The 288,358-nt window shown below is 39.3% G+C and overlaps 7 protein-coding genes across 22 annotated transcripts in view; 4 read left to right on the forward strand and 3 right to left on the reverse strand.

Moving 5' to 3' along the window:
- Positions 1 to 6,082, forward strand: part of fmnl1a (formin-like 1a) — a 16,534-nt gene extending 10,452 nt beyond the window's left edge. For 3 of the 5 annotated variants that reach the window (XM_079828667.1, XM_079828668.1, XM_079828666.1), the window contains 13 exons: positions 407 to 677; positions 805 to 1,059; positions 1,153 to 1,277; positions 1,510 to 1,712; positions 1,807 to 2,041; positions 2,119 to 2,187; positions 2,268 to 2,348; positions 2,908 to 3,037; positions 3,162 to 3,325; positions 3,419 to 3,520; positions 3,732 to 3,830; positions 3,954 to 4,059; positions 4,236 to 6,082. In XM_079828667.1, coding sequence (XP_079684793.1) covers positions 407 to 677; positions 805 to 1,059; positions 1,153 to 1,277; positions 1,510 to 1,712; positions 1,807 to 2,041; positions 2,119 to 2,187; positions 2,268 to 2,348; positions 2,908 to 3,037; positions 3,162 to 3,325; positions 3,419 to 3,520; positions 3,732 to 3,830; positions 3,954 to 4,059; positions 4,236 to 4,300 — 1,905 coding nt within the window. In that variant the 3' untranslated portion in view covers positions 4,301 to 6,082. The remainder of the gene's footprint in view (positions 1 to 406; positions 678 to 804; positions 1,060 to 1,152; positions 1,278 to 1,509; positions 1,713 to 1,806; positions 2,042 to 2,118; positions 2,188 to 2,267; positions 2,349 to 2,907; positions 3,038 to 3,161; positions 3,326 to 3,418; positions 3,521 to 3,731; positions 3,831 to 3,953; positions 4,060 to 4,235) is intronic. The other 2 variants (XM_079828670.1, XM_079828669.1) reach the window with 1 other exon arrangement.
- A 2,890-nt stretch (positions 6,083 to 8,972) lies between these two features.
- On the reverse strand, positions 8,973 to 140,134 carry srcin1a (SRC kinase signaling inhibitor 1a; the record flags this gene model as incomplete). Its single annotated transcript, XM_079828709.1, has 20 exons — positions 8,973 to 9,443; positions 12,170 to 12,283; positions 13,452 to 14,210; positions 18,574 to 18,726; positions 19,553 to 19,960; positions 21,889 to 22,210; positions 22,320 to 22,467; positions 22,592 to 22,722; positions 23,458 to 23,633; positions 31,940 to 32,100; positions 33,840 to 33,860; positions 34,464 to 34,591; positions 36,914 to 37,006; positions 38,441 to 39,252; positions 41,567 to 41,859; positions 46,595 to 46,790; positions 60,540 to 60,566; positions 71,391 to 71,701; positions 73,419 to 73,448; positions 140,113 to 140,134. 20 exons carry the CDS (start codon positions 140,132 to 140,134, stop codon positions 8,973 to 8,975), a joined length of 4,776 nt encoding a protein of 1,591 aa, XP_079684835.1.
- A 31,510-nt stretch (positions 140,135 to 171,644) lies between these two features.
- arf2a (ARF GTPase 2a) lies at positions 171,645 to 183,801 on the reverse strand. Its single transcript, XM_079835448.1, has 5 exons — positions 183,714 to 183,801; positions 175,165 to 175,322; positions 174,575 to 174,685; positions 174,367 to 174,491; positions 171,645 to 173,831 (listed from the first exon to the last, which is right to left on the reverse strand). Exons 2-5 carry the CDS (start codon positions 175,310 to 175,312, stop codon positions 173,670 to 173,672), a joined length of 546 nt encoding a protein of 181 aa, XP_079691574.1. The 5' UTR covers positions 175,313 to 175,322; positions 183,714 to 183,801; the 3' UTR covers positions 171,645 to 173,669.
- A 2,073-nt stretch (positions 183,802 to 185,874) lies between these two features.
- Positions 185,875 to 194,219, forward strand: wnt9b (wingless-type MMTV integration site family, member 9B). The gene is made up of 4 exons (XM_079818448.1): positions 185,875 to 186,067; positions 187,218 to 187,471; positions 188,760 to 189,025; positions 191,108 to 194,219. The coding sequence occupies exons 1-4, from the start codon at positions 185,982 to 185,984 to the stop codon at positions 191,570 to 191,572; spliced, it is 1,071 nt and encodes a 356-aa protein (XP_079674574.1). The 5' UTR covers positions 185,875 to 185,981; the 3' UTR covers positions 191,573 to 194,219.
- A 25,917-nt stretch (positions 194,220 to 220,136) lies between these two features.
- On the forward strand, positions 220,137 to 229,961 carry gosr2 (golgi SNAP receptor complex member 2). The gene is made up of 6 exons (XM_079821588.1): positions 220,137 to 220,349; positions 220,850 to 220,914; positions 223,047 to 223,155; positions 225,779 to 225,911; positions 226,038 to 226,178; positions 228,878 to 229,961. Exons 1-6 carry the CDS (start codon positions 220,321 to 220,323, stop codon positions 229,037 to 229,039), a joined length of 639 nt encoding a protein of 212 aa, XP_079677714.1. The 5' UTR covers positions 220,137 to 220,320; the 3' UTR covers positions 229,040 to 229,961.
- A 1,001-nt stretch (positions 229,962 to 230,962) lies between these two features.
- gpatch8 (G patch domain containing 8) lies at positions 230,963 to 280,500 on the reverse strand. Of its 11 annotated transcripts, XM_079821499.1 has the most exons (12): positions 280,386 to 280,458; positions 256,744 to 256,821; positions 254,300 to 254,335; positions 252,833 to 253,275; positions 250,060 to 250,078; positions 246,250 to 246,322; positions 240,487 to 240,528; positions 237,724 to 237,791; positions 237,542 to 237,628; positions 236,663 to 236,806; positions 236,405 to 236,535; positions 230,963 to 236,291 (listed from the first exon to the last, which is right to left on the reverse strand). In XM_079821499.1, the coding sequence occupies exons 8-12, from the start codon at positions 237,748 to 237,750 to the stop codon at positions 232,349 to 232,351; spliced, it is 4,332 nt and encodes a 1,443-aa protein (XP_079677625.1). In that variant the 5' UTR covers positions 237,751 to 237,791; positions 240,487 to 240,528; positions 246,250 to 246,322; positions 250,060 to 250,078; positions 252,833 to 253,275; positions 254,300 to 254,335; positions 256,744 to 256,821; positions 280,386 to 280,458; the 3' UTR covers positions 230,963 to 232,348. The 11 variants fall into 11 exon arrangements, with proteins under 11 accessions (XP_079677625.1, XP_079677617.1, XP_079677616.1 ...); XM_079821491.1 differs by lacking the exon at positions 252,833 to 253,275 and having other exon boundaries at positions 280,386 to 280,449; XM_079821490.1 differs by lacking the exons at positions 252,833 to 253,275; positions 254,300 to 254,335 and having other exon boundaries at positions 280,386 to 280,483.
- Positions 280,501 to 282,436: 1,936 nt separating this feature from the next.
- Positions 282,437 to 288,358, forward strand: part of map3k14a (mitogen-activated protein kinase kinase kinase 14a) — a 23,462-nt gene continuing 17,540 nt past the window's right edge. The window contains exon 1 of one of the 2 annotated variants that reach the window (XM_079821606.1): positions 282,437 to 282,573. Coding sequence is in view for 1 of the 2 variants with exons in the window: in XM_079821605.1 (XP_079677731.1) it covers positions 282,834 to 282,881 (48 nt within the window). In the remaining variant the exon portion in view is untranslated. Of the gene's footprint in view, positions 282,574 to 282,812; positions 282,882 to 288,358 lie in introns of those variants that run through there. The other variant, XM_079821605.1, reaches the window with a different exon arrangement.

A 288,358-nucleotide genomic window follows, 5' to 3' on the forward strand; every position in this document is an offset into this window, starting at 1 on the left:
TGTATTTGTGCAGTAAATAGGTAAAAAACTACCAAATACCCACAAAAAAGCATAAATGTATAGTTGAGAAGTAAATAAAAAAAAATGATATATAGTTTGCCATGTAAAAAATGTATATTTCCTTATGCAATCGCTCTGTAAAAGTTTGGGGTCTATCTGACCCCAAGGGACTCAAACGTAAACCCTACTTGAGGGACGATTAAGGGTTAATTAGTATTTGTCTTGATATTTAGGTATAAAATATGCTTAGGTATTTTAACTAAAAATAAGACAAAATATATACTCTAAATGTATCATAGTAAAATATCCTTTGCAGTGTATATACTTAGCAGTACATACATGTCAAACTTGAAACTTGGGAAAGAGTCACTGTCTCACTCTAAGCCTGTGTGTGTGTGTGTAACAGGAGAGCCTGCGAGAGTCCTGTACCCAGGTGAGCACTTTGCAGCAGAGAGAACGAGAACGAGAGATTCAGAGGGAGAGAGAACGAGAGCAGGAGCGTATGTCGCATCCCTCACAGATAGACAGAGAGAAGGTGAGTGAAAAGGAGTCCAAACTGGAGGTGAAGCTGTGGGAGCTGCAGGAGAAAGGTTTAGTCCGATTGGAGCGCACAGCCTCTGGAAGCCTGGACATAGAAGTCATTCCAGTCACCGTAGAGAAAATTGTCACTCAAACAGGTTAGGAGCACTTCTGCCAAAAATCTAGTGAACTGAAAATGTGTATTTAAAATGTGTTTAAATGTGTAAATGTGAACCTTTAGCTGGCTACATTGATGATAACGTAACATCTGTTTAATGTTCACAGTGACTGTGTCAGATCCTGCTTCTCAAGCCTCACCCCCTACCGCAGCAGCACCGCCTCCACCTCCTCCACTACCTGGCGCTGCAGCGCCTCCTCCTCCTCCACCACCTCCTCCTCCTCCTGGAAGTGGATGTATTCCACCTCCCCCTCCTCCTCCTCCTCCTGGCGGAGGTCCACCACCACCCCCGCCCCCACCTGGCAGTGGACCGCCACCACCTCCAGGAGCTCCTCCTGCCCCCGGGGCTGAGACAGGTGAAGGTATAAAACTTTTTACAATTAAAGAAATAAGCATACAGACAGGCAGCTTGAGCTGGGTGACCATATATCCATCTTTTCAAATGTTTTACACAGGACCCACGGCACGCAAACCAATTCAAACAAAGTTCAAGATGCCTCTGTTGAACTGGCAGGCTTTGAAACCCAATCAAGTGACTGGAACGGTGTTTAGCGAGCTAAATGACGAGCAACTGTTAGGGGTAACAGCAAAGAAATCCTGCACCCAAAAATGAACATTCTGTCATCATTTATTCACCCTCATGTCATTCCTGTATTTTTTTTTTTTTTTTAAAGAACCTTGCAACTGATTTTGTTCATGCAATGCAAGTCAATAATTTCAAAATATATATTTTTTTATGTTGTCCAGAAGAAAGAACATCATACAGGTTTGGAACGAATATCAATTAATCTATTACACTTTCTTTTTCTAAGGAAATAAATATGGATCTGTTCGCGGAAAAGTTTAAAACCAAGGCTCAAGGTCCTGCACCAGATCTTTCTAAAATCAAGATTAAGGTGGCTGAGAAAGCCCCCACTAAGGTGTCCCTTCTGGAGGCTAACAAAGCCAAAAACCTTGCCATCACCCTCCGCAAGGGAGGCATGAGCCCCGACGACATCTGCACCGCCATTGAGAGGTAAGTATCAGCTCAGGTTTTGCCCATGAACAGCAAACTGCCCCCAAAAACCTGGACCAGCATGGAAACTCCCTTCTCTCCGTCTTTCTCTCAGATATGATCAACAATCTCTGAGTCTAGACTTTCTGGAGCTTCTGGAACGTTTCATCCCGTCGGATTATGAGATGAAGTTGCTCCAGAACTACGAGAAGGAAGGGCGGCCACTAGAGGACCTCAGCTTGGAGGACCGTTTCATTAGCCGCTTTGGTAAAATCCCACGCCTTGCTCAGCGAATCAATACCCTCACCTTCATGGGCAACTTCCCCGAGAGTGTGAAACGTCTGCAGCCGGTCAGTTCACATCACAATTTGGCTATTGTACCTGACATAATGCACGTTTTATTAAAAAAATCGTCCTGTTTCTGTAGCAATTGGACGCCATCATTGCAGCTTCGGTGTCCCTCAAGTCTTCATCAAAGATGAAAAAGATGTTAGAGGTTAGTAGACCTCATTTGTGCTCAGATGATTTAATGGCGTGCTCCTTCAATGCGGCTCACTTGTCGATCTCCTGCTTCAGATCATCCTGGCCTTTGGGAACTACATGAACAGCAGTAAAAGAGGAGCAGCGTATGGGTTCCGTCTGCAGAGCCTTGACCTGGTGAGTGAGCTTGTATATTGTCACTTCAAGGGTCATGTTTTTGTTATTCAGTGTACTTCAGTGTTATGTATGCAGAAAGTTAAAGGACTAGGCGAGGGTTTTGGGAAGCTCTTTGTATTAGTTATGAAGGATGGCAGAACTTGCACATAGAGACCTTTGATGTAGAGACCTTTGAAGCAGAAACAAAGAGGCTAATGGATTCCAAAGAAAAGCGGGATTGAAACTTTTTCATGGGTTGCTGATGGGTTATGAATATAAATTGATTTACCTGTCAGTTTTCCAAATGTCAGATTATCCTTCCTTTACCTCTGCATCTTTTTTTGTTGACAAACCTAAAAACATACAGCAACATCAATCTTTTTAATCAAAAATGTTACATGTAATAGAATGTATAAGTTTAATTTGGTTTATAAGTTTTTAATTTGGTACATTATAGTTAATATAATACATATATTGATCGATTTATTTCTACCTTTGCAGTAACTGAATTCATCTCTGCATCTGTCCCCACAGTAAAACTCCCAGTGTCCTCACTGTCTCACGCTCTTGTGTCTTTCAGCTGTTGGACACTAAGTCCACAGACCGCACACAGACTTTGTTGCACTTCATTGCGAATATGGTGCATGAGAAATACCCCGAGCTTACCTCCTTCCACACTGAACTCCGCTTTGTAGACAAGGCTGCACTGGGTAAGACATACAGTACTAATGGTACAACATGGTTGCATTGCATGATATGGGAATATAGTACAATCGCTGCTTATCAATAATGGATGTGGTGTCTCTTTTCTCTATAACCTTTGCTCTCTCTCAGTGTCTTTGGACAGTGTGCTACAGGATGTGAGATCTCTGGAGAGAGGGATGGAAGGAACCAAGAAGGAGTTCCTGGTGCAGGATGACATCCCAGCGCTGAAAGAGTTTGTCAAGGCCAACAGTGACATATTAGACTCGCTTGTTAAAGATGGCAAGACAGCACAGGTGAGACCACAGGAGCATGCACTGTATGCCTACATGCACACAAACATATTTGACAAATAAATTCTTGCTGACTTTTTCTCTTCTGCCAACAAGGAGTCGTACATGTCTGTAGTGGAGTATTACGGAGAGAACCCCAAGACGACACAGCCTTCCATGTTCTTCCCACTCTTTGTCAGGTTCACCAAAGCTTATAAGGTGTGAGATACAGTAATATTTACCCACAGCTATTGAACATGTTCATGTCAAAACATACACTTATTTAAAGCCGTTTAATCGTTTACATACTTAGAGGAATTCCTTTATGTACGTAAAGGAATAAACTGTTAAATGAGCTGAGCTCTATGCAACAATCAGCAGCATTTGATTTTTAATTACCATGATGGTGTAATATTGTGTCGCACAACAGCAAGCAGAACACGACAATGAACAAAAGAAAAAACAGGAGATTGCAGCAGAAGAACAAACAACCCCTTCCCCAAAGAAGAAAGACGGCACCCCTCAAAAGGTTTATTTTACAATAAATTATATATAAACTCTTGCATTTTGTTTAGTTGAATTCAAATAAAGCAATGGCTGGAACTGTACCACTTAAGTTACAAAGTTAAAAACTTTCTCCAACTCTGATCAGGGTCCCATGATGCCCAAAATGCCTCAGATGGATCTGATTGCAGAGCTAAAGAAGAGACAGGTGAAGCCCCAAGTCACAGACGGGGCCATTGACGACATTATCACAGGTAAAATTGTCATTTCAAATTATATTTCCTTTAGATATACGTTTGATGGTGTAAACTGCCAAGAGCGATTTGCCACCTACTTCAACTATTCTATAATTTAGCTTGAATATATACTGTATAATAACCTGAATGGTAAGATCTTTTTCATGTGTGTGTGTGTGTGTGTGTGTTATTAGATTTAAGAAATGCACCCTACAGAAGAGGTGATGGTCGGAGAGCAGCTCCACGACAAGACAACTGAGGGTTACCTTAAGACACTTCCCTCCTTCCCACTGGACACTTCTGTACATAAAAACCTGGTCTTATTCTTTATACAGTAAAACAATTTTAAATCTGTACAGTGAGAAAATGACTCTGGCAAACATACATACAAACACACATTTACAGATAAATTTACACAAATGCGAAGAGTCACACTAACAAACGCATCACATGCTCTGAAATTGAGAATCTGTTAAATCGTAATATAATTGTACATACTGTAAGGCGTGAAACGAATTTTGTACCATCACATTTGTTTGTAAATGTGAACAATTTTGCTGTGTTCATATTGTTCAAAGGTGACAACAGTCCTTAGCTTATATATGAAATACCAATACATTTTTAACAATTCTTAAATAAAGGTAAAGATACAAAACAAAATGTACAGTAGTTAAACGTTTCATAAATGTCATGCTCTTAAAGGAGAAAAAAGACGCAGTGGAAATGTTGTCGTAGAAGAGAGCTGTACTTTATTAGACACACAACCACAGCAAGTATGTACAAAAGGTCTCAGCTCTCAACGTTTTCTCACAGGAAAAAAAATAATAATAAATTCACATTTCGCACAAAGTTATCATGGCATCCACACTGACAAATTAATTTCTTTTCTTCTGTATCTATAGGTGTTTATATATCTTATTTGTATACAGTATAGAGTGATTCTCTCTAGTCTAGAGATGGGTGGGTCACAGCGTGGGTAAAGGGCTCGCACCATTACTGGAGCGTTGATGGTCAGAGCCGAGCTTAATCTGCTCAGTCATTCAGTAAAACACACTCAGAGCTTGCCAATCAAGTCTGGTTACCACATCACCACAGGTTACAGTAAGACTGGACATGCCTGAGCCACAAAGAAATCAGACATATAAAAAGTCATTTTTTCCTACTTCCACTCTACAGCTGTGAACCTCATATCAGTGCACTTGACCTTACGGTTCTCTCCGTTGACTCTTAAAAAAAAACAAACATGTAGATAACTTTGTTTTTTAAAATCATCTGCACCGTGCGATTGCTTTTAGAATGTACATGCATTTCTATAATTATTGTTTTTAGTATTTTTAAACTTTTAATATATACCTTATAACTTCATCTTTTAAATAAAACTTCTTTTTTGGACATAATTTTGTAGGACTCTAATAATTACGATTTTATTTACATGTTATAATAGTCTTATTATCTTGCTTTTTTTCTTTTACTGTTTTATAGTATTTTATTATTATTATTATTGTTTGATGTCAGAATTTTGTCATCCACACATCATTGTAGAAAAATCTCACTTAAGGGACTAAAGAGCTCTGGTAAAATATCCTACATAAAGACGTTCCATCATAGAATATTAAACGAAGAATGTGCTTTCTTCAAATTACTCTTGTGTTATTTTTGGCCTAGTAAACCAGTGATAGTATACTATCACTAGCAGATTTCCTGCTGTCTTTCCGAGGGGGAAAACTCCAACCTGCAAGTCAAAATGTGCAGATTGCGGCAGAAACACTTAAGCGCTTAAGTTTCATTGACCAAGGCATTTGTACTTTGACTCAATTTAAACATCTGGTAGTGTCTCGCTGAGGAAATACACTATAAACAACGAAGTTGCAGACTTACTCCCTTCCACTAGAGGGCAGACAAGGGCCATGCCATTTCATTTGCCATTATTTCCAAGTTGTTAATTTCACCCAAAGCAAAAGAATGAACAGTTAGAAAATGACATTCTCTGGTCACACAATACAGAGCTTCAGAAGTATCAGCAATAAACCAGTTTTGACCCGGATCATATTACGTAAATTCTTTTGTCAGATTCACCCAACACTTAAAACAACTCATCAAATTATACTAAACAAAACTATCAACCTGTGGTTAAAATGCAGCTACACATTATACATGAACTGGGCTGTACAGAGTAGTATTTTCAACTCAATATACAAAACACTTCTCTTGTGAATAAATAATTTTCCAGTGTGCTATATATTTCCTCAGGATTACAAAAACAAAAATATGTACAAATAAATCTCCGTTAATATAAAATCAACAAACAGAAAAATATACAAACGCAAATCTCGCATCATACATTTTTTTTTTTACCAAACGTGTTGAGTGAAAAATAAATGACTAACTTTAAAGATGTACATATCATGTTGGAGCTGATGTTGAGAGAACAAGATAAAAGGGAGATTTCACCACCTTCCTGGATGTGTTCATCGCAGTCTCTGAGGGGGTCAAGAAACTCTTTTCTTAGCTCCCAAATTTCTACCCATGGCTTTACTAAGAGGATGAAGTATACTTCCTGACAGGATACTGTAGATTCTTAGCCTCTCCATCCAAGCATGAACCCCACTTGTCGTTTCTGAGAAATCGTAGCCACAAGGGTAACGTTTTGATCGCTTGAGAGTGCTCACTGCAGCATGAATTGCTAAATTCGTCTCATTTGCTATTTTGTACAAGTAGTTTGGTCTGGGTCCTTAAATAAGCCTTTAACAGCAGAGCTGTGAATATCACTCTTACTGGGAACTAATGTAATTTTAAGGAGTTAGCAAACCAACTTTTTGTGTAACTAGCATAGCAAAAATCTTTTTTGTTATTCTTTCATTCACAGAAGTTAAATTCAAACAACACTGTAGTCAAGCCATGCCTTAAATGAAGACGTTTCCATGCATGTAACAGTCTACGCTTGACCTTTTTGCCTCTCACTGAACCCCCCTCGTGAATCATTGTGAACTTCGGACATGAATTACAGGCCGATTTGGCTGCAAAACACGGAGTAACACCACTAATCTCTCTCTCTATGGCCATTTACTCTCGCTGTCGACCGAGTGCTTAAGCCATTATTTTAAACCCTTCACCACGAGCAATCAATTTCACACATTCGTCTCATCAAAAAGCTGGAAAAATCTCCCCTTTTGCTCTATTCAACTCTCACTCACTTTTTCACATTTCAATTCTCGGAATTAAATTCTCACATTTCAAGCTCATGAGGAAACCTGCCGGCTGTGGCATTGACAAATTCACAACATAGGAATACCCTTGTGGGAGGGGAAGCTTTAGCGTGTGTCATGAGAACTGGAATAATGAGTGGGCTTAACCAGAGCCTCAATGACCAAAAGAAGAAAAAAAACACTCAGTATGCAACATAACCAGAAACATATTTGTATCCTCATTCTAGGTGATCATAAACTAGCACACACCTAACTTCTTGAAATGACAGTGAATCTTGGAAAAAAGGATGAGTTGGAATGCTCTATCGCACAGATGTCTTCCACTCGATGGATCACGTCCACTGGCATACATGCCGTGGAATTACCCTCAGTCTTCTTGCTTGTGCAACCCTTACATGGTGAACCTAACCATCTGTTTGTTCATTTTATATTGGAATTAAATTTCGCAATCTGGGAGGCCAAAGGGTTAAGACAGCTTGTGCTGAACGTTTGATGATTGTCAGATCATTGTACTTTCTCTAGCCTCTAAAACCTGATGTGCTTCTTTAATGATAAAGTATCCTAAATATATCCTAACATAGTGAACAGTGACTGTTAAGAACTTGAAAAAACAGCCCCCAAACCATCCCATAATATACTGATCAGATTGAATATATTGATTAGAAAGTAAGCAGGTCTCCAGTTTCCAACAATTCCTCTTTTGCCATGACAACTTGTTAAAGCAAACGTGTAAAATTGCTGCATGAATACTCATTTGACTTAAATGACAATAGGCAGTGCATGTGTATCAAAAGGATATTTCGCACAAAAACGAAAATTCTGTCATTTACTCGCCCCAATGTCATTCCAAACCTGAAATTTTGAAGATTGTTTTTGCCCATACAATGAAAGCCAATGGTGTCCAAAACAACACCCATCGATTTCCACTGTATGGAAAGTAAGTTTGGAACAATGTAAGAATGAGTAAACCATGACAGAATGTTCATTATTGGGTGAGCTATCCCTTCAAGGGAGTGTATAATCAGCTAAACGTTAATCATAGCACCAATTTCAGTTATTTTCCTTTACCAGTACGACTGATAGCCAAAATCTACATTAGAACAAGTGACGTTTCCTTCACATTAAGTTTTTGCTGTATTTTTTTTTAACATTCCTTTTGTTGATATAGATATGAGCAATAAAACGTCTCAACAAACATCGACTACTACAGTACTCACTTTCAATTATTGCAACTCTACTTGGTTTTACATAGTCTTACAGTCTTGATTTTACACTTGATGGACATCTACCGAACTCAACTAGATCTCCAACATGTGAGATTTGGCAAATGAATCAGGGTTTGGGTAAGGAGTCCTGCCCCAGGCCTCCCGTGGGTGGTGTGATGCTGGCTGTGCGGTGGAGCTGGAAACAGGCTGGTGGTGAGTGTCCAAGCCCATCTGTTGGTTGGTTCTCTACTTGGGGAACTGGCAGAAATGCATGGTAGGTAGGGTTTACAGTTTGGATCTGAGCACAAACTGAAGAAAAGTGAACCTGCGCTGCAGAACGGTAAGTAAGAAATCTGCCTCAGTGCACCGCATCTGTCGCATAGCCAGGGAAAGGGTCGGAAACAAAAGCTACAGAAACTAAGCCCCAAAAAAACGTTCCTTTAGGTCAGTTGCATTTCATTTCATCTACTTGTGCTGTCTGCATCCCACATATATATAAACAATCCCGCAGCTTTCTTCCTTATTCCCTGTCATCTGGAGTCACAGACTTGGGTTCAGCCTTGTTCCGCTCCTTGTTAAGCTCCAGGCTGTGGATGGCAGAGGGTTTCAAGGCCAGCGAGGACAGACTCAGTGAGGTGAGAGCCGAGGGTGATAAGGGCGAGGAGGAGGACGTGGGTGAGGTCGGAGAGGGAGAGGAGCGGCCGTTGGAGATGGGAAGAGGAAGGCTTGAAGAGTTGAAGTTCTGCTCTCTCAGTAACCGGGGGTGTCTAAAGGTGGACGAGAGGAGGAGGGCCTCGGCTGAGAGGCTGGACGCGGAAAGGCTAGCCAGAAGTGCTTTGGCCTGGTTGGAGGAGGCCGTCAAGGAGGACAGCGCCACCTCCTGGGGGTATTTCCGCAATCTGGAGGGCAGGTGGCCGGAGAAGCTAACGGCTCTGGTGCTTGCGAGGAGTGACTCGGTTGCTCTGGCTCTGCTGCTGTTCAGACTTAGAGCCTGAGGTTCGTATGGTGAAGGGATAAAGGACAAAAGAGTGGGTAGAGAACAAACAGAGCGTAAAAACTAAGAATAAAGACAATTTGCGATGTGTTTAAGGTTTGGTTTAGCTGTAATGCGTCATTAATCTCTCCCACAAGACACTTTCTCTAAGGAACGAATGAGGCTCTGGAGAATATTGACAACTGCATGTTTCGGGCCATTTAAACATGTATAGGATCGACTAGGAAGAACTGGGTAAAGGATTGTAGGCTTCAGTCAGGAGATGCTGATGAAGAAGGTGAAGGTGGACAAGCCTTGGTCAGGTCGGTTTGGGTTGCTCACTTCTGCTCACTGGGTCGAGGGGTTGGGCGTGAATGGTTGCCATGAGGGCCGACGAAGGATGGCAGGTGACACACAGGCAGGTAGCGGTGACAAAGAGGACAATGCAAGAAGAAGGGGAGGATGGGAGGAAGGAGGAAGACAAATACAGGACAACGTTATTCAGGTTAGGATCTTTCATGCATGATGCTAGCCTGGTACACAATTTTACGTGTGGATTTCATCACATAAGGGCGAATCCACATACGTTTAAAACACTCAATGCACTATGCTAGAAGAAACAGACCATTCACTAAATCTTGGTGGGGTTTATTGAACATGAGCATATAAGCATCTCTATTTCCATCAGTCACTCACAAACACTTTCGGATCCTGTGTGACAGGACGCTGAAAGTGTTCAACTGAGATATGCTCAAACTTGCTTAATCAGTTGTGAGGGAGATGGATGGACAGCACGAATAATAGGAGTGAAGAAGAGAGTGATGGAGGTGAAGAGAGAGCCCAGAGAGCCTGGGTCTTTCCACATGAAGTGCCAATTATTCCACTCTGATAGAGCAGAAAAAGACTCTCCATCTCTTTCTCGCCTGTATCTCTCTTCCCCTTTAACCTTCTCCCTCTCTTTCGTTTCTCTTCCTCTTTTCCTTTTTGCCCAAAATTCTCAAAAAGTCCCTGGAGAACACAACTAAAGTTTGAGTTTAAAATAGCTACAATTTGCAGTTAAAATATATTAAAAAAAGAAAACACTGATGTTTCACAATATCAACATCTTATGTATAACAGAACCATATTACTATAGTTCTGATCAACTAAATGCAAACTTCTTTTTGAAAAAAAACTAACCAACCCTAAAATTTTGAAAAGTAGTGTGCATTTCATTTCACAATAGTCTAATAAAAGATCAGAAACAAAGCAAGTGCATTAGACCAATAAAAACTGTATCAAGAAGTATTTGTGGAGCAATGATGTGTTGATTCACTTTTCATGAGCAGCCAGGGACAGCAATCATTTGAAAGATAAAGTCTAGAGAAGGCTAGAGTAGGAAACTGAATCCAATGTGGACCAAAAGGCACAGCAAACAGAAAAAAGGAATAGATGAAATGCGACTGGGTGAAAAGATTTGTGCACATAAATGTCTATGTTCATTTGTGGCTAGGAAGGTTAAGATAAAAAAATGGAGATATACGCAGTCCACTTCAAAAGGGAATAGTTAGCTGTTACGCTGACAAGTCTAAACCCTGATCATATCCAGCTTAGCAGGAGTGCCTATAACAGCAAATATGTTCTCCTGTAATTATAGTTGCAATGAACCCTCTGATCTCACTCGTTCTCTTGCCAATATCTGCTTCTCTCTTCCTCCCCATAAAAGATTAGATTCTTTTCTAATATTCATGGCCTGTTGAACAGGGGCCAGATTTATTAAACAGAGTAAGGAGATTTACACCGCACCAGCATATCTATCTTCTCCTTCCCCACAGCACACAGGCCCTCAGCTGTCTGTATGTGTGTGTCTTTTTCTCCCTCTAATCCATCTTTCAAACCTCCCCTGTTTTCTCCACCTGTCTCATTCACTTGGCTTATGTTGTTGAGCTCACATTTCACAAGTCTCTGGCTTCATGCTTCCTTTCTCCCCTTTCTCCTGAGACCCACCTGTCTCTGGTTTCTTTGTTCTGTTAGGGGGTTTTAAGTGCACCTTAGAGTCCCAAATGTTCTGTGATTGACGCACCAATTCAGCTTTTTCAAAGCGCCACTCCCGTCACTGCTAGAAAGTTCTATCCCAGCCTCACTTCACCTGTGACTAACACACACACACACACACACACACACACACACACACACACACACACACACACACACACACACACACACACACACACACACACACACACACACACACACACACACACACACACACACACACACAAACACACCTCCTAAAAGCTCTCGGCAGTAGTCTGAGATATGGACTGTTACTGAAATGTCCTCAGACAGACATTTTGAATTGGTTTCAAGCTTAAAATTATCTTCAGCTTTCAGCATACCATAAATAAAACAAACTAACACAGCAGTAAGTCTGAGAAAACTAAAAACCATTTAAGACTGAGATGAACACATTCAAACCGATACTAAGTGAAGACCAAAAATAGGACTAGGACTAAAAACAAGACTAAAACCAAGTTCAATATTTTAACTTAGATAAAAATGAACAAAGATAGACCAAAACTAGGCTGAGACCAGAATAGGCCTAAATATACAGAATGATACAATGTTAGACTGAAGAACGATAGATGGATAGATAGATGGATGGATGGAATGATAGAAGCATGTATAGAACCATAGACAGAACCTTACGATAGAACAGTAGACAGAATTATAGATAGATAGATATATAAACAGATGGATCATACCTGTTGTTGACCCTGATTCTTAAGGAATTCCTCTCTCTGTTTGCTTGTTTTGACCTTTTCTGCTCCGCTCTGCTGCAGATGCTTGAGACGAGACAGCGCCTTACCACCACCAGTCTGAGATAGACAAGAGAGAAGAACAGATGTTCTGTGCACTATATTTGGTCATAATTTCCATCCAATTTTCAACAGTGTTTTTGCAATCACAGGCAGTCAGAGGAAGTGCTGGAGGAGAACAGTGTGCAAGACAGGCAGGAAGGTGATGTGTTTTAAATAGAACACGTGCAAGCATCTCAGCGCAGTCCTCTCGGTCTTTCATATGCACGGATACACGTTACCTGTGCGCATATTAATTGTGTGAATTCTTGTATTAAACTCAGAAATTATCAATCATTTTGCTCTGCACAAAGTTGACAAAAGCTCTCCTCACAATACTTACTAATGGCCACTTTCTCTAGTCCTTCCTCGCCCTTCATACAAAGAGGTACATTAGCTTTGTGTTTTATGCAAATGAGCACATCACTAAGGGGCTCTGTAAGAGTATCTAATGCCTGCAATCATGTGGACCTACGGTTGCCAGGCTCCATCTGTCCTACGAAAGCAGTGTGCATCGACCTAGAGCGAGGGGCTCAAATATAGTTAGGTGGGATGATGCAATGTTGGCTTGAGTACAAATGTGTGGGCTGAAAGCAACGCAGTGGAAAACACAAGTGACATCGCCCAAATCCTTCCCTTCTGTCACTCATGGAGATTAGCTGTGTTCTCAGCGGAGCTGAGTAATACACATGACGTCTGGTGGATCGCTGCTTTGTAGCACGTTAACTCAAAGGTAGATTACCCTGACAACTACTTTCTGAAGATGAAAGACAAATGCGAGAGAAGACAATAGCACATCAATAACGCAACACTATCACTTGAGCCGTTCAGAAGAGCTTCCCTGGACTTTATCTTTTTATTTTACGGGAAAACCAAATAAAAATGTCCAATGTACCAGAGGAAGATTAGACAAGGGGGAAGTCATCAAACTGCAAACTCATTTTAAGAGGGAAAAAAAAGAGTAGGCTAATGAAGAAGAGGAGGAAATAAGAGAATTTATTGTGCGAAAGATACAATACGTTTTTCTACAGAGGCTGGAGGCAAACAATTTATCAAAGCATTTGCAAAAACAGCACAAACTGATCTAGTTGAGCAACCCAGCAGAAGAGACCAAAACCCTTCCCCCAGAGAGGAAGAAAGAAAGAAAGAAAGAAACACCAGAGATGAAGGAGATATACTGGAATTGAACCTTGGCTGTGGATATACTGATGCAGGATGGTTTGGGTGGGACAATGGGTCTGTTTTCTCCTCCATCTCTAGGGTTCTGTTCTGTATGTCGAGTGCTGCCGGAACTCTGCATGGAGGAACTCTGCGTCTGGGCAGACGTGGGGATGATGTTTCCCGTGTGAGGATCAGTGCTGAACTCCATCAGGCTGAGCTCCAGCTCACGGATGGTTTCCTCCAGACTGTCCAGTCGACGGTACGTGCTGTGGCAGATGTCTTCTTTTTCCCCTCCAACACCTTGAGTGCGGATCAAACCAACTTGAGATGTCTCTATGGGCCCATTTTGCTGCAAGACAGACAATGTAGTGTCCGGCTTTCTCGTTCGCTCGTCTTTCGTTTCTGTAGCAGCCTCGAGAGACTCCTGAACCCGTGGCTCCCTCCTCAGGGGCTGTTTAATTGCTCTCTCCCTGGTTAAAGGCAGGCACGATTGGGTCACATCCTGGACAGGACTCTGGAGTTCCCTCTGGGCTGCATCCAAGTCTTGTGTCCGAGGGACTTTTTGGCTGGTTGTCAAGTCTTGTTTCCAAAGCGACAGACGAGGAGTCCTCACAATGTGGCTGAAGTAGCTTACCCTGGTGTCATTTCCAGTGTTATTGTCTGTAATTGTCTGAGCACTATCAGACAGTCTGGTCTGTACCGAGTCCTCAGAAGGAGACGTGGGGAGAGAGTTACATTCAGTCAAGACTATCTGAGGAACTGGACTGGAGGTCATCCCATGCTGCATCTGAAATATATCAGTTATTTATATCATTAACGGCACAATGTGATTCATAAAAGTATGAGATTCTAAGGTTAAGGTAAATGTGAGCCTCTTACCAGAGGTTTCTCTGTAAAATCACTGGCGTGTTCATTTAAACCAGACTTAGATGCAGTCGGCTGCTAGTACATGTATAGTACAGCACACATAGAGATACAAAATTTAATAAAAAAAACACATAAAATAGTTAACTCAGAAATGAAAACGGTCATCATTTACTCACGCTCATGATGGTCAAAACCAGTGGAACACAAGGTGAAATTCTGAATACGGTTCTAGTCACTCTTTTTCAGGCAATTACCATGTCTTCAAGCTTCGAAAAATGCAAAAGAACCATAAAAGTAGTCCAAAAATAGTCAATTTGAGATGCTGTAGTCTTGTTTTGTGAAGAAAATGACTAAAATCTACACTGTTATTCACTGATAATCTTTCCCTCCACTGAGCTGTCAACCATTGTGATTGTGAACAAATCATTCAGGCTAGTTTTGCAAATCTGATTAACTGATTTATTGACATATCTGACTCAAAAGCATGAAAAGCATAACAAATACGCTATATTTCTTTCATTAACTTAAATGTTGGTTTGGTTACCACACAAAAGTGTTATTACTTTTAATATTAAAGGCATTATGGATTTAGAAGACTTGAAATATAGTGGTCTTATGGACTACTTTTATGATATATTCGATCATGTCTTGAAAATTGGGGGGACCAATATTTTTTATTTTTTATAAAGCATAAAGAAACAGAACAGTGAACGAAAATCTAGGTCTAATTCTAGTTGGGAAATAATAATTTTAAATTATATTTACATTAATTTGCGTCAAATATATTGTTAGCCCAGATATTTTTTATGTTAGTGAATAAATATATAGATCCGCTGTAAATATTCAAATTTCATAGTGGTCTGGTGGTAGACTTTTTGCAAATCGTGTCAAAGGTTCCGGGTTCTAATCCGCCCTCATATCGGTTTTTTTCTTCATTAAAAGAAATGAAGAATTTCTAATTATTGCATAATTTAACTGCAAAGAAAAGAGCATAGTAAAACAAAATGTCTCCTTTGTTCCTCAGAAGAAAGTCATACGGGTTTGGAATGCCATGAGGGTGAGATAGATGAACTATCCCTTTAAATATCACTTTGCCTCTGAGCTCATATACAAACTTAAAAACAGCAAAATTTAGAAATCTGGGTGAGTGCTACCATATTAAAATATCAAACAACCTTTAACTTCAGTGGAGGAAATTGGGCATTTCAACACACAAAGCCGACATGCACTGGCAAGGCCACACGCACACATTGTAGGTGGTGAATGTTTAATTGTGATTGTGCTCACTGTGAAGTGGGAATATCTTTCAGGATTTTTTTTTTTTTTTGTGCCTAAGAGCATCATTCTATATTGGAGCATGACTAACATTTCAGAGGGACACTCTGAGCATTTGGGGTAAACTATAGATGCATGTGTATGTGTGTGTGTGTGTGCATGAGTGTACCACAGCAGTCCACAATAACTTGCAGTAGTGGCTGTTACCTGTCCAGCCGAGGGCAGATGGGGCAACAGCTGTAAACTAGAGGGAGGAGGGTGTTTCCTGGGAGAGGGCAGGGGGCGAGTCAGATATCGCTCAAAGAGCTGAGAGTTCAGGGAGATTGAAGAGAATTAATCAAAAAATATGGGATGCACAATATCAGTTTCTGATAACTCAGCTCTAGAGACTCTGAAACTCAATCATTAAGGACATGCACATTTACACACAGGGTTGTAAATCCCATAATTCGATATACAGTATAATATATAATTTTAACTGGTTGGAACATGTCCCACCATCAGAAAGTACACACTGTATCTTGTAGCTCAGCTATTTATTCATGAATGCGTAATGTGTGGGTGAGTATTGTGTTATTGATTTATGGGTTTGTTTCGAGATTAAGCTTTTTGAGCCTCATTAGGTTTGAGAAGGAGGTCGGCATGGTGTCACTGCAGCAGTGCCCAGATCGCCACAGGTCTCCACAGGGTTTCCAACAGAGACATGCAGTGGGGATGGAAGACAAGAGACATCTGCTCGCTTACCCTGTCATCCACTCAACCAAGACATTAAAGTCTGTCTACTTGTTGGTGTTAATGAGCCTTGCAGTGTGTGTGTCAGTGTTTGTGCGTGTTTCTGCCCTGAAGCAGGTCAAGGAAGCCTAAAATCAACACCAACACAGCTCAAGCAGTGTCAGTCAGGAGAAATGCACTGTAATGACCTCCTGGCAAAATGATAATGTAAATGGAGACGGCTGGGGAGAGAGTTTCGAATTTAATTATGCATCAATTAAAAAAATACATAAAGATTTGCTGCATGTTCTGAAGCAGGATTTGGCAAAAGTTGGAATTTGAATTGGTAGTAGTACATAGGATGCTAAATTGGAATGATAGTTTTAGAATTGCAGTTCAAAGAAATTTAGCATTTTAGTCTGCCAATAGTTTTCTGATTAAGAAATGCATCATTAATTTTGACCAATTATGTTTGATATGTGTAACTTCTCTAAACCATGTTCAATACCGTCAAAACAGTACCATTTTTGGAAGAAAAAAGGGATTTTAATTTTCACATACATTTATATAAATACTTTTGCCATTCAAAAGTTTGAGGTCTGTAATATTTTCGGTTTGTTTTGAAAGATATTAATACTTATATTTAGCAACAATACATTAAATTGATCAAAAGTGACAGTGGAGACATTTGTAAAAATGTACCGGAGTTCACCCAAAGATGACAATTCTGTCATCATTTACTCATACTCAAGTGGTTCCAAACCTGTATGAATTTCTTTCTTCTGCTGAACACCAAAGATTATATTTTGAAAAATATTGAAACAGTTGAAGGGCCCCACTGACTTCCATAGTATGGACCTTTTTTTTTTGTTTGTTTTTTTACAGAAGTCAATGGCTACTGTAGTTTGGTTACCAACATTCTTCAAAATATCTTATTTTGTGTTCAGCAGAAGAAAGAAACTCATACAGGTTAGGAACAACTTGAGATGCGAGTAAATTATGACAGTATTTTCATTTTTGGGTGAACTATCCCTTTAAATCCTTCATATATAATGCATTATAAAAGTATTTTAATGCATTAATAATGTCTTGTAATGCATCTTATAATGCATTGTATAGTCTCGTGAATAATTGACATAAATATTCATTGAATACACCTTTAGAAAGTATAATGCATTTAAAAACATTACAAACAACCGATTTCAGATGTAACAAGGAATCTGCAAATATTATAATGCATTTTAACTTTGGTTACAATTATTTATGAAAATATATAATGTATTATAACGTACATTATAGATTATAAAGCATAAAGGCTTTAAGTAAAGTGTTACCTGATGTCCTTTTGAACTTCATAACTAAGCTCAGAACTTTTTCAACATTAATTATAATAAGAAAAGTTTCTTGAGCAGCAAATCAGCATATTATTATGCTTTCTGAAGGACACTGAAGACGGGAGTAATGATGCTGAAAATTCAGCGTTGCATCACAGGAATAAATTACATTTTAAAACATAAGAAAACAGAAAAAAGCTATTAGAAATTGTAATTATTTCACAATATTACTTTTTTTTACTGTGCATAGTGTTTTTAACTAAATAAATGCAGCCTTGGTGAAGAGATGATTTCTTTCACATTTCACAAACATTACAAAATCTAACTCGATTTACGGTAATATGCATGACGGCATATTATTAAAACTATTACAGCAAGTATAAACATGTATTTGTATTTCATTCCATTTCTATTCAATTTCAATAAATTCTAATTGGAATTATAACTCTGCATCCTTCGAATTCTGAAATATAATCGATATGTAGAAGGGATTCCCAATTCAACTGGTTGCTAATGTATCTAGAAATAAAGTATAATATGGGTAAGTGAGATGGCATATTTTAGGTGTTATGGTTGTTGATTCTATGTACAGTTAAATTAGACACAAGCAGTATCCCACAATACGCTCACTAGTGCTTAACTAACAGCACTTTACATCAGTACAGCACAAGACATTGTCAAACCCCTCATTTGAGCTTAATAGTTCATGAGCAAAAGAGCACAGACAGAAATTCAGATCTCCTGCCTGCTAATGTGTGCTTAATGAATGAGCAAACCAGCCAACTGGTAGAACACACCTATGTGTGTATGAGTGTGTGTGTGAACGTAATTGCATTGCTCTGTGGGTGTACAGCAGACACATCTGGTGCTTGTGACATATGGACATTAATCACCAACATTAACACTTCAGCCGTTAGGGCACAGACGGTCTGATGTGATTCCTCAGGTAATACACATGCTCACCTCCAGCTCAGCTGCTAACTTCTCATTGTCGCCCTCCTCTCGCTCTCCACCAGCGATGGTCGGAGGGGTGGAGGCCGGTCGGGGGGCTTCAGATATACTCCTCCGTAGCTTAATATGTGGCTTCTGAGACTCTGCCTCCTCTGATTCTGACTTCTGAAAATACAATATGCACTTTAAAATGTAAAACACAATTTTCTCTTTCGAAATAAGTTTGATGTACTCTTTGTATATACATAAACAATGACCCCAAAAGTAATTGGATATTTTTGGACTCTTACTGTAAGTCACAATAAAAAAAAAAAACGTCTGAACAAGAAAATATTGAATTCAGTAACGAATGAATTACATTTTAATAAATGAATTGATAGATATTATGAAATAAATATTTATTTATGGATGAATGAATGAATATATTTTAATAGTATTTATTTTTGGTTGAAAGTATGAATAAATAAATAAATATTTATGGATTTTTTTTATCCAGTTTATGGATAAATTAATGCATGTGCGAATCTATTTTGACTAACATTATGATTGACATCCATGAAATAATAAAGTCTGCAAATGTGTAGCATATGTCCCATTGTGATGTAATGACTAAATCTTAATTAAAAGGAAACACAAGGGAAATTAACAAATAGAACCAACAAAATCTTTCTTAATCTCTCTCAAATTCACCTGTGACCATCAGGTGATTTATCACCATAGGAACAGTTAGGGTGATAAAGAAAATATCAACCATAACTAACACACCCACAAACATAGGTGGCTTTTATGAGATGTCTGACATTTTTGAGACCCTGCACTCAAATAAAAGTGATGTAGTGAGTTCCCCTGATTCCTCTCATAGTGTGTGTGTGTGTGTGTTTCTCTTTCAGGAACAGCTTGCATATAAATGTTTGAGCAAGTTTGCATGCATAAACACACACATGCGACATCATCTGCGTGTGTGATATGTATTTCTGTATGTCGCAGTCACCTTCATACTCTTTCCAGGAATGATCACCTCTCCGCTGCGTGTAGTAAGCCCGGGGGAGGAGGGGAAACTCCGGCGCGGAGGTGGAGGAGGGGGGGATTTTGAGGGCTTCTCTGTACGATACCTTGCCACCGTCAGTTCATCCGAGCCTCGTCTGGATCCACCATCTTTACTGGAGAGTTTATGCTGAGGCTTATTAGGCCTGTGTTCAGGCATGGCATTGGTGCTAGATGGGCTCTGGCTCTGGTTTTGATTCTGGTTCTGAGCAGGTTTGATCTGCTTGGCGGCAAAGTCCAAGTCAGGAATGGCCTTCATGAGCTCAGCCTGAGTCTCCTCCAATAGTCGATTAATGTCCTGGGCACTGTACTGTGTTAGACTGGCCCTCTTCTCTTCCCAATCCCGCTCTGCTGCCTGAGGAGACATACAGATTCAATTTCATACGATCATTATTGTTTCAAAACAGCTAGTACTAGGGCTGTCAATCGATTCACATTTTTAATCGTGATTAATCACACTCTTGGTGTGTGATTAATTGTGATTAATCGCACACTTATTGTAAAATTAAGCATATGCCATACATCTCATTATACACATTCATTTTGTCATCATTTGCTATATTCAGCAAAGTAAACAATCAGAAAACTAGATTTTCTGCAAGCTTCAAGGATCATTGGAGACTCCAAAAGGACACCAAATAACCAAATATAAGGATTCCAAATAATTATATTATATAATACATTTATACACACCTAAGCACCCATAAAAAAAACTTTACAGAAATCACAGTGTATAGACAACAATGAGATTGTCTTCATTTTAGACGAGTCAAGCTGCGATACCGAACAGGACCACACAAAACACACCAAAACCTCCTAAATAAACCGCTTTGACTGCATAAACCTACGATTAAATAATCACAACAACGTACACATGACAAATCAAACATTATCCTTCCTGAGTAGGGTTGGGAATCGTGTGAAATTTTCCGGTTCCGGTTCTAGCTCGCGTTTTAAAGCAAAGCACACAGTCTCTTTTCTCTCTGACATGTCTGATATAATCAGCCTGGCCTTCTTTACATTAGCGCTGTTTCTGTTTGAATGATTTCGATTACTGGATCACTGAAAACTTTCCCAGAGTTTAACGGCTTAAAATGGCCTGATCACAAGCAGAATCGGGTTAAAGAGTTAGAATGGAAATTTCCTCCTACCAGGGTTACAGGTGCTGTAGATGCTCAGTGTGATTGTGATAAACTCCCGACTTCTAAGAACATCTAACTGCGTGACGGAAATTACGTTGACGCAGCTTCAGGTGTTAAGGAATTAAATTAATCGCATGCGTTAACGGTTACAGCAATAGCTAGTACACAAGCTTCACGAACTTATAGCAAAAACATTCAAAACAAGATTTTAAAAGCAAAATATATGCACTACTGTTCAAAAGTTTGGGGATGGTAATATCTTTTAATATTTTTGAAAGGAGTCTCTTGCATAAAATATAAGGCTGTATTTATTTAATCAAACTTACAGAAAAAACTGTAATATTGGGAAATATTATTACAGTTTAAAATAACTGATTCTGATATATGATATATATCTGATATATTATAAAATGTAATTTATTCCTGCGATGTCAAAGCTCAATTTTCAGCATCATTACTCCAGTCTTCAGTGTCACATGGGCGGAGCGAACCCATCCATCAGCCCGCAAGTAACGGTAAGACTTTTCAATTCCAAGTGCCAAGTTCCAAGTCCAAAAGGCGGGAACACACTGTTAGGCACTGTCAGTAGATATAGTGCAGTGGTAAGGTGTGTGGCTTTACGTTTTGACGTAATTCGACCTGAGGTTCGAATCTGCCTTTTGCCGAACTCACTCTACTTCCTTTACCCTATCAGATCGGAAAGGCGAAAAGTGGTAATAAAGTGTCTAACGTGTGTTGTAACCGCTGCTCATGTTTTGTATGTGGACAGGTTGTAGCTACAGTTTTGGGTTATGTTCACAGTGACACTGGGCACGTTCTTGACTGAGATGTGGTAGTTTTACAAGGTGTGTTCTACGATTTATTTTTTCAATAGGATTAAAGAAAATAAGATTGAAATGACCTGAATATAGAGTCCGCCCGTTATTTTACCTGAAAGCATAGGCGTAATTTGCACATGTATGCCCCCACCACTGCACAATCTCCTATAAATGTGACATTGGAATAGGTAAAAATGCCTAAAGTGTTAAAAATATACCTTCAATCAAAGCAGACTTGGACGTTACATGACTAAATTAAATTAAATTAAACTCAATGATTCAACAGACAAACAATTACTCTCATTTTAAATCTAATTCCTTACCAGTCTCACTTCAACTGACGAGGCCTTATCAGACCCACCTCGGCCTCCCAGCTCTTCCACACCTCGTCCCTTCATTGAGCCCACCACCCCATGGGAATCTTTCTCACGCTGTGCATGAGACGGGTTAGAGTGGGCGTGGCTATGGGCGTGACTTTGTCCAGTGTGAGGGCTCCAGTTAGCCAGGCTGGTCTCATTGAGGCTTAGCGGTGGACTGGTTGGAATGTCAAAGTCTGTGTTCTTCCTGTACTCGTCCCCTCCTCCAAATTTAGACGAGGGGCTGGAATACTCATCCTGGGCTTTCCATACTCCCTCATTCACCTGCCTGATTAAACCATAGAATAGCACTCAAACTGATGAAGAGCAAATTGAGACAGACCATGTGGCTAGACTAGGAATGATTAAATCATTGCAGTCAGCAACTGTTTGTCTACCTCCTCAGTGTGGTGAGAGTGTCTGTGATAGATTTGCAGCGTTTAAGTAGGGCGTCCAGTCTGTGTGGCTCCTCTTTCAGGAATTTCACGGCTTCCACTTCCACTCGTAACACCACGCGCATTTTACTCTGGAGCCCTGGGAACTGATCTGAATGAGAGAGACAAAGAGAAAAACAGTGAACGAGCATCGCTGACTCTCTTCTGTAACTAGACAGAGCTGTGGTTCAAGTGTCTGGATCTGAAGGACAGAAATGAGTCTAAGTCTGTCTCACTCTTCAGCTCCGTAAGAGTCTCTCCCAGTTTCCTCAGCAGCGAGCTTTTCTCCTCCAGCTCCTGCACTGACACATGTCGGTGACTGACAGACACCTCCTTCTGGATTTCCTCCACTGACTTTTCCAGATCACTGTCAACACAAACATCCTCTCATTAGTTTTATTACATATTGATCGTTTGAGAAAAAGCATAAAGGTTAAATGTCACTAAATGAATGACTCATTACTGGAAGTTTTTATAAAGCATCTCAGTTCATACAGAAGGGAATCTTGCACTTTTTGATGTTTATGACATTTAAAAGGTCAAAAATTTAGAACGAGATGAGTGAAAATCCCAAGCCCGCTGCAGCGTCGGCACACATTTGAATAAGTGTCAGTGCAGCAGGGTGCATTAGCACTAAACGACTGAGACACAGTCGGAGTGTTTACACTCAAAATCCAATTTAACCACGTCAAATAAATCCACCCCCCACAAAATGGTTTGTTACAAACAGCGTCCCGTTAATAATTGAATCACATCAACTGGCTGTTAGCTATACTTAATAACGGCTATCAATTAAAAGCTACACGACTGATCTGGCAGCGAGTTGAAGAGGCGGATTTAGTCAGCCCGCTGCTTTTAATTGGAACAAAATAAATCAATGAAATGCTGTCCGTTGCTGTGGGTGTGCAGGTCTTTAACGGAGACTGTGTTTATACCTCATTGTTATGCATTTATTCACTTTCAGGTATGAGTTGATTAGAACCTGTGCAATAAAAATAACTGGGAAATAATTTTTTGCTCGTTATGCAGCAATGTCACTACGCTAGTACCCCAGAACTGCATTATCAGCACATTATGAGCACATATTGTGTGTGAGACGCACTGCAGTTGCTGTATGATGAGTTCTTCCTCGTTCAGGTACTTGAGTCTCTCCTCTTCCACTAGGAGGCGCTGTCTCTGGAGAGGGTCTTCCTGTTTCCTCAGCGCATCAGACAGGCGCAGACTCAGCTCGGTCTCTGTCCTCTTCAGCAGACTGCGTATGGAGTCCTGGTTCTGCAACTACACACAAACGCATAGACATTTTAAGAATGACCTATCATTGCATTTGCTTAAAGCAACCAGGGGGCCTCAGCAAACTTGCAATGGGGCTGCAGGCTGACTTTAAAATTAAAAAATGAAATAAAAAGATATGAATTATATATTAAAACAATCTAACTAAAAAAACATTAAATGAATAACTATCCATCTATCCATTCTCCAAACCACTTTATCCTATGCAGGGCTACGGGACGTAAATAACTAAAAAACAATAACAGTTCGTGAAACTTCTGGAATCACAAAGTGAATCATAGTTAATTCATTAAATATATCAATACTCTTGGTTTCTGTTAATAAAGTTTGAAAACAAGTAGCTTCGCCACAATTACAGCAGGAATACTGTAGTTGTGTTGTGTGTAAGTATGTTATGTTGGACAGTGGAGGCTTTCAAGTCAAACATTTTGAGAACCACTGCTTTGAAGTGATTTATATGTAGGACGTGTTCCTGGATTATCTTCCTACGTTGTTACCGGGAGCAATATTCTTTTCAACCAACCGCGTCCCTTCTAGGGTAAGTGTAAGGCTATTAATGGTTGTTAAGAATTACGGCCTTCTGATGTATCAGTGTGAGAGCTGTTATGCGTAGCTATGCTGCTTGGGAGTTCAGCGTTTTACAGAAGGTCAGCTGTCACGATCTTTCACAACACAGCCATCAGATGACTGATATTTGTGCGCATACGTAACATTGACCTGCCTTTGACCATATGCAGCTGTCATATTGAATGTGAAGGTATGATATAATAGAATTGACTGCGCAAGAGCGTGTGTTTGCGTGTACATACAGTGCGAGTCTGTATGCACAGCATGCCCTTGATAGTGTTAATGATGGATTGTATTCATTTAAGGTCTCTTGAATGCCCAAATGACTTTTTGTTAATGCGCATCCATGTCCTTGAGTTTATTTTCTAGTATTTTAAATCGGTGTGCATTGAAGGACTTGTGGGAGTTGGAATGCCAGACATCACCATAATTTTGTGATGTGTAAGCATTCTGCAGACAGTGTTTGTTTGCCCTGAGAGGAAAACCGGTTGGACTTTGTCACTTGCATAGTGTCGATAATGAGAAAAGTGTGTGAAACTGTGTTTTTGTACACTGCACGCGTGTGTGTACGATCCGATTTTAGTGCCATTTGGTGGTAGTTTCTCCTCGAGCTGAATTATTTATGAGTCCCATGCATTATTCAACATATCCATGTCTCCTAGGTAACGGGATGAAGGCAGGGGCCGTGTCTCAAGCTCTGGCATTCAGGCAGGTAATTGTCTAACTCAGCAATCTGCTGTTGTCATGACACCAGTGGCTTGGCTCTCGACACCAAAGCAATTGACACCAATCTAGCCATCCCCACACGGCACGCTCCCAGACTGTCACAACATCTCCTCTACTCTTCCATCCATTTACCTCTTTGTCTTCCAACTCACATCACCCCTAAAATTGAGGTAAATTGTGGTATACATTCCTGAACTGCAAAAAATGACATCTTAATGAGTTTAATCAGTCTTTTTGACTTGTTTTCCCATAAAAAAAATCTCTTAAACTAAGATCAGTTTACCAGAGAAGCAACACTGCATAAGATATTAAGGCTTTTCATGGATTGTATCTTTAATACTTATTGCACTTTACACTATAAACGTATATACTTAAAACAAGTGAAACATCTGCCAGTACATTAAGACAAAAAAAGTAAAGACAATTTATTTTCTTAATGTCTGCTTCTCCAGAAAATGTATCTTGTTTTGAGATTGTTTTGATATTTTAACTTAAAAAAAGGAACATATAGGAATATCTAAGATTCTGCACTTTTTCTAGGTCATGAATGAGCAAATTAGTGGCATTAATCACGTGAATGCCGTAGAGCGAAAGATCACATTTCCTTGCTTCCGGTGAAATTCTGCAGTCTCTGTAGAACCTTCATTTCCAGTTTTTCTAATCTGTTTATTTAGAGAGTTTATGGTTGAGATGCAGGTGTTCGCTCATGAATCACACCGGTAGCTATCATTACACAGTCAGTTTTTATTAAAGCACTGCTGACTAAAAAGCTGACTTGATTTGAGGCCGGCTCCCTCTCTCTCTCTATGGATCCCTGCTGGCCCATACCATCTCATCATTGAGTATGATATTAAGAGTTATTGCCTGCCCTGCTATAGGAGTGAATCACACGCAGCAGTAGCCGGGAAATAAATGACTAGTTGAACACATGCTTGCTTACACATAAACACACACACTCACACATACTTATACACAGTATAGTGTAATAAATGCAACATTCCCACACTTTTTGATCAATGAATTTCTATGACTTCCCAATATTTTTCCAGTCATGGTTCTAAAATAATATGTGTGTGTATACCCTACTGTTCAAATGTTTGTGGTTGGTAAGAATTTTTAAAAGTTTTTTAAGTCTCTTCTGCTTCTGCATTTATTTGACTAAAACAGTAATATTGTGCAATAGTATTACACGTTTTCTATTCTAATGTATTTTTAATACATTGTAATTTATTCCAATGACAGCAAATCAGCTTTTCAGAGGCCAGTATTCAGTGTCACATGATCCTTCAGAAGTTCTGATTTATTACTCAAGAAATATTTACTATCAAGGGCGAAAACTGTTATCTTATGTATTTACCTAATATATATATATATATATACACTCACCTAAATGATTATTAGGAACACCATACTAATACTGTGTTTGACCCTCTTTCGCCTTCAGAACTGCCTTAATTCTACGTGGCATTGATTCAACAAGGTGCTGAAAGCATTCTTTAGAAATGTTGGCCCATATTGACAGGATGGCATCTTGTAGTTGATGGAGATTTGTGGGATGCACATCCAGGGCACGAAGCTCCCGTTCCACCACATCTCAAAGATGCTCTATTGGGTTGAGATCTGGGGCCTCATTTATAAAACTTTGCGTAGGATTTGCGTCAGAAGTGGCGTACGGATGAAACATAGGACGTGCGTACGCACAGAAATATTCGGATTTATAAAACCGTGCGCACGCACATCCTACGCAGTTTTCCCTTAATAAATCACAATCAATTCTAAATGTAGCGTAGCTTTTGCGGCCTCATGTCACGCCCATAGTTGCCTATAAATAGTCCGCGAAACGCCCCCAAGTTAATATTCATCGATTGCGAAATCATGGCAAACACAGAGATGAAATCAAAAAAACGTAACCTCACTCAATGTGAAGTAGAAGTTATCGTTGGCGGGTGGAAAAGATGAGAAAAATGTTGTTTTGGAGGGCACAGTAATTGGCAATTACTAATGCCAAAAAGGCACTTGAGTGGCAAAATGTTGCAGACGCCGTAAATGCTGTAGCCCTTACAACCTTGGACCGTGGCCGAAATAAAAAAGAAATGGTCGGACATCAAAGTCGAGGCAAAAAAGCGTCTAGCGCACCATCGCCTGAGTGTATCCTCGTTTGCCAGCAAGTCTTCTTGCTGTCTGAAGATGCGTTCACTCTGACTCCTTCCATTTGCCACATCTTCTAAGAGCGCAATATCAGCCATTGTGCGTCATTACGCATTGTGATGGGGCATTTTATTTCCATCCATTTAATTGCATCTGACAAGCTACAGATGTCGGTTATAATCTACGTGGAAATGGGAAATAGGCTAGTTCAGTGCAAATGGAAAGTCTTGCAGCTTTCTGAATGGTTGAGACATACGTTTTACGTTATTTTATCAAAAATAAAACAAACTAAAGGCATATGCATGAATACCATGATTCCGTAGCTGATGAAGAAATTTTTACTATGAAAACAACTTTCCCCAGTGGAAAATGAATAGCCTACATCAATCTATCTATTTATCTATATATCTCCCTAATTATCTATCTATCTATCTGTCTGTCTTCCTATTTGAATCTATATCTGCTCCGCCAGACGGACACATTGACGAGAATAGCCTATCAGTTTTGCACATTATTTCGTTCTGTTTACCATATTATTTATGAGGATGAATTGCATAACATGCCAATATTATTGCAGAACATATTTCACTTTTCTTTTTGCAAATATGTGTTAATTTGCATTTCTGTTGTAATTTTCGTTTGGTTTTGTTTGTTTTACACTGCAGATCGATCAAACAGGTGTTCGTGTAGGCTGTTAATTGTAAGACTTGCTTTGTGAAGTCTTCATGTTATTTATGAGAGGCAGTATTGCCATTTCTTTTACACAATGGTCTACAGTTTCACACACTTTCACGTGTTTCTTCCATCTGCCGACGGTGTCGCCATTTCTCATTTCACCCGTTTTTGTGCGTACGCCTGGGTCAGAGCTTGCGTGAAGGACCGCACATTTTCCCGTCAAGTTTGCTTTTTATAAATACCAATTATTGCGTAGAGAGTGGCGTACGCCTTCTTTTGTGCGTACGCAACGTTTATAAATGAGGCCCCTGGTGACTGTGGGGGCCATTTTAGTACAGTGAACTTATTGTCATGTTCAAGAAACCAATTTGAAATGATTCAAGCTTTGTGACATGGTGCATTATCCTGCTGGAAGTAGCCATCAGAGGATGGGTACATGGTGGTCATAAAGGGATGGACATGGTCAGAAACAATGCTCAGGTAGGCCGTGGCGTTTAAACGATGCCCAATTGACACTAATGGGCCTAAAGTGTGCCAAGAAAACATCCCCCACACCATTACACCACCACCACCAGCACCAGCCTGCACAGTGGTAACAAGGCATGATGGATCCATGTTCTCATTCTGTTTACACCAAATTCTGACTCTACCATCTGAATGTCTCAACAGAAATCGAGACTCATCAGACCAGGCAACATTTTTCCAGTCTTCAACTGTCCAATTTTGGTGAGCTCGTGCAAATTGTAGCCTCTTTTTCCTATTTGTAGTGGAGATGAGTGGTACCCGGTGGGGTCTTCTGCTGTTGTAGCCCATCCGCCTCAAGGTTGTGCGTGTTGTGGCTTCACAAATGCTTTTCTGCATACCTCAGTTGTAACGAGTGGTTATTTCAGTCAAAGTTGCTCTTCTATCAGCTTGAATCAGTCGGCCCATTCTCCTCTGACCTCTAGCATCAACAAGGCATTTTCGCCCACAGGACTGCCGCATACTGGATGTTTTTCCCTTTTCACACCATTCTTTGTAAACCCAAGAAATGGTTGTGCGTGAAAATCCCAGTAACTGAGTAGATTGTGAAATACTCACACCGGCCCGTCTGGCACCAACAACCATGCCACGCTCAAAATTGCTTAAATCACCTTTCTTTCCCATTCTGACATTCAGTTTGGAGTTCAGGAGATTGTCTTGACCAGGACCACGCCCCTAAATGCATTGAAGCAACTGCCATGTGATTGGTTGATTAGATAATTGCATTAATGAGAAATTGAACAGGTGTTCCTAATAATCCTTTAGGTGAGTGTATATATAATATATATATATATATACATATACACATATATATATATTAGGTAAATACATTAGAGAGAGAGAGAGAGAGAGAGAGAGAGAGAGAGAGAGAGAGAGAGAGAGAGAGAGAGAGAGAGAGAGAGAGAGAGAGAGAGAGAGATGCATATAAATGAACTCGTAGACGACTTGAAAAGTCAGTTTAAATATACTATTATATTTTTTCTTGGCTTCGAAATATTTAACTTCAAGTGTTGCATGACTGTGGGAACTTCTGTGTAAATACAGAAAGGAAAGAGTATGACAGGCACACAATCCAATAAGACCTGTCAGACTGCTCGCTTTCAGCCCTCCCTAAAGCTCCCTGCACATCCTCCCTTTCTCTCCTTCACACATTCACTAACACAAACATTTCCCTTCATCATACTCCTGTTCAACATGTCACAATAGCAATCTGACAGCTGTCCGTACAAGGAACGGGTTACAGCAGCATCCTTTTATATTTTATTTAACATATTTCGTCCCAGTCAGACATCAGATTCTAAATCCAGCCTGTGCATCTGAGACAAATGCTGTCTTGGGATAGTTGGTCCATATCTGAAAAATCTGACATTTTGACAGATACATTTCTAACTGATATGAATGATATGTATGTTCTTATGTTTTCAACGGCCTTCCATGTTCCCTATGCAAATAACTTATCAAAGATCCTTCTGTTTCTCTCAATTTCTGCCCTGTACCTGGAACCCAACCTTTATACAAACTGGTATAAAACACTAGCATGTAATGCAAAAAGTGAGGGAAAAAACACTATGGTAGTCAATGGTTGCTTGGATCTGCATGGTTACAAACATTCATGAGCTTAGTTTGACCACAGATATACAGTATGTTAAATGTACTATACTGTTGTACTCATTCAGCAAGTGCTATGCTATGGCTATCGAATTATGTAACAAACAAGCGGCAAACTCCCGCAGTTTCTCTTGAAGCCAATACGGAAGTGACTATATAAAGCCTTAAAGTTCTGCATAATTAAGGGCGTGGTTACTTTGAGTGACAGGTGGATTGCCGTTTGTCTGCTGTCTGTAAGTCATCATGTCACCTCAGCTCCACCTACGTCCCACCTCTTTGCCCATTTTCTGTTATCCGGGAGTGACGCGCTGCCAAGATGGCAACGGCCAGCTCGACCCTACTTTACACTTCAAAACTGCTCTTCAGAATCCTATGGGTGACGTCACAGACACCAAGTCCATTTTTTTACAGTCTATGGTTACAAATTAGCAAGTTACCATTTACTAAATGAGTTAGTTAAAGCTAGCCAAGTTCCGCAATAAAAAATATTTAAGTTGAGATTACATTATATTTTATGTAAAATGTATGAATTAATGATATGAAGTAATTAAAATGTACTAGTACAAAATACAAATCTACCAGCTCTGCTTACTAGACTTTTGAATATTTTGAGTTTGGCCTATTTATTTGGGTTTACAGTGAATGCAAAGCTGTTTAATAAATCGGCAAACTTTTGTTTGTTTCTTTAATTTGTTAAGTAATTTGTTTGTTATTTTGAATGTGGTCTCATACTTTTAGACCCTACTGCAACTTTCACAAATTTGTATTAAAAACATCAGCAACACAATCCAAAATGCTCAAAAACATTTGAACAGGTTTGATTTTATCATCCAGCCCTTTTGGTTTTGAATATTGAAAAGCGCAATGCACACCAACTTTCCATACTGAACTCTAAAACATGACCGAGATCAATGAATTTCTTCCTCCACACCACACACACTGAGCTCCAACAGGACATGAAGCAACAAATCTGCCATAAAAACCAGGTGAGGCCATTCAGCACCGTCCTCTTTGTCTTTGCTGCGGTGTGTAAAGAAATTACACTGTGAGATATCGTGAAGAGTACAAATCAGTGCTGCTGTTCCTGCCGTCTGTGCCTTCTGTACCACCTTCTGTATCACCTCCTTAAATCGTCCTCTGTGTCAGCAGGCAAACATCTAGATGGTTTGCAGTGTGACGTGCAGGTTAGTACAATCCTTCATACCTCAGCATTGTTTAGTTCTTGATTCTGATTGGTTGCCACACATTCCAAGGTGCTGATTAATAAGGCTATCAAGTATTTCCAGGTTTGCTGACTGCATTACAGTTAACTTAGAAAAGCGTTTTAGGGATGGAAACCAATGTCTAGAGATAAGCACATGTACAAGTGATTTCCGTGGAATAACTGACTCTGAACTGCTTAGGTGTTGAAATTTTAATGCACACCTGAGGTGTGACAGGCAATTGGATTTGCATCATGCCACATTAAATCCTCAGGTATGCATTAAGTTTTCAATATTTCAGCGGTCTGTCGTCATTGATTCCAATTTTGAGACTGAGGTCTTGTGATAATGACAATGCCTGACCTTCCAACTGTGCCACAGTCAATAGACAGGTTATACCTCTCTAAGTAGGAGTGACATTACAACATTTTGAGCATTTGGAAATGTTTGTGTCCTCAACATAGAACTGAACTGAGCTGAATAATGACAGTATTGTCTTCTGTAGAGCTGCTTACAGCTGAATTCAATTTGTTTCATAATTTATGAATTATGCAACAATACCACTGTTATTTTCCTGTTTATTGCTAAACACGCTATATAAATAAATATGTCTTGACTTGTTTTAAGCTAAATGCCACAATAAGCCAGAAGACCTTTGAGGTTTGATGTAATGTTTTAATATCTAGCTAAGCGGAGATGGATTTGGATGGTCACCCACGGTGAAGACAAAAACGAAGACGTAATTTAATCGCATGCCGCTTTATCAGGTCATGCTTGTTTAGTGCATGGCATTGCCTGCTGTGTGTAGAGATGCATGAGATTTCGTGTTTGCATGTAAATTGTTACCTGCATTTTACGGAGCTGTGTGAGCTGTTTGCGCAGATCGGTGGCGTTCTGTTGTAAGTCATGCAGGTGAAGCTGCATCTGTAGTCTGGAGACGGTGGAGGCTTGAGAGCCCCCAGATGAAGGCGGAGGCATCAGTGCCAGCGGGGCGGATGGAGTCAGCGCTAATAACCACAACCGAGGACAAATAAAAGATCAACACTGTGACCTCGAAAGACACACTCAATCAAATATGAATTAGTTCGCACTTACCCATCTACACCTTCTAAACCAGCACTGTTTAGTCCTGCTTCTGGAGATCGATCTTCCAACAGAGTTTATGCTGCATTCATGTTGCAGTGAATGTGTTTAAAAGTTGAGCGCACATGAATGCAACCATAAAGTCACATTTAATAGATTTTCGTTAATGATGCCTAGGAAGTTCCTACAGCCAAGTTAGACAATTGCTATTACGATGTCACACATTCAAGGTAAAAACAGAATATGGAAGACGGAGTAACTCTAAAAGCCATTTTTTCTGTTGTATCAGTGGATAAGTATATGTAAATACACTTGCATTACTTTTACACAACCTATATGCTGTAAGCATGAATCTTACAAACAAATAAATGCAAAAAGTTAAAAGTGGTAAGATTTTGGTTTTTGAAAGAATATTTTTATGCTCACCAAAGTTTAAAATAACTGTTTTCTATTTTTATTCATGATTTCAAAGCTGAATTTTCAGCACCATTACTCCAGTCTTCAGTGTCACATGATCCTTCAGAAATTATTCTAACATGATGATTTGATGCTTAAGAAACATTTCATATTATCAATGGTGAAAACAGCTGTGCTGTTTTTATTAATATCGTAATAATTTTGTGGAAACTGTAATATTTCCCTTGAAGGCCGCATAAGCCCATACATTTCGAGTTGAGGGCAGGTCAATTAAATAATTACAGCGGATTTTAATCGATCATCATAAGCTTTAAATATATAGCAATATAAGTTTTTACATATTCTGTGTACTAAGGAAGAAGAATTATAAAGCTTGCCAAAAAAAACATTTGGTTTATGAGGAGACCAAAGTACATTTCCCATCATTCTCCATGAAAGCATGAAAATAATAAATTACACAGATAAATACACAATTACACACCTAATGTGCATCCTTTGCTCTTTATTTAGTTTTATTATCTCTAAAAAAGCTTTCTGCCTTAGTCGGTAAGTGACAATAAACAGAACGAAATATGAAATTGCCAAGCGAGTTTATTTGACCAAAATCCCTTCATGTCATAATTACGATTTCCGAACTTGTAAGGAGGAACTTCCCAGGAGGATTGAACACAGCATTATTTCCAGCCCTGTTCTAACACACCTGGCTGTGATTTCAATCAAGTGAACACCGTGACCTTGACTAGCTGTTTGATTAGGATTGAGGCTAAACTCTGCGGGAAGGAAGATCTCCAGAAACAGATTGAGAGCTTTTGCTCTAAACCCATCCTTCCTTGTGTTTTCAGACAGATATACACTAACCCGCACACACACAAAGCGTGTCGTCACCTCCAGGGTCCACTGAGGAACATGCTGTTAGTGAGGAATACAGAGATACCAGCACTCTCCAGTCAGTCGTTTTTAACGAAACATGTAGTGATTCCCCAAGATTCAGGAAATGTGAAAACCGACACATCCTCCTAACACTTCATTTTCAGTGTGTGAATGTGTCAAGTTTAGGAGTGAAAACAGACTGAGGGAGAGAAATATCTAGTGCAGGCAGGCCATAGAGGAGAGATACCGTAAAAAGCTACAGTGGGAACAGGCATTAAATGGGGGATCACATTTTTGTAAAAACAGACACACACTACATACACCGGGAAAGACACGCCAATCCACATTAAACATGAGAGAGCAGAGACAAGGCTACCTTTCTTCTTCAGCCGGCCAGCTGTAACATACAGTAGAAGCGTTCAGCTTGTTCCAGTAAACTAAATAGGTGTAATGAAGTAAAGAAACAAAGTGCTGAATTGGACCTGTCGTGGATCAGATTCAAAGGGGGAGACTATGACTCATGGGAAACCCTCATGGGATACCCTCTCGCTGGCCCTTTACTGAGGCGCGAGTCGTTTTAGGCTCACCTCTCAAACCGTGGAGAATCTTCAAAGACAAATCTAGCAAATAAAAACTCTGGCCGTAGCCTTTGAAGGGCTGACCACGGGGACACCCGTTACAGATTTGAGAAGGAGAATGAGAGAAGAAATAGAAAACGAACAAAAAAAAAAGTCCTGAAGTCTATCCATGAAAACATCAAGGCTATTCTGACAAAGAAGAACAAAGGAATGAACACAAAGTAGGGTCCTTCCTTCAAGTGCACTCTGATAAAGAATGTCATGTCTGGTTTGTCAAGTCAAAGGCCTGTTTTAGATCATCAGTGTTTCAAACTTGGGCCAGCCTGATCTACTAAGAACACAATATTAGACAGATCAGAAATTAGTTTGACACCCTGCCTTACGACTGCTCTGGACAACCATAGAGAAGTAGCTGGACTCACTTCCTGTGGCGGAGCCATCGCTGGTGGATTCGGTCTTCTCGCTGGAAGAGAAAGGGAAGGGCCGTGAAAAGTCCGCCCCCTGGTCCGGAGGGCAGCCCGCCATCATGCAGAGACGCAGCAGGCCGCATCTGAGGATCATACAGCCATGATACTACCACTGTACTACAGCACCTAACACTACTCTGAACTACACTACTATACACTACCACTGTACTACAGCACCTAACACTATACACTATCACTGTACTACAGCACCTAACACTATTCACTATCACTGTACAACAGCATCTAACACTATACACTACCACTGTACAACAGCATCTAACACTGTACACTATCACTGTACTACAGCACCTAACACTACTCTGAACTACACTACTATACACTACCACTGTACTACAGCACCTAACACTATACACTATCACTGTACAACAGCACCTAACACTACTCTGAACTACACTACTATACACTACCCCTCTACTACAGCACCTAACACTATACACTATCACTGTACAACAGCATCTAACACTATACACTACCACTGTACAACAGCATCTAACACTACACACTCCCACTGTACTACAGCAATACTACAGTAGCCTTCTCTGTGCCTAATAATGGGTTACGCTACTATCAAAGCACTGCTACTGTGCCTTTCACTATTTCCACACTATTCAATTCCTCTGGGTAACACAGCTTTATTTAACCTATAAAACTGTTAAAACATGTTCACTACCGTTCACAAGTTTGTGGTCAGCAAGATTTTTTAAAATGAGTTTTATTTGGCAAGGATACATTAAATTGATCAAAAGTGTAGACATTTAGAATGTTACAAAAGAAAAAAATATTTTTCAAATAAATGAATATTGACATTTCTATTAATTAAAGAATCATGAAAAAGCAGCACAGCTGTTTTCAACATAAAAATAAATGTTTTTGAGCAGCAAATCATCATATCAGAATGATTTCTGAAGGATAATGTGAAACTGAAGACTGGAGTAATGATGCAGAAATTTCAGCTTTGCCATCACAGGAATAAATAACATTTATAATATATTCAATTAGAAAAAAAATTATTATAATGCTATTTAAATATATTAATGTTTTTACTGTATTTTTGACCAAATAAACAGCCTTGCATTAGGAGACTTCTTTCTAACACATTAAACAAATCCCAAACTTTTGAACGGTAGTCTATTAAAACTGAACAATTCAACCCAATACGCTACTGAGATTCATATTGAACTGAATATAAACACGTCAACACTATGCTCCACCACAACTGGCTTTTATGATAATAATAAGCAATAATAAGCAATGAACTCTCACTTAACACCATCTGTAAGACCTATTTACACCAAGTCTCAATTATGAGCACAAATTTGAAACAAAGATTGGAAACAAAATCCTTATAAACACCAAGTACACAGATTTGCACTGTAATTAGTGGTTATTTAAAAAAATATTTTTGGTAATAAACAACTTCACTAAGCAACAGTATTTGCATCAGGCATAGTGTGAACAGTTTCTATCCTAAAATTGAGATCCTTACTGAATTTTCTCTTTATACAATGCATTTGTTTTTAAATCTCTACTCTACCCTTTTGCCTCATCACTCTTTTTCGGAGGTAATAATCTAAATACTATTAATTTCCTTACATAAAATATTCCATAGTTGACGTGAATGACTTGTCACATCGAATATGAATGACAATAAATGTCCAGCAACATCAAAGCACCGGTACAAAGAGACTCATGGCGATTGCAGGACGAAAAAATAGCACCAGCACACACAATTCCAATACAAGCACTTTACATTCAGCAAGTGAAGACATTTGCAAGCCTTTGAAACATACGAATAGCCAATGGCTACATAGCAAACATGAGAGTGCAGGATATTACCACATGAAAGCAAAATGGTACCATGCTAACAACACTGAGTATGTGTGAAATGGTTGACTGCATTATGCAAACTGGTATTTAATGTTAAGTGCATTTCGCAAGGTATGCAGTCTTATGTACAGTTGTTTTCCATACACATGAAGAGGGGTAGTATGGAACGTTTTAGCATAATAATACTCACTAATGCTTTAGCTCAATGCTAGAGAGCAACAACAGGCTGCGTCTCTGAATTATTTAATTACTGTAAATACTGTATTTCATGTTGCATGTGATAATTATCTAAAATTACTAAAAAAAAATTACTTAAAACACCATTTATTTCTCCATAAAAGTGAAGTTTCTCCATAAAATAATTTGAACTGGGAACTCAGTTACTGTGTGTCTAATGTTGAATGTGATTGGGACATCAGAAGCCTGTTATGGCTGATGGTCTGTATGAGTGAGATGACTTTTATAGGTTGGTTTTGTCAATGTAAGTGAGCATCTGATTGGCTTTGGTTCCATGTAAATGGATCATAGATGGCTCTGTGGATGTAGTGACGTCTTACGTGCTGTCGCTGTCTGGTGCTCGGGTTAGGACGCTCTGAACCAGTCCAGTCAGACTGGCTATTTGCTTCTCCATTGCCTCCATACGATCCCTGCTACCAAGACAGACAGACAGACAATAAATAACTGTACACGTTTTAAATATACATCACAATATGCATTTCACAAGATATTATGTCTTGTATGTAGGTTAGCAGTGTCCATTATCCACAGTATCTGTTCAGAGACAGCAAATTTCTCTTAATCACGGATTATCACTGAAGATACAATACATAAGTACCATTGCGCGAGTGCAGGTTTTGTTTTTTAAGGGAAGAGCAGTAAAAACGGTTTAGCTGTTGGGTCAATCTGCTTGGGAAAAGACTTACCCAGTCTCCTTTTAAAATGTGCCACACAATCCCAGGGCTTCACAATGAAAAGACGGTGCCACAAATAATGCATATGGGTCAAATAAGAAGGTCCACAGTAAAGATAAAGAAAACTATTTCCTTTTTTTTAAACCTTGTTTGAAATGTACTCTGTGTATTCATTGTGGTTTCATGTGTGATTTTGAGGAAACATTTTCAACAAAAGTTGCAATATAATTATTTAATATGATGTAAACAGCAATAACATGTTTAAAAAAATTAAAATATTAATAAATTAATATATATCAGGGTTTACAGTTCAAAAGAGTCACACCATGAGACATTTTACAACCTAAACTAACATTTTAATAAAAAAATAAAATGAATGTTAAAACATGACTGTGTGTCAAGGTCAGTAAGTCTCTTAAAATATGCTTATATTTATTTATGTATATATGCATTACAGTCATGAGGGTCTGCAGGGGTCCCCTATGTTTTTTATATTTATTTCTAAGAAAAAAGTTTTAAATGTTTATGCATTACTACACCACAGTTCAAAAGTAAAATAAAAAAATAACACTTTTATTAATCAAGGATGCATTGAACTGATTAACAGTAACAGTAAAGGCATTTATAAAGTTACAAAATATGTTTTTATCATCAAATTATAATGTTTTCTGAAGGATCATGTGACACTGAAAACTGGAGTAATGATGCTGCAAATTCAGCTTTGACATCACATAAATAAATGACATTTTAAACTTTTAAAAAATATTTTATTTACACATTAATGGCCAAAAGGGATGTCCGGAGTGGATATAGACCCTACAAGTTCGATTAAATCATCAAAACATGAGGAAAACATTTTAAATATGAAGGAAGAACAAAACAAACTTGGTTAAGGTATTATAAGACAACATTAATTTATTAGAAAATTATTTCAAAACTATTTTAAAAAATCTTACCAACACCAAACTTTTGAACGTTAGTGTGCTTAAGGATCTGTCTATCTAGTTTTCTATTCATTTGCTTGTTTAGAGTCTTTAGATTGATGTACACTTCTTGTCAATGAAAATGTGTTTTTGTCAACAACAAAAAAAGTGCATTAATGTCATCACATCCACAAACTCACAGCTAATCTGTACCACATACATGCACATACACACTGTTGCTAGTGCTTACCGTGTGTCCGTCTCGCCTCCAGACAATGGCGACCCAAATCCAGGACCCTTATTCCCATCTCCCAGGGGTTCAGAACTGGAGCTGGGTCTGGACTTTGGACTCTCTACAAACACAGAAGAGGAAGCGGAGTCCTTGCGGAAGGTCGTTCTCACAGGCGACCCTCGGCTTGGAGACCCGGTGAACGAATCCCTGTCACGCAGCTGCACGTCAGGAATCTTCTGTGGGGAGGAGGGCGGCAGACGAAAGCCCATGCCAAGCGTGGAGCTGCCATATGTATCAGAGTATAGAGAACCTCCAGGTTTATACAGGCTGTCCTCTAGGTCGCTTTGCAGCGCTGCGGCTGAGTATGTACTGAGAGACCGAACTGAACCTCTGCGGTACAGCCCTCCTGACACAGGGAAGCCGAAGGGGTCAGCGATGGTGGCCAGGGACTGAGTAGAAGCGATACTAAGTCGACCCTCGTGCATCAAGCTATAGGGATCAGCATAAAGACCTTCATTCTTCAGGAGGACCATGTTTTTTCCAGACATCTCCTCGTCAGGTTTGACATCACGACGCTCCAGGATGGCTGAGGAGGAGGGGGTTAGGCCTTGAGCCTGTCCGTGAGAGGGCGAAGGGTGGTGGGAGTGAGATGGATGCTGGGGGCCCTGGGGGTGAGGGTGACCCGGACCAGCGAAAGAGGGGGGGCGACCTCCACTGTAGGAGAGACGGGATCGGGAAGGGGAGCCGGAAGAGGGTGAGGAAGTGGAGGAAGGAAGGGTGTTGAGGCGACGGGTAGGTGACGAGTCCCTGGATGTGTAAACCATCTCTCTCTAAAACAAGACAGAAAAATAAATAAATAGCATTTAATGATACATCACTCTGAGTAACTTTATATGAATCCAAGTTGTAGGACAGGTAAAAGACTGAATACATGAAGTATGAACACACATGGAATGACTTCTATGTTCATAACATTTTAAATGACATTATGGAGAGCAAGTGACATCCTTTTTGTCAAGCATAACATGGTATTTAACTGTGTCTAACAGTGTTTGTTTTCTACTATTTATAAGAGCAGCATGATTTAACAAATTAATTTGTATTAATTTACATTCAGATGGCAAAATACAATTTATTGGCACTTATATAGACATTATTTGTCTGACAGAATGTTTAAAATCCTACAGACATTTACTGTAAAAACCACCTTCAGGCATCAGTTTCATTCATTTACTCTCTTACACTCATAGTTAGAAGTGTTCAAGAGAAGTCGATATGCGGCAAAAATCATTCAAAAGTGAAAATGTGGTGCTTGCAAATCAAACATCTCAAAAGCAAGAGCAATCCTCTGAGGTTTAGCACGAAACCAAGAGCGGAGCTCTAGACTCATTGCCCCATTCTCTACTTCTCTCTCACTCTTTCTTTTCATCGGTCTGTAATTCAACTCTGGGGAGCTCCATTCACCCTATTCAATCCTTTCACCCAGTCTAGCTAAAGCTACTGGCATAACATTGGATTACATGACACTGTATTCAGATTTCACCACCACTTCTGAGTGAGCGCATATACTTTACTATGCTACAATGAGAAGAAGAAGAGCTTTTAACTCTCCATTCACAAACACCAGGAAACCCACACTCATCTATTAGATCCATTTTTCTGCCTGGTTGCATCTCAGTATCTTTCGTTTTCTTTTCACCTCTCATTTCCAATCCTGCAAATCATTTCATAACTTCTATATCTGCTTTTTAGTTTACTTAATATTATGGAACATCTTGTTTTGTTTTATCTTAAGGCACTCATCCATCTTTTCTTTATATACATTGCTTTTCATCACTGTTCCCTTTTGTTCTGGTACTCTGAGAGCAGTCAAACTTCCTGAAGCACTACAGGGATATAGCTTGTTAGCCTATGCAACTACACACTCCAGGGAGCAGTTGACATGTTCTGTCCAGAGTTCTGCTGATGACATAGAAATGGGTTGTATAAATTCACACACGCATACACACAGCGAAAGGCTGTAGAGTTTCAACTCAAGTGGTAATTTGAATAAATTCAAAGTAGTCAAAAGGCACAATGAACTCGTCACTGCAGGTTGCCACTTTTTGGAATCGCTTTTAACCTAATTTTAACCCACAAATTAACCTAAAAAACGAATGTGAATTTAAATTAATTAAAAAAACTAACTAGGGGTTTTCAAAAAATTTTTTTTGATTAATTACGTTACATTTAATCATTTTTAACACACTGAAATTTATATTATTACTGTTTAATCAGAATTATTTTATCCTACAGACAGACGAATTAACAGCCAACTTAACAGAAAGTAATTATTTTCCAGATAATATTTTCATTGTTTAATTTTCAAAAAGTTTTATTTAAAAAATTAAAATATATATATTTTAAATATTTAAACTTAAACTTATTTAAACTAAAAATAATAATAATTTTAGAAACATTTGTCGTTATATTCTACATTGCCAACCCTCATAAATAAATAAAAAACAGAATAAAAAACCCCAAACAGAATAAACACACACACCCTCAAACATCATTGTGAACACAAACCCCCACAGACAGAAAATAAATAGAAACATTTGCATACATTAACAGACTCATGTCTAGTGTTAGCTGAAAGTGAGCTTGACACTCTCAGAGGGTATGAAATGGTAAAGACGACTCACACCAGAGAAGTAAAAATGAACATTTGATCAACAGAGTGACGCAACATGATTGCATTTCAAAGTCAACCCACATCAAACTCCTGTGGTAGCACAGCGAGCTCACAAAGTAAAACTCCCAAGTGGTATGCCAAAAACTGTGCATATTTCAAAAACCTCAGAGTTCAAGAACATCCAAATCTGAAAGACGTCGCTCAGTGGATCAAACAACGGGTACTTCCCTTTAAAATATTTAACGCGCAAAGAGGACCGTGACATCAATTTGAAGGTTAGGTCTGCCTCTGATTTTGCCGCATACTGGGATCTATAGCCGTAACCTTGTGATTTCTTATTTTGACTAGGAAAAGAAAACATTCTTTAAATATGGATCATGCTCAGTGCCTTATTTTACCCTTAAGCCCATACCGGGACAATGTAAGATGGCAAACAAACTGAATCACTGAATGCAGTAGAAATATCTCACCCTGAGGTCTCCGTTGGCAAGATGTGCCGCAGGATAGGAGGCATAGATGGGCTCTTTGCGATAGATTTTAATGATGCTGCGGTCCTGTATGTCTCTCACGTCCTCCAGCTCATAGAAGACGTTCCTGGCTTCATCTTTGATCAAGATGGCTGTATTCGGGGACTTCAGCATTCCTGCTGTCAGCTTCTGAGGGAACATGTGCACGATGAGGGCGTGCAATGTCTCCAAACTGTTGAGCTCATGAGTGATATGAACACGCCTGGTCTCATCTCCAAACTGCAGGAAGAGGACACCTTAGGAGAGAGGAGAGAGGTAAGAAGAAAGTCAGGAAAGCATATAAAGCATATAAAATCCAATTGGATTACAGTTTTAACATTAACTAATACAAAACTTTATGTGATGCATATTTGTATGTCATGCATAAATTACACGGGTAAGAAATACACTATACTGCCAAAAGTATTGGGACACCCCTCCAAATCTTTGAATTCAGGTGTTCCAATCACTTCCATGGCTAACGGTGTATAAAATCAAGCACTAGGCATCAGACTGCTTCTAGAAACATTTGTGAAAGAATGGGTCACCCTCAGTGAATTCAAGTGTGGTACTGTGATAGGTTGCCACCTGTGTATTAAGTCCATTCGTGAAATTTCCTCACAACTAAATATTCCATGGTCAACTGTTAGTGGTATTATAATAAAGTGGAAGCAATTGGGAACAATAGCAACTCAGCCACGTAAGTGGTAGGCCACGTAAAATCACAGAGCGGGGTCAGCACGTGCTGAGGCGCACAGTGCACAGACGTTGCCAACTTTCTGCAGAGTTATTAGCTACAAACCTCCAAACTTCGTGTGGCCTTCAGATTAGCTCAAGAACAGTGCGTAGAGAGCTTCATGGAATGGGTTTTCATGGCCGAGCACCTGCATCCCAGCCTTACATCACCAAGTGCAATGCAAAGCGTTGGATGCAGTGGTGTAAAGCACACTGCCACTGGACTCTAGAGCAGTGGAGACGTGTTCTCTGAAGTGACTATTCACGCTTCTCTGTCTGGCAATCCGATGGTATGGCGGTTGCCAGGAGAACGGTACTTGCTTGACTGCATTGTGCCAAGTGTAAAGTTTGGTGGAGGGGGATTATGGTGTGAGGTTGTTTTTCAGGGGTTGGGCTTGGCCCCTTAGTTCCAATGAAAGGAACTCTTAATGCTTCAGCATACCAAGACATTTTGGACAACTTCATGCTCCCAACTTTGTGGGAACAGTTAGGGGATGGCCTCTTCCTGTTCCAACATGACTGCGCACCAGTGCACAAAGCAAGGTCCATAAAGACATGGATGAGCAAGTTTGGTGTGGAGGAACTTGACTGGTCCTAACCTCAACCCGATAGAACACCTTTGGGATGAATTAGAGCGGAGACTGCGAGCCAGGCCTTCTCGTCCAACATCAGTGCCTGACCTCACAAATGCACTTCTAGAAGAATGATCTAGAATTCCCTTAAACACACTGCTAAACTTTGTGGAAAGTCTTCCCAGAAGAGTTGAAGCTGTTATAGCTTCAACGGGTGGGACAACTCCATATTAAACCCTATGGATAATGGGATGTCATTAAAGTTCATGTGCATGTAAAGGCAGGCGTCCCAAAACTTTTGGCAATGTAGTGCATGTAAGATTTCTTTAACAGTACTAATAAACGGAATTTGTTTTATCTGTTTTAAATACAAAATAACCAGGTTTATATAGTTACGTATCAACAATAAATCCAATTTGTCAATCTCATACATTTGAATATGGCTTGTTGCACAACTAACCATATGTTCATACTGAAGTTTTTCAAGTTTTTGCTGATTCCAAGTAATTTCAAAGAAATCATTTTGAAAATACGATTATTTAAATAAATACAAATATAATGCAAATAGTCAATAATAAACTATGCCATGATTTTTTGAGTGCATAAATCATACTGTTTCATTTAAGTATGACTAACAAATACAGGGAGTGCAGAATTATTAGGCACGTTGATTTTCTGATCATATTTTTTTTCCAGGCACATTTGACCAATTCCAAACCACAGTAATCCTAATAACTACTATTAATTTAGTATTTAATAATGTATAAGTGATATATAATTGTTCATGAAGGCTGGAAATGAAAAACACCTTATATTCAGGTGTGCAGAATTATTAGGCATGTTTTCTTTTACAGATAAATTGAGCCAAAAAAGAGATTTAACTCAGACTGAAAAGTCAAAAATTATTAAATGCCCATGAGAAGGATGCAATACTAATGCAATACTAGACATTGCAGTTAAGGCGTGACCATTGGACAGTGAAATGCTCGTTGGGTCAGCAGGGTCAGACAAAAACATGTGGCGGAGAAAAGACACCTGTTAACTGCAAAAGAATTAAGAATTAAGGTGAAGAATTAAGGGTGAAACCATCAGGAACCCTTTAGTCTCCAGCGCCACCATTTTCCAGAGCTGCAACCTACCTGGAGTCTCCAGAAGTGCAAGGTGTCAGGATCTCAGAGACTTCAGTTAGGTAAAGAATCCTAAAAAATGACCCCCACTAGATAAGAATCACAAGCTGAAGTGTTGCAAAATACATGAAGCCTGCTTTTTTATAGGCTTTATAGGTTTTATGGGTTGAGAATGACTCTTGAAGGACCAGCACCACATCCTCTAGTACCACTGTTTGAAGAATTCATCTTCCAGAATCTGGCAGTACGTTTTGGGAGTTCATTTTTAGTCCATCTCTGCAAAACGGACTTCAGGATGGACTAAAATGAACTCCCAAAACGTACTGCCAGATTCTGGAAGATGAATTCTTCAAACAGTGGTACTAGAGGATGTGGTGCTGGTCCTTCAAGAGTCACTCTCAACCTATCTGTCCATAAAGCCTATAAAAAAACCTTCTTCATGTATTTTACAACACTTCAGCTTGTGATTCTTATCTAGTGGGGGTCATTTTTTAGGATTCTTTACCTAACTGAAGTCTCTGAGATCCTGACACCTTGCACTTCTGGAGACTCCAGGTAGGTTGCAGCTCTGGAAAATGGTGGCGCTGGAGACTAAAGGGTTCCTGATGGTTTCACCCTTAATTCTTCACCTTAATTCTTAATTCTTTTGCAGTTAACAGGTGTCTTTTCTTCACCACCTGTTTTTGTCAGATCCTGCTGACCCAACGAGCATTTCACTGTCCAATGGTCACGCCTTAACTGCAATGTCTAGTATTGCATTAGTATTGCATCCTTCTCATGGGCATTTAATACTTTTTGACTTTTCAGTCTGAGTTAAATCTCTTTTTTGGCTCAATTTATCTGTAAAAGAAAACATGCCTAATAATTCTGCACACCTGAATATAAGGTGATTTTCATTTCCAGCCTTCATGAACAATTATATATCACTTATACATTATTAAATACTAAATCAATAGTAGTTATTAGGATTACTGTGGTTTGGAATTGGTCAAATGTGCCTGGAAAAAAAATATGATCAGAAAATCAACGTGCCTAATAATTCTGCACTCCCTGTATAAAGTGTGACAAGCATTACATTAAGTTCATTAGTTTATGTTAAAACGGTGTAATCCAAATGAATGGACATTTTACATGCAATTTAAATAGTTAAATCTTAAATGTAAGCTTAAATATATTTTTGTGAGTGTACTAAACTGTTGTAAAAGAGAGTGACGGGCAGATTTTGAGAGGGATGTGAGCGACAGCAAGCCTCATGTTTACGGCTGCTGAACTCTTCCTGCAGACTTTTTGTCATCAGTTTCTGTCAGTTTATCTCGGCACACTTCACCTAACGGGGCATCAGGTGATTCTAAACTTCCTGCTGATGGGACAATAATCTCTCTGTGGGGAACAGCTCAAACTGAATCACTTTCAGCAAATATTGTGAGCTTGCTGCTAACACGCACAGAGTGAAAGTTCAAGACTAAGAGATACTTCAGTTCACACCATGGAAACCAAAGCTAAAAAAGAAACTGTTGTAGGTCAGTTTATGTGAATGCATTGTACTATTAAAGCACTGCTATTAACTATCAAAAAGTAGAAAACACTATCTATCACTATCTAGTTGCAGAACAGTCACTCCCCAACAGGGCTAATGAGTGAGATACTAGCTATGGTCTACAAACTTTCATTTATCCCACACATATTTCCTGAGGTTAATGTTCTTGTAATTTTGAGTTATTTAAAAGGATATGTGTATCACAATGAATACTTAATTGTCTATTAAACATCCAAGTAAATGTCCGCATAACCTTTGGGTTAATGTTCACATTTTAACAAAGCTTCTTGCTTCTCAGTTGCACACTGAAATAGTTTTTTTTAAAATAGTTTCTCAAAAAAAGATAAACAGGTTTTCTGTGATTTATATTTGTTGTACAATAACAGTTCAGAAAAGTCTGATTAACACTCATTTAGGTACAGTGAGTTATACAATGGATTGGATGAATGAGAGAGATTAGATGAGATTAATGAGATTATTTATGGCTTTGTATATCATTACATTACAGGACGTCTTCAGTGTCACATGATCATTCAGAAATCATTCTAATATGCGGATTTGCTGCTCAATTATTATTATTATTGAACAATTATTATGTTGAAAAAAGTTGTGCTTCTTAATATTTTTGTGGATTCGGTGATAGACTTTTACAATATATACACATCTTTAGTGTCACTTTTGATCAATTTAGCATCTTTACTGAACTTATTTTTGAGCATTTTTTCAGGATTATTTAATAAATATAAAATTCAAAAGAACAGCATTTATTTCAAATATAAATTTTTTGTAATAATTTCTTCGAAAACAAAAAATCTTACTTTTGAACGATAGTGTAGGTCGACTTAAATCTGCATAACCATTGGAGAACCTGTTAGCCGTGACAGCACCACAGCGCTGTCACTAGTAAAGTTGTGTGTATGTGGAAATAAGCGAATCAGTCTTTTGAGTGTCAGGTAAAGATGGTAATTTACTGTGAACGTTTGATTTATACTCAGATGAAGTGTGTGTGTGTGTATGTTACCTGGAGAGCGTAGTTTATTCTGGCTTGCAGAGCGGGAGAGGGGGAGGCTCTGACGGAAACGGTTCATGCGGTTGAAGCCCAGCGGCATGTCTGCCTCAGACATGGTCTCCAGAGACTCAGCAGATGCGAAGGACAGTTTAGATGCCTGGTCTGCCAAACCTGACTGAGTGGACTGGGAGTGACGTGGACTACGACTCTAAATGACAGAGAGAGGGAGAGAGAGAGAGATTTTCAGCATTTAAATGGCATGATGTAAACGTTACGTTACTTACTCACAAGGACAAACCAAGAGCAAATTCCAATCAGAGTAAACTGCAGCTAAACGTGCCATGTTTCTACACAACAAGTCTCAGAAAACATAACATCACTGCTGCAAGGTGAGAAAGCAACGCAGATAATCTGATTCTGTGTGTGTGTGTGTGTGTGTAATGATGGGAAAAACAGAAATGCATTGATAGGAAAAAGTACTCACAGGACAAAAGCCTCTGTGGATAAATAAACAGACTGAGATGCTAACAATTACACAGAACAAACTGTCTGCCTCACTAAAGCATATACAGTAACTGTAAATCGCACACACTTGTGGATTTCCTGTCAGATGTTTCAGTATCATTGCTGTGGCTGTTTCGTAGTATTTAATGAAGAGGGTTCACACAACCGCATCGTGGTGTGTTTCACAAGCTCAGAGACACCTGTAATGAGCTCCCAGGGTGCACTGGGGGAATACTGGCAAGCTGCCTTGCAAAGCAGGACACATCAACAGAGTGACATCACCATACATCATATCAATTCTCCTCTGTGCTGCGAAAAATCACTTTATTAATCTGTATTTTTGTCTTGTTTTCCAGTAAAAACAGCCAAACATCTTTAAAGCAAGATACATTTACTCAATGAACACATTTGTGTAGCATATATTATTTTCAGTGAATCAACACGATGCTGTTCAAAAGTTTGGGTCGGTAAGATTTTTCAAAGGATAGGTCTGTCCAGGGTGTCCAGGGCACTAACTGACTATACTCGCAGTTTGATGCTGATAGAAATTTAATTTCACCTTTTGTTGAACGAGGCATTTGTTTTTGACATGTGATGGTGTAACACATTGTTGAATGTATATTAGTGTTGGATATTAAGAGAAAATGAACGTGAAAAATATTTTGGACCACACTTTCTTCCACAATGAAGAACTTGTGTTTATCATATCTACCTCTAAGCAGCAATCATAGGACTTATTTATGCTTTTTTTGATGCCAGGTTAGGTCGACATACTAATTTTATTTCATGGTCTATAGCCTCGGCCACCCAATGTTTAAAGTTGTAGTTCTGCCACTGCTTATACTCGCCAAGGCCCCATTACAATAGTGAAACAAATCACCAATTTCTATTTTAATATACTTTAAAATGCAATTTATCCCTGTGATGTCAAAGCTGAATTTTCAGCATCATTACTCCATGTCACATGATCCTTCAGAAATCATTCTAATATGTTTTGATGCTCAAGAAACATTTATTATTATTATCATCAATGTCGAACAATCGTGCTGTATGATATTTTTAAGAAAACAATTATACATTTTTGAGGATTGTCTGATGAGTAGAAAGCATTTATTTGAAATGGATGTTTTTACTGTCAGTTTTGATCAATTCAATGCATCCTCTGTGAATAAAATGAATTTCTTAAAGAAAATCTTACTGACCCAAACTTTTGAACAGTACATTATGAGACTAATTATAGTTAAACGTAATGGCAAGTATTTTTTTCTTTCTTTAAGCATAAATCGAAGAACATTTAGAAAGATGTAAGCTTATAACAAATAACAGAGTTATTTGCATAGACTTTATTGAATCCACAGAAAGACAATATATTTGTTTTATTTGGTTCTATACACACTCCTCCAGCCTAAATTTGAGTCATTATGTATGCTGGATTAACTATTTTTGGAACAAATTTAATGCACACACAGGGTACGAGCTCTCTCACACACACCCACATACACACAAATGCTGAGGCTATGGTGTACTGGCCATTATCTATTAAAACAGCGACCACAGTATCTGAGTTTAAAAGTCTTCTGAAAACCCATTTGTACTCTTGTGCTTTCAATGTCTCATGATTGTGTTTGTTAATGTTGGATATGAATGAACCTAGATAACGAAGGTTGTTATAAATGTGCTTTATAAATAAATTAAACTGGAAACTTGAAACTTGTCCTCTTGCAGACGGTGTCTGAGCGCAAAGGGCTAGAACTGAGCTGATGGATGACCCCCCAGTGTAACTATAATGGGGTCATTTGTCCACAACAGTGAGCAGTCCAGGTGCTACACGAACACAAATGCAGATACACACATCTTCAAAATAAGAGGATGTTTATCTACACAAAGACACACACTGCCAAATTTGCCACAGCTATTCTATGCTAAGCTAAATGCTATAAATAGCGCTAACATGCACCTGCTATCAGGTTTGACTGCTCTGTATATGATACATTTTATAAAGAGAATCTCTGTAAGATCAAAATAAAAGTTTTTTACAGACATACATTTGAAATCAGGGCAAAGATGGGTGAATATAGAGCAGAAGCAAAAGGAATGAAGGGGCAGATTAAGACCTAAATGTGTAATCTGCTGATAATTACCATACATATTAAATACATTTGAGCTTTTCTAAGTCTGTTGATTAATTCTGACTGTTGGACATTAAACTACAAACTCTCAATTTGTATGGTGTGTTTTCAAACCCAGACTGAACTAAGGGAGAAAACACACAATGTTGCTCTAAACTATGAGTGAAAAAACACCCTAAAGACCATCCATGTAATCAAGATATCTCTCCCTCTCTTGCACTAATGTGCTTTCAAATGGCTTTTTGTCAAATGCAATGAACCCACAAGCTCTCACTTTCGTTTCAAATTTGTATTTGCGTCAATAAATGTGTCAGCTTGTATGCCATATTACCTTCCTAAAGTGCAGTATTTTCTGAACTAAACAGAATCAGGGATCCCTGTAGGATTCTCAGCAATAAATCTCCACCTTCATCGTAGACACACACACTTCTGTTCTGTTCCAGGAAGGAGGACAACCCCATGCCAAAATACATCTGACTACAAAATTAAATGAAGGTAAAAGAATCTGACAGGACTGTAGTGTGAACTGCATATGATTATGGTAAATACACACAAACCTCAGAAATCCACTACCACAACAGAAGCAGTGATACTGAATGCAACATGAGGGAGTACAAATATGAGAATGAATACATGTGTATGGAATCAATTTGTTATTCACTCATTCACTATTCATGTAGTGAGTACCACACACTCTTTAGTTGTTCAGAGAGATGTACATAGAGGAAGTTTTTAATACACAAATATTACTATTAGATATTTCATTGGACATAATCGAATTCTCTGTTTGTGTTTAAAGGGACAATAAGTAATATTTTAGCGCATGGAGTAATGTTATAACATAATTTTAAACACACTCAAATGTATCTAATATGATAAATCAGCCCTGTGTTACTATGCTTGAAGCATAAGCGGCAACTGTGGCATAATAAAAGTTCTGCTGCTGTCAAGCAATATACTACATATATTACATATCTGCTTTATACTACAGTAAAGTTAATAATCTCATCAATGAACATGATTTCTGTCCGGGTCCCATCCCGATTCTTTTCCACCGGCTGTGAGGTGAAGACTACAACTCCCAAGATTCCACAATCTCGCCGTCATCAAGCTACACCTTAGTTTTGAATAGGCGACCTCTAGGGGCTCAAAAACCTACATGGTGTGCCTTTAATTCACCTTTTTTTTATCCTTAAGAGTGATAGTGAGTGATTTGGTCAAGATCTTGAAAAAATGGATGCACCTTTTGATGGAAATAAATGTTGTGATGTTATTTCCATCAAGAGGTGCATCAATTTTTTGTCAAGATCTTAAATTGACATTGCAAGAGTCAAGCTCTCTGTAAAGTCTACTCCAGCATATCCCAAAGACTTGCAATGCTTTTAAGGTCTGGACTCAATTCATGTGTAAAAATGATTTTTCATGCTTCCTCCCTTACTATTACTATTCTTTCAGGATTTTAGCATGTTAAAGAAAAAGAAAAAAACCTTCACACCATCAATTAGGGTTAGAAGAATTCTTGGCAAACATACAGCATATCATGCTAGAAACATAATAATAACTGCAATAATGATCCAATCATTGACTCTTAAAGGGTTAGTTCACCCAAAAATGATAAAATTCTGTCATTAATTACTTACCCTCATGTCGTTCGACACCCGTAAGACCTCTGTTCATCTTCGGAACACAAATTAAGATATTTTAGTTGAAATCTGATGGCTCAGAAAGGCCTCCATTGGCAGCAATGTACTTTTACACTCTCAAGACCCTTAAAAGGTACTAAAGACGTTGTTACAAAGTCCACCTCACTACAGTGGTTCTACAACAATTTTATGAATCGATGAGAATTCATGATCATGATTCGCAAGTCAAACCGCCAAACTGCTGAAATCACGTCACTTTGGCGATCCAAACTGCTGAATCGACTCGCTGATTCGTAACACTTCGAAGCTTCATGATGCCTTGTTTTGAAATCGGTCATCACTATATAAGTCGTTATTTAGGGTTTTTTTGCGCACAAAAACTATTCTCATCGATTCATAAAGTTATTGTAGAACCTGCACTGTAGTGAGATGGACTTTGTAAAGACGTCTTTAGTACCTTTTATGGGTCTTGAGAGTGTAAAAGTATATTGTGCCAATGGAGGCCTTTCTGAGCCATCGGATTTCCACTAAAATATCTTAATTTGTGTTCTGAAGATGAACGGAGGTCTTACAGGTGTCGAACAACATGAGGGTAAGTAATTAATGACAGAATTTTTATTTTTGGGTGAATTAACCCTTTAAGCATTTGCCTATTTAAATGCAAAAAGAGACTTTTTTTGGCTGGGCAGTATATTAATTTATTATATTGTATTATATTATATTATATTATATTATTCTATATTATATTATATGTTGGTGAAAGGATGCTGGATGAATGAGGTAATATGACTGACAGGATTAGATGAACAAAATTAACTTCCAAAAGTGAAGTATAAGAAGTTAAGAACTATAACTTAAAGGGTAGCCCAAAAATGAAAATTAGCCCATGATTTACTTACCCTCAAGTCATCTTAGGTGTATATGACAATCTTTTTTCAGACGAACAAGTTATATTATATTAAAAAAAGTCCTGGCTAATCCAAGCATTATGGCAGTGAATTGTTGCATCGTTTTTTAAGTCCATAAAAGTGCATCTGTCCGTCATATAACTGCTCCATGCGGCTTCGGGGGGTTAATAAAGGCCTTCTGAAGCGAATCGATGCGTTTGTGTAAGAAAAATATCCATATTTAAAACTTTATAAAGTAAATTATCTAGCTTCCGGGCGATCGCCTTTCGTATTCAATTTATGGAAAAAGTGTAGTGCCTCTCGCAGTTCAAAATGCTTACGCTACGTCTGACGACATTGCACACTAGTTACGCTCCTCAGACGTAGCGTAAGCATTTTGAACTGCGGACAGGTGCCCTTTTATGGACTTCAAAAACGATTCAACAATTCACTGCCATTATAATGCTTGGATTAGCCAGGACTTTTTGTCATATACAACTAGGATGACCTGAGGGTGAGTAAATCATGGGCTAATTTTCATTTTTGGGTGAACCTTTAAGATGTTTATCCTACAATTCCTTAGAAGAAATTAAAATACACAACTGAGATAATTGCTTAAATAGAGTAGAAGCATAGTGCAGTAAAATTAGTATGTCTATCATGAGTCCACATCAAGTATTTGATGCAAACATGAGTTCATATTGAAATGTCTTCTAACACAGAGATTACTGATTACTGAAAAAAATTGAAATCTGAGAAGTATGGACACTCCAGCAAAAGTCTCCATCAGTTCTCTCCATTTAATTTAATTGCCGTCTATGAGTAACAATTAAGATATTACAGAAACCTATGTTGATTGGTGCACAATTGTATTAAAATATTGCTATTAACTATTACAAAGAGACAGACAGATGATGAAAAGGAATGATGGAGAGAGAAAGAAAAAACATAATTGCTCAAGAATAATCTTCCTCTCTCTCCTGCTATTGTTAGACACAGGCTGAAGGCATAGCAGAAATTGCTCCGGCAAATTGCAGTAGATTGTTGGCCTATTCAGTCTTATGGTGAGAGAGGCAGAGAAAGCAGGGAAATGGTAAGCTGGTAGGTGGTCATAAAATGGCGGCATTCTCTGCAATCTATCGTTTGGGACTAATAGCGATGATGAAGACTGAAATGATAAGAGGAAGAGATGGGAAGAGGAGGAAAATGGATTAGTTCAGCACACATTTACTGTCTGCTGGAGGACAAGCTGCGAGATGTCTCCCAAAACAAGAGATAAAGTGTATAAAGTGACAAAATAATGCTAAACTGAATATCCAGGCAATGCAATGTGTGTCCGTTGTGCTTCTCTGTTTGTGTGCACATGGGTTTTATGATTACTTGAAACTCACTCAACAGGGTGAATTTGGTAATAACTATTTGTGGAGAAGCTATTTTAAATTGCAACCAGGTTTTAGTCTGACATGCTACATTAGTTTAGTTACCCTTTGGGAAATAGCTAATTACAATGAATCTATGTAAACATTATTATTTTTCAATTGAAATCACCACTAGTGGCAGTAAGACACCAATAACTTTTATTCCTTTTCACACCATATGATTACTGGGGTGGATTATCGATTAATAAAGACTTACTTTCCTTGCACAATACTATGCTATGACCCTTAAAACATTTTAACCATAGAGCATGATTTGTAAACTACACTTCTGTCAGGACCACTATCGTTAAAGATGATTGATAATTAGCAAATAGTTTAGATTGGCGGTATGTTTCTGTTCTGGGCAAGAACTCCCTGCGCATCAATGCAGCCTAGCATGGATAAGAGCAGGGAGAGCAGGAATAACCCACCTTAGGGCAAACAGAACAGAAACAACTAAATGTATTGCAGATATCAATAATGTCAATATTTAATGTACAAAATAATTTGGGAAATAATTTTAGTCTGATTCAAGGGGAATAAGAATACCAAATCCTGACTGGCCGAGAGGACGAGCTGGGGATGGTGGAGAGTAAATGAGCTTTGGAGAACGCGATAGCTGCTGATAGCACTGAAGGAGCTTATATATGTATGCTGTAATAGACATCGTATAGGAAGACGTGATGTCAGCTGATGCAAGCTTGGCTAACATGACTTGCCAGAACTGACTTTACGTTTGATATATTTTACATTTTGGTGTTTGCATCACATAAAACACAAGCTCAAAGACTTCAGTCCCATGAAACACAAGCTCAAAGACTTGTAGAAGCAAGCTGAAATTGCATGGTTGCTTCAGCAAATGCATTTTTATCTCACATCTGCTTTTGTTAACACTATCGATTAGGTTTAGGGTAGGGTGATAATGTGATTATAGCATTAACCTTTTAGTGCACTCACCAGACATTTCATTTCTGAACTGCCATGTTACATACAACAACAAACGTTCACGTTCATCAGTTTCAGATAAAACTAAATGTGGTTTCACTTTAAAAATGTCACGAAACGTGCAAGAAGCAACATATCGCTTTTCCAATGAGCCTGGGTTGTATCTGAGAAATATTGGTAGCACTTTATTTTATAGTCTCCTTGTTACACGTTATATGTAGTAATAACTATTAATGCATAATTGCATGCAAACAACTAAATAAATAATAATTAATAAAGCAAACAACAAAACCTATACAAAACCTATAACGAAAAAGCTAATTACTTGAAAAGCAAGACAAATTGGAAAACAACTGAAGTATTGTCAAACAACAAAATGTAATGAATGTTTATGTTTGTAGCACTGAACTTAGCTACTCCCCAACACTGTCAACAACAAGCTTTGGGCCCTCTCTGCACTGTTAGCATATCGCTAGCTCCAATGATTTAAACTTATGCTAATGGGAGAAGCAATACAAAAATGCTAATGAACCATTGCTTAGACATCAAAACACATTTTTACCTCTAGATATGAAGAAATAATCACAGTAAAGAACAAGGCAGCGAGAATGAGAGAGGAACCAAATCAACAAACCACAACTCTGACAGTAATTTGCAGAGAGGCTAATTTTATGTGGCGTAACCAGCCAGGGGAGATGTTTGCTTTTAACAGGCATCTGTTTAGGGCTCAGCATCAGCACCTAAAGGGAAAAAAATTCTCAAAGCATCTGACAATTCATCTAGGCCTGTCACGATAACAAATTTTGCTGGACGATAAATTGGCCAAGAAATTATTGCGATAAACGATAATATTGTCGTTCTGAGACCATTTTCATCTAAAATAATGATAATGGCATAATAATGCAGGTACACCTTTCCAAAGATCAATACACTTTTATTTCTAAAGACTATTTAACACTGAAAACGGAAAGCATTTGAAATATTCACAATAAATGAACAAAACGTAAATGTAAGGCATAAATGTAAATGTAAAACAACAACAACAAAAAAAAGCTATGGACTCTCAGTCTGTTAACAAAAAATGCACTTGAATAAACAGCTGGGAAAACTTTAAAGAATCTTTACATAACCCCATTATAATAAATTTAATTTTTCCCTGTGCCTTCCCTGTTAGACATATACAGAAATGTAATAGTTATCAAACACCTTTCTTAACTGCATAAGTAATAAATGAAATATAGATTAATCATCATTAAAGCGACAATTTTCTCTGTTCCCGTTGTTCTTTGATGAACATTAATGACAGGCATCATCAGCGCTCCTGTCACTTTAAGAACAGCCGCGGATCTTACGCGCTGTCCCTCGCATCTCATTTCCTCACAACTCTTTAAGTTAATTTAAGACGTTATTTAACTAATTTAAGACTCCTAATATGAGAATACTCAAAATTCTCTGTTGTTGTTATTGTTTGTTCAAGAGCAAAAGAGAACTGACGTGAGTCTGTCTGTGCGTCGAGTGTGTGTGTGTGTCAGAGACACTCCCTCGATTAGCTGACATGAGACGCACGCAGCCACACAGACAGGAGATTGACATACAGCAAGTTCTCTTGTGTCTTGCCGCGCTTAGAAGCATTTACATGTATAAGAGCGTGATCATATAATATAACGCTCTGCAAAAAATGGATATAAAAACGGACGCTGGAAATTATCGCGGCCGAAAAAATTATCGAGCTCATTATTTTTACCGTGCGATTAATTGATTTAGTGACAGGCCTAAATTCATCTTACCATGACAAGAACAAGCAAATGAGACCTAGCGTCACGACTCACCAGTGAGAGTGCCCCTGATTACCATCAGAGGGCACTCCACCCCGGACTGTCATTCCATCAAAGACTACATTACCCATAATCCTTTGCCCGGACTCATCAGCACTCATTGTTTACTCCTGTCTCATTTACCTCATTACCTCTGCCTATATCTAGCCAGGCCAGTGTCTCCGGACAAGATGGCCACCACGCCAGTGTATCCGGACAAGATGGCAGCCATGCCAGTGTCTCCGGACAAGATGGCCACCACACCAGTGTCTCCAGACAAAATGAGTCCAGAGTCCAGTGAATGCTTCAGCCCCTAGTCCGAGTCTAGAGAGGTCTCCGTCTCCAGTCCCGAGTCCACAGAGGACTCCGACCCCAGTCCCGAGTCCAGAGAGGACTCCGTCCCCAGTCCCGAGTCCACAGAGGACTCCGTCTCCAGTCCCGAGTCCAGAGAGGACTCCGTCTCCAGTCCCGAGTCCAGAGAGGACCCCGTCTCCTGTCCTGAGTCCAGAGAGGACTCCGTCTCCAGTCCCGAGTCCAGAGAGGACTCCGTCTCCAGTCCCGAGTCCAGAGAGGACCCCGTCTCCTGTCCTGAGTCCAGAGAGGACTCCGTCTCCAGTCCCGAGTCCAGAGAGGACCCCGTCTCCTGTCCTGAGTCCAGAGAGGACTCCGTCTCCAGTCCCGAGTCCAGAGAGGACTCCGTCTCCAGTCCCGAGTCCAGAGAGGACCCCGTCTCCTGTCCTGAGTTCAGAGAAGACTCCGTCTCCAGTCCCGAGTCCAGAGAGGACTCCGTCTCCAGTCCCGAGTCCAGAGAGGACTCCGTCTCCAGTCCCGAGTCCAGAGAGGACTCCGTCTCCAGTCCCGAGTCCAGAGAGGACCCCGTCTCCTGTCCTGAGTCCAGAGAGGACTCCGTCTCCAGTCCCGAGTCCAGAGAGGACTCCGTCTCCAGTCCCGAGTCCAGAGAGGACCCCGTCTCCTGTCCTGAGTTCAGAGAAGACCCCGGCAGGGCCACCTGCTCAGCCCGTGGGGGTCTTCAAGCCCGTCTAGCCAGCTGTGGAGGTCGTCTGCTCCGCGGTGGGTGTCTTCAAGCCCGTCTGTGCTGCTGTGGTGGTCGTCTTCTCTGCCATGGGGTTCAAGACCGTCTGCACTACTGTGGTGGTCGTCTGCTCCGCCGCGGGGATCTCCAAGACCGCCCGCACTACTGTGGTGGTCGTCTGCTCCGCCGCGGGGATCTCCAAGACCGCCCGCACTTCTGTGGTGGTCGTCTGCTCCGCCGCGGGGGTCTCCAAGACCGCCCGCACTTCTGTAGTGGTCATCTGCTCTGCCATGGGGTTCTTCAAGACCATCTGCACTGCTGTGGTGGTCGCCTGCTCCACCGTGGGGGTCTTCAAGCCCATCGGAGCTGCTGTGGTGGTCGTCAGCTTCACCATGGTGGTCAGCCCTTCATCAACCCTGGTCATCTGTCTGACCTGAACCACCCTGGTCATCCGCCTCGGCATGCTCCACCCTGGCTGCCTGAGTCTCCAGGCCCTCTTCCGCTCCACGTGCCTGGCCCTCCATCCCGCCCTCAGGTCCGCCAGCGGGCACCCCTCCAGACTGTCATTCCATTAAAGAACACATTGCCCATAATCCTTTGCCTGGACTCATCAGCATTCATTGTTTACACCTGTGTCTCATTTACCTCATTACCTCTGCCTATATCTAGCCTGTTCACCCAGTCATTCATTGCAAAGTCTTGTTTGTTGTATTACTGCATTTCTGAGCATTTTCCCTGGTTTCTCGGCTCTTGGTGTTTTGGATTACTTGACCGTTCCGTGGATTACCCTTTTGCCTGTCTCTCCTGTCTTGTTTGCCTGTTTTGACTGCTTGCCTGTGTATGACCTTTTGCCTGTTTTTTGACTACAATGGTGGATTACCCTTTAATAAAGCTGCGTTTGGGTCCTCAGCCTTCGTGTTTCAGAGCAGTTAAGTTACACCTAGAATAGACCACTATTAATCGTGTCCGGGAACAGGGTAACCTATCCAGAGTATCTGGGTATCCCATAGGCCACGATCAAAATTTCCTCCTGACTTTTGCCACAGAAAGCCCATACTTCACGAGGGCACCAATAGAACAGAAATTTTAAAAATAAAGTATTGGATAAACAAGCGAGTTTGAGGTGTATATAATGTTCCAGAGGTAAGATCAGCGGGAGTCCATTAGTCCAGAATGAGAAAAGCAAATAACATGATTCATAAACCCTGACTGAGAAACCCAACACACAGACAGACCCAGGCATAAAAACACAGCTAGACCTGATTAGTCTCAAATTAATGTCGATATGTACTCAAACATATGGTTTGCATGTTATAGTAGCTGGATTTTAACAGTCAAATTCCAAAAACATCAACATTAATGCTAGGCATAGAGAATGAGTGTGTATCTTGACAGGTGGAGAGTAACATGAGTAAATAAGTGTGAGAGTGAATAAGAACGAACGGAATCAGGAGGATCCGATTACTGAGTCTCACTCTAATGACATGTTTATCACTGCCTTAGGCCATTTCCTGTATCCTAGTACAATTACACAGACCCATCTCTAATAATAGACATTTTATCCCTGTTAGAATAAATATCATTCACAATAATAACAACAATGGATTTGAGTAAGTGAGTAAGTATACATGTATGTTTCTGAACCAACATCCTAGCATTATCAGCGTACTCACTGTTGTGGCTTTCTGATGATTTTTTCCTAGAGTCTTGTGCCATGGGTTTGTAAGATGCTGTGACAACAAAGAAGTTCAGTTTGTAAAAACATCTATAGAGACCCAGGTGTTTGTTGAAGGTTTAGTTCAAAAATGAAAATTCTGTCATTCCAAAGACGTTTGTTGATCTATGGAAAACTAGTACCCTTTTTCCACCAGAATGAACCGGGTGCTAGTTCAGAGCCAATGCTAATGCCAGTTCAGAGTTGGTTCAACTGACAAACCTTCTAAGAACCGGTTTGCCTTTCCACGGGCTAGAGAGCCGCCACAGAGCAAGGTCTTTTGTCACTGTATACGTCTCATCTTTCTCAGCCACGCTAGCGAGGCAGCGGGAAACACAAAAACTGAAACACACCAGGCTTGTTCGAGATGCATTGTCGCTGTGCAAACCGATCCACGCATGATATCAAAATACTGCATGAGCGATTCAAAAGCATAAGGAGTCGTATACTCTGGTTGTACTCGTTGTCATACGGCGATCGGTCTGCGCAGCACCGATGCATCTCGAACAAGCCTTCCATCAACAATGGCAAACGTTGCATTACTATTGATGCACATGGCTTTACGATCCTACATCGGCATCAAAACACAGCGAATCCAATGCATTCATGCAGCTCACTGTGATTTGTATAGACGGAGATTACAATCGAGCCGCTATCTGCTCCATTAGCTGCTATTTCAAAAATGGCGGTCACAAGTTTGTGGTCGTCTTGTTGGTCACGGTAACCTCAGCCCCTGACACAAGCGGTTCTTACTTCTAGGTTTTGGTGCTACTTAAGTACCACTTTTCCTGGTTCGGAGCTGGTGCTTTGGGTGTGGAAAGACAAAGAACCGATTTGAAACTAGGCTCTGGCTCCGAACCAGCACCAGCACTGCCTTGGTGGAAAAGCTCAATCGAACCTGCGTAACATGAGAATGAACCTCATTGGTTCTTGCGGAAGCTCAAACTGCGTAACACACGAGAATGAACCTCATTGGTTCTTGTGGAAGCTCAAACTGCGGAACACACAAGAATGAACCTCATTGGTTCTTGAGGAAGCTCAAATTGTGGAACACACGAGAATGAACCTCATTGGTTCTTGAGGAAGCTCAAACTGCGTAAGACAAGAGAATGAACCTCATTGGTTCATGCAGAAGCTCAAACTGTGTAACACGTGAAATAACCTCATTGGTTCTTGTGGAAGCTCAAACGTGCTGCGTTTTGATGCAATTTTGACCAAACAATTCATATGAATTCGTTTCAGATTTCATTAAAAATATCTTCATTTGTGTTCTGAAGATGAACGAAAGTCTTACAGGTTTGGAACAACATGACGATGAGTAATTAATGACAGAATTTGAATTTTTGGGTGAACTAACCCTTTAAGTTGACTTCATCTGTAAAACTTAAAGAGTTTGATGGGCAGGTATGTCAGAAAATGGAAGCAAGTAAAAGAGAGATAGATGGATATAGAAAGAAAGAACAGAGCAATGAGATTTAGAAGCCAGTGAAGCAGATCATCACAAATCAGCCTCAGACCTGCATGACCCACAGATCAATGACCTTGATTTATCATACTTTTGGCAACAATTTTGTTCTTATTGTACAGCTAAATAAGCACACACACACACACACACACAGACCTGATGCAAGAAAGCCCAAGAAAGTAGGCAATTGGATACTTAATCCTCACTAAGAGCATAATCAAATTATTAGCCCAAATATTTCATAAACAAACACTCAAAATGGGAATTATAGAACTTGGTGCCTATTCAGTGTGGGCTCACAACAGACATCAAATCACAACATGTACATACAACATAAGAACACAAACACATCAAAAGAACAAAGCTTTTGAGATGGGAACACACAGAAGTAGTCAAAGCACTGACCTTAAAGCTCCAGTAGTTTGGCTGTTGCTATGGAAAGGAGAAAAGAGAGTGTTACTAAGACATTTATCTCTGTGTGGGGTGACACCTTATACAGAGTCACCATCTCCAACCATGTGACATCTTTTGTGATAAAAGAATGTGAAGGATGATATGAACAGAGAGAGAGAGAGAGAGAGAGAGAGAGAGAGAGAGAGAGAGAGGGCACATCCCAGTAAGTATATTTGTGAGAATTTTTGACAAGCTCACATTCATTTCAAGACACTCTCAATAATATTATTTTATTTTACTCTTTTATTTATGCATATTTGAATTCAACATTTGGTTACACTTTATTTTACGGTGTCATTGTTACAGTGTGATTATATATTTAAATACTGTTAATTAACTAGATGCACTTACTATAGGGTTAGGGTAGGATTAGGGTTTGGTTGAGGGTTAATAGCATGTAATTATGCATAATTTACTGTTATTACTATGGTAAGTACATGTAACATATGTAACAAGGACACTGTAAAATAAAGTGTTACCCAACATGTTTAATGTTTTTGAAAGAAGTCTCTTATGCTCATGCTTTATTTGATCAGAATGCAGTAAAAACTGTAATATTGTGAAATATTTTTACAAATTACAATAACTATTTTCTATTTGAAATGTAATTTATTCCTATGATGGTAAAGCTGAATTTTCAGCATCATTACTCCAGTCTTCAGTGTCAAATGATCCTTCATAAATCATAACAGAATGATTTGCTGCTCAAGAAACAAGTATTCTTTGATGAATAGAAAGACCAAAAGAATATGAAATAGAAACCTTTTGTAATATTAGAAATGTCTTTGCTGCCATCTTTGATTCATTTAACATGTCCTTGTTACTGACCCCAAACTTTTGAACAGTATGTATGGCTGTATGTAGTATTAACCAGATTTTTCACGGCCCATATGCTGCTTCAATGCAGCTCTGCAGATTAAAGATGGAATTAAAGCACATGGTGACACAGTGACACATAATTCATCTAGTCTGGTCGTCATATGGAGCTGTTCTGAAGGGGCTGGCCCTCTAAATTAGCCTGCATGAATGTATTTTGAGGCTTTCGCTCATCTGTCCATCAGCTGTCCTACCTGAATGACTAACTGACCGGATTTCAGCAAATGAGGAAAAAAATTAATTAAAAAGATGCCCACAGTGTCTATGCTTGGCCTGCTGCCCAGACCTATCAATCACACCAAAATTGGTCAGCTGTCTGCAGCGATTTCACCTATCTCTCTCATTTCATCTGTGAATTTCACTTTTACACAAAGTCAGAGACATCACCAGCTGAATCCGTTGTATATTTTATTTTTCTTGGTAACTTTCTTAACTTTCTCTGTAACAGTTAACTCTTTTGTTACCATTCTATTAAAAACTACAGAATGCTTACAGATGGAAATGACACTGTGGTGGAAATAATATTTTAAATATTGATTCTCCTGTGATGTACAGTATGTCCACTGTTGGACACTGTTAGAAAAAGACAAATTAAATAAACTAGTGAGAATGTGATTGAGGTTTGATAGAGTCTATTTTCTTAATTCTGCTTATTAAGGCCACAGGACCTAAAGTGCCAAGGGGTCCCATATATTCTTTGAATAATACTCACTCCTGCTGCTTATTTGATGAACTCTTATCGATCAAGACCTATCAATATTTCATGTGCAAGTCTAGACTACATAGTCAGCTGATTAAAAAAGTGTGTGTGTGTGCCAACATACATTTAAGGAGGAAAACATATTTAATTGAAAAGCTTGAAGCATCAGCTAAATATTTCCAAACAAAAATTGAAGCAGGATGTTGATGTCAATGGTGTATAATAGCGCTCTGCTCATATAGCAGTAGATTAACATTATTTTTCTAGCAAAATGATATTGTGTGTATTCATTCACCTGCTTTCAACTTTGTGCAGTTCATCCTGGTACTGAGCACTGCCCTAGGGATCAGCAATATGAAAAATACATGCAGCATGAAGTACTACAGCAAACCTGTTTTCATAGACAAATACACACAAACATCCACAAGCTGAGGTTAAGACACACACGCGCGCGCGCACACGCACACACACACACACACACACACACACACACACACACACACACACACACACACACACACACACACACAGTTTAATGGGGACTTTCCATAGACATAATGATTCTTCTACTGTATAAACTGTATATTCTATACCATCACAGAAAACTTTTTTTTTTTAAATTCAACTTTTAATACATTTATATATGTATTATGTAATATACTGTATCTTAAATATAATTATATAATATTCATATTTCAATGTTGGTCAGTGAATCTGCGCTGCTGATCTCTGGGAAACCGACCAACCCTTCTCTGATGATCCTGTGTTTATTCTGTTATGGAGCAGGTTTAACTGGTTTCTGTGTCTGGGCTGCTTTAATGTTAGATTCAGCATGCTCCTCCAGACAGAAATGGGCCAGATAGAGGGGCAGGGCCTCACCTCCAGGGACTGATTCTGGGTTACCTGATGTCAGGTACTACTGAGCGGCAGATGGACCTATTGCATTGCTGCCAAGAGGTGTTCTAGCACTGAACTTCAGCCTAAAGCAAGCCTTTTGTGCAGGTGATGGTCAATCCAGGGGGATAGACTGTACTTTGAAACAGCTTGAGATTTAAGTGCCTGCTCAAGGATGTGATATTAAATTTCCCCCAGCAGCATTCTAATATTACGTGGGACGTGACTGTCTCAAGCATGAAATGAATGACAGTGTGTGTGTGTGTGTGTGTGTGTGTGTGGGGGGGGGGGGGGGGGGGGGGGTAGATCTACAGAAATCTACTGTAGATTTCTTTTATCTACAGTAAATAGAGGCATTCAACATTATTGCCTTTTAATTTAATCGTTGTATTTTATATATTTAATTATATTTTCACTGTATTTTTAAATATTTTCAGTGATATTTTTAAATAAAATATTAAATTAAATGACACTAATAAATTATATTCTCAAATAAGTAGTATAAGTAATACCAGAATTTCCAGTGTGAGAGGTGACTTTTTTAACCGGGTATGCTGGGCGCATGTTAAAAAACGCGTCTGGTGCAGATCCGTTGGATGGGTTTCGCATTCGCTCTATACAGAGTGTTAGTTGTTTACTCTCATGACACATAGCAACACAGCTTAAGTATTCATAATATGTTTGACCTTTTATTGAAAGTAGCCTACATTTACCTGTTGATGCCTTCACAAGCACCCTTTGAGTTGAGTCAGGCGCAACGCGCGAAAGGGACAAAATATGCTGTATTTTTTATAATTCGGTTAGGTGGCACTGTCACAGAAACTACATACTTCTTTTTTCAACAGTATGGCGCACTGGCTGAGGACACGCATCTAAATCAGAAACGACAAATAAGTGTCAATTTAAATGTATGCCAGTAGTGCTTTTTTTTTGTTAAAAATAAGTATAAAATAATAATCAATATTAGTACTCTACTATAAATATAAGTAAAATATAATTAGAATAAATGTAAGTATAATAAAAAATATAAGTATGCTTTAAAAATATGTTGAAATAATAGACTATCGATTAACAGCCTCAGATAGTTATAGTAGGTCTGCTTACAGTAGATCGGTCTTTAAAAATACATTTCCTTATGGAGAAAACGAAATACTATGAAAATAGTTTTCATTTAACTTTTTTTTTTTTTCACTTGATTTAGTCTATTTAGTCTTGTATCAAATACAATGTGATTTTCGTTGATCGAGATCTGGCAGTAACAGCACATTTTTCCTCTTGGGCAAGCGATTCACGGACGGCTTACCCTGCGCATGAAATCCCCCATATGCCAGCAAACCAATGAAAATGTGGGACAGTGATGACGAAACATAACAACAGAGCGTATAGGAGCCAAAGCTGCTGTGGATCCGCTTACCCAGAACTCTCAGCGAGTGGCAGATTGGAAGAAAATGTCCGTCGTTTTGGCAAATAAATAAATTACGGAGAGTTACATTTGAATTGCCAACATTTTATCATGTAAACTTTATAGTACACCTCAAACAAGGGAATTTATAGTGTTAATGTGAATCAGCAAGTCCACCAATGGCTTGGGCATGCAAACCCCTTTTGCTTTTGCATCCCCCAAAATGAGATTTGTCAGCTTTAGCTAACTCCTAGAAAAATATTTCAAGAAAATTGTCTGAAAAATATGGCTAGGTTATTATAACCACACACACACACACACACACCTCCATGGCAATTTCAATTTATGCTGTGGTCTCCGGCCAAACCACAGAGGAAGTGAAAAATTCACAGCAATGAAAAGTCTCCTAAATCATTTCAATGTGACAGCCCTAAATTTCTCTCTCTGACATAGCTTTTGATAAATAACTGAAATAACACAACTACCTACACCATCATATTGGATCATAATTGAGGGGCGCTTCAGCGTCTTTTGGATTTATGCACTGCAGGGCCGGTAAGCAGTGGCTTGGTGATGTTATTTTCCCCTAACAATTCCATGGAGCAGTTTGAAGCCGGCGTCCTCAGTTGCTAAGAAACAACTCTAAATGGGGGATAATTGGCTGTCTAAGCTGCGGCTGCTTTTGCCAGCGGAAAATCAACAGCATGCTTAAGGTTTAATAGATGATACAGGTGCAGCTGAAAGGAAACATTTAAAAAGAGGATGAATCAAGTAAAACTGATTTTTTTCAAGAATGTAAAGCTCCCTCCCTACATTACAAAGACTGGTACTTCCATTAGTTTCAGATGGACAACACTAACTACACCTATAAATATTTAGTGATTTCATCACTCAAATCACTTATGGAAGCAGTCGAAAATGCTAATCCGTCAATCATCCATTGCCCTAAAACAATTGTTTCTTTGCTGCTTACGTAAAATAACGGTCCAATTTCATCAACATCCAAGGTTCGACTAACATAACTAAAAATACTGCTTGTTTGTTGTGAGATTTAAATTTGGAAGTAAATTTGATAACATTATTGTGCCTATTTATCAGCATGCACTGACATACTAGCTTAAAGAGTGATTTATGTAATCAGAAAATCAGAGACCCTCTGAATTCAAATGGTCACAGGAAACGCATCAGCACTGAACTGAGGCATGTTCAAGCGCAAAGCGGTGCGCAACGTTTTGCTACGGTTTTCGGGTTGAACGACATGTTTCTTGGAAACAGTGTGCAACGGTGTGCAACAGGGTTTGAGATACGTTTTCTCTTGTTTTGTGGGTGTGTTAAAAATGTCAACCCAATTAGCAGTAACATGTATATAAACCACGCGGTATTAAAGAGACAGCTCGCACAATGGGTCCAAGTAAAGTATGTCCAAATACAGCAAATATGTCCGCTGCAGTTCGGTATACGCAACAATTGAATTATGTTTGTCTTTTCATCCTGAAATGCGAGGCGAATGTTGGATCACAATAATTAGGAACCACAGTTTCCACAAATCCCTTCACTCGATTGGGATGTTCTCTTTTGTTCTGGACGGCAAGTGACTCGAACATATTTTGCAGTATTAAACACATATTTATAATGATTTCATCAGGCTCCGAAAATTCTTCAAAAAGAACACAAAGAATGGCCTTTCTCAGCTGCCATAGTTGCAACTCTTGCGTCATCAGAACAGTTGCTGCGTCCCAATTCGCCTACTTATACTACGTCCTAAAAGTATGTACTCTTTTTGTGAAGAAAAAGTACATACTTTTGAGTGTGTAGCAGAAGAGTATGCAAGCTTTGGGACATACTACTTCGTCATCTTTAACGGACTCTGTTACGTGCGTCCCGTCACCGTTTAAAATGTCAATCATCGTCACAGTTCAAATCCCCCACTTTAAATTTAATTTCCTACCGTATCGGAGAGAAATGTAGTCGCTCGTTGATCTGCCTTTCGTGGGTCTTTAGACTCCTCTCATGTGTTTGCAAAGTTAATGGCCAAACGTATCATTACAAAAGTTCTCAATGCTGCTGCAGGTGAAATATAATGTGGATAATATTGAATAAATATATTTTCGTCCGGTTAAATACTGATAATTGCTCACTCAAACCACTTTATCTAATCCTCTCCACTTAACCGTCAGACTCGCGTAACGGTCATGTTTGTAGTTTTTTAAACACTTTTTATCCGCGTTTGTAGTTCTAATCGAATCCTCGTCCATCTCGCAATGGGTTGTGGGCAATATCCGCCGTTAGAGTGCGCATCGATCTGCACTTCGGATTCTGACCGGAAATAGTAAACCATCCGGGAATCTTTGGAATACTTTTTTCAACATACTAAGATTTGGGACATACTAATTCTTTTTTCGAATACTATTTAGTACGGATAGTATGCGAATTGGGACGCAGCAAGTGTGTTCAACACACCAAGTTTTGTCTGGGCTGGACGCAGCCCTGTTTTGGCACATGGAAGTTAACCTATCAGAGGTTATTTACATAGCCCAACCCCAAGTCTTAAAGGTACAGTAACAATTTTGCTATTAAATGCTAAGAGGGTTAAAATGGTATTGAAATGATGATATGATCCTTGACTAGCATTATTCAGGAGGAAAAATGAAACACTTAAAGTGTATTAGAACATGTCCCCTTTAAATCCACCCCTTGCATGCATCCGAAACCTAGTGCCATTTGTTTGCAAGTCAAATGCCACCATGTGTACCTATGCATCAGCATTACAACCCAATGCCCTTTTATTAAAGCAAAAGCACAGCCTCATGTGCACTAAGCACAACAATCAGGCCTGAATACTAGTTGCATCTGATCCTGTGACCAGCATTAGTTTCCATCTGAGAAACATGTGTCAGCCCAGCAAGACTACATCCAGAGCCTACCGGAGCTATACACCACCTGACCCGCATGCAAAACAGCTTTTACCTTCCCTCTCACATGCACACACATGCACACATGAATACAAATACATGCTCCCTCTCCCTGACATGCACACACACACACACACACACACGTTCTCACACTAGTCACACGCACACGCAAAAATCAAACCCAGTTAGTGTCCATCAGCACGCAGTCACCACGTCAGCCAATCTCGCAATAACCAAACAAATGAAGCCGTCAGGTCGAATCTCACCTGCACCTGCATGCGTGTGCGCTGGTGAGTGTGTTTGCCTCCCTGCACACACACGCACATGCACACTAGCTAGATGCCTTCAGTCTTAGCAGCTGGCTGTCAGGTGTGCAGAATACTCATTCTCTTATTCCTGCCCTCTCTCTCTCTCTCTGTCTCCGGCACATGCGACGGCAGGTTCTTTATTTAATTCATTACAGCATCGACTGGCTACTGGCTGCTGCTTTAACTCTTCCGTGCCGGAGTCTCGGGAAAAAGGGCTGGCAGAGGGTAATTAACTCTCCTCCCGCCGGTTTACACACCGTTGCACTCATCTGTCGGCTCTCTCCCTCTCTCCTTGTCCTCCTCCTCCCCTCCCCCTTTCCATTATTCCACACAGGCTGCAGATAGGAAAATAAATAAGGAGGAATTCCTGTGATGCGTCTTCCTTCAGGGGTGAGGATATTCCGAAACCCTTCCCTTTTTCTCTGCTATGCCTTCTCCGTCTCTCTCTCTCTCTCTCTTTCTCTCTTTCTCTCTCTCAGTCACTCACTCTCTTTATTCCTTGTTCTCGTTCTCTCCAGCCTGACCTTTGCAATATGATATCACCAGTTTCCATATAAGGGCGGTTGCCTTGGCAACTATGGACTCCACCTGTCTCTCACCCAACCTCCCTGTCTCTCTCTCTCTCATTTGATCCTATCATCTCTCACACACTTGCCAGGCATTAGTGTCACGCACACAGGTATATACTGTGAAGAGAGTCACATACATGAGGATGAAAGAGCTGTACAGTAGGTGATAAAAAGACAAAGGAGAGCCCTGCTGAAAAGACCAGCTTCCATGTTTATGCTGGCTTATTAGTGGACTACCATAGCAATGTTGTTTGCCAACACAATATGCTGGTCAACCAGCTGATCAAGCTAGTTAAATGGATAGTTTACCCCCAAATTGTTTCAAACCTGCTTGAATTTCAGTGTAACCGAAGTAAAACATAGATGAAATATAGACGCTTTTGCATCTGTTTTGAAGCCATTCATTGTAACTACATGGAAGAGAGCAACATTTAGACTAGTGGTCGACTGAAATATCACCAAGGCCATTTTTTTCATGAGATAAGTGCTCTTTGTCCCAAGTGTTGGGAGCAGGACTTTTATTTTGACAGCTCTAAGAATGGCAGCTTCCGAATGCGGACACACAAGAGTTCTCATTCTTCATCTTCATTAGTTTACTGTCTTTGTTTAACTGTTCTGTCTAATAAATTAGATCAACCTGTTAGAAATTAAATAGAAATGTTAGAATGTTAGAAACATTAGAAATTAGATGCTATTTACACTAAATGAAAATAAAAAAAATTTAGCGATAGGTGATATTTACACTAAGTGCAAATATCAGTAGATGAGCACCTCAGTATTGTTGTACATTAACAGGATGCAATAATAACAGAGTGTAAATTATTATATTTATTACAATTATTAAATGGATGCCGACTTAAAAAGACCTCCTTATTATTAAACATTTCGTTAGGCACTTTATTTCCACTTTTAGAACATTTTCATTTTTGGGAAAAGGGAGAAGAGCGAGCTCGGCAAAAGGCGGATTCGAACCCGGGTCGATCGTGTCAAAACCTGTATCCTTGAGCCTTAAGCCTTACTGACTACACTACTGAAGACGTTGAAAACACCTGTTTTTAACTACTAAGTACTTACATCAAAAAATAAGTAAAATGTACTTATTGTGTTCATATTGTATTGCAAAACACTTTTGCTGATATTGAGGTGGGATATTGCTGATATTGAGGCGGGATATGGGTAAAGTTGGGGACAGGTTGGTGTTATGGGTAAGTTTAAGGGTAGGGTTAGGTGTAAGGGAAATCACAACAGTGTAATTATAAATGTAACTACAGAAATTAATTACAGATATAATTACATGCAGGCAATTTTTAAAATGTAAGTACAATGTAAAAACATGTATGTACATGTATGTTGGAATGACATGTCAATATAAATAATGGCAGAATTAAAATTTTTGAGTTAACCATCCCTAAGAAGCCTGGTAGGGATATTGTTACACAAGCAACCACAACACAGTATATACTGGTGACCAGAACTGCCGGTCATTTGAAAAGAAAATGTTCTATATAGAAGATATATACTTTGGATGGAGAGATAAAGGGCTGATGGGTATAATTAAAAGACTGAAGCAATAAAGCCTCTTTCTCAACACTCAATCCACCTGCGCTGATATTTTTAGAGGGATTTGACAGACTTGAGCGTAAACGTGTCTGTTACCTGCGTGTCTCTCTCTCCCTCTCTTCATGCACACAGCTGATTGGCTGATACTGGTTTGATGCAGTGACATCATCCATATTTGAATTCAACATTACGTCACCCTCCCCCATAAGAACCAGTTGTTCCATTCACAGAGTGACTGCTGTTTCGCTGTGCTCTAGCATGCAACTGCCTGTTTTCTATGGGAAGTACAAAATGTTTCAATGACATTTTGACATCTTTTGTCAAGCTGTGTAAAAGCTGGGAAAATGGGGACAAATATTAAGTCTATGCCATTAGTCACTTAAGTATTTATATGTACCGCAGGCTCTATGTGTCAATGTCTCCTTCAGAAGACCTCTCAGATAGGTAGAATTTCAAAACCATGTGTCGTGCATCTTGTGTGCGAAAGTGTGTCCATGAATGCTTGATGTGATTTACACAAGCGGCATATGTTATGGAAAAATATTCCTAATAACCAATCAGAGACTTCATCTTAAATACTCTAATCTAAAATCCCTCACTCTATATCACCTAAAATCAGATGCCAATGCTTGGTAGATTACAGTGTTGTTTTGGGATCAAGCAAGTATGTTGAACCAAAAAAATGTCTGACGTGTGAACATTTTTCCAAATATGCGCACACACAATGTTGATAATAATAGCAGCAAATCATCATGTTATAATGAATTCTGAAGGATCATGCGACACTGAAGACTGGAGTAATGATGCTGAAAATACAGCTGTACCATCACAGGAATAAATTACATGTAAAATATATTGAAATTTAAAACATTCTTTGAAATTGTAGTGATAGTTTACAATATTACAGTTGTTCTGTATTTTTTGATCAAATAAAGGCAGCCTTGATGAACATGAGAAATCTTACCAACGCAGAACTTTAGTGTACAATCCAATACAATACAAGAATGTGCTATCCAAAAGACATCCACTCAATAAAAAATATATTGAAAATATTTTAAAAATACACATGAATAAAAATACAATTTTTTTTTAAATAGAAGTCCATAAATAAAAGATGCTGCATTTTCAATTTATTATCATTATTTTTATTAATAATATTATTAACATTATTATTAATGTATTATTTTTTTTAAATTATTATTATTAAATAATAAAATAAAATAAAAACTTGGTTCAACAAAAAATTGTCAAAATAAAAATAAAAACACTTATTAAAATAATTAAATTAAAATAAATTAAATAAACAAAAAATAAATTAAATAAAAAAATACATAAATACATCAAATAAATGAATGAAAGAATTGAAATTAAATTATGAAATAATAAAATAATGAATAAAAATCCATAACCCCAACCCTTACCATTAACTACCTCTAAAACCAGTGGGTTTGATATGATTTTTGTTCAAGCCCCAACCCCAGCCCTAAACTTGACCCTGGAATATGATTGGTGAATCAGGATGTTGTTCCATGACTTACAACGTTTATCCAGCAACATTATATAAGTTAAGCCTTGAACATACCTGTTCACGTGCACTTCTCTCTGCGGTGCTCCTCATGCTGCCGTGTGAGGGGGATGGAGAGGGCGGCAGGGAGTGCTGGGGTGGGTACTTGTTCTTCAGGTGGTCCATGAAAGCGTCCCGCTTGCGTTCCATGTCAGCCTTGTGCAGGTTGGTGAGGGCCTCCAGGCTCTGGGCGGCGATGACCGTGTGCCGGTGCTCAGAGGTGTGGACCAGCCCCACATTGGAGAAGCGGCGCGTGCTGTTCCCCAGTGTGCGATATTCACGTGGATACTCCAGGTCATCGGTGGAGATCATGTGACCTCCGCCACGGTCTAGTTTGAGAGAGGGATGAAAGGGGGCGAGGAGGAGTTGAGGAATGTGAAAAGTGTGGCATCAACACACACACATTCATACGGTCATGCACGACCACACGCACGCATGCAACAGCGCAAATGCATTCACAGACAGACAGACGGTGGAGGAGAATGGGGTGAAAGGGAGGAAGAGAGAGAAATGGGATGAGATGTTAGACCTATTACAACAGAAAAGAGCACAAGAGCGAGTGGCTACTCCCTGCAGAGCTATTGATCTCAGGTTTAGTCGAAAAGAGGGAGCTAAGGAAAAGTAAAAGCACTGAACTATAGATCAGAGAAAAGAACGGAGACAAAATTTCTCCATAGGAGATTACATTTTGCTTTGCCTGTCGGTTTGACTTTGTCATCTGAAGTGGCGTTTCTTGCTGTCTGAGGACACATGCTGGATTACAAACCCCACGTGCACATACCTACGCACGTTTATAAAAGCTGGGAGAGAAAGGCATTGAAAAACTTAAATACACAGGTCAGGGGCGTCATGTACATTTTTTTGAGGGGGCACTGGTGGCGGTTCTGGCTCACTTTGTGGCCTAGACCAGATAAGACATAACCAAAAGAAAAAACAGTTGAGTCATGTATTCACCTTCATAACCCATAAGACTTTTGTTCATCTTTGAAACGCAGTGAAGATATTTTTAATAAAACCTGAGGTATTTCTGTCCCTCCATTGAACGTCCACACAAGCTAACTTTCACGCATCAAAAATGAATACATTGCAAAATGTAATCAAACAAAACTTGAGCATGTGTACCATATTTGATGTGCTCCATGTACAGTATGTTTGTTGTTGTTCAATGTTAAATGTGAAATTAAATCTGATCTTCAAATAAAGTGATCCTATCTTCTCAGACGTCTGCATTACTTTTACAATGTCTTTTTGAATTTCTTTTAGGTGCGAACGTTTTGATTGCGTGAACTTTCAATGGATGGACAAAAATTATGAGTGGATATTGAAAATGTCTTCATTTGTGTTCTAAAGAAAAAGTCTTGAAAAAAACATAAATTTTTGGGTGAACTATCCATTTAATCATTCAGTTAAGAAGTGTAAGATGGAAAACAAAACATACAGATGACATAAGACGAAAACTATCTGTTAGAAAATGGTTACTGGCCATAAACTACTATGATACTGTTGTGTTTATTTTTATATTACATTTTTTTGAACATTTGCTTGTTCCAGCCTTCTCCTTCCCTTTAACATTGGTACACCTGTATATAGTGAAATATTTGTGATTTAAATGTTTGCCTACCATTCATTCTATCAGAATCCACAGATATTTCCGAATGGCCATCAGTTAAAAAAGATGCAGTTAGACGGTAGTTACAGCATCAACCAGGTATATCGTGCTAACCAGCCAAAAATTCAACACTTGGTTTATGTGCCCCCTCAGTTTAAACGTGCATGATGCTTCTGACAGAGTAGCATACGTATGCATACACATTCACAAACTGCAATTTCTCATTCTTTCCCCCTCTCTTGCTCATAAAGACAGCCCAGAAAAGCAGCTAATGCACATGGCACACATACAACATCCATTTGTTGTGGTCAGGCAGTATACAGAGACAAGACTTTGGACATACAATTGACAAAATCAGTGGAACAAAATGACAGGCCAATCTGATTGGCCAGAGGCAGGCCGACATGAGGAGATATGGGAGCGGCTGGTGTGGTTACCTTGCTTCGGAAAGCAGGCCCCAACATTAGCTGAAAAAAAAAGAACATCGACCATAGTTAAGCTCCTCATTCTCTCTATCTTTCGCTCTCCCTTTCATTCCCTTTATCTCTCTTTCATACACATGCACAATAATTGCCTTTGGTGCTGTTGGCAAGAATTGATTCCCAAATCATCTCTCTCTTTTGTATTATGGAAGGAATAAGGAACATTGTTCAGTCAATAATACAAAGCATGAAATCTTACACCGAGGTGTGATTCCCCTATAGAAAAAGTGTTTTTCACATTGCTGGTGTCATTTCTTTTTTTATGTATACAGAAGCTTTCGCTAAACATCCGCAATAATATAAGGGTTCCAAGCGAAAACCTTCCCAAGCACCTGTCGAGAATGCATGAGTCTCACTGTCAGATTCCCGAAAGCCTTAACAAACAAATACACACACCCACACAAACGCTACATTAAAATGTCTCAACCATTCCCCATTCTAGCTACTGCCTTTCACTTATGTTCTCTTTATTAACAAATTCCAACCTTATGACCTCTCTCTCGAGCAAAACATCAGCATATATATCTTAAAATAATTGAGTGTATATGTTTTTGATGAGGAGTGGTGTTTGTGTGTGTTGGATCCTCAAAAAAGTTTCCAGAAGGGAGTGAGGTCAGAAAAGTAGGTATTGGTCCGGATTGCTTGTGTGGAGTTATTTTGCTAATAAAATGTTCATGAAGTACCTGAATGTTTTAGTGGGTTAAAATCTAGCCTCTGGTGATATAGAATTACTGTATTAAAACCCTGAGGCCAGATGCAGGTACACACCGAGCATAACAAAACTGCTGACAGGTGCAGGTGCCGTCATTTGATATATCAGAGTGGTCCGCTATATCTTCATTGATTTGTCTGTTCGTATTTTCATTCATTTATTCATCATCATGACTTTATAGATTCATGCATTCACCTATCAATCCACAGTTCCTTAATAATAAATTACTATTGGTTTCCAGCTTTTCTGCAATTTGCCACCACTGACAAATTGTTCTATGCTAAATCTTTTCCAAATATACAGTAAAGTACTGGCAAACAGACAAACTATGACAAACTATTAGCAAATATACTGTTCAAAAGATATATAATACCCTTTTTCTATTTGCTCATATTTTTAAAATTGTTGTCTTGTGAAGCTGAATTTTCAGCATCAGTCTTCAGTGTCACAAAATAATATGATTTGCTGCATTTATTGTGCTGCTTTATATTTTTGTGGAAACTATGATCTACTTTTTGTCAGGATTCTTTGATAAAAAATGTTTAAAAGAACAACATTTATTTGAAATATAAATATTGTGTTATAAATGGTCACTTTTAGTAAATTTAATGCATTTGTACTGAATAAAATTAGCTATTTCTACAATTCTTACAAATCAAACTTTTGATCTGCCACTGAAATGTGATTATTCATATTCTTTTCATTTTGTGAATGTATTTAGGACAAAGCAAGAAACGTTTGAGAGCGTGCCTTTAAAAGAAACCCTTTTAAAATATTTATTTCATGAGAAAATTGCACTTAAACCCTTAGTTAGATTTAAATACAGTATATTGCCAAAAGTTTTGGGACGCCTGCCTTTACATGCACATGAACTTTAATGACATCCCATTCTTAATCCATAGGGTTTAATATGGAGTTGACCCACCATTTGCAGCTATAACAGCTCAGGCTCTTCTGGGAAGGCTTTCCACAAGGTTTAGGAGTGTGTTTATGGACATTTTTGATCATTCTTCTAGAAGCTCATTTATGAGGTCAGGCACTGATGTTGGACGAGAAGGCATGGCTCACAGTCTCCGCTCTAATTTCTCCCAAAGGTGTTCTATCGGGTTGAGGTCAGGACTCTGTGCAGGCTAGTCAAGTTCCTCCACACCAAACTCGCTCATCCATGTCTTTATGGGCCTTAGGGGCCATCCCCAAACTGTTCCCACAAAGTTGGGAGCATGAAATTGTCCAAAATGTCTTGGTATGCTGAAGCATTAAGAGTTCCTTTCACTGGAACTAAGGGGCCAAGCCCAATCCCTGAAGAACAACCCCCACACCATAATCCACCCTCCACCAAACTTTACACGTGGCACAATGCAGTCAGGCAAGTACCGTTCTCCTGGCAACCGCCACACCCAGACTCGTCCATCAGATTGCTAGATTAGAGAAGTGTGATTCGCCACTCCAGAGAACACATCTCCACTGCACTAGAGTCCAGTGGCGGTGTGCTTCACACCACTGCATCCGATGCTTTGCATTGCACTTGGTGATGTAAGGTTTGGATGCAGCTGCTCGGCCATGGAAACCCATTCCATGAAGCTCTCTATGCACTGTTCTTGAGCTAATCTGAAGGCCACACAAAGTTTGGAGGGCCATTGACTCTGCAGAAAGTTGGCGACTTCTGCGCACTGTGCGCCTCAGCACGTGCTGACCCTGCTCTGTGATTTTACTTGGCCTACCACTTACGTGGCTGAGTGGCTGTTGTAACCAATTGCTTCCACTTTGTTATAATACCACTAACAGTTGACCGTGGAATATTTAGTAGTGAGGAAATTTCACAAATGACCACACTTGAATTCACTGAGCGACCCATTCTTTCACAAATGTTTGTAGAAGCGTCTGCATGCCTAAGTGCTTGATTTTATACACCTTTGGCCATGGAAGTGATTGGAACACCTGAATTCAATGATTTGGAGGGGTGTCCCAATACCTTTGGCAATTTAGTGTATGTACCACTCTAAACTGGAGAAAATAGAATGTAGAAAATGAAGACCTGAAGTCTCTCTCTCTCTTTCTCTGAGAAATATCATATCATGTACTTCCAGCTCACTGGGATTTTAATAACTCTTTTCACCATCTCAACTGTCAACATGGTCTCCCTATTGCCCCTTCACCCCCTTTTGGGAAGCTTGGGGCTAAAAACACTATTACCATCCAATGAATTATTCACATTTTATTTAAAGCATTGAATCTGAAAGCAGTTTGTATATTATTAAGCAGAGCCTGGTGCTTTAAACAAACATCAGATCTGTTCTGGAGTAATAGACAGCAGTGGTGCTCCTGAGGAATGACTAAATTGAATGACCTTGTGGTTAATGTTGTTAGCATTGAATTCTTTAATAGCACTTATACTCTCCTGAGAAGGAGCATTATCTTTCAGACAGCGGCCTGTTGAAGGACAGACAGAACTGATACTGACTTACCATGATACTTGCTCTAGGGAGTTTTAACCACTAATAGACCCTGACAATGTGACTAAACTGTGTTAGCTTAAGTTTAGCAATAAGAGCTTTGAATGAAAACAAGGAGGACATGTTCAATTCACTTAAATAGGCCACATAATTGAGTGATATCACCATGTTGAAGTCATTGGTATTTTGTTCAAAGAACATTTGCATATTGGCGACTGCACTAATAAAACCCAGCCAACAGTGATTTGATGGTCTTATCTGATTTAAACCGGTTTTGATGGTCTCCAAGCCTGGTAAAGTTGGTGTTTAGATGGCTCTTTTAAGCATTTTATGCTTGTCAAGGCTGTATTTATTTGAATCAAAAGTGCAGTAAAAACAGTACATTGTTAAATAATATTAACATTTAAAATAAGTGTTTTCCATTAAAACATACACAGATCAGGCATAACATTATTATTAAGTGAATAACACTGATTATCTCGGCACCTGTTAGTGGGTGGGATATATTAGGCAGCAAGTGAACATTTTGTCCTCAAATTTGATGTGCTATAAGCAGGAAAAATGGGCAAGCGTCAGGATTTGAGCGAGTTTGACAAGGGCCGAACTGTGATGGCTAGACTACTGGGTCAGAGCATCTCCAAAATTGCAGCTCTCGTGGGTTGTTCCCAGTCTGCAGTGGTCAGTATCTATCAAAAGTGGTCCAAGGAAGTGGTGAACCAGTGACAGGGTCATGGGCAGCCAAGGCTCATTGATGCACGTGGGGAGCAAAGGCTGGCCCGTGTGGTCCGATCAAACAGATGAGCTACTGTAGCTCAAATTGCTCAAGAAGTTAATGCTGGTTCTGATAGAAAGGTGTCAGAATACACAGTGCATCACAGTTTGTTACATATGGGGCTGCATAGCCGCAGACCAGTCAGGGTGCCCATGCTGACCCCTGTCCACCACTGACAGTGCCAACAGTGGGCATGTGAGCATCAAAACTGGACCACGGAGCAATGGAAGAAGGTGGCCTGGTCTGATGAATCACGTTTTCTTTTACCTCACGTGGATGGCCTGGTGTGTGTGCGGAGCTTATCTGGGGAACACATGGCACCAGGATGCACTATATGGGAAGAAGGCAAGCTGGCGGAGGCAGTGTGATGCTTTAGACAACGTTCTGCTGGGAAACCTTGGGTCCTGCCATCAATGTGGATGTTACTTTGACACGTAGCACCTACCTAAGTCCTGATGCAGACCATGCACACCCTTTCATGGGAGCAGTATTCCCTGGTGGCTGTGGCCTCTTTCAGCAGGATAAATGCACCCTGCCACAAAGCAAAAATGGTTCAGGAATGGTTTGAGGAGCACGAGTTTGGCCTCCAAATTACCCAGATCTCAATCCAATCGAGCATTTGTGGGATGTGCTGAACAAACAAGTCCGACCCATGGGTGAAATTATTATTTGAATTTATTAGGATTAACCCCTTGAGATGTATCATCTCGTTTTCGAGGGGGTCCTTACAATGAAATACAATTACAACTTAGGGAACATACGATTACAATTAACAATACTATTAACAATACATACATAAAAAATAAAAAAAAATAGAAAAAGAGAGGGAAAAAAAAAAAAAAAAAAAAAAAAAAAAAAAAAAAAAAAAAAAAAAAACAACAACAGTACACATAACAACGACAGTTTCAATGATAGCACGTGCAATCTACTTTAAAATAAGATAATAAAGATTGTTTGAACAACCGAAAAGAAGTAATGGATCTAATATCTACAGGCAAATTATTCCAGTCTAGTACAGCTTTAAACATAAATGCTCTCTTACCAATTGTTTTTTTAACACGAGGAACTAAAAAGTAAGTCTGGACAGAATGCCTCACTTGGTAGTTTGAAGAAAAGAGTACAAAGTATTGTTGTAGATAAGTAGGATAATGAAAGTAAATAAAAGTAAATACACTTAAATATAAATTGGAGCCAGTGAGTCTGCCTTCTCACATTCAAAGATGGCCACTGGAGTGCATCATACATTGTACAGTGGTGAGTGGAAAAAGAACATCCTAAAACGAATCGACAAATTCTATTATATGCCGAATTAAGTAAGACAAGATCAGATTTTAATGCCGTCTGATAAACCACATCACAGTAATCAAAAAACGGAAAAATTAATTGAACAACTAGTTTCTTACGAACACTATAAGTGAAGCAATTTCGAGACCGATGCAAAATACTCATTCCAACATTGACTTTTCGTAAAACATGATTAATGTGGGGTTTAAAGGAGAGTTTAGAATCAAGCCATAAACCAAGATACTTAATAGTGTCAACTCTATGCAGGGGAGTACCATCTTTACATGATATAACACAAGAACAGCTTTTAGAATTAAGTTTATATCTGGAGCCAAAAATCATAGTATATGACTTGGTCTTATTAAGCACTAATTTATTAGCCAAAAGCCAGTCTTGTAAACTATTAAAATCCAATTGAAGAGATAATTGAATTTGTATAGGATCAGAATTACATGTATATATGACAGTATCATCCGCATAAAGTTGAACCTGACAATTTTTAAGAAGTAATGGTAAATTATTAACATAAATAGAAAAAAGAAGTGGTCCCAGAACTGAACCTTGAGGCACACCTCTCTGGAGAGTCAGAAAATCAGATTTATTCCCATTTAGGACTACGCATTGTTTCCTGTTGTGCAGATATGAATTAAACCACAAAATTGTATTTTTTGAACAACCAATAGCATGAAGTTTATCTAAAAGCAAGTAATGATCAACCAAATCAAAAGCTTTAGTCAAATCAAGAAAAATAGCACCTGTGAGCTTTCCATTATCTGAGGCTGAAAACACATCATTTGTAAACTTAATTAATGCAGTAGTTGTGGAATGATTAGACCTAAAACCAGATTGAGATGAGGATAGAATATTATTGATAGATAAATAATTTGAAAGTTGTTTATAAATTAATTTTTCAAAAACTTTAGATATAGAACATATAATAGATATTGGTCTATAATTATTAATATCAAGTACATCACCTCCCTTATAAAGCGGAGTAATGCGTGCACATTTCCAGATCATCGGCAACTCACATGTAAACAAAGAAAGATTAAATAAATCAGCTAGTGGATACATAAGAATATGTGAAGTTAATTTAAGATACCTATTTTCAATTCCATCTAATCCTTCACCACTAGTCACTTTTAATTCATCAATAGCACTCTGGACATCAGTAGGAGCAATCTTCTCAAATGAAAATAAGCTATTACATGATGCAGTCTCATTACAAATATCAGTATTCAAGTAAGAGGCAGACACTAAAGTAGACGAAACTGAAGAAAAATGCTGATTAAATTCTTGCGCAATAGATAAGGAGTCATGAAGTATTATATTATTATTATCTCTAATTTGATTAACTGAATGTTTATTCGATGTATTAATAATGTTTTTAATTTTATTCCAGAATTGTTTAGGATTTTTATAATGGAAAGAAAGACATTCTTTATAATAATTAGACTTTGCATTTCGAGTTTTTGTTTTGCTCAAATTTCTTAAATGCCTATAGACTTCCCAATCAACATCACTTCTTGTCTGACGAAATGTTGTCCATGCTTTGTCCCTTTGCCTAAAGAGACTAATAAGTTCAGAATTAATCCAAGGAAGATGATTGCCCTTAACCCTAACAATTTTCCAAGGTGCATGTTTGTCTACAACATTTATAAACTCAGTATAAAAAAAATCCCAAGCGTCTTGTACATTAGGAATTAAATTAAATCTATTCCAATTTATAGAAATCAGATCATGAATAAATAAATCTAAATTCAGTTTTTTATATTGTCTGATTTTAATTAATTTTGGTGGCAATTTAGGTACTTTAATTTTCCATACACAAAATATAATTGAATGATCACTAAAGCAGTCAGACAACACACCGGACCTTAAAAATCTATTTGGGTGTGAGACAAGTATCCAATCAAGAAGAGATTGTGTACGAGAAGTAATTCTAGTAGGCTCAGTAATTAATTGGGTAAGATTTAAATTATTAAATATATTTTTCTCTTTATTACTTGACATATCCAACCAATTCTTATTGAAATCACCTAATAAGATTAACTCATTTTTACCAAAAACTGAATTAATAGTGGATATCAGGCAGTTAAAGGACTCCACTGGTGAAGAGGGTGGCCTGTATATGCTCCCGATGGTTATACATTTATTTAAGTGGAAAACCACCTTAACAAAAATACATTCAAAATATAAAGGATCAATCGAAGGTATAATTAATTCAGAAACAAGACCTGTAGAAACATATACAGCCACACCTCCACCCCTGGAGCACCTATCCGATCTGTAAACAACATAATTGGTTAAGTTAATTTCATTATCCGAAACATTGCTATTGAGCCATGTTTCGGAAAGAGTGATAATATCAGGCTTATTTAAATCAACCCATACACGAAGTAAGTCAATTTTACACACCAGACTTCTAATATTCAAGTGAATGATTTTTAATCCCTTAACTTTATCCAGCTTGGAAAATAACTAACAATGATACTGTCACTGGTCAAATATAAGAACAAAAATAACTGAATCCAAGAATTCATTACAAGGTTGCAAAAACTATCAAATAAACTGATCACAACAAAACAAACAGACAGGACATTTAAATACAAAACATATAAACATAAAAACATGACACCCTTCAAGACTAACCCAGCTGCCCCAGAGACCATGTTCCAGGGCATTCCAGTGAGTAAACCAAATAATATAGGTCAAAAACCGTCTCATCAACTCAACTCAAACAGCAATAATAATAAATTAAACACAGTAGCTCTGTGTGAGGTAATACAGAATCCAATGCTCCAAAAGAGTATTTCACATCACAAAAACTACCTCCACACAATAATAATAATCATGCTACTGACAAACTTCAGTTATCCGAAAAATCAAGCCTCTCATCAGACAAACATTAAATTATTCTGGTGAAGTCTGAGGTGACATGTAGACAGCTTCAGCATCTTTGTGGCAGCTAAAACGCTGCTGTTTGCCATCAACAAAAACACACAACGTGCAAGGATATCTAAGATAGTATTTCATATTAAGTTCGCGAAGCTTCCGTTTAACAGGATCAAAGCTCCTGCGCTTCTTCATCAGGTCAGCGCTGAAGTCCGGATAGATATATACGCGTGTCCCGTTGTACTCGAGCTTCTTTTTCTCTCTCGCAATGCGAAGAATTTTCACTTTGTCCTGGAAATTAAGGAGCTTGATCATAATAGGTCTAGGATTGGCTCTATCGCATTGACGAACTGTCGGAGAGCGATGAGCCCATTCGATGATCAACGGAGTGGAAAAGTTGTCTTGTCCCAAAAGCTGTGGAATCAAACGGGACATAAAGCCGGCAATATCACTGCCTTCCGATGACTCTTGTACTCCAACAAAGCGGAGATTAGAACGTCGACTTCGATTCTCCAAATCGTCAACTTTGTCCAGCAGGTAGGCGTTGTCTTTCTCCAGTTGTTGAATCCGAGCGACACATACTTGTACGTTGTCCTCATTAGCCCCAACACGTTGCTCTAACAAATGAACTTGATCTCCCACAGTACTTAATGAATTCTGAATACTAGTCAGTCTGCTATGAATGACGTCCATTTTTACATCAAAATGATCCAGCATATCAGACTTACTCTGTGTAATAGCGTCCCACAAAGTTTGGAGTGAGATATGTGACTCATCCATTGCGCCAATCGTGTAACGTTAATCCAAACAACAGAAAACGTGTGGCTATAAGAAATTAACGCCAATGTATTGAAAAGCAGTCAGAGAGAAAAAAAAGAGGTGATCTTACAAAGCTACTATGATTGCAATTAGCATGCTTGAGTAGAGCTTGACACACGTTCACTCACGCCGCGGCCATCTTGAATTGTGTGGAGGCCCCACCTCGCAACTTACAGGACTTAAAGGATCTGCTGCTAACATCATACCACACCACACCTTCAGGGGTCTAGTGGAGTCCATGCCTTGATGAGTCAGGGCTGTTTTGGCAGCAAAAGGGGGACCAACACAGGGTCACTTAGGAAGGTGATGTCAAAGCTGAATTTTCCGCATCATTACTCCAATCTTCAGTGTCACATGATCCTTCAGAAATTATTATAACATGCTGATTTGCTGCCAAAGAAACATTTATTATAAGTCCTTGCTGAATAAAAGTATTAATTTCTTTTCTTTTTTTTTTAAATCCTACTGACCCCATACTTTTCAATGGTATATATATATATATGGATACTGTGGTATTTCTATTGAAGTACGATTTCTATGCATGAAATACAGTATTTTTACTTTTACTATTACCGGTATGTATGAAAAATAATACAATCACATAAAGCTCTGCTCTCAGCTACTGTATTACATTAACGTACGGTAGTTGCAAAGGGGACCGCTTTGACTGAATTTAAGACCACAACGGACCAGATTAATGCAATAAAGCCAAAAGCCTTGAAGCATTGATTCCAAGAAAACTACACCCTGCTGTCTCATCTCAAATCATATAATCTCAACTAACTCATCCTCCTAATAAAGACAAAATGCTGTAGCAAAATAACCGTCTTGAGTTTAAAGAAAGAGAGGGCATTCATTTGACCTGTGCATGGAAGCAAATATCATCAGCAAAGAGAGTCAGCCCACCTGACGTGCTAAAGCAGGTAACAGTCTGCCGCAGGCACAGAGAAAAGAGAGAGAGAGAGAGAGCGCGCGAGAGAGAGCACAAAGCCAGAAGTGGAGACAAGTTGTTTGCCTCCATCCATCACAGAAGCCAAGCTAGAATTACACTGACAGGCAAAATCAATGCAAAATAACAGCCTGAGAATGTGTTAGCAAGACCTTTTCAAAAAGTACAAGAGAACAATGATGTTTAGCGAGCAAGCAGGAATGAGGGAGAGAAAATGAGAGCTAACAAACACTAAAGCCATCTTTATCCCACTTTATGAAGAACTACTGTGTGCTTGTACTTGGCAGTCCTTGTGCTAAATGTGTCTTTATAGGAAAACATTGTATTACTGCATATTTATTCAAGAGACTTTGTTTTATCACAGAACTTCCAAAGAGCATGGCTTCAGTCCCATCTTTACTATCTCTACAAAACTACACTGAAAAGAAAAACAATCTGTGAAATGTATGTTAAAACTGTAAAAATATAGCAGCAACCTTGGTTTTACTGATTTACTGATATACTGCATTAACAGGTGTAATACTAATAACTAATAACTTACTGAAGTAAGTACATGTACAAATCAAACAACATCATGGTAACGCACGTCACTAAAATAATGCAATAAACATAACTTAACAGCATAAGATGTAACATCAAACTTGAATTTGTTATTACAATGAACACAGGGATGTCAAAACTGTTTACTTGTCAATCTTTTCATTTTAAATTGAAATTACATTGTAAAATTACATGAAATTTCCCCTTTTTTCACCGCAAATATTAAGAGAACCTACCAATTGACAGGTTTTCACAATATAGCATTTTTACAGATTGTAAAAAAAAATTACAATCATTTTGCAGCTGAAAAATAAAAGAAGCAAGTTTTCTTTTATAATCTGCATCAAGACTAGCAAAATTATTTTGTTAAGATTGCATGATTTTTAATTACTGTGTGGGAGCAGCTGCTGCATTCATTCATTCATTCAAAATACATCTACGAAATGGGTGACCAATGAGAGAAGAGAAAACTCCGGCACATTCTAGGACACTGGACAGTGAAGAACCAGCAATAACAACTAAAGCTACATACTTTGCACACAAACAGTACTTTAATTTGACCAACCTGAACGTACATCTTTTATTGCCTCCCCTCTCATCTCCCCCTTGGCGGTTCTTTAAACCACAGTGAAACACACACATGCTGCCATTAGGGAGACAAGCTGCCTTCTGCTCACCTGGGAGCCAATCAGGAGCACATGGAGAGGAGAGAGGAGGAGGAGGTGGGGCTTCTGAATGATGGGAAGTCAGGAAGGAAACAGGCAGAGGCGTCATGCACCATTTTGTTTTGATGGGGCACCAGTGGTAGTCCTGACATACTTGGACTCTGGCTAGACTGAACATATATTTATATAGTTCAGGCTCAGTAAGGTTTTTTAAAATAATACTTTTATTAGGCAAGAATGCATAAAATGTATCAAAAGTGACAGTAAAGACATTTGTAATGGTGTAATGTAAAGATTTATATTACTTTTAAACTTTCCATTTATTAAAGAATACTGAAAAAAAATGTTACATGGCTTTCACAAAAATGTTAAGCAGAACAACTGTTTTCAAAATTGAGAATAAGAAATGTTTCTTAAGCAGCAAATCAGTATATTAGAATGATTTCTGAAGGATCATGTGACACTGAAGACTGGAGTATGCTGAAAATTCAGCTTTGACATCACAGGAAGAAATTATATTTGAAAATAGTAAACATTTATTTGAAATTCTAATGATATTTACTGTTTTTACTGTATATTTGGCCATATACGTAAATTCAGCGAGCATAAGGCATAAAAATTATTTTAAAAAATCGTACTGCTGCCAAACTTTTGAATGGTAGTGTATGTGTATATTTGTTTAGGACAAAAAGGTATAACGTGTTTGTCCTAAATAATCATATATACATTGACTCAATTAAATTTAATGAACCTAAAGTTTATTTAGCCGAAAATGAATCATTCTTGAAAACCATTATATTTACAATATACCCCCAATTTCTCATAATTAACAGAAATCACTGCTAAAAATCACACAAAATGGCTCAACTGAGCTTATCGATTCAACATTGACTATCGGAAACACTTTTCCTACCTGTTGTTTTACCATTAAATGTTGTAACACAAGACATAAATACTACAAAGTTATAAAAAGATATAGGTTTCTCAAATGCAAACACTTACAGACATGCTCAAAACACACCATCAAGGCCAGGGGTGTCCAATCCTGCTCCTGGAGGGCCACTGTCCTGCAGAGTTTAGCTTCAACCCCAACTAAACACACCTGAACCAGCTAATCAAGGTCTTACTAGGCATACTAGAAACTTCCAGACGGGTGTTGAGGCAAGTAAGAGCTAAACTCTGCAGGACAGTGGCCCTCCAGGACCGACTTTGGACAGCCCTGATCAAGGCCATAGGCGGTTGATAACCCCGTGGATCACGATTGAAGGGGGACTTCCCCACTCACGGAATGCCGCCTAGCGCATTAAAATGGTCCTTCCCACCGTTACACTTCAAACACACAAAGCCAGTACTAAACATTGGAGGTTGTTGTTTATCAGAGTTTGAGTGCACACACAAAAGCAACAGCCCGTTTTACAATGCCCTAGAGTTTGGCTGCTCAACAACAGCACTGGCTTTTCACCAAGAACCTTTTCAAAGGAGAAATGTGTCATTTCTGTCTCACTAGTGTCACCGAAGGTGCCAAAGTTTTGTTGGTTATCATGACCCCATTAACACTTGCTGGCAAGAGACAGTAACTACACACTTTGTGGGCCAAAAACGTATTCTCTACTGACAGCCATTCAAAAGTGTATCCCCCTTTGATCTAATATATTTACCTTGAGATTTTAAGCTAATATTTAAATAATTAAACATCACATTGGCACGTTCATGGTTCTGTGATGTTAGTTAATGGTCACATGACATGCAATAAAATATTTAATTGAAGTGTTTTATTGGTTACATTTTATTTTGATGATCCCCTTTAGACATATTGCTAACTATACGTAATGTTGCACAAGTATGCGAACATAGTAGAATAAGGATAAGAATAGAGGTTAAGGTTAGTATAAGTTCATATGTTGCAAAGTTACAGTAGAATGTGTTTTGGGGTACCATCAAAATAAAGCGTTAGCAGATATTAAATGAGCTGTATGTAGGACTGTGGCCAAAACTGGTACTGCAATCACTTTCAAATGACTGTAGAGCGGTGTGTCCCCTCTCCCCCTCCCCTGACTCGAGGTTGCCAGCTAGGCTGCAGGATCCAGCAGGAACGTAGGCTGCTACACGGAGCTTTCAATGGCAAGTGACGAGTCGTACACAGTAAGTTTTTTTTCTTTCTGTTAATTATGTTTATGCTTCAAGAGCGATGTTTTGTGAAGTAATTATGAATCACAAAAATGTACTAATGGCGATTAGCCAAATATAATCGTAAATATGAACGATCGTATGTGACAGTACATTCCCACATGAAAAAATACTATAGTAAAATTACAGCAAAGCTAAATAACATTAGCAATGGTCACACAGGTCAACTTGCAGCATGTTTTGTCCACTATATATGCGAAGAACGAATGAGGAATAATTTTTACCAAGGTAACGTTAGGCTACTGTCTCAAATATGTTTTCACATTGCCATAATAGGCGTGCTAATGTTGTTTTCCTCAGCGTCCCAGCATAATGACAGAGAAACGGGCTCTGATAATGCATTACTAATGTTAGCAATGACGACTCGCCGTTTTTATTTACCAAACAATTCCTTAACGTAACCTTTTCAATTCAATGACCCACCTCCTCCATCTGCGCTAACCTAACGTTACTTTGCACGAACATGCATAACTTTGTTCGACTGTCATGAATATTTGAAATGTCCATTTACATTAAGTACAAGTTAGCCAAACATAGATGAACCTTACCTGTCCAGGAGAAAATTAGCAACGTTGGCATCAGTCTTCAAATTATTCTCAGTTTTCAGCCATCTCCATCTTTCAAAGGCATCTCTTATACAAATCCTTGTTTTTATTTCAGACACTGTCACAACGTTTTTCTGATTCATAACGAGGTCGTTTAGGTTTCGTAAAGTTAGACATTGTTTATCCAAAAAGTTTGTAGCTGCAGCTGTGTTAACTAGAGCAGAGCTGGCAACCCGAATGCAGGTGGAGGGTGGCGCTTCAGGCCAAAACACAACATGACAACATCAACATCAGTTGAGGGCTGCAACTTCACTTTTAAAATGACAATATCTTGTCCGGGCAACCGTTGTCAGTGATATAAGTATTTGAAATTAACATGATTTCTTAATGTCTAGTGACATATCAGGGCCATTTTATGATTAATTGAAATACATTTCTTACATACAGTTCCTTTAAGCAGACAGTCTACTAATACTCCAATATTATAGTGCAACATTACTTGTAGTCTACATAATGGCTAGGGGACCATCAAAATAAAGTGTCAATTTAATTTGATTGTTTTTATTTGAAATTATTTGTTTATTTGACATTTCTTTGATTTAATTAATCAATTATCTTTTCATGAAATCAGGAACACCCAGGGATTTACAAAGCCTTGTGTATCCTTAAACGGTCCTACTTGACAAAATGGAAAAATAAATCCTATAAATTCCCTTTTTGCTTTAGCCATCACAACCAGAAAGAACAGTAACAACTAATTGAATGAACTAATTAAATCCAATGGTATTGTAAATGCTGCACATTTCACATTCAAAACGTAGCAATTATTTTTAAAAGCCAAAGGCATAATCTAAACAAAGTCCTATCAAGTGTAATGACTTTGTGAGACCGGTGGCGTGATTGCAAATGAGCGTCACCTGCGCGTTACAACAGTGTCATATTTCACAGAGAAGCTTGGATGCATAAAAGGAGGAGCGACAACAGGGATGGACGAGAGAGAACCAGGACTTTACATTGTGTTTTGTTTATGTTTTATTATGTGTGAATAATTAGTCGGGTGGATATACAGTACAGAGAATAACTATTTGAAACAACAACAACAAAAAAGCAACAAATCATCTAATTCCAAGAGATATGTCAAATCCGTCCAGTGGGAGGAGGTGCCATCGGACAGATGTTGTTAAACAAAACTAAACCACTGTAACTGTTCAATCACTTCTCTCTCTTTTTGTGGTTGCAGACAGAGCAAAGAGACCTTTCCTCGCTGTTGTATAATTGTTATTACCGCCTAGGGGCCATCAAACTGACTGAGAAACAACTGTTTCTCTAACAAGTCCATTATGGATGAGTCACACAATCAGAAACACATTCACAGACATACATGAACTGAGAAAAGCAAACAAAAGTAGCAGCACACAGTCGCTTCTCAATCTGCTGCATGCTGTGTCCTGCCTCCCTGTTTTAAAGGCCCAATGAAGTGCCTTGAAACGCGCAGCATTATTCAATGTGTTGACGTAATTTCCCCTGAAACGGCTCCAGCTGTAAGCAGCTCCTCCCCTTTTATAAAACAGCCAATAGCGTTTCGTTAATATCACAGTTTGACTGGAGCCTTTCTGTTTGGTAAAGCCATAGTTTCCTTCTAATCTCTAACCATTTATCTTCATAATCTCCTCCATGTCGCTTTGAAATACAGCATTCTGTGCAGCATTTAAATGGGTCCGATATGTTTGTTGTCTGCGCCAACTCGCGCATATGATCCACTCTGCGATCTCGGTTCTCTAGTCTAGACCAGAGCTGTTGGTGTGTATGTGTGTGTGTGTATATGTGTGTGTGTGTGCTGCGGCATATTTAAAGCATATTTAAACTGTCTGAATCGTTTCCTATCGCATATAGTCCACTATGTGCCATTCACCATGTAGAAAATAGTAAATGTGTGAACAACAACTATGTTAGCCTTAAGGCTAACATAGTAATACTAAAAGCTAAAAAACTTCCATTTTGATTTCAGGGAGCCTTTAAGTGTCAGATGTTTAAGAAGTGTTCATTATTTAGCTCTTCCCTGGAAGATTTGATCAGACTCAAACAGTGAGATTGAGAATCCATCTGGTTTTGCCCTTGATGTTCAAAATACCGTTACACAAACACTCACTCACCATGGTTGGGGCGGATAACCAGCTTGTTTGCTTTCCCTGGTGTTAATAGCAGCCTTTTTAATTAAACTAAACAAGAGATAGACATCCCCCAGCTCTCAAGCTTTCTGAGTCACAGCGGAGACTCATCCCACGAGCAATTACAATAACAAGACTGCTAACAATATCAATGTTTGATGAGACAAAAGGCGGGTTTTAAACCTAAAAATGATTTTTTAATACAAGTGTGTGTGTGTGTGTGTGTGTATGTCTATGTGGGTTTTATCTTTAATATGCTTCTGTAAACCATCAGAGACACCATTAAAGGAGCTGTGAGAGAGAAACATTTCATCTGCTCGCAGATTTGCTCCACAGAACCTTCAGTCTAGCAGAACACTTTTACTGCAGAGCGGTTTCAGATAGCAGACGATCAGAGATGTAAATGAATATAAATCAAAGAAAATGTCAGTCGGCAGTCAAGGTTATATGCTCAGACCAAGAGCGCAATCACCAGCGTGATATTTTATACAACAGTTCAATGAACAAGAAGTTAATGTTGAGTAACTTACATCTTAGACACAATATTTCCAGTTATGTTGTACCTTTTTGCACTGCCGAATGGTTTTAAACTATAAAGTGCACTGCACTAATGTCTCAGATTAACAAACTGTAGCAGTGATCCGTTCATGAATGAATTAGTGTTTTAGAACTAATTGGTTGAGTGAATGATTCAGTGACTCACTTATGAAGGCAGTAACCAAGGGGGTAGCCCAGCCCCCGGAAAGCATACCACCCATAGGCGCGGCCATTGCTAACCAAGCCATCACCTGTTGTTAGCATCCCATTGACTCCCATTCATTTTGGCCTCACTTTGACAGTGAATATCTTTACATCTGAGGCGTTTAAAGACTCCATTCGTCCATTGTTTATTTCTAAACAAACACGACAATGTATAAACGGCTCCATTACCTTGTAGCTTACACTATCGCCCCGTAGAAGCCATTTTTGTAAAAAAATAGGCTAACGATTGCGTCAATCACGCGACAACCGGCACACAGTAGAGAAAATACCGTATAGACAGGAGGAGAAGCTCGCAGGCAATCTTTTACTGTCTATGAGGCAATTTATTAAAATAAATAAATACTATGCAAAATGACAATAATTAATCAGAAGAGTTTGCCCCTGCTCACGCTCTCCGTTTCAGATTTCTCTTTGCACATCTACTAGAAGACTTACAACTGCCAGACAGGTTGCTCACGTCACATCTACGTCGTCAAGCTCAGTCTGAGGCTGCGCAGTACGCTCAGCCATCAGGAAGTAAGTGCTCCTAGTGTGACTTCAATTCTCTCCGTCGAAGTCTATGGGGTCGCTGTGTCCATTTCTTTTACTGTCTATGGCAGTAACTTGTTTCATTCTTGAATGAATCATTGTTTGAATGGACCGATTGAGTGAATGATTCAGTCACTCGATTTGCTCCTGAATGAATTTGTGAGTTTGAATGAACCGATTGAGTGATTCGCTGATTCAAACAAAACGGTTAACTGCTGTACAAGTGTGTACTTTTTAATGGGATCTGACTGGCTTCGCTAGCATTCTTACAAAATGCTTCCAGAACATGCCTTAGTGTTTCTTTCAGTCTTACAACTAGTCAGTTAAGCTGCATAAACCAGAAAACAAGCAAACGTTCTTGTTTCTATCAATTTGCAATTATAAAGGTCTGCTACCAGTCTCGAGCTAAAGGGTACCCTGAAACTGTAACAATACATAACATAGTGTTTGTAATTAAAGAAAAACTAAATTGCTATTGTAAATATTTTATGTTTTAATTCTGTGCGCATGCACTCACCCCCTCATTTATTGTTGAGTTCAGAGAGCTATTAGCTTACATGTGTCATGTAATCATGTGTCTGGGTCTATTAAAGAGGAAATAAAATATTGATTTATTCAGGTCTTGCAAGTGTGACAGTACCAGTCAGGTCAAATCAGGTCACAAGCCTGCTGAGTTCAGGCTTCAGCTTAATGCCAGTGCAGAATAATCTCTAAAATCAGAAGGTGAATGATTTAATTTTCACAGACACACACAAACTGACATCAACCTGCATGACTTAATGGGTTAGTTCACCCAAAAAAGAAAATAATGTCATTTATTACTCACCCTCATGCCGTTCACCCGTAAGACCTCCGTTCATCTTCGGAACACAAATTAATATATGTTTGTTTGTTGAAATCCAATGGTTCAGTGAGGCCTGCATAGCCAGCAATGACATTTCCTCTTTCAAGATCCATTAAAGTACTAAACATATTTAAATCAGTTCATGTGAGTACAGTGGTTCAATATTAATATCATAAAGCGACGAGAATGTTTTTGGTGCACCAAAAAAAAACTAAATAATGACTGCTTCAAAAAACACTGCTCCATGAAGCTTCCGAGTGTTAGGAATCAACGTGTTGAATCATGATTCGGATCGCGTGTCAAACCGCCAAACTGCTGAAATCACATGACTTTGCTCCGGGCCGCTGAGTCGATACGCTCCGAAGCTTCATGAAGCAGTGTTTTGAAATCTGCCATCACTATATAAGTCGTTATTTCGTTTTTTTGGCGCACACAAAAACATTCTCGTCGCTTTATGATATTAATATTGAACCACTGTACTCACATGAACTGATTTAAATATGTTTTTAGTACATTAATGGATCTTGAGAGGAATTTGCTGGCTATGCAGGCCTCACTGAGCCATCGGATTTCAATAAAAATATCGTAATTTGTGTTCCAAGGATGAACGAAGGTCTTACGGGTGTGGAACGGCATGAGGGTGAGGAATAAAAGACATTATCTTCATTTTTGGGTGAACTAACCCTTAAAAAATTCAGTTAATCGCTGTGTACATGAAACTTCAGTTCATAGGCTTGAACCTTGCATAAAAAAAAGAATAATTTCTACACAGATCATTTTCAAAGATAATTTCTCAAACTTCACAGAAGCAAGAGAGAGAGAGAGAGATGAGCATTTCATGTAAGTTGAGTCACACAAGGTTCTGCATCTCTAGTTATTTAACTGTTATATATTTAACTGTTATATAATACAAGCAAAGAGCAGGAAGGTCTAGCATTAAAACAGGTTTATTTTGAACAGGATTATTACCAGCAGCAAAGTTTCTCTCTGTTTCTTCTTTTCCTCTCACTCTCACTCTCTTTATAACATGCCGAAATAACAGGGTCTGCCAGGTCAGACGTATTGGAGTGCTACGCGTGCTTCTTCACTCATCTCTTTACCTCACAGCAAAGAAGCAGGCAGAAGAATCGACCCACTTTCAAGTTCTCTCAAAAAAGACAAGCGGTCCCACTCCATGCTGCCCACTTCAGAGACGCACACACAAAAAAGCACTGAATTTTTATTTTAATTCATAATTCCTTTACAAATCCTTGAGATTTCTCAATACCATTTAGACAAGCATCGTTTTCCCATCCATTAAGTGATGGATTTAATTTAAAACAACTGAAATGAATGAATCAAAGTGGATGATTAGTCTATTCCTTCATTGGATGTGAGGCGGCAGATGTTAAGCTTGCTACAGCAGGCTGAATCTTTATAATGATGATGTCATAATGATGTATAACTTAGGGATGAAACCTGATTAAGCTTTTGACTGTGAAATTAAATTAAATTAGTCCTGTAAATCTACACAAATTAGTGATTATAGTATGCATATAAAATATCATCAAACACTCTTTCACTGCTCAACACACAAAATCCATTTCACGCGTTTCATCACTAATAATGTAATGTAAACATAAACATGTAAGACAATGTCTAATAATTAGAGCATAAATTTGCATCATAAATCACCCTGCAGTTTTTCTGGATGTAAACACAATAAACCTAATCTAAATATCCAAACCAGTGTAATAGTATTAGTAGTATTATTATTTGTATGCTATTATACACTGTAAAAAAAAAATTTCGAAGAAAATTCTACTCAAACATTTCACATTTAATTGTCAAGATTTCCCGTGTTTCGTGTGTTCTGTGGTCCAGGACTTTTATTTTTAAAGTGTATTTTCTGTTTCCATTGATACCTTTGTTCACTGTTTATTGTTCCTGTGGTTTATTCCTGTTTCTATAGTTACTCTTGTTTGTTTCCATGACCCACACCTGTTCCTTGTTATCCTGTATATATCATAGTAGACTGTAAAAAAAATATGGACGTAATGTCCGTGACGTCACTCATAGGATTCTGAAGAGCAGTTTTGAAGCGTAAAGTAGGGTCGAGCTGGCCGTTGCCATCTTGACAGCGCGTCGCCGCGCGTCACTCCCGGATAATAAAAAAAAAATGGGCAAAAAGGCGGGATGTGGGTGGAGCTGAGGTGACTCAATGACTAACAGACAGCAGACAAACGGCAATCCACCTGTCACTCGAAGTGGCCACGCCCTTAATTATGCAGAACTTTAAGGCTTTAAATAATGTAAACAAATGAGTTATCATGAAGGGCAACATTTTATATATAGACCAAAACCACAATTTGTACCAGGCTGTAAACATGTTTTTTTCTGCTATAAAGTTGGGCATTTTAACATGGGGCTCAATGAGATTCTGCTCCCTTCTGGAGACTGTCCCTAGTGGCCAGTTGATGAATTGAAGTTTAAGTCACTTCCGTATTGGCTTCAAGAGAAACTGGGGGAGGTTGCCGCTTGGTATATATACACACCCCTATGTTCCAGTTGTCTTTACATGTTTGTAAAGCTGTTGCATTTCCATTCCCTAGTTTGATTATTGTCTCCATCCTTCCTGGATACATGTTTCCCTGTTTGGAATATCGTCATCATCTTCCCTGTTAAGATTTTCTTTGTGTGTTTATTTAATAATCTATTGCTGCGATTAGATCCTCTCCTCTTCCCTGCTAACCGTAACACTAATTCACTATTACTTGCCATTTCTTCATAACTAATTGTGAAACTAGCAATTTCTGTGTGAAAGTTGTTACAAAGCCAATTTTTTTCAGTGTAGTATTTATTATTTTGAATTAGATTTTATTTTTATATTTCATTTTAATTTTAGTTTGTTTTAGTTGTTTTTTCATTAAATATTTATAGGCTACTTTATTTTATTCCAACTTTATTTCAAGTACCGGAAGGGATTTTTTATAGTTTTAGTTAACAATAACAACACTGATACATTCTTTAAAAACAAGCACAACAGAAGGAGCTCGGATTATCCTGACTCACTGTGAACTTAGAAGAAACGTAGGCAGTGGAAATGTAGATGAAATGAAAAAGCTGGTGGAATTAAAAATAGGAAAAAGCTGATGCAAATATTGCATAAAGTGGGTGTGCAGAATGCTTGTGACCTCATATAACATCTGATATCAAATTTGCACAATGCTCTAGTAAACCTGTACGCACAAAAGAACATCTTAATTGAACATAATAAAGGCACGGTGAGTCATGCACTCTGGGAAAAACAAACATTGGAGAAAAAAAAAGCTAACTTAAGTTGTTTACTGCATAAGAGATTTGTTCAGTCACCCACCCTGACCACCCACAGATTCAGAAATAATTTTCTGTGCCACCTTTCTTGCTTACACACAAACAAACCTATGAAGTTAACTATTATGAGTCCGCTCAATAAGACTCAGATACAGTATAGGTCTGGTGAGCCGACTTCTTAAAGGGCCAGTTCATCCAAAAATGAAAACCCGGTCATTTATTTGTTCAATGTGTGAACTATCCCTTTAAGGCAGACTCCTAAAACAAAGTTCTCAGCTTTGATCCCAGTTAGAGGTGACCTGAGAGAGTGCCCTATGACCACTGTACCCTCTTAATTTCTCCAGCTGTTCCTGCTATAAATAAATCACTTATTAATAAACATCATACATCAACTAAATGAGGATATTAGTTTAGAAACAGGGTCATTTTCCAAGAAAAGTAACTCAGCACTGAAAGACAGTTTGATAACTGACACTATGAAATGTCAAAGTTTTATGAATGGTCAACATCAACGTCAGCAAGACGCATGTCGCAAATTTGCAGTGGAAACGATGAGTCATTGGTGTATTTGGCTGATGTTGTTTTATCCAGGACGAGGGCATTGTGTTTTACTGTGTGTGTTTGCTCATTCGTTTCTGGATAGTGAATGTTACCTCCATTAATCCGGTTCTATTGACTTTGGCATAGAGACTTCAAAATGCAAAGTTGAACAGAGGGCATTTTTACACAGACAGCAAAAGTGACTAAAAATATTTTGCTTGTTTTTTATTTATCTATTGCATAAAATAAATAATAAAATAAATATTATTATAAAAAAATTTTGCTGCCAAAGTCAACCAGCATGCACAACATTTTCCTTCTGGGATCATACAAGTGTCTGTCAATCTATGCAGAAAGATTTAACAGAGCCTGAGTCCCTAGGAGGCCACTCTAAATCTCATTCTTATTCTCATTCCCTCTGGCTCTCTGTGTCTCTCTCAGTCCCTCATGGTTGCCCATAGGGAGTGGAGCACGGAAGGAGGAACGGGTGGGGCAGCCTCACAGATGGGCTGGTGGGTAGGTTTCCGTGGTTACAGGCGAGGAAGAAGAGGAAGAGGAGCCATCTGGCAGTGGTTTGGTGAGATGACGTGTCTTTGCCCCTCACCCACAACACCCACAACCCATGGCAACATTCCTACCGCTCCACCAACTGTTATACAAACTACAGGTAGCAGAACTACAAGTACAGCAGTTAATGACAACACCTGCTCTAACAACTGGAAGAAATCATACCAAATTGGTTTGTAAGGCGATCGGCCTGAACTTTACTTGATAAAGTTTTAAATATGGATATTTTTCTTACACAAACGCATCGATTCGCTTCAGCAGGCCTTTATTAACCCCCCCAGAGCCGCGTGGAGCAAGTTATTTGACGGACAGATCGACAATTACTGCTATTATACAGCTTGAATTAGCCTGGACTTTTTAAATATAACTCTGATTTTATTCGTCTGAAAGAAGAATGTCAGGATGACTTGAGGGTGAGTAAATCATGGGCTAATTTTCATTTTTGGGTGAACTATCCCTTTAATCAGCATCTACTGCAACAGTGAAATACTGCCATCGGCAGACATCAGTTGCTACTCTAACTACTCCAGATATTCTCCAACTGTTCACAATCAAAATTGGGTCACACTTCCATTCTGATAAGGTCAGAGAAAGGCAGGAAAAATAATGCTAAATACAAAACATTAAAACGGAACTAAGATAATCATTCATTGACCAATCAATCAATCAATCAATCAATCAATCAATCAATCAATCAATCCAGGGTTCATACAGAAACTGTAAAATGAAATTCCAGGACTTTTCCAATTTTAAAAAAGGTAAAAAGATACATAAAAATACTAATAAAACCAAACGGTACAAATAAAAGTTCAGCACATTCAAAGTATGCAATGACTGTGGCAACATTAAGTAGGAACATTAACAAATCCATAGATTTTTCAGTGCATAGAAGAGCAAATAGAAAAAGGGTGTAAACTTCTTATATGGTTCTTAATAAAAGATGTAATAACAGAAGAAAACGAAGTATTTCATTTGTAAAATGTTACATTTCATTGTAACTAATTACAAAGCAATTATATTGCAATCAAATTACTTAAAATATTTCACACAAAATATTTTTTTACTCAAATTACAGATATAAAAGGTATCTAAAATATAACTTACAAATTATTGAATATTAAATTCAAAGTTTACAATTGCTATTATTGTTAAAAAAATTATATTTTATATTATAATATTTGCATACTCTGTATTGAGAAATGACTTCAGTGCAAGTTACATAGTAACTAACTAGCAGCAAGGGACTAACATTCACTCTGGAAGGGCTGTAAACAAGGAAATTATTTTAACTTTGAACAACACCTTATAAAGGCAAAACCGACAAACAGGGTGAAGCTAATCCATTGACCAGCGCTGTCATGGGAAATCCCCTTAACCATTGAAAGGATACTATGACAAAGATGGATACTATTCCCTCATTCAAACTGAAAGTATCATATACTTGGAAATATAGAGCAATATTATTCTCAAAGCCATGCGGAATGTTTCTAGACAGGCTGCAGAGTTAATTTTGCATGAAAAGATTGTATTTGAAAAAATTTAAACTAATTTCATATATTGTCTTTCAATAATTCAATACCATTTTTTATAAATATGACCGTTTTCAAGGGTTTTCCAAAAAGTCAAATTCAAGTATAATGGAATAAAACGTTTCATACTTGTTTGCAACTCCACACACACCAACACGTCCAAACACATGCTCAAATATACTGTAAGCACATTGTGTTACATAAGGTCAGAGAATGCTGATCACCTTCATCCGTGACATCCCTTTCAGCATGTTCACAAACGGACAGGACAGAATTGCCCCTCAGAAAGCTGGGAAATGTCAAATGGCCTGTTTGTGCGTGTGTGTGTGCGTGTGTGTGTGTGTGTGTGTGTGTGTGTGTGTGTGTGTGTGTGCGCTTGTAGGGAAGTTAACCGCTGCTGTGGCTAGAGAGCAGTACTCTTTTATACTGATTTCCCAACCTCATTTCAAAAGAGATCATGATCTCTGTTTGAGATTCTTCAACCAACAGCAATAAAAACAAGATGTTTTCAGCACAAGTCAAAATGTCAGATCTGAATACACACCATTCTGGATTACTGGAGAAAGTGCAGAGTAAAGAGAGAGAGAGAGAGAGAGAACAAGAAAGGCAAAAAAAAAAAAAAAAGAACATGCAAAACTGGGACAAGAGGTGGTCAGAAGAGAAAAGTAAGGGAAGCAGAAAAGAGACGAATGACTTATGGGCCCGAGCTGGAGGAATGGGGTGTGACAGAGAGAGGCATGAGGGATTTGGTGGAGCACTTGATGTCTTGTTAGCCTCAACCTTCCGTACACTGTGATTGGCTAAAAATATCGCATAGCTCATGTCGAACATGGTGCATTCTGGTTTGTGGCACTGGAGCATTTATCATCATATGGCACCTAAAGTGCCAAATGCAACCTTTCTCTCTTTCGCTCTCTCCATCTCTGTCTCCTTCGCTCCCCTAAATCAAACACACAGCCATATGCCTCCTCTGTTTATTCCTCCTGAAATCTAGCACAAACCCCAGTGCTAATTGCCTGTATTGTTCTAGGCTCTAATGATTTTTAATAAAGCCCCATTCTTTCAGTTTCCCACTTTTTCTTTTAGCACAACCATGTGCCACACCCTTCCTTTCTACGTAATTCATCAGGTCATAATCTGCTCATATAAATCATTCTTGATCTTTTTATATATACATGTGACCTCTACAACAGGCAGTGTTGTCTTAGTAAGACAATCCCCTCTCCTCTTCTCATTTCTCCCTTTCCCCTTTCTATATTTTGTCTTTCTCCTGCTCTGTTTTATTATGTTGCTTCCATCTGGTCCATTTTACTTTCCTTTTCACATCCTCCCTCCAGCATCAATGCTACTTAGCTTCTGTCTTTTCTCTAAACACTCCGATTGGTGGGAGGGGAAATGGTTTCATTTCTTTTCACAGATACACAGAAAAAAAAAAAAACCCTCACAGGCAATTTCAGTCTCTTCCTCGTCCCCTCTTTAGTGGACAACACGACAACAAACAAATATACTATGGTCTTCAAAAAAGAAACTCTTTCCCTGCCAGCGTTGTTTTTTCCCCCAGTTTCCAGCCATTTTTGAACATTTTAACAGAAATGTCATGGCCCCCCAGTATTTGTTGTATGAATATATGAAGATGCAATATATCAAAAGAAAGAACATAGCCTCTGCTTTTAAAAAAACAAACAAAAACGTTTGATTCTACCCAGGGCTGGACTGGTAATCTGGCATACCGGGCATTTTCCCGGTGGGCCGACGCACTTTGGGGCCGATACAAGGTTATTTATTTATTAAATTTTTTGCCACGGACTGGCCCATCATGCAGGGACAGCGGCCCATTGGTTTGTCTTCTGAAATAACAGGCCAAAGCGAGAGAGACCTTCCCTCCTCCATAGACTGTGTCCATTAGGCGCTGTTTAAAAATTTTGGGCATGATGAAACTGCAAAAGACGAATATCCGCGCAACAGCGCTGCCGCCGACGAACGTGCGCTGCGTTTCTGCTGCTTTATGAAGTGATGAACCGGCACTTTGACTCCGAATGTTGTTTTATACAATCATGTGATATGGGAACATTAAAGGTTCTGTGGTGAATCAGCTGAAAACAGCCGCGACCATGTCAATACATCACGAGGTAAATTGGAAAACAGCAATACACACAACTAACAAACTTGTCACTCTAGCACAACCAAATTCAATAGTTTTTTATTATTTTTTATTTATTTATTTTCGAAACCAAATACCTATGGTAATGAGGAGCATGATTTTACCTGTGACTACCATGCCCATACGGTTAAATGAAACTGACCTACAGTTAAACTCAGTTAAAATGTCATTACACTGAAGAACCGCTGAAGAACCACTGAAGCACCAAAATTGGTGCTATATAGCACTAAAAAATGTTCCCCTATCATTACGAGACAATAACCATTTTTGGTGCCATATAGAACCTTTTTTTTTTTTAGAGTGTAGGGTAATTAAATTATAATTCAACAAAACAGCTTTAAAGCCTGGATCCCATGCATTAAAGGGATAGTTCACCCAAAAATGAAAATTGTGTCATCATTTACTCACCCTGAAGTTGTTCCAAACCTGTATGAGTTTCTTTGTTCTGCTGAACACAAAAGAAGATATTTTGAAGAATGTTTGTCACCAAGCAGAGAGAGCAACTAACTACACGGAAATCTCTGCCTATGGCAGGGAAGCATCGTATCATAAATGACGGAACTTTCCATCAATGGCGGGGAAAGAGTTAAAATAATCAAATAAAATGCAAAATATACAATAAATAAATAAAATAATTAAAACATTTTAAATTAAAAAAAATAAACAAAACAACAACTGAATCGCTTCCTCAACCCCTCTATAGTGGACAATTTCCCCTCGGGATCATGGGGAAATCCCTCCATGAAATCCTTCAAAATCTGGGATGTAAAAAGAATACAAAATTTCAGATTTCTGCAGTATTTCTCAGTCCGAAATCAAATAAGAAAATTAGTTAGTGACATTGATCTTGTGGTTAGATATTCTTCCATTGAAGCTCAAGGTTTTTGGATCATTTCAAATTATACCGGAGAACATCAGTTTCATCAGGTTTGACACAAACTTCAGTTTCTGCAGCTCTAGAGCTGCTATCATTAAGGCAAAAAATAAAAAATAATAATTCTAGTTTGGTTACACTTAATTTTAAGGTGACAATTTTACTTATAAGATAAGTACTAAGTAATATTAATTAAGTACATGTATGTACTATAGAGTTATGGTTAGTTACATGTAATTATGCATAACTTACTGTTAAGTACATGTCGTGTAATTATGTCACCTTAAAATAAAGTGTTACCCAACTTTTCACTTTAATATGCTGTATTAAATTATAAATGAATACCAAAAATGATAATTTCCATTAGTGGTCTCAGATTTTTAGACCCTAATGAATGCAAATAATCTTCACAATTAAGACAATTAAAAGTGCAAATATTTCTCCCCCTACCAAAGATATTTCCCATTCCGCAAAAAAAATAGCAATAGAGGGGAACTGGAAATATCAAGTTACGGGTGAATAAGAAAACAACAAATTGCATCCAACCTGGCTCTTCTTGATCTTCATTGCTCATCCCTTTTCCTATCTCTTCTGTCCAGATTTATCCCACCATCCTTCCAATCCATTCCCAAAACAGTCAACCATATAACTGAAAATGTTTAAGGCATTGACAGAGAAAGAGAGAGAAAGAGGGAGGGAGGACGCGTTGGCTCTATTTGGTTGGGTCGGTTACAGAAATCTCTACTTCCTGACAATCTCTCTCTCCCTCTCTATCTCTCTCTCTCCCGCATCTCTCTCATTATCCACAGCTCACTGCATGAAGAACAGAAAAGAGGAAGAAAATAGCTTTTCCCCTCCTAAAACTTCAGCGGATGTGTTTATGAGCATGTGTGAGGGAGAAAGATTTAATATGGGTGCGTTTGTGTCTGTGCATGTGAGAAAATGAGCAGACGGTGGTGTTGTTCAGTCAGTGGGTGATGGATAAGGTGGGATGTGTCACTGAGGCATCAGTAATATCTAACCTGGCTACCTGACAGTCCTACTGAGAAAACACAAACACACACATTTTTCTAGGTGGGGACTTTCCATTGACGTCTACTGTGCCCACAGAGTGCAAAAACCTGACCCACACACAATAACGAAGGCATACTGACATATTGCATTATCATACCCAAACTTTCAGAAAAAAAAGGTGCAAAAATGTTACGTTTAAGGGGTACAACAGCTTATCACAGAGACAGTGCCATCAAAGGGACACATTTGTACCTTATATGAACCCCTAAAAGGTCCCAGTACCAGTAGTATACACAGATAAGGCATAACATTATGACCACCTTCCTAATATTGTGTTGGTCCCCCTTTTGCTGCCAAAACTGCCCTGACCCGTCAAGGCATGGACTCCATTAGACCCCTGAAGGTGTGCAGTGGTATCTGGCATCAAGATGTTTGCAGCAGATCCTTTAAGTCCTGTAAGATGCGAGGTGGGTTCTCCATGGATCGGACTGTTTGTTCAGCACAACCCACAGATGCTCGATTGGAGGCCAAGTCAACACCTCAAACTCGTTGTTGTGCTCCTCAAAGCATTCCTGAACTTTTTGCTTTGTGGCAGGCTGCTAAAAGATGCCACAGCCACCAGAGAATACCGTTTCCATGAAAGGGGGTACATGGTTTGCAACAATGCTTAGGTAGATGGTAAGTGTCAAAGGACCAGAGGTTTTCCAGCAGAACATTACCCAAAGCATCTCTGCCACACTGCCTGTGCCGGCTTGCCTTCTTCCCATGATGCATCCTAGTGCCATGGGTTTTCCAGGTAAGTTACGCACATGCACCCGGCCATCCATGTGATGTAAAAGAAAATGTGATTCATCAGACCAGGCCACCTTCTTCCATTGCGCTGTGGACAGCATGGGCACCCTGACTGGTCTGCGGCTATGCAGCCTCATACACAACAAACTGCGATGCACTGTGTATTCTGACACCTTTCTATCAGAACCAGCATTAACTTCGAGCAATTTGAGCTACAGTAGCTCGTCTGTTTGATCTGACCACACGGACCCAAGTGCATCAATGAGCCTTGGCCGCCCATGACCGTGACGCCGGTTCACCACTGTTCCTTCCTAGGACCACTTTTGATAGATACTGACCACAGCAGACCGGGAACACCCCACAGGAGCTGCAGTTTAAAGTACTATTATGAACCTTTTAGGGGTAAATAAGGTACAATAACAATAACAACAAACATTTTTGGTGCCCACTGATTTCCACTGTAAGGACAAAACCCCATTTGTGAGGTCTCAAATGTGTGCAGAGATAGATAGTCAAACAGGTTTGGATCGACATGAAAATGAGTAAATGATGACAATTTTTTGGGGTGAACCATCCCTTTAAAGTGGCTGTCTAAGCATTGTGGTCACGATCCCAGGTAAATCTCCACAGTGAACTGTCATTCTTTGTGAAACACCGACCACACATATGAGATTTTTTTCCCCCTAGGGAAATATTTCCAAGAATCAGATGATTCCCTTGATACCAGCAGCCTTTATTAACAGAAGAAAAGTACAGGCTTATACACTGTGATCTTTCAACGCAACACAACAAAAGCTGATCAAAGAACGATTGTTTCTCTCAATTCCACGTTTCTTCAGGCGGCAGCTCAACTGAGGAACTGACATCCATAATTAACAAGCTTCAGACACACCGTTACCCTGATTTACCTGTATGCTTACTAACTGTTCCATCACCAAAACAATCTTTTATAAAAGAAGCAAACCTTCTGTTAGGTCTGTACGCAGGGCATCTTTATTGATGAACGTCTAGCGCGTAGGAGGCTGCAGCAGCGTTTGGATGTCACTAACAGTGGCAGATTTTTTCCTCCTCTGCTTAAAGCAATCATTTCTCTTTCCATCACCACCGAACTCACTTTAGTCTGCGGGAAACATTGCTCAGCATGGAGGCGAGCAAACACACATCAACAAGCACACATCAGACCCACAATGTAAACATATAGTATATATATGTTTATAAAAGTACTCTGTGCTAATAATATTGTGCACTTGTGTGTGTAAAAGATAGAGTTTGTGTCTCTGTATAAGAGACAGAAAATAGAAAGAGAGGCCTCAAAATTTGTGCTTGGAGATATTAGTAATTAAGTGTTTATTTTTAATTGGGTAGGAGAACAAGAGCAATCATTTTCAAACATTGAACTTGAAGAAAGTCTTGTGTGTGTGTGTGTGTGTGTGTGTGTGTGTTGTGGAGACAAACCAGCTTTGGTAAGCACCACTCATATTTTTTCCCTCATAGTTCCACAAGAGAATAATCGCTTTAGGGAACACTAACACTCACACAGAGAGTTTCTAAGGGTCGTTAGAAACAGAATCCCATGATTTTCATCAAAAAATAGTTTTCGGTTTGCATATTCATCAAGTGATATACATCCAGCGGAACACCCCGGAGGTGGCAAGAGTTAATTTCTGTAATTTATGTGCATCCTGCCAGTGTGCTCTTTGAGCACTGAGGTCTGCCGTCTTTCAGCAGAATTAACAGATGATTCTTTAATTAGTGCATGGCTAAAACAGTGTGAGACCAAACTAACAGCCATTTAATTACCACTCACAAACACACAGCACTGATGCACTGAACTTTCAAAGAGTGAGTGTGGGTATACTGTACATCTCTGGAAATCTAATGAAACATTGGGTTTAAAGTTAGACTGAGTGTTTCTTCAACTAAAGCACTTTTATGTCTGAGGGCTTGATTATTATTCAAACTAACAGATAGAGTCTTCAACGCATTGGGTGACTCAAGTTCGGCTCATAGTCCTTTCTGATCCAGTCCCCCCTCTGCTTTCTGTCTGCTCTATATACTGTCCCGTGTAATTAAAAGCAAAGATGATGAGGGGAACGTTTTATCAAAAGCCTTTTGTTTGTCCCAGACTTGTGAGCTCAAAATATGCAAATCTATAATAAAAGGATAAAAATTATAAAATGATTAGTAAAACATTTAAATAAACAAAACAAACCTGACAACTTCTTTTAGTTGTAGTTTTTATTCGCATAATTTATTCAATTAAAACTCTCTCAATTTGGCATAATGTCTACAACAATTTGCCAATACCAAAATATTCACAAAGGAGACAACAGTGTGAAGATTATGCTTGAAATGAATTATGATATGTGATGTATGAAAAACGCCCAAAGAAAAGAACATTATAACTTCTGAACAGATACATAAAATGCTAGCTATGAAATTACCATAGCAAGACAAAAGAGTAGACCATTTTGTGCAAATAAATTAAAATAAATAAATCACTGCAATTTCCACAATACACAATATCTGTGATGAATTTCTAATGGAAAGTTTAAAAAATATATCTATATTATCTTAGAAGAAAAAAGGAAAAAATCAAACATTTGTTTTCTAAAAGTGCCCATAGAAGGAATGTTTCCGTGTGAGAGAAAGAAATGGGGACATAGAAAGAGGGAGATACAGCGTATATCTAAAATCGAATGCGTTTTCATGGTTGTTTTCTTTCCTTGGCAAGCTCTTAGGAACTGATAACAAACTCAGAGATACACACACTCACACCTCACCAGACAACACAGCGAGACCACGAAGACTCCCAGTCAGCCCAGACGTCTAGATCCAAAACAGTGCTGAATAATTTAAGGGCTACACATGGCAAGGCTTAGGCGTTTCTGTGGACAACTGTGGAGAGTTTCAGAAATCTTCCCGGCGAGCAGCACATGAGGAAAGATAAGCAAACACGGCAGTGGCAGTGACTAAAATAAATAGCAGTGACTAAAAAATATTCCATAACACTGCAAAGTTACTGACCATACAGATGATTGGCCAGCAGTCTTTCTAAGATGTGTGTGGGTGGGTGTAATGTCTAAACAGGTCTACATACGCTGGCTGATAAATACATATATTATGGTGTATGTGCGAGCATACACACACTGCATACATATCAGTAAACACATATGTTTATGTTCTAGGCCTACACACCATAGATAAACACCTATGAGACTATTAAGGGTAAAAGGGCTTTCAGCAGACAGCCAGTAGCTCTGCATTTCATGCCAGAGCAAAAGGGAATTGTATTTTGAGGGAGAAATGCAGCATAAAACAGCATGTGATTATCTACAGCTGCCAGATGCTATTATCACCACATACAACAATTACGAATTAAATCAGCAAACGTAAAATGACACATTTTGTGAGCGCATTTGCATGGCAGCAGTGCATTATGGGTAAGTGTCTTGGCTGATACATAGGCTGAATGTGTTCTGTAATGTCTCATCATTTTAAAATGTTTTTCCAAGAATTTTGTTGTATTAACATTAAACATTTATGGCGAGTTGCGCGCACACACACACACACAAGAATGCACAAAGTGTCTCTGAATAATAAGAATAACAAATTCAGCACAGAAAAACCATGTCACACATGGAAATCTGTCGTGTAATGCATTAGACACGCATCAAAACACAGATTCGCAAGCACACAATCTCACACACACACCCAGACAGCACGATGAGAAGGACAGGAGATTTTTCAAACTGATTTTTACAGTTTTTAAGGATAAGGTTGTAAATGACAGCTCCCTATATAAGAATCTGTGCACATGTGCGAGTGTTTGTGCACAAAACTACATATGCATTACATGTGTCCATGTGTTCTCTGAAATATTAGGCCATCTGGTGATCACAAGACGCAGCCTCTTTAATCTGAAGCCTGCAGACTCGAGCCACACAACAATGTGTCAAGAAATCATAATTTCTCACGCCACTGGCTTTGAAAAAAAAAAAACGGTGGCACTAACAGTAGATTGTCACAGAGCTGCACTTGACATACAAAGCTCAAAATAGTTGAGCTGAATTACCAAAGGACCAAAAGCACACACACTAGAGCTTGTTCATAGTGTCAGCTAGACGATCTCACAAACACCACAAAAAATATTACATTGCAACAAAATAATTAGCAGTTATGTCCAAAATATAACTTGTCTTGCACATTGCCAAAGATACTATGCTAATTTAAAAGTTACTTTAGTTTCTCTTAGCAACAAAAGAATGACATTGCAGCAAAGTTCAGGCAATTATAATGTACTGAATAATAATAATAAATTATGTGTGTGTGTGTGTGTGTACTACAGTAATAACAGTAAATTATGCATAATTACAAGCAAGTAACCCTATATATATATTTATATATATATATATATTTATTATATATATATATATATATATATATATATATATATATATATATATATATATAAAATGAATGTTAACTATATTTAGAAAAATACAAAAATCTGAGAAATAATAATAATAATGAAAAACTGTGAGCAAGTCAGAAAGCACAAGAAATTAATAAAAAGCTAACAATACAAGTTGAGAAATAATTGCTAGTAGGGCTGCACAATTAAGCAAATTTCTAATCGTGATTACAATTATGGATGCCACAATTACATAATCATTCAAAGGCACAATTAAAAAAAAAACACTTACATTATTCTTATTTTAAGGGTTTTTAGTAACATTATAATACCATGTGTATCGTTATTTCTTTTTAAAGAAACCAAACCAATGTATAGTTGAGATTTGAGACTTAATGCTATGGAAAAAACAATACAAGTTTTTTCATCTTGCTTAGTTTCATATAAAATATGACATGCAGTTTCTTCAAACAATAGTATAAAGCTATTCAAAAGTAAATTGTGATAATTGTAATTAATAAATCGATCAATTTCAAGGGAATAATCGACAATTGTGATTTTTGTTATTATTGTGCAGCCCTAATTGCTAGCCAAACCGGGAGTCAGAAACGATAAAAGGATTGAGGACGAGTGACACTGGCAGATGAGCGATTGATGGAAAGAAAAGAGGATGAAAAAGCATAAAAACATACACAAGTTTATATGCAAATGCATAACTAAGAGCTTGACCACATGCATTTAAGTTAACGTAACAGAAAGCATCTCTAATCACACACACATACAGAAGAGCATGTAAGAAACAGGCATCTTTGAGGAAGACTGCGCTGTCACTTACTCATTTGAACCGACAAGGATAATAGTTAGTCCATTAGCTTTGGAAGAGGACATGCAGAAGAAATCCAGAGTAAAGAATCCATTATTCCAGCAGTGTCCGGCAGCACTCATGAGTCTGTGTGTGTGTGTGTGTGTGTGTGTGTGTGTGTGTGTGCGCATTAGAGTGTTACACTCATGTGAGGATGCTGCCGGTGCGTGAACATGTGAAGAGGGCAGAATGTGACACCAGCAGAACGAGCAGCCAATCAGAGCGTGCGTTCAGACAAACAGGGCACTCTGTGACTTTCTCTCATCCCTTACCCTTCTTTCACCTGCTTTTCCTCTCTTATTTCCCTCTCTAGCTTTAGGGGAGAAGTGAAGAGGGTGATAATGGGAGATTGTCCGTCATGCTAGTGGATGACCCAGATTCAGAACAAGAGAGGGAGAATGGAAGAAGGGGCTGGAAGGAGTAAAAGAGAGAGAGAGAGAGAGTTTGAAGAGTGGAGAAAGAGATGAAGAAGTGGGGATGGTAACGTGAGCAATGATGATTTGATTAGAGCCGCTGATCATGGAGTGGAAGAGATGAGAGATCCTTATCAGAGGAAAGAGGGAGGAGAGAGAAAGAGGAGAAATGGACAGGGTGAGTGTGTGGAAAGGAGGAGTTCTGTGGCAACACACAGCGCCTCACTGTGGCAAGCACACATGATACATGCAGTACATGCACGCACACAAGCACCTCCTGCTACATGAAGACATACCATAGACTTCTATTGCTTTTTATATTTGTATAGCTATTCATAATGGCTACAGAATAACTTGACCCTTACCTGAAAACAAAACTTTATTATTTAAATTAATTTAATACAATTGTTGTGTTTATTATTTACCATTAATCATATAGACTATATAGAATAATAATTTGTACTTTTTTGTCACACTACAGAACATTAATAATGAATAAGACGATTTAAAAACCTTAAAGGCTTGTCACAGCATAAAAATATTATAATTCATTTAGTATATTTTAATATAACAATGATAATACTCATCTATATATTAAATAAATTAAGCTGTCAATTAATGTAATTTTTGTAACTAGACACACTCACATCATATAAAGTATACAGTGGTGGTCAGAATTATTGGCACCCCTGGTAAATATGATCAAAGATGGCTGTAAAAATAAATCTGAATTGCTTATCCTTTTGATCTATTATTCAAAAAATGTGCTAAAACCTAACCTTTTCTTGAAGTATAATAATGGAAAGTCGAGGGGAAATCGCATTATGAAATAAATGTTTTTCTCCAAAACACGCTGGTCACAATTATTGGCACCCCTAGAATTTTTTATGAGTAAAATATCTCTGAAGTATATTCCCATTAATATTGAATTTTTTTAGCACACCAGGGTGACTAGGAACATGAAATTGTCTAGCTTTGACTTTGTGTTTCCTCATATTTATACTCCTGTGAAACAAGAAGGCCAAATTCCCAATCAACTGAAGATGTTACGATTCTGCCTTGAAGAGGTCGTGTGTCTATATTGTTCTAATGCACGCCGAGGAGGAAAGTTTGAGTGGCCAAAGACTGTCCAAGGATCACAGATGGAGAATTGCAGAGATTAGTTGAGTCTTGGGGTAAGAAAACCTAAATTAAAAAAAAATCAAACAACCTCCTACATCACCACATATTGTTTGGAAGGGATTCAAGAAAAAACCTTCTTGCTCATCCAGAAACAAACTCCAGCAGATTCAGTTGTCAGACACGACTGGAAATTCAAAAGGGACCTGGTTCTGTGGTCAGATGAAACTATAAAAAGAGCTTTTTGGCAGCAAACCCACAAGATGGGTTTGGTGCAAACAGGGATAAAAAGTACCCCATGTCCACGGTTAAAAATACAGCTGGATCTTTAATGTTGTAGGCCTATTTTTTTGCTGGAGGTCCTGGACATCTTGTTCAGCAGATACCAACAGATAAAAAAATTAAAACCTGACAGCCTCTGCTAGAAATCAAATAATGGGCCGTGGTTGGATCTTCCATTAGGACAACAATCCAAAACAAACATCAAAATCAACACACAAATGTGTCACTGAGCACAAAATGGAGCTTCTGCCATAACCATCCCAGTTCCCTCCCTGACATGAAAATGAGTGGGGTGAACTGAAGAGAAGAAGCCCCAACATGGAGCTGGGAATCTGATGGATCTGGAGAGATTCTGTATGAAGGAATGGCCTCTGATCTCTTATCAGGTGTTCTCCAAACTCATCAGGCATTATAGGAACCCCCCCCCAAATGTCAACAAAATGTACTCACAGATTTTACATGAAACATAAGTCTAATAAAATGTACACTTGATTGAATCCATTTATTTTCATTGACTATTTGATTATTTTATCCTATTTGATTACAAAATTTGGTTGATTAAAAAACATATTGGACATTTTATGCATCAACAGCAAATTTACATAAACACACAAGAGAAGTGTCTTATTCTGAATGATTTGGGCAGTAAAGGAACACGTTTTAAAATTGACATTTGCCTCAAAAGTCATTTAATAGAAAGCCTCAGTCAGCCGAGACCAACACTGACCTCTTCCAACACACTGAAGCCTGTGCACTAAATTTGTGCACAAAGCACCAACTTTGATGCAAACACGTAAATGTCTAAAAGATGAAGGGAATGAGGTAGTAAGACGGCATGACTGCACAATGTTAAACAGAAGCAAGGCAGCACTTACATTAAACACATGCTCTCAGAATGGCATCACTGCATCCAACACAATATGTACCATTTTAGACAGCAATAATGCATAATATGCAGTAAATGCAAGCATTTATGGTAACAGAAGAGTCAGCATTATTTTCAGCACCACAAACAATTCCAAGTTAGTCTAGCACCACGGACAGCTATTTTCAGCACCGTGGACAGCGCCAGTGTACCTCTCAATGTAAATGGCAGTTCTTTCAACAGCATTTAAGTTCTGCATAAACAAGGATCTTGATGATCAGCTCCATGTAGAGGTGACCATGAACAAGAACGTTTGAGGCATTACAATGCAAATATCACAGTCCTCTTATGCAAGGGGTCAAAAAAACACATATATGCTGATGACAAGCATTCTGCCTGGCGTGCACTAGGATCAGGTGAAAATGGGAATCTGTTAGAGGGATGAATGAATAAAAAAAGGAATGCAGATTCAGATGAGAGAGTCACAGTATGTATGATCATGAAAGATCAAATGATTGCACTCTCAGTGGTACAGGAAGAGAGCAATCTTTCTCAAGCACCGTCCTTCACTTGCCCTTCAACTCGCAGCTTCTTTTGATCTTTTTCCTTGAGCATTGTAATCACTTTTTTAAGGGAGGCATATCATGTAAATCAGGATTTTCCTTGCTCTTTTGAAATAAAACAACCTGATGTACTAGTACAAAAAAGAACCCAAAGCTTCCCGAGCGTTTATCAAAATAGAGCTGCAAAAAGGAGTTGTTCAACCATCTGTTTAAAAGGTACACTCTTAAAAAATAAAGTTGTTTTAATTTTATGAAGAACCTTTAATGGAATATTTCCATTTCATTCCAAAAGGTTCTTTATTGTAGAAAAAGGTTCTTTAGATTTCCAAATGTTCTTAACACTAACAACACATGGTTCCTTTAAGAATTGTTCACAGAAAGGCTTTTTTTTTAAACTCAAAGACATTTCTGAGTGAATTCAATATCAAATTTTTTCGTGTCCACTGTAAGAGAAAGAAATCAGTGTTTGATCACAGCAGGGGAAATTATTTAAGGCTGGGATTTGTTCAAATAAAATGGAACACGTGTATCTGATCGATTCTTTCTTTTCCAGGTTGTGCTCTTCCACTCACTTTTTCAGCCTCTCTCCCTCTCTCTTTCTAGTAGGTGGTATCTTTATATTGAGAAAGACCCCATCACCCTCTCTGCCTCTCTTGTGCTTATCTCCATCACACATTATTCTGCCTTCTCCTCCCTCCTCCCCTCTCTCTCCCCTCATCTAAACCAAATATCGCTCCTTTCATTTTCCCTCTCCTCCTTTGCTTTGTTTTTTGCTCACTTTGGGGACAAAGAATAAGTAATCTCTGCATCTTTTCAATCTGTCACTCAGCCGGAGAATGGCAGAGGAGCGGAAAAGAGGAAGAGAAAAAAAAACAGACTGAGGAGAAAAGATGGATGGGGTCTTTTGATTTTAGAGTGCTTGTTAATTTTCCCCAGCTGTCGTTCACACAGAACGCGCACAAACTGCTATAGATAGATGCAGAACAGTTTAGTTAGCGCCGTGAGTCATTATGTTGAAAAGAGCCAAAGAGTTCGTAGAAAGTTTGTTGAATCTTGTGTGACCTTGAAATCGTTGATCTGACATTAGTCATTTATAGCTTCAGTTTGATCTGATGAAAAAGACTAGATGTGTTTTCCGACATCTTCAAGACAAACAAGCAACAACCGTAGCAATAAGCAAAAACCAAAAGGAGTGAGTTAGAGAAGGATAGATAGGAAGAAATATCAGACTATGCAGCAGATGATCTGGTCTATATTATTCTGGCCAAGAACCACCCACTTAGACAAGAGACCGTCAGACTGACAGACTAAAGGAACAAGCCAATGCCACATTTTTTATGTGCTGTTTGGAGGCAGATTTGGATTTAGGTGCTGAAATAGATTAAACCACAATCATATAATAAAACACTGTGTACTTAACATACACAAAATGTCTTTAAATAAGGATGCAGGAGTCTCTGTAAACTGTTATACAGACTATTTAATAGACTGCTATTCAATTGTTTTTATTATATTGTATTATATTATTTACACAACTATTCAAAAGATTTTTTAGGGTTTTAGAAATAACTATTTTATGCTCACCAAGGCTGCATTTACTTGATCTTTCATAAAAATAGTAATATAGAGAAATATTATTACAATTTAAAATAACTGCATACAGCAGCCATTACTTCAGTATTCACTGTCACATGATACTTCATAAATCATTCAAATATGCTTATTTGGTGCATTTCTTATCAATGTAAAAAATATATTTTGATTATGTTGTGCTGCATAATATTTTTTTAAATAACAAAATAACATATAATAACATAATAACAGCATTTACTTGAAACAAATCTTTTCTAAATTTTTAAATGTTTTTACTGTTACTTTTGATATTTGATAGTATTCATTTCTTTAAAAAAATTATTAACTGACCCCAAACATTTTGATGGTAGTGTAATTTAAAAAAAAAAAAAATACAAATTTGATTATTGTGGTTCTTCTTCTTCTTCTTCATTATTATCATTATTATTATTATTATTATTATTATTAAAGAAATGGCCAGCGAATCAGATTAGAGCTTTATTTTTAAAGGAACACGCCGACTTTTTGGGACTTTAGCTTATTCACCGTATCCCCCAGAGTTAGTCCACACACACCATTCTCATCTCCGTGCGTGCCATAACTCTGTCTGACGCACCCACCGCTAGCCTAGCTTAGCACAAAGACTGGAGGTAAATGGCTCCAGCTAGCCTACTGCTCAATAAGTGACAAAATAATGCCAACATTTTCCTATTTACATGTTATGATGTGTATAGTTACATTGTGTACTAAGACCGACGGAAAATTAAAAGTTGTGTTTTTTCTAGACCAATATGGCTAGGAACTATACTATCATTCCTGTGTAATAATCAAGGAACTTTGAGCCGTACCATGAGTGCAGCGGCGCAATGATATTATGCAGCGTCTGAAAATAGTCCCCAGCACGCTCTCTGTGCAAGGTTGTCACGTTGTGTAGCGGACCCTGTCCGAATGATGGCCAGACTTTACTGATGTTTCATGGAGTTTATTGAAACCGTTTTATCTCCCAAAAAAATCACTGTAAGAGCTGAACAAATAAAGCAAAGAAGTGTGCATTAACACCTCGTACACAAACTCTCTCTCTTCATAGCATTATCATTAACATACAGCGAAATACACAAAATACTCATCACAGATGACAGTAAACAAGAACATACACACCTTATGCCTTTTCGGTGGGTGCTTAACAAACTGCAAACTTTAAATCTGCCTAACCACTCCGATGAACTGCGAGCTCTCACTATCTTTCCGTAGACTACAACATCCGTCAAAATAAAAGTCCCCACTTATTAAGACAGATAATGCAGACCTTAAACCTATTTAAACACACAGAAATGTAAAACATTTACACAAAAAAAAACAAATTATAAGTCTGTTACACGTTGGTTATGTTGATGGAAGTTAGCCTATTATCAGGTGCTGCGTAATATCATTGCGCCGCTGCACTCATGGTACGGCAGTAAAATTCCGTAATCATTACGCAGGAATGAGAGTATAGTTCCTAGCCATATCGGTCTAGAAAATCACTGCTTTTAATTTTCCGTCTGTCTTAGTACACAATGTAAAGATACACATCACAACATGTAAATAGGAAAATGTTGGCGTTATTTTGTCACTTATTGAGCAGTAGGCTAGCAGGAGCCATTTACCTCCAGTCTTTGTGCTAAGCTAGGCTAGCGGTGGGTGCGTCAGACAGAGTTATGACACACACAGAGATGAGAATGGTATGTATGGACTTATCTTGTACGGTGAATAAGCTAAAGTCCCAAAAAGTCGGCGTGTTCCTTTAAGTTTTGTTTGTAATATGTATCTGATTGTAGGTGTTCAGTGTGTGTGGTCTGAGACTATGAGCTGCCAACTAACCCTACCCTATAAAATCTATTTAATTTAACACAACATACCTCATTGCTGTACGTTGAATCACTTAGCCATAGTGAAACTGAGAACCTTTAAAGCTACATTAAATCCGCACCTGATTAGCTCACGACAACCCTTATTAATTTCTCTCCATTCATACAAAAAGTCCCCGGGAAGGGAATTTAGGTGGAGGAACATTAGCTAAGTCTTCCTGTGCTCACTAATGCTCTCTGAAAGTCATGACCAGTCTGTTTCCTGCCACCGAAGGCGGCGTGTGACTCATTCCTCACAGTCTGCATAGACCGCAGAGCACATGAGAGGAATATAACACCATTCAGATTCAGAAGTTAGCTTAACCACTTCAAATCACGGGATCCCTCAGGGCCTCCAACTATGCTTGGCTATTTTTATTGCATAATGAATGCATTTACAAAATGTCGCAGCTAGTGTCAAGACAATTGCCTGCTTCACAACACCTGGCACCATTAGTGGCAACAAAAGTTCACCATACAGATCAGAATTTGTTTTATTTTACTTTAAAGCGTACAGTGCATGTTCCCCTGGCTACATAATATTAATTGTAACTCATTGTAAACAGATCTATGAAAGTGACCACATTTACCTATGCAAAGACTGCAGCTCTCCAAATTATCTACTCAATAAGAAGCAGTGGATTGCTTCATGGTTTCCCATGGTAGTTTGGCTCTGGCATGCTTTTCTGATGTGCTGCACTAATTGGCCTGTGCTGTCAAAGGCCACAGAGCATAATATGAAAGAGGAAAGTGCCAGCTTCAAAAGACATCAGCCAGAGCGCCTGTAGTGAGAAACCTTCTCCAACTCTCATCACTCTCACATTCATTCCATCATTCTTCCAGATCACTGTTGCACAGATTTAATTTCCTTAAAGTCCTCACTCATATATATTATAGCATCTTCTGATTGGTTTCAATAATAAATCGATAGCACATACACAGTGGGGTTCAAAAGACTGACCACACTGAAAATTTGAAGAACTTATTGTGTTTTCAAACCTGGGTATAAAAAGAAACATCAACACAAAGAAACATTATGACATAAAATGAGTAAGAACATTTTTAGATTCGTCACTATTCCTAGGTCCCTAACCAAAGAAGTAAATTATTGACACTGATCATGTGACTCTTTGTACAGATGGTCAGATGTTCTTCTTTCATTTAAGCTCAATTTGCTCCTTGGATCATCTCAAATTATGCTGAGAACATGCAGTCTGAGTGTTGCTGTCATTAAAGCAAAAGAGGGACAAGCCTAATATAGAGACATTCTGAAATTCATGTATTTCTATTTTTATTTATCTATACACTCTTATGGTGATGATACACAGGGCAACTTTTTGAGCAATGTTACTAGGCAATGTTGCCGTCAACGGGCAACCAGCTAAGACACAGGGCCCATGACCGATCTAAAGTATCCAGATAGAAATTTGTTGCCCATTACCAATGGGAAAGTGGCCAAGCAACAAAGTGCTTTGTAACATTGCCCAGCAACATTGCTCAAAAAAGTTGCCCAATGTATCATCACCTTTAGATAGAAAGGTTCTGTGCGGTTCTATATAGAACTCTGGGATTCTTGACTCAATTTTAAAGAACACTTTTTGCCATTTTATGGTTTTTTTTTTTTCACTGTATGCTTTATTTATGCCAAAAAGGTTCTATATAAGGAACACTTTTCTTAAATGATTTCATAATACTTAAAAAAAAAAATTCTAGAGATAAACTGTTTATACCCTGTTATAAGCTAAAAAAAAGAAAAGAAACAAAATTAATTAATTACTAAATCCATAAATATTACTAAATAACTAAATCCATAAAATGATTCCATAATGGTAACCATTGTGATGATGAGTGAAATGAAGGCAAGAGAATGAGAGAAAGTTGCTTTCATGCCTGTGAGTGAGTTAAACCGGCTAATGTTTGGCCTTTGTCAAGATCAAAATCATAAGTAGTGCAACACACACATACACACACACACACGGTTTTCATGTTTTATGGGGACTTTCCATAGACATAATGATTTTTATACTGTACAAACTGTATATTATATCCCCCTTTCACTAACCATAACCCTAAACCAACCCATCACATAAAACTTACAGCATTTTAAAAAACCCTCACTTGATTTTTTCATCATGAGGACCAAAAATGCCCCCACAAGGACAAGGACTTTGGATATTGCAAATGCTAACTTTGTGGGGACATTTTGCTCCCGTAACGTAGGATTTACCAGGAAGGACCACACACACACACACACACACACACAGAGAGAATGCCATAGAGCACAACATTTATCTCAGGCCTGCTAATGATGTGTGCAAACAATTAAGAAAAAGACAAAAGCTTTTCTATTCTTTGTCTCGCAATCCAAACACAGCACAATCTAATCTGCACAGCAGACAGAGAGAATAAAGCTGTTGTCTGCATTGAAGTTCCTCTATGAATTAAAACCATATTTCACATTCCAGCACAAACCAAGAAGTAAAACCACCAGCCACCTGGACCTGTTCCAGAAACGCCCTGGTCAAAACTTACTGCATGGAGGCGAGTCCGGTGAGTTAAAGCCCTCCCCGTCCACACCAAACAGCAGGTAGTCTTCCTGCAGCATGACTATCAGTCCAAGAAGAGTAGGATGTGATATTATGCTACAGCTCACTGTTCAAATGAACACATTACTGCCATGTGTGTGTCCATATACATGTGGCCACATGTATTAGGAAGGGGAAGTGCTATACATAATGGTGTAGACACACATATAGTTTAAGCACTTACATCTGCACTGTACAGCAAGGCTATTCTGAATAGAAACATGCACCAGAGGGCACAGAAGCACTCAGGTTAACCCGTTAATTTCTTTCTAGAGGGGGAGGAAAGGATGACAAATTAAAGGAATGTACGAAGTGATGCAAAATACATCATATTTCTGAATGGTGTATTTGGATTCACATTGAAATTCAATAATTGTAGCAAGATGCAAATTTTAGGAACAGTATACTGATAATAAATCTGCATGTCAAACAACCTGCAGTAAAATGGCAGTTCATACGCACACACACACACACAAACACCACGTGTGCTAAAGGTTGATCCTTGCTTTTAAAATGACAGAATTAACCTCTACTCAACCTCAGAGACAATACTGAAAACACAAGAACAAAAAACAGCCAAAAGCCAGTCATCAGTCGCTCAGTAAACACAGCTCTTCAATCCTGCTCTTTTTATGTTTTTCTCTCTCCTCTTCCGCTCTCTGCCAAATTACCTCCTTTCTGCTGCCTCCAATTAAAGTGATTATGAGACTGTGGTGTGCCGCGTGTATGCAGAGAAAATAGGAATAACATGCTGATTATAGCTAATAGAAAATGTGCATGGCTGCGGTAGTCAGTGTCTTGAAATGCTGTATCAGAATTTGTCTATCATTTCTATGCGTTTATGTGCATGCATAAACATCTGTGTGTGTGTGTGTGTGTGTGTGTGTGTGTGTGTGTGTGTGTGTGTGTGTGTGTGTGTGTGTGTGTGTGTGTGTGTGTGTGTGTGTGTGTGTGTGTGTGTGTGTGTGTGTGTGTGTGTGTGTGTGTGTGTGTGTGTGTGTGTGTGTCTGTGTGTGCTTTAAAGGCAACATAATGGCATCTGCAGCACATCCGTAATGCGATATGAATCTGAAGGAAACTGAATTTTTATTGGAAAATAAAACTTCATTTCATCCACTGGGATTTGATCGAATCGTGAAAACATTAGCCAGTCCATTAGGCTATGAAATTATTAGTTCATATTTTTTGAGCAGCAAAGGTAACATGCACTGATGAACACCCTGGACATATTAAGAAAGTAAATGGGGGTTTTAAAAATGTATGCAAGTGTTAAATGACAGCAAAGGTAATCTAAATGTAAAATAGGGGAAATGAGCATGCACAATTAAATATCTAATATCAATAATCTATTTAAAAAAATGCTATAATATCAGCTTTATTGGTATGGCACAGATAGATTGTACATCCACAAAATGTTTTCTTAAATTCAAGCTAAACATGCAGAGACAACTAAGTGCACTAAACTACATTGCACTAAAACGGTCATCATATTTACACATTCGTTTAGTGATGCTTGTGGCGCAGAAACTAAATATGTCACTTTTAAATACTCCCAGCAGCTTCACAGGTATAAAACAAGTAAAGCAATAATAGCTTTAGAGAATACATTTACAGCATAGAAATGGCAGGCCTCGTTCACTAGAGCACTGTGCATGCTGAAGGTCGAGTTGACAGAGCACAGCTCACAGCCATGTAGAGAACAGCAGGATCTGTGGCTCAGGGCTCCATGTTGAAGAGTAGGCGGACATTGGCTGTCAATAGTCTTTATGCACACTGAACAAAAAAAGGAAGGAATAATCCAGAGGGAGAGAGGAAAGAGAGATGGTAATATCACAGCAATTCATGTGTCAAACAGAGAGAAGAACAGGAAGGAAGGAGAAGAGAAAGAGAGCTAAATCAATACTGTTTTATATGCCGTGCATGTAAAAGTCAGATCATGCAGGGCAGGGGGGGTGTAGGATGAGTAGGGAGGAGAGGAAATTGCAGACACAAATCGGTACAGTGGTATTGGTGTCCTTACTTGTTAGGAGGAATTCATTCTCACACGTTTTTCCCTCCGTTTAAAAAAAAGAAAGCGCGTCCACATGAAAACACAAAACACGCTATGAAGCGCTGTCAAAAGCATGCCAAACCAACAGGTGGCAATATAACCCTAACCGTAAAGCCATGTTGGCCAATCAGAAGCCTGGAAAAATTTTATTCCCGGTTCCGGTTCTGACGCAATAAGCCAAAATCCCTGGTTTCACTGCAGGTGCAACTGTTTAGTATTACTACTGTTATTTTTTAAATGAGATGGATGCAAGGGGTTACCAATGATTTTGAGTAAAGAAATGTGCTGGATATTATTAAAAGGACAGGTCAGTTTCTGCACAGCGAAGGAAGTGAGGATGAAGTTTATGTTTGAGCTTACTGCAGTGATGGATAGGTTAAACACTCAGACAGTGTTTAAGCGTTTAAACTGTTTAAGTTAAGTGCAGTGGCATTTACATTAGCATTCAAACTATGTGTAGGTTTAGTGCAGTGATGTTTACGGTAGTGTTCAGATGATGTTTAGGTTCGGCCCACTGATGTTTACGGTAGTGTTCAGATGCTTTATTTTTCTCTCCAGGTAGCCTACGTTGAAGGAGAGTTTTTTTGTTTTTTGAATACTTGTTTCTTTGCTCATTACGTTGGTTCTCCAATCTTGAAGACCTGATTGTCTCATTGGGTTAATTGATTATATTAGGCCTTATTAGGCTAATTGAATGCTTTCTGACTATGGGTGGGGTTCAACCTATAAGTTTGTGTCATTCTCATCTTGTGTGCTGCTTGGCCCTGAAGAAGACCATCTGTTTGGTCGAAACATGTTGGCTCTTGTAGTTTTTTAAATATGACTTAAGCCATACTTAATAAAGGCTTTTAATTTATTCCTTCTCCTCTTTTACGTTTGACTGAGTGCCTGGGACCTGCCTTTTTTTGCCATTGGATTTTTCCCTACCCCAAGAGCACCTATTGCGGACTGTTTAACTCTACCTGAGCGCTGGGTTGAACTCTTTGCAGTTCAGTGTTCAGATGATGTTTAGGTTCGGTGCAGTGATGTTTACGGTAGTGTTCAGATGATGTTTAGGTTCGGTGCAGTGATGTTTACGGTAGTGTTCAGATGATGTTTAGGTTCGGTGCAGTGATGTTTACGGTAGTGTTCAGATGATGTTTAGGTTCGGCCCAGTGATGTTTATGTAAGTGTTCAGATGATGTTTAGGTTCAGCCCAGTGATGTTTACGGTAATGTTCAGATGATGTTTAGGTTCAGCCCAGTGATGTTTACGGTAGTGTTCAGATGATGTTTAGGTTCGGTGCAGTGATGTTTACGGTAGTGTTCAGATGATGTTTAGGTTCGGCCCAGTGATGTTTATGTAAGTGTTCAGATGATGTTTAGGTTCAGCCCAGTGATGTTTACGGTAATGTTCAGATGATGTTTAGGTTCAGCCCATTGATGTTTACGGTAATGTTCAGATGATGTTTAGGTTCAGCCCAGTGATGTTTACGGTAGTGTTCAGATGATGTTTAGGTTCGGCCCAGTGATGTTTACGGTAGTGTTCAGATGATATTTAGGTTCGGCCCACTGATGTTTACGGTAGTGTTCAGATGATGTTTAGGTTCGGTGCAGTGATGTTTACGGTAGTGTTCAGATGATGTTTAGGTTCGGCCCACTGATGTTTACGGAAGTGTTCAGATGATGTTTAGGTTCGGTGCAGTGATGTTTACGGTAGTGTTCAGATGATGTTTAGGTTCGGCCCAGTGATGTTTACGGTAGTGTTCAGATGATGTTTAGGTTCAGCCCAGTGATGTTTATGTAAGTGTTCAGATGATGTTTAGGTTCAGCCCAGTGATGTTTATGTAAGTGTTCAGATGATGTTTAGGTTCAGCCCAGTGATGTTTACGTTAGTGTTAAGATGATGTTTAGGTTCAGCCCAGTGATGTTTATGTAAGTGTTCAGATGATGTTTAGGTTCGGTGCAGTGATGTTTACGTTAGTGTTAAGATGATGTTTAGGTTCAGCCCAGTGATGTTTATGTAAGTGTTCAGATGATGTTTAGGTTCGGTGCAGTGATGTTTACGTTAGTGTTAAGATGATGTTTAGGTTCGGTGCAGTGATGTTTACGTTAGTGTTAAGATGATGTTTAGGTTCGGCCCAGTGATGTTTATGTAAGTGTTCAGATGATGTTTAGGTTCGGTGCAGTGATGTTTACGTTAGTGTTCAGATTATATATAGGTTCGGTGCAGTGATGTTTACGTTAGTGTTCAGATGATGTTTAGGTTCGGTGCAGGGATGTTTACGGTAGTGTTCAGATGATGTGTAGGTTTGGTGCAGTGATGTATACGTTAGTGTTCAGATGATGTTTAGGTTCGGTGCAGTGATGTTTACGTTAGTGTTCAGAAGATGTTTAGGTTCGGTGCAGTGATTTTTACGTTAGTGTTCAGATGATGTTTAAGTTCGGCCCAGTGATGTTTACGTTAGTGTTCAGATGATGTTTAGGTTCGGTGCAGTGATGTTTACGTTAGTGTTCAGAAGATGTTTAGGTTCGGTGTAGTGATGTTTACATTAGTATTCAGATGATGATTAGGTTCAGCCCACTGATGTTTACGGTAGTGTTCAGATGATGTTTAGGTTCGGTGCAGTGATGTTTACGTTAGTGTTCAGATGATGTTTAGTTTCGGCCCACTGATGTTTACGGTAGTGTTCAGATGATGTTTAGTTTCGGCCCACTGATGTTTACGGTAGTGTTCAGATGATGTTTAGGTTCGGTGCAGTGATGTTTACGTTAGTGTTCAGATGATGTTTAGGTTCGGCCCACTGATGTTTACGGTAGTGTTCAGATGATGTTTAGGTTCGGTGCAGTGATGTTTACGGTAGTGTTCAGATGATGTTTAGGTTCGGTGCAGTGATGTTTACGTTAGTGTTCAGATGATGTTTAGGTTCGGCCCACTGATGTTTACGGTAGTGTTCAGATGATGTTTAGGTTCGGTGCAGTGATGTTTACGGTAGTGTTCAGATGATGTTTAGGTTCGGTGCAGTGATGTTTACGGTAGTGTTCAGATGATGTGTAGGTTCGGTGCAGTGATGTTTACGTTAGTGTTCAGAAGATGTTTAGGTTTGGCGCAGTGATGTTTACGGTAGTGTTCAGATGATGTTTAGGTTCGGTGCAGTGATGTTTACGGTAGTGTTCAGATGATGTTTAGGTTCGGTGCAGTGATGTTTACGGTAGTGTTCAGATGATGTTTAGGTTCGGTGCAGTGATGTTTACGGTAGTGTTCAGATGATGTTTAGGTTCGGTGCAGTGATGTTTACGGTAGTGTTCAGATGATGTTTAGGTTCGGCCCAGTGATGTTTATGTAAGTGTTCAGATGATGTTTAGGTTCAGCCCAGTGATGTTTACGGTAATGTTCAGATGATGTTTAGGTTCAGCCCATTGATGTTTACGGTAATGTTCAGATGATGTTTAGGTTCAGCCCAGTGATGTTTACGGTAGTGTTCAGATGATGTTTAGGTTCGGTGCAGTGATGTTTACGGTAGTGTTCAGATGATGTTTAGGTTCGGCCCAGTGATGTTTATGTAAGTGTTCAGATGATGTTTAGGTTCAGCCCAGTGATGTTTACGGTAATGTTCAGATGATGTTTAGGTTCAGCCCATTGATGTTTACGGTAATGTTCAGATGATGTTTAGGTTCAGCCCAGTGATGTTTACGGTAGTGTTCAGATGATGTTTAGGTTCGGCCCAGTGATGTTTACGGTAGTGTTCAGATGATATTTAGGTTCGGCCCACTGATGTTTACGGTAGTGTTCAGATGATGTTTAGGTTCGGTGCAGTGATGTTTACGGTAGTGTTCAGATGATGTTTAGGTTCGGCCCACTGATGTTTACGGAAGTGTTCAGATGATGTTTAGGTTCGGTGCAGTGATGTTTACGGTAGTGTTCAGATGATGTTTAGGTTCGGCCCAGTGATGTTTACGGTAGTGTTCAGATGATGTTTAGGTTCAGCCCAGTGATGTTTATGTAAGTGTTCAGATGATGTTTAGGTTCAGCCCAGTGATGTTTATGTAAGTGTTCAGATGATGTTTAGGTTCAGCCCAGTGATGTTTACGTTAGTGTTAAGATGATGTTTAGGTTCAGCCCAGTGATGTTTATGTAAGTGTTCAGATGATGTTTAGGTTCGGTGCAGTGATGTTTACGTTAGTGTTAAGATGATGTTTAGGTTCGGTGCAGTGATGTTTACGTTAGTGTTAAGATGATGTTTAGGTTCGGCCCAGTGATGTTTATGTAAGTGTTCAGATGATGTTTAGGTTCGGTGCAGTGATGTTTATGTAAGTGTTCAGATGATGTTTAGGTTCGGTGCAGTGATGTTTACGTTAGTGTTAAGATGATGTTTAGGTTCGGCCCAGTGATGTTTATGTAAGTGTTCAGATGATGTTTAGGTTCGGTGCAGTGATGTTTACGTTAGTGTTCAGATGATGTTTAGGTTCGGTGCAGGGATGTTTACGGTAGTGTTCAGATGATGTGTAGGTTTGGTGCAGTGATGTATACGTTAGTGTTCAGATGATGTTTAGGTTCGGTGCAGTGATGTTTACGTTAGTGTTCAGAAGATGTTTAGGTTCGGTGCAGTGATTTTTACGTTAGTGTTCAGATGATGTTTAGGTTCGGCCCAGTGATGTTTACGTTAGTGTTCAGATGATGTTTAGGTTCGGTGCAGTGATGTTTACGTTAGTGTTCAGAAGATGTTTAGGTTCGGTGTAGTGATGTTTACATTAGTATTCAGATGATGATTAGGTTCAGCCCACTGATGTTTACGGTAGTGTTCAGATGATGTTTAGGTTCGGTGCAGTGATGTTTACGTTAGTGTTCAGATGATGTTTAGTTTCGGCCCACTGATGTTTACGGTAGTGTTCAGATGATGTTTAGTTTCGGCCCACTGATGTTTACGGTAGTGTTCAGATGATGTTTAGGTTCGGTGCAGTGATGTTTACGTTAGTGTTCAGATGATGTTTAGGTTCGGCCCACTGATGTTTACGGTAGTGTTCAGATGATGTTTAGGTTCGGTGCAGTGATGTTTACGGTAGTGTTCAGATGATGTTTAGGTTCGGTGCAGTGATGTTTACGTTAGTGTTCAGATGATGTTTAGGTTCGGTGCAGTGATGTTTACGGTAGTGTTCAGATGATGTTTAGGTTCGGTGCAGTGATGTTTACGTTAGTGTTCAGATGATGTTTAGGTTCGGCCCACTGATGTTTACGGTAGTGTTCAGATGATGTTTAGGTTCGGTGCAGTGATGTTTACGGTAGTGTTCAGATGATGTTTAGGTTCGGTGCAGTGATGTTTACGGTAGTGTTCAGATGATGTGTAGGTTCGATGCAGTGATGTTTACGGTAGTGTTCAGATGATGTTTAGGTTCGGTGCAGTGATGTTTACGTTCGTGTTCAGATTATATATAGGTTCGGTGCAGTGATGTTTACGGTAGTGTTCAGATTATATTTAGGTTCGGTGCAGTGATGTTTACGTTAGTGTTCAGATTATATTTAGCTTCGGTGCAGTGATGTTTACGGTAGTGTTCAGATTATATATATAGGTTCGGTGCAGTGATGTTTACGTTAGTGTTCAGAAGATGTTTAGCTTTGGTGCAGTGATGTTTACGTTAGTGTTCAGAAGATGTTTAGGTTTGGTGCAGTGATGTATACGTTAGTGTTCAGATGATGTTTAGGTTCGGTGCAGTGATGTTTACGGTAGTGTTCAGATTATATATAGGTTCGGTGCAGTGATGTTTACGGTAGTGTTCAGATGATGTTTAGGTTCGGTGCAGTGATGTTTACGTTAGTGTTCAGATGATGTTTAGGTTCGGTGCAGTGATATATACGTTAGTGTTCGGATTATATTTAGGTTCGGCCCAGTGATGTTTCATTATTGTTCAGATGCTGTTTAGGTTTGGTGCAGTGATGTATACGTTAGTGTTCAGATGATGTTTAGGTTCGGTGCAGTGATGTATACGTTAGTGTTCAGATGATGTTTAGGTTCGGTGCAGTGATGTTTACGTTAGTGTTCAGATGATGTTTAGGTTCGGTGCAGTGATGTTTACGGTAGTGTTCAGATGATGTTTAGGTTCGGTGCAGTGATGTTTACGGTAGTGTTCAGATTATATATAGGTTCGGTGCAGTGATGTTTACGGTAGTGTTCAGATGATGTTTAGGTTCGGTGCAGTGATGTTTACGGTAGTGTTCAGATGATGTTTAGGTTCAGCCCAGTGATGTTTACGTTAGTGTTCAGATGATGTTTAGGTTCGGTGCAGTGATGTTTACGGTAGTGTTCACAAGATGTTTACATGAACCTAAGCTAGTTTAGTGTTCAGGTTCAGCAAAGTGACATTTGAGTGAGTGTTTATACAGTGTTTGGTTTAGTGCATTGAGAGATGAATTATGAATGGCTCTAATACAGTTTTGGGTTGAGAAAAAAAGTACATGCTCATGTAAGTTGATTCCATAAATCAAAAACTCCTGATCAGCTCCTGTATGCATGACTTTCCATTCTGTCTCTTCTCCATTTCTCTTTACGGTCATTGGTTGAGAAACCCTGAGCAACAGTGGACATGGGTTTTCTTTTAGTTGCCTGTTCGTGGTTGTTTAATTCTGCTGAAATGACTGCAGATGGAATATCATAAACTGTGTCTGGCAAGCACTTGTGAGACCTTGTTTCTCACTGGACAAACACACAAACACTTAGTCTAATGCACATACTTTTCACACTCTCTGGCATTTCATACCAACCGGAAAAACAGGCTGTTTTAAATGAAACCCGTAAAACACAAAAGCCTTCCCACGGGATACACTCACGCTCTGCATCAATAATTCCAGAAGTTCATGAATATTTGAAGATTCCATACCTGAGATGTGACAGGAAAGAATGTAAGAGAGAAATGCAACTGAGTGCACAACAGCGATTTAAAGCCTGTGTGTGTGTGTGTATGTGTGTGTGTGTGTGTTTGTAATTTAAGAGGACACAAATTTGTATTATGACACGGGTATTACACTGGTATTACACCGTAAACATTAAATATGAGGAAATTTCAAATGTCCTCATATTTAAAATAGCTTTAAAAACATATTAAACAATGTTTTATTAAAAATGTAAAAATCCAAGTTTCCTGTGATTGGTAGGTTTAGGGGTAGGGATACTGTAGGGGGATAAAATATACAGTTTATACAGTATAAAAACCATTACGCCTATGATATGTCCTCACTTAGATAGCAAAACAAGAGAGAGAAAATTCCACTGCTTTTGTCATTCAAGTGGATCTCTTATTGATGTGTTCCAGGATGGCCCCCCCCCAAAAAAGGCAACTCTCTGCATTTCCAGAAAGTTCACTGAAACACACCCAGAGCATCTTGCCCAGGCAGATGCCGGGCAGTTGAAAAGACACCACTTTGATACTTGTCCAACTATGATGACATCACATCCAGTCCACACAGCAGGGGACAACAGATGGTTTGTGTCATCTTCTATCTACCTCGGGTGCTTTCTAAAACATCTTCCGCCCTACAAAAGATGTTGTGATGGAAGATGAATAGATGAACACATGAGAGCAGAAATAAAAGTGAAGGAGGACTCTTTCAAATGTCTCCATGACGACAGCAACTGCCTGTCTGAATGTTTTATTTATGGTTACACATCTATACGTGTATGAAGAGGATTTGTTTTCTAAATGACATCTGAGATACAGTCATTAATATAGGTTGTCTGTGATTTTATACTATGGACCGGATTAGGTTCTCAGCAGTTTTTACTAGAATTGGAGTGTCTGTAGCTTTACGCAAGGTCATATGATCACAATGTGTGTATCACAAAACACACTCAAATAAGACTTGAGATAAGCAATGTCATGTTAGCAATATGCATATATTTTAGCATATTTTAGGAGTTAATTTTGATGATACCTGAGATAGCTACTACAGTGAGCATTCATAATACCGAGATGACACTTGAGCTGTGCATATTAGAGGAATTTAATGTATTATGACAATATAAAAAAACATAATATAAACGACGATAGGTTCACATAAAATGCATGATGTGTATCTAATACAATGTGCATTTATATATTAAGTTATTATTTAATTTAATTCATATAAATTGTCATTTGAAAATTAAACGGAATTATAAATGTCGTGTTTTTTTGAAGCTTTGATTGTGTTTACAGTGTGCAATATAACATGTGTTCATGTTTCGCGTGTAAAAAAACACAGTATTTTTCACACAATTTACTTATCTGTATACCGCTGTTTTCACTGTCCTCAAAACGGCTTGAAAGATTTCCCTGTTCTATGAAGTCCCTCCTTCAGAAATACGTAACGAGTTCTGATTGTGCCAGCGGTTCCCGTGTTGTGATTCGACAGCAGCTTAGCGCACGCAGAGCGCACGTTACCGGAAAGGTCACGCCTCTCACCATAACGGGGATGCATGCGCTCAATGATCTCTAAGTACAGCGTCCCTGGGAAAGCCAAACAAAGGTGACTTGACTCCGGGATGAAAATAACAGCGTCTCGACGACATGGCGACAAACAAACTATACAAACGCAACCGAATGCAACACTTCCTCTTCTCCACGAGGGAGCAACAAGACCACGCCCCCTTTTTCGCGTACTCTTGTGGGCGGAGGTTAGTCGACAAACTGCTCTACTGACGTAATTAAAGCAGGATGTACAGAGATGTAGTCCCAACCGGCCGTTCGCTGTAGGCTTTGAAAGGGAACTTCTGTTAAATAAAATATCTTGCTTGGCTTTGAACTTTGAGCTTTATAATTTTACAGGTATTATATATGCTCTAACAGCAACATTACACACTAACTAAAGTTTGAAAAATGGGATCACGAAGAACAGGACCTTTAATATGACGTCATTTGGTTATTAGATGTGTAACAGTTGTTCACAGCACAGGTATATAAGGTGTAAGAATTGATACGCAATGACTGGTAAGTCAATTTCCCTCTTCACTTACTGTGAGGTGATGTTAACTTTATTCCACATGCCATTTGCAGTGCTTCGAACTCAGCATGTTCGCACCCTTCTGATTGGAATCTCACTTAAGATGGCGGCATACCCTGTGAAGTTCAACGATCAAACGGAACGCTCCTTCTCAGCCTACTCAGGTCTCGGCCTGGATTTGGTCTTGAATGAGCTGTTCTCGACTACAACACTGCTTTTTCCTTTTACATCAGATGGTATACTGTTAGTCCAGATAAAGTTGGTAGAAAGAACTAAATCTACAATGGAGCTGCACCAGGAAGTGAAACAAAAATGCATAATGTAAGCATAAAAAACAGCATAATATAGAGAAAATAATATACCAAAATTCCAAACACATTCCTAACTAGACAGGATTCTCAGAGAACACTTGCACCAACTGGAAAACGGCAGGTGATTTGCTCTAATTTTTTTCCATGGTTGTATGAGAAAAAACACTGACGTGGTTGATGTGGACCGGACTAAAATAGACTTGAAGTACATTTCTGAAACATGAAATTACATAACCTCCGCAGGGACAACTAGTCCAGTCTTAATAGGGGCCTTAGTCCTGCATGCATACACACCACAGAGAAGGAAATACAATGAAACTTGAGAAGTAAATGGATGGAAATGCAATAACTATTTTCAGAAGCCATCTGATGTAGCTTAATTTAATTGATTTGCGTGTGTGTGCGTGCACATGCGTGTGTGTGTGTGTGTTTCCTGGCAAAGGAGGGGGGGGGGGGGGGGGGGGATTTTGGTCCCCACAAGGAAAACAGCTTATAAATCATATTATATAATGTTTTTTGAAAATTTAAAAATGCAGAAAGTTTTCTGTGATGGGTTGGTGTAGGGTTAGAGGATAGAACATACAGTTTGTACAGTATAAAAATCATTATGTCTATGGAAAGTCCCAATAAAACATGGAAACCCAGCGCACACGTCAATCTGGCATCAATCTGTGTTGCACTCATGATCTTGACGAAGGTCAAACATTAGCCGGTTTAACTCACTCACAGGCATGAAAGCAACTTTCTCTCATTCTCTTTCCATCATTTCACTCATCATCATTTCCTTTTTTGTTCCTACCTTTCTCCATTATAATGTCACAAATCCATAGAGAGCATAAGCAATTTAACGGCACATTACCATAATGCATTGGACGCTAAAGCAAAACATTAGCTGACTACCACTTGCTCCAAATTTACATGTAACATTAGGCCACTATAAATATGCATCACATTTTTTTCCAGTCATTCGCTGCACTGCACCCCTATAGCTTTGCTTGTAAACAAACCCCTGGTGTCCTTCCTTATCACTGAGCTTAAACACTGGCAATTACAGACGACAATCTGATCTCACAAACAAACAGATTCTCCACACACATGCTTCACTAAATGATTGAGCATGTCACAGTAAAATATGACCATGGGCAGACAGGGTGGGTGGCAGAGGCGAAAAGTTGAAATGAACGTGCAAACAGTTTAAGTTCGTAATTATTTCAACAAAACTGCATATTGTTGTGATGGAACAGAGAAACAGTGATATTTTATGAAGGAAGTTTTAAAGTGCTCCTATTATGCTGTTTTAAAGGTTTCTAATTTGGTTTTGGAGGTCTCCTACAATAGGTTTACATGCATCCAAGGTAAAAAAAAACAAAACAAGTTTTACATTGCACATTTTAAGTGGCCTTTTATTGTGGCCAGCCTAAGGCACACCTGTGCAATAATCATGCTGTCTAATCAGCATCTTGATATGCCACACCTGTGAGGTGGATGGATTATCTCGGCAAAGGAGAAGTGCTCACTAACACAGATTTAGACAGATTTGTGAACAATATTTGAGAAAAATAGGAAATTCAGGGGCAAATACAAAAGTTTTGCATTTATAATTTTGTTCAGTGTACATTGCCACATCGCCTATTTTCTCACAGTGTCTAAAACAGTTCGATAAAGGATTCCGAGTCTCTAAACACCTCCTTTCTGAGAGCTTTGTCTGCTCTGATTGGTCAGATGGCCCTGTCTGTTGTGATTGGTCTACCACTTACAGCGAGTGTCAGAAACAAAACGCCTCCTACCATATCTGAATTTGAGCTTTGGAGGCTTCCTCAGCACTTGAAAACCCAGTGATACGAACAGTAAGTCCGGTTTCACACTGCACACGTTAGCAGAGCATAAGCAGCGCATTTTTTTTCCGGCGCCCATGTTATCAGATTAAAGCATTCACACCTCACGTTTCAGCGCCGAGTCTATTTTTGCCGCGCTGCTCACGCTTAATTAAAGCCACAGTGGATTGTTTTTTATCAAAACTGACCTGATTTACATCAAAATAACAGCTTCCACCATGAAATCATGTAGTGAAGTGTTCCGTGTGTGTCACAATCACCATATGACATCCAGCGCTGTGAAAAATAAAATAAAATACACGAAAAACACAACACTGCCAGAACTGTTTGCCCAAAATTCAAAATTCAAAGGTTAAATGATTCAAACTAGAAGCATATCTTAGCTTTAAGGTTACTTTTATCATGTAAACTACCAATATACAGCATGTTATATGCATATCTGTTTGGGACAGAGGGGAACACGGTCACATTCGCAGCAGATATATGCTGCCCACAAAAAATCAAAGCACGAGAAAGACAGGGGTCGGAGGAGAACAGCGGAAAAGGTGACAGAATGGACGATATTTGTCTGTATTTGCACTACACAAGCCGCGGTTCAGCTGTGCGAGACAAACGCTGCCTGTGTGAAAGTACAATGGGCGCGCGCTGCTCCCGCTCTCCATACGCACTGCATCTGCGCTGCCACCGCACATAATAGGGGCACCTTAAGAATTGCTAGCAAGGTGTCTTGAGTGCATCACCTCAGCCCTACCCATAAAGCCCTCCGCCCCACACACCTCCCACATCATCTCAGCCTGCTTTGTATTCTGGAGCAGCAGCCGTGTACATTCTCTCTCTCCAGCAGTGATGGCTGAAGAACAGAGGGAGGGAGACGAGTGTCAAAGGGAGGCCAGGGTGATTACCATTTCAGTGCAAACACACTTTCAGAGTGACACAACCAACTCGTGCACATATACACATATACGACGTTTCTGTGCCAGGAATACCCATGGATATTGATATTGTGCTGAAGGCCACTATTTAAACATTTACAGATTTGTTTCAGCTGTGTGAATTTGTGTGTGTGTGTGTGTGAGTGTGAGTGTGAGTGAGAGAGAGAGAGAGAGAGACAGAGAGAGAGAGAGAGAGAGAGAGAGAGAGAGAGAGAGAGAGAGAGAGAGAGAGTCAAGCAAATCCACGAGTGTTTAAATATGCAGCTGGTTTCTTTTAGTAAGGTCAATTAACTTTTTTACTAAGCCTTCATTATTTCCAACTTATTTTATCGTTTTACTCTTGTCCCAGATGTAAACTTCAAAGGTTAGTGTACTTGATTACCAGTGTCACTGTGTTAGTGACATGATTTGTGAAGAAAAATATAAATATCTTTCAATCAAGCTATAATTTTGCTAAAATGTGAGTCCATCTTTATTATTTTAAGTATGAAAAATGGCTTTAGCCATTTAATTCCATTCAAATATTTAATGTCACTTCCATCAGTCGTCATTTCAAACACAGGATGCTGTTGAACAATACATACATTATTGTTCAAAAGTTAGGGGTTGGTAATGTTATTGAACGAAGCATCCTGCTCACCAAGGATGCTTTTATTTGATCAAAAATTAAATAAGTAATATTACAGTAAAAATAACTAAAAGCTGAATTTTCAGCATCATTACTTAGTCTTCAGTGTCACATGATCCTTGAGAAATCATGCTGATTTGGTGCTCAAGAAACATTTCTTATTATTATCACGGATGAAAACAGTTGTGCTGCTTAATATTATTGTGGAAACCTTGAATAATTTTAAACTTTAATCCACTGTCACTTTTGATCAATTGAATGCATCCTTGCTGAATAAAAGTATTACAAATGTACTGACCCCAAACATGAACGGTAGTTCTGGAAATGAATACTGGAAATGTTCATGAACAACCCTGATGGAATTGTTAGCAGATTATTTAAACAAACAGGGATTGGTGGTGGTGAGACATCTCATAAGTTGCTTTTTAAAAGCAGATATTTGTCTGTACGTGATGCTCCGCTGAATAGGTTCATTGAATTGAGTGATGGAGCGCGGTGCCAGTGGAGCCTCATTGTCTGGTACTAATGGCTAACAGCAAACAACTGTGGGCTCCTTGGGCCAGGCAAAGTGGTGATTGCTCGTTTCTGTCTGCAGGCTCAGACACAGGCTCCAGTCTGACCTAGTTCTGCTGCTGACAGGAAAAGAATTAAGACACAAAACGCAGCACTACTTCCAGTCCCGACAGCTGAACAGTCAAATCACAGATGAATGACATGGAGAGGGATATCATGGAAATGCTTAAATACATGCATAGAATGGAATAAATGTAACAATGATGCAAGAGTAGATGGTTTTTCTACTATTTTCCCCCCAACAATCAACATGAGACGGTGCTACATATTGGTTCTGCGAGGCATGACATTTTGTCTCCACATATAGCAGAATGACAATAAAGCTCACTTGGCTTGACTTGACCTGAATATTCAGGTAGCTGCTTAAAGTGGCAGTGAGTCTGAAAAAGCCAGTGACCGCAGGAGAGGAAGAACAGGCTCAGGCACCTGTGTGGCGTCTGTGGTGCCGTGTGATTGCCTCTCCGTTTGTATTATATGAGGTAATGATAAGAATCACTGAAGAATGACATGAAGCGAATATTATCTAGAAGTAACAGCTTCTGAAAGACTGCTTTCATATTCAGCCAAATATCAGAGACCATTTTGAATCAGAGCAATAAAGGTTTGCACATAATTTAATTTCACATATGGGTGATTCTTCAATTATGGGAACTTTTCTGTCCTCTAGGATGATTTTGAAGCAAAAAAAAAAAAATTCTAGGTTTAAAGAAGAGATTACATTAGCTTTTTATTGCACCTCTTTACTTACTTTTTGAGGACTTCAATTTCCTTTACAAATGTTTAAGGTGTGGTGTTTTTTCTCTAAATATACTCTCTCACACACACACACACACACACACACACACACGCACAAGTGCATACACATTTATGCACATAATATGAATACATGAATATACACACTACAGTTTGTGGTCAGTTAGATTTTTTTAGGCCTGGTTTCACAGACAGGGCTTAGACTAAGCCAGGATTAGGCCTTAGTTCAGTTAGGACATTTAAGTAGTTTTTATAAATGTGCCTTCACTGTCAAAAACTTCACTTAACAGTAACCTAGTGTAGGTGAATTCAAACAAATTAAATCATATTTTTGACTTGAATAAACACCAGTTATAAAGATAAATTGAAGAATCACCCATAACTTAATATATATGTCATGTGTATGCCTGGTATTAACCTCTGTTTTGAGTAATCTGATGAGAACAATCGCTGTTTACACATAGTTTTAACATGCATATCCTGTCACCACTTGTGATTCAATTTCTAAACTTCGACATTACGACATTTCTAACGAGGCATTAAGCGGAGTGCTCACTCTTATTATAGTATACAGTTTGAGTGATCGGATCAAAAAATTATAGGACCCCATTTGGACCAGTACTTAGTGCTGTCTTTTTGTGTTGGAATCACCTGAGACCACTTTTAATCCAGACCCAAAAAACTGTCAATAGAGCAGTTGAAGGAGCAGTGCTCCGTTTTGACAAAAGATTGATTTAATTATCATTTGCAGGTTCAAGTCTACATGTACAAAGACAGACAGATGAATAGAGAGAACAGAGAGAAAGATGGACAGGAGGGGGATACAGAGGACAGGCAGGATGTCAAAAGGGATCTGGCTGTTCATTCATAAGACTAATCGATTCACAGGAGGAAAGTGCTAAGAAAGCATCTGCAGGCTTTCTGTGCTCCCCAGCAAATTACACACTGATTGATATGGATCCTATAGCCACCAAGATTCGGATTTATGAAGTAAACTGTAGATATAGACACACACACACACACATTCAAAAGCACTGAACACACAGCTGTGTTCAGGGATGTAATTTTCTAATTTATTTTATGGATTATCTTGTGAGCCAAGACCTAAAGCCTCACAGTAAATCCTCTTTTATACATAAAAACAAACACATATATACTCAAATAGACTGACTCTGACAACTTAGTAAGAGATTTTCAGGCCTAAATTAGCCATTACTGCGGTAACACTGAAGACACTAAGAGAGAAATCTACCCTCTGCAGAAACAGACAAGCTCTCCAATTAATTCAGATTGAGCCTGGAAAGAAATAGCTGTCATTTAGGCGTCCCTGCTGTTATAAAGCCCAAATGAATACCAGCATGCACCTGTTTGTGTGTGTGACTGAGAGAAACAAGAACAGAACGAGTGAAAGGATAGATGGACAGCACCCCTCAAGGTTACCTGTCACAGCAATGTCATTGCTGGAGGCTGGCGTATCCCATGTTGCCATACTACAGATTATATCTCTGGATGATGTTTAGTGTAACAGCAGTCACACTCTTTAATAAAGAGCAGTTTCCCTCTTAAATAAAACCCTCCGTCCAATCATCGTCAACACACTGTCACAGAACCATTATGTCATCATCAGCCAATCACAGGAAAGTACACATTAAAACAAATACACAATATGGCAGAGCTCTCCTGAGTAAATGCACTCAGAGTAACAAGCAAAAAATAATTTAAAATAAGATCACATAGCAATCAAAAATTCATAAGCTGGAAATACGTCCCCGATGGTTTTACTGTTACAGCTATAAATTTTACAATTCAAAAAGCCTGGTGTGTGTGGTTGCCTTAATGGAGTTTCTAATTACACCAAGTGCAAATAACGTGCCTTGTTGGCAAGTGCTATTCGCACTAGCTCCGTCTAACAATGCCTGTTTGGGAAAAACAAGAGTAAAAAAAAAAGGTGTATTTCAACGTTTTCAGTGGCGTAGTCAGTAAAGCAGAAGGCTTAAAGATCTAGGTTTTGACGCGATCGACCCGGGTTCAAATCCGCCTTTTGCAGAACTGGCTCTTATCTCTTTTCCCATCACATATCACATAGGAAAGGCATTTACTTTCAATACAAATTAAGAACATGTTCTAAAAATGGAAATAGAGTGCCTAACGAAATGTTTAATAATAATAAAAGTATTTATTGGGTAGGGTTAGGGATAGGTGTAGGGAGGGCTTTTATTGACCCATTAAGGCAGCATCTATTTAATCATTTCAATAAATATAATCATTTACACTCTTACAATTAGTATTGCATCCTGTTTATGTACAACAATACTGAGGTGCAAATAGTATGTATCTGTCAAAATAAAGTATACATAGCATCTAATTACTATATTAGCAAATAACTACTTTTACAAGGTGTAAATAGAATATATCACTATTTTTCCTTAGCATGCTATTTCACTAAGTAAATAGCATCTACACATAGTGTAAATATCATCTATCGCTAAGAAAATGTTATTTTCACTTGGTGTAAATAGAATCTAGTTGCTATTTACATGGTGTAAATAGCATCTATCATTCACTAGGATTGTTTTTACTGTATTTTTCAAACAAATGCAGCCTTGGTGAGCATAAGAGACTTCTTGCAAAAAAATAATAAATCTTACTGACCTCAAACTTTTCAATAGTAGCATACACTTAGTTATTTTATAATGAATAACACACAAGTTGGGTTTTGCACAGCACTGCACTGACCAGTTAACCTTTGCGTAGTTTAGTCACTCTGAAAAAACATCATTCTGACACTCTAGAAATGGAGGTTTAGTAACTCCCCGTTATCATTCCGTCATCTACATAAATGACCACTTCTCTTCTCTCGTTTGAGACTGTAAGTGTTGTGCTATATGATAGAAGCCTCTTTCTCTATAGAGCCTCTTTCTCAAACCACGCTACACTAATTCAAAATCCATACAGCTAAGAAATGACGTGAAGAAGTGGCATAATGTAAATCCTTTCTCAATCCATGGCTTTATATTCCGACAGCAATATCATTGAAGGGTTGTTCTCTCCAAATACACACAATGAATAATATTCAAAGCACCACCAGTACCTATTACAGGTCCTCGGGTTATAGTCGCGCAGCAACAGAATACAGCTGTCAGTCCTGTTTGAAGTGCTAATGCTCAGCTCATAGACATTTCACTACATAACCACATTTATAACCAAAGTCACACACACAACCTTACATTTTCAGCAGTCATGACCAAATTTTGAGAACAAGTTAGACGTGCTTTGTGGATTATATTTTGGCGGTCAATAAATAATTAGGGAATATGGATGTCTTTTAGTTCATAAAGTGTGTGGTTGTAGAAAGAGTGAAAACTCGTTAACTTTTTGAATGAAATGGTTAAGGGAAAAAAATCTTCTTCGTTTCAGTGATATATTAGATCATTGCACTTTTTCCCCATTCTGACCTTTAATGAAGAAAATGTTGGACTTAATATGTGATATTCTTAAAAAGAGTCTTAAAAAAAGAACCATAACAAGATGGTTTCCTGCTTAATGATACAGAGGGTAGGAATTTAATCATCATGGATCAGAAAAAGGGCTCATTTGAGCAGGGTCTGATTCACACTTTTACTCTACTGCCAAACTGTGCTCAACCAATTGGTTGAGAAAACAGATGCAGAGAGTTTCTTACCTTATACCTGGGAAGTCCAACTGTTTAGAGTTGAGAATAAAATATCAAGCTGTTAAAGAATATTATGTTTTATCCTTTTTTTGTCATTATGGTTGTTTACGGCATTGCACATGAGTTAGAATTTCTGCTTCATGGACACTTGAGAGTTTGTCAATTCCAAACACTGTCTGTATGAATGCATTCATTGTGAAAAGCAGACAACATGTTTTACAATGCCGCACACAAACTGTCATAAAAGGCTAATCCTCTGTGAAGTAAATCACTGTATTTTGAATAACCTCTTGAGTATAATGACACGTCCCTCTGAATAGCTGTTTGGCGGAACTGTAAAATGTCATTTGTAACCATTCCTCTGCCTGTCATTCACCCCCCAAAAACATTTTCTGTGCAGACACTTAAATCAGACCCAAGTCACCTAAGCACTCGAACAAAGAGAAGGGAGGCAAAATCGGGGTGGTGTCGGGGCGGCTACACTAGTTCACAAGGGTAAGTGAAGACGCTTGTGTCGGTGCATTCAGTCAGGTTATAAACACTTCAGGGATTATACGTTTCAAAAGTAACGCATAGTATATGTATATCCTTAGATCCTTTTATACATGCCTGGATAGAGATTCTACAATATTTACATTGGGAAACAGTTCCAAGCACAATATTGTAGTATCTATAATAGCTAACCATCATGCATACACACAGTGACACACTCACCATGAGAATGAAACTAGATCTACTACACAAGATATCCTAAAGTCTTCGAGTTTCATCCAGGAACTCTTTCTCCTTCATCTATCTATCCCTTCCTTTCATCCTAGTAGTGCTTTCATCCCCCTCTTTTCTTTCATCTCCACTTTATGCTTTCGTTACGCCCACCTGTCTTTCTTGACACCTACTTTTCCTTTTCATTCCTAAGAGCAATGCTCTTACATTCTACGTCCTCCACACCTTCAAGGCTTCAACACCTCCACTTTCTGCACTCTTCAATCTCTATTTAGATTTCTTATCATTGCTTCTGCCATATTTTCCTGTGAAATGGGTAAATAAGAGGGGGTGAGAAAAGAAAAAAAAGAACATGGTAGCTGGTTTGTAGCTGGTCCATGCTGCTGGTCCGTAGCAAATTGTTTACTGATCCAAGCTGGCCATTAGCTTGCCCAAGCTGGTCAAAACTAGTGGTTATATGATTGTTAACTGGTCCAAGTTGGTCATTAACAGGTCAAAGCTAGTCATTAGCTAATCAACAGCACATTTTTGACCATATTAAATAGGTAAAGTATCTGCTGGTAACCGGTTTGTTACTGGTATAAAATGGTCAAACACAGTGGTTCTCAACCAGGGGGGACGGTTAAATTAAAAATGTGTTATTTAAAATAAAAGCAAAAACAACTTTAAACTTTAAAATAATCAAGAAATGTCTTATTTCACCCCTCAACAGTTCCTTTTTTCTTTGAACAATCAAAATCTTGGATATGTAGTAGTACTGGTAGCCCAATTATAAAAGTGAGATTTCTAAACCTGGAAAAGTTATGTAAATAAATAAAATTGTATAACTCCATTGCCATTTTTATATAATGAATATACATTATTCTAGTTATGCAAAGGTTTAAAAAAATGTATAGAGTAGAAATTGTGAGTAAAAACTACTTTTAAAAGGCCCTTTTTCTTAATCCGAATGGCTGTAAAAGTCATAGGACCTTCGAAAATTGTTGATGACAACACGGGCCCTTAAAATAAGGTTGAGAACCACTGCCTAACAGCTTGTGACCTGCTAAAAAACAGCTACATTTTGGAGACTAGGGAAAAGAAGGAAAGGAAGGAGATAAAATGCTAGATGCTCTCAGACTTTTGTTCGCCTGTTCTTCGGATTATCTGTTGTGTAGTTCATGTAATGAAGCATCAGTGTTCTCCATCCTCTGCAATTCCTTCTTTTTTAGGCATATCGGCCCTCCCTTTCGTGCTAACCAAAGCTGGTCTGTCCCAAGAGAGTGTGGGTATGCCTTCAGCAGCCACTCTCCTCCTTTCTTATTCTCTGCCTACTGCCTGCCTTCCTCAGTCTCACTTCAAGCAAGCCTTTCCCTAGTTCCAATCCATCTCTCATCTGCTCTGTATATGCGTTTTTCTCTGCTGAAGAATTGTCTTGTCTTTTCTTGTAGCATTTCTGTCTCAGGCCTCATAAGAAATCTTTTCTATCATTCTTGTGATGGCTTATTTCTTCTCCCAGCAGACTTCAGGGACAAATGCCTCTAAGCTCTTGTTTGTCCATCTCTCTTCCAGTGACTTTTTCTATCTTTTTTTCTGCCTCCATTTTGCAGCCTCCTTTCTGGAGAAGTGACTTTGAAACTGAGAGATACAAGACAAAGGAGGAATCTAAAACTAGATTTTTTTTAGTACTTATGAGTGCTTACCCAGGCAAAACTCACCACCACGATGCTATACACTGATGTGGGTGGTTGCCAGGGTGTCGCTATATGGTTGATAGGGTGTTATGGGCGGCTGCTTAGTGACCCAATTCATAAGAGGCCTTCAAGGGATAGTTCACACAAAAAATGAGAATACTATCATAATCTACTCATCCTCGTGAACACAAAAGCAAATATTTTGAAGAAAACTATGAAGACAATGAAAATCAATGGGGTTCCAACAATGTTGTTTTGTACTCTCACTGTATGTGCACAAACAATTTAAAATTGTGTTCCACAGAAGAAAGCTAGTCATACAGGCATGGAACAGCATAAGGGTGAATTTTCATTTTGGGTAAAACATCCCTTTAAATGCATCTGAATATGTTTTTGATTGTTTTTATAGTCCAAAAGTTAATCCAGATGCCGGTAGTAATAGCAACTTCTAATCAACAAGCAACATTATTTGAGGTTCACAGCACAAACAATGCACGACAAGTTGCTCAGCAAAGTTTAATCCTCAGGGTTTAAGTAGTAATTGCCTTCAGAATGACCACAAAATTCTCTCTCGCCACATTCTCACACACTCACTCCAGGTATAATGGGTGTGATCCTTCCAACTGTTATTCCTACACGGGCACTGCTAAGATGCAAAACCACAAATATACACACTCACTCACACACATACGCACACATTCATGCATTAAGCAAAAACATCATTAGCAGATGGTTGTTTTCTCCCTCTCCCTCTTTCCCATCCTTCGGTTTCTCCAGGCATGGATCCCTCAATTCATCTCTGAGCTTCCACACCCACTGAGCCAGCCTTATCACTCCCATTCCTGGATGCCCTGCTCACCAGCAGAGCCTTTGGATCCCACAGACACAGAGCAATCGGCATGAACCACCAAAGGGTCACTATGCACACAAACACATATACACACACCCTTCAACCCCACCTTGCCCCACCCCCTCACCAAAAGCAAAAGGAGGGGAAAAAAATGAGGAAAACGACAAACACGGCAAACAATAAAATACCTGCTACATAAGAATAGATGAAGATAAGGTAGACATACCTTGGGATGGTGCATTTCCCATAATGCCTTCACCACGCTCCGCTGCCTGCAAGAGAGAGCCACCAGCCTGCTTCCTGATCCACCCTCCTGGTCCTCCTCCTCTCTTGTCTTCACTCCGTGTCGTTAACCTCTCCCGGAGCTGGCCGCGCTTCTATTCGCTCCTTTTCTCCTTCCGTCCCTGCCTTCCTTTGTCTTGCTCTCTCGCTCTTGTCCTCTGTTCCTCTCCCTCTCTCTCTCTCGGCGCGCGAGATGGGCTCGTTCTCTCCAGCTGGTTCTCGCAGGCAGCAGCGCCGTATGCGTGTGAGGCGATGTGTGTGTGTGCGTGCGAGTCAGGGAGAACGAGCGTGTGCGGTCGTGTGTGCATGTGTGTACGTCCTTGCTCGGCGCTGTGCAATTGAGCTGGCTTACGAGTGTTGGAGAAGCTGCAAAGAGCTTTACTAAAAACACAGCTTGTACTAAGCAAAAAAACAACAAAAAAAACAAAACAGTCAGTGATAGATTAGCATGGTTTTGTTGTTCTCCTCTTGCTCTCTCTCTCTTAAAGGTACAGTTCTTAACTGCAGTGATTGTGCTAATCTCTTTTCTCTTTCTCGGTCTCCGCAGACTCCTTTGTGGAGGAATATTGGGAGCTCTAGGGATCGGAGCTCTCCGTGGTGCTAAAAGTCACGGGAAGGGCCCTAGAGAGTGATGTTGATGCTGAGGCTAGGCTGGGGGAAGGAGGGAGGAGGGAGGGAGGGAAAGCCATGGAGGTCCCTCCACATACTCAGAGAAAACACCAGGAGGGTAAGGTGACCAAATTTAACATGAAAATAAATGTAGGAAGAACTTAAAGGGATAGCATCCCTGTAAATTAATTAAGATAATGACAGTATATGCATAAGGAAACACATTGTGAAAACAGTGATAACAGAGCCTGGCATATAAGTGTCAAGGAAGTGTTGCATGATTGCGATGAAACATGGCGAGGTTGCCATGACAGCAGCATGTCCTTCTGCATGGGAAGGGGAGGGTTTTTTTGCCCAAGTTAGCAGATGAAGCTGATGAAGGACAGGACTGTGTGTCCATTAGGTGCAACACACACAAAAATCCTTCTCTCGTACCCATGCACAAAAACCAAGATATACAATAATGACGTTAATAAACGGTCACACTCGCACTCTTTAAAATCAGCTGTTTACCTCTGATCATAGACCACAAGTCAAGCCACCTTCTCTAACATAATGACCATGAAAATCTTCAAGGTCTTCCAAAAGGTCACATTACAATTTCAAGAAGTATGAATGCAAAATAGCCAAACAGTGTGACACAATCACAGCCAGTTCCTGGTTTGACCATGTACCATGATGTTTTGTCTTAGCATGTGCTTACGTGTCCTCTGCATGATTCTTCATGTATTTCCACCATCTGTTTCATGTCTTTACTCCTGTAGAGCATGATGTCACGTTTACACTGTGTCCTCTAAAGGCGCCATGATGTGACAAGCGATGAAAGCTCTGAGCATTTGCCCTAACTATCTGCAACTGTGACAGGACATTTTGTTGATCAATTGGTTTCTATTTTTGCAGTGTCGGGTAGCCCAATCTATAGTGAAATCTCATTGGTCAAAATTTTCTCTTGGCATAGCTGCACAGTAAACATCAAATATGCATAATATTAGGGTTGCATAACTATATATTGACAGTCATATTAAAGGTTATACTAAAGTTCTGTTCATACTAAGTCGTACTTAGTCAAACTAAGAACATGATATGAATCTGAGATCACATTAATGATAACACCACTGATAGTGATGGGGTGTAACAATACATCGATATGCTTCGATACATCGTTCAAATGACTAACGATACGATGTATTGATGCAATGTGTAAAACAAATGATACCTATATTATTGCATGGGGTAAAGGGTAAGACGCAATAAATAAAAGAAAATAACTAAAGGCTTCTATCAAGCAGTCAGACCAAAAGCACCAGGGAGAAAACAATAACTAAGAAGATACATTTCTAGATAGATAGCAGAAGGAAGTAACAATAAAATAGTAGAATTCGTTAAAAGGCCTAAACAAAATAAAGTGGTATGATTCGTTGAACAAAAAAAACAAAACAAAAAAAATCAATAAAGTGGTATTTTTCATCAGATAGACTCAATGCCCAAAATACCAAACAAAACCAATCTAACAAAATTAAACAGCATACAGCCACATAACTAACCTAAAAAAATTACAATTAACCACCAAACTACTCTAAACAAAACACAGAATAAACAGGTTTCAAATAAAAAGGCAGGTCTCTCCTACATTACTAAAACATTCTAAACAAGTCAAACTTATTCTGTGCAGCGGAAAAGGCGTTTTAAAAGGACCGCCAGCTGAGCGTCCAATAACCACTAACAGACAAAATCAATTGGAAAAACAGTGGTGGTTAAATAACTCAAAAGACACAGAAAACAAAAGAGGAGACATGGAAGCAGTTAAAGGGATAGTTCACCCAAAAATTAAAATTAGCCCATGATTTACTCACCCTCAAGTCATCCTTGGTGTATATGACATTCTTCTTTCAGACAAATACAATCGGAGTTATATTAAAAAAATGTTCTGGCTCTTCCAAGCTTTATAATGGCAGTGAATGGCTGTTCCCTTTCGTTCAGTCACTACGACGTACGTTAGTGACTAACGAATGGGGGTTTCGCTTAGAAGCCAATCATCTTCGAGTATTCAACAGCGCCCAATGGCAGTGCCAATGCCATGGGCATGCGGAATTTGCATGCGTAACTCCGCCCCACCTCGTGGGTATATAAGGAAGTACGCTGGCAACATCGCATTATGTTTCTGCTTTGGAGCCAAGAGGATCTCTTCACTCCTTCAAGCCTGATCTGAGTCTTCGACAGCTTTTCGAGACGAACAGCTTTCCAGAGGCGTTGGTGTTACGGCGCGTTCCAGTGATCATCATACTGCCTGCCTGCTGATCTGCGCAGTGGTCCGCTAGACAGCTGGTGTGTGGTCCCTGGGCGCTTCGGCGTTCTCTGCGAAGCTTCCTCTCCTAAAAGAGCTTACACGTGACGCGTCCTTTTCAGGATGTCTCGTCCGTGTACTTCTGGGTGTGGCCGGTCGTTATCTCCCTCTGATGGGCACAAACACTGCCTGGTATGTTTGGGCTTTCAACATGCCCAGGCAGCGTTTGTGGATGAGTCATGTTCCCACTGCGGGAACATGACCATCGCGGTGTTGCAGTCAAGACTCCATGACCTTCGTACTGAAATGAGAGTCCCCTCTACCACACCCCGATCTACTGAGTCCCAGAGGCCCAGTACTTCGGCTGGTGGTCAGGGTGACCTGACGGTTACGGTGTGGAACAAAGCCCCGACGCTCATGCCTCGGGCCACACCCCCGTCTTGCACACTGCAACCCGCGAGTGTTCAGACGCAGATCGCGGGGCCGGCTCCTGCCCCCCCGCGCATCTCGTTTGGCGCTCTGGAGGAAGATGCGATGTCGGTCACCGCATCACAAGGTGGGCTCGAGTCCTCCGAGGATGATGACTCGGCTGTGCTGCCGCGAGCTTAGGGATAGAGTGGAACCCTCCGCCCTGTCCCGAACGCTCAAGGCTCGACGATTGGTTTTTGGGAGCGCGCGCTGACAACCGTCAGTCCCCGCCCCCAATACCTTTCTTTCCCGAGCTTCATGAGGAACTCGTGACGGGTCCCGCCACTCGCATCCCACTCTGTCGCCAGCCTCCTGGCAGAGCAGACCCCAGTGGAACGTGCGTCCTTCCCTGGTCTCCTCTGTCAGGACGCAGCTGTCAACCGTGCCCCCGCACCGGGACGCCCCACAGCCTCCCATGTCCGGGCCGGTGACGCTGCATCGCTGCAAGCCCACACCGGGTACGTCTGTACTCCGTATGACCCCGCTGGTGCAGTTTCTGGATGTCTGGCTTCAGCTTCCAGGGCTGTCCCGCTGGGTCGCGCGGACCGTCAGGCGCGGCTACATGATTCAGTTCGCGCAGGTTCCTCCCTGCTTCCGGGGAGTCCGTTCCACCATGATCGGGGCCAACGCCCCCGTCATGCGAGCGGAGATTGCCACCCTACTGGCGAAGGGTGCGATCGAACCTGTCCCTCCAGCCGAGATGAATTACGGGTTTTACAGCCCGTACTTCATTGTACCCAAAAAGACCGGTGGGCTACGGCCAATCCTGGACCTGCGCGTCTTGAACCGTTACCTTCACCGGTTTCCGTTCAAGATGTTGACAGCGAAACGCCTTTTCGAATGCGTTCGTCCACACGATTGGTTTGCAGCGATCGACCTGAAGGACGCCTACTTCCATGTCTCCATTCTACCTTGACACAGACCGTTCCTACGGTTTGCTTTCGAGGGGCGGGCATATCAGTACGCAGTTCTACCATTCGGGCTATCTCTGTCCCCTCGCGTCTTTACGAAGATTGCCGAGGCAGCCCTTGCGCCCCTTCGGCAGCACGGGGTTCGCATCCTGAATTACCTCGACGACTGGCTCATACTGGGTCACTCTCGAGAGCAGGTTTGCGGACACAGAGATTTGGTGCTCCATCACCTAGCCCGTCTGGGCCTTCGGGTCAACTGGGAGAAGAGCAAACTTTGCCCCGCGCAGAGGATCTCTTTTCTCGGTATGGATATCGACTCGGTCGCCATGTGCGCGCAGCTTTCGCAGTCTCTGCTGACTTCCCTTCGTCAAATCGAGGGCAAGAGTGCGGTTCCACTGAAACTGTTTCAGAGGCTCCTGGGGCATATGGCATCTGCAGCCGCGGTAACGCCGCTCGGATTGCTTCATATGAGACCGCTTCAGCACTGGCTACGCGATCGAGTCCCGAGATGGGCATGGCGGTCTGGTGACTCGGGCCTGCTTACAGACACTCACCCCGTGGTCGAACCTCAGCTTTCTACGGACCGGAGTGTCCTTAGAACGAGTTTCCAGGCATGTTGTTGTGACAACAGATGCATCATCCACGGGCTGGGGTGCCATGTGCAATGGACAAGCAGCCGCGGGCTCCTGGACAGGACCCCAGCGCCTTCTGCATGTCAATTGCCTCGAGTTACTGGCAGTACGGTTCGCCCTGCACCGCTTCCGAGCGTTGCTGAGGGGTCAACATGTACTAGTCAGGACAGACAACACGGCCGTAGTAGCGTACATCAACCACCAGGGCGGTCTACGCTCCCACCGTATGTCTCAACTCGCCCGCCATCTCGTTTTGTGGAGTCAGAAGCGCCTGAGGTCCCTTTGTGCTGTCCACATCCCGGGAGACCTGAACCGTGCAGCCGACGAGCTCTCACGGATTCAGCCTCTCCCCGGAGAGTGGAGACTCCACCCCCAGACGGTCCAGCTGATATGGGAACGGTTCGGCGACGCACAGGTAGATCTGTTTGCCTCCCAGGACTCTTCCCATTGCTCCCTGTATTATTCCCTGACCAAGGGCACCCTTGGCACGGATGCACTGGCGCACAGCTGGCCGCCAGGGCTACGCAAGTATGCGTTTCCCCCAGTGAGCCTTCTTGCACGGGTACTGTGCAAGATCAGGGAGGACAAGGAGCAGGTCATGTTGGTCGCCCCGTATTGGCACGGCCAGACCTGGTTCCCAGAACTTTTACTCCTTGCGACAGCCCCTCCCTGGCCTATTCCTCTGAGACCGGACCTCCTCACTCAGAGACGGGGCACCTTTTGGCACCCGCGTCCAGCGCTCTGGAAGCTCCACGTGTGGCTTCTGGACGGGACGCGGCAGGTTTGAGTAGCCTTCCACCTGCGGTGGTCGCTACCATCACTTCCGCTAGAGCTGAGTCTACGCGACGTCTCTATGCGTTGAAGTGGAACCTCTTCGTCACATGGTGTTCTTCCCGCCAAGAAGACCCCTGGAAATGCCCGATCGGGTCCGTGCTATCGTTTCTCCAGGAGGGGGTGGAGCGAAGGCTGTCTCCCTCCACCCTTAAAGTGTATGTGGCCGCAATATCTGCCTACCACGATCTCCTGGGAGACAAAAAGGTAAGTCAGCACGACCTGATCATCAGGTTCCTGAGGGGGGCGAGGAGACTGAATCCTCCTCGCTCTCCTCTCGTTCCCTCTTGGGACCTCTCATTAGTCTTAAGTGCTCTGCAGAGGCCTCCCTTTGAGCCTTTGCGGTCGGCTGAGATTAAGTTCTTGTCTATGAAGACGGCTCTGCTGACCGCATTGGCCTCGCTTAAGAGGGTCGGGGACCTGCAAGCATTTTCGGTTGACGAAGCGTGCCTTGAGTTCGGGCCGGCTAACTCTCACGTGATCCTGAGACCCCGGCCCGGATATGTGCCCAAGGTTCCTACCACTCCGTTCCGAGATCAGGTGGTGAACCTGCAAGCGCTGCCTTTGGAGGAGGCAGACCCAGCCTTGGCATTGCTCTGTCCAGTACGCGCTCTCCGCGCTTACGTAGACATGACGCAGTGTTTCAGGACCTCAGACCAGCTCTTTGTCTGTTATGGTGGAGAGCGGAAGGGAAGTGCTCTCTCAAAGCAGAGGTTGTCTCACTGGAAAGTGGACACCATTGTTTTGGCTTACCAGCAGCAAGGTCGACCATGTCCCCTTGGTGTGAGGGCACACTCCACCCGGAGTGTGGCCTCCTCTTGGGCTCTAGCGCATGGCGCCTCGCTAACAGACATCTGCAGAGCTGCAGGCTGGGCGACACCCAACACATTCGCCAGATTCTACAATCTCCGAGTGGAGCCAGTGTCCGACTATGTACTCGCCCCTACGGGTGGCCGGTAATGGGCCAGGCTCAGGTGTCTTCGCTTGCTCGCCATTCCACTCCAAGGACTGGATACGTGCGATATTTTCCCTCAGGTGAGCTCCCCGAGAGCCCTGAGCTCCTCCAGCACTGCTTACGCCGACATCAGTTCAGTCTGCCCTTTCGAGCCCAGACCCTCATGTCCGGCCAGGTGCTCCGTGTGCATGGTTCCCCTCCGGCGACCCCCACACGAGTATTTCCACGGTAAGCCTCCTCAGCGAGCAGGTGTCTTTCCCTTGGCAAGTCCCTGCCACCCCTAGGGTTAAAAATCCACTTTCGGCTGGTACCCTAGAGATCTTCCATATGCAGCCCTCAGCGGGTCATATGTGTATTCTCTAAGTCCTCCCCACGGGTAGGCATCTTGGCATTCCCTCACTGGGATATGCTTCCCAGTGTACCTTGGTAATCCTGTGATAAGTGGGAGTCCTTCGTCCGTACTAGTCTTACGACAGGGTACTCACACTTACGCAGGGCACTGGATGACAGCTGAGTGGCGTTGTTGTATTGGAACCCCCATTCGTTAGTTACTAACGTACGCCGTAGTGACTGAACGAAAGGGAACGTCTCGGTTACGTATGTAACCCTCGTTCCCTGAGGAGGGAACGGAGACGTACGTTTCCTTTGCCACGTCAGCTGTGCTGCCTGGAACGCGGAGTTCAGTCTTGGCTCCTGCAGCAGTAACATAATGCGATGTTGCCAGCGTACTTCCTTATATACCCACGAGGTGGGGCGGAGTTACGCATGCAAATTCCGCATGCCCATGGCATTGGCACTGCCATTGGGCGCTGTTGAATACTCGAAGATGATTGGCTTCTAAGCGAAACCCCCATTCGTTAGTCACTAACGTACGTCTCCGTTCCCTCCTCAGGGAACGAGGGTTACATACGTAACCGAGACGTTTCTGTTTTGAAGTCCATAAAAGTGCATTTATCCATCATAAAAGTGCTCCATACGGCTCCGGGGGGTTTATAAATGCCTTCTGAAGTGAAGAAAAGCGTTATTTAAGCGTAAATTTAAAACTTTATAAACTCAAATAACTAGCTATTTTATTTTTAAAAAAAGACACATACGCCTAGAGGGCGTAACATGGATACAGGCACTTTTATGGACTTCAAAACAGAACTACCCATTCACTTCCATTACAATGCTTAGATTAGCCAGGACATTTTTATTATAACCTCGATTGTATTTGTCTGAAAGAAGAATGTAATTTACACCTAGGATTACTTGAGGGTGAGTAAATCATGGGCATAATTTTCATTTCACATAACGTAACAATATATGTATTATAATATAATTAATATAATATAATATATACATACATAACATACACACAAACACACACACATACAAAATATTAGTGCTGTCAATCGTTTAAAAAAATTTAACTAATTAAAATAAAATGTTTTTCTGTAATTAATTGCGATTAAAAACATCAGAGTTTTTCATATTTAACGAGTTCTCTTTCCAATTTAAACATTTAAGCTCAAAAAGACGCAAAGGAGAACAAAACATTTAATTACGAATTTATATCTCGCAATTGCACGTTTATATCCAGCAATTCTGACTGATTAGATCTCGCAATTCTGAGAAAAAAGTCAGAACTGAAATAAAAAGTCGCAATTATATTTTAAATTATTTTATTCCATGGTGGAAACAAGCTTCCATACAAGATTCCAAGTGAACGTAAACAGTTGCAGTTGAGAAAAAAAACATGTGTATCAGTAGATCAGTGCATTCGGTCTTAAAGTTACCGCAGCCTAATATTTGTTTTATTTTATTAGCCTAATAAAATATGCTATTTAATTAATTTATTATACAACTTATAAACATATAACACATAAAAATTGTATTAGAATAAATAAATAAATAATTTTTCCTTAGTATTGTTGAATTGGATCATCAAAGGTCAGCAGCAAAGACATTGGTTAATAAAGTGAGATAAAGTGATATTAAATAAATACATTATATTCGTGTTATTTAACATATTTCATTATTGCAGTTATGCGTAATATTCTTAGTTTGCATTTCGCTGCAAATGCATGCTTACATCGAGTCTAGAGCAGTGTTTCCCAAACGGAGGTACGTGAGGTGACAGAGGGGGTAGAAAATGCTGAGTTTTGCTGTTTGTTTAATTCTACCCCAGCACTTACTAGCATGAACAAATAAAACAATATAATAATTAGGGCTTTGATTTTCCATATTTATTTCCGCTAACATTGAACATAAGATTAACATAAATCTAATTACTAGTCTTCTCCACTAGACTCACCCTATTATTTGCCTTGTGCGATGTTACAAAGGTGCGAGAGGCGCGTCTGTCATTCATTCATTAAATGGCGGCTTCCGGTGCATTGTCGATGTTTGTAATGCTGAGGTGAAATGCTACAAATCTGCGGAACAATTTGATAAGACATCACCCAGACGTTGCAACACCCCCACACCCGAGCACACAACCACTAAAAATAGATCACATACATGCGAAAATTTGCCTTGCTTTATGATCATTGCTTGCTTAAGCACGTACGTTAGCCATTATAGACATATTCAAATCAACTGAGTCAATAGACAGTGCAGGACCAATAATTCAAACCTAAGCTATTATATTATAAACAGATTTCTTCAAATAAAATTGTGTCCACATAAGTCAGCACGTTAAGGTATTGTTGTTCGTTACCACGGCAACTACTTGTGTCCAGGTATGAACGCGCTTCTCGTGTATGAAAAGTAACTGCACACATGACGGTCGTCAAAATAGCAAGAAAAGCTTGTTGTGTACAGAAATTTGCTGAAAATCAACCAACATTCTTTTTATGTTTTAGAATAAATATATCAAAATATCCATACAAACAAAATTGTATAAAATACTTCTCAGATACATTTTTTAGAATAAAGTCAAAATCTCAGATATATTTTTTAGAATAAAGTCAAAATTGTATTGTATTCAACATAATTGTATGCATTTGAAATATAGAGATGGGTTCTGTATGTACCCAAGTGTGCCTTAAATAAAAAGAGGATATGGAACTGGCTTAAAAATCAATGGGCAAGGGGTTTTTGGTCATATTAAAATCATAATTCATTCTAACTAAATAACGTGCTATGAATCTATAAAAGAGCACATTAATGATACATTGTTGACTCGTGGGTCAAAAATCCTTCGGATCATAACAAAAGGCAGAAGAAGAAACCTTGACATGATGTATGTGATGGTGAGTTGCGCATAAGGGTCTGTTTATGTGCATGTGTTTTTAAGGATGCTTCATAGAAAGGGGTAGTACGATTGACCGAGATGGCAAGGGAGCGAGAGAGAGAGTTCTTAATGATTTGTATCATTAATAATGTATGGCCAGGCAGACTCAGGGAACACGACTGCCTGCCTGCAGTCCATCTGGTAAATGACAGAAAAAAAGAAAGAATGACAGGATCCAACCTGCTGCTATACCTCTATTAAAAAAGAGGGAGATCACAGGAGATCTCAGGCAATGCGCCAGGTAGTTATGCATAGTTCAATATATCACTTGCAGGTCCAAGATCAGTTTAGCCAATAAACTTGTCGTCATGTTATAATGAGATGGGTCAGATCCGACTGCAAATTAAATCTCAGTCAGTGCGGTTTCTGTTTATGGTTCTTACAGAGCAAAAGGAAGGATGAGTCAGATGAGAAACGTACACTCATTAATATGCAGTACTGCACGCAATACAGTTGGACCACAGGGGTCTCGCACTCAAACACAAGTGGATGATTAAACACACTCACTCACACACACACACACACACACACACATCTTTAGTCACTGTAAACTAGCACATAGGCACTATGATGATGATGATGGAGATGATTATAATAGCCAAGTAATTCTCAAGGTCATCATTATCATGATGGAGAAAAGCGAGGGAGGAGAAAGAGAATCTAGACTAGGGAACAGACAGTGAGTGTGAGAAAGGGAGAAAACAATATGGATTTATCGGAAACAGCAGAGAGAAAACTGTGAAAGGGTCAGTTTAGTCCTTGAACCCCTACCAAGCTTGGACTCTGTTCTCTGCTGGTTTTGCCTTTTTGTTGCAATGCAAAACAAGGGAGATATTGATGGGGTGGAAACAGCGCTCATCTAATTTGATGTAGAAGGACAAAGCATCAGACTCAGCAAAAACAGAGCTAACTTTTTAGGGTGTTTGTTACTGCTTGTACTTGTGTTTTCATTGCAAATCAATTGTTAGCAAACAGGATGTATAATATCATTCATAAATCAATTCAAAATAATATGCACACATGCAAACTTAGTGCTCTGCCAAAAAAGCAGATAAAGCAGTGTTCCTTTTTATTATTTATTTCAATTATAATTTATATGAAGAAGTAGATCTGATCTAGCCTGACAAGCCAGACCCACATCAAGATGTTGGGTCTGGGAACACACCATTGGCAGGGCTCAATCCAAGTGGCGGGATAAACGGTTGCCTTTCAAATTCCCTCTGCACGCAATAGGATAGCGCTATAACCAACCAGAGCAACAAAGAAGATGTAGCGGAGCTAGTTGATAGATTCAACTTTTGCTGTATCCGGTCGGCAAAACTCCTAACACATCTTCCTTTTTTAAAGGGTAACTAAACCCCAGCTCAGCACTTAACTCCACCCACTGGCAATATTTGAAAAATGCTGGAAAAGTGGGCAGAGCCCAGCGGAGACAGAGGAGATGAACCGAGGGCGGGACTTGGCAGAGGGCGTGCACCTGAGACCCGTAGTGACGGATTGATTGACTCGCGAGTCACAAAGATGGAGAATGACTGGAGTGACGCCAGTAGCTTTGCAACAGAGCGGTCATTCTCCTACCTTCACCTGAACTGGAGGAGGGTGAATTGTCTGTAGACACAGACCTGGAGCCTTATCAATGGCGTTAACTCCCGATGCCGACAGAATGAGACAACTGACCTAATCTATGAACAGTCAAATCCTTATACTGGACGCCGCTAAAAATAGATCAGATACATGCGATGTATTTTCATTCAAATTAACTGAATCAATAAGCAGCGCAGGACCAATGCCGACAAGTCGAGCCACGAACACTGTGCTAAGTGAGCTGGTCGATAGGAATTTTCGCAGCTTAGCACAGCATTCGTGGCTCGACTTGTCGAGACTGTTTTCCAAGATGGCTCCTGTCTGTGTACGCATAATGTTCTGTCTATATAAAGTATCTTCTTATTAAACTGTTTGTACACTTACAAAGTTCTCAAGGCTTCGTTTTGCATGTAGGGACCCTCATTATGCTACCGTGTTAGTGTGAGACTATTTTGAGCCTTGTTAATGGTATTAACTAGCGATTTCATTTTATTTACTCTATGCCCCGTAGACTAGCATTATAAGCTAATCTGTTTTTAGAGATAAAACTCTTTACATTCGATTTTCATGAAAACGCATCCCAGAGAACGATCTACTTGGTAACCATGCGTTAATTACCCCTAGGTTCATTTTTCACCGGAGTTGTCCTTTAAAGCATGTGTCAAATAAGTTTCATTCATAATGTTTCTACTTCATGTAACATGAGAGTTCATACTGGAGTGAAGCTGTTCTCATCATGTGATTGGGGAAAACATTTCTTAGGGCGTGGTGAGCTTGTGCCAGGGGCGCGGATAGTGAGCCATTGGAAGAACCATCATACGTCACGATGACCTACAACATCCAATAAGAAAATTCAACTGCAGTAGCCACCGTTCACCCTTTAAAGGGCAGCACTTAGACAGTTTTACACCATATATTATAGAATTAAAATACTTTATAACCAAATGTCAAAACATTTACTCAAATCAATGAACAGCATTAAAGGAACACTCCACTTTTTTTTGAAAATAGGCTCATTTTACAAGTCCCCTAGAGTTAAATAGTTGAGTTTTACTGTTTTTGAATCCATTCAGCCGATCTTTGTATCTGGCGGTAGCGCTTTTAGCATAGCTTAGCATACATCATTGATTCTGATCAGTCCATTAGCATCTCATTCAAAAAATGACCAAAGACACTTTCAATATTTTTCCTATTTAAAACTTGACTCTTTTACAGTTACATCGTGTGCTAAGACCAACTGAAAATGAAAAGTTGCGATTTTCTACACCTATATGGCTAGGAACTACTTTCTCATTCCTGCGTAATAGTCGCGGATCTTCGCGGCTGTACCATGGCTGCAGCGGCGCAATGATTCGTTGGTATTCTGTGAAACATGGTGGTAGTATACACCTTCGACTTACTATCACAGCCCTTTACAACACACAGAACCATGGCTAATCACACAGGTAAATCCACAACACAATTTGTCGGCTGCAAGCCTGAAACTTTCTCTGCAACTCCACGAACTTAGTGCCGGTCACATTGAAAGTTACCTAGCTGGGGGCTACTTTCAGCGCTGCGTAATATCATTGCGCTGCTGCAGCCATGGTCTGGCCGCGAAGATCCGCGACTATTACGCAGGAATGAGAAAGTAGTTCCTAGCCATATAGGTGTAGAAAATCGCAACTTTTCATTTTCAGTTGGTCTTAGCACACGATGTAACTGTAGAAGGGTCAAGTTTTAAATAGGAAAAATATTGAAAGTGTCTTTGGTCATTTTTTGAATGAGATGCTAATGGACTGATCCGAATCAATGATGTATGCTAAGCTATGCTAAAAGTGCTACCGCCAGATACTAAGATCGGCTGAATGGATTCAAAAACGGTAAAACTCCACTATTTAACTCTAGGGGACTTTTAAAATGAGCCTATTTTCAAAAAAAGTGGAGTGCTCCTTTAATAAAGCCCCAGTCTTGCAGATCATTAACTAAAAAAAGTTGGTTTAGGATTTAGTTCCAGAGTCGCGGCCATAGCCGATTAAAGACCACTGTTCTCCAGCTTCTTTGTTTAAAAGTAGCTCTGCGAACCGCCACAACTCTGCCGTAATTATGTTAAGCCCGCCCACTGACTCTATACACGATGTGATTGGCCTGACTAGAGTTTGTTATTTCCAGCTCGCAAGCCAACGGAGAGTTGCTAGACGCCCTGGCTGCAAAATTATATTTGCTGCCGCTAAGGTGAGTCTAGATTTCTAGGCTAAATCTGATCATTTACAAGACGAGATTAGATTTTTTTTTATTATAATTTTTTATCAACTGAGTATTTGAAGTGTGAAATAAGATTCATTCTGCCAGCATATGACAAACCTACAGTGCCCTTTTCAAAATGTATAAATGATCAATGACTCAAAACAACACTAAAGCGACGTTAAAAATGTCAAATGGAATGTCAGCCCAAGCCGCTTTTCCCTTTGAAAGCAACCGAATCATCACAAAGCAAATTTTACAGTGACTTTTGACTTGACGCTAAAGGCATTCATCTATAAAGAGATGTTTAAAGGCCTTTTCTTTTGTTGCTCATTCAATCAATGTCATCTGAAGAATACTCTTTCCTAAAGGCAGCTTTGATGACATTATGAGAAAATTACTCAGAACTTCCTCTCTCTAATTCTGTGAGATTTTTTGCTTGAAAACACCCCGTAATTGCCATTGAAGCAGTGTTTAGTTTAATACTAAATAACACAGTTTTCAAGAAATGTTATATCAAATTTATTACTGTGGTTTAGCATCACCAGTGATATCTATTTGCCATTTGAAAGCAAAATGTAGACTAGACTTTTTAGGCTTTTAGGCTTAGGCTTTTTTCTGCTCGATTATGAGGAGGAAAAAAAAATCTTAAATCACGATTATTTAACCCCGATTATTGGTAGGGCAATATGATATGTCTTATTTTACGATGAGTATTTTAAATATCAGTGAAATGTCACAATTATTAATACTTCAGCAAAAAACTTTTACTAGGTTAACTAATGTAATAAAAAGGTCCTCAAAAATACACAATACCAGCTTTTCCAGAAGATGTAGGCTACTAACAGTGGTATTCAAATAAGTAATATCCTACAACAACACATTTTTTTATAAAGTTTAAATGTAAAATAACACTGCATAGTCTTACACACAAGATTAATCCTTATTAAAGATACTTAAGTTATTCAGTCAAGATCAGTGATTGATTTTCCTTTGTCATTTGTTGTTTAATTATCATTAATGACAAACTGCAACAGGTTTATTAGGCTGCTGTCCCTTTTAGAGCTTATACATGGATCCAATATATTGTAACATGCGTTTTCTTTCTCAACTGTGTACGTTAACTTCAGACATAACCCACTGTGTTTATGTGAATACTCTCCAAAACATTTACATTTTTGTGTGTACGCGTTTAGGTGCATATCCGAAGCTCATTTCGCTTTTAATAAACAATGTTAATTTCAAAAACGTCCCACAGTTTAGCATCAATAGACTGTATTTTACAACACTCACTTATTTGGCTGGTTTGGAAGTTTAGGTTGCGGCTTTTAGGGAGGAACGAAATCGCACCGCTGTGAAGGAAAGGAAGGTGCGCTGGATGGAATGTGGTAGCGGCACAATGATCGTTTTCCCTCGATTATCTTGTTTTCATAATCGTTGGAAGCCAATATCGGAATTATAAAGTCAATTACGATTAATCGCACAGCCCTAATTTTGTGTTGTTTTTATCTCCAACAATCTCTCCAAAATGGAATGTTTTTAATTAGTTCTTGTTTATGCCCTTTAAAGTATCAGTATTAAGCCTTTAACTATCATTAATATTAATGGTCTTAATATTAAACCTGCTTGTACGAGAAAACCGAACTAAACTAACACAGATGTCCAAACTTTTATGAGATATTTTATGATTTATTCCAGAGAAACAAATTACCATGCAAAAACTCCGCATATTTCAGCCTATTTGATTTTGGACAGTAATTTGTACCCTTAAAAAGCATCTGTGAGCGGTAATCAGTGGAGGCATGCTGAGACCAACTGAGGGATTTGATTACTGCAATTTAAATATCGCCAGGGCTTTTGAGCTCTACCAGCAAGCACTGAAATTATTTTCTCTGAGAATTTTAGCTCAGAAAACTGAGTGGTTATGACATTCTTTTCTGAGGCAGAATGTGGAGTTTAACAGTGTTTAATCCCTCCCTTCTAGAGCAGAACAAATTATATGGACGTGCAAAGCCCACAGCGTTTGGCTGGCAGAGACTGACCACCACTGATCATGCTTATTTCCTATGCTGCTCTTTAACTATTCATGTATTCTCAGTGCATGACACTGAGCTAAAGGAGGTGCATTCTGGGAAGTTTTAATCTAATACGAATACCTTTTGTTTTCCATATGGTTGAAAGATATATATTTTTTTAATTCGTTTTTTTTTTAATAATATATAAACACACACACATACACACACTAGCATTCAAAAGTTTGGGGTCAGTAAGTTTTATGTTGTTTTTAGTGCTGTCAAATCGATTAATCGCATCTAACTAGGGATGTACCGAATGTTCAGCAACTGAAATTATTTGGACGAAAATAGCAAAAATTATACTTTCGATGTTCGGCCGAATAAGTGAAAAGACAGAATAAATTTAACCGAACAATGACGTTTTTGATGACCCAATTCAAGTGTTCGAGATAGACGCAAAAATGGCCTTTTGCAGACACTGTCTAAGCACCGTCAAATGCAAGCAAGAGCACCCACAGATGAAACCTCACATTAACAAATAAACAAAGTGTAGACACGAATCGATGCGAGTAAGATATTTATTGTGTATTGTTAGCAGCTTCATTGAACTTTGTACTTTGTGAGATCGCGATGAACTGACATAGCGACAGCGTTTAGTGATCGTAAATGGAGCGGTCTTGGCTCGCTTTTGAGTCTACAGTCTATATAATCCATTAAATAAATCTATTGTTTTTCATGTTGCCAAAAGGATGAATGGCCAATTGATGCAAAGTTTCGGAATTGACATAGTGAAATAATAACGCATTAAAGCAATGTAAAGACAGACTAACAGATTAATAGAAAAATATTTGTTGCAAAATATTTTTGAAATTCGAAATAATCTTAAATGTCTCACTGTACACTGCTGTGGTGGAAAATATTTTTATTTTACTTTTTTTTAAAGTTATATTGTGCTTTGTTTGTATAATGTCTGCTGGAATGCTAAAAAAAATTCTAAAAATTTTAGTTTTGTAATTCAAAAGACAAAATAGTAAAAAGCTAATTTTTACTATTTCATTTATGCAATTGTGAAAAAATTTGCTAAATAAATGGCCAAAAAAATAAATACATTTGAAAACCCTTGTTCGGTATTCGGCTTCGGCCAATAATTTTCATTTCGGTGCATCCCTACATCTAACATAAAAGTTTTTGTTTAAATAATGTGTGTTTATATGTATATATTTTATAAATATGTGTATATCATTTTTTTCATGATTAATCATGATTAATAGTTTTGAAAGAACTAGTTCTGAAGAACTATCTTCTGCTCACCAAGGATGCATTTACTAGATCAAAATACAGTATATTGTGAGATATTACAATGAAAAACTGTTTTAATATATTTCAAAATGTAATTTACTCCTATGATGTTGAATTGAAGCTGAATTTACAGCATCATTAGTCCAGTTTTCAGTGTCACATGATCCTTCAGAAATCACTTATATGATTATCAAGAAGAACTCATTATTACCAATGTTGAAATCAATTGCACTGCTTAAAATTTTGTGGAGTTCAAAAGAACAGTATTTGCAAATCGAAATCTTTTGCAACATTATAAATGTCTTTGTCAGTTAAGATACATTTAAAAACCTTTTAAATGGTAGTGTAAATATAAAATGTAGACTTCTTCATTCAATACTAGTTTTTTCCTGTTTTTGTACATTTGTACAATAAATATACAAAAAGTACAAAACTAAAAAATCATATTGATATGTTCTTTATGTTTATATCATCCATTGCTTCATCAGCATAAATGCCCCTGCTCATGTGGTCTGGGTTTAACAACAATCAATACAAAAGCAATTGATGTGCACCATTACATGATTTCTCATTTTTCTGTTGCCAAACCTCCATCTTTCCTTTGCTTTTCACTCCTATACTTGTTTCCCTGACCCATATGTGTGTGCGTGCCTCATTAGTGAAATGGTTGTGTTCAATAAAGCACAGAGCGGGTTCCTCCGCTGCTTTCCTCTCTTCCCTCAGGCACTGTGCTGCACTCTCTCTTTCCCTCCTGCCTTCTAATAACATGTCATCCCTCCTTCACTGCTCTGACGGCACAGTGAAGCTGATGAGGAGAGATTTGAGGGCCTGTATTTCTTTAACCTTCCTCATCTCTGCTCTCCTCTCCTGTTCTCCACCTGCCATTTCACTAGAAAGGACACGAGCAGCAAAACGTGGATGCTCTCTGTGCACGTGTATGTGTGTGAGCAACTGTTTTCTACTTGTCCACTGATTCCAGCACTAACCCAGAAACCTTTGCAGAAGACAGCAGCTCAACTAAAAGAATTTCTCCATCGCTCCAGTGACAGCATTGCTATGGCAATCGTTAGCCCTCTGGAGGTGGAGACGCTGATTTGAAATGCTGGGCTAGTGGCTTGAGAAGACTGGATCAGACAGGACAGTTGCATGGGACAGTAATCACACACACATTGGGTTTCCATGTTTTATGGGGACTTTTCATAGACATAATGGATTTTATACTGTAATGGATACTGATGTATCCCTTAACCCTAAACCCTAAATCCTTCAAAGAAAACTTACTACATTTTTACATTTTCAAAAAACATAATTCTCTATTATTTATAAGCTGCTTTCCTCATGGGACCAAAAAATGTCCCCACAAGGTCAAAGATTTCTGGTATTACCATCCATGTGGAGACATTTTGTCAACGTAGGGAATAACTGAACCAAACACACACACTTCTTATGATACACATAATATAAATAATGATAATACAAACGGCCAAAAAAATGTTTTAACCAATATCGCCAATATTGATACGAACGCAGAAGCGCCTATTAAACAAAGTTGGTGTTTTTTATAAAAATTGGTTAATAATCCCTTTTAATCAACATTTAAAAGCCATTGTTAACATTAATTATGCTAATAACCCTGTTTTCCTTTCATCAACAACAATTTTACAAATAAAAATCAACAATTATTGCTTATCCTACACATTTAACAGTTAAAATGTTCAGCCATAATAGTCAACTAGAGCCATAATAGACTCATAATAGTTGTTTCTGATTAAGAATGTTGACCTTCTGAATAGTGAATTTCATATTTATTTATTTAGAAATTATATTACGAATATGTTTTGGAAGCTTTTTTATATATACACATTTAGATTCTACATTCATGAAGTTCATTAAATTATTAAATATTTTGTATGTGTATGTGAATTATGCATATTGCATGCATTACATTATTTTTCAAATAGCCAATTGAAAAAGTAGTGGGTTGTTCTAAACAAGCTGGAGCATGAAAACATTACATTGTTACATTGTAAATAGTTTTTGTTTTGTTTTTTACACGAAAAAACTGTTACACTAAAATTAGTGGTAATTATAATGGCATTCCCTACAGATACGGCAAAGTTATTAAAAACAGCTTACTGCCATTACAATGTGCATCATAAAATCATTAGTATTAAACACACACAGACTGTTATCTGTATAACAGTATAACAGTATGCCAACAGTGTCAAAAGAACTGATACATCAAGATCAATCACTAGTGTAGTGCATGAGGGGAAAAAAAACTAAAAATATTGTGCATCTATCACAGCTTATCCTGCACATCTTTTGTGTACCAACACAACTACAACATGCCATGCACACAAAGACATACATTTGTTTTCACACATTCCTGGGCCACTGCAACAGGCTTTCAATGGAAGAATGCACTCGTAGATCTACATTTTTGCACTTCATTCACAGGTACACAAACAAGTGAACCTCTCCGGTTTAGCCTTCACAGTTTTTGCTTATACTATTAAGGCCTTATTGCTTTGTGCCATGGTACAGTGATGAAGGGCCAGGTTGATGGATAACTGTAGAAAAGCACAGTGAGGCACAGAGGATTCAATAACCTCAATTCTTCATCACACATTGACATCCCATCTTCACACCGTCTGGATTTTTACTGAAATCATCTTCTCCTTTACCAATAACACTCCTTAAATCCCTTTTAAAAACCTCTTCCCACAATTCTATGCCTTTACTAGCTAAATCCTGCTTTTCACTGGCTTCAAAATCAGTGTTTCGTGCTGTAATGGATTAGAATGACAGCTGTCTGTCTTTTCTTGTGGATCAATAAAGCAAATTATGATCATTATGATGTGCATATTATATGCAATTAGTCTCAGGTCTTCCCTCAATGATAATTATCTTCCCATCTCTGTTCTAGACTCATTCATATGCAGTCATTTCTCAGTATTGCATTACAATTATTACCTTGGAAAATGTAGAAATAAAATAGTTTACATCTCTATAGATTCAATGGAACAACTATTCCTGCGTCTTATTTTCTTTTTGCTATATAAAGAATGAATATACCCTCAAATCATAACCCTAAAGCACAGCGCACATCATAAAACACCAACCCAGACCTTTGGGTTTCCATGGCGACGGTGATGATGGTGGAGGGGTGCTGTATTTTTGCATTGTTGCGTCAGACAAGGAAAGTAAAGGAACTGTTGGGAGCTGTGTTTACAGGGCACTGATGAGGTCTGAATGTGACAGGCCATTACAGCATCCATAGCACAGGAAGTATTAGGAGAGGACAGGAGGGAAAAGACAGAGCAGAATCAGATTAACAGACACTGAGTCTCGTTTACTGTATCTGTATGTAAAACCTGTTCACTAGTTTCATGCAAAAATAAGGATTCAACAACAAGTTTAGACTTAAAGTGGGATCTGTTGGACTTTGACTAACATAAAGTTGTTCTTTAAATACACTAATAAATGAATATTTGCAATCTGTAGCAAATGTAAAAGTAAATACAAATTTTCATAATACACATTGTAATGCTGCAATGTCAAAAAACACTTGCAGCATTTACATTTTCAGCCATTATATACACACACACACACACACACACACACACACACACACACACACACACACACACACACACACACACACACACACACACACACACATATATATATATATATATATATATATATATATATATATATATATATATATATATATATATATATATATATATATATGGTTACACGGTGTCTACAGTTGTGAGGCCGGTTGGATGTACTGCCAAACTCTGGTAGAGAAATGAACATTTAATTCATGGGCAAAAGCTCTGGTGGACATTCCAGCAGTCAGCATGCCAATTGCACGCTCCCTTAAAACTTGCGACATCTGTGGTATTGTGCTGTGTGATAAAAATACACATTTTAGAGTGGCCTTTTATTGTGGCCAGCCTAAGGCACACCTGTGCAATAATCATGCTGTCTAATCAGCATCCTGATATGCCACACCTGTGAGATGGATGGATTATCTCGGCAAAGGAGAAGTGCTCACTAACACACATTTAGGCCCCATTTACACTGCATGGCACAGATCGGATATGACATTTGAACATGTAAGCAGGAAAAAAATGCATGAATCCCGATATCCTCAGACCGGATTCAGGCTTCACTCATATATGGTAATAAATCCGATATGATTTGGATACGTGCATTTGCGTCTGCCGTGTAAGCGGTCAAATCGGATATCCCCCAATAAATGCTACGTCACTGAAAAAGGGACGGAGGCGAATGACGTCAACTCAGGTGGACACAAACATCGCTAAATTTGCCCAGGCTGCAACAAGGGCTCTCCTCTTTTTCGGAAAGCAAAACACTGACTAATCATTTCGTCTGCATCTATTGCGTCCATTCAATATCATGCCGTTTTACCTCCTTTTCCGGGTCAGAACATCTTGGGCTGTTTCGCCAGTGTATAGTGTAAATGCAAATATCGGATACGGGTCGCTTTTAAAAGATGATGTAAGCGGGTCATCAAAAAAATATAGTCTATCTCTGTATAATATAGAGATATAGTCACCAAATCGAAATTGTGCATCAAGACCTGCAGTGTAAATGCGGCCTTAGACAGATTTGTGAACAATATTTGAGATAAATAGGCCTTTTAGAAAAAGTCTTAGATCTTTGAGTTCAGCTCATGAAAAATGGGGGCAAAAACAAAAGTTGCATTTATAATTTTGTTCAGTGTATATATATATTTATATATATTTTGTTCTGTCAAATCGATTAATCGTAATTAATTATATTAATATAATAAAATAATTAGTTCTGTGTTACAATCGTTTATATTATATCACCTTTTGAAAGTAACTTGACGCTTCAAATAAAGATTGTATTGACAAGCGACTGTATAAAAATGTATTTGTCACTGAACCATTCATTCAAGAGATTCCTTTTTAAGAGATAATTAATTCAAAGACTGCAGCAATTAACATTTTGTCAGAACCTCTACTAAATTATGTTATTTTGTTTAGTTGTCTTCAGAATCGTGATCTCTACTTTAAACACAAAATCTGATTCTCCATTTATCCAGAATTGTGCAGCCCTGATTTTATTATATTTATATTTATTATATTTATATATATATATACACACACAGACACATACAGGATGTACTGTGCACACATACACAAGAGAGAAAGAACTATCACTCAATGTCCCTAGAGTATAGCTTGCGTGCCAGTGATTGCGTGTGAAGCTGGATGTGAGCTGTCGATTTGATGCAGAGGTCAGATAACAGATTAAATGTTCACAGATGCACACAAATACTCAAACTGACCAAAGAGCAAAAGCATGTTCCTATAATGTACAATATAGGAACGCAAACTGCATCAAACACTTTATGCTCACAGGCGAGATCACACATGCACATTTACACCTGCATACACAATAAATAACTAAAGGGGCTCTCCTGAAAAAAAAATAGGCTTTTCTCTACTTTTTCACAAGATTGAATTTATTCTTAATTATTAAAAAACCTGCCTGCCTAACATGAAAAAAAACAACAACAAAAAAACAATCTGAAATGTAGAGCCAACAGTTTGTTGTGAATATAGATAGATAGATAGATAGATAGATAGATAGATAGATAGATAGATAGATAGATAGATAGATAGATAGATAGATAGATAGATAGATAGATAGATAGATAGATAGATAGATAGATAGATAGATAGATAGATAGATAGATAGATAGATAGATAGATAGATAGATAGATAGATAGATAGATAGATAGATAGATAGATAGATAGATAGATAGATAGATAGATAGATAGATAGATAGATAGATAGATAGATAGATAGATAGATGATAGATAGATAGATAGTCTTCTAAACTGTAAAAGTGATACTTAATTGTTTTATTAAACATTTTTATACATCAATTAAATAAACAATTTTTAAAAATATGTATTTTATTTTACACATGCATTTTAATATTTTAAATTGAAAAATTATTTATTAGTTTAAATTGTTTTATTTTATTTAACTGCATTTTAAACCTTAATTAAATGGTTTTAAGACTATTAATTTAAGTCTATTAATTTTAAAAATGGTCTTATTTCCATTTTAATGTTTCAATTATTAAATTGATAACTGACACCTTCATTGTATTTTCAAGTGTCACTTCTCGTCCTCCATAAAATGAAGTCATGGAATTATGAATTGATGAGGTGACAGACATGACCTTTAACATATTTCGATCAATTATAACAAAACGCTAACTTTGCAAAGAAATATGAGGAAAAATGTCTTCTCAATTATACGTTGTTCCTTTATGGCAGTGTGGGGGGGAATAAAGGAGAAATAAACTCTCATCCATCCATCTTTCCTCAATTGATGATGGCCTTCAAACCATCCTTTGGGATTTAGAGGGGCGTTAAAGGGAGGGGAGTTGCTCTGTGTGGTGGAGACTGAAGTTGTCGAGCTTGTCAAATGAATAACTGCCCTCAAATTTCAAAGGACTCATAGGTTCAGCGATCAATGCGATTAATGCCGGGTGAATGCATGCGTGATGTGTGCGCCTGTTTTCTCTCCTGGGAAACATGGAGGGAATACTGAACTAGAAGTGTGTGATGCTGAATTCGATATGAATATGTAAGACACGTACCTCACCAATCAAACACCACCCAGATGTGGAGGAAAAAGAAAGACAGGAGCTTTCTTTTTTTATCTGTTCCAGCTCTTCCACTCTCTCTCTTCTCTCAGACTCTATAAATAAGTAAGGTTCCGTTTCCAAGGTAACATGTCCCCTGAGACTTGGTCCTTTCTACTATTAGGGGGAAAAGGTGCGCCATGAACCAACAATATCACACAACAGGTCTCACAATCCTTGCAACTTCCACACACGTTATATGACACAAACGTTTACAATCAAGCATAAGCTAGTCATAAATCTATCTATATGCCCCGTGTTTCCCATCATTCCCTCCTGCTGTGTTTGGGTTGCCACCAAAGCATCGTTCCCCATCAGCAGCCCCCAGTAAATCACAGCATATGGGGATGGCTTTGTGCTGAGATGCATAAATAAGTGCTCATAAACTGGGTGGGAAATTTACAAGTACACTGCTACAGCATGTAAGGAGCAAACAGAGCAGATACCAAGAGATTTGAATAGCTGCTTCCGCAGTTAAATGTTCATTGCAGTTCATATCGAACTGCTGACTTTGCTCAAGTCAGGATTGTAAAGTAAAGCTTGATATAATTTAGGCATTAACATGTATCCTAGTTGTTTTTAACTAACTACAGGCCTCTCACCTGCAGTTGTTGTGAACGGCTCCCTCTTGTGGTGTTTGGAAGCCGAGCAGTGTCTCTGGCCTGCCTACATCAAATGTCATTTGGAAATGGACAACCAGGAACAATGCGTTTGGCTTCATTGGCGATTTAATAAAGCCATTTTACTTGAGCCCCAGTAAAACACTGGTGTAGTCCAGTCAATTGTGCAGATAAGCCATTATCTGACGAGGGATAGCCTATTTTCGACTACCGACCGTGTCTTGTGCGCCTCGTGATCCGTCAGTTGTTTTGAATCAGAACCATGCACTGTCGCAAATGAATCAATCTTTTGATTTATTTCAGCATCGGACAAAACGTCAGCAAAACGGTTTGGTTCGGTTCGCTATTCATTCTGAATCCCTCGGACGGCTTACTCGCGAGTCGTTTGAGCGGTTTGTAACGGATAAAAACAAAAGTGCGCTTGATGAAATTAACATTCACTTTCGATAGCCTATTATATCAGTTGAAACCAAACCTAGAAATCCATCCGATCTTTTGTCAGTCATAAAGAAGCTTTTAAGTTCAACACCTTTGAATGACGACTGCAGGAAAGCACAATTTCCAGTCAAAACAGTAAATTCCCGATATTACTGTTTTAGAATGTGTTATTGTAGCCTATTTCTATGGTAATACAGTAACCTCAATAATTTTACTATGGGTAGGCCTACACTTTTTTTGAAAGGTGGCCTAATTTTGAGAGCTAGTGTCATGTGAATTGAGAGACATTAATTCATTAACTTAATTAATTATGGTTAGGCTATGCATATTTTTGTAACAATACAATTACCATAGTCGTGAATAGATTTAGTGCATCTTGAAGAACACAGTTTTTAGTGTAATTAAAGCAAAAATTCCATTGCTGTCAAATTTTAAATAGGTCATTTGATTTGATAATAAAGGCAAACTTTTTTTTTTTCTAAACAAAGGCATAGCTTGATGATGCCTTGATTTCGTGGAATCATGCAAGTTGTTGTCTTCACCTCTAGGCTACAGCCGGTATAAAAGAATCCGACAGGACTCCGGCAGAAATCATATATTTCTGGATGAGCTAAAGATTTATTAACGTTACTGTAGTTAGTATGAAGCAGGATGGGGCCGTTGGAGCGGATCGAGGCTGCTGAAAGCGATTGCTAATGAGAGACAAGCGTGACACATGGCTCGAGAGCAGTGGAGTTTTTATTATGGCGCAGACGACCACTTCCGCTTCTTCTGGTCATGTGTATGGGGTAATGCAGCTCTGTTTTATCATATTAGATACAGAGTGTATTGAAAGTTATGTTATAATGCTACTCTGTGCGTTTGCTCAGCGGCTATACTTGTTGCACACTGTAGTAAGCTAGATTGATATTAGCAGAGGCGTTGCAATAGGGCAAGCAAGGCAGGCACTTGCCTGGGGCCCCGCATTTTGAGGAGGCCCCCGAGGGCTGATCATTTAAACAATCAGAAATGGTAATATAAACATGCAGCGACCTCTCTGCATCTCCCTTAGTGGGTCCCCCTCTCTCTTTACGCTGGTAATGCTTTCGCCACCTCGCATCAGCCGCCTTCTTCAAACTGTATGCATGATTTGATATGTTAAGCATGAAGAGAACTTATCCGTCTGGCTTGGCCACTCACTCTAATGTTAACCTAGATAAATATGCGTTATTATTCAGCGCATATCCAAGTGTTTGTGTGGAGTGTGGAAGCTGAAGTATAGGACGCTTACATGACATGAAGGCGCCAGCGCCGTCACTGGCATTTTTTCCTGACAGCGAAAACAACTTAAAATACTCCGTAATTTACGGTCATACAGATACATGTGCTTTTGTAAAACAAAGAAAACAAACAGGACGTGCGCTTTCTTTCGTCCTAGCTAGTCTGCAGCGCATTTCATAAATGAACCAAAACTAAGCGTAACAGGTTTCTTGCCTCACATACTGTATATATGATAAATATATCTAGCCTATAGAAAGCTTGAAATGTCTACTTTTAAACTAACAAATTCAAATCGAAAACAAATATTCTTTGGTTATGTAATCCGTGTGAAAAGTGCATTTCTCTCACAAGGCACTGCGGAGAGGCAGCATTGTCAACTTCATCTTTGCAGCCGACACTGACTCAGAAAATACTAGTTTAATAATAAACAAATAAAATGGCTCCTTGTTATTTTTTCAGACACATTTATAATCATTACTTTTGCCTGTGCTTTTCGCAAGCTTATGCGCGCCGCTTCCATGCACCCAGTATTTAAGCAGCCTTATGTGCGATTAAATGAATGACTATAGTCCACTAGAAAAATCTTTAGTCGGGGGCAACCCTAATCAACACATTAGTAGGCTAATTAGTATATCAAGCTCTTCTACATTAAATTAGTTTGAGTTAACATAGTTGATAAACGAATAAAATAAAGACTAAATTAAAATGATAACCATATATTTCTATATGTCGGAGAATTTCTTGTCCCTGTCACCACCACACAAAGCACCGTTTTTAAGGTGACAATTTGTTATAAATATGAATGTTGTACTGTATTTTGAAGATATTGTATTGTATCTTATTGTGAAGATGAAGATTGACATTGTTAATTAAACAAAAAGCACTTTAATGTTATAAAAAAATTGGTTTTGGTAGATGTGTTTTGACTACTTTTTGTATGTTGTAAAATTAGATAACGAAGATATAATGATATAATAGAGAATTATTATTTTTTTTGTATAGGGCCTCATTGATAACAGAACTCAATGTTGGTTCGCCTCTGGATATTAGGAATGGTACAACATGGCACTCGCAGTAAATCAAGAAAACGAGATTTAAACAATAAGATTAACTGTGTTGAGCTATATAACAATGATTCGTTTTCTGTTGATGAATGTATCCAAACAGTTGCTGACCTGTCTAATAAAACACATAACATATTAAAGCGTCTTTGGGCGTTTCCATGGTTTCTACAAAACAAGACAGGGGTATGATTGATAGGCGACTCGTGGACACAGTTTGTGTCCTGGTTAAAATGGCTTATTCCTTTGGATTTAAACATTCTTGAAAACATTTGGGATAGTGTAAGTACACAAGTCAACAAAATGTATAACATTGTTCTAGTGGTTTTTGGATATTTTAAAGGGCTAGGGTTTGGGTCTTACATATTGTAAATCTTACATACAAAAATCTTACATATTGTGCCTTTAAAAGTTTTGGAGATTTTGGGAATTTGTACACTGAACAAAATAATAAACACTTCTGTTTTTGCCCCTATTTTTCATGAGCTGAACTCAAAGATCTAAGACTTTTTCTATGTACACAAAAGGCCTATTTCTCTCAAATATTGTTCACAAATCTGTCTAAATCTGTGTTAGTGAGCACTTCTCCTTTGCCGAGATAATCCATCCACGTCACAGGTGTGGCATATCAAGATGCTGATTAGACAGTATGATTATTGCACAGGTGTGCTTTAGTCTGGCCACAATAAAAGGCCACTCTAAAATGTGTAGTTTTATCACAGCACAATGCCACAGATTGTTGAATAACTGTGTGTGTATGTAGGAAATAAACGGCAGAAGGCATTAAGATGGCCGCTGAGTGAACTGACTTTGCCTGAACTCAGTAAGCTACTTGAGGCTAAACACTTGCCAGCACTGTCGATTAATATGTGCTTCAGTCAAACAGACTATGTTAAGGTGTTAATGGAGCACACTAGGGAGTATGAGAATACAGCATTAACCTTCTGATTACACACACCAAGTCTAGTGGGAAGAGTATCTAGCGTAAAATCCCTCCTTGTCTCTCCTCTTTTCTATAATGCTAATTAACATCTTTTAAGCTGAGAAGATCCCAGGAAACATCAAAGCATACGATTAAATTATCACAATTAGTCCACTGGAAGTCATTATCCAGCGATCATCCCAAATATCAGTCATGGGGATTGGGAAATTGAGGGAGGAGAGATGGGTGGAGAGCCGTTAGAGTGTCGAACAATGCAGTAGAGACGAAAAAATAGAGATGGAGATAAAGGGGAAATTGGATGCTCATAATCTGATATTTCACAAAAGCTCGTTTACGAATGTGTGATGATGGTTCTTCACCTCAGCTAATGCCTGAGTGACATGGGGAAGCCCTTTACAGGAATGAAACATGATGAAACAGGAAGCCCTGTACAGGAATGATGCTGTACTGGATCTTTTCTGAGCAACACACGAGAGGAATCCACTGACAGCAGTTTCTGTTCTCACCCTGGTCTCTTATAGTATTTTAGAGGACAACGTTTGATCTTTAGAACCACATTCGAATCTATTTCCTTTCACTTCCTCTACTGGATTTCAGTCCTGTACTGTTTCCCAAACCTAATGAGCCTAAATTGTTCATAAGACTATTGCCATGCAGCAATGGTAGCTAAGATCAATTTAGGCTCACAATGTTTTTAACATAATGGCTTAGTTTATGCAACTGGTTTCAAAGACAAGGCTTAAATCTAGTCCCAGATTAAAATGTTTTAACTGAAGTAACTCGCACGGACATATCTTAAAATATCTCAGTGCCATTGTTTTGTCTCAAGATGCACATCAGTAATGTTTTTTTTTCACGTTTATAAGGCACGTTTATAAAAAACTACTTAAATGTCCTAATTGAACGAAGGCTTAATCCTGGTTTAATCTAAACCCTGTCTGTGAAACCAGGCTTTAATGTTTGGAGAAATCTGGCATACGTCACCAGAGAGTCTTTCATTGTACCAGATCGAGACATTTTATATGAAGAATTACATGGTCAACAAAACTGTAAAAAAAAAATGAAATGCACTTGGATGATGCATTTCAAAAATAGCTAGGGTGAACTTTTTCCTTTCATTTTCAACTTTGAAATGAATATCTGAAATTCACTTAGCATTACGCCCTTTAGTTCAACAGTATAAACTGGATGAAGTGATTAATCTTGAGCAATCATGCTAATTATACAACCTAGTGTTCATTTGAATTCACCTGTGTTCAATTGCTCGATGCCATCATTAATTTCAGTTTGAGAGTTTGTTAGCTCTTATATCTGAAATAGAAACACATCAATCTTGCTGTCTGTGGAGTGTTGTGGTGAATTTGTAAGAATGTAAAAAGAAAGATTGTCAAAGCCTTGAACTGGCTTGCCTAAAAAAAAGAAAGTACTATATTGGGTGCAAGCCAAATATAGTTCAACCTCCATGTAACAATGCGGTGACCGCATGTGTTCATTTGAACTGGGGGCACTGGAAACTATCAACCTGAATGTTGCCAAATCCAGATAAATCCTTTTGAAGAGTTTGTTTCAGTCAACCAGAGCTCTGCAGGACAAAGCCCGGAAGGGTAAGCATTAGTATTCTAAAGTGGTTCTGTTTTGAGAATAACCTTAAATTTGGGTATTGGCTGCTTACTTAATCTATCAGTACCAGTTGTTTGTGAAATGGTTGGACGGCTGGGTGTGTAAGGAATATAAGCAAATATGTAGCAGTCTTAACCTTACGATTTGATGAACATCAGGCTGTTGCCACATCATTAGACCTTTCCATCAAATCGCAAGGTTATGTAGGTTTTCACCTTGCTTTTCATTTGAATTAAGTACTTTTCTCTTATTATATATGGATCGCTACTTTTGGGATTTCTCACTGCCTCATTTTCTTACCTAATAAAATGCCACATTCTTCTCCCTCCACACTGATCAGTTAAATGGCCTTCCTTCAAAGTAAGTTATTATTTATTCAAGCTTTTTTTTTCCCCCTCTAGGTTCTTTGCTTGTATCCATGGTGTGGGCTGCCCCACTTGGTCTGCTGCCCCTGTGGCCCGGTCCTAGAGAAGCAGATGGATGGATGTTAGGTCTATGTGCAACTCAAATATTTTTCTCCTTATGATGTTTCTCCTGTACTTCATTCAGTTCTTGACTCCCAGTTTCATGGTGGAAGGCAACAAATGGCAGTTCACACCCTATTTTATGATCACCCTAATTCATCTTCCGAACTAATGGTACTATAGGACAGTGGTCTCAAACTCAATTCCTGGAGGGTCACAGCTCTTCACAGTTTAGCTCCAACTCACACCTGCTTGGAAGTTTCTAGTAAACCTGAAGACCTTGATTCGCTGGATCGGGTGTGTATTTACATTTATGCATTTTGGCAGATGCTTTTTTTCCTTCTTACAGGGACAATCCCCCTGGAGCAACATTGAGTAAAGTGCCTTGCTCAAGGACACACTGGTGGTGACCGCTGGGATCGAACCAGCAACCTTCTGCATATCAGTTCCATGGTTTAACCCACTGGACCACCATCTCACACTGATGGTGTGTATAATTGGGGTCGGCGCAAAACTCTGCAGAGCTGTGGCCCTCCAGGAATTGAGTTTGAGACCACTGTCCTATAGGGTCTCTGGAATGCTAGAGCTTGTCCCAGCATCTCATGCCATAGATTATAGTCACTAAATGACTATTCAAAATGGGTTTGGCTTAATGCACCTGTGTAGTGCACCCCAATCACATGGCTTTGAATCCATCATGGCCTTGCTCTCTTCAACTCTGTTTCTCTCATGTATATGTGTGATGCAATGTGTGTAACTTTATACATTTGTGTATGTGTCAATAAATCCACTTGAATCTTGTTATTCAGGGGTTCCCCCCCCCATTTAATATCTCAACACTCCACTAAAACGTTGCAATTTAATATTGACGTATGACATCTGACACAAAAAAGGCTATTTTAAGATGATTCTTGCATACTAGAATTTCTTTTTTTTGTGGCAACATTCGCAGAAACTGTTTGGGCGACTGCATTTTCAGCATGTTGGACAATCAAACAGTAAGTTAATGTCTGGGCCTATAAATGCCTGATAAAAGCTCAAACACTTTGTAATGTAGCACTTTAGAACGTTAACTTAATGTCTCAATCTATAAGGCAGCCACTGTGTATCAATTTTTTTGATAACATCAATCCTGTCAGCATCAGCGCCACAGCACCACCTTATGATTAACTATGGTAACATCAGCGCTCCACCAACAGCAAGCATGCAGAACATCTGAATATTAATAAGTTGTAAAATAAAGACGCAAGAAAATCCAATGTAATAGATCTCTTTATTATAGTGCATTTATCAGATGTTACAAGATGGGTTTAAAAAAAAAAAGCTAAAAACAAAAACCATTTCAGTTAAAGAAAAAACATCTGCACACGTTCCTTCCTATTATTTTACAGATTTTTTTGAAATTAAAGCTTCACATCTGAACATAGGATAGCTAAATGAAATCTGAAAGCTAAATACATTTTCATACTCAAGTTCATACACTTTAATTACTTGTCATAGATGATGCTTATTCAAATAAATCTATCTACTACAGTAGATCTGTATCATAACAAAGGCCAAGAAAAACATTAGAGTTATGAAACATGAATTTTGGTGACAGACAAAGGGGAAAGAAAACCAATTAATAAAATGCATTCATGCTGCCATCAAGTTTCACACAAGGTGAAACGTCAGCTATTCTCTTGTGAGAGGTCAGCACAGGGTTCGGACCACTGGGATCTTTACAGCCGAATGTTCAATGCTGTATTCAACACACTACAGTTGCCTTTGGAATATGAAGGGAAGCAAAGCGTTTGTCAGTTTTGGACTATTAGAAGATGCATGTACACGTTCTCAAAGCGAACATCTCTCTGCTGGTGCTTGTTTCTATCAGTGACATGTTTCAAAATGGACCGGTGCATCAGGTAGAGCAGCCATCAACAGATGAAGAGACATGAAGAGAGAGAAAGAAAGAAAGAAAGAAAGAAAGAAAGGTGAAATATGGAAGAGGGGAGACTATAGCTGGCTGGAGGAGTTTGTATTTCAACCTGCAGCTGTTATGTATTTCTCTCATACAAAGAGAACCATAGAGACAACCACTGGAGCTTGTTGGCAACTCTGGATCAGCTGCAGATTCGCCTGGATGTTCATTTATATATCGGGGGTGGGGGGGATCTCATTTTCAGATTCCAATAGGGAAACTGAATGTACCCCAAAAAGCCCTTAGTGGCCTCACCTAAACACTCATGCGATTCTGACTGTACATATGATGCAGGACACCTTGAAAGAGACCGTAATAACAAGAAAATAAATCATCACAACAATAAAAACAAAGAAAAAGAGCTAAAAGAAGAATCACTGGAGTGGGAGCAGCTCGCAAAAGGCCTTGCTGCTCCAGCAGAAGGCGCTCACTCCCTCCATACTCCCACAAACACTCGTCACTTCTGCAGTCGCCTCTTACATGCCAATCGAAACACATGTAAGGCTGTTAGTTAGTGCCTGGGATCTGACCGAATGATCATATTACAGTAAGATCCAAGAAAGCAGACACACAGGGACACATGATTTCTTCCCCTCAGGCAATAGTTTAAGACGTTTCACAAGCTGACTTTGTGTAAACAAAAGGTTTCACAGGCTTGTGCTTGAATGCGCTTGACTGAGGACAGGAGTAGGGAAATCGAGCTGGTGTTCACATGGAAAGCGTCAGAGTAAAACGCCTGAAAGCATTAGCATGATTTTCAAATAACGCGAAGAAGAATGGATGAAAAACAAATGTCACTTTATTGTCTGATTTTTTTCCTTCTTTTTTTCCCAACCTGATGCAGGTTACAATGAGTTTTATCAAATGTGGGGTCAAAGGATGGCAACTCACACCTTGTAACATTTTAGTCATGCGTGATTGCTTTAAACATTGGGAAAGGGAAAAATCAGGCCTATAGTCTGGTTTCAGTGTATTAGGTAACAGAAATATTTAACATCCTGGGTCATTCTTTGCGTGCAGAAAACCACGGGGAGAGGAGGGAGAAAAGAGAGAAAGAGAGAACCGTGCTGTACGCTGAGTGTCTATTTTGAAAGGCACAGCAAGGCTACTCCCACCCTCAGTTCACTCACACACACACACACACACACTTGCATGTGTATTTTAGACAGCACTGGGCTAAGTCTCTGACGTATACAAGACTGGACAAGAGAAAGATATGAATAAACTGGGCAACCGGGCGAGACTGAAACTAGTGCTGTCACCCTTTACACACACTCATACACACACAGCGCTGACAGAAGAGGAGAGGGTGGAATGGATCATTTAGCGTTTTTGAGTTGGTTGGAGAGCCAGTCGAGCCCTTCGTACAGGCCATCCCCGCTTGTGGCGCAGGTGGCCTGAATGTACCAGTTACGATGACGCAGGGAATGAAGGCCCAGCTTATCTGTGATCTCGGCTGCGTTCATCGCGTTGGGCAGGTCCTGTAGAAAAACAGACGGGAAGAGTGAGCAGTCAGTTACTGAGCTTTGTAAAAATATATGTTTTTTTATTTGAATGATATTAATTTATAAAAGTCAAGATCATAAAAGTGTTTGTACAATGCTACCCGTCCTGCAGATGTCACATTATGCTGCTTAATATTTTTGTGGAAACCGTGGTTTTTTCCCCCCGTATTCTTTGATTAGTAAAAACCTCCAAAACAACAGGATTTACTTTAAATAAAAATAATTTGTAACAATGTAAGTGTTGACTGTCACTTGATCAATTTAATGCATTCTTGCTGAATAAAAATAAGACCGTAGTGTATGCAAGCAAAATCGGTATAAGTGAAATATACCCAACTTAAACTGTTTCAAATCAAAACAGAATTGGATCAATAGCTTGTGAATCAGAATCAAAGCAGGAAAACAATCAAAGACAGTCATACATGACATCAGCCATAGCTGAAGTCTGAAAAGGAGCCAAATAAATACTGGGGCTGCTGAGATTAGCAGATTATGTTCTGCTCTCTCTTACCTGTTTGTTGGCAAAGACAAGCAGCACGGCATCTCTCAACTCATCCTCCGCCAACATCCTCGTCAACTCCTCCCTTGCCTCGTTCACTCGCTCCCTATCGTTACTGTCCACAACAAATATCAGGCCTGTGAAAGAGACAGTGGGAGACTGAGTATGTGCTCAAGAGTTGCTTGATACCTGGTCTTCCTGTGTATGCGAAGACACTGACCTTGTGTGTTCTGGAAATAGTGTCTCCAAAGTGGACGGATCTTATCCTGACCGCCCACATCCCACACCGTAAAGCTGATGTTCTTATACTCTACTGTCTCAACATTAAAACCTGCACAAAGAGAAGGGAGGCAAGTTAAATAAACATTGGCACAAAGAAAGAGGGGCAGAAGGAATGAGGGTGAAAGGACATGAACTGGCCCCGCTCTAATAACACTACAGCTAGAGGGCAAAAACTTTTTTTGCCAGAGAGCAGAGAAAGAGGAATAAGACCAGACACACAAAGACAGAATGAGAGGAGAGGGGAGACAGCTAAAAGTAGAACATTTTCAAATAGTACATTTTCAAAATGCAGGAAAAAACGTTTTTCTTCTTTAAATCGAAGTCTCTAATGTAATGATCCTATATCTGGTTGGTTTGATTAAAAGGCTTACAACTATTTATTGATCATTTTTTAAAAGCCCATGGGAAAAAAAGGAATATTTACAGAACCAAACCCACTGAAAAAGGGCAGCATTCATGATGGTGCAAAACTAGCCTGAAATAGGGATTACTGAGAAAGAACGAATAGTAGATGTGAAAGTCACAAACCGATAGTGGGGATGGTAGTGACTATTTCTCCCAGTTTCAGTTTGTACAGGATGGTGGTCTTTCCAGCGGCATCCAAGCCCACCATCAGAATTCTCATCTCTTTCTTCCCAAAGAGATTCTTAAAGAGGCCTGCAAACATGTTCCCCATGATGGCAGATCTGCAGAGAACAATAGAGAGGGTAGAGGAGGTTTTAGAGCAGATAAGACAAAATATAATATACAGTTTAGTATCTTCAATGTCAATAACACCATATTTAAATACACTATTCTTCTGAAACAAAGCTGGTTCTAAGGACACTAACTAATTCATGATCGGACCAGTGATACAAAATTGTCATTGGGTTTCAAACAAAAGGCAAATATATGCCCAACAACCATATGACAAATAAAAGAAAGACTGTTTAAAAAACATTGTGGCAGGATCAAAAGGATTTTAGTAGTCCTTGATCAGGCAAAACAAATAATTGAGGATGGTGTGACAGTGTAAAGCAGAGGTGGAAATTAAAGAAAAATGGAAGCTTGAAGCCTTCAAAGAGGTGATGCTTAAGTAAAACACTTAATCTCAAGTCACTCTGCAGTAAGTTTTAGATACAGGCATCTAATAAATAATTACATACCATTCAAGTTATTTGAAAGAAATTAAAGACCCAAATGACGCAACCCACAATTATTTACACAGGAACTGATTAGGCCTAAGTGTTTAATGTACCATGAATGCAGGTTATGCTTTAACCACATCCGACTCTGGGTAAACAAGCATAGTTCAAGGCTGATTCCCATATGAAGAGAAAGGAGGGAGGAGAGTCACAGAGAAACAAAAGGCTCAGTGATGAGGGGAATGCAAGATGCCACCAGTGGAAAGAAGAGTACAGGAGGTAACCAGACACCTGACAAACCTGTAAGAGGAGACACCTGCCCTCTGAATTAATCAGAAACATGGGGAGAGAGAGAGAGAGAGAAAGAGGGGGGCTGGAAAGCCTGGTCCCCATCGATTGAGTTACACTCTAATCCCAAACTGTAACTCAAGAGTGAAACTACAGTTTTAGACAATGAGGCCACTACATCCCTATACAGACCAAAGACAGTCGTGTCTAAACAATATGGGACATACTTGAAGACTCTCAGAAATTATAAACAGCCAACCATAATTCCTACATTTTTTGTTTTAATGTTAGCTTAATTTGTCAGTCTATTTAAAAACCTGTAGTGTTTGAAATGTATACAAGTCTCTGCTACGGGGTAATAATGGCCACATACACACTGCAGCTAAATTTGGTGGTCAATTCACCTTTTAGTGCTTAATCCCATTCTGAACACACACAGTTCATTTTACGGGAGTGAAAACCGCATTCTACAACCGAATTAACTCCCCAAAAATGCAGGAAGTGACAACCGCATTTACAAAAATGAAACACAATGTGTATGGAACCGAACTGAACAACTAGTTGTTAATGATGTCCGATGAGAGATATGAGAGATGACAGACGAGAAATAGAAATACATCTCTGCTGCACGTTAAAATACATATTTCTGTACTAGTCTGTATGTGCGGTGCCAGAAATCACAGAGAAGCGGTACGAGTCTAACTAGTGTTGCGAGATCTTGTAAGCAAATCTGCAAATAAGAACAAGCCCATAAAAAACTAAATAAATGGAATGCTTTATGCTGAAAATAAGACTGAGCAGGTGCCGCTCTGTGAAACAAAACAACGCCTCCGTCGACTGTGCTTTAGTTCAAATTGCTTAACATAATTCTTTTGTCGCTGTAAAATGTATTTGGTCAGAATAGCAGATACTAATTTAACTGCCAATCCAATTTAATTTATCATTCAACGTGTGAGTAGTGAGTGATTTCCATGTTATTTGTTGTTTGATAAACAAAAACAGGCAATCCACACCCGGATGATTACGGCGTAAATGACTAGACAAAGCATGGCACTCGCATTACACAAAACCTTTTTTTTTTCACGTTTTATGACCATCGCTGTTGTAACATTAGGAAGCCAGAATATTCCCAGACAGGAGCGGCTCTATCAGCGACTTCTCTCCATCACTTGCTATGCTGAACTGCAACACACCAACACGTAAAGAACTGTGATCTCAGCAACAGATTGACATACAGTTGATCGGACAGCTACTCACGTGAAAGGCATGCGAAGTGTATCATACAACAAAAACATACCGTCTGTTTTACACGTTGAGTTTTTCAAACCAGGTTCCAGATGCATCGTCAGATTTGAGATTAACCGCGGTTCAACGACTAACGCATTTGTATAACATTCCAAAGAGTTTGGTTATCAGCCGCAGTGGAAAATGAGACCATACATGGGCTGTGCTGGATCGGCATAGAATGTAACGGTTAAGCAAAGAGAACGGTTTGTTCCGACAGTGGAAAAGCTGCAACAGTTTGCGTTTAAACTTTTTTTGGGAGAGACTAAAACTGATACCACAGATTCACTCAATGACTACGTTTACATGGACAGCAGTAATCTAATTATTGACCTTACTCTGAATAAGACAATAATCTGATTAAGGCGTTTACATGAGTTGCTTTTAGAATATTACGTTCATGTTCCCATTTTACATGTTACAGAACATAGCTCGATTAATAGAACGTCATTACGTCCCCATGCCACGCTACGCTGTCCGGCGTCCAATCATAGCGCGACTTTCGTAGGTCTGTTCAAATCAATGGGCTCAGGCAACCCGCTGTAACTTTACCTGCGGGTGTCGCTGTTGGACAGTGAGACTATAAAAACGAGTGACTTTTATACTTTTTAATGTAATATATATATAGTTTTATTTTTTGTATATATTGTGTCTTTCAGTTTTTTTAAGAGACACTGCCCATCCTGCCTCCTTCTTGACAGCCAACATTTCGAATACTAGCTTTGATTAATGATGAAAATTAAGGTTTCAAAATCGTGATTGTTTGGATTGTTATTTTCTGCCATCGAGCCACAAGCGTTCACTGAATGGCATATGGCTTGCGAGCCTAGAGGTTCCCGACCGCTGTTGTAAGCAGACAATTATGAATCTGGGATTACAGATACAAACGTATTGTATTTTACTTTTACAATGAGCAGAATTATTACAACACAAAGAAAAAAAAATATAGAGGAGGCCATGTCCGAGTGAGCAGTCAAGCAAGACCCGCAGTCACACACCATAGCAACACGTCATGGCAACAACATTTCAGACTGAAAGATACGTAAAAGATAAACGGGAATTTGAGCGCATTGTTACTGTTTTGTACGCGCGGTTATATTAATTATAATCCAAATTCTGTTTTATTTGTCACAATATTATTGATGATTGTTTAGAGGGGCACTTTATATTATACTTTTGATACGAGCCCCCAAAGCCCTCCCCTCTGCACTTGCCTGGTGTGTGTGCCTGGTGTGTGTGTCCTGTCACAAAATGCGGCGAAAACTCATACACGAGGTTAATAGTTAGATTAAGGTGTGTACATGTCTACAATGCACTTGGATAATGCGACTAAAATAGGCATACTCCACATGTCTTAATTCGATTTTTGTTTAATTCGAGTATGGCTTTAACCGGATTAAGGTAATTAGAAATCGCTGTTTACATGGTAGTTTCTTAATCAGAGTATGGTCTTAATCAGATTAATTTCGGAGTATTGTTGTCCATGTAAACGTACTAACTGACTACGTTTACATGGACAGCTGTAATCTAATTATTGACCTTACTCTGAATAAGACAATAATCTGATTAAGGCGTTTACATGAGTTGCTTTTAGAATATTACGTTCATGTTCCCGTTTTAGATGTTACAGAACATGGCTTGATTAATGGTACGTCATTACGTCCCCATGCCACGCTACGCTGTCCGGCGTCCAATCATAGCGCGACTTTCGTGGGTCTGATCAAATCAATGGGCTCAGGCAACCCGCTGTAACTTTACCTGCGGGTGTCGCTGTTGGACAGTGTGACTTTATAAAAACTAGTGACTTTTATACTTTTTAATGTAATATATATATGTTTTATTTTTTGTAATATTATATATGGTGTCTTTCAGTTTTTTTTAAGAGACACTGCCCATCCTGCCTCCTTCTTGACAGCCAACATTTCGAATAATAGCTTTGATTAATGATGAAAATTAAGGTTTCAAAATCGTGATTGTTTGGATTGTTTTTTTCTCCCATCGAGCCACAAGCACTCACTGAATGGCATATGGCTCGCGAGCCTAGAGGTTCCTGACCGCTGATGTAAGCAGACAATTATGAATCTGGGATTACAGATACAAACTTATTGTATTTTACTTTTACAATGAGCAGAATTATTACAACACAAAGAAAAAATATATAGAGGAGGCCATGTCCGAGTGAGCAGTCAAGCAAGACCCGCAGTCACACACCATAGCAACACGTCATGGCAACGACATTTCAGACTGAAAGATACGTAAAAGATAAACGGGAATTTGAGCGCATTGTTACTGTTTTGTACGTGCTGTTGTATTAATTATAATCCAAATTCTGTTTTATTTGTCACAATATTATTGATGATTGTTTAGAGGGGCACTTTATATACTTTTGATACGATACGATTTATATATTCCTCTGCACTTGCCTGGTGTGTGTGTGTGTGTGTGTGTCCTGTCACAAAATGCGGCAAAAACTCCTACACGACGTTAATAGTTAGATTAAGGTGTGTGTACATGTCTACAATGCACTTAGATAATGCGACTAAAACAGGCATACTCCACATGTCTTAATTCGAGTATGGCTTTAACCGGATTAAGGTAATTAGAAATGGCTGTTTACATGGCAGTTTCTTAATCAGAGTATGGTCTTAATCAGATTAATATCGGAGTATTGTTGTCCATGTAAACGTACTGATAGATGGTGAGTGTATTGCATGCATTTCACTCATGATCCAATTATAAATGCCATGATGCACTGCAACTTTTTGAACCATAAAATATGCATCAGGATGTGTACCGTATTGTAAGATAGTGATACCCTGTATACAAAATACATGTGTGCAAACATAATCCAGAAGACTACAGTAGCCCAAATTATAAAAGTGACCTTGTTCTCAAGCAATTAAATAATTAAATCTGAAGGAATGTACTTTTATAGTATGTCTACCGAGTCTAAATGTGGCACAAGTGTTAGGTGCTGCTAAGAATGGAGTAAGAACACACCCATTGAGATTGTTAGAGAAGTGTCCTTTGGCTAAAAAGAAGAGGTGGGGCTTCAGAATGCAGTGACACCAGAGTTGAAACAAAGTCCCAAAAGAACAAAAACTACTACATAATCCTCAAACTATTTGAAAAACACCCTTTTTATAAAAAAAAAAAGAAACTGTGCTCCACAAGGGGCCACATCATCAAAAGACATCCCTGCAAATGCAAAGAAGAGCTACAAAAAACTGACTCATTCTGTGACTTACACATTTCCACAGGTTGACTCACTGATCAGTTAAGTGGGTTGCATTATGGTCAGTATGTGTGTTTCAGATAAATAAAGAACAGGTAAGACAGTACGGTTTGGGAAAATAATGGAGGAGAAAAGACAAAGATGAAAATTCAAATAGAAAGATTTTTTAATCTGCCATAGGGTACGTCAGCCACAAATTAAGCCCCATCAATTATTCACAGGAACCAAAGTTAAATTATTGAGTAGAAAAGGTGAAACAAGAAGCTCTAGCTGATGTTGTTAAAGTAGTCATAACTGCACACTAATCTCTGCCTGGTGTAAATAAAGTTACAACCTTACACATATTATACTGACCCCCGGTTTCAAAGACAAGGCTTAAAGTTAGTCCCAGACTAAAATGCATGTTTGAGCCGTTTTAACTGAAAACAACTTGCACAGACAAATCTTCAAATATGTCAGTGCCACTGTTTTGATCAGTAATGTTTTTTTTCTAAGGCATATTCATAAAAGCTACTTAAATGTCCTAACTGAACTAAAGCCTAACCCTGGTATAATCTAAGCCCTGTCTGTGAAACCAGGCCTGAAAATCAGACCTCAATCATCGGTTTACTAAGTCTTGATATAAATTCAGCTGATTAGTAAGGGCTTTCAATAACTAGCCTATGCGTTAACATTTAAAAACGCCTGTTCTGTTGAGTGAAAGCTTGTTTTATTCCCCCCCACCGTTATTCACTTTGTCCTTCTGTGCAGCAACACATTTAAAAATCATGCATCAGATGTGATGAGTATTGCTGACTCGTTTGGTTTCCACTGGTTCCAACAGTGAACTAGTCATGCTGAAACTGAAGGCATTTAAGGTTAAGCACTAGCTTAAATAACAGCCCCATTCTTCCTCTGAAGTCTCCAGCTTAATACTCAAAACAGCAGGGTTCACATACACATTTATTGTCACAACCTTTCAAAAGTTCAGTCAGTAAGGTTTATGTTTTTAAAGAAAAATAGATGTTTTAAAATCTGTTTATTTAATTGATTAAAAAACAGTAATATTGTGAAATATGATTAAAATAAAGTTTTTTTTTTTTCATTTGTTATTTACAAATATACAATTGTAATTTATTCCTGTGAAGGTAAAGCTGAATTCTCAGCATCATTACGCCAGTCTTCAGTGTCACATTATCCTTCAGAAATCATTTAATATGATGTTTTGTGGCTCAAGAAACATTTCTTATTATCAATGCGGAAAACAGTTTCAGTTTCATATTTGTGGAAACCATGGTAAACCTAAATTCTTTGTTGAATAGAAAGTTCAAAAGAAAGGCGTTTATTGGAAATATAAGTCTTTTGAAACACTATAAAACGGTTTGCTTTTGGTTAATGCATCCTTCACTGTAAAAAAAAAAAATCAGGTCTCCAATTGAAAATTTTCTAGTGACTGATCACATCTAATTTTTTTTAGTTGGCCAAATTGAATTTCTGTGAATTCAATTGCATCAATTCACAGAAATTCAATTTGGCCAAATGGAAAATTTAGATGTGATCAGTCACAAAAAAAAATTCAATTGGAGACCTGATTTTTTTCTACAGTGTCGCTGAATAAATTATTTTCTCGCCGAATCTAAAAACATTGTGTTGCTCTTATGTACATATAAAGTGCCTCGAACACCATCAGCTGCCTGTTCACATTTACAAAAAAACTGCCTTTCACTAAACACACATTATACACAGAAAATGTTTATTTTTCCAGCAGGGAGTAGCAAAATTCCTGAAAGTTGAAAGAATATACAACAACAACACAAAACAAATCAAGCGAGATTAAACGGTAACGTTACTCTGGATGAGATACATGTAGGATACTTCCCCTACATGAAAATAAATGCGTTATCAAACGTGCACAAAGATCAAAAGACCGTAATGGTTAAGACAACCCATTTATCAGGCAGACTAGGAAGTGAGAGCGTAACAGAGGCTAGAGAAAAATCACATGACAACATACGATCCCATCCAGTTTCAATGTTGCGACAGACACAGCCAATTATAGCGAGAAATGCTTCTTAACTATAAATCAACACGCCAGACATTTATAATATGTGCTTGCTTACAAAACACCTTACACCTCGAACGCAGCAATACAACCACACTTAGAAAACATCACCCGAGATCAGATATCAAGCTCTACCATCGGACCAGGAACTGAATGGGGTTTAATGAATCATCACTGACAGTGAACTAAGATTACACTTTCTTTGATTGAATCGATCCTTTCATACATTACTGGGATCACCTGGGTGTTTGACACCCGCTAGGCAAACAAAATATGTCATCCAATCACGCTTTAAAAAAATAAATAAAAAGCAATTCGCGTTATTAAAAACACTTAGTTCTTCGCCATTATGCCAATGGCGGTATCATTCAGGTTCTTGCTTTTCGAAATGCAAACCACTTTCGACCTACACAGAGAATGTTGCCAACATTTATGCAAACATCACTTCTAGTGAACTATCCAAAACACCTGAAATAAAGCGAAAGAAACAACGTTTCGTACAACAAACATCAGATACGCGGCCTAGCAATTATTCACAGATTACGCACAGTGACTGTGACTGACTTTGAATCACTGTGATCGAATAGTCGGTTTTATTTCCTACATCACTCCAAATTACTGTAACGTTACTATTAAGAGAAACTAGATCGCCCAGATTATAATTAATGTAGACTGTCATCGCAGGAGCCGTTCTCTATAGAGGGAGCGTTCTGCTTGTGTCGCGAGCGACGCCTTGTCGTCTGCTATATGTGCTAAGGGCGAGGTAACCAGATCACTCTACTGTTTACATCACTATTTATTTTACTCGGTTCAGGTCTGAACATCTATACAATTCGCGTAGACGGCAAAACGCGTTAACGCAGAAAAAATGAGCGCTGAAAATGTCTGTATATTCGGATAAGTAGGCGCGAACTGGTTGTGCAGTTCCACATCAGCTAAGCAAACATCCGTTAGTTAGCATGTTAGCCTCCCTGACTGAGATGATGATTCATTACCGAATTCTCGTTTTCTGGTAGCCATATGCGGACGACAGGTAAATTAAAAGACATCTGTACAACTTACGTCAGAGAGACAAAGCAAAATGTGTCGGTTCGGCATTATTTACCTTTTGGTGCAGTTTCGCTACAAATTTTTCCGGTTCTCCTCCTCACCGCTAAAAACAAAATGGCGTCTTTCTCTACTCCGAGGACGGTGGCGTCATGTGTTCCGCCCTCGCGTAAGTGCTGTCCAATCACATTGTCCAAAGTGCATGCGAAACCCCACCCCGTTATTGTAGTCGTCCAATGGCTGCATCGTGGGCGTGAGGGCCGAGGTACGCGTGTACAGGCCACCTCTTCCCATGCAAAATGAAAGATGATTCGACCTGAATATGTTTGGCTAATTTTTGCTTCTAATGAGAACGTCGTTTTTTTTCTTTCGAACCGCGCTAACCCAGATTGTTGAGTAAATGTAAAGTAAAAGTATAAAATGAATCGAATGTTATGTTTGGGGAGGACTTTATAAATATTTATATAGAGTAGCTGCTTCGAGGATTGCATCGTCCAACATTAACATGGATGAGGATACCCTCTAGCGGCAAAGATACTAGGTGTCAGGTGCCTATAATAATGAAAAAAAATACATAAAAAAAAATAATAAGTATAATAATTAATTTAATAAAATAAAAGTGATTTCAAAATATTAACACTATAATATATCTTAACGATGCATAACTGATATAAAAAAAATTGTGTATAGGCCTAGTTAAACATGCTGAAAGAATTTTATTTTCGTTACCATCTTTATTTATTAGGCATTTTTGTCCTAAATCAAGATGACCTATTGGTCATGAATTTATGGATAGCATCAAATCATAAAATCAATAGTCCACCAGATGGTGTAACATACCGTATTCTCGTATTGATCAACTGGAGCAACATCATTAATTCTGCTGAATATACAGAGCATGTTCCAGTCAGCAGAGGGTGCTGAAGCACAGAGCTACAACTACTGGCAATTAATTGAATATCTTTAGCTACTCTTTTTGTTGGTAATGTTTTATTTACTTATTTACTAGAACTCGTACTTGAGAGTGGCATATTTAAAGATTTTAGGTCACTGCGGGACAAGGTACACTGTAAAGTAACCTGTATGCTAACATACAAGCTGGACAGTGAGAGGTCCAAAGAGTCTTTAAACTAATTTAACAAATTCTATTCATTGACAATTTTAGGCTGAATATTTTTGTTTTTCAAGTTGTAGGCTACAAAAAGTTCTGACAAAAACAAAACAAAACCATAATATCAGTTTAATATCAGTGGCAGTGTGGTATGCTAGGTTTTACTGTCAACAAGATACATCCATTTTAATAAATACACATAACATTCTTAAAGCAGGCCATATCCACTGTTATCTGCTGTATCATATACAAGACCTCAAAACAATTCTAAACTAAACAAATGGATCCCTTATTCAAAAATACAACACTAGTGACAGAAAGATGAGTGTATCTCTTCTCTTCTTTTAGGAGCAGAGTATGTCTCCACCAGATTGGCTTGGTCACCGCAAGCAGGAAGTGCACCTGACACACCGACGTCATAAAGGTGGGTGTCTTAAACAAAGAAGGTGACATCATAAGGGAAATGTGGAGCCCACTTAGTCACTGATGGAGGCGAGAGGAACTGAGATGAAAGATCAGTCATGATTAGCTCATTATATCTTGTGCTTAGTGATGACAAGAGCATCAAAGATGCCAGTACGTTAATGTTGCTGAGGAAATGAGAATGGAGCCACAGTTTGTAAACAAAGTGCCGGAATTAAAAGAGTAAACAGGCCCTCATTATTCCTATACTGAACTCAGAACAAATGCTGAACTGCTTTAAAGTGATGAAATTATTCAATGTTGTATTTATTTGACATTGGTATGATGGAACCAATAGAAAAGTATCTTTCCTATTCACTTCACTCCTTAATTTTCTCTTTTTATTTTGAATTACTAAAGCAGAAATTAGTATGGGGTGAAGATTACACATTATCAGTTTGTATCTCCTCATCGATTTGTGGTGTTGGATGTTAAATAATTGTCCATCCATGTCTTTTTTATGGGGGGGGGGGGGGGGGGGGGGTCTGAATCAGCCCTAAATATGAACCATTCAGTAGGTAAGCGCACCTGCCAATCTGTAGGGAAATAATAGTCATTTCCTTGGATGGCAATAGGCGGAGTAAATGACTGATGATCCAATAAGTTCGGCACTCATGCCTTACCCCTCTCGGGACCGCGCCTCCCCAAGTGCTGAAATGAGTTTCTGCCCCTTTAAGAAGTTACTCTGTCCAGCACAGCTGGGATTTCAACAAGGACAGATAGCGCAATGAAGAGCAGCGTCGACCCGTCATCATGTGCACCGGGCTTCCAAGGACTGCCTGTCCGCTGCGACTTATTGCCCTCTGCATCCTTCTCTCCCACGCAGCAGCCTATTTCGGGTCAGCAGAGCCTTTTATATCCTCCATATTTTCTGAATTAATGGAAATAGCCTCTGAGTGCATTATTGATATATTTGACATGGAATAGAATCATTTTGAGCGTTATCAACAGGTGGAGATATTTGGTGATGTTGGATATCCCATGCGCAATTACGCATAGCTATCTTGTTTTTGTTTCTTTAATATAACAATCATGTTTTAAACCTACATTGCAGGCTGACTGCTACAAATAATATAACTATGCAGAATGAAATAATTATTTAAAGAAATAAGTATTTTAAAATGATCTAAATTAATTATTTAAACAAGCAAAGTTTTGGCTTGCTCTCAAAAAGTAGCTACCAGTAACACCATTAGATTTCGTTTTATGTATGAATTCATCTTTTTAACATTGATTTGTCTAAAATATTTAAATGGTGTGTTGTTCAGGCCGATTATTGCCTGCTGAGAGCAGCGCAGTGTATGGATCCAGATGTCTTCCGATGGTTTGGCACCGCGTCCTACCCTCGCGCTACCTGATCATTAAGATCTTTCTGGCTTACGCACACAGGACGTTGCCCCACTGGTGTTTATATTAAGAATCCTATAAACACGTTAAAACACTCCCAAGTGGGTTTTAATTAAGAGTGCTCACTGAAGATTGTTAAACGCCAAAGTTTTTTTTTTGTGCAAAATCCAAGGGCGCTCAGACTGCTCACTGGGGAAATAGCACGTGTGGGATAGTTATGTGCGTTCTCTATTCAAACACGGCTATTCAAATCAGGTATTTAAACATATTCAAAGCACTTGTGTCATCTCTAGTGCATTCGTATTTGTTGATTTGCTGCCTTAAGTTTTCGAATACAGTGGACAATTGTGCCAAATTTTACACAAATCTGAAAAATGTGTGGACATTGAATGGAGAGAAATTCAGTTAATCTGAAACAAAGATTTTAATATATATATATAATATATAGGCTATAGATAATTAAAACATTTTAAAGAGTAGGCTAGCCTAGCCTATCTGATGTTTTAAAAGTTCTTGAAGGCTAATTGTATGGACAGTGTGTGTATTTGTATGTGAACTAATCAAAACGAACCTCATTAAAAGTAAATGAATGTTTTAACGGTACTGTAGTTTTAGTGACTGTATTGTGAATGTTATCGTTAGGCTTACAGGTCGCGAGCCCTTGGTTTTTCTGCCCGGTCCATTTGCCAACGAGCCTCCGAACGGTAAAGCGCACCTGAAGCAATGCGAGCAGATGACTTTGACGCGCCGGCAAAAGCGATTGTGCCGGCGGGAACCGGGGCTGGCGGAGACTCTGAGGGAATCTGTCCGCCTCAGCCTCCTCGAGTGCCGCTATCAGTTCCGCAACGAGCGCTGGAACTGTAGTATGGACGGCCGTGGAAGTCTTTTAAAACGAGGTAAGATATATAGGCTAAGACTCGCCATGTGTTTTTAAATATGAAACAACTATTAAAGTGTTATTAATATCCTGAATTTGCCATTTAACGGGTAAATGTGCACATTTTAATATAGGCCTATAGCTATATAGGCTTGACGGCTATTTTATTTAGCCATTTTCATCCTTTCGTTCAAGGTCATGAAATTACAAGTTATTTTTATGGAATAATTTTCCCATCATAAGGAGTTTAAAAATGTTTTGGTTTGGCCACTAAAATTCTATTAAAGACGATAGCCTAGATAGATTAAGGAACACAAAAATAAATGACCAAATATTGTGAGATTAAAACCCACAAAACACAATTTTACAATTTGCTGTTTGATAGTCTTCAAGTAGTGCTACTTAGGCTATGTCAGAAAAGGAATGTTTTAGTATTAACAACTACACAGAAACCTCAATGTGTTTCCAAACGGACATGTGCGTAATGTGCAGGATGTGAATGTTAAAGCCATGCGTAGGTCAGTCCGCTGGTAATTAGGGACTTGGGAAGCGCGGAATCCCTGTGCGGTGAGGCCTCGCGGGGCCAGTTGAAGTATTTTTATCTCGCGGAAAAGCGCCCAGTTCTCAGAGGAAAAGGGCGGCGTGATCGCGCGCTTTCATCTGACAGAAAACCTAGTCAAAATAATAATTAATTGGATCAAAATACACGCCTTGTCTCAGCTCTGATCTAAGCAAACAATAATACGAGGAGGTTGCAATGGTTAAAGGATCATGACACAGCATTACACTTAACACTTAATGGGAAAAGTTGTAGATTATGATGGAGGATTTTTGGAACGCCATTTGAGGGACGACTTTTTCGTTTAAAATTTAAGTTAGTTTTACATAATCAAGGAAATTCATTTGAAAAAACTAAATATCAAAACCAACATCTCTGTGACATATTTAATATGCTCATATATGGACATTTATTTATTATCTCATTTCCACTTTATATTGTCAGTTACAATGCTGTTATAGAAATGCATAATTTGCAATCAAACAGTTTATTATTTTCTTAATATTAAATAATTCCAATGAGGTGCTTTATTGTTTAGCTTGTCATGTAAGCTTATCATGTCACCCCCATGGTTTAAAATCATGACAGCTTTTATTATGCTCCTAATATTGCTAGAGTTGACATCTCATTTCAGTGCATCATGTAAAAATATTTAAAGTTCTAATCATTTAAATGTGGAAAAAGTAGGCTACAATACACTTTTATAGCTTTACACAGTGTTCGTTAATAAAATGCATCATTTCATCAGGTTTTAAAGAGACAGCCTTCCTGCTTGCGGTGTCATCAGCAGCCTTGTCTCACGCGCTGGCCAAAGCGTGCAGCTCGGGACGCATGGAGCGCTGCACCTGCGACGATTCTCCTGGTCTGCAGCACCGTGAGGCCTGGCAGTGGGGCGTATGCGGGGACAATCTGAAATACAGCACCAAGTTTCTCAAGAAGTTCTTGGGGCAAAAACGAGTCAGCAAGGACCTGCGCGCCCAGATCGACTCTCACAACATTAATGTCGGCATCCGGGTAAGATGCAAAATATAAAAAAATATCATCATAGTACATGGTCCAAAAAACTGGTAATGGCATGGTCAAAAAACAATTCAATTAGTTTGATATTGATATAATGGCTTTATTTGATAAGGGGACGTTTCAATCTCCCCCAAAGCTTCTAAGAGAACATCTGTAAGGGTTAATTTTGTCTCACACCTTCCCGTTCTCTCCTGGCTGGCGGGTTGCGGTCTCCTAGTTCATTGTAGCCCAAAGGAGAGTTCAGCGAGTGGGGTGAGGCAGGTAGGTAAGCAGGTATTGGCCAGCTCCCTGGAGCCAGGTGTTCCTTCCCCTGGTCCAGGCATGACAGCGCTTGCTGTGGGGGCCCTTTTCAAAATTAGAGGTCTCCCCATGAGGGCCATTATACAGAGAGGAGGCCTCTGTAATATACGAGCATTTTTTCCACCTACTGTATGCCTCCCGCTCTACCAGTCTCACTGCTGCCGCTGCCGCCGTCGCCGCTGCTCTCCCAGACTTTCATAAATCCTCATAACATCCCTCAAAACAGTCCTGTTACCAGGAGACCGGTAGCCTCAGGGAAAGACAGAGGGAACGAAAAAGGGGGAGGGTTTACGAGGTTCACAGAAAGAGTAAGAAAAGAACGGCTGGACAAACTCGGATCTTATCTTATCAGTCTCCGGTTTTGTTGTTTCCCACAATTGACACCTCAGGCCACAGATGGCGGTTAACAAAAACAAGCAAAGGTGGCTGAGGTCTTGTTATCCCCTCCCCTTTCAGATTCTCTCCATTTCCTCGCTTCTCCTTCTCTGTATTTGTCAGGTGGCCCTGGGGTGGGAGCTCATACCTGTGTAGGGTGGAACACCCCCATCGACCATTTGACCTCCCCATCTCCCCCTGGGCCCTTTTTGATAGACGGATCTGCCCCTGCAGCCTCCTCCCCAGTATGTGAAATGAAGAGAGGAGCCGGAATAGGAGAAATAGATCAACAGTAAACAATATGATTTAGCTCTCAAACTATAAATATTGAAAATAAAGAGAGAGAGAGAGAGAGAGAGAGAGAGAGAGAGAGAGAGAGAGAGAGAGCAATAAAACAAAAATGGAAATGTGCTGATCGGAGCACATATCAGGGATGGTGGTCTTCAAAAGGTGCAGGTCATAGTTTAAATACTGCCATCTCAGACATTCCCTCTGCATCCATCATCTACATCATGCTAACCTGATTTTTTTTAGCTCAGGGCTATGGAGTCCTTCACTCAATTTCTTGTGAACATCTTATAATTTAAGATCGCATGCCGTCCCACTTTTAGAATGTCTATGATCATCTCCCTCTCCACATTTGGGGAGATAATCAATACCAATTAACGTGGAATGTAAAAAAGGTTCTTTCTTGGCCTGTTGGACTCCAAGGCCCTCAACTGTCCAACAAAATAGGCCCCATGACTTTTCTACTTTTCTTGATTTACTGGATAAGGATTAAGGAGAAGGATTTAAAAAAAGAAAACGTTTTTACTCACAATTTCTACCCGAACTTGGCAATAGAACTAGAATATATATCCTAGTTTTCCAAGGCCAGGGGAATCCTGGTTCTTCAAATAAAAAACAACTGTTGTTGAATGGGTGGATTAAAATAAGAAATATCTTATCTTTAAGTAATTGAGCAAATTGAGATGTTTGCTGAGGTACCTTAGTTTGCTGTTCTAGGCCCTTTTAATGCCAACCTGATACGAACAAGTGAAAATGAATGGTCTTTTCACACCAAGAGTGAAACCATAGCAACTTATGATTAGTGAAATTTGATTCACAGTAAATTTCAGGCTTGGGATTTGGATCAAAGCTTATATCTTATTGGCTGGCACGTTCCATTGCTGGACAAAAAATTAGTCACAATCACAGAAGTGTTAATAGTTCTATAGGAATGAATTGTTTCTATTTAAAATCTTCTTAACCTCCAAATATTCACAGGGAAAGGGTCTTAGCCATTCAAAAACTTTCAGCATCCCATATCTAATCTGTACAAAACCTCTCTCATAGGATCATAGTGTTGTATTTGGCATACTATGCTCATGTCTTCACCTCTGTCTTTTCTTTACCTCTCAGGCGGTGAAGAGTGGACTTAAGACTACTTGTAAGTGTCACGGCGTCTCCGGTTCGTGTGCTGTGAGGACGTGCTGGAAGCAGCTCTCCCCGTTTCAAGACACAGGCCATCTGCTGAAGTACCGCTATGACACGGCTGTTCGAGTGCACAGCGTCACCAACTCCGCCACGGGGGAGACGGAGCTGGCAAGCCCTCGACGGAACACGGTTCCCCGTCCGCGGCCCACTGAGCTTGTGTTTCTGGAGGAATCGCCCAGCTTCTGCAGGCCATCGCGCTACTCACCCGGGACGGCCGGCAGGCCGTGCTCCAAGGACACCAGCTGCAGCAGCCTGTGCTGTGGACGAGGCTACAACACGGCCCTCCGCCTCACCACCCTCTCCTGCCACTGCCAGGTCCGCTGGTGCTGTCATGTCGAGTGTCAAACCTGCCTCAGAGAGGAGGAGGTCTACACCTGCAAGAAACATTGATAGACCATGCAAGAAGGAGACTGAGAGGAAGAAGCGGAAAGTGAGGAAGGTTGAGGATGCGTCTGTCAACTAATGAAAGATTTGGAAAGTTTTGGATCCAGGTTGTGCTAACGGAAAATATTTTGAGGATGATCTGCCAGTCTTACCTGAAGATGAACTGGCTTAATGGCTGAGCGTCACTTTCTCAAACTTTGGCCTCCCACATGGAATTCCTAACTAACATTTTCATTTAGTCTGACCAATCGGCACCTGAACAAGAGTATACAAGCAGCTGCTTACCTCTGTCCTACAATAGCTCATCTGTCATCCCAGTCATTCCGCTACCCCAACTCCAACTTCTTGGTGGGTTACCATTAAAACCAGTCAAGATAGTCCTAGGGGGGTATTTACGGCTTGGGTTGGTCTCGAACCCTCCATGGAGAGCAAGCCAAATATGTATACCTTCTCTTCATTAAAGATTACATGAACTCGTGAAACTTGGACATTGGCCCCTAGAGCATTTGTTAGACGCTTGACTAGAAATGGCTCTTCTGCTGTCAAGAAAACAAAATAGGACATCCCATATATATGCTTCTCGCAAGAAGTGGAGGTTTGATTTGGAGCGAACTACTCTTTTCTTCTGCAGTGATAAACCAACCTCACCGGGAAGGCTGCCTTTTAAACTGTTTTGCACGCACACTTATGGCAACGGACTAGTGATCTGCGACATTTAGTTATACTCAAACTAATAAGTGAGATGGCGGTCCGCTCACTTGCTTGTCTCTTTACCTGCCTAAACTGTATATCTCTCTATTGCTCTGAGAGTCCACATATGGCTTCAAAATATACTGAAAGTATGAAGCACTTATGAATGCATTTATTTGTGAATATTATTGTAATCTTTTATTTGTGAGCAAGAGAGTACTTTGTGTCTGTTATAGTAGTTGCGTTGTCATGCTTAACAGATATATTACAAATGGGTGGGGGGTTATGCTGATAAACTGGAAATCTACTGGGACACAGTCTGCTTTCATAGACTTGTGATGAATGTTAGAGCAAGTTATATAATCAGAAATGTTATGTTTTAAATCTTGAATGGCCATTAAATGGCTGTATCTGGTAATAGATAGGAATGTATTTATTGCAATTAGACAAAACCGATCAACTGCTGCACCAATTTCAAGTACATTTACTGGTATATCCCAGACTGCATTCATGCAATTACACTTTTTTTTTTAGTTTAATTTGCCACATTTCTGCATGATATCCTGCCTTTATATGCAGAAGTATGTCAAAAACACAAGCATTAGGGATCGACCAGAACAATGTGTCATTACAGCATGACCCAAACATAACCTCTCCCTACAGCTGCATACAGAGTGTGCAAACATCTGGGCTTCTGAGTGTATAGTCTTTGCTATCCCATCAAGGGCAATGAGAGTGAGTATGTCCCATCCAGAACAAAGGAAAACATACCCTTCTCTAGTAAGCAAATCTCTCTGCCCTATAAAGTCTGCAAGCCCTTTCATGTGTGTCATGCCTTTGATAAAGTCTGTTCAAGTCCCTTATTAGCCCATTACCAATCAGAGAAAATAACAGTGCTTTTTCTCCAGGATGTGCCAGAGTTGAAAGTTTGCTGGACTCTCAATAGAGGCCTTTGTTACAGAGGTTTTTTAATTCCTAGTAAGCAAAAACAACAACAAAATACCGTGTTTTGTTTCGTAGATATAAAAACCATTTTTTCACACAAATTACAAATTATTTAGTGAAAAAGACCAAATATGAGTGAAAATCAGTTGTATTGGTGCACTGCACATAAAGGCACATTTAACCTTCAGACTCATTACTCAAGTATTACTCAAAAATATTTTCTGTTAAAACATCACATGCATTTCTTCACTTAACAATAGAAATCCGAATTGAAAGTATGAGAATGTGAGCGTACGTGCCTACTTGTATGTACGTGTGTTTGTGAGTGTGTGCGCGCGTGCATTGGTGTTTCTGGGAAGGGAGAAAACTGCAGTAAAATTGGCCACATCAATCAAGTGCAAGAAAGTCCAAGCATTCAGTGACATGCCATTCAGCTGAAGCATTTGTAATGTGTAAAACGTTTGCTGTAAAAGGGTTTCACTCGGACTACTTGAAATTCATATGCATGTAGTATGAAAGCTTTCCCCTGTATGAAAGAAACTAAAGAAAGAGAGTTTTCACACTGAGTCAGCACATGCAAATACCCGAAACCCCAACAGTGGCTGTGAAAATCCAAATGAGATTGTTCCCTTCTGAGTGTATGTGCATGTGAGTGTATTATGCCTGTGTGTTTCTCTGCTGCAATTGCTGAAATGGTAACACAGCATAGACATCCATAATGAAAGCTCTGTCAACCTGCAGGTTATGGAGTCTATGTGTTTGTTTGTGTTGTCATAGCTTTAACAGTGTACTGTTTCACTTTGCGATGTCACGCCGGGGATTTTTTCTACTACCTCATCCGGTCTATGGGGGAAATTAAATACTAAGATGTTTTTTTCTTACTAGATATTTAAGACAATGCTTCTTTTAAAAGCTTTAGCCTGAAATACAGATGCATTTACTCCTTTTTTTTACTATTGTGACCTATTTCATTATTTAAGAACCAATTTATCATATTCAAATAAAATAATACATTTGTAAAAATGGTGTCAGACATTTGTTGACTGATTTGTTCTTTATCTCTTCAACTTAAATTTAACAACACTGACTTCCTTTCTGTCTCATGTGTTCTCTTTTTCTGTGTTTGTGGTTGCACACCTGTCCAGAGCTCTGCACGCAAGCACCTGCTCTCTAGTTAAATTGCAGCTAATCATGGAGCTGATGGATCCTGACCTATAGTATTTTCCTGTCACTACTCTTAACCTGAGCCTCTTTCTCATTTCACTCACCCAAAACATATACAAATAGTTGAGCTTGCACATGATGATTTACCACACTACACGCGCGCACACACCAAAAACTGAATAATGGACACCGGACAGTGCGGAATCTGGAGCCAAGTGAGTGTCTTGACTTGAGTAGTTCAGTTGATTTCATAATATTGTAGCTTTTCCAGTAACAAGCTACTTTATGAAACCTTCGCTGTTTTTAGTGTCTGAGCTGAGAGAATATACTTAAGTACTGAAATCTTCATAAAGAGATTGCAAAACAAATCCATGATTCGAAAGGTTTAGTCCAAACTATCTGCAGAGATTCGCTTTATATGAACAGATTGAATTTAGGCATTTATTCACATATACACATTGATCAGCAAACATACACAGAAGCTCAACCATACATGCTTGATGTGTACAAACAAACCTCATTGGTTCTTGCGGAAGCTCAAACTGCATAACATGTGAATGAACCTCATTGGTTCTTTCTGAAGTTCAAACTGCATTACACGTGAATTAACCTCATTGGCTATTGCGGAAGCTCAAACTGCGTAACACACGAGAAAGAACCTCATTGGTTCATGAGGAAGCTCAAACTGCGTAACACACTAGAATGAACCTCATTGTTTCTTGCGGAAGCTCAAATGTGCTGCGTAACACAAGAACGAACCTCATTGGCTCTTGCTGAAGCTCAAATGTGCTGAGTAACATGAGAATGAACCTCATTGGTTCTTGCAGTAGCTCAAACTGCGTAACACGAGAATGAACCTCATTGGTTCTTTCTAAAGCTCAAACGTGCTGCTTAACACACGAGAATGAACCTCATTGGTTCTTGCTGAAGCTCAAACTGCTTTACACGAGAATGAACCTCATTGATTCTTGCTGAAGCTCAAACGTGCTGCGTAACACACGAGAATGAACCTCATTGGTTCTTGCTGAAGCTCAAACGTGCTGCGTAACACGAGAATGAACCTCATTGGTTCTTGCGGAAGCTCAAATGTGCTGAATAACACGAGAATGAACCTCATTGGCTCTTGCAGAAGCTCAAACTGCGTAACACGAGAATGAACCTCATTGGTTCTTTCTAAAGCTCAAACGTGCTGCTTAACACACGAGAATGAACCTCATTGGTTCTTGCTGAAGCTCAAACTGCTTTACACGAGAATGAACCTCATTGATTCTTGCTGAAGCTCAAACATGCTGAGTAACACGAGAATGAACCTCATTGGTTCTTGCTGAAGCTCAAACATGCTGAGTAACATGAGAATGAACCTCATTGGTTCTTGCTGAAGCTCAAACATGCTGAGTAACACAAGAATGAACCTCATTTGTTCTTGCTGAAGCTCAAACGTGCTGAGTAACACGACAATGAACCTCATTGGTTCTTGTTGAAGCTCAAACTGCGAAACACAAGAATGAACCTCATTGGTTCTTGTTGAAGCTCAAACTGCGAAACACGAGAATGAACCTCATTGGTTCTTGCGGAAGCTCAAACATGCTGAGTAACACGAGAATGAACCTCATTGGTTCTTCCAGAAGCTCAAACGTGCTGAGTAACACGAGAATGAACCTCATTGGTACTTGCTGAAGCTCAAACGTGCTGCGTAACACGAGAATGAACCTCATTGGTTCTTGCTGAAGCTCAAACATGCTGAGTAACACGAGAATGAACCTCATTGGTTCTTGCTGAAGCTCAAACGTGCTGCGTAACACGAGAATGAACCTCATTGGGTCTTGCTGAAGCTCAAACATGCTGAGTAACATGAGAATGAACCTCATTGGTTCTTGCTGAAGCTCAAACATGCTGAGTAACACAAGAATGAACCTCATTTGTTCTTGCTGAAGCTCAAACGTGCTGAGTAACACGACAATGAACCTCATTGGTTCTTGTTGAAGCTCAAACTGCGAAACACGAGAATGAACCTCATTGGTTCTTGCGGAAGCTCAAACATGCTGAGTAACACGAGAATGAACCTCATTGGTTCTTCCAGAAGCTCAAACGTGCTGAGTAACACGAGAATGAACCTCATTGGTACTTGCTGAAGCTCAAACGTGCTGCGTAACACGAGAATGAACCTCATTGGTTCTTGTTGAAGCTCAAACTGCGAAACACGAGAATGAACCTCATTGGTTCTTGCTGAAGCTCAAACTGCGAAACACAAGAATGAACCTCAGTGGTTCTTGTTGAAGCTCAAACTGTGAAACACGAGAATGAACCTCATTGGTTCTTGCTGAAGCTCAAACATGCTGAGTAACACGAGAATGAACCTCATTGGTTCTTGCGGAAGCTCAAACATGCTGAGTAACACGACAATGAACCTCATTGGTTCTTGTTGAAGCTCAAACTGCGAAACACAAGAATGAACCTCATTGGTTCTTGTTGAAGCTCAAACTGCGAAACACGAGAATGAACCTCATTGGTTCTTGCAGAAGCTCAAATGTGCTGAGTAGCACGAGAATGAACCTCATTGGTTCTTGCAGAAGCTCAAATGTGCTGAGTAACACGAGAATTAACCTCATTGGTTCTTCCAGAAGCTCAAACGTGCTGCGTAAAACACGAGAATGAACCTCATTGGTTCTTGCTGAAGCTCAAACATGCTGAGTAACACGAGAATGAACCTCATTGGTTCTTGCTGAAGCTCAAACATGCTGAGTAACATGAGAATGAACCTCATTGGTTCTTGCTGAAGCTCAAACATGCTGAGTAACACAAGAATGAACCTCATTTGTTCTTGCTGAAGCTCAAACGTGCTGAGTAACACGACAATGAACCTCATTGGTTCTTGTTGAAGCTCAAACTGCGAAACACGAGAATGAACCTCATTGGTTCTTGCGGAAGCTCAAACATGCTGAGTAACACGAGAATGAACCTCATTGGTTCTTCCAGAAGCTCAAACGTGCTGAGTAACACGAGAATGAACCTCATTGGTACTTGCTGAAGCTCAAACGTGCTGCGTAACACGAGAATGAACCTCATTGGTTCTTGCTGAAGCTCAAACATGCTGAGTAACACGAGAATGAACCTCATTGGTTCTTGCTGAAGCTCAAACGTGCTGCGTAACACGAGAATGAACCTCATTGGTTCTTGCTGAAGCTCAAACGTGCTGCGTAACACGAGAATGAACCTCATTGGTTCTTCCAGAAGCTCAAACGTGCTGAGTAACACGAGAATGAACCTCATTGGTTCTTGCTGAAGCTCAAACTGCGTAACACGAGAATGAACCTCATTGGTTCTTGCTGAAGCTCAAACGTGCTGCGTAACACGAGAATGAACCTCATTGGTTCTTCCAGAAACTCAAACATGCTGAGTAACACGAGAATGAACCTCATTGGTTCTTGCTGAAGCTCAAACATGCTTTACACGAGAATGAACCTCATTGATTCTTGCTGAAGCTCAAACATGCTGAGTAACACGAGAATGAACCTCATTGGTTCTTGCTGAAGCTCAAACATGCTGAGTAACATGAGAATGAACCTCATTGGTTCTTGCTGAAGCTCAAACATGCTGAGTAACACAAGAATGAACCTCATTTGTTCTTGCTGAAGCTCAAACGTGCTGAGTAACACGACAATGAACCTCATTGGTTCTTGTTGAAGCTCAAACTGCGAAACACGAGAATGAACCTCATTGGTTCTTGCGGAAGCTCAAACATGCTGAGTAACACGAGAATGAACCTCATTGGTTCTTCCAGAAGCTCAAACGTGCTGAGTAACACGAGAATGAACCTCATTGGTACTTGCTGAAGCTCAAACGTGCTGCGTAACACGAGAATGAACCTCATTGGTTCTTGCTGAAGCTCAAACATGCTGAGTAACACGAGAATGAACCTCATTGGTTCTTGCTGAAGCTCAAACGTGCTGCGTAACACGAGAATGAACCTCATTGGTTCTTGCTGAAGCTCAAACATGCTGAGTAACATGAGAATGAACCTCATTGGTTCTTGCTGAAGCTCAAACATGCTGAGTAACACAAGAATGAACCTCATTTGTTCTTGCTGAAGCTCAAACGTGCTGAGTAACACGACAATGAACCTCATTGGTTCTTGTTGAAGCTCAAACTGCGAAACACGAGAATGAACCTCATTGGTTCTTGCGGAAGCTCAAACATGCTGAGTAACACGAGAATTAACCTCATTGGTTCTTCCAGAAGCTCAAACGTGCTGAGTAACACGAGAATGAACCTCATTGGTACTTGCTGAAGCTCAAACGTGCTGCGTAACACGAGAATGAACCTCATTGGTTCTTGTTGAAGCTCAAACTGCGAAACACGAGAATGAACCTCATTGGTTCTTGCTGAAGCTCAAACTGCGAAACACAAGAATGAACCTCAGTGGTTCTTGTTGAAGCTCAAACTGTGAAACACGAGAATGAACCTCATTGGTTCTTGCTGAAGCTCAAACATGCTGAGTAACACGAGAATGAACCTCATTGGTTCTTGCGGAAGCTCAAACATGCTGAGTAACACGACAATGAACCTCATTGGTTCTTGTTGAAGCTCAAACTGCGAAACACAAGAATGAACCTCATTGGTTCTTGTTGAAGCTCAAACTGCGAAACACGAGAATGAACCTCATTGGTTCTTGCAGAAGCTCAAATGTGCTGAGTAGCACGAGAATGAACCTCATTGGTTCTTGCAGAAGCTCAAATGTGCTGAGTAACACGAGAATTAACCTCATTGGTTCTTCCAGAAGCTCAAACGTGCTGCGTAAAACACGAGAATGAACCTCATTGGTTCTTGCTGAAGCTCAAACCTGCTGAGTAACACGAGAATGAACCTCATTGGTTCTTGCTGAAGCTCAAACATGCTGAGTAACATGAGAATGAACCTCATTGGTTCTTGCTGAAGCTCAAACATGCTGAGTAACACAAGAATGAACCTCATTTGTTCTTGCTGAAGCTCAAACGTGCTGAGTAACACGACAATGAACCTCATTGGTTCTTGTTGAAGCTCAAACTGCGAAACACGAGAATGAACCTCATTGGTTCTTGCGGAAGCTCAAACATGCTGAGTAACACGAGAATGAACCTCATTGGTTCTTCCAGAAGCTCAAACGTGCTGAGTAACACGAGAATGAACCTCATTGGTACTTGCTGAAGCTCAAACGTGCTGCGTAACACGAGAATGAACCTCATTGGTTCTTGCTGAAGCTCAAACATGCTGAGTAACACGAGAATGAACCTCATTGGTTCTTGCTGAAGCTCAAACGTGCTGCGTAACACGAGAATGAACCTCATTGGTTCTTGCTGAAGCTCAAACGTGCTGCGTAACACGAGAATGAACCTCATTGGTTCTTCCAGAAGCTCAAACGTGCTGAGTAACACGAGAATGAACCTCATTGGTACTTGCTGAAGCTCAAACGTGCTGCGTAACACGAGAATGAACCTCATTGGTTCTTGCTGAAGCTCAAACGTGCTGCGTAACACGAGAATGAACCTCATTGGTTCTTGCTGAAGCTCAAACGTGCTGCGTAACACGAGAATGAACCTCATTGGTTCTTGCTGAAGCTCAAACGTGCTGCGTAACACGAGAATGAACCTCATTGGTTCTTCCAGAAGCTCAAACGTGCTGAGTAACACGAGAATGAACCTCATTGGTTCTTGCTGAAGCTCAAACTGCGTAACACGAGAATGAACCTCATTGGTTCTTGCTGAAGCTCAAACGTGCTGCGTAACACGAGAATGAACCTCATTGGTTCTTCCAGAAACTCAAACATGCTGAGTAACACGAGAATGAACCTCATTGGTTCTTGCTGAAGCTCAAACATGCTGAGTAGCACGAGAAGGAACCTCATTGGTTCTTGCAGAAGCTCAAACGTGCTGCATAACACACAAGAATGAACCTCATTGGTTCTTGCTGAAGCTCAAACATGCTGAGTAGCACGAGAAGGAACCTCATTGGTTCTTGCAGAAGCTCAAACGTGCTGCGTAACACGAGAATGAACCTCATTGGTTCTTGCTGAAGCTCAAACATGCTGAGTAACACGAGAATGAACCTCATTGGTTCTTGCTGAAGCTCAAACGTGCTGCGTAACACGAGAATGAACCTCATTGGTTCTTCCAGAAATTCAAACATGCTGAGTAACACGAGAATGAACCTCATTGGTTCTTGCTGAAGCTCAAATGTGCTGCGTAACACGAGAATGAACCTCATTGGTTCTTGCTGAAGCTCAAATGTGCTGAGTAACACGAGAATGAACCTCATTGGTTCTTCCAGAAACTCAAACATGCTGAGTAACACGAGAATGAACCTCATTGGTTCTTGCTGAAGCTCAAATGTGCTGCGTAACACACGAGAATGAACCTCATTGGTTCTTGTAGAAGCTCAAATGTGCTGAGTAACACGAGAATGAACCTCATTGGTTCTTGCTGAAGCTCAAACTGCGTAACACGAGAATGAACCTCATTGGTTCTTGCTGAAGCTCAAACGTGCTGCGTAACACGAGAATGAACCTCATTGGTTCTTCCAGAAACTCAAACATGCTGAGTAACACGAGAATGAACCTCATTGGTTCTTGCTGAAGCTCAAACATGCTGAGTAGCACGAGAAGGAACCTCATTGGTTCTTGCAGAAGCTCAAACGTGCTGCATAACACACAAGAATGAACCTCATTGGTTCTTGCTGAAGCTCAAACATGCTGCGTAACACGAGAATGAACCTCATTGGTTCTTGCTGAAGCTCAAACATGCTGAGTAACACGAGAATGAACCTCATTGGTTCTTGCTGAAGCTCAAACGTGCTGCGTAACACGAGAATGAACCTCATTGGTTCTTCCAGAAACTCAAACATGCTGAGTAACACAAGAATGAACCTCATTGGTTCTTGCTGAAGCTCAAACGTGCTGCGTAACACGAGAATGAACCTCATTGGTTCTTGTAGAAGCTCAAATGTGCTGCGTAACACGAGAATGAACCTCATTGGTTCTTGTAGAAGCTCAAATGTGCTGAGTAACACGAGAATGAACCTCATTGGTTCTTGCTGAAGCTCAAACATGCTGCGTAACACAAGAATGAACCTCATTGGTTCTTGCAGAAGCTCAAATGTGCTGAGTAACACAAGAATGAACCTCATTGGTTCTCGCGGAATCTCAAATGTTTGATTGTAATTCTTCATTGTTTTTCCAATGAACACAAAATTATTAAATTATTGGATAGTTTTATTTATTAATTATAAAAGCATATTTCCCCCTTAAGCATCTTCAATAAAGTTTTTTTTGTAGGTGTAGTGCAGCTAACTCTTTAACAAAAAGAAGTTTGACTTCAGAACTCTATTCAGAAGTTCTAAATATATTTTCACAGAATTGGAACGACCATCATTCGTAAAATCCAACACCTTTCCTGCCCCTTTTATGTTAATTTATTAAATATTAAATAATTATTAGCTAAGTATTCTGGCTAAAATGTCTCCAGATACCGTCTGGGTCTGGTGATATTCATAGGCTGACTCATCACAGAACATACATAGCACGTTATTGTCTGAACATTAAAGCATGCGTGTATTGCTGTGTTTGATGTGTGTAGAGGTATAATAGCCCTAATGAGACTCTCTCATTCTCTGTTAAGACGTAATGAGAATAATAGTTGTGCTCCATCAAACAGATCTGTGCTTTCACTGTCTGCCCAGATCCTCAACCCAGACCTTGTGTAATGACTGTTTATCAGTACTTACCTTTATTAAAGGCACACAGAAAAAGGTTGGAGGTGAAGCAGGCCATGATTTCATGTTTACAAGACAACAGCCACGTCATGTGGTGGCTTTGTGTATAAAAGCTGACTTGGTACTAAACTAAAGTCTAAAAACAGTTAACTTAAGCCTTGTTGACTACATTTAAGCACACACACAGATGCACGCATGCTTCAACAAAGGAATTTCTATCCCTTGGGGCATGTCAAGGAGAGAAAGGTAAATTTCAGACAGAAGGGAGGGATGAAGAGTGAGTGAGTGAGTGAGTGAGTGAGCATATGGATGAATAAATGAAAAATGTGCAGCAGAGAGATGGCTAATGTGAATAAGTTACTATTTGACATTGGTTTCACACAGAAGACTGCATATGGATATGCTGCGTGGTGAACCGCAGGGGGTCTGTGAGGGATGATACAGCACTAGTTTAATAATGAATCTTAAAGCCTTCATTTCCCCAAAGCCCAGCGTCCACAGCCTTCTTCTCACGCACACATCCCCTAGAGAGAGGCTGCAACGGGGGAGAGAGTGCGTGTGTGTTCCTCAATGAGTGGCTTTGATGTGGCTATTTTCATCCTTCTTTTCATTTGCATATGCAAGTGTGTTTGTCTCTGTGTGCTGTATATTTAAATGTACACTATTCCGACGTGTTTTAATTGAATCAGAATGTGTGTGTGAGGTGTGTTTGGTCAGTGAGGTCAATCAGGTAGGTCTGTTCCCCTCTGGGGACAGGACACTTTATCTGCCATCTTCAGTCTGGACAGAAAACAGACACATAGCATAAAAATACCAGCTGGCTCTTTGATAAATTAGGAGTAAATTAAATCTCATTTTCAAGCTCATGACAACCCTGCAGGCCAGCCTGAAACAGTGATATATAAAAAAAATGGACTTTTTTTGTTTTGTGATTTTTGAACACAAAAATATATATTTTGAGAAATACAATGAAAGTCAAAAGACATTAACTTTCATTGTATTGACAGAAAAAAAAGCATTTCTTAAAATGTTGTGTTTCACAGAAGAAAGAAAGTCATACAGGTTTGGGACGACATGGGGGTAAGATTAAAGGATCACAGAATTTTCATTTTTGGGTGAACTATCCCTTTAAATGCAGAGATCGTGTCAATTAGACTCCCCCTGAAATTGCCTCATCGACACGGCATCCTCAATAAACCCGTCTCCGGCGTGATGACTCCGATTGTTCGAATATTCCTATTTAATAATTGTTAAATCGATATGTCATCCTCAATAAAACCCGTCTCCGGTGTGTTGCCTCCGATCTTTCGAATATTGCACTTTAATAATTGTTTCATCAACACGGCATCGTCAATAAACCCGTCTCCGGCGTGATAACTCCCATATTCCGATTATTCCTATTTAATCATTATTTAATCGACACATCATCCTCAATAAACCCGTCTCAGGCGTGTTGCCTCCGATCTTTCGAATATTCCGATCTATCATGACCTCTGACCTGTAAAGTTGTCAGAATAATAATCATACGCTGTTTGTTAATTGGCCAGAGGAGAACGGGCACCCCGACTGAGCCTGGTTTCTCCCAAGGTGTATTTTTCTCCATTAGGTCACCTGATGGGCTTTTGGTTTCCTTGCCACTGTCGCCTCTGGCTTGGCTTGCTCAGTTGGGGACACACAATTTTTCAACTAAATATCCAAATAAATCTAATTATTAAACTTAATTAACCATATAAACTAAATTACTAATCTAATTACTGATCTAAAGCCCACATTTTCACTGTATGATAATTGAAATTAACTGATGACAACACCGTTTTCTCCAGAACGGCTATACGGCTGAATACAATTCTGTTGCATTATTTTCCTGTTTAAAACTGCTTTGAAACAATCTGCATTGTTAAAAGCGCCATATAAATAAAGTTGACTTGACTAAAGTTGGTCATGTGCAGTGTAATATTTCATAAATATTATTTTCTGTTGCTAAGCAAAATGTCCTTTATCCATAATGGCTTACATAGTTCACATTGATTACTGGTTTATGCGTTACCTATTGAAACACACACTGATGCTTAGCTCCTTTGCCTGGAGCAAGAACACATTTCTATGAATTTGCTACCTTATGTTTAGCTATGCACCCTACAAGACCATCGTATGAAATATCAAAGGAAAGAAAAAAAGAATTGTAGAAAGACAGAGGAGTGTTTTCATTTGAAAGATACGGAGCAATGTAATAAAAGGGTATTGTCTGAAATGTTCTGTGAGTGAGCGAGAGGGGGTTATAGAGAGAGAGAGAGAGAGAGAGAGAGAGAGAGAGAGAGAGAGAGGTGGACGATGGCACAGGGTAAGAATTTGGAATGTGAAATGAGTAATGTTATTGCTCAACCCACATCACAAAGCCACAGTGCCTGGAGCTATGACAAGCTGAGTGCATATCTCCATTCCTCCATCCATCCCTTCATTCCACCATCTCTCTGTACTTTTTACATTCTTTATCCCTTCATTTGTCTAACTGTCTTTAATTATACTGTATCTGTTTTAAGTTAAAGATTTAAACTCTTATATCTGCTGATATAATAATGCAGGTGAGGGAATCGGTCCATGGGTGAAACGCAGCAGTGACGTTCTAAGAGCACTATACAGTCCAACAAAAGAACTGGAGCTTTTCTCTGTTTGTATCACTCCGCTTGTGTGTTGTGTTTGCACAGTCCAGACAGATTATTCGTTTCTGTAGTTAGTGATGGAGACTTGACTCTTTGTGTCGGTTACATAGTTATGCCAGTAGGTGACGGCAAATTACGTCTTTTGAACGTCTTTATGAGTTTGAATAATTTGCTCAACCGATTCGTAAAAAAAAAACGATCGCTACACTCTAAAAAATGCTGGGTTAAAAATAACCCAAGTTGGGTTAAAAATGGACTAACCCAGCAATTGGGTTGTTTTAACCCAGCGGTTGGGTTAAATGTTTGCTTAAAACAACCCAATCGCTGAGTTAAAACAACCCAATTGCTGGGTTAAAACAACCCAGTTGCTGGGTTAGTCCATTTTCAACCCAACTTGGGTTATTTTTAACCCAGCATTTTACCCAGCAGTGTATGTGTATTGCTCGGTGACAGTTCATTCTGCTTTGAGTTCCTTTGAAATTGTTTTCATTGGTGGCAAAAAATAAATGAAATAGTCAAGTAAAACGCACGTATATCTGAGTCATAATCTTGACTGCAATATTGATCTGAAAATCAGCATAGCTGTGATTACCTGCAGCATCATACAGCAGTTGTGCTGTTAGTGGTCTAAAGTCGGCGTGAAGCGGAAGTTGCGACCATCTTTACTTCCCTATTGTGATGTATATCGTTCGTATAAAAATGTATGTAATGATGTGCACAAATTTACACTATAAACAAAAGTGTTGGAATGTTGGAATCCCTCTTAAATATTTAATTCAGAGGTTTCAATCAGACCCATTTCCACAGGTGTATAAAATCAAGCACCTCGCCATGCAGTCTGCATACATTTGTGAAAAAAATGGGTTGTTCTGAAGAGCTCTGTGAATTCAAGCGTGGTACCGTGATAGGTTGCCACCTTTGCAATAAGTCAATTTGCAAAATTTCATCATGGCTAGATCATTTATGGTTTAAGTGGAATGAACAATTCAGTGTAAGTGGAATTAATGGAAAATGAAAGCGTTTAGGAACAGCAGTAACTCAGCCATGAAGCGGAAGACCATGTAAAGTCACAGAGCAGGGTCACCGAGTGCTGAGGTCGCCAACACTGCATCATGGAGACCCATGAAGTTTTCGCCACAGTTTTTGTACTAATATCAAATGCAGTGGTGGCAATGGGATAAATTCAAATTTTGAACAGTTTTATAATTGCAGAGAAAAAACTGACGCATTTCTGTTGGCTTGATTCTTCAGTGTTGTTAACTTATATTTGAGCACTACTGGGCCTCAAACATGAGTGCCTCAAATACGGATAGGCGAAGACTTGTATTCAAACTCCTATATTCACTTTGAAATATCCGTTCAGCGCTATTGCTTCAAATGGACTAGCCCACAATGCATTATGTACTACAGTACAAAACCATAATACATACTGTAAATACAGTACAATTGCTTAACATGCAAAATACTGCCAGAATTCATTGTTTTTAATGGCATCCACTGTAAAAAGCCGTATAAAGCTCCTAGATCACTAATACTTATTTTTTCACAGCTCAAGTTTTTTGTCTACTGATATTTCTTGGAAAGATATTTTTGCAGTGTTTTGTCAGCAGAACACAGACAAAAACACATCAGTAGATAACAGTAGAGAAAAGGTTGCTTCTATCCCTCACAGCCTCGCTTTCATTGTGTAATGGTCAGGTGTCCCAATACTTTTGTCAATATAGTAATAAATGCTGAAATATTCCATAAAATAATAAGTATTATACATTTTGATTTCAGGGTGACTTTAAGTCAAGTCAAGTCACCTTTATTTATATAGCGCTTTTTGCAATGCCGATTGTTTCAAAGCAGCTTCACAGTGTTAAACAGGAAAATAATGCAACAGAATTTGATTCGGCTATACAGCCGCTCTGGAGAAAACGGTGATGTCATCCAACTCATCTTAATTATCATAGTGATAATGCTGGCAGATCAATTTAGAAAATATATTTGAATATTTAGTTGAAAATTGTGTCCCCAACTAAGCAAGCCAAACCAAAGGCGACAGTGGCAAGGAACCAAAACTCCATCAGGTGGCATAATGGAGAAAATTAAACCTTGGGAGAAACCAGGCTCAGTCGGGGTGCCCGTTCTCCTCTGGCCAAAGTACTTTAAAAGTACTTTAAATTCAGCATGAAATGAAAACTCACCCTATCTATTTTCTAAATGCATGTTGTTGATCTTATTGTGAACGATTCATCCATGCATGTTGAATGCATTGAGCTTGTGTAACCCCTCCTGTGCGGGACTCAAACCCGGGCCCGTCGGCATGAGAGTCGGATGCTCTAACAAGGAGGCTAAAGGCTGCAACCTCTAGTGTCAGTCACTAGTGTCTCTTGAGATCAGAGGAGTGAGGTTTACTCACACAGCAACTACTAGCTGGCCTTCGTTACACTCACCCCCCTAAACCTCACTTCCATCTGGGTCATGGCACCAATGCAACCCCTCCTGTTCGAACCGCCCGCTCCAAGCGGGACTTAAACCCGGGCCCGTCGGCATGAAAGTCGGACGCTCTAACTAGGAGGCTAAAGGCTGCAACCTCTAGTGTCAGTCACTAGAATGTCTCTTGAGATCAGAGGAGTGAGGTTTACCCCCACAGCAACTACTAGCTGGCCTCCGTTACACTTGTAAATGTCATAACTTGATCTTCCAGGGAAATGAGACTGGTGACGTATGCCAGACTTCTCCAGTCATATAGTCCACTTAAACCCCGTCGCTTTCAACCAATCCACCTCAAACTCGCATTCAATATTTCTTAATATTTTTCAGTGGCCCTTCCAATCGGATGTATATCACAATGCTAGATAAGATCTGCCTCTACTTTCATCACAAGTTTAAGAGTACGTGAGGGAGCGAGTAGTAAGTGAATGATGAAGGAAGTTGTCTCTTTGAATGATGCTTTTGTGAGTGGAGGGGCTTGCTTTGGTCTACAGACACAGACTCGCTTTCTCTCTCACATGTACACTTTACACAAGTAGCTGTGTGTGGTTACTTCTACAAAGACCATAAGCATAAACAAAAGAAATGAAACACCTTCTCAACCTGAGTTGTTCGGCCTCGCAACACACACACACGCACGCGCGCACACACACACACACACACACACACACACACACACACACACACACACACACACACACACACACACACACACACACCAGCATTTCATCCCCTCATGATCCTGTCTGGGAGGCTGAGGGCTGGGAAAACTGTGAGGGAGGATTTCCCATGAGCCTTGGCATGGTGTTACAGAAACACCTGTAGGGTTAAAACTCAAAGCCATCCAGGATAACCTTCATTCCATAATATACACTACACATGCTTGACAAGCACATAAATATCCTGTACAACCAAAGATATAACTAAAGATCACAAAACATCATATGCGGTACCTGTGTGATTAGATCCAGTCTTGGACCTGACCTCCATTAGCAGTAAAAAACAAGAGTTTCCCAGACTGATCAACAAGTGAACTAAAGATAACAACAGATTGGAGGCAGGAGCAGCCTTCACTCCTCTCCTCTTCACATCAACATTCTCTCTGTTTCATACACATACAAGACATGTGTTCACATAACACTTCATGTGATTAGAGGTTTTTGCATGCTCCCTTTCTTTCCCAAGCCTATCTGTAATGCACCCATCTGTAAGCTACTCTTTCTGTGGACGGTCAGCCATCTGCACACTGAAAACTTTATTACTGGAGATGAGAAACATTCTTAGTGTTCGTGTATCAAATCTCGCTTCTGTTCATGACTCCACACAAAGTGCAAAGTTAGGGGTAATTTTATACGGAATGCATTTTAAAATGCGAAACAGGGTATAGAGGAATGAAAAAATGCAAGGTCAATAGACACGTGCTGCATTTTTTAAATGTTGAGTTCTGCGCAAGATGCTGAAAAGATGCAAGTGCAGCAGTCGAACAAAAGCAGCAGGGGAATGCAAAAATGCCGTTTGAATGGATGGCTGCTCAAAGGGATAGTTCACCCAAAAATGAAAATTATCCCATAATTTACTCACCCTCAAGCCATCCTAAGTGTATATGACATTCTTCTTTCAGACGAATAAAATCGGAGTTATATTAAAAAATGTCCTGGCTAATCCAAGCTTTATAATGGCAGTGAATGGCAGCCCACAATTTGAAAGGCCTTCTGAAAAGTGAGGTTTGTGTATGAAAAATATGACGTCTTTTGAACGTCTTTATGAGTTTGAATAATTCGCTCAACCGATTCGTAAAAAAAAAAAAGATCGCTACACTCAAAAAAATGCTGGGTTAAAAATAACAAATATTGTGTATGAAAACTTTATAAAGTAAAATATCTAGCTTCCGCCAGACCGCCTTCTGTATTCAACTTACAAAAAAAAGGGTACCGCCTCTCGCAGTTCAAAACGCTTACACTACGTCCGATGTCATCGTCGCGCCAGTTAATCTTTTTTACATAAGTTGAATACGGTAGGCGGTCCGTGGATGAACTAGCCTTGTAAGGCCTGTTCACACCAAGGACGCTAGCGATAAATATTACTTTTAATAATCATTCTAATTGTATGAGAACAGGGAAATAATCTTAGATCTTTGTTATTGTTATTATGTTTATAATATAGAGATAGAGAGAATGGGTCATCTTCAGTATAGGGGCAATGGTGCTCCTCTCAAAGGTGGTATGACCACACAAGACTTTATTTTATGTGTGTATGTGTTCATTACCCAGTTCTTCAAGCTCAAGATCTTCCAAGTTCCTCAAGCTATATAAAAAGACAGACTTTGGGAGGAAGTGAAGATTTCAATATAAGACGCATATACTCTGTATTATGGTGCAATCAAATATTTAAAAATAAACTTAATGTGATGCAAACAGATTTGAAAAAGCTAAGATTTCTCCACTCAAATCATGGCATTATTTACTGTTTGCGTCGGTTTGATTTAAAGCTGCAGTCCATAACTTTTTGCGCTCTAGCCGTTAATAAACAGAACTGCATGCGTCTTTCGGAAGAACATTGCAGCCGGAGCTACTTCTCTCTGTTTATGTCTATGGCGAGTCATGCAGGGAATATGCTCCTCCGCAGCGATTCTTACAAGACCGGTCTGAAATAGTCCCAATATAAACACTTATTATAAGTGTACCATAATGATTCAGGGCAAGACAAATACACGGTTTGGAAAATGGATTCATGTTGTACATTCTCATTCAATCATTTTTGTAAATCTTGAAAACAAAAAAAGTTACGGACAGCAGCTTTAATTATAATGATAATCATATTTTCAAAATGTATTTATTCAAATTGCTTAGAAACAGCCTAAATCACTGTGCAACATTTTTTTTTCTTTAGTTAAAAAGTATTAAAACGCATGGCTAAAATATGGCTAGCTGTAAAAAGCAATATTCAATTAGTTGTAATGAGTTGTAATGTATGAGATCAGAACTAAATTGGATTTATTCGTTTAATATACGTTTATACATTTATGGTTATTTATGGCCCATTTAAAGCACATTTAGTTTATTGGTACAGTTAAGGTTGATTTATACTTCTGCATCGGACCTAAGCCGTATCCTCTACGCCGCAAGTTACGTGTTGGTTTTCATTTATTCTTCTGCGTTGTTGTCCGCATCAATGTGCAACATGCAGTATCGGTGGCTCGTGCACAGACAAGCGCTTCAATCGATTGCTGTTGCGGAGAGTATTCGCTTTGTTGAAATCACAAAACGAAATGCACCCAAATGTGTCCCTGTTCTTGATATACAATCACTGATTAACATCTTTGGTTTTAATGAGAAAATAAATAAACTATACTTAGCGGATCTATGTATTTATACACTAACATAAAGAATCTCTGGACTACAAAATATTGTGTTATAGCAGATGTAAGGATGAAACACACACACACACACACACACACACACACACACACACACACACACACACACACACACACACACACACACACACACACACACACACACACACACACACACACACACACACACACACACACACACACACACACACACACCTATATCGCAGATCTTTTTATTTATTTATTGACCTGAGGGAGGGGTTCTGGCAGACCAATCACAGCACTTGCGGTCCGCGTAGAATGATGCGTTGTTACATTTTTGGAGAGGTGCACATCGTAGGCTACGCGTGCAACACATAGCCTACAACGTAGCTACGGCGTACAACCAACGCAGAAGTGTAAATTGGGCTTTAGCCTACAGAAATTTGACCTGCTGCATACATGTGTAATTCTCAGGTGGCGGAAGAAGACGAGCTAAGCCAAATGGATTGAATAGTAGCACAACTTTAATAAACAAAACAAAAGGGAGAGCTAATGCACATCCAACAACAGACAATGAGCAATATATACAGCTCAATGAACAAAACAAGGATCAGGTTTGTGAAATCGATCAAACAATGAATAACCATGACAACCAATGAAAACCATAACGACCAAGGAAACTCAGGAAACAATGAGAAACAAACTAAAAGTCCATTCAGGTGAAAAGAAACAATAACAAAATGTTGCAGCATCACATTCATTACTTTTTTATACATTCATTTGTTTATGTTAAAACTGTAATTGTCAAGAGTGCACTGGTCCTCCCTCACTACTGCACTCCCTCACTTACACACAAAACTACAATTCCCAGCATTCCTCCTCTGCCTCACCACCTGCACATACTCAGCCGTGTGTGTGTGTGTGTGTGCACTTCCCAATTGGTTACATCCTCTATCGTCACCTGCAAGCATTACTGTATACTTGAACTGCACATCATGTGTGCTTTATATATAGTTTTGGACAGTTCAATAAAAGCTTTGGGTTGTTATTCATCAATCTTTCTCTCAAGTCTGATATCTCCTAACCAAATTTTTAATGCAATTCAAATACATACATTTCAAATTCAGGCGTAAATATTTATTTGACTGTGTCTGATGCTGACGAACCCACTTACTAATACAGAGGCAAAAGCACAAAGCCTTGCAGGTTTTTGTTAGCTCTTAGTAACCTCTCATCAGCTGAAACACACATCATATTGGCACCTCTACCTGCTGTCAAGATAAGACACTGACTGCAGTTCTTTCCACCAAACATTACACTTAAGTGGCTTAATAACATATTATTTTCTCTTTATGCGTTAAAAAGACACAAGAACACCCCATGCTGTGTATGAATACAGTTGTTGTTGCTATGGTGTCTGATGTAACGCTGAAAAAAAGGACAATTAACCTACTGTTTATTTTGTGGCCGTTCTATTAAAATCTTAGCCAAACAGGTCATCAGGGGCATTCACAAATCACCAACACCTGACAAACCCCCCTGCCTCTGGTTCACAGGTGTGTGAGTTTGTGTGATGGAAGAAGGTTGAATGATGCTCTGTCGCTGGAGGACAGATTGCTTTGACATGTGTAACCTCTGAAAATATGATCGAAAACATCAGCCGGCGTCATTGCTCTCTATCTACTTCCTCTTCCCAGAATGATCATCCCTGTTTCTCTCCACCTCCATTTCTCAAGACTCCTGTCTGCTTATTCCTGTGAAAGTCTCCCTCCCTCTCTCTTTCCCTGAATATCCCTTTTGGCCTCAGGAGGTGTTATGACAGTAAGGATGGAGTGTGTGAAGAGCAAGAAGGAGCATGAAGAGAGATAGTGCTGGGGGCGAGCTGGATGGAGGGTAGACGGGAGTTTAAAAAGGGGCACTGTTTCAGAAAGGTAGCCTGGAGAGACAGACATCAACCGCCATTTGGCTTCCATTCAGACCTGCCCATCTCACCCACCACACTAATTGTTTGGGGGGAGGGTTTTTTGGGGGGGTAAACATCAACACCAGTCAAAACAGGTAGCTGCCCTGATCGTGAGCAACACATAAACACACACACACACACACACACACACACACACACACACACACACACACACACACACACACACACACACACACACACACACACACACACACACACACACACACACACACACACACACACACACACACACACACACACACACACACACACACACACACACACACACACACACACACACACACACACACACACACACAGAGTCTGGTTCACTATATTTGTGGGGACTCTCCATAGACGTAATGGTTTTTATACTGTACAAACTGTATATTCTGTCCCCTTACACTAACCCTACCCCTAAAGCAACCCATCACACAAAACTTTCTACATTTTTACATTTAAAACAAAAAACAAATTCTGACTGATTTATAAGCTTCATTCCTCATGGGGACCACCATTTAGGTTGCATTCAGGTTGAAGTCCCCACCAAAACATGAACACAGACACAGACACACATACACACACACACACACACACACACACACACACACACACACACACACACACACACACACACACACACACACACACACACACACACACACACACACACACACACACACACACACACACACACACACACACACACACAGAGTCTGGTTCACTATATTTGTGGGGACTCTCCATAGACGTAATGGTTTTTATACTGAACAAACCGTATTTTCTATCCCCTTACACTGCCCCTGTCCCTAAACCTAACCCTCACAGGAGACTGTGCAGTTCACTTTCTGTGAAAAAAAACTTGTTCTGTGTGATTTATAAGCATTTTGAAAAGTGAGGACATGGGGAACGTCCTCATATTTCACCCTCTTTTTGTAATACCTGTGTCATACCCATGTCATTATACACATTTGTGTCCTGATATTTCACGAAAACATGCCCACACACACACACACACACACACACACACACACACACACACACACACACACACACACACACACACACACACACACACACACACACACACACACACACACACAAAGAAACGCATACCAAAGTCACAACTCACCACAATACAACGTTGAGAGAGAATGACTGGGTCATGTATACAAAAACATTTTAAAAAATGTAAGTTACTACAAAACTTAGATAAATGCCAGAGTGTGCTAAATAGACACTCATAAGCATAAGCTGCATTCTCTACACACAAATCAAAACACACACACACACACACACGGGCAAAACCCCTCAATTCTCCTTCAACTTTACATTCAAAACAATGTTATTTCTTCTCAAAACGGTATTTTGTTTTCGAATGACACACACAAACCATCATATGAATAGACATTTATAAGAACCAGTTGAACACTGGTGTGCTCAATGTAAAACGCTCTGATGAATGGAAAACACTTCTTCTCCATTCATCATAATGACTTCAGTCTTTTTTTGGTTCAGTGTTACACTTACTACAGACAGTACATACATTAGTGTGTTGTAAAATATTTGAGAATATTGTTTTTATACTCAGAACACACAAATAGACGGTAACAAATATATTTTATTTTTACAAAGTTGCACATACAGTGGTCTACATACAAAACAACAGAAGAATTTACTGTACACAGTTACAGTAAAAAAAAAAAAAACTATGCTGCTCCAAAACAGAAGAGCTCACCTGTTGCCCTTTTATGCTAAAGCTCTGTTTGCTAATTGTAAAACTGTGTGACAGGTGTTTGCCTATGTGATGAGTCAGTGTGCATATTTGAATGGCAGTGTGTTCCTTGTGAAAACAAGATATTTTCTGCATGAAAATTGTGCCAAATGCAGAGAATTGTGTGTAGTGTTTTGAAAAAAGTGTGTTTTAGAACTACATTTTGAGTGTAAAGCAGGAATTGTGCTTGTAGTTTAGCAGAATTGGTTCAGGGGGTTGGTGCATGAGTGACATGTCGTGGTCATTGTGTCTCAAGTACCAGATTTTGTGTGTAAACAATTGAGAAAAACTGTAAAAAACAAACCCATATGCACTGGCATTTTTCACTTTCGTGTAGATTAATACACTGTAGATTAGTACAATTAATACATGGAATAATCCGACTGTGCTATTTTGTATGAAACTGCTGTGTCTCATTCTTTACACACACACATTTTAACAATTTATTTAAGTCCACTTAAAATAAATTATTTACAGGGACATAAACATTATAGGTGCAGTTAAATTACATGGCCCAGTGGCATACACAGACCTTCACAAAAGCACATCTCTCAGGTGTTATGGGTAGCAGTAAGTAGTAGCAGCGCACACACGCGCACACACACGCACGTACACACGCACACACAGACCTGTCTCTAAAGAATTCAGTTATGACATTGTTGAGGTTTAACCACAGGGCAAAAAAAAAAAAAAAAACCAATGTAGCAAAATCAATGTCACTTTCATCCACTCACTCGCTTCAAACTGTAATGAACAGGTCAACAAAGAAACCACCTCGTCTGTCTGTCTCTCTTGTGGAAATTTTGATATCATTATTCTTGTGTCTGTGTCTCCAGGCATGGGAGGCACCAGATCTGACTAGTGTTTTCTAATACAGGGCTGCGGAAACCAACATAATTAGACAGAACTGGGATGAGCGAAAGGAGTTGACAAAATCTAGCCCCGAGAAGTTTTGTCATTATGTTCTTCCTGTCACTGACGCTCCATCAAGGGATGAAAGTCGACACACCTTCCCCCGGGCCTCAAGCTGTAACCGTACTATAAGAATGATGGCATTTGCTTTCATAAAACTACAATTGCCGCATGATTCATGTTTTACATTAATGATGAATGGGATTGAGGTTTACATTAATAGCTGTCATTTAAAAGGCTTTATGGAGCAGATTTCTGAATGCAGAGATCACATGGGGAAAATACCTTCATTCATGATTTAAGATTAAGGCTTTTTACAAATTGCTGTTCACATTCTAATCTAAACATTCAGATCTTCCTTACAAAAACTTAACATTGTGGTTATACTTTCCGCCAAAACACAAGGCTGTATTTTTGTACGGGGACAATTTTATTAGCCACAGTTTATTCTGCTCTGTCTCGTCTTCATTCATTTCAATCACTTTCAGCATTATTCAATATCTTCTATTTTCTAATGTTATTAGAAATTAATTGTGTTCATCTTACAGTCATAATTTTAGTTCATGAAATAAATCTCCAGTGTTTCAGTACTAAAGGAAAGTGATGTAGTTGTATGAGAAATCAAATGCCATTTTATGTGGCATTTAGTCCTATTGTACCTTCATATAGAGCTGTATGAGAAAAAGATCAAATATTTTTGACAAATTTCATTCACAGACATAGATGAATTCCTTACAGACTAGGATTAATGAATACCATCTTTGTTTAAATAAAAGAATTCAAACAAAAGAATGCCTACCTTATAGTTTATTATTCATTTAATTTTAATTTTGTGAAATATTATGTAGATAAATGTAAATAGGTATATAGTAAAAGCATTGTTTTTAATCCTAAAATAATATCAGGACTACTCTTCAATCAGATTTCTATGGGAGTCTTTACATTTATTTCTTTAGCTTACATGCCTGGCTGTATATGTTTTGTTTTGTTCATATATGATTGTAATTCTGAATGTAATTTGATTTTGTTTGGTATTTGTTGAATGAAAGACTGAATTAACAATTAATATGATGTTGAACAACAGGAGAAAAGCCTTTTTAAATGGGGTAAAAGGGCATTTATCCTATTTTCAAGCCTTGAACAGTGTGTGAACATCCTTAGTTGGTTTAAATCTTTTCTTAGTAACAGAACTTTTTCACTATAAGCATTGGATGCTCTGTTTGATCCGTAGCTCCTCTAACCTGTGCTGTTCCCCAAGGCTCCATGTGGCTCCAACTTTTCTTACTCTTAACATGCTTCCATTAGGCCTAATTCTATAGGAGGCATGGAGTGTCTTTCCATTTTTAGATGACACTCAAATCTGCCTTTGAAGCATAATGACAAGAAAGGGTTAGAAACTACAAAAAATGTTTCCATACGTAATTACATGCAGGTATTTTTTAAAATGTAAGTACAATGTACAAACATGTGTGTACACAATAAGTGCATTGTATCAAATGATTAATTAAAATGTTAGTACATAGTAGTTAAGGCCACTTAATATAAAGTGGGTCCCTTCTTACACGTTAAATGTGAGTAATAGCAGTTGTTCTGGGCCCTCTGTGATAAAAAAAAAAAATTTAACTCTGGAAATTTGAATTCCTACATCAAGCTGTCCTCCCTTAAATGTGACCAACACATTATACAGTAGTTAGAAGTCAAGCTTTTTTCAGTTAAAACTTCTGTCCAGAGTAAAGTCTTTCCTATCCTTTAAAAATCGGGAAAGAGTCATACATACTTTCGTATTATCTCGTCTGGATTTTTGTAATGTTGGTTGGAATATATATGTCCTATGTCACGGCTTCAAATGGTTCAAAATGCCGCAGCCAGATTCGTAAACGAGAACATTACTCCAATTTAAATGACTCTTAATTGGTTGCCGGTGCGTTATAGAGTCCCTAAGTAACATTTTTTTTCCAACTGCTTACACACAAAATCTGTTCATGTCACACATATTTTGAAACCCTTCACTCAAAGTGCAAAACTACACACCAAATCTCCAAAACCATAAGCGATTTCTCAGCCTTTGACTTTCTCAGCCTTAGACTTTTCAATTGCATAAAACACTTTTTCAAAACACGACACACAATTCTCTACCTAAAACACAAAAATCTAACAGGAAGTGATTTGCTTTCCTTTTCCAAACACAACCAATCAAAATGCTGAACTTATTCACCAGGGCTGTGTCCGAAACCTGGAAAATGCTGCCTTCGGGGGACACATTTCAAGGCAGGAAGGCACCAAGGCACGTCCGAATCTAATGTTAGCTTCACTTCCTGTCTCCTGAGAGACCTTAATCAGAACGATTTTTGAAGGCAGCATATTTGTATCCTTCGCTGCCTTTGAAATCCCACAATCCTGTGCGTTCCATTCTGAGACAGTTGAGCTGGAAAAAAAGATGGCGTCTGAAAGTTGCGTTTGCTGGTCAGTTTGTGTGTAAATGTACGTTTTTACCAACATTTTCTACTTCTGATGTCATTTCTAGCGAGAAATTACTAATGTAGTAATTAAATATTTGTTTAGTTCTCACCAAAGCTCTTTCTATTTTGCTGTAGATCATTAAATGGTTACACTGCCTAAGAAGTCTGTCCGAAATTAATTTCGTGAGGTGCCTTCATGCACAAACGCTGCCTTACAAGCCAATGTCTAATAAAGCAGCGTGGCAACGAGTCACTGCCTAGGTTTTCGGACGCAGCCCAGGTCAAACACACACTCCTCGCATGTGCAAACACTAATTGCTTAACTGATCACTAACCAATCACTGCATTGCTGAAGTATAGGCCTATACATAGGTCAAAGGTCAGATTACCTGTTTTGAACAATGGATGCTAACAATGGAAAGAGAGCAAGAGGAGTAGGAGGGAGAGGCAGGGGACAAAAGCAAGGACAAATTCAAAGACGAAGAGTTGGAAGAGGAGGAAGAGGAGTTGGAGGAAGAGGAAGAAGAGGACGAGGGAAAAGAAGAGAATGAAGGAGAGCCATCTCAGGGCAGCACTTGTTGACCATATGTTACATTTTGAAGGAGATGTGAGGCTTTTTGCATTTTGTGTGTGCAGTTTTGGGAATTGTGTGAAGAGTTTTGAAAAAAGGAGACACGGTTTTGAAAACGTGTGTAAGCAGTTGGAAAAAAACTGTAAATTCCTAAATGGCCTGCACCTGCTATTTGACTAAACTGAATTGAAAACGCCAGTCAGACACTTCTGTGGCCTACACTCACCTAAAGGATTATTAGGAACACCTAATTCAATTTCTGATTCAATTTCTCATTAATGCAATTATCTAATCAACCAATCACATGACAGTTGCTTCAATGCATTTAGGGGTGTGGTCCTGGTCAAGACAATCTCCTGAACTCCAAACTGAATGTCGGAATGGGAAAGAAAGGTGATTTAAGCAATTTTGAGCGTGGCATGGTTGTTGGTGCCAGACGGGCCGGTCTGAGTATTTCACAATCTGCTCAGTTACTGGGATTTTCACGCACAACCATTTCTAGGGTTTACAAAGAATGGTGTGAAAAGGGAAAAACATCCAGTATGCGGCAGTCCTGTGGGCAAGAATGCCTTGTTGATGCTAGAGGTCAGAGGAGAATGGGCCGACTGATTCAAGCTGATAGAAGAGCAACTTTGACTGAAATAACCACTCGTTACAACCGAGGTATGCAGCAAAGCATTTGTGAAGCCACAACACGCACAACCTTGAGGCGGATGGGCTACAACAGCAGAAGACCCCACCGGGTACCACTTATCTCCACTACAAATAGGAAAAAGAGGCTACAAATTGCACAAGCTCACCAAAATTGGACAGTTGAAGACTGGAAAAATGTTGCCTGGTCTGATGAGTCTCGATTTCTGTTGAGACATTCAGATGGTAGAGTCAGAATTTGGCGTAAACAGAATGAGAACATGGATCCATCATGCCTTGTTACCACTGTGCAGGCTGGTGGTGGTGGTGTAATGGTGTGGGGGATGTTTTCTGGGCACACTTTAGGCCCCTTATTGCCAAATGGGCATCGTTTAAATGCCACGGCCTACCTGAGCATTGTTTCTGACCATGTCCATCCCTTTGTGACCACCATGTACCCATCCTCTGATGGCTACTTCCAGCAGGATAACGTCACAAAGCTTTAATCATTTCAAATTGGTTTCTTGAACATGACAATAAGTTCACTGTACTAAAATGGCCCCCACAGTCACCAGATCTCAACCCAATAGAGCATCTTTGGGATGTGGTGGAACGGGAACTTCGTGCCCTGAATGTGCATCCCACAAATCTCCATCAACTGTAAGATGCTATCCAATCAATATGGGCCAACATTTCTAAAGAATGCATTCAGCACCTTGTTGAATCAATGCCACGTAGAATTAAGGCAGTTCTGAAGGTCAAACACAGTATTAGTACGGTGTTCCTAATAATCCTTTAGGTGAGTGTATATCCAAGATCAAGGTTAAAGTTTGTGTGAGATGAAGTTTGTGTGAGATGGTGGTCCAGTGGGTTAACCCATGGAACTGATACGCAGAAGGTCGCTGGTTTGATCCCAGCAGTCACCACCAGTGTGTCCTTGAGCAAGGCACTTTACTCCATGTTGCTCCAGGGGGATTGTCGCTTGGGATAAAAGCGTCTGCCAAATGCATAAATGTAAATGAAGTTGAGAAGTAATCTTGCGGTTGCTGGGCCTAGGCTATGGAAAAGCAATCGTTTTTATTTTACTTATGTGTGTGTGTGTTTTTTATGTATTTTAGACTTATTTTCTATACAACACATTGGTCCACTATTGTGTTTATTTGTGCTTCATAAATGAAAAAGGAATACCATCCGCCACAGTTGGCGCTGTTCTCTCGTCTATCTATTTTCTATGGTCTATCAGTGTGTTTTTACAGTCAGGCGGTTGAGAGGGTGCCTAAAAGAGGTCCTTTTTTCTTGGTGACGTGTATACTTGATAGGGATATGTGAAACTAAACGAAACGGATGACAAAACATTGCATAACTTTCGATTAGAGTCCCTTTTTATTTTTTACCGTGTTTTGGTGGCTCCTTTAACCGTCAGCGAAGATGGAGATGCTTTACCATCAGACCAATAAGTGAGTTTGCTCATTCTGCTGATAATTTTGAAATAAATTGGCTGGCTAAACGTTAACTTACTAGTCAACTGAAATATTAAATGCCGAACGTTTTCATAAGTTCGGTACAACATGTAATAAATAAAAGGCTCTTTGGAATCTATTGTATGGAAATGTGACAAGCTGCTTTGGTCTGACAGCATCTGTTAAACGAAGAAGATAACGTTGCTTTTGCTTCCTCTGTTTGTTTGTTTTTCCTGTTTATGAATCTAAAATAAATGTATTTGGTTGTTATCATGCTTAGTTATGGTCTGCCATCTGTTTAGTGTGCCAGGAGTGAGGTTAAACTATAATGTAGAGCAATAATGCTATGACAGCAGAGACGTCACACTAGATAGCGGGACATCCTTATGAACTTGAAGTCCCCTAATGTTTCTAACAACAGTGAATAATGACTTTCATAATGTACAGTGTGTTTAACCCTCTCCCTTTTCTCTCACCTCCGTGTCTTTCACTGCCAGACAAATTCAGGAAGTTCAGTCTCAGATGGGACGACTGGAGACAACAGACCGTCAGTCAGTCCACTGTAAGTCTGTGTGTGTGTGTGTGTGTCTGTCTGTGTGCTTGCATAGCACAAATAAAGATCCCCAATCCCACAGAGACGTCAGGATACAAATAAGACACATACTCTTAAACATTATGATAGTCAGAGCTGAGGCAGTTTCGTTTATGAATATGAATTGAATCTAAAAGCTGATTATTTATCCTAGATTGGTAATGTGTCTACCGGCTGCATGCGGTGTACCCGCATACAAAAGCAAAATCTTAACTGCTAAATGCGACTAAAAGGCACAAAGATATTATAAACATTAACATTATGATTTTTTGCTTTGAAAATTCACTTGAATTTTAAATCCGAACATGAAAAAGTATATACCAGGTGTCGTATAGGCCATACCAGACACATAGGTATATATTGAACCAGAATGTCAATATTGTAGTACTACATTTTTGGTCTACCCAATTTTTAATATCATGAGACAATGATTTTTGAAACTTTAGTATCTTCCTACTCTGAGCTGTATGACGGTCCTGCACTCAGAAATTAGTTGTTTCTGTGTCATTTCCCATAACGATGCCCATTTTTCGTTGATATTTAATCACCACATAAATTAACATCTTTATTTTCATGCAACATATTAAAGAACTGAGAAAGCGCACCAGGTAACACCAGTTATAACAATGTGACGTAACCAGTCCCGATCAGCATCTGTCCTAGGGCTTATTTACACCTGCGTACCGATTAACATTTAACTCTAACATTTTTGTGGTTAAATGTGTTTTCCACGACCTCTTAATGTGATTTCAGTGATCACCCCATTCACACCAGTATTTTCCACTTGTGATCGGATAACCTAGATGTGAAACCACATGTAAAGGGGGTCCTTTGAGCAGCAGGCAGTGTCATTTCGGTGCCACTGACCAGCTGATTGTTCTGTAGAGGTGGAGCTCGTGCAGAGAGCCAGGCTGGTGCCACGGCAGGAAGGACAGGGAGGAGTAATGGGGTGGGGGGCATAAAGAATGGATGCTGGATAGGAGGGCGAGAAGTGTGGAGTGGTGTGGTTTGTGTGTGTGTTTGAGGTGGTGTTGTGGCTCTGTGTGAGTCTGAATAAGATAACCGTCTCCTACCCATACTTATGACATCATATGAGATGTCATAGGCGGGAAGGATGCGTAACGTATGCGTACGTTTGTCTGTGTGAGAGCGACTGTGAGATTGCATTGTCTCAGTGGGTGGGGGGTCAGGGCAGACTGCCTGTGTGATAACTTTCCCACCAACTCTCTCAGTGGTTCTCCTCAAGGAAGCTGCACTCATTCCCAATCTCTGGATCAATGCTTGATTCCATCTTTACCTGTTACTTATTCTAACTCATTACAACTTAGTGCTTTGTGTATTTAAACTTGTAGCATTTCAAATGGCTAAATTGTTTAATATTAATTATGTTTAATAATATAATTTTAATATCAGCCATTTATCTTTATCAGACATAATAATTATCAGTATTGGCCAGAATTCAAATATTTGTGCATCCTTATTTATATATATATATATATATATATGTATGTATGTATGTGTGTGTGTTGACTAAGGATGCTCAAATATTTAAATTCTAGCCAATAGTGATTATGTTGTCATATATTACAAATTATTAATTTTATTCAGCAAGCAATGCATGCATTAAATTGATGTAAATTGACATTTAGACTCTTTTGTTACAAAATGTTTTTATTTCAACTAGTCAAGATTTTCATTCCAGATTTTCTATTTGAACTTTCTATTCATAAAAAAATTCTGAACCCCCCCCCCCCCCCCCCCAAAAAAAGAAAATTCTACAAAATAAAGCGGCACAACAGTTTTCAACACTGATAATAATAAGAAATGTTTCTTGAGCGGGAAATCGAATGATTTCTGAAGAATCACGTGACACTGAAAAGTAATTTGCCATTACAGGATAAATTACATGATTTTAAAATATAATTTTAAATATTAATTCATTATTACAGTTTTTACTGTATTTTCGATCAAATAAAAGCAGCTTTGGTGAGCATGCCACCCCCAACTTGAATGGTAACGTATGTGAAGTACTTTGTGATGAACTTGATATGATTCTTATTTGTGTACTTATATTTTCTGATGCTTGTGTTTTATTTTTGCAGTACTTGAGAATGAACTTCAAGCCAGAATTGATCAGATCTTTAATCAGCTGGAGCGACTCGAGATACTAGCCAGTAAAGAGCCGCCAAACCGCCGTCAAAATGCCAAACTGTGAGTGCATCAGTAAAAATATCCACTAGTGCCTTCTTAAATCCAGTCCTCATCCTGATCAGAGGTTGGTTTCTGGAGAATTGCCAACTAGAGCAAAATATCCTTCCTGTCAGAAGATTAAATTAGATTCCAATTTGATCTGTAATCATTAACCACCCACAGAGCAGTCCAGCATGTGAGTAAGTGGAAGCTGGACTATTGAGTGTTGGATAGATGACTACCTCAACGTTGTAGGTTCAAAGATCAGGAGATTCATAAGCTACTGCAATCGTGTCCACCGTGAGAAGGCAAGTTGCTCTGGGAGGACAGTCCCTGTAGAAAAAGACATAATGCAAGTTGCTTTGAATAAGAAAGCCACTGCCAAATGAAGGATGATGTGATGTGAGGTGATGAAGGTTAGGAGTGTTTGTGTTGTGTGTGCGCCCCGTGGCAGTGGGATCCAGTGAAAACATTCCGTCTGCAGTCACGTCATCACCAACATTCCTGTCGTGTGTGGCAAAGCCTGGCTAAAGCACTGCACAAACACACCTGAGGCCAACACACCTGTTACACTCACAAAACACTGAATATCGTACAGAAGCTTCCCGAAGAGTGCCTGCATGACTGTGTGTGTGCGCATGACCTACACGGAAACAACAATTTTCTCACAATCCAGGTTAATGTTGGTAAATTGGTCTAACAATAGGAATCCGAGCTTCGACACGTCTGTAATTTAAGTGATTGTTAGACCTATATCTAATACGTCATAAATGTTTTTCTGTATTTAGTCATAACAACTGAACAATCAGGTTTTTGTCTGTTGGCCCAGTCAGCCCACTGGTTCAATATTTTTCTTGGCCCTACAACACAATAAAATATATACAAAATCATCATTAAATATAAAAATATATAAATTAACAAAATAAAATAAAAGATTTTTCAATAATAACTGGACACAGTTCTAATTACTAGCCTCAAATTCTCTTACACTAGCTCTGAGCCTTTGTATAATCCTTGCTGTTGAACCCCAAGTGATATAAATAAAATGTGAAAAGTTTGATTTGTAATTCATTTTTAGCTGTTTATGAAAGCAAAAGCTCTTTATTGTCTGGTGATCACCAGACAATAAAGAGCTTTTGTGCCTGCTCATTAGGGCTGCGCAATATATCGAAATATCGCAAATGTACATATCGCAATGTACATATCACAAGGGCACGCAATATCTGAATGATTTTAATAGTCTACTTTAATATTGTGAAAAGTATATGTTTTAGGTTGACGCATATAGCAGAGAATAGACTGGGCACACGACTGTTACTTATGTGACTTGCGTGACGTTAAAAACAGTTATTAAACGCAATAACTTGCGGAAAACGACTCCTTGCAGTCTCGCGCTGTCTGACACACACACCGAAACATGCGCACAAGCCGTTCTTTTTTTTTGTGTCTTGTTACACACTCGAACGGTCAAACACACACACAGTTATGTCAAAATGGCTGTCTTGATGAGTATTCATGTAAACACAGTCGGTTATGATATCAGTTGGGGAAAGAAATAGATTTTGCACACTTAAAGCAATATGGCATCGCATATCGAATATCGCATTATTTAACAAGGATATCGTATATCGCATTTTTCTTGAATATCGCACAGCCCTACTGCTCATTTAAAGGATTAGTTCACTTCAAAATGAAAATTTCCTGATGTTTTACTCACCCCCATCTCATCCGAGATGTTCATATCTTTCTCTCTTCAGTTGAAAAGAAATTAAGTTTTTTGAGGAAAACATTCCAGGATTTTTCTCCATACCATTGACTTCCATGGCAACCAAAATGTTGAAGGTCAAAATCAATGCAGTTTCAAAGAGCTTAGAAGGGCTTCAGAGGCGCTGCGCCATCCCAGACGAGGAATAGAGTCTTGTCTAGCGAAACTATCGGCCATTTGTAAAAAAACCAAACAAAATTAAAAACCGAACCTTTTTAACCTAAATTGCTCATCTTGCACTGCTCTGCGACGTGCCAAGGATTGCGTAATCAAGTCGAAAAGGTCACACTAGACAGCAGAAGTACCGCACCTGTGTTTACATGCGAAGACTAATACAAACGCCCTTTACCAAAAAAAGGTAAATCATCGATGTCAGACGATTTTGAAGTTGAATATGGAGTGTTTTTTTGTATTTCCACCTATGTCTAGTGTGACCGTTTCGACGTTATTACGCAATCCATGGCACGTCGCAGAGCAGCGCAAGATGAGCAATTTAGGTTAAAAAGTATATTAATTTTTTATTTTTTTTTTGAAAATGGTCGATCGTTTCGATAGATAAGACCCTATTCCTCGTCTGGGATCGTGCAGAGCCTCTGAAGGTCCATTGATTTGAACCTTCAACATTGTGGTTGCCATGGAAGTCAATGGTGTGTAGAGAAATCCTGGAATGTTTTCCTCAAAAAACGTATTTTCTTTTCGACTGAAGAAAGAAAGACTGAACATCTCGGATGAGATGGGAGTAAAATATCATGAAATTTTCATTTTGAAGGGAACTAATCCTTTATATGAGCAGGCACTCTACAACTATTGCATCACCAGACAATCCCTGCGGGCTGCTGTGTGGTCCAAAAGACACTGACTGTGTTGTTCTTTCTGTAGGCGTGTTGATCAGTTGAAGTATGATGTGCAGCATCTTCAGACAGCCCTGAGGAACTTCCAGCACAGACGTTACGCTCGCGAGGCTCAGGAGAGAGACAGAGAGGAGCTCTTGAGCCGAAGCTTCACAACAAACGTCAGTAGACCACACACATTCTTCTGCGTAGTTTTTGCCAAAACCGTTTCAGTATCACTCATCAGTCTATAAACGTTACATCACACTACTATGAAGGCATAATTTTGCACGTGTCTTTTTGTGTAGGATGCAGACACCTCCATCCCTATTGATGAAACCCTGCAGTTTAGCAGCAGTCTACAAAACGCTCACAGAGGAATGGACGACCTGCTGGGCTCAGGCTCCAGCATCCTGAACGGCCTGAGAGACCAGAGGAGCACGCTTAAGGTCTGTGTGACACAGAATGCAGGGCGGATTTCATTGGAGACCAGGAAGGGGAATTTTTTTTTTATCCTCTTATCAGGGTGTTTCTAAACATTTCAAATAATGCTTGACTAATTGTTGATAAAGTGCCAATGGCTAATATACTCGTTTAATGACAAATGAAATGAACACAAGATTGAGGAAAAACAATAGATCTATTGATCCATTTATAGTTTTTAACTGTAGGTGTTTGAGGCAGTGATATTTTAGCATTATTTATATACCATTATATTAGTTATTCCATTTTTTTTTAATTAACTTTAAATTTAAGTCTGTTTTAGTAAATGTGTTGGTTTTGTTTTAGTACTTTTTCTACTATTTCATTTCCGTTAGTGGTCAAATTTCTACGTTTTTCCATCTAATATTTATTATATTATTTTATTTCAGCTTTATTTCAATTCAGGGTTCCAACACAGTTTGGAAAAGTACGGAAAAATAGCTGTTTCCAGACTATTGCCCCTTTTTAGTTTTCTTAAACTAAAAATTAAGAATTTCTAATTTGAATTTTTTTTTAATAACTCATTCGTTTACATTATATAAAGACTAATGCTGCGTTCACACCAAACGCGAATAGAGCGTCAGGAGCGAGTGATTTCAATGTTAAGTCAATGGAAAGGCACGTTGACGCGGGTCTGGAGGTCCTGCGGTGCGATGGACACGGTTCCGCCTCATTCTTTTTTGGATGGTGCTTTTTGTGCATTCACGTGTTTGAAGCGAATTCGCGTCTGACGCCCGAGTTGAAAAACTTTGGCGTCAATTTGCGCCATGTTAACCAATCAGGAGCCTGCTTGCTGCTGTCACGTGGTAAACAAAAGGTCACAAAAGGTAGCTTTAAGACTTTTTCAGGTGAGAATGTAGTTGTTTAAAGCTCAAATATGTGGTTTATTTATAAAGAGAGCGCCTATTTAAAAAATATTATCTTGCGTTTGTGGAGTTGTGAGATCCAGGCGATCACCGGGCACTCAGCGCTCATTAACCCGGGCGAGAGCAGCCTTACCTCGGCTAGTCCTTCTGACGTTTTATAACTTTATTTTTTAAAGATATTTAAATATACATGCAGTGAAGATAATGTAGTGCGTTGCCTGGACCACATTTGTGTGGCTATTAATGTTTAATATATATTTTTAATGAAAAGAGGCAGAGTGGTGTTTTATGACATATTTCTCCTGGAGTGCCTCTATTTCGCTTCAAACGGTAGATTTATACGCGCGTCTGAATTGGACACGGGAATGGATTCAAGTGTCCAACTAGATGCTGTAGACGCGATTTTGACGCTCTATTCGCGTTTGGTGTGAACGCAACATTAAAGTTCTGCATAATTAAGGGCGTGGCCAATTTGAGTGACAGGTGGATTGCTGTTTGTCTGCTGTCTGTTAGTCATCGTGTCACCTCAGCTCCACACACGTCCCGCCTCTTTGCCCATTTTCTGAAGCACGATGACGCTCTGCCAAGATGGCAACGGTCAGCTCGACCCTACTTTGTGCTTCAAAACTGCTCTTCAGAATCCTATGGGTGGCGTCACGGACACTACGCCCATATTTTTTTTACAGTCTATGGTCCCGTCACTGTTTAAACTGTCCTGTCAATCATCGTCACAGTTAAAATCCTCCACATTCAATTTAATTTCCTACCGTATCGGAGAGAATTGACCTGCCATTCGTGGGTCTTTAATGCAGAGACTCCTCTCATATGTTTGCAGTTTAAATATAATGATGTGTTTAAAAGGTAATGGCCAAACGTATCATTACAAAAGCTCTCAATGCTGCTGCAGGTGAAATATAATGTGGATAACATTGAATAAATATCTTTTCGTCAGGTTAAATACTCATAATTGATTACTAAAGCCCCTTAATCTAAACCTCTCTACTTAACCGTCGGACTATGTAGTTTTTTAAACACTGTTTATCTGCATTTGTAGTGCTAATCGAATCCTCGTAATATCAGCCATTAGAGTGTGCGTCGATCCGCACTTTGAATTCTGACCGGAAACAGTAGACCATCCGGGTATCTTTGGAATACTCTTTTCAACATACTACGATTTGGGACATACTAATTCTATTTTCGAATATTATTTAGGACGGATGGTATGCGAATTGGGACGCAGCGTATATTTTGCTGCAACATGCATCCAACCACATTTACAGTATCAAACCGATGTTTCAGAGGTGAATATATGCAGGTTATAAAACGTGTTAGGTTTCTTCTTATCCTGTAAGCACATTATCTCTGAGAAAACCAATGGAACATTTTACAGATACTATATATCAAAAATAATGCTGAAAATGATAATATATGAACCATTTATGTTAAATCTTCGATTTGGAAAAAATATGGAATTTTGAAGTTCCCCGTCAATGAATGAAAACAAAACGTTTTAGTTCACAATAACAACAGTGGTTTGAGGTCATGCATGCGCATATAGACGCTGACCGTGTGTTTCCAGGGAGGAGTGTGTGCTCTTCCTGAAGCTCTGATTATCACCGAGCGTGAGAGACCGTCTCTGACTGTGGTTTTGGGGAAATGAGGGGGAGGGGGTGATGTGTACCTCAGATATTTTCCTGAGTGAACGAATGTTTCTGTTGCTCCCGGTGTTAAAACATTATTCAGAAACCTGCAGATTCTTGGTAACATCTTGCACCTTCTTTCTCTTTTGATTTTTTTAGGGTACCCATAAAAAGATGTTGGATGTCGCAAACATGTTGGGTTTGTCGAACACAGTCATGCGTTTGATCGAGAAGCGAGCCACGCAGGACAAGTTCATCATGATGGCTGGAATGCTGGCTACTTGCTTTGTCATGTTCCTGGTGGTTAAATACCTTAGCTGAACTTTCCCAGCTTTGGCCGACCTCGCTCCTTGATCAGTGGCTCATTCCGGTTTTCATGGCACATGCATCACATCTATGAAAATTGCAGAGGTGTGCTGAAGGAAATCACACCACTGCTTCTTTGTCAGTCTCATCTTCACAAATCTTTCGTGTCTCTATTGTTCCTTCATCTACTGTATTTGGAAAGACGTTGAATCCTTTCATAACTTTCAGCTCAGCTGATTCTCAAATGAGCAGTTTTAACACATTTGTCTCTGCTAGTCTGAACTAAAAAGATCGGTCCCCCTGTAGCTCGGTTTGGCTGAAGTGTCAGAGCAAATGTACTTTTAAAATTGGTGTGTTATCTGGCTCTTCATCGCCATCTTTTGGAGAACAAACCAAAAATGTTTGGTTATTCAATGCCGTGTTGGTTTTTGTACTGTATTATTCATAACACTTCAAACCTGTAAATACAGATTCTTGGACATTTTTGTGCAATAAACTCCTCGCCCATATACATCCAGCTGCCCTGAAATGTAAAACCTGGATCTAAGCAGGAGCCACTGCCCCTGGCAAACAGGAAATGAGACGTCTTATTGGACATCTGCTGCATGGATCTTGACGCTCTGTGCGCGCACATTCACACATGCTCAGGACCCCAGAAGCATAATCTTCAACAATGTTCTCCTGCAACAGTCATACATTATTTATGGATTTTCTCCCCACTGTTGCTGAAATTCATGTGCTGTTGACAAAGAGGAAAAATAATGTGACATCACTTACTAAATTGGTACAGGTAATTTTAATTATTTGTTCGTAATAATGCTCAGTAAAAAATGTCATCACTATAGTAAAAAATTCAGATTCAAGGTCAAGAGTTAGAAGATATGTAACAAATGTACAGCTGTTAATGCTTATATTTAATTAAACAAATTTCAAGGTATTCAAATCCCGCCTCTGTAATCTGACAAGCAGGCAGCACTTGTAATTGAAAGATCTTGATATTTAACACAGAATATCATTTTTCCCCTCTATGATTCCTTCCTGGTGAAAACTTTGCAACAGGACTTGACGTCCTTGAGAGCTAAAGCCAATTTAAGGCCTGTGAAGTACATCCAATAGTGCCATCTAGTGTTTGAATTCAACAACTGTAAAATTGACTTGTCATTTGGGCGAACTTCAGCGGGGTGATGAAGCCTATTTGGCCAAACCCTTAGTAAATATGTCTAAAATCTACCTACAATAAAGATAAGAGTTTTACAAGTTCAAGTTAATTTCTTGCAGAAAGTGCTTGTTCCACAGTAAGGTAATCCAGCCCAGAAGGTACTCTTTGTGTGGGTTTTGATCATAGTGTACAAAAATAGTTCAAGCACTTTTAGGGCACAATTTGAAATGCGGATAGTAACGTTAACAAAAGGTTATTAATCAGTAACTGCCAATAGAAACCTTTTTGGTGGGTTAGGATACTTTTATTGTCATGTGACTGGCTAAACAAAGACTATTTTATCAGGTTACTTTAACGTGTACCAGAGCTTATTTTATTTTCCCCCAATTAAGTCAAATTCAGGCAATTCGTCTCACTTATTGCCATTTTCTGATGGCTTGCAGCTGGTTTTGCACTTTCTGGGGTTCGCCACTAAACAGTGAGGAACATGTCATGGTGGTTTGCAAAACAAGCCTGAGTGACATTTTATTTATTTGTATTTCTATATCCTCCTGTTTTTTAGTGCAAAGGGCATGCCCTGCTGATGTTAAAACCTAGGCTTTATTTGAAAAGTTATTATAAACTGTAATCTTAAAGCAAATTACGCAGCAAGACTGTAAATGACGATTTGCTTGATAGGAACACATTTATTCTACGAAAAAGGGTTTAGTACTAGGCTGCTTCCTATAAACATGGATTAAAAAATAAATAAATAAATAAATCACACCAGAATTACAAGTCAAAGTTTTTATTTGCTGATGCATCGAGGAGGAATTAAAAAAAGCTAACGTCATTGCTGCCATTTACAGTACGTCACCAAAGGTTTCGCCACATTCTGTTATTCCTCCACTGTCCAAACACACTCGCCACCTCTGTAGTACCAGCCCTGATCATGTTTACATAAATGTTTCCCCCCCATTTTTAATTTCATTTTTTATTAGCATTTTAAATGGGTGTTACAAACCTTTATTTTACAGTTTCACTACGTTAACGTTATTTACATTTAACTAATTGTACAGAAAGAAACATTTTTTTTTCCAAAAAGCAAATAATTTAAAATCAAATAGAAAATAAAATTATTGCAGAATACTACAATCATACAGTTGTTACGAGATGCAAAAACAGCATCTCAATGTACATTTTTTTTTCTTCAGTGCAAGATTTCACAATTTCAATAAGGGATGGAAACCTTCAAATCCCAAAGTGTAACTTGTTATACAGTTTCAACAGCCTGTGACATTATAACAACTTGACATCAACATGTGTGATGTCGATTTTATCCACTACTTTCAGATCATTTATATTGATTTACAACCAATCAGCAAAAATAGCTTAACACTGTTCAGTGCCGAGTATGGCTTTTATTTTAATCATCTCGTTCATGTTTTGTGATACCCTTTGATCAGAGTATAGTACAATGGTTTTTGATAATTGTTATGAGCTGAAAATTACCAAATATTATGATAATCCTACAGCCAACCAATCGTCAGTATATCACAGCCTGTTTTTTGAATAGCAGGCTTAAATGTGCATCTTTGCATATTCATACAATGAGTTTGTTTATTCATAAACTCTGCAACTTTCAGTGCTTAGTACACAGAAAAACAAGTCTCCAAAAGTGACCCTTAAAGACCACCCATTATCAACTGTATACAACCACGCTTAAAGCCCACAACAAAGATCTTGATTATGGCTTCTGCAAGCGAGCTTCTGCATACAAGAAACACATCAGAAAAATAAACTAATTTGACATACCATACAAAATGAAACGATACTCCAGAAGTGGTTTCCTAGTTGTAAGATCCATGTCTTGGCCTATAAAACCAACTTGTACTCCTTGTGGGAATTATATATGTATGATGTTACATACCTCAACCAACCAATCAACCAACCTAGCTCCTGGTTCAGGAGATACAATATCATAACATTACAATCACAAAAGGCAGACAAGATCTTTTTCTGTCCTCCATTTAAATGCACTCCTAAACAGCCCTGTTGAGGTCACCCTTAGGTAGCAGAGGACAGAGGAGGACTATGGGTCGCCAGACTGTGCCACCCACTAGCTAAATCTCTCTTCAGCCTTGCACGCTGCTTGCCAGGCCTTCACTTCGGGAGAAGCCGGATTTTCAGGAGCCATGGTTTGGAGGGTGCTGAAGGTCCTGCCCTGAGAAGATAGGATGCAGAAGTGGGTGTAGCTGTAGGGCAGCTGCTGCCGCAGCAGAGGCTGGCCGAGGGGCGAAGAGTGTTGGGTAGAGGGCATGGGGGAAGTGGTGTAGAGCAAGAGGGGTGTGATGAAGGGCAGAGGCTGGTATAATATGTATAGGTTGGCCTGAAAGGAAGGCAGTGTGGTGGGCTGGAATCAGGCCAGTGTGTCCTAAAGAGTGACCCAATGAATGGCCCAAAGAATGGCCCAGTGGTGACAAGGAGATCGGGGTTAGATGATGTTGAGGTATGTGGTGCACCTGGGCTAGCTGGGCATGGGCAGGGTGGGGATGATGTTGGGTATGGGGATGAAGGCCCATGGCAGCAGCGTGGTGCTGCAGGATGGCGTGCTGCACTGTTGTAATAGAGGTAGCAGAAGCTGCAGAAACTGTGGGTTGCTGGATGTGGATAGGCTGCATTGCAGTTGGTGGTGGCGGCGGTGCAGGCGCAAGGTTAGCCGCTGCTGCCAAGTTAGCTGCCGCTGCAGCAGCTGCAGCTGAGGGGAAGCTCTTCACCTGCTTGGCCAACAGTTGCTGTTGAATGTGCTGTTGAGCTGCTTGCTGTAACTTGCTGTATTTCTCCATTTCCTCTGGGGTAAAGGTGATTGGTTGACTTTCTAAAGGTGCAAGACCATCCTCTTCAGCTTCCATGCCCATGTCCCCATCCTCCATTGTGGGAGGGGGGTAACCAGGGTAGGCGTGCATAGCAGGCCCCATTTCAGGCCCCATTATATGCCCGTCCAACATTGGGTTATTGGGGTCTTGTCTTGGCTCACCTTGGTATTGAGACATCATCATTGCTGGATCCTGCTCATATTGTGGCTGAGACTCATGAAGGGTTGGAGGGTCTAACGGTGGATGTCTGGCCTCTTCGGGCACAGCGGCATTTGATACAGGCTCCTCCAATTGCTGCTTTTGTTGTTGTTGCGGTTGTTGAACTGGCGGCTGAGGTGGAGGTGGTGGTGGGGGAAACTCACGAATGGGTTCTACCAGGATCACTTCGTTACTATCAGAATGTTTTCCCTTTTCAGACTTTTCGCCCTCAGTTGGACGTGTAAGAGAAAGTAACGATGGCTTCCTTCCTGCTTGGAGCTTGCCAAAAAGAGACAACATACTTTTGTTTCCAAGGGCAGGAGGGAGCTTGGGCCCAAAGTATCCCTGTGGAGGATCCTTGATCTTGATGCCTGCCTTAGTGCCAGTACCAGATTCATCCCCTCCTTTTCTGGATTGGATTTTCTCCAAGAGTTGTCGAGCTGTGAATGAATTCCGATGTTCTGCAGCACCTCCACCCTCCTTTGAGGAAGATCCACCACCTCTAGTTCCTTGTGCCGATGAAGAGTTGCTGTTTCGGGCTTGTGCGCGGGAAGACCTAGGAGACTGTGAGCGGTAGATTCGCGATCGATTGAAATCCCGTCGCCGCGTTGAGCTGTCAGATCGCCGGCTGTGACCATGTCGATGTGGAGAGCCCTTGGTGGAGATAGAGGAGCGACTGGCAGAGCTGCGGCTGCGACTGTAGCTGCTGCGTCTGTAGGAACGGGCGCTGCTGCTCCTACTACTACGACTGGAGCTGCGACTACTGCTCCGTTGGTGTCTCCGCCGATGATGTTTCCTGCGGCTGTGTGAGCGTGAACGTGAACGCGAGTCTTCCTCTGAAGATGATGAGGAGTAATGTCGCCTGTGAGATCGCCCACTGTCACGCCTCTCATAGTCTGAGTCTGAGGAGGGTCTTGATCTGTGGCGATGTTTTTCATCACTGTAATCACTGTAACTGTCTGAGTAGCTACGGCTACGGCGACTGTAAGCACTGCTCCCTGCTGAGGAACGTTCGGAGCTACTTGAATAGGATCGACTGTGTGACTTTTCACCTCTGTGGCGTCTATGGTTGTGGTCTCCTCGACGTGATGACCTACTACGTGATCGTCCAGAATCATCACTGCAGTGTCTGCGCTGCTCACGTGGTGGTGTGGAGCGACGGCGAGCTGGTCGAGAACGTTTAGAGGACGATCCACCATCCTCCTCACTGTCGCTGCTTGGAGGTCGACCTCCACTTGAGCTCTTTTGGGCTGAGGCAGAGCAGGAGGCAGCAGGTGTGTTGGTGTCAGATTTAAGACGTTTCGTACCATTATGTTCCTCTTTAGAGCTAGGCTTTTCTGCATTGCTTTCCTCAACTCCAGACAACTGAGACACTTTGTGGGACCGTTTTCTTTTTCCTCCCTCAAGGGACGTGCTTAATGCTGATGACTGAGCAGTGGATGCTCCATCCTTTTCATCCTTGTCTTTCTCCTTTTCCTTACTGCCACCTCCCTCTGCTTCAATTTCATCAGTGCCACGTGGTTTATTTTTGCTTTTCTTTCTTTTATGTTTTTTCTTCTTTTTTGTTTTCTCTCCTGGTGTCTCATTCTCTAACTCCCCCTCTACTGCTGCTTTTTCTTTACGTTTGGAACGCTTGCTTGACTTCTTGTGCTTCTTCTTCTTTTTCTTTTTCTTAGACCCTGCAGCCACATCTTCATTACTTTGTAATTTCTGCTCATTGTTCTCGCTCTCAGCACCCTCTTTTAACAATGGTTGTTCTTTTTGAACAGTACTGGGTCCTGCAACCAGTGTAGCAGTGCAAGTCTCTCCACTAGTGTCAGGAGTGCTGTCTGTGTTTTCAGGCTTAGACCCCTCTTGTCCATCATTGCGAACTGCCTTGGCAGGTTTGCTGTTTTTGCTTGCCCAGTTTCCTTTGTTTCTTGAAAGTTTGAAGTCAAAGTAAAGAGGATTACAACTGTAGGAAAGAGATGGCTGAGCCTTAGTAAATTCCAACAATTCAGAAGGCCATTGCAAGGTAGTGCTTTCATCTTTACTTAGCACTGGAAAGAAAGGCCCAGTTGGTATGCGGGGACCCGTGTCTGGAGACACTGATATCCCTTGCTTGTTATCAGCTGGCTGGTGTGAGCTAACAATTACTGCTGTATCACTTTGCACTGCAGCCGCACTACCTGATTCTTTTGCTGATTCTTCCACTGTTTTCACTTTGGCTGATGTAGGAGAGGGATTTGTATTTTGTGCCTGTGTAGGTTCATTATCAGTGTCTTTTTCAGATGTGCAGCAGCTGACTTGCTCTTCAACGTTACCTGCTGCTGCCTTCTCATCTTTAGCTCCATCCTCATCCTTGCTATCACACTGGTCTGTAGCCTTCATGAAAAGCAGAAACTGGAAATGGGGCTTGACCCGACAATGTGCAGGAGGTACATAATGGTAATACTGTGGCTCCTGTCCCGAGTAACCTTCCTCCTTTTTCATCATCATCTTCAGTTTGTTCAAAGTGGAGGCCAGGCCTCCTCCATCATCTGATTGTGACTGCTCTTCTTCACCCTCACCACCTCCTTCTCCAGCTCCTCCTCCGCTTCCATCTCCTCCACCACTACCACTAGCACTACCACTAGCACTACCACTAGCACTTCCACCTCCAGCTTGGGGGATATCAGTGGTAGATGGCACACAAACATCCTCTGCTCCAGTCTTTTCTCCTCCCTCTTCCTGACCTTCTTCTCCTTCCACTGTCTCTTCACCAGGGTCAGCAAAGAAAGCTGCAGCTGTCTCAAGTTTGACTGGGGCTTTCTTAGCAAAAGAGAAGGAGACACTGACTTTGGGAGCCTGTGAACCTCCAGAGGGTGTTGGAGAAGAACTAGTCTTGTTAAATCCAAAGCTGATGGTAGGGCCTGTTCTAGGGGAGCCTTGACCACTAACACTACAGATTCCCTTATCTTCAATAGCCTCTGTGTTGGTATCCACCGTCATAGGCACACCATCCATGGAGTCTTCCCCCTTTTCTCCATCTACTGCCACTGTGGTGGTTTTAAACATAGGGCCACTACCAGGGACACTGCAAAATAAATTAAAGAATGAGACTCTGTGCTACGACTGGCAAAAAAAAAAAAAAAAAAAAAAAAAAAAAAAAAAAAAAAGATTAGAAGACAGACTCTGAATTTTACTTACTGGTCTTGCTGTTTCCTCTGTTCGGCCAGCTCATGAAGCCGCCGCAGCATCCTCTCCTGTTTTCTGCAATCCTTTTTGGAACGAGAAGACACATTCCGAGCATACTCTCTCTGCTTCAGCTCTTTCAGTCTCTGTAGGATTAGACAGAGAGGAATAAAAACTTACTGAAAGTGTTAAGAGATGCAGCTACACATCTGAAAAAGACATGTTGAATGTGAAGAAAATGATGCCATGTAGGCCAATGTGAATCTTTCCTACCTGCTTGTGAGCATGATCGTAGGAGTTGATGTGATTGTCAAACTCCTGATGTTTCTGGTATTGCTTATCACACAGTTCACAGTAGAAGTTGGCCCTCAGTTCCTCTAGAGCTTTGGCAATAGCTTTTTCCTTCTCCGCATAATCCTACATATACAGAACAACATATAATGAATCTTTAATGGAATTAGGTTGATTAGGTTAGGATGTGGAAAACTGGCTTGCATAGGCAACTTTTGGCATTTTGGAGAAAGCTATATGAACATGTTAATGTCCTGTACATGTAGGATAGTTTGTCAGGAAAGACATCAGGATTGTGTGAAGGAGATTAATAATAAGTATATTAACATGCTTGTAACTACAAACGGCTTTAGAGAGACACATTCCACTTAGGTTGCCCACAGCTATCCTCAATGATGTTTTTGTATGTTTGTTTGTATGTATGCGGTTGAGCTCCAGTGGAACAAGAGAAGCTTTGTTAGTGACTGTGACAAATCGATCTCAAACATTCACAGAATTTTAACTAGATAAGACTTGCATTTAATCTATTAGAAATGAGGACACTGGGAAGAACTAAGTAGGGATGCACCGAAATGAAAATTCTGGTCTGAAACCAAAAATACTGAATGCACTTGGCCGAAGATTAATTAAAAAACATTATTAATTTCTTATTTTAAATGTGTTTTTTTTAAATAATTGTATTATGATTAGACTTTTTAATTGAATTAATACATTTGACTGAATCTGAATAAAAAGAAATATGACTGAAAATTATAGAAAATGTCGGTGCATCCCTAACTGTAAGGAAAGGGAAATTATGTGCATAGGTTTGACAGAAAAAAGAAAAAGGCAAAGAACCTTGTTGCTGTCATAGAATTTCACCTTGTATTTTTGACGCAGTTCCTCTGTGTCTTCTTTTTCCACTTCCAACACCCGGCGCTTCTCTGTGGCATCTTCTGCATAGTCCAGCTGTGGGCACACATGTGCAAACACAGGTTAGAGGAGCATACATTAAAACATAACATTCAGTAAGAAAAGAAAGCACACGCAACAAAACTTCTCACCTCCATTTCCATTCGCCCCATTCCCATGACATCATATTTGAGGATGATGGGCACTGGGTCAGTTCGTCCTATGAGGTTTGGGGGGGAAAGGCAGAGAGAGAGAGACATAGGACAGAGGTTAGACTTTTGTTCAGATATAAGAGACAACTCGGGGCGGGACAGCCTGCTTAGAGCACAGGGTGCTGGGTTAGAGAGACTGCCTTCAAGTGCAAGAGACCAGAAAGCTACAGTGAACCAAACTCTAGCCATTCTCACAGCTTCATGTGCAGCTCTCCTTTAAAAGGACATGCCAGGTGCTGCAATAAGACTAATTAAGGCTAGTTTGAATTGTTTACTATTTGAGTTTGCTGCCAATTTATTTTGTAATGAACTGCATACATAAAAAAAAGCAAGGGACAGAAAACAAGGAGGTAAAAAGTTGGATTGAAGATTTCACCGAATGTGCCGCAGTGTCCCTACAGTGGCCTGCTTTAGGAGGTTTTATTTCTCACTTTCTTTCTTCCTCACTTTTTTCCCTGTTATTGCCCTCCCATCTTTTTAGTCAAGTCTTAATGCAGTATGGATGATTCTGTTCTTAACTTAAGAGAAAGAGTACTTAAGAGAGGGAGGAGATATCAGCATTCACTGCATCTTTTCGCAGTACTGCAGCAACACTGACCACTCTTTACACCCATTTATCTAGGTCTAAACCCTCTCTGAGCTTCTCATCAACTTTCCTACCTGGCTACAGGCCACACCTGGATGCAAATGAGGTGTATGTCCCATATTATATCCTGAAATTGTACTTTCTTACTGATCAAAACCTGTCATAAGTTTTATATACGCAAGCTGTGAAAAGACCTAGATCAGAGGAAAAGTAACATCAGAAAAAATGAACACAAATCAGAATGAAAAAAAAGACAATCAAAACTACATTGAAGATTGACACATAATTGCTTAATCCACTCATAACCAGCCAAACGAAGCAGAGAGAGAGAGAGAGATAAAGAGAGAGAGAAAGGAAGAAGGAGAGACACAGGGAGTGAAAGACGGAGAACAGAGAGAATAAGGACACAAGCACTGAGCTACAGCAGCAGAGTGACGTCAAAGGCCAGAGGTTGCCATGGTGACAGTGCAGGGTTGGGGAAAGGATGTACTTACCTGGGAGTGTGGGGATGGGGTGGGGGTGGCAAACATACAGACACAGAGACAGGAAAGGGTGGGGGGTTTGAAATAAAGGAGAAAAGGCACAAAAACAGAAGTCATACTAATTTGCGGCTGCACAGGCTAGCACCATGGTCACAATCAATCAGACTCCAATCAATCGTTTGGATTTCAGTTTTTTTTCTGTCAGTCTTCCTCTTTTTTGTCAATTTTTTGGGGGGAATTGTTTAAAAGCAGGATCAGTTCATACCCTTGGGCTGATGTAATGACAAAAGGCAAGAAAGAAATTGTATCAGGAGTAACAATGCAATAAAAGGGCTAGGAATTTAACAAAAAAGGTTGTATTAGTGATTTTTAAAAACTTTTTATCCAGTACCCATGAACATTAGAATTGTGTGATGCCTAAATACCCTTAAGCATTGAAACACTGATTTGAAACTAAAACCTTTTGTTTGTTTTTTTTGACAAAAGACAAAACGGTATACATTTTCAATAGTGGCCATACCATGACTTTTTTCGGTTCATTAGCATTTTATTTAATCAAATTTTAGTATCAGTTTAATGATAAATAACCGTTGCCTATTACTTGTTTAACAACCACATAGAAGTGCTGAGAAGCTTTCAAAACTGAGTAAAACAAGCAAGTATAGTTGACTTTACCCTGCTGAACTAACAAAAGAAGAACGTCTTCCAAATTTCACTACATTCAAACGAATTAAGGCATCAGTACTGTGAATACATTTTGAGAAAGCGGTGTTTGAGTCATGAAAGACCTAGTCCTTGAGCAGAAAGATACGCATTACAATTAGCAAACGTAAGACTGTCTAATTTGTGGCAGAGAGAGACTGAAGCTTCAGCCCAGTGGTATAATTGTTCCTGTAAGAAAGTGATAAAGGAGCATGTGCGGAACGATAAGGGCCTGAAGGGATTCCAGCCCCCACCAGAGCGTCCAGGAAAGTGCACTGAGGGATTCATACTACCACCAGGGTGCACAAGAGAGTTTATTAACAAAGCAGATAAACTGTATATAATAAATGAGCCTCATTTGAATTATTCTTAACTTAATATAATTACTAAACAATATTTAGGTATCTGGTTATAGTGTCTTCTAACATTCTACCATATCTAATTGGAAACATGGAATGTCTTGTATTTTCTGTCTTGTAATTTTCCCTAAAAGGTAGGGGGGAATCCCAAAATCAGGCCCCCAAATCAACGATCTCAATCCTTTCCCTTCCCAAACAATCTGTCTTTGGGAACAATGTGAGGTCAAGACTAGCATTATGCATTCCAGTGAAAGAAAATAACGAGACTGGACAAAAAGGGTGCAATGCAAAATAAAAGGGGAAGTGAATCTAAATATCCCCCAAAAAACTGAAAACAAACAGAATGAGAGTGTTCTAGAAGAGTGCATATTGAACACTAAGAGACGGGCAGCAGAATGAAGACTAATACAAAGAGAGGTAGAGACAGTTTAAGCCTATTAAACACTGGTGCTCTGATGATGAGAGTCATATCAAAACAAGAAATGGGGGAAGTAAAATCAAACAAAAAAAATAAAAATAAAATGAAAGAATAAATAAAATAACCAATTCAATCAGGGGTAAAAATAACATTTACCACTAAGTTTACCATCAGCACAACATGGCCAGGATCATAATGCTGCAAAAAAGAAACACCAATTGGTTAAGCAGGAAGATTGAGGCACAAAGAGAGCGTTCAGGGGTAAGGGGTAAAGGGTTAGGGGTGGGTTTGGGGGCAGGGGCTTTGGTGTACCCCCTACCAATGGGCCTGGGTGATTACAGAGATACCCTCTCACCATCCCTGACTCTCCTCCTCTTTACTGCTCATTTCTGGTACTATAATTTCAGGCTTTTGGGTTCCTCCCCGACAAAGCAAAGAGGAGTTTCCCCTCTCTTTGATGATTGTCTTTCAACAGAAATGTATCAAACCATCACTCAATCCAAAAAGGAGCACTCTCCTCCCCGTTTCCCCCCTTTCTCCAATCCCCATGCGGGTCCAAGTCTCCACGTGAATGTGTTTCTCAGACAGAGAGGCCGTTGTATACATACTTCATCACACAGCTGTACGAGCTATGAGAAGCATATGCTGTGAGTGAGCTTTTAGCAGCGCATCGTTCTTACCGGCCAGCAGGACTCTGGCTTCTTTAGAGGACTAGATCTATTTCACAGTCATTTTCATCTCGCCATTTATCCAGAATCAATTCCAATCTGTTTTGTGGTCTCTTGCGTTGCTTAAAACTCAGCTTCACAAGACTGGGTCTCTACAGCCAGCATGCTCTGCAGGAGGGGGAAGGAGATGGGTCAGGTCAGGTGAGGCTTTCACAAGTACATTTATAAGAGGAGAAGTGGGATGCAGGTGGGATGGTGTGAAGACTTCTCCCTGCAAGCTAAAACACCTGAGCCCCCACCCCTTGTTTTGGTGACACATACACACACACACACACACTCTCAACACATACAATTTCCACTCCCACATGTACCACATGTGTACATTCACTTCACAAAAGTGGACGCAGGCAGATAGACCGATCGAAGGCGGAAGGAGGGGGAGAATGGGCGGGAGATTGAGGCTCATTCTGGCAAGCCATTCAGGGGAATCATGGGAAAGAGGCAGAATCATGTTCACAGCCAATCAGAGGGCCCCATCTCATGTTCTCAGCCAATCAAAACACCCCCATCGCAGCCAAACATACATTAAACTAATATATACAAGTACTATTCTAACATGGGTGAATTCTGAACAATCAAGAGGGAAAAAAAAAATGGGCAATTCCTACAAAATATTTACTGATTCCATTTTGGTATGAGTTTCAAATCGTAGCGCTGGTATTTTGAGCAGAGAGCGTTTAGTGATTGTAAGCGTATAGAGAAGAACTAAGAAAGGCCGTTAGGCTACACTGTAAAAGGGGGAGAGTTATTTTGTATTATTTACAAGAAAAAAACATCCACACGCACACGCACACTTACTCAAACATACACACAAACATACAGTGGGGGAGGTCCTACAAACCTTACCTAAAAAACAAGAGTAAAAAAAAAGAAGAAGAGTAAAAAAACAGAGTCAATACAATGGAAACTCAAAGCATTTGGGGAGACATTTCAGTAAATTCACACTCAGTACCAAGGCTCTTTCTAAAAGATAGAGAGAAAAGGAAAAGGATAAGGTTCAAACACCATGTCATGAGCACCAGAATGGGTGAACAGGCGTGTGTGTTTGTTTGTGAGTTTGTGTATGTATGCAGCCGAGTCCTTTGCACAAAGAGTGAGAGTGTTTTCAAATAATTCCCAACGGGACCACTTGACTGGGTCAAAAATACACATAAGCAGGTCACATATGCAGGTCTGCAGTTTTTCTGCAGATTCCACAAAAACAATTGGGCATGCAATATGGTGTACAAGCTCTCACTCTAATCCTCCCGTCATTTCTCTCCTGCAAGATGGAACTAATCTACTTCCTCAAGCTCGCTGGAAGCTCCAGGACTTTATCTGATCTGGAAAATCTCTTTCACTGCAAACAAACTTCAGACACTCAGTCTGCGCCATGTATTAAAAACAAACAGCGTGATGACAGGAAGACGACAACCAAGAAAGGACAAAACTCTGATCTTTTGAGTGTCTTGCCAAAGCTACAAAACAGATGGGCGGTGCCGGGGAGCACTGGAAACATTCCTAATCTGTCACACACTTGACTTGGCTGGGATGACAACCTCTGGCTACGGCTACTTCCTTTGGGTTCTCCGCACTGCGAGTTCTAAGAAAGCAGCCAATGGAGTGTGAGTTGCTACTGCAAAGGCCAAAAAGAGAGCTGCTTTTCTGGTTTCTGCTGTCAGCGTTAGGGAAACACTATCTCTCTGTGAAGCAGTGCTGTAATCTAAAATTAAGCAATATGGTGAACATCACAATGATTTAATTGCGATTTGATTGGCCTATCAAGCTTCTTAATCGGCAAATAACATTTCTACTGCAACTTATGATTATGAAAACATTAAAATTGCCTCCGATTTAAATCCCAGCAAAAATAGCTATGCTAAAAAGGCTGCTTCCTCCGAATGCACCATTTTAAGCCATTTCAGAGTAGATAAATGTTGAACAATATTCTAACAGTATGTATACTTTTCATTCAAGTTTGGTCAGATTTTTAAAAGTTTTCAAAAGAAGTCTCTAATGCTTAACAAGGCTGCATTTATTTGATAAACACAGTAAAAACTGTAATATTGTTAAATATTATTACAATTTATTTTATAACATTATAAATGTTGTTACTGTCACTTCCAATCAAATGCATCCTTGCAACATAAAAGTATTAATTTCTTTCCAAAAAATGATCCGCCATTTTGTTGGCTATGGTTGAAATGGGTTGCTCACGTTCATGGGAAGCGGTCACTGGGGGAGCAATATTACGCCTCTCTCTTATGCACACCAAGAACTGGATTAAGATCTTGGGTTTTTACACAACGCTGACTTCAGCACTTGAATAGCAGAGCTTAACAGCTGCAGACCAGTGATCTAGAGTGAATGTGTGCGCATGTGCAAATGTTCACAATAAAAGCAGTCTCTAGGGAGAGACTCACATACCCGCCTGATGGGCCAAATGACCTTGCAAAAGTTAGCTGACAACAAACCTTCACGGTTTACTTTCAATAGAGGCCTAGAGATAGAGCCATTCATATTCCTATCATTGATTTCTGTGAGCAATTTCTCTTGGGATCAAAACCTTTCTGCTAAAACGATTTGTAAAGGTCATTTTAACAAGGCAGCATGTCATAAAGGTGTCAGCTGAGCTAGTCTCCTTTTACCTTGTTGAGTACTAGGGAGTACATCTCATACTGATTTACATGTGGGCAGATCAATTTACATGTTTCTGTGCACACAAACAAAACCTCACGCACTCAGACGTTGCAATGAGGAATAAAGGGAAAGAACGAAAGAAAGAAATCTAGACCTAGGGGGAAAAAAAACCTGTTCTTTTTAAAGTGTGCTCAGAAATCTTAACATTCTTTCAGGTTATAACACACTACATTTTATTCTGCTCTTACTGATGCACTAAGAGGATGACACATACCAGCATTTCTCATTGTGTGCTTTATTTTCCTACTGGGATAAGATGCATGTTAGCGTGCGTCTCAGAAACTGCTGATCAATTTTTACATAGACCTCAGTCTGCCAACGATTGCATCAGAATGAAGTAATGACCGAAAACAAAGCTTCTATAAAGCTAACTTTACTCTCTGTCTTGGGGGAAGATTTTAACATCTACTCTTTCCATCCATGAAAAGGAAACTCCCTTCTAAGTAATTGCGTTTCCTTACTCTGAGTGCTCCACAAGCGCCAAAAATGCAACAAGTACAATTTGCTTAAGAAAAGTCAACAAGAAATCTAACCCTTTGTACATCTCAACTCTGTTCTTAGCGCAACAAGAGACAAAGTGATCTTCAGCAGGGAAGAATGGCTCATATGCATGTTCACACACATGCAAACAAAAAAATGTAACTGAACTCGGACAACAAGATTGCATCAATACAGCACCTCTGCAGGCCATAAGTCAAGAGCAGAGGAGAAGGTAAAGGGGGAACTGGGAGACGACTTGAAGAAATGAAAGTTGTTCTTGCTTAGCAAATGCACTATAAAAGAACACAGTGAATGCTTTTATCTGGTGTGACCCAGAGGATATCATAACCGTTTGTGTTCAAATGGGTGCTAGGGTGTGTCTGACTGATCATATCAGGGATGTGCATGAGTAATTGAGCCGTCAAGTACTCCTACACCGAATACTTTGATAGAACAAGTAATTTATTCAACAGATTCATTCAAATGGCTGAATCATTAAGAAACGAAGGAAATGTGGCCTTTATGAATGGATCATTGAACCATTGATTCTTTCAAAAACACTGGTTGTTGCGACTGTTGGTCGTTTGTTTGGAACTGTTTTCGTTGTTTAAATAGAGCAAAAACAATATTGTGGCAAAAATGTAACTAATAATATAATTTTTTTAACTGTATAAATATCAATACCACATGGATGAATCCTTATTAAAGCTAGAAAAGTTATTCAGTCAAGAGCAATGATTGCTTTTCTCTTTCTCTTTTGTTCTTTGATTAACATTAATGACTTGGGCTGGGACGATACACCTACCTCTCAAGTCAATGCTATCACAATACTTGTGATTACGATATGCATGATTTTTAAGAATTGAGGGCCATCGGGTAAGTCCTTATTATCAAGCCCTGCCCTCTGCAGAAATAAAAGAGGTAACTTTCCTAAGCCTGGTCTATATGCAAGGACTAAAATAAGAATTAATATCGATTCCGGAATAATAAAAATCGTAAAACAACAAAAAAAACACGATAGGTAAATACATGTTTGACCCAGCACCTATTAATGACACAGCAGGTTTATTAGGCTGCTGTCATTAAGACCTGACATGATGCGGATCTGACAACTGTTTATTACTAGGATTCTTAGTTTCTTACTAGGATATTCGACAAACCGGGAATTTTGTGGTTCTGTCCGTTCAAGCGTGAAAGACCGCTCAATGCGGCGCTGTTCTGAAGCGGCATTCTGTGCGTGCGTTTTGGTTGTTTGTTCACAGAGTGCCAATTCACTGGGTTTTTTGCGTATTATAACGCTTGAATGAATGATAGTATGGTGATTATATACGGCAGCACAATCAAAGGACGAAGGGAAAAAACAGATTCCGTGGTAATTGAGTTAAATATTTTGAACGTGTTAAACTGAAAAAATTTAATTGCAAAAATTAAGTTAATTTTGACAACCCAAACAGAAATAGAAGACAAAAAACTAAAACTATGCCCATTTTTTCAAATTTCAGAGGCATTTTACTATGCTATATCACACATTGAAAATGTGCATTCTCAACGAGTTTTTTTTGCAAAGTGAGTGAATGTCTTCTCCCACATAGCAACAATTACAATATATCATACTATAGAACCATAAAATATTTTTTTATAACAACTACAAAATTGCTTAAATACCCATCTCTTGTCCATATAGACTATAATGCTCCATAGAAAAGCTAGTGCACTCAATGCTTATCTGATGTCACCTCATGCCATTCTACCAACTCCTTCCTGTCTATCCATTTCACCATGTCTTCCCCCGTTCACTATCAACACTACAGTCCAAACAAATTCATTCCTCACAGACACATCCACTAATGTCAGTACAAATGAGGAATACAAATGGGTGTGCTGGAACAGAATAGAAAGAGAGATCAGAAAGGAAAGAAAGAAAACATTTTTACAACTGATCAAACCATAGGGCATTGATGCTGTTGGGTGGAAATCAAGAGAGAGAAAGAGTTGGAGAGATTGAGCTCGAAAGAGAAAGATGCTTGCTTACCCTGCATGGTTTTGCCCAGGCCTTGACCCAACTTCCAGCCATGTTTCTGAAGGAGCCGGTGCCCAATGTTATCCTGATGTGAGGAAGAAAGGAAAGAAAGACCACAATATTCCAATAATAAGAAGCGCTTTCCTCACACACGCACACACACTGAGTCACAAGTACACATGGTAGCCAGACAACTGTCAAAACATCTTCACTCACTGTCATTAACATTAGCAACATCTGCTACACCTTTAAACTCCTTGTCAGATGGGGAGCGGAAGGGAGAGAGAGGGAGGAAGAGTAGAGGGAGATAGATAGATAGATAGAAAGAACAAGAGGAGGAAAAGTCATTGGGCTCTGTAATAAGGCACATATCTGAAGCCCTTACAGTCTAGTGTTTGATGTGGAGGAGTAATTGAACCCAACTTCATACTAACGTCTATAGTCTAAAATCTAATCTATAGCTTAAAAGGGGCATTCCTCAAATGAACAACTAGTGGAGGTAACGGCTAAAAGGGATGTAAGTTTACGCTACCAACCTCTGAGTTTACTACCTCACTTTCAGTCTCAAAGGAAGGAGGGAGGAACCTACGGTTATATACGTATCATGACACAACAAATACATATATAAACCGTCTCAGGGAGAAAGATTAATGCACAAACAACTAAGGGGGAAGGAACGGCACAGACATAGAGTTTGCATACACATAAAAAACCAAAAACTTTCACAAGCTTTTAGTGAGTTCATCATCATGACAACAGAGCCACCACGAAAAAAAACATACAGTATGTAGCTGTAACGAGAGCGAAAGGAGGAGATCGAGGAGTGAGAAGACAGTCAAAGAGGTAGATTGATAGATTTATGGAGAGACATAAACGAAAAGTGGAGAGGGAGGGAGGGAGGCCTCGGTTACCATTGAGAGGCCCGATCTGCATGTGTGTGAGTGTGTTCGCATTTTACAGACTGATCTGATGCTTCATTAAAAAAAAAAAAAGAAAAAAAAAAGAAAGAAAAAAGACAATCTGGACACTGAAAACAATACATGAAATGCAAGAATATAAATTCAAGCTTAAAGTCACAACAAAAATATAAACAGCTTTAATCTGATCCAAGCATAAAGAAAAAAATAATATATGGATAATATATTAAAAATGTCAACACTGAATGAAAATGTTCTTATCTACACACACACACCACAAATAAAGGCCAATGTGAAAGCAAATGTTTTTATCTACACACACACACACCACAAATAAAGGCCAATGTGAACAAAAATTCAATAAAGAGGTGAAAACCAAAACCATTAACCAGCATGCAGCTTTTTGTTAAACCACTTTAACAAAAAGAGACGGCGGTGTTAGTCGTGTCTGTATAGTAGTAAGCATATACAGGGAGGGAGAGGGCAGCAGAGAGCTCAGGATGTTGTTAGAAATGAGGGCGAGCATATTACAGTGGTGATGCACAAGGTCATCTAAACAGATGTCACAACCTACAGAGGGTGAGCATAAGATGGAGCAGCCATGAGTGGTGTGAGAGGAGCAAGTACAAGGTTAGAGTATTATTGGTAGGGAGGGAGTGGTTACCCCCACAAGACACACCCACTTTCCATTAGCACTGCCGATTGTTTGCCACGCCCACGCGATGGTTTGGCCAATTTGGATACGGAGCGCTGAACGGACAAGCCCTAAATATCCATTTTATAAATATAAAGCCATCAGTCTTACAGTCTGTTATTAGAGATCCGTGAGGCTTGTTTTTAAAAGTGCTTCAAATATCTACTCCATTTCTTTTGCTTGCTTCGGGTGTTAAGATTGCTACTGGGATTTGATCATATTTTTCCATTTATTTAATGGGGTTATTGCAACGGGCCTCCTGAGATGTCCCTAACTCATTTAAAAGTTGTGTTAAGATATACACTACTGTTCAAAAGATTGGGGTTGGTAGAATTTTTTGAAAGTCTCTTATAATCACCAAGGCTGCATTTACTTGATCAAAAATATAGTTAAAAAAGTAATATTGTGAAATATCATTATCATTTATTCTTCTATTAGGGCTGGGGGCGGTTTGACAATATATATTGTTACCACGGTATAAAATGTCTATCGTTAGAGATTGCTATATCATGTATATCGCAGTATGTAAATATACGCACTATTGACACTTCAGAGTGATGAAATGCATTAATGAGAATATAGAGAGCGGGATGTGCTTAATCGGTGCGGTGCTCGTGCTGACTGGCTCGCTGCCTCTCTCAGAAGGCGTTTGCTGACACACAGTGTAAGCTCGTGCACAGAAAGCCGCGTCGTCTCTCAGCGTGCGATTGCGAATTCAGTTCTCTTTCACGTCTTATTGCACTTGAATGGTCGAATACACAGGCAATTAAGACAAAATGCCCATCGTGTGGAGTATTCATGTAAACAGTAGGTCATGCCTCAAGTGAAAGTAAACACTTGGGTGCAAACCAGATGTAATAAAATAAGAATTTGGTCATATCGCCCACCCCTATTTCTAATTATCATCAATGTTGAAAGCATTTGTATTGCGTCTTGTGGATTCTCTGATGATTATAAAGTTCAAAAGACCAGCATTTATTAGATTTTTTTTTTTTGTTGCAACAATGCAAAAGTCTTCAAATCTTGCTGAATGATAAAAACAAACCTTATTGACCCCAAACTTTTAAATGGCAATGTATATCTCAAAACTAGGGCTTTCAGGCTTCAACTGTACACATTTACAAACCAAATATTATTGCCTCATTGTTATTATATATGTATTTTAAGTCATTTTTAAGACTTAGGTCTATATGATTACCAAAATAATTGTTTGTGACCTACTTAAAACTATAGTAATATTGTTTTTCAAAAGTCAAAAAGCAGCAAGAATTCAAAATCAGTTCTGCTTATTGGTTAACAAACCCATACAAAAACAAGCGATATATCGGCCTTAAATGAATATTGGTCGAGCTCTCCTTTTATATCTTCATACCTGCAATGTATGCGTGTGTGGGGCAATAGAATAAGTTTTCTCCAGATGGTTTGTGCATGGGGAGCTGCACTAATGCTCATCTTGTACAAAATCCCCTTTGGGCCTCTGGTTATTCAAACAGTTATGTGCATGTTCTTCCGGTCAAATTACGAGGATGAAAAAAGGAACAAGACCGTGGGATAACGATCATTTCCTTTTTCTGTATTTATAGTCAGCAGAGGAGGCCACAGAACGCACATTAAAACCAGCATTTGGCAAATTGCAGCTCACATGTACCGCCATCATAAGCTTATTGCGTACAGATGTGAAGAAAGACCGCAGGATCAAAACAGCGTAAGTCCCAGGATCTTTCATTTATCAGCAGTGCAGATGCGCCTGCAGTAAGCCCAGCCCAAAAGGCCTGCAATGCAGTGGCTCTGCAGCATCCTCTGCTAACAACACGCGGCATTTCATCATTCTGAAGACTGGAGGAGCATCTAAACAGGGTGCGCATTGAGCTGACCTCACATTACCTCTTCTTGCTGAGTGGAGCACTTTACATAGCAAATGTGAATTCCTCTTTCCCAAACAGGAGACCATTAGATCAAGAGAACAGAACTTGGGGAAGAAAGCTGTCGTTGTCTAGTTTAATTCTTCATATGAGCCAATCAGAATCAGTCGAATGTGGCTCAGGGCCAATCACAGGCCCTGTGGATGGCGTGTCAGGCAGACGTGGGAGGCGGGTGGGTTTTGTGAGGACAAACGGATGAATGCACTAAAATAAAACAGACAGATGAAGAGCAACAACGCCGAAGAATCCAACAGCAGTGCAAGTGGAGTGAAAACATGTCCATACGAACCTGGCTTTTAAACCCTGGGCTGTCAAAAGAACAGTCAAACGTCACACAAACTGAAAAAAACTGGCCAATCTCTACAGCTTTCTACTGGTCACACTGTCTCTTTGATCCACTACATTACCACAGTGAATTCACACATCTACACATCCACTAACTGGCAGTTAATTCATATAAAAATGATTCAAATAAAACAACAAAATGTTATATTGTCCAAACATATACACTCCCACAAGAAAAGAGTGATAAGAAAGTGATGTAATCAACATAGTAATAGCAGGGAGTGAGAGAGGGAGAGGAAGATGGGATTAAATTAAAGCCAAACAGAGACGTGCAGGGCAGCGAGTGGTTTTCTATTGTGTTTAGGGCTTTAATAGCTGTTTGTGACCGCTTCATTAAGACTGACTTAAATTGAGAAAGAGATCACGCTAAATTGGACGTTTTATATTGTGCAATACTGAAGCGTGGAAAATTCACAGTACCGTCATTACAAAAACATGACACCTTGTAAATAAACATGAAACATGCAAAACATCTCAAATGTAAATACGAAAATAGAAAGGACTATTATGTTGATACACTGGGAATAAAAAAAAAAAACATCTTAAAAGTGACTAGGAATTGATGGTCTCAGAGACCAATGTAAATGTAAAATCAAAAGAACTATAAAGGGCCGTGACACACCAAGCCAACAGTCAGCCATCGGCGCGCGTCTGTCGGGCTAACCCGATTCAGCACGTTACAATTTCATAACATGAGCAGTATGGAATGGAGAAAGTGAGGAGATTGATATTAAAAATGGGAAGCAAGTGCTGCTTTGTTTACGGTTTGTATATCTGCAGCGAATTCCGGTGTCCCTTTTTGAATGATGAATATAGACTGATATAGATATAGAATACTTGCTGAATGTGCTGATATAGACAGTTATTTCCTTACACACAGGTGAAGACGCAAGTGTTAATTGCCAGTCACCTGTAGACCTTTTGCTGCTACTTGTTCTTTGACGTCGGCTTGGTGTGTGTCACGGCCTTAAAGGGATATTTCACCCAAAAATGAAAATTCTGTCATCATTTACTCACCCTCACGTTCTTCCAAACCTGTATGAGTTTCTTTGTTCTGCTGAACACAAAAGATGATATTTGGAAGATTTTTTGTAACCAAGCAGAAGTATTTTTTCCCCTACTATGGTAGTCAATGGTTGCTCTATCTGCCTGGTTACAAACATTCTTCCAAATATCTTCTTTTGTGTTGAGTAAATGACAGAACTTTCCTTTTTGGGTTAACTATCCCTTTAAGAGCCAGAGATTGGTGGCCGATAATGAAACCATTTATGAGGTGACAGTGTTCCTGCTGACCTTCATGCTCTGTTGCTGGACACCAAAATGTCAGAGGCTTTAAACAGAGAGATTACCAACAAAAGCTAGAGAGATCAGAGCAGGAAAGTGTTATCAAGGTGACAGCTGGTGTTGCGTCATTGTGCTTCTAGACGGAGAGAGAGAAATCTAACACATTCTCTTCCTTACTGCTCAGGTCCAAATGGGAGGACAGCAGAGAGGCTTTTCAATGTCACAGTGGCACAGTTTTCATATGCTCAGTGGCCACAGTTGCATTTAGCCACACTTTTGTCTGAATGTCAACGCATTAGAGAGGCATTTTATAATTACTTTTAATGAACAACTCATCTGCAGTATATCTCTGTATGCATTAAATTCCAACAAACCTTTGCTTAAGTTTCTTAATTCATACTACTTTGCCCTTTAATGCAATGACATCAAGTATGGCTTAAGTGTCCAAACACTTTTTGGTGCCACGAGTTCCTGGAAAGTCCTGGTCTTCAGTGTTAACCTCTAAACTTTACAATAAAAAAAAAAGACTGATGATGGAAACATGGAAGCTTGTTTCCGCCACAGAATAAAAATAGCAACTTTGGATGCTTTTTCTATATTTATTTAAGTGTACAGGGCAAAGCTTGGGTCTCACACAGATCACAAAACTGATGAGAGCGGTGCCGCAGGAACACAGCCATTGGACCTCGAACCTTGCTATATCAAACAGCTCATTTAACCATCTCTGTAAGTTACCAGAACCCCAAAAGAAAATACACTCAAGACACTGAATGAATGTATGATGTGACAGACAATTTGTTTTCCAGTGTGGTTTTGTTCACACGGCACAACTTTACGGAGTCCGCTCAAGATGTGGTTGTCCTAAATATTTAAGGTAGTGATGCTGGTCATAAAAACTTTTGGGACTCTCGTTAACCAAATTGTGTGAAAATAACCCTATTTATCAGTGCTAAACAGGACTGGCTATCATATTTCCTGATGTATCAATGCATTCACGATGAGATTCCTACAGTATTCAAAGTGAATCCTCTAGGAAGTCAGCTACACAACATGAGTAGCGATAACAATCAAATCTGTTATGTGTGTGATTTACGTGATGTTTGTCAATTGACTTGGTCACTGCCCAGTGCACATCTCCTTGGGTTGGGGGGGGGGGGGGGGTGAGAATGATGGTAAATTGTAAGATGAAGGGGAGTGTGTGTGAAAGAGAAAACTAATGCTACTGATTTAACATGCAAACAGACAAACAAAGGTGTTAAGAGAGCAAGAAAGAGGGAATAAGTAGATAAAAGCATATGGGAAAATAAGAGAAGATCCCGATTACCACAAACCTCTAGCTGCCTACAGATCACACACAATGATTGGCAGAGGAGAGGCATGAGAAACAAGAGCTTGACAAACACAGCGCTCGAACACAAGACGCACACACATACATGCAGCGATGGCTGTCACCGTCCATCCGGACCAGCTGCTAGGAGTTCTACGATATAAATATACCACTGGTGTTTGGTGGAAAATAGCCCTGACACACTAGAACAGGAAAACAGGGGGCAAATAAACCAAAGCTCATATAATGCTGTGTGTATGCATGATTTGAGAAAACATTATGTACTGTTCTGAGTGTAAAAAATTAATTGACAGTGATAGCCATCACTTCCTGTGGTGTGTAACGTCACTGCTCGTCACGAACACTGCGTGTGGCAGTTCTGCTCTCCACACCCCTCCATAGACAATAGCGCAGGAGCAGGAATTATTTGGTTCAGGCAGGCAGCCAGGCCACCTCTCCTGCTCTCTCTCGTGTCCTTCTGACCCGCACTCTGGGACGATGGCTGCTCCAAACAATACTGAATAGATTTGACCACGAGACCTGAGAAATCTTGATGAAAAAAATAAAGATCTGCCCCATTCATAACTAGACACATGAAAACATGCTTCTACAGCTTGTGAAAAATGATTGGACATGAATACATGATTCAAAGTCATACTTACAATGACAAAAGCTATTAATATGGTAGAGAATCTGTTTTAAAATGCACTTTTAACAACACGTTCACCATGTCCAGTATCACACTCAACAATAAGGATTTTTTTATTGTTGCTTTATTGTCTGCTTGTCCCACAGCACATATCATGCAAATATTTCCAATTAACCGCATAACAAAAACAAACAGCTTTAATTTAAATAAAAAAATATATATTATTATTAGCAATGTAGTGTAAGTGCATTCAAGAAATATTTGAAAATGTCTTTACCATAGAACAAAATTAAAATAAATTTAAATATATATCATTTAATGAATTTAAAATGTACAATAACGGCTGGAACAACTGGGATACTCTCACACTGGCCCCAACCAAGCCACTGGGCCATCCTTATTGTTGAGCCCTGACACTAATGTAAACACATGGAAAGGTGGTCCTTTCAATACAAACTGGTGGTTTTTATCAAACCGATGTATATAAAATATAATAGAAGGATACACTTGAGAATATAGGGAATTTACCCTAAGATAAATTTGCCTTAGTGTAACTGGAGCAGAGAGGACAACATGGAGAGGAGGAGAGGTATCCGGCATGCAAGCCTCTGAAATACAGAGCGAACCAGAGGAACAAGACAGAGAAAGACAGAGACGAGAGCTGCCTGCGATATTATCTACATGCCTAGTCAGCGAAAAATGCAGTCCCAGTTGCACAAGCACCATGCCAGCACATAATGACAGAGGGTACTGTACACCGAATCACTGTGTTGGAGAGACAGAAAGAAGGACAGAATGATGAGAGAGACAGAGAGATAGTGAGAGAGATAGAAAGAGAGAGCGAGAGACAGAGAGAGTTGAGAAAGCGTTACAAGGAGCCCCTAAAGAGACAGGAGGAGGAGAGCAGAGCGTGCAGATACAAACCGGGTCAGAGCTGCTTAGCTAATTGGGGCCAATTCGCTGCAGGAGAGAAATGTCGAACACCCCAAGTTGTGTACAATACTGAAAATATCTGAAATGAACTGTCCTACACAAACACTAACACAAAAAACAAAAGCACACAAGATACTGGGCACTAGTGTGCTCATCACACACACACACACACACACCACTTTCTCTCATTCAAAATGCACACATTCGCTCTAGCTCTCTATGTGAGGTGGACGACACACTGAGTGGCTCATATCTAAATCAGGTCAGTTTAGCTTGAATCAAATGGAGCAGACACACAGAGCAGTTGTGTAATTCAATTGGTGGCGTGTCTGCGTGTCAAAGGTCTGCCTCTAAGTCTGTCAAATCTGACTAGGAGTGAATATATTGATGGAACGCTTTACTTGAACCACTAAATGTCTGTGTGCATAGATGTATTATTCTAGCTTAGTCTTGACGCACATGCACATCTTCTAAAGAGGTGTGTTTTTTTTTTGCCTTGTATACTTAGAGGATGCCATTTGCAAGATAGAGTGAACTAAAGAGCCTGTTGTGGTTCAAAGTCAAACCCATGCAGCATGCGTGTTTGCAGCTAGTTTTGGTGTGTCTGTCAAAACACTAACTGCTGATTAAAGGAACAAAGCATAAGCAGATTTGTCTCAACTACAGTTGATAAAGATTTGAAAGAGAATCCCACTAAATGATTATCATATTTTAACACTGGATCCAAGCAGCGCAATGCGACAAGACAATTACAATCAGTGATGCTGTCTACACTGGATGCGGCACGAGACAAATCCGATGAGTCCCGATGAAATCCCGAGAGTAAACCGATGCCTTGTTCTATTTCTGACGTACTCCAAGCGCTCACGCTACTTCTGACACTAAGGAGAATGGATTTGTAGTTTGTAGTTCTTCCTCAGAATTTTTGTCTTGCTTTTCAAATGCAAATCAAGATACATTAACATGAGATGCAAAATGACATCAAGTATGAAGTCTTGTTGTCTGAAAGTTTATGATTAAAAACAGGAAAAAATACCTGACCAAGTGCTCAGAAAAATCTATTTAATTCTAAGGGAAGTTCATACATCTCTTTGACATATTTATTCTTGTTTTAAGCATAAACTCGCTTCATTTTGTTCAAGACTTAATATATATTTGCATCTCAAGTAAATGTATCTATTAGTATTAGAAAACAGGACAAAAATACAAAAGGAAGATATGTTTTGTTTGGAATTTAACACTTTCTGTTCTGATTTTATTAGTGCAAGGGCAAATTAAAGGGATAGTTCACCCAAAAATGAAAATGCTGTCATCATTTACTCACTCTTAAGTTGTTCCACACCTGTATAAATGTTTTTTTTTCCTGCTGAACACAAAAGATGATAGTTTGAAGAATGTCGGTAACCAAACAGTTGGTGGACCCCCATTGACTTCCATAGCATTTTTTTCCTTCATACTATGGAAGTCAATGGGTCACCGACATTCTTCAAAACATCATCTTTTGTGTTCAGCAGAAGAAAGAAACTCGGACAGGTTTAGAACAACTTGCGGGTGAGTAAATGATAATTTTCATTTTTGGGTGAACTATCCCTTTTTAGGACCTGCAGAAAACCTGTATATTTTAAAATGTAATTTGTTCCTGTGATGGCAACGTTGAATTTTCAGCATCATTACTCCAGTCTTTAGTGTCACATGATCCTTCAGAAATCATTATAATATGCAGATTAGGTGCTGACGACGAAACAATTCTTCTCATCATCAATGTTGAAAACAGTTGTGCTGCTTATTATTTTTGTGGAAACGATGCATATTTTTATATTATGTAATTTTAAATTACTTTACTGCAAGCGGACAAATACTCCAGGCCTTGGCGGTTTCATAAATTGAATAATCATGGGTAATAGATCAAGATCTGTGTCGATCAAAGAGTCTGGCCAATGTTGATTTATACATTGTACATGCGTGACTGTGTATTTCGGATTCTACCCTTTACCTTTCCTACAGTGAGCCATCCACTTCACATTTCAAACAAATGTCAAAAACTCATTTTATTCAGGAATACCATCTAACATCCACACAAGCACATCCATCCATCCATCCTCGCTCACATCTGTGATCATAAAATAAAAAAACAGCAAGCTGATCACAGTGATTGGTACAATCCAACAGATCTGCTTGACCTGTGTCTTCATTATACAGTCACACAGGTGATGACACCAGATGTGGAGAACAGGGAAGGGGGTCTACAGTGGCCTCCAGAAAGGGAGTGCTGACTTATTGAATAAAAAGGATGTGATTTGACTATCTCTAAAATAAGGGTAGGGGCTGACAATAGAGGTGGTGTGGCTATTCCTGACTGGACCAATCATTCACACTCTCACACACAGGAAGCAGCTGTTCTAGTCAACAGTACCAAGTGAGGTGTGTGGTCTTACCGGTTCTATGGGCTTGTCCAAAGAGGCCTGTTCCAACTCCAACTGACCTTCCTCATATTGGTCAAAGTGATTTCCACCCTGAGAGGAGAGAGGGAAAGGAAAGAGAAAAGGAAGATAATAGATTAAAGCAGAGCAAACAGTGCCTGTACAATTATTTATGTGCTAAAATGAAGCAACATTTCCCCCTTAATCTAATTGCATTCGAAACAAACAGATACTGCAATGTTCAATTTTTAAAGTAAATGAGCAAACCGTACTAAAACATACAGTTTTAATGAACTGATTCTTGGCTTCATGCTTAATGCCAGAATCCAGACAAACCGGATCGTTCATCTGCCTCGATTCTGACAGCAGGAATTTAATCAGATGAGAAATACGAGGTCACCATGAAAGGGAGGTGGAGTAATTTCTAATCCACCTGCTCATCTATTTCTCTATGAAAGATAGGTCAGTCAATCTAGTGGTTTTCCCTCTTTATTCTATTGTTATTTTTTTATCTTTTGCCACTTGCTACTGAATAGAGGAAATTTGCAAGCAGAGGAATGAGAACGGGCTGGAATCAAACCTGTGTCTGTAATACGAGTGTCACAGCTTAAAGTCTAAGCAGTAAGCCATGGCTTTGCCCTCTAACCTTTTAAACATGTTATTACATTGGGTGTATTACAACAAAACAGGGCCCAGTCTAAAAGTAAGACAAAAGTAAGTTTGTATAAGACAACAGCGGAAGCAGTGACAGATTTTTTTCTTCCATATGCTGATCAAATGATTGTTGATCTGAATGCAAGCTTGAGGTTGATTGTAAGAAAGGGGCAGGGTTTAAGAAGACTAAATTATTGGAGAAGTCCAGGAATCACCACAGAGAAGTTTGTCTTGATGTCCACTATTGTTAAAAATAACAGGCTCAAAATTTTTTAACTTTTAATGGATAAATCATTCACAAAAAGATGCATTTAGAAAATGGACTGCGTGAATTTACATTTCATGTTGACTTAAAAGCTTTGATTTCACCTCTTTGAAACTATTCATCTTAATCAGGGTTGCTGCATATTTTTTTAAAGTCAAGTTTAAGGTTTTTTAAAGACATGAAATCAAATGATTACTGTGTCTATTAGGGGTGTGCAATATAGACAAAAAAATATATATCTCTATATTTTCATAGTTTTGTTGATAAGAATTAGATTATATTTTGCTGATTGTGTTTTTGGGCTGGTACCATGGCTGGTTTAGGCCTGTTGTGGACAGCTGATTTTTATATTATTCATATTCTATGCAGTGGTCAGTTCACAGCTGCGACAGAAATTAACATTTTTATTAAGGGGCAATATTTGCCACCGTAAAATTTATTTTCAGGGACACAGATTCAGTCAGTAAAAAAACTTGGTTCTGCTTGTGGTTTCATTTTTAAAATTTTGTTGGCGAAATAAAGGAAAACAAACAATATTGACAATACGGCATCTAAAATGTAACTCACAATGTTAATTTATTGTTCATTTAACTTATAAAATAAATATCATTTGCAATCGTGCTGATATTTGGGGAGAACAGAACTCTTGTAATAACTACAACATATGATATAAATATAAGACAAGAACTCCTCGGGGCAAATAAACCCCCCATATATATAGATAGTGAATTTTGGGGGTATTAGTGTTGTCAAAAGTACCGACTTCGGTACTGAAATTTAAAAAAACGTGACGCTTTGAGTGCTTGGTGAAAAGCGTCACTGATGTATATTTACAACACGTTTTTGAAGAGCCGATCATTGTAGCCAATCGCAGACATGTTTAGATTTAGAAGTCAGTGTCCTCTAAAATGGAAGACCTTTCATAAGTAAAAATAAGACATGACTTTTTATGACCTTACATTTTTAAAAATCGAATTTAATACTTTAAGACATTTGAAGGATCGGCGGGGACACAGTTATGTTCACGAAGCAAGTTCATGGCAAATGAGTAGACAGAAAATCGATTTAATATGAACAGAAAAAAGACTGACAGCAGCTAAAACTGCTTAAGCTTTCAGCTGTTTTTGTACACCGCCATCTCCCTCTGGCTCTGTGTACCATCAGAAGCCACTGCTACAGGAAGTCAACACATCCCAATGAGAGGCCAATGACAAACACACACCCACACACACACACACACACACACACCGACCTGCATACAAACAGTTTAAAGCAGAACTGGCTACTACAAGATACTGAAGAACACAGCTATAAATTCAGCTTTTGCACTTGACATTTATCTTTTTTTGAACATTTAATAGCAGACACCCACACACATCCAATGGGAATACTGTGTGCTCTTCCACATGCAAACAAAGAAAAACTCGCTCTCAGCAGTGTCACGATTTGACACGCTCCTACCCTTTGACACAGATCAGCATGATGTGGCAGCAGGACTGCAATACTCAGATAGAGGAGCGATTTGCAGACGGAAGGATTATGCAGAAGAGCAATTGATGCAACACCATGCATGACAGATGCATGTGGTGCGTTCGCCAAAAGGTGGATGAGGGTACTACTATATCCCCTTATCCAACCGGCGGCTCTATGGCTGCCTTTGTTTAAACTCTGACCCGAGTCACTGCTTAAAGCTGTTAGGCATGAAACAGCACCTGTTCTGAGAATTTACACTCCCCACTCACATCTACACACAAAAAAACACTCAGTTAAACATTTGGGGAGCAGCCACCCCCCTGATAGCTTGCTTTGCGTTCACCCGAACAGCTGATGACAAGGGTCAGGCTCATTATGGGAGGTATGATCCCACTGCTTTATCTCTTACTGATGATAATGTGAACAAGGAAGGTTGAGCTCATTTATTACATGATTCTCTGGAATACTTGATTCTGATTGGTCAATGGATGCACTAAAATACAGCGCAGTCAAATACGACCAATGAAAGTAAATATTTCACTGCTGTTCATGGCAACATATCACGTTATATGTTACTTTAATGTCTCTCATGACTTTGTAGTTATTCAATAGCATAAAAACCAGAGGAGCTAATTAGTGGCATCACTTTGTGAGACTGTAGGAGAGAAACAAGTGACTGCAGATCAATGTTAGCTAACTAGTCTAGGGCTAATTAGCGATTATTTTGGTTGATTAATCGGTCGATCATTTTATATAGTAGTAGATTCGTTTATTGATTAATTTTATGGTTAATCAAATTATTTCCTGACCTGACAATTCATTCTTTAGTTAACTTACCAAAAAACAAGCAGGACAACATACAGCCAGTTGCCCATTCTCTTAAAATAAACCCCTTCATGACAATGGCTGATTGTTAATTATCCTGTACCAAACTACACAAAGGTAAATAAGGGGAAAAAGTCTTTCCCCTGGAATCTGTGTTGTAACATAAAACATAAACAAAGGACATTGAAAACGAGTTTGAGGAGTCTGAGGAGAGATAGTTCTCGACATATGTTCTGGAATAAAGAAAATAATAATTGAATTGAAAGAGCTGATTAACAACTAATATAATCAATGAAGTAATTCCCGAAGGAAAGGCGCGACAGACTGTGAAAATGTCCATCCTGCACACCACTCTCATCCCGTCTGCTGGTAGTGAAGTCATCTGCCTGACGACAGCAGGATCAGTGACAGTTTGAGTCCAGTCCCCACAGGAGCCGGAGCTGAACTCTTATCAGCAGCACTTTGAAAGAAAGGACAACCACTAGGAAAAAAATATGGCATGGGGCACATTGAAATATCAAGAAATCCACATGGGGGCTATGGTTTAAGCGGGAAGGAAGAGAAGAAGTTTTTAACGAACTTTAATTTCTCTGCATGTACACAAAACCCTCATTTAACTGCAGCCAAGTAGGGCTGAGCGATATGGCCAAAATATAAATCAAAGTAACATTTTTCATATCAGTCAATATTGATAATTATCAGGATGAATGATAAGTGTTACTCACAGGTAAAGCCATGCATTGCACCTCACTACCATGGCAAAAAAGTGAATCGTTTCTATGGTATGTGTTATGAAAGACACTAGCATAAAGACATTTAATTAGTACGATACAAATGCACAAAAAGCCTATTAACAATTTTTTTTTTATTCCATTACTCCTTTAATACATTTAATGTCTGCATTAATAATATAAAAAAATTATAGTTTGATAAATATCCCACATTTCTGCCACAATCCTATGGTTCCAGTTTTCAGTATATCATGATAAATGTTGGTGACTTGAAAAAGCCTTCTCACTGTATCATTTTGGTTAGGGATGTCACAAGTACCGGTACCAAGTTGGTACTGAAATTATAAAAATGTGACGATACCATCATTTCTCTAGTACCGGTAGTACAGACTCTGGTACCCGCATCTGCATTCAGTCGCTTCCGTGTTTATCTAAGCGCAGGCTCCAGACTTTAGCCGAATATATACTAGTGTCTGTGAATATTAAACTGCAAAATATTATTTAAATATTACTTCATGAGAATTTACCGTTTCATTTGAGAAAACGGTCATATCATGAACACAGACACTCAAAGGTCTTCACGGCAACCTGTCAAAATAAAAGTTTGGTTTAAAAAAATTAAATTGACTGAATATATCAGGCTACTGTTGTAGCCTACAGTAGATTTAGCTATATGTAATAATAATACATCTTATTACAATGCCTTGATGGTTGACTATTTTCATAAACAATGTTTACTTTTAAACAGCATACAGCCTTTAAATGTTTGATTATCATCATACATAATATACTTAATACATTTGTTTTAAATAGTTAAATAAAATAACTTTTTTTTTTTTTTTTTGCTGTGGTACCGAAATTGGTACCAAGTGGTACCGACTACTGGATTTTTGGTACCGTGACATCCCTGGTTTTGGCTCAATGTTTCTCCTGTTTTCCATGTCAATGTCGTTGAGAAAGTCAGCACCATTTCATCTGGCTTTAAACTAGACCTTAAATCACAAGGCATTCAATTCACAGTTTGTAGTATGGGAGAACTCTGTACTTCGAAAACTTTTCACTGGATCTCAAAGCGCAGTTTAGTGGTTGCAGTGAAAGCATGAGTCCATCTCAATCACGCAGTGTGCTTTGAGCCGAGATGATACATGTTCAGTGAGGCGCACTGTTCAAATGAGCAGCTGTTTCGTTCAGCTTTTGGCATGTTTGCCGTTTAATGTTTCTCATAAGCAATAGAAATGGCAGGGCTTATTGTTATTGCCACCAGTGTGATGGTCTGCAACAAGCATGCGCAGCATTATTTGCATAGTGTATCAACATTATATCAATTTTGAACTCCTAACAAACATTATAATTTTATAGAGGAAAATTAGTGTTATTATTTTATCATGCAGCCCTACAGCCAAGACAGGAGTACAATGCAAAAGTGTGACTGACAGCTTGTCTGTTGTGGACTAACCAAGCAGAACATGCAGCAGGATTCACCAGACTTTAAGCTGACCCCACAACCCAAGTTCTGCAATCTCAGAGATCTTGCGCACACACCTCAGTGCTGCAGAAAACACAACCAAACATGGACAGAGAAACAGTCGCAGCAAAGATAAATAAATCCCTCCCCATCACCCAATAAAAGACATTCTGTTGAAATGATCCACACATACTGCATGATGTGATGTCCAATCTCTTACATGGATAAGCTTGAGTCTAACCCACGCAACCACAATACAGGAACTGTGGACTTACAATCAGAACAGAGAAAGTACTATAGCAGTCTCTTTCTAGCCTAAACACACACAACGATCAAACGCAGTGACTTTTTTTTAAAACACTCCATGACATTGTGTTTATTTAGCCTCCTTAGCTCAGATATTCACAAATAAATAAATGCATGCATTCAGTTTTTTGGTGAACACTGCAAGTGACAAAAGCCAATAGTCAACTAAAGACAAGCCTTTGTCACAGACTGTCAGACTGTATCGGTCACAGAAAAGACAGATTTATAGAAACATACCTCATGAATAAAGATGGATCAAAGGTATAAAAGGTCAAGCAAAAACACGTACAAAACAGACCACACCATGAAAAGGAAGTACACAGACCAGCACATTGGTATGCTGTTTGCTGACCAGACTCACCAGGAGGCATTGCTGGTCAAAGATAAACACAAAGCATTTGAATTCATAATATGCATTGCCTCACCTAAAGCAGGGGACACATTTAACGACTAGCTGAAGCAATTTAAGACTGAACTGAACACACTTAAATAGGGGTGTAACGGTACACAAAACTGACGGTTCGGTACGTACCTCGGTTTTGAAGTCACGGTTCGGTACAGATTCGGTACAGCAGTTTTACAAAATTGCTTTTTATTAATTTTTATTCAACAGTGGTTTAATGAAAAAAAATTTGTGTCTGTCCTTAAATGAATTCAGTTATAACTAAAAGTTTCTTAAAGATAATGCTGTAAACTATAAAGGGAGCCCTTACTTACATATTGCTATTAAAGATAAACAACAGAGCACAAACTATTAGCCTAAATTAATTTGCTATTTATTTTTTAGATATAATAATCACACAGTTTTTGCATTAACATCTAAATCTAATTATTATTATTTTTTCTCCAATTTGTTGTTGAAATATAATCATTTAGTGGCTGTAATTTTCATGACAGGTTTATTTAAACATACATTAAATAAACAAGACATCACTAACAGGCTAAGTAGTATATAATGAATATATATAGGCTAATATAACAAATATATAGGCTAATATAGTGCATGTATTCAGTGAAAGAGTTAATCGCTCTAGTGAACTCACAGCTGTGGACACTGAATGACTACTGAGGTAAACGTGATTCTACATGACATTGTTTACATGCTGTTTTATTGTCTTTCCGCGGTTGAAACACCGATGGAGCGATTACACAACATATGATACGTTTCAGTAAGTTGTAATGTATCCTCAACATACCTTAAGATATTCATTTATGTTTATTCTTTAGGAAGAGATGATCACGTTCACTCGCGCGTTGCCGCTTGAAGTTGAAATGATGCGCGTCTGTCAAGTCACATTATAGAGCGTTAAAACGGCATCGTTTGAATTTCGTGATCAAATGGACTGAATACTCAATATGTTCGTGTGGGAACTCGGATTGAAGTGTGTTCCGCGCTTTAAACAAGCCGACTGTAAACTGTTAAAGATTGCATTCATAACCGTTCGGTACACACGCGCACCGTACCGAAAGCCCTGTACTGAAACGGTTCAATACGAATACGTGTACCGTTACACCTACACTTAAAGACTGTTCCCTTCGACCGGAACAGATATTAATCTTTGACAGTCAGAGAAGAGTACAAACGTTTACGACGGAGTCAGTCCACTACACAACACACTTAAGCCCAATTTATACTTCTGCGTCGAATGTACATTGTAGGCTGTGTGTTGCACTCGTAGCCTACGACGTACCCTGATGTGCACCTCTCCAAAAATGTAACACGCATCAATTCTACGCAACCGCAAACGCTGTAATTGGTCTGCCAGAACCCCTCCCTAAGGGGTAAACATGCTCCCTTTGCATGTGTAACTGTGCGTCGCCGTGGACAAGAACGCAGAAGTATAAATGAAAATTGACGCGTAGCCCACGGCGTAGAGGCTAAGACGCAGCCTTTAACTTTGAACTCAACTGTGCGAATATCTTGTACCGAAACAAACATGGATGTCAACAGACAGCCGCCACTACTTATTTGCAGTGCAATTTGTGCAGAAAAAAATAATAAGGAAAAACGCTGCCAAAAGCACTGGTGCTTTTTATATGGTTACCAGTTATAACGAAATAAAGTACTGCTTTATTTATTCTGAAACAAAAGTCATTCAAATTTTTTTTTTAATATTTTAATTTTAATTTTATCAGTCTACAGTGAGTGTACAATGCTTCCAAAACCATCTTATATAAATCACAAACATGCACAGGGCATGATAAAAAACAGAACGGGTCAATATTTTGTTTTTTTATTATTATTTTGAATTTGGTGCTTTATGCGCAGCTGATTAAATGACATTTGGGTTTATTGTATGTGTGTTGCATGAAGGCGGCTTTCTGCTGCATGCTTACAAAGGGACTCTTGAGGAGACAGTGGATTGCCATTCATTTGTTGCCCTGATTACACGGCAGGCTCACTCTCGCTCGTATCCAAGGTAAATCATCAACACCATCACCCCTTACAAGTGTTTTATTGAACTAAATACATTATAATCGGCTAAAACGAATGTGCAGGTTACTTTTCTGAACAAGAGCACACCCGAGTCCGTGTTTCTCACGCTGTTCATGCAAATAGCGGCACATTGTGAATGTAACTGAACTCAGAGCACCTCCTCCAGGTAGTCTCGGGTTCGGTACCCTGGTGCACTCCCAGGTCCGCATGATAGCTTTTAACATTACCAATTTTTCATGCGGACCATTCTGAACTAAAACTGCAAGTGTAAAAACGCTCTTTATTTCTATTTTTAAAATGAGAGAAATCACTGCTTATTCTGAATTTTTACAGAAGACAGTATCACTTTTTTCCGTCTGCAGCACAAAACGTATAGCCTAAAAGGTAACTTGCAATGTTAACTTACGAATTAATACAAAAGAAACATCAAAAAGATTGTGTTTGATAAAATTACAAGAATGATGTTTGACAGGGAACGCATCTCCTCAGCATAATCACCTGCGCCAGTCGCAAATATTAAACACGTTTAATAAAATCTACGTGAGGACGACTGAAACAGCTGATTCTTAAATTTGAAGACTAGAATCTATAGATACAGCACACTGCATGATTTTTCACACCGACTGTAAACACTAATTTGAGCATGATCGTAACAACCAAATTCCATTCATAATCGGCCAAACAGTCATTAGGTGTGTCCCCGGGTTAAGGGTGTACTCACACTTGTCGCCAGGGAACGGTACAAGGCAACCGTGCCTAGTGCGAGTACACCCTAAGACAAAGAGGAGCAAAAATTATGGGAAAAACCCAAGGGAGAAGTAGAATGACCACAGCTATGCACATTTGAAAGTTACCTCTGTAGGACGTCTATTAATATTTACTTTCAGCTTTTCAACATTTTGTGGGCTTCATAGTTATATTCTCCTTAACATATCACAATGTGAAGCTTAATCTAAACAATTATTGTAAGTGATGTGATGCGAGTTTAATCACTGACCACCCATCAAAAGAGAATCATAACCACCCGCTACAAGCTGAACGTGCTTAGATGCAAAAACACTGACATTTAATTCCAATGAACAAAGCAAAAACAGAAAGAGGAGAAGAACTTCATATAACTATATATCACGTGATTAGCCTGACGTCGTCATACTCAGATTCTAGAATATGTGTCTGATACTGCTCCATTGGGCTGTGATTATGGGGTGAAAATGCCTCTGCACTCAATTTGATAGACCAACAACCAATTAGAGCTACGGAGCAATGCATGGTTGTCAACAGAACTCAACTGCACACACGCTGGAAGAAGTAGAAGAAGATGAGTGTAAACGATATTTGCCGGTATTGTAAAAAAGAATTTAAGGATACACGGAGTACTTACCAACACAATAATCATTTTTGAGAGAAATAGTAAATGGTGAATGCATATACGAACAAGTTTAGGATTTGAACTAATTCAACTGAAGCGCTCTTTGGTGACATGGATGATAACGTTACAGTTGATCATCTGTCCATCATCGTATAAAGCCCGCCCTGACAAATTAATTGGTCCAAACAGCTCTGGTTCGAGCATAGTTGCTCCACAACGGATCAAGTCCAAACCGAACTTCCCGACCTCAAATGTTGTGGGCGGGGCTAAGTTCAGCTGGCATCCAGGCTATCACGTGAAATCAGACCATGAGAATGTGATTCCATCAAAGATCTCTATAACAGGTGAAGGTACAAGAAAACGTAGAAAACGCCCATGCTCCCTCATGTCTACCAAATTATGTCAATTTACCTTATTAGCTGATAATTCTGATTAAGTTCAAAAATGACAATTTTCTACCGTAGCTGTCCTCTCTGAGGAGAAACCTCCGACTGACATCTACATTGATCTATTGATGTTTTCAGACAGTGGAAAAACTAGCGATCAGGTGTTTTCAATCTCATCTGAAATGAGCAGCATTGAGGTAATGCATTATAAGTAACAGGCATTACGTAATCAGATTCATTTTTGATGTAACGAGTAAAGCAACGCATTACAAATTACATTCTAATAACACAAATACATTTATTTACAGCCAAAAAAAAGTTACTGCAGATGAAGTATTTTCAAGAATAACAGTCAAGTAATAGTATGAACTGTAGCTGATATCATGGTTTTTCCTGGGTCAAAAAATGGTCTTCGGTGGTGGTTCACACACACACACACACACACACACACACCCCCTACCCACGTGATCTGCGAGCGCAATACATTTAAAAAATGCTAGTACTTTTGATCATCTTATTTTGATATCTCATTATGTATGATCTCTTACATCGATGTTTGTTTCTTTTGTTCCTCATTTTTTACACTATTTACAGATAATTGTTTTGGTATATAATCATATCATCAGCTAGCTAATAACAACTTTGTTCTGGTTTCACCTCACTCCAGTCTAAATGATTGTAGGCTATTTATTTTACTACACATTGTCAACAGAAATAAGCTGAAATGCTGTTGATAATTAAAAATAATTCTTACTACCCACTCTTGCTAAATTGGGTAAGCACACTTGTGTTCTCATTTCAGATGCATGCGTTATGAGTAAATTAATAAACTGATTCGTTAGTTCAGTGTTGGACAGATCAGTAGTTCTAACCCAGTGTTTCCCAACCTTTTTTCAGTCATGGCACCCTTTGAAAATGTTTGCATACTTTATGCTAGGGGTGTAACGGTACAGATTGCTCATGGTTCGGTTTGTATCACGGTTTCGGTACGGTTCAGTATTTGCTATGTTCAGGGAAAAAAGGACTACTGTCAAATAAAAATAAAGAAAATAATAAGAACAAATAATTTAAATACAAGCAGCAGCACAAATAAATACTATTAAGCAAAGATACTAATAAAATAAACTATGCTTTTCAGGTACGTCTAACATTAGTTTTCAGGTACAGAAATTGATCAAATGTAAAATAACATTGCATATTTGAGTGTATAAATTAAAGATTAATCCTATTAAACTTACAAAAGCTATTCAATCAAGAGCAGTGAGTGATGTCTTTTGTTGTTTGACATTAAACAGACAGCAGTAAAGGCTACTGCCTCTTTAAGACCTAATGCTACTGCCCCTTTAAGACCTAATGCTACTGCCCCTTTAAGACCTAATGCATGGATATGCGTCGCCTTTCTGACTGTATAAAGTTTACTTAAGGCATATGCAGACTATAGGTGTTTCTCAATGTCAAGGATCCTTCCTCTGCAGGACTGATCCTTCCAAGTCACTTCCTTCAGAGGCTAGGCGAGGCTCCTCTTTAGCATTCGGAGAACAGGTAAATGGAACAGGCTAGCAAGTGCACGTCAGCCTCATTACGTCAGTGAAAAGGTCCGTTAGCCATCAATAACGTCATTTGTATACGGTTGTAATTTGTACTGGCATTTACAAGTTAAACTTTACTTATATTTACTACGGTTATAACAAATGTTTGGTAACGTAAATACTTACACTTGAAAGCATATTGCCCCGTTAACGCTCCGACTCCGCCAACGTCCGATAATTTGTATTTTTTGAACAAGATAGCAAAGCTGCGCGCATAGGATTGTGGGTGATTTGAGAGCGCGAAGTGCGCGAAGTCTACTCGTATGCATCCTTTCCTGTATATGGCATATTTTTCGAACGAAGGACTCAGACCTTGGTTGAAATTGCGAGGATCCTCGACATTGGAACAGCCCTTCGACGGACGTCGATGACGTAGCATCCTCAGAATTCTGGCTTCCGAGGATCCTTCCTTGACATTGAGAAACGCCTAATGTCTGCTAGAATACTTATCATGATGGACATGTTGAAATACTTTTTGTGTGAGTTTGTCCATTCAAGAGCTAGACTTGAAAGAGAACTCAATATTTGCGCGCTATGAGACGTGTGCGTGCTTTCGGATAAGAGCACAGAGCCAAATTCTCACAGCGCGTGTGACTTCTCATTCGCGTCTTCTGGCACTAAACCCGGGTGATGACGGCAAAAATGACTGGTCATATTCAAACATACGGCAGCACTCGCATGCATTGAACAAAGTTTACAAAGAGAGAATTATTTGAAGGACTTTTACACGGCACCCCTGCTCTTGTCAGACGGCACCCCGGTTGTGAAACACTGTTTTAAAATGATTCGGTTCAAAGGAATCATTAGGGCACGAATCGGACATTAGCAGAGGCGTTGTGTGCGAATACGGTCTCTTAGAACATCGCGGAAGATGTCAACACACAGAAAACACTTAATAACTAGGGATGCACCGAATATTCGGCCACCGAACATTTTCGGCCGAAAATGGCCCAAAAGTGCATTTTCGGTTTTCGGCCGAAAGACTTATCACCGAAACAACACGGCCGAAATGTTGTGATGACGCAAACAGAAAGAGCGACCTGCACGTGCTTGTCTGAAGCAACATGTCCGCGGTGTGGAGTCTGTGGACGTATTTCAGTATATCTGAGAAACACCCACGTCTGCTCCATGCACAAGCACTGACAGCGAGAGCTCATGTTCTCGATGAGAAGAGGACCAGACTTCACTGTGAACCCGAACGGTTTCTGAATGCAATCTTTAACAGTGGGCATGTTTTAAGCGCGGAACACACTTCAATCTGGCGGCGGCGCGCGCGCGTGAACGCGATCATCTGTGAGCGCGATCGATCATCTCTTCCTTAAGAATAAACATGAATGAACATCTAAGGTGTGTTGAGGATACATTACAACTTACTGTCACGTATCATATGTGGTGTAATCGCTAAATCAGTGTCTCAACGGCGGAAAGACCTCAATATAACTGCTGTAAACTAAACAGTCATGTAGCATCACATTTACCTCAGGCACCTCAGTGTCCACAGCTGTTAGTTCACTAGAGAAATCAACTCTTTCACTAAATATATGACCTATATTAGCCGTTATATTCATTATATTCTACTTAACCTGTTAATGATATATTGATTATTTCATGTATGTTTAAATAAAATGACAGACACTGTGTATAAATGATTATATTTCAACAACGAATTGGATAAAAAACTATTTTATAATTAGATTTAGAAGTTATTGCAAAAACTGTTTTTTTGTTTGTCAAAAGTTTACATGTTTGTGTACTATGTTATTTGAGTGTTGATTATTAGACCTAAAAATACATAGCAACTGAATTTAGGCTAATAGTTTGGGCTCTGTTGTTAACCTTTAATATTAATGTGCAAGTAAGGGCTCCCTATATAGTTTAGAGCAATATATTCTATAAACTTTTAGTTATAATTTAATTCATTTAAGGACAGATACTTTTTTTTCAGTAAACCAATAAAAATAAATAAAAAGCCATTTTGTAAAACTGCTGTACCGAACCGTCAGTTTTGTGTACCGTTATACCCCTATTCTACAGTTAACATATGGGCTATGGCAGTCTTTGTTTTGATACACTATGTTGAAGGCCTACAGAGAAAATAGTTTTATCTTTAAGCACTTGCACTTGTTCTGAATGCACTTTCTTGTAGTAGTCCAACAGAGACAATTTTTAAATGCACTAGACCTAAATGCACTGTTTTTATGAGAGAACATTTTATAACCTTTCTGTAGGCCTGTACATTATTATTTAATGTACAAATGAGTGGGGTCAAGTTAAACATTTTAGTTTGAATTTTATTTTATACTGTGCATTGTTGCAATGTGCTAAATAAATATTGGCATAATTTGTAATTGATTTATTCTTTGAAACTTTAATATTAATGTATGCAATTGCAATGCCTTGATTTTAGTAAAGTTAGTACACAGTCATAGCCATAAATGCAATGGTACTAATAATTGGCATAATTTCTTTCGGTGTTTCGGTTTTCGGCCTTGGTTTCCTCTTTTTCGGTTTCGGCCAGGAATTTTCATTTCGGTGCATCCCTATTAATAACTGAATATAATTTGTTTCCCGTTTATTGAAAGTATGGTTATGTCAGCTGGTCAGAGAAGAGTCAACGTTTTTTGAGCGCAATTCACACCCAGCGGTAATTCCAGGAAAAAATTGTCCGAATGTGCCACGTGTAACATGTTTTCGGTCTTTTTGATTTGACCTTTTGATTTGGATTAATATGTGAAATATTATGTATATTATGTATATTATGTATATTAGTGGTTGATGTGCAACTATGCCATCAAAACCCATTATTACGCAATTTTGAATAGCTGTCCACTGTAATGACCGCCATGCATGAAAGGGTTCATTCTGTCACCAGCTCTTGAAAAATTGCCAAGGCAAAGCTCTCAGTTTGGCTGCTGGCTCTAATCTAAACCAAGGGCTTCACAATGTTCGTGGGCACTCTAATAAAAGTCTGTTTGTTCCTGTCAATACTCCATGCGCAGCCAACTGCGTGGTTAGAAACTCTTCTTTCAGAATGAGGGCTGAAGAGGTCAACCGATTTTACTGATAATGATAAATAGGTTGGGCTATGCTGACCGATAACCGATTAATCAACCGATAGTTTTTAAAATGGATACTGAATGAAAACAAACATAACATACAATTAGTGCTTAGCTTTATTACAAAAATATAAAAAAATAATACTGACCCGTGAAAATGTACTGTACTTTTTAAATGTAAAAAAATGAATATATTAATTATACCTTGATCATTCATGTTAGTTCATAGTGCATTAACTAATGTTAAGAAATACAACTTTAAAATGCATTAGTAAATGTTGAAATTAACAATGAGCAATACTTTTATTAACCTTACACTCTAAAAAAAGATGGTTCTTCAAAGGCTCTTTACACGTAGTTTCAGTTCTATTTATGGTCTTGAGGACCCTATATGGCAAAACGGTTCTTTGTGTTAGAGTTTAGGGTTCTTTATTCCGCCTTTTTGTTTTTCAAATCTGTAACTGTCAAAGCATCTCATTACTGATTTTCTGGAGCTCAGCTATACAACACCACAGCCTGTCAACACACTCAACAGGTAAATGATTTCTTTCTTAAAATGTCTATAAATTGTAACCTTCAAATTGTAACTGGTTTCTAACAATCATGTCTATTTCTCTTTTTTATTGTAACAGAACATGGGTGACTTGCTCTGTTCAGGTAAGGATACTTACGTAAGAGAGATTTTAAATTTAAATATCCATATTGTTAGATTTTTTAAATTACTTTATGCATAAACATACCCAGTCACAAAAAAAAACATAAATGCGATCCCATGCCTTTATAGGGCTGGGCGATATGGCTGAAAACTGTTTCACGATATTAGTGTTTCATATTGGTCGATATCGATTATTATTGATGTTTTTATGACCTATTTAAAATAAGGACCAGGAGAAAAATATATTACATTTAAACATTTTTATTTTAAACTTAACCTTCCTCTGATTATAATCCCCTCAGTTATAAAGGCAGAAAATGTCAACACAACCATGGAAAACACTCAAATAATTAAAACGTAAACGTAAGTTTAAAATCACAATGAACACTTAATTATCTCAACATTAAGGTGCAGTGCCTCCGTTTTTTCTTTGTACCTTGTTGTTGAATATTTGCTAACTAATTGTGTTGCAATAGCTTACATACAGCACAGGGAAGCTTGATTTCAAATTAAATTTAAAAAGACGAGTAAACAGTAATAAAATAAGAACAAATTAGTTTGCAAACAATAGCACAAATAAATACAATAGAATAAAGAGACAAATTAAATGGACTGCTTTATTTTTTCAGGTAGGCCAAGGTCTAACAGTATTCAAGTAAGAAACGGAATAAAAAAAACGCAGTAATCAAATTTAAAATAACATTGGATATCTTCATTATAAAAACATTTAATTACAGATGAATCCATTAAAGTTACACAAGTTAATCAGTCAAGAGCAGTAAGTAATCGTTTGTCTTTTTGTAGTTTGAATAATAAATAACTGCTGTCCCTTTAAGACCTGACGCACGCATAGATCCCAAACACTGTTCCTGCTACACATTCTTCCTGAACTGGTTATGACTGTGTTTACGTTAATACTCACCAAGAGTGTATTTGACCATTAATAAACTGGAAAAAGGAGCTCATTTTTGCACTTGTATTTCAGAGGTGGCTTTATTACAGTATGTGTGTGCGCGCTTCAGATGCGAGCGCAAAATCTGCGGGAATGAGTAGAATTAACGTTATGTGCAATCCCGTGCAAAATTCAGACCGGTCACACCAACACTAACACGCAGTCATGAGGAAATATCCAGCAGAACACGCGTTCGCCGTGTTCAGAGGGTTAACCAGACTGAATGAGAGGAGGCGGGTGCGTTGCTGTCGGTTGGAGAGGAGGGCGCGGCTGGTATCGATACTGTAGAAAATTAGTATCGAAATATCGATATTTTTGACAACACTACCACTTATCACTCCACACTGGTTCTGTTACTGAAGAATCCAACACGAGACAACAATATGATGCAACCAAACGTGACACTGTTACTAGGGATGGGCATTTTTGTCAATTTCTCATTTCGATCGTCGATAGGTCTCAAAAACGAGTACTCGAGTACTCGGGGGCGGGGCATGTGCAGGGGGCGGGGCATGTCCGTCATTGAGATAATGAAAATACTGTTATGAAAATGGTTCTTGACAAATACAAACGTGACATGAAAACAGGTATATGAAAACATGAACATATTAAACAAAAAATAACTGCTAGATTATGATGCATAAATGTCTTTGAAAAAGAAACATCTTTATAAAATGACCGTCTCAAATAATCAAGTCAATAATATCAAGCATTGCCTTTGAGCTGTAACTGTGAAATAACACCACCCTGCAGAGCTTGCTAGCTGGTTAATAAACTCAACCAAACGCACCCTATATCAATATTAATATGAAGATTATTATGAACCTATTACAACATAAATCAACACAAAAGGACGTGAATGCGCACGTGAACTTCAGCGTGCTAGATTTTACAGGCGAAGGGTTTGAAACGGAACATTTTGAATGCGCTCTTCCCTTAACAACGCTGATACAAGGACAACGAAAGCACACAGAAACAACATTTTATTAAAATAGTGTTCTCATTATAATGCTTTGACAGATAGACTCTGCACATCATGCACTTAATTTTATTATTCATGATCGAAGCGTTTACAGACATCACTGCGTGTTTTCGAACTCATAACGAAAAACAACTTTAAATAAACTAGGTCTACTGTTAAAAAATACGAGAACAGTATAGCACTGCTGCATTACTAATATCAATGATTCTGAGAAAGAAATAGCCTTTCTAAAAAGAATATGACTGTCTCTAAACCATCATGTCAAGCATGAAATCTGCGTTTGAGCTGAAACTGAAGAGAATGAACAACAGCCGGTATAACGGCAGCGCTTTGCTAGCTTATTAAGCTCAACCAAATGCTTCTTATATTAGATTAATCAGATAGACAACATAAAAGTATCTTACAACGTGCATCTGCAGAAAAGGACGCGAATGCGCACATGAACTTCACGCGCTAGTCTGAGTGTTCTCGCTAGTTTCTCTGTGGATCAGCTGATACACGGGGAACTATAAGCACAGATCATTTACAGCATTCCAACATTGGCGCTGCACATCTTGCACTAACCATTTAATGATCACAGAGATTCCAGACATCACTGCAGTGCACGCCTCAGTTTCCCTTTATTTCGCCGCGGTCTGGTGGCGTGCTGTATAACGCTAACCAATCAGACCTCCGGTACCGCGCAAAACGACGCAATAAACAATAAAAAAAGAGACAAATATATTTTTTTCAGGGCGATCATCGTTCTCATGATCGATGATCGCTGTCACGTTCGAGTACTCGATTACTCGACCACTGTTGCCCATCCCTAACTGTTACATGATTGGCTGTCGTGTCACTCCCTACGTAGCTAGGTTACCAGAGAGTGAGTGCCTTTGTTCATGTAACCAAACATGCTTCGCAATCTCTGTTTTTTTCCGACGAAGAAAAAAAAATTATCAAGCGTTTCATTGAACGCATTTCTTTTAATATCGATTACGTGTCTATCGCGATACATATCATTTACGTGTCTATCGAGATACATATCGTTATCGTTTTATCGCCCAGCCCGATGCCTTTATCTCACTTTTTCGATAACGATATTGAATCGTTATATCGTGCACCCCTAGTAAACATTTTTTTTTCATATTTCCTCACAAAGATGCGTCATATGCCACTCTGCACTTTGAGAGGGATGTGGGACATGTTATTGTTATACATTAGGTATTTGTCCTACAGTGTTTTTTCTACTTTACCACAATAAAGGATGCGAACAGGTATAAAGGTCCTTTCACACTGGACTCGATTTTGATTTTGAATAAATCGCGCGATGGTTTTATTTTTTTGATCAGCTCTTTGTGTAATGAGAGCTTCCACACTGAACGCGAATGTGCTGCGGCCAAAAAAACGACGTTTATTTTTTTCGTTTCAATGTCAATTTTTAACACTCGCAGCAATAGAAAAGGCTTAAACCAATCACATACAAGGAAACAAAGGTGACGAAATGTCCAGTTGATGTCACTAGCCATTCAATCAACATTAACCTTTGCCAGGTACCGCATTTCTCACGAGATTACAGCTGTAACGTTAGTTGTGTTTACAGCTGTACAGATGCAGCTGTGTTTGCCCACTATAGGCTACAGATTACGATATTATAATCAATATGTTGATTTTTTTCTAATCTAATTGTGTCCGCCACTATAGAAAGTGAATGTGTTTCCGTCAGTACGACTGTGGCACTTAAATGTTTACATTGTGACTCAACTGGAAGCATAGCTGGAAACAGAGCTGCTCCGGATCGATTGGTTCCTGACGTGTGTGTTTGTCTCGTCGGATGCGCTGCTACTGTCTCTGGAGGAGCACCTCAAATTGTCCCACGGACATTTGAAAGTAAGTGCGGAACCGGCCATGATAAAGTTTTAGCTCCTGTACAAGATTAGCATACTCTACTTCAGGCTCTCTGTTCTTTAAGACTAGGTGCACCCAAAACCTTCTTCTCTGTCTTTTAACCTCTTAACCGGCGCCCCATTTTTGAGAATTCTTTGAAAACGATATACCCAAATGAAAATGTCTGCAGCTCTTAAACCCTATGGTCTATATTCATAAATCTGGTCTTATTTTAAAGGTCCTGTTCATCGTTATCCCATTTTTCAAACTTTAGTTAGTGTGTAATGTTGCTGTTAGAGCATAAATAATACCTGTAAAATTATAAAGCTCAAAGTTCAATGCCAAGCGAGATATTTTATTTGACAGAAGTTCCCTTTCAAAGCCTACAGCGAAGGGCTGGTTTGGACTACATCCCTGTACATCCTGCTTTAATTACGTCAGTAGAACAGTTTGTTGACTAACCTCCGCCCACAAGAATACGCAAAAAAGGGGGCGTGGTCTTGTTGCTCCCTCGTGGAGAAGAGGAAGTGTTGCGTTCGGTTCGGTTCGGTTGCGTTTGTCGCCATGTCGTTCAGACGCTGTTATTTTCATCCCGGAGTCAAATCACCTTTGTTTGGCCTTCAGGGGCTGTAGTTTGAGCGCGTTCATCTCCCCGTTATGGTAAGAGGCGTGACCTTTCCGGGCAACGTGCCCTAAGCTGCTGTCGAATCACAACACGGGAACCCCTGGCACAATCAGAACTCGTTACGTATTTCTGAAGGAGGGCCTTCATAGAAAGAGGAAATTCTCAGGCCGTTTTGAGGACAGTGAAAACAGCGGTATACAGATAAGTAAATTGTGTGAAAAATACTGTGTTTTTTTACACATGAAACATGAACACATGTTATATTGCACACTGTAAACACAATCAAAGCTTCAAAAAAACACGAAAAACGGGACCTTTAAACTAGACACTTGAAATGTTGCTACCCAAGAGTCATAATAACTCAAAGTAATATGGGAACAGAGTAATATACATGTAAGTGACTCACGTTTTTTTTTTTTTTTCTTCACTTAGGGAAAAAAATATTATAATTTAATGTTAAGAGCCTGAAAATAACTTAAATATAAAACTGAATGTCTAATCATGTCATGATTCAAATATTAGGATGATTCTCTCAGTTATGTAGCTTCTGTGAGCTTTTATGTCAAGAAAAGTCTAGGCGTCCTTTCAAAAAGGCCATTTATTTCAGAACATTTGCTATTGTAAAGAGTAGTTTTTCATTCAAATAAATCTGCAATAAACTGCAATAACTGCTAATTATAATGGATAAACAGTTACTGAAAAACTAAAGCAACTATTTACAGAGATAAAGTGTAAAAAACTCATTTAGCTAATAAGAACTGTCAGTAAGAGCCTGCGCGCTCCACTGCAGTTGCGCCATTGAGAGCGCGCCGACAGCGCACAAAGAGTATTCACCAAAGCCTACTTACGTAAACTGCGCAAGATAATGCCTTTTGATTGGTTACTAAGTCCATCAATCAAACCTTTGTTGGAAAGGCATTGGCTGGGCACCGTGTGGCTTTATCCAACGAAAACCATGGGCGCAATGATTTACAGCTCAACAAGCCTGTAAGGCGCTTCCTCTATATGATGCATCACAGGAGAGACTCTGATTGAAGGAGAGAGACGAGGGTTGATCCATTTCACGTGGGAGAGAGTATTCTTGCAGGGGGAGTTTGCCAGAAACGGATTAGAATCGACATTTCATTGAAAATGGACATGATTGATTACGCTAACTCAAAACTCCCTTGCAAACAACGAAGGATTTTTTGTTTTTTCCCTATTTTTTCGTTGTTTTGGATTAAAAAGTGGGATGCATTTTGAAGAGTGGACCCTTACACAGAGATGTATGCGGGTGTTTATTGGATTCGTCCGATCTGATCTGAACGACAGGAGATGAAAGATGAGTATCGCTAATATTATGCTAATGTTTACATGGCCGGTCCTTTAGCGTTTCATTTAACCCTTTCCTCTCTGGTGTATTTATTGCAAAAACAAGTTTAGAACATGAATCTTGAGTGTTTTAGCTTTCAAATGATGCATAGTTTGTGATAGTTGATTGAATATTTTGTATAAAATAAAAGTACACACACGCCCACTCACGTCAACCGCCCCGCCCACTATCCGATGCGGGTTAAGAAGTTAAAGAAAATGAAAAGCTCGTCTCCACTGAATGATGAAGTGTCCGTGTTTTCTCAGCTGTCGCCGCGAATGTTTTGGAGTGTTGGAGCTCTGAAACGTCGCAAACTCGCGTCGCGGCTGATGTGAATGGTTTTGACGCAAACTATTCGCACACAAAATATTTGCTTTTTCCGCTTCGCTTTTTCGTTACGCGTCCAGTGAGAAAGGGCCTTAATAGACCTAATTATTAGCAAATGAAAGGAAGAAACATTTATAATCCCCAGTGAAAATGGGTGAAACGTAAGTGAAGATTTGGGAAAAGAAACGAGATGTCCATGTCCAGTGGAATAAAATGGAGTAAGATGGTAAAATTAGCACAAAAAAAAAAATCGGGTGACCAGATCGCAAAACAGAATAAAAAAGTTGCCTGAAAATAGGCCCCAGCACACTTTCTGTGCAAGCAGGTTGTCATGTTGGTTATGTTGACAGAAGCTAGCCTATTTTCAGGCGCTGTGTAATATCATTATGTCGCTGCACTCATGGTACGGCAGCAAAGTTCCTTGATTATTATGCCGGAATGAGAATATAGTTCCTAGCCATATCGGTCTAGAAAATCACAACTTTTAATTTTCCATCTTTTTTTTGAGCGAGATGCTAACGGTCTAATCAGATTCAATGATCTATGCTATGCTATGCTAAAAGTGCTACCGCCAGACCCGGAGATCGGCTGAATGGATTCAAAACCGGTAAAACTCAACTGTTTAACTCTAGGGGAGTAGGAAAATGAGCCTATTTTCAAAAAAAGTGGAGTGTTCCTTTAACAAGTTTGTGATTATTTTGAATAAAAAAAAATTTAAAAAAACGAAATACAACGATACAGCTGTCATACAGCACTATTGTGGCTGCTGTGTCACGTGAGAAGCATGACGAGTCTCCATGGAAACAATAAGGCGATGCGTTCTAAAATATTTAGCCAGAGAATAAGAGGTGCGTCCCAATTCTCATACTTATGCACTGTTATAATTTTTTAAGTATAAATAGTGTAAGTAGTGTGCTCACACTGAAAATTCCAAAAAGAAAAAGTGCACTTTAAATACGCGGATGATGGGGAGGCACTACTAGATTCTGATGTAAAGGTGCGTCGTCAGTCTTTTTTTTACAGTCTATGGTCAAAACAAACACCAAAAGGCGTCAGTGATGGTCACCTCTAGAGGCCACGCTCATACTGTATAAGGACAGTGGACCCTTCTCAGCCACACCAGCAATGGATGCAACCCGGAAAAACTATTGGTATAGATTGTGGCTTGAAAACCGATTCGGTTATAGGTGCCGAATAATCGGAAAAACCAATCAATTGGTCAACCTCTAGGATAAACTCTTATCTGACAACATGGCCCATCTGCCGCATCAGTGAGGGACAAAACCAGCTCAGTCTCTAGTTAAAGCAGAAAGCCATCCCAGAAGGACTATTAAGGATTATATTAAGAAACCCTCATGACAAGCAACATTTAATTTGTCCTGACAAGAACAACAAGAACCCAAGAACATCTACAGCAGGATTTCTCACGAGATACACAATTTTTTTTATATGCATCACTCGATAAACACGCACACAAAATATTAATCATGACATGTCAAAGCTCCAATGACCAAGTTACCAGATCTGACAACATCATAATGCAATAAACAATGGATCTCTTCTATCGCATTGGGTCCAAGCATCAATAGCCTACTCCAGACGTTGTAATTGAAGTGTTTTTTTATTAGCGGGCATAACTTGCAAATCAGGTAACTTATGCAAAAAAAAAAAAAAACAGCACAAACATGCCATTGTGCTAGTCAAGAGTCAGTTTGAGACAAAAACAAATCAAACAATGTCTGCATTATTCGCATATAGTCACAACCGCGAGCAGACACAGGACATTATATTACAAGCTAGCGTCCTAGCAAATGAAGTGCAATATTTTTTTATTAAAAATAACTAAAACTACAAAACTCAGCTTTTGATTTTGACGTTTCACAAGTAAAAGCGAACATTTTATATTCAACTCATGCATACTAGAGTCAGGTGGCCGTTAGTCAATGAGATATTTGCTCATATTCTCCGGACTGAGGCGTTTATCTCTGTGTCAGGCCGAGTACAGCCTGCGGTCATCCTCCCAGCGTCTCAAATTAACAACATACCACTGTCAAACACAAGGGGTCAAATAACAACACATCTCTAACTTCAACGGCCATTTTGATATGTTTTGGAAATCCTTAAAAATGTGTTAGTAAACTGGAAAGCGACACGGACACCTCGCTGGTCTCGAGCTTGTCAATGCCTAACTAGGACGATGCTGCTGTTCTTGTGTCATAGTTGCAGCGCGAGCTCAGCGGCTCAAACAAATAACACCAAACTGTACAAAGCACAACTCTCCAAAATACACAGTGACCCAACATGTTTCGGCTACATGCAGTTCTTGTATTTATTTATTTTTACCTGGAAATCACGTTCTTCGTTGAATCTAGAGAATCTGTCGGCCATTTTCTCTCCTGTTCGCCTCGTCTACTGCGTCCCGACTTGTTCCTCTGTTGATTGAAACGCCCAGTGAAGTGGGCGGATGATGGATAGACCAATGGCAGTGCGCCGTTGTTGATTGATGTGCTGGCTGTCCAATCATCTAAGCGTGTCGTACTCCGAACCTGAACGTTTTGAACCATCTCTTGCGTATGAATCATGTATCAATCATAGCATGAATGGTACAATGTAGCATACGACCACTGTGCATTGATCGCAGAAAAGTGTCTTGGACACTTTGAACAATTTTACGCATACTCTTTAAAATGTGACTTGCATTTGTCTAGCAGGCCTTTTACATAACCTCTGTTTATGAATGAACTAATAGTAATTAAATGTAAATGACAAAAGCCTACTAACTCAGTATGTTACTTAAGATGTTTTAGTGTGTTTTATTTTATTATTCCTACACATGTAGCAGTTATCATTCTTTTTATCAGCTGTCTTTTGTTAGCAACTGTGAGGGCCCCCCCTGGTGCCAGGGGAAAAAAACATCCCATTGGCTCACAAGCAATTTCCAAAAAGTCATAAAGCCTTTGAATTAAATGGAAAACTATTGCCTCTCAATTCTCCAGCCTCTCCTCAGTCTACAGCTGTAGGACTAGGTATAACAACATTTTGCGAAATAATAAAACAAGTATTATGATCTATGCTTTCCTTTCCCCAATACATTTAGCTGTCAAAAGCAAATAAGGAGTGAAATTGTGGGAGAAAGTAAACGGTCTATACATTTAGACTTAAGCATTAACTGTCTACCATAAAAAGCAACAACACAAGTTAGTGAACATCATAGACCATTTATACAACATATAGGCCTAAAAGATGTAATTGTTCAGATAAGCATATGATTGACTACATATAGGCTATTTGCAGGTGCATGTGTGGAATCCTCAACACACAAGAACTGATGATATATAAGTATAATTTTATGGCATCACCAGTTTTAAAAGAAAGTTTTGGTGTAGCTCAAACTGCACAATCTAAAACAAAATCAGCACTTCTAGCAAGGTTTGTGGTAGTTTGAAACAAAGGTCTCAGCTAATCAAATCAAGTGATTCTTTCCACAATTGAAAGTCAAAAATAACAAAAACAAACGAAATAATTCGATAAAATAGATGAGATAATGGACATCATTGGAATATAGATACAATTCTGCATAATAATTTCCAAGAAAATCCTTTTTATTATAGGCCTATATATTCTACTCAAGATGGGATGGAATTGTTAGGTGGAGTTGGAATGACTGTGGCCCATTTTCAAGATTATATCGCTTTACAATTTAATTCAATAACTTTTTTCCTCACCCTCTCATGTTATACTACTTTCCCCAACTTCTGTGCAATTATATGTAGGTACCTACATGCCAACATGCCAGTAGATGGTGCTATAGATCAAAATATTGGCAAAATATGACTAAAAACTGAAGATTTACGCACATATGAAAACATAACAAAATAACAAGTAGCCTAGCCGATACGTCACGTTTTCCAATTACATAGACGTCCTTATTAGCTCTATAAATAATAATAATAATAATAATAATAATAATAATGATGATGATGATGATAATAGGCTAATAATAATAATAATAATAATAATAATAATAATAAAGTAACAAAAAATTTACAAAATGAGAGTTTAATGTTTCCTTCATTGTTTGAATTGAGATGCTGATTTTATTATGGTTGTAATGTGGCTATATTACTTATGATGTGGCTGTAGGAATGCTAGCCTGAATGTTCCTCGTGTAGCCTATTGTTTTGTACGAGATGAATTTTATTGTAGCCTACTGCTGTGGCGGAAATTCACAAAACAAATTTGAAACAAATGCATCCATGTGGCCATTTAACGTCAGCCTTAAATCTGCTTTGAGGAAACTTTCTTTCGATATGAATCTTCTGTCGTGATGTCACATTCGGTGTCTCAAAACTTAGTGCACTGCCTATCAAGAAAGCCGCTTGACCGAGATTATGGTGCCCAAACGTGCTGTCTAGTTAGGCTGCTTACTAGGTTTTGACAAGCAGCCCCAGTCTTCCTGTCTAGGCGATCAGAAAGAGTTCGACACCGTTCGGCACAAGACCATTCTCCTACTTGATTAAACACAATTAAGGTAAGTCCCCTTAACTCTACTGAATTACCCTTATAGTCTCCGACAGGAACGCCTGTCTTTAATTCTGAATTCCCAACATTTGGTCTCGGAGGATTTTTTCCCTGATTTTTGCGAAATGGCGGCGCGAAGGAGGAAGTTAAAGCGCTTCTTTATGTCATCGCTTTTAAAATGTTTTAACTTACGCAGAACGCTCACGAATGCTTTCAAAATATTGTTAATATAGCCTAAATGTATAAAAGACTGAGAAACAAGAGTCGTTCATGTGTGAAAACGAGGAATTTCGTGCACAAATCTGTTGGATATCAAATGTAAGACAAGTAACGTTAAAGTTTTGTTTTCCCTCCATATTATGTGTAACATAATCATTAAATATATACGTATTTTATTAAATTGCTAACATTTAACAGTTACCTTGAGTGTGCGAGCGTGCGTGCGCGCGCGTGCAAGAATCTACAGTAATAGGCTACACAGTTCATTTCCTTCAGTACATACAAGAGTTCAGATGTCTATTATCATGTGTTTAATGTCTAACTATGAAAGTATTTCTGTAATGCTACGGAAGTCTCATAGTAACAGCCTTTTTATGCATTCTGTCTCTCTTGGTGGCAAAGGGGCCCCTGACAGTTATTCAGGGGGTCTGTTTGCAGTGGGCTGATCAACAGGTCTCCAGTCCCTGAGTTTTGACTTTTAGCAGGACTTACTCAGGCCAAAAGCATCCTGTTCATGTGTGGGGGCGTGGATGAGTCATGCCTAATCTCTCAATGTGTGTGTGTGTTTAAGGCAAGACTCTACAGGAAAAACCATTGTTTATTTCATGCTCTGGTCAATTTTGAGATTGTGTGCTTTGTTTCCATAGCATGCCTTCCTTAAAACTAGCGGGAAGCAAACACACTAAATACAAATTTAAGTGTGTAATGTGTATGCGTCTGTAGGCTGAAGAGCCAAAGTCCATTTACTGTAGAACCTATGTATAAATTCTTTGGCAGCACTTTCATACACCAAACGTTGCAGATTTCATATCTTATGAGCGGTTTGTTCATATATAATTTGCCTGATATATATAGTGTGTTTTCAGAAATGCCATTTCTATGTTTAAATATGCAAATTAGGAATTGTAATTGTATACACACAAATTTGCATACATTTCCACATCAAAAATTTGAGCAAAAAGCCAGGTTCAGAATTCTTGTTTCATTTTGTTGACATGTTAGATATGTCAAAATAGAGGTGTTTACAGAGAAGATTTCAAATATCTCTTTTTATCACCCATAAAAATCAGAAAATACTGTCAACAGCCAGAAAGAGTTTTTAGGAATAGTATGTTATATAGATTTTTGTTGTGGAAATGTATGCAAATTTGTGTGTATACAATTACAATTCCTAATGTGCATATTTAAACATAACATTTCTGAAAACGTGTAATACAAAATTTAATATCTTAATCTACTGTGATTAACTGAGAAAGTATGGTGAAATTTATTAGTTGCTATTTATTTCCCTAATTAGTCGCCAAATTGGAACTTATTCTTTGATTTTCATGTTTCAACCAGTTTACGCTTCCGTCCATCGTATTTTTGAATGAGTAAACAAGTGAAAAGACAGTGGTTTAGTGATAAAGTGATAAAAGCTAAAATGACTTAAAGGTAATTGGCTTGCAGTAAGCAAGTACTGGTCTTTCAAACACATAGTCATTGTGAAGTGGACATTCCCGCTGGTTAAACCGATTTGTTTTGTCACAGACTTCAGTGGTAAGTAAAAGGCTGTCATTATAGCTCTTAGCATGTGTGTTTTCCTTCTCGGCCCCTTCCCTGGGCCTCAATACCACACTGTTCCTGTTTGAGCTGCCGAAACATCCACACTTCCGTATGCCATGGCCCGTTGAATCCACTGTCTGTCATTTTGTGTTTTCTTCCTCATCTGCCTGTCTTTCTGCACTCTCACTTCTGCAAAAAAACATTCAACGTTAAAAAACAAAAACGCAGAACCTGCATGCTTACTTTTAACCTGCTGTGAGTTTTGATGCGTTGGAAGAAAAGTCAAGTCCAAAAAGGAGTTTTTGTCTGTTACAAGCTAAACCGCACCGTTTGAACTGTTAATTAGAAATGACAAATTCAAGGTGTGGCTTAACTCCCAGTTCTGTTGTAGCCTGGACATAATTGACTGTGACAAATGTTTGCAGTGTGAAACTTTCTTTGCTAGTTATGTTTTCTTTTCTCACTTTTTTGTCACTGTGGTTTTGAATAATTGATACATGTGCGGATATTAGCAAGATTTACACTACCGTTAAAACGTTTGGGGTTGGTCAGAGGATGTTTTTGAAAGAAAGTCTCTTATGCTTGCCAAGGCTGCATTTATTTGATACAGTAAAAACATTAATATTATGAAATATTATCAAATAATTGTTTCAAATGTAGTTTATTCCTGGGGTGGCAAAGCTCAATAAACATTCTTATTATTAGTGTTGAAAACATTTGTTATGCTGATATACATTTTTTCAGAATTCTTTGATAAATAGAACAGTGTTTGCCACAGATTAGAAACCAATTTGTGGTGGTGGGCGGGCGGGCGGGGATTTGGGGTTGTTGATTGGCACAAATATCGATTTCGATCTTGATTCAGTATCAATTCATATGTATATAGCCTACTGTACAGATAAGGAAAAATAAGTTTGCCTTTTTAGCACTATTTCAAACTATTTTAAATTATATTTGCTCACATTCATTAATATTCACTTGTGTGTGCTTGTATAAGTATCATTAAAAATATTAGGATGTAAGTTATTAACGTTTTAAAATGTCACATTTAAAGAAATCTAGTGTTTGATCATGTCTAAATGTATTCAAATGCAAAACCTAAAAATAAGTAAGCAGTTATGATCTGCAATACTTTTTTGAGCAACTAGACTAGATACATGTATATTGATTAAAGAGCCATACAGACACCTATAGTGGGTAAACCATGGCATTACAAATTATATTAATTATTTTTCCAAACACATAATGACTCTAATTTGCAAAAAAACATTGCAATACATTTTGACAGTCCACTTTAGACATTCTACTAACTATAAGTAAAATTGCAACTACATTTCAACTAACTGTTTAATTTACAACATGTCAACTAACTCTCATTAGACTGCTAGGTAAGGGTTTGGGTTAGTAGAAAAACACATTCTTGCAAAGTTACTTATAGACTCTATATATCGGTTGAGGGACCACGGTGCAGTTAGCAGATATTAAGCAGACAGTCTACTAGTACTCTAATGACTGATAGTTGACATGTAGTTACAAAGTTACTAATAGTTAGTAGATTGTCTGAACTGGACCATTAAAATAAAGGGTCACCAAAAACCGTATTGACTTTTAATCGGTAGTGTATCTTGTAAATGTGTTTAATGCTATAAAAATGTGTCAGGTGCATTTCCTTCAAAGAGAAAATAGTGATATGATCTGTAATGGAATTTAAATATGCAGTATTGTATAGACATACTTTTCGGCTGACAAGGATATTTCTAATTTAAGGACCATTCAGTTAAGCAGTCAAACCGGTTATAGAAAAACAAACAAGATGTTAGACAGAAGTCATTTAGAAACTAAAGTGTTTTTTAGCTGCTAGTTTTTTTATTATCATATAATTTTTGTCAGAATTGTGGCCCTGATACTTTTTTCCTCTCTATCCTCAGCAACATTAATAATTGGTTAACTACTTAGTCGTCTAAAACCCAAAATATACTTCAGTTTTGACATACAATATACTCCATTTATTAGTGAAAACAGGTGGTCGACACATGCGCACTAGAAAGTTTCATTATTGGCAATTAGGGCTGCAACGACGTGCGTGAAATGCGTCGACGCGTCGGCGGCACATTGTTTACGTTCTAGAATAGAACAGAAGATCTAGAATAATGGCAGCTTCTGCTCCTGGGCATAGTGAAAATGATCAATTATCATATAAAGCCAGACCGCGACATTCAAAAGTGTGGGAGTACTTTAAACAGAAGCCGAATAAAACTCTGCTTTGTTCGCTCCGTAATGCCGGTTTCACACTGCGCGCGGTGGCAGAGCAGGAGCTGTGCGCGTGGAGAGCAAGAGCTTTCACACTGTCAATCAGTTTAGCTAATTCCGCGTTTTTTCCGCGGAATTGGGCTACTTCTACACTGTTGCCGCGGGCTGTGTCTCATGTCTGCGGGTTGAAGCGATCCCAACTATGTGATATTTAGCCCCGGGAATGAGAATTTTAGCAGGCAGCCTGCAAAAAAAACACGCATATTTAACCCCCCGAACGCGATGTTTACCAGAGAACCTCCCCGAAACGCAATTGGGCTTGTTTTGGGCTAGTTTTGAGTAACGAATGGGTGGGTTTTGTTGTGAAAACCTGGCAACCCTGCTGCCAGTGTTCGTCTCGCTGAACCGTGGCGCGTGTATTGCAACAGACGGTCACATTTTCCGGGGTTCTTCTCCGACCCCAGTACGTCTCGTGCTTTTATTTATTATGGGCTGCATATATCTCCTGTTAATGCGACCCGGTTCTCCTCTGTCCCAAACACATATGCATAATAACATGCTGTATATAGGTAGTTTGCATGATTAAAGTAACATTAAAGTTAAGATATGCCTCTAGCTTAAATAATTTAAATATGTCTTTGAAGTTTGGGCAAAAACTTCTGGCAGCTTTAATCGTTGTTTATGCATGTTTATACATGTATATCTTCAAAATAGACGACTAGTTATACTATATTAAAACTATGCTGAAAGCTCCTGTATGTGAACCTTTTGCAGATAAATACAAGTGCATTTTCGTTTACTATTGACACAAATCAATAAGTAAATCATACTCAACTACTATAGTAAACAACTTTTCCTAATTAGGCTTACTCTGTATACATTTTATGATGAATAGTATCATTATATATTATGTTTAAAAAGCTTCTTGTGTTCATATATTTCATTATAAAATGGCATACTATGTACACTACCCTTCCTGAAATACAATTAATATTGTCATCATTCATTGATTTCATGTTAAAATAATATACAAATTCACTACCCTCTTTGAAATACAATAATCAGTAAAAAAGAATCATAAGATTAATCCGGAAAAATAATCGTTAGATTAGTCGACTAATCGAAAAAAAAAAATAATCGTTAGATTAGTCGACAGAAAAAATAATCGTTAGTTGCAGCTCTATTGGCAATGTCCACTGTTTGTGCCATTTTTCTCCAGAAGCAATGATCGATAAAATGTCTCTGTGCTCATTTAAACTTGTTTAAACTAAGTTGTGGGTATCTCTTAACCCCCTTACACAAGCGGTCGTCAACATGTTTTTGTCTCCAGTAGTTTGTGGTTGTTTTGTCTACTCCTTTTTTTGTTATATTGCGAAACAACGGACTGGGGCAGTGTTTTCACCTTGTGGACACTGGACAAACTATTTAGTCTAAAAAATTCAAGCTATACAGTATTAGAAATATGGCTGCATGCAAGCGATATATGCGTACACTGCTGATGATGAATGTTATGTCACTCACGTAGGCCTACGCATACCAGAGCATATGCATAAAATATGTTTTGGGCTTTAGTCTTAGAAGAACATACAGCGTTGTGTGTTGAGTAGGCTATTACACTTGCGGGCAGAATTTTTGATGTAGAGTCAGATATGGAAATCCACCGAGAAATGATTGACTTGGGCTGCGTCCGAAAACTTAAGACAGCTGACTTGTTGCCTCGCTGAGTCGCTGCCCTATCAGGAGATGACTTTGTAGGCAGCCTTCGCACTTGAAGGCACCTT

Source organism: Gobio gobio (genome assembly GCF_949357685.1).
Source record: "Gobio gobio genome assembly, chromosome: 1".
Taxonomy (NCBI): domain Eukaryota; kingdom Metazoa; phylum Chordata; class Actinopteri; order Cypriniformes; family Gobionidae; genus Gobio; species Gobio gobio.

Coding starts and splice junctions, on each gene's coding strand:
- arf2a (XM_079835448.1), bottom strand. CDS start 175,312: ATGGGGAACATGTTTGCAGGCCTCTTTAAGAATCTCTTTGGGAAGAAA. Junction 174,686..175,164: donor CACTACCATCCCCACTATCG/GTTTGTGACTTT, acceptor CTCTTTGTGCAG/GTTTTAATGTTGAGACAGTA. Junction 174,492..174,574: donor CTATTTCCAGAACACACAAG/GTCAGTGTCTTC, acceptor TCTCTTTCACAG/GCCTGATATTTGTTGTGGAC.
- wnt9b (XM_079818448.1), top strand. CDS start 185,982: ATGTGCACCGGGCTTCCAAGGACTGCCTGTCCGCTGCGACTTATTGCC. Junction 187,472..188,759: donor TGGAAGTCTTTTAAAACGAG/GTAAGATATATA, acceptor TCATTTCATCAG/GTTTTAAAGAGACAGCCTTC. Junction 189,026..191,107: donor ACATTAATGTCGGCATCCGG/GTAAGATGCAAA, acceptor TTTACCTCTCAG/GCGGTGAAGAGTGGACTTAA.
- gosr2 (XM_079821588.1), top strand. CDS start 220,321: ATGGAGATGCTTTACCATCAGACCAATAA. Junction 220,915..223,046: donor AGACCGTCAGTCAGTCCACT/GTAAGTCTGTGT, acceptor TTATTTTTGCAG/TACTTGAGAATGAACTTCAA. Junction 225,912..226,037: donor GCCGAAGCTTCACAACAAAC/GTCAGTAGACCA, acceptor CTTTTTGTGTAG/GATGCAGACACCTCCATCCC.
- gpatch8 (XM_079821489.1), bottom strand. CDS start 280,430: ATGGCCGACAGATTCTCTAGATTCAACGAAGAACGTGATTTCCAG. Junction 256,822..280,385: donor ACGAAGAACGTGATTTCCAG/GTAAAAATAAAT, acceptor CTCTCCTCTCAG/GGTGGAAATCACTTTGACCA. Junction 246,323..256,743: donor TGGACAAGCCCATAGAACCG/GTAAGACCACAC, acceptor TCCTCACATCAG/GATAACATTGGGCACCGGCT.